Source organism: Macrosteles quadrilineatus, unplaced genomic scaffold (genome assembly GCF_028750875.1).
Source record: "Macrosteles quadrilineatus isolate MER2022 unplaced genomic scaffold, UCM_ALF_1.0 Scaffold_2__2_contigs__length_208266976, whole genome shotgun sequence".
Lineage (NCBI taxonomy): Eukaryota > Metazoa > Arthropoda > Insecta > Hemiptera > Cicadellidae > Macrosteles > Macrosteles quadrilineatus.
Window position 1 is genome coordinate 179,444,081 of NW_026542595.1, and position 209,070 is coordinate 179,653,150.

The following is a 209,070-nucleotide window of genomic DNA, read 5'->3' on the forward strand; positions in this document are numbered from 1 at the left end:
ATATACTAGCTGACCCGGCGAACTTCGTATCGCCTAAGTTATAGGTTTCCCCTAAGACAGACCGATGGAAAGAAAGTACCGTTACGTTTAATTTTCAAGATGACCTCGTTTGCATCGCTCAATCACGTCCTGGTTGAAGTTCGTTCGCTACGCTCACTCACCTTTGGGTTGGAGCTCGTTCGCTACGCTCACTCACCTTTAGGTTGGAGCTCCTTCGCTGCGCTCACTTGCCTTCAGGTTAGCTCGTTCGCTACGCTAACTCGCCTCCAGGTTGAAGTTCGTTCGCTACGCTCACTCACCTTTGGGTTGGAGCTCGTTCGCTACGCTCACTCACCTTTAGGTTGGAGCTCGTTCGCTGCGCTCACTTGCCTTCAGGTTAGCCCGTTCGCTACGCTAACTCGCCTCCAGGTTGAAGTTCGTTCGCTACGCTCACTCACCTTTGGGTTGGAGCTCGTTCGCTACGCTCACTCACCTTTAGGTTGGAGCTCGTTCGCTGCGCTCACTTGCCTTCAGGTTAGCTCGTTCGCTACGCTCACTCGCCTCCAGGTTGAAGTTCTTTCGCTACGCTCACTCACCTTTTGGTTGCAAATCAGCTGTTGTCATAAATGTAAAAGAAATAATAGTGCTGCACCCTGTTGGTAATCCTTGTAACTTTAATGCTATTGAACATCATAGAACAGAACCAACTTGTTTAATTGAAACAGCTGTTAAGATTCATTAATTCCATTTCTCATAAGGTTAACATGGGAAACTCCAGAGCCACTGGGGCGGAGCCCTTTTAAGAATTTCGAAACGGGAAATAGTTTACGTCCGATTCGCATACCTACAGAATTTACACACCAAATTTCATAACGATCGGTGAAGTCGTTCCGGAGGAGTTTGCAGACAAACACTGTGACACGAGAATTTTATATATTAGATATATAAATATATAAATATATATATATATATATGAATTTGAACGGATGGTGTTTTTTTCCTCTAGGGACCTCAAAATGAAAAAAAAAAATCGGTCCCGCGTCCAGGTCTTACCATGAAGCTACGTTTCCATTCCTACAAGTCGCAGACACAAGTCGCGGCACATGTCGAGACCATGTCGCGGCACTTGTCGCACGTAGTTTGTCATGCCGTTTCCATTCCAGGCACAAGTCCCGCGACTACAACTGGCAGACAAGGTATTATTGTGGTGTGGTGGGGTTCGGTGGCTGATTTTGATTATATTGTTATTTACTTTCCGTAAATTTTATAACACGTACAATGCTGATCAAGAAGTTATTTAGATTATATTGTGTTCTACAAATCGCCATGGATGACATAACATCCTCTGTTTTTTATTTTTTTTTATTTATGGATGGTGCATACAATGAACTTAGAAGAAAACGAAGAAAACAACCTAGATGGTGGATAAGAAGTTATTTTGGCTAAAAGACCTTCACTCATATTTGGGTTAAAATCCGCACATAGTAGCGGCCCCATCTTAAATAATTGATAATTGACAATTGGAAGGAGCATTTAATTAATTTATGAGAGATTTGCACGTACAAAGTGGCTTCGACAATTTCCTCCAACGAACTCAACTAAATTTGAAGTTATAAGTACATGTCATCTATGAGCATGCGGTAGTTTAGTGGATCTGCGCATGCGCGAGTTGCAGGTACATGTGCCCGGCCGTTTCCATTCCAACTGGGCACATGTGCCCGCGACTCGGGCACATGTTTTGTCGCGCAGTCGGCGGGCACAAATTTGTACCGGGCACTTGTGCCGCGACTTGTGCCAGGCTGTTTCCATTCCTACAAATTTGGAGATTTGTGCCGGGCACACGGCGGGCACATGTGCCCGGCACAAATTTGTAGGAATGGAAACGTAGCTTGAGTACTACGGTAATAGCTTATTCCCTATATGGGAAATTCGCTAAAACATAAAAAAATCTTGATAAATTTGTGGTACCTTTTTGTTCCAGAATCTCCACCGAGTGATCAAATGTACCAAAGCCAGGATAACCTCATAGGATTCGGGATGGACTATTCACTTATTTCAAAAATACATTTGGCCTTTACAATTAGACCTGCTGGAAGGGGTATTTTAACAGAAGTACTTTAGTTATGGCTCATTTTCTATGTAGTGATCTCTTTTAATATTAATTTGGCCGTCCACTTAAACCGAAGGTGTGTGGAACCGACTATGACATGTTTTTAGGCGAGGTGTTATTCATTTATGAAGATTGTTTGTGGGCATCGCTCACCTCGATAGAACGTGTTTAACCCCATCTTATCAAACATTTTCATGGACAAGTTTGAGCAGGATGTAATTAAGTAATTTGATACTAAACATAGATTCTGGTTACGGTATGTTGATGATGTTTTAACATTTGGGAGGATTCAATGTCAAAATTTATAATGTTTAAGAAACACATAAAAAGTCAGTTAGAGCCCAAAGAAATCTTCAATAACAACTATGACTTAAGAGATAGACAATAGAGTGTCAGGACACTCTATTGTCTACCGAAATCTGGAAATTATTTTACCAGAGTAAAAAAAAACTCTAAAATCAAAATTTGGGTCTAAGATAATACTGTAATTAAAAAAAAAAAAAAAACTACAACCATGTCACTTATTAGCAATTTAATTCTGTAATTCCATTGAGGTTTGTGGCAGTCACCGTTCATACAGAATAATTGGCAGCAGGCAGAAATACAAAATTCTAAATACAGTATGTACAATTTATCTATAATCTATGCATTATACTCCATTGTCTTTGTTTTCCTGGTTTATAAGAAACCTTCAATAATAATTTTCATAGCGGTACGGTAGCATTAAATTCTGAAAAATGTCACTTCAATTTTACATGATTTTGTTTTTGTAAGTTTTTTTTTAAGTAAAGCAAAACACATTGTGATATTAGGGTATATTAATTGTAGTTTATAGCTATATGTTTTAAAAGTTTAATTTATAAGAAAAATAAATTGACTATTCATTATTACCTTACTTTTTGTACCATAAATATACATGTTTCATGAATTACATTTAGTTCTGGCATATTTCATTTTCAACTTCAACCCATTAACAACTACAATCAAAATACTTAGCGTATGAGGATAAAATGTTTTTTATTTTAATTATTCTGAGTTCATAGTGGGATCTAGGAATCAAAAACAAAACAAAAACAGCGGCAGCAAAAACAAAACAACTGGAGGCTATCCTGCAATACTAAGTGGAACAATTGGATCTCCATATAATCTTTTATGAATGATGTAATAGCTATTTACTTTACAAGTGTAGTAAGAGCGTTTTTACATCATGCAGGAAACATGCTTATGCGTAACGTGTAACGTACAAGATTTTACCTGACCCGAAAATATACAGGGGTTTACGTACAATATTTTTCTTTCTCCATTTCACTCATCTTCTAACAGTAACGTTCTTTTACAAACAAAAGCTAGGTTAGGAACATTCTTTTAAGCATAACAATAGAATTCAAGCGCACAGCTGATTTCTAGCGTTGAACGTTATTGGCTCCATAGAAGTATATTTTTTCAAGTTGAGCACTCAATGTTATTTAAATGGGTTTCATTACCTCACCGAGTGAGTTTTGAAACTTTACTTCACTCGTGAAGTAAAGAAATTGTTTACATCACGCTTGGGATAGGGAAGTTTAACATGGCGGGTTGGGTAAAAAATTGTATGCAAATTTGGAAAGCCAAATTCTTTTCTTAAGCGTTGATAAAATTACTATTACTCAACAAAATAATTATTTAAAAATATAACTGCAACTATTTGACAAAGGTCTTTTTAAGACCGTAATTTCTATCTGGATTTACATTAAATTATAAACATTTATATGAAATAACCATCAGCTCTGTATAGCTGAGCTGTGAAAGCCATGTGGTTAGGTGGTTTATAGTTTGATCCTGAGAAAAGTCAAGTTTTAAAAGGTAGAAGAAATCAGGCAATTGTGTGGGTTTTTTAGTGTGTTTTTTTATCTCAACACTATGTCCAACATACAATTATCTTGCAGCAAAATATGGTGACAAGCAACACACGAGAATCGTTAATGGGTTAATGAACAGGACAAGCAAATCTTAGGTAATTGTGAGGTAATAACTCAGTTACAACAAAACAAACGTTTTAATCATACAATACCAAACTTTGTGAGAAAATTTTAAACTTTAACTAAATCTGTTGAGCTATAACACAATCAAGGTTAAATTACCTTATGCAACCTTAAACTAAAAACTTGAAGAGATATTTTAAGTTTGGATTAGAATAACAATAACAATGAAAAGTACACGAGGGAATAATACATTTTTTTATCATACAGTTATATTATTCTGTCCGTTTTTAAAGCCAGCAGTGTTTATCTAAAGTTAAATGTTAACGCACAATGATCTTATTACAAATCTCGTTACCTTATGCAACCTTAAACTAAAAACTTGAAGAGATATTTTAAGTTTGGATTAGAATAACAATAACAATGAAAAGTACACGAGGGAATAATACATTTTTTTATCATACAGTTATATTATTCTGTCCGTTTTTAAAGCCAGCAGTGTTTATCTAAAGTTAAATGTTATTATAAAGATTAAAAATTGTTAATCTAAGTTTTACTCAAAGCAATTCTTCTGCTTTTACCTAATAAGCTTGTAGATCTTTAAGCACATCTGAGTCAGTTGGCGTTCCAGGTATAGACCCTGAAACACAAAAACATGTACATTGAGTTAATAATTTAATTTGACCATGATGAAGCTTACACAATTGGCAAAGAAAGATTTGTGTTGTTAACTACAATACTTCTATGGGATAAGGCCACAAAAACTAATAAATGTTTCAGCAGTTATATAAATATTTATATGAATCTGAACCAATGGTGTTTTTGGCCTCTGGGGACCTCTAAGCGAAAAAGAAAATCGGTCCCAGGCCCAGGTCTTACCATGAGACCTACGGTAAAGCTTATTTCCTATATGGAAATAATCGAAACAAAGAAAAGATACAGGATTTTGTATGTGGATACCATGACGCAAAATTTACAATATGTAAAACAAAATTGAATCTGTACCTTTCACAATAAACCAGTCAAGTAAAGAGACTAAAACGAGACATTTGTCAAATTCCAGAGTGATTTAGGACTACACTCTTCAGAAAACTAAATAAGTCATGAAAAGTGCTCAATAACGTAAATCAAACCCTTCGAGATACTTACATAATCTTGATGTGTATTCTAAAAACTTTGGAGCAATAAAGTGTTTCCTAATTCCTAATTCCACGAGGTCGCGAGCAGCATTAAACATTTTCTGTGGAGGCATGGTCGCTGGAAAAATATACAAAAATAGTAAGCAAACATTTAGACATTTCATTAAGACTGTGATGTAATTTGTGTATTATGAGCTAAAATTCATGCAGGGTGATTGGTTGTTGAATGGAGTGAGATGATCTGTGTAGCTTGTTACTGGCTACAAAATCACACTTTGTAGTAACAGCTGCCATAATAGTATACTTCAGCAAACAATTTAATCGCTTTCATAGTTAAATTCTCAATCATACAAGCATAAACAATATACTATTTTGTATTTTGTCACACTGCAGCAAAACAGCCATTTTAATACATGTGTTGCAGGGCCTAAAGTAGCTCTTTTACTCCCTATGGGTAAATTAGTTTATTTCATCGCACTAAAGAGGTCAAGTTTTACAATCGAGGCGAAACCGAGGTCAGAAAATGAGCAGGGTTAAAAAGTCACTTTTTGCCCATGTGGTGAACCATATTTTTCATCATATTGCATCATTAAATAATTAACAAACAAAGCTAGAAAACAAAATAATTGTTACCGTATGTATAGATAACTTCTCAAAATGACTTCCAGCTTACTGTTTTAAATTCTGCTAATGCAAATAAGCAGCATTTTAGTAATTATACCATCGATATGTCAAGTAATCGATAACAATATGCTAAAACCTTATCGAATAAATCAATAGATAAATGATTTTGATCGATATGATTGCCACAATCTAAATTTACAACTGTTTACAACAGCTGATTTTTAACTCCCTAAAGACTAAAAATGATTTTTACTCCTCCGAGAGTAAAACTGCTACGTTAGACCATGCATTAAAAACAGCTGTTTTTGCTGCAGTATGACAAAAAAATTAAGTGATGGATGTCATATTAAACATATTTAATTACAACCAAAATAAGAACATTTAATAATTATTAGGAATCCATTGTAAAACCAACCAAAATTTCTCCTACTACTGTTTATAATAATGTATGCAAGCGTAAATGTTTCTCTCTTATTTTAGCGTAAATTTTAAGTTGTGTTTTTTTTGTGTGTCTTTGGTTGGAATACCAGAGAAAAAGGAATAGTTTTCATGACTTGTTTTGAGTAGGGGAAATTACATGAACTAAAGAACAAAGCGCTCAGTTGAATAATCAACCTTCAAACTTAAAAGTTTGAACATCATAGTTGACTTTATTTTACGTAAGATCATGCAATGATTTTTAACTAAAGCATTTTTTAAACAGTGTTCATTCAAAAGATTTACATTTTTGAGAACTTACCCCTCAAGTTGCCAAGGAATGCGATATGCAGGGCATTCCGAGAAAACCGCTGCAACTTGTGGTTCAGCCGAGGTGATGAGTTCCATCCTCGACCTTCGTAAACTTGTCCATTGCCTCCAATCAAGAAACTGCAAACCACCACAAGAGTTAAATGGGAATTTCACAACTTCAGAAGTCTATGCAGATCAGATTTAAGATAAAAAAATAAAATATTTTTCTATATACATGCCAATTATCATAACACAATACATTGGTCTACATACACACACCCACAATTGAACAAAGAATATTTATAGGTGCATGTTTGTGTGTTTTATATGGAATTTTTAAAATATGATGGACATGTAAAAATGAAACTTTTTTTTTTAATTTAACCTGGTGAAGCAGTCTCAGACATTCTACCAAAACTGCAATTTGTGCTTGGATATTCTAAAGCTTTCTTTGGAAGACGTTTTATAGTTATTAGTATTTCATTCAGTCAGAATTCTGGGTAGCTGAGACATTAGTACTTGCCTGGCAATCAAAAGGTCACCCTTTCAGTCCTGAGAAGTCAGTAGCTTTCCGATAGTACTCAGCTTGGCTTTGGGGGGGACAAACATATCATCTTAGGCAATAAGGATCTACAGTGATAAGTCTACACAGATTATCCCACTTCATTCTACAATATTCTTGCATTCATATTCAGATCAAAATACCCCCCTGGTGGTTTGTCTCAAAACAAGAGTTATGCTAATGATAGTAATCAACCTTAATGGTTTTTTTAACCAGGACTTGATTTTCATTGTATTGCAAAACAGTTATGTATCAGCGTATAGTGTGTATGACAAGATTCATCCCAGGTGACATCCTAGATCATTTATGCTTAAGACTTTCATTATTATTGTTCCCTGATCTCCTTAAACTCTTCTAAAGCATCCCTCGGGATTTTGTGTGCTTACTTAACAGAGCTGGGCATTCAAACAGTATGTGGTCTATTTCCCCCACGCAGAATTTTCTGCAAGCTTTGAAGATAACATAACTATGAATACATACTCACTTGAAAACTATGTCAACGGCTCCGTTCTGCACATGGTTGGACTGGATGCGTTTGACCTCACGGTTGCAGAAGTAGGTGTTCCAGCAGGTGTTGCCATGGGAGTAGGTCATTACGATCAAGTCCACGGGATGAATCAATGGAGCCGAGTGACTCGGGGGAATGGCTCGCCACCAGTCCCTGGGTATGATGGTGAATGGCCTCCCTACATAAAAATACCAGTCTTGACAAGCTGCTCAGAACTATGTGGTTGAGTGGCGGGAGCCAATGAAAATTGGTATACAGAATTTTTTTAAAGTCAGTTATTTGGTTGGGCCAAAAATATCTTCTGTATAATATAGGCTATAATACAAGTATTAAGTATAAATACAAGTATTACCAAATGCTTAAAATAAATGATAAGAAAATCCAGTATATGCTATGGTAGGTGTGGTAAAAGTGACTACGAGCTACTGTAAGCAAGGCCTTGGACAAGATGATAAAAATTAACTAAGGTATTTTTTTCTACTGAATTCCTTATGATGGACGGCCAAAAAAGAGGTGAAGAGAAAGTAGCCAAGAGATGGGAATGGCCAGGGCCGATGAAGAATACACACAGGATAAGAATAAAAGACAGTTTCAAAATATAAGTTTAAGTTTTTAACATTTACTAAATTTATAAATTGTTTCATTTTCCAGCTGTCTCCTTCAAGATAAAATGTACACATTTAATAGCTATTTACATTACAAGTGTAGTAAGAGCGTTTTTAGAACGAAGTGATGTAAACTTGCTCTTGCGTAACGTGTAACGTACAAGATTTTACCTGACCCGACAATATGCAGGAGGTTACGAGCAATATGCTTCGTTATCAATTTCACTCATCTTCTAACAGTAACGTTAATTTACAAACAAAAGCTAGGTTAGGAAAATTCTTCAAAGCATAACAATAAAATTCAAACACACAGCTGATTTCTAGCGTTGAACGTCGTTGGCTCCATAGAGGTATATTTTTTAAGTTATCCACTCAATGTTATTTATATGGGTTTTATTACATCACCGAGTGAGTTTTTTTCAACTTTACATCACTCGAGAAGTAAGGAAGTTGTATACATCACGCTTGGGATAGGGAAGTTTAACATGGCGGGTTAGGTAAATTACATTGCAGGACATCTATTATGTGTAACTGAGTTCAATTTTAAAACCAAACCACAAACATAAGTCAACAAAACCATGCATTTATTGATTGCTTGAGAATAAAAATTATTTGTATTGTTAAAAATTACCAACTAGAGTAATAATAGATTCTTTAATGTACAAAAGTAAAATTTCAATACTTACACTCTTTGTCATTTTCCCAGCTTTCATAGTTCATCTTGGTGTTTTCAATCCGTGCTTGTTTCCTCTTCAGGAAAGCCTCGTGCCTACTGGCATTCAAATCTCTCATACCTGCTGCAACTTTGTAACCTCCTTCATTTTCAGTCATTCCTCTGTAGTTTCCAGATTGCCCATAGCTTTCAGTTGATGAAAACCTTTTCGTTCCTTCATAACTTTCAGCTGCTCCAAATCTTTCAGATCCTCCAACATTTTCAGATCCCCCAAAATTTTCAGATCCAAATCTTTCAGATCCTCCATAGCTTTCTGTCTTTTGATAATTTATGGAATCTTCAAATCCTTCTTCATAAGGGTCTTCTACAAAATCACTCATTTTGTCTTAAATATATACATACAGAATTCTTTGAGACAGAATATATGTGTTATCTATATAAAGTTAATGCCTTATTGATAAAGAATTACTTTATCATATAATTAAGATAAGAAAAGAGTTATGAGAAAAATTAGATTAAAATTTACATAAGTCAATAGAGTTTAGGACATGACAAGTTGATAAAGTTGATATGGATTTAAAATTGAAATTGAAGGTACAAGATGTGCAAAATAGCTTTTTAACATTTCATTTTAGATTTTAGTATTTAACTAACTTGAAGATTTATGAAAAGTTTTTTGAGGATTAATTGCTACTGTATCCATACAAATCTCTAACAAGTAATTTTTAAATTTGATATTCATAATGCATTTTAACCCTTAGACCAACTTAGTATTTTTTGCTGAAAAGACAAACTTCTGATATATTGGCAGTTTAAATAAACGATTATCTAAAAAAAATTAAAAATTAAAAAAATCAACAACAGCATGCAGAAATCAGGGTGTCTAGTTTATTTCCATTCTAAAATTCAAGACTAATTCCAGACTTTTCAAGACTAATTCCAGATTATTCAAGACTAGTTTTTTCAACAATTAGTGGGTGTTGATACTGAAATGTATCGATTCTCGATTCTTGATACCGATACCAATTTTTAAAGCTTAACAAAATTTTCTGAATAATACTACACCAACCCCTGTCTTTGTCATAAAGTAGTATTATGACAATGTGGTGTTTTCAAGTAAAGAAATAATGCAGCAATCAAAAGTTCTAACTAGCAAATTTGGTTTTTTTTATCATGAAATCTTCCACGTACTGTACGTTGAGACATCATCATTGACTGCAGCGGTTACAGAAACGTGATCGACGTCGTCCGCGATCACGGCAAAATCATAAACATTTCCCGCGGCCTTGTAGACATCAATGACATCATCGTCGTCTCCCGAGGTCTCAGAAACGTCATCGTCATCGTCCGCGATCGCGGAAAAATCATAAACCTTTCCCACGGTCGTGTAGACATCATCGTCGTCTCCCGCGGTCACGGAAACGTCATCGTCATCTCACGCGGTTACGGAAACGTCATCGTCATCTCCCGCGGTCACGGAAACGTCATCGTCGTCGTCCGCGATCGCAACAAAATCATGAACATTTCCCGCGGCCGAGCAGATATCATCGTCGTCTCCCGCGGTCACGGAAACGTCATCGTCGTCTCCCGCGGTCACGGAAACGTCATCGTCATCTCCCTCGATCGCGGCAAAATCAATAACATTTCCCGCGGCCGAACAGATATCATCGTCGTCTCCCGCGGTCACGGAAACGTCATCGTCGTCGTCCGCGATCGCGGCAAAAGCATGAACATTTCCCGCGGCTGTTCAGACATCACCGTCATCTCCCGCGGTCACGGAAATGTTATCGTCATCGTCCGCGATCACGGCAAAATCATGGACATTTCCCGCGGCCGTGTAGACATCATCGTCATCTCCCGCGGTCACAGAAACGTCATCGTCATCTCCCACGGTCACGGAAACGTCATCGTCGTCGTCCGCGATCGTGACAAAATCATAAACATTTCCCGTGGCCAAAGCAGATATCATCGTCGTCTCCTGCGGTCACGGAAACGTCATCGTCGTCGTCCGCGATCGCGGCAAAATCATGAACATTTCCCGCGGCTGTTTAGACATCACCGTCATCTCCCGCGGTCACAGAAACGTCATCGTCATCTCCCACGGTCACGGAAACGTCATCGTCGTCGTCCGCGATCGTGACAAAATCATAAACATTTCCCGTGGCCAAAGCAGATATCATCGTCGTCTCCTGCGGTCACGGAAACGTCATCGTCGTCTCCCGCGGTCACGGAAACGTCATCGTCATCTCCCGCGGTCACGGAATGTCATCGTCGTCGTCCGCGATCGTGACAAAATCATGAACATTTCCCACGGCCGAGCAGATATCATCGTCGTCTCCCGCGGTCACGGAAACGTCATCGTCGTCTCCCGCAGTCACGGAAACGCCATCGTCGTCGTCCGCGATCGCGGCAAAATCATGAACATTTCCCGCGGCTGTTTGGACATCACCGTCATCTCCCACGGTCACGGAAACGTTATCGTCGTCGTCCGCGATCACGGCAAAATCATGAACCTTTCCCGCGGCCGTGTAGGCATCATTGTCGTCTCTCGCGGGCACGGAAACGTCATCGTCGTCTCCCGCGGTCACGGAAACGTCATCGTAGTCTCCCGCTGTCACAGAAACGTCATCGTAGTCTCCCGCTGTCACAGAAACGTCATCGTCGTCTCCCGCTATCACAGAAACGTCATCGTCGTCTCCCGCTGTCACAGAAACGTCATCGTCGTCTCTCGTGGTTTCGGAAAACGTCATCGTCGTCGTCCACTATCGCGGAAAAATCGTGAACATTTCCCGAGGCCGTGTAGACATCATCATTGGCTTTTGCGGTTACGTAAACGCAAGACGACGATCGCGGCAAAATCATGAAAATTCCCGACTTTGAAATCAAATTTAAGACTAAATCCCGACTTTTCAAGACCATTTTGAAATTCAATACTAATTCCCGACTTTCCCGATTTTCCCGACTACTAGACACCCTGAGAAATGTTAATGAGGGCTGCTATTCAAAAGTTATAGAATTTTTTTCTATAACATTGCAGAAACTGTTCAAAGTACCCCGGTCCTACGCAGTGCGTCATATACTATAGGGTCTCTAAAGGGTTAAAGAATTATTTATTATTTCTCTCAATAAACGGGTTCTTTAGTGCAAATTAAAAGTTTTTAACATATTAAGCTGTAGTTATTTGTTTCTTTAATGGAAAAAGAGATAATATTAAAACAACACAGCTTTTTAATCACCATTTTATTATCCAAAAATATTTACAATAATCAAATACATAACAATCATTTCTATGAAACTATTTATTTGAATACCTACTTCAGTCTTTAACAGCCACACTATGTATAGTTCATAAATATTAACGTTAACATGAAATATTTACAGTATTTACAAAACTTTAAATTAAAACACTTTAAAAATATCATTGAGAATGAAATAAAAAATACAACAGGACTATACACAAGACTAGTAATGGTTAGTCAATAAATACCAATAAAACAAAATATTTTAAAAGAATATGATTGTGGTTTTAAATCAGAAAACTTGCAGACTGAGAACCATTCTTTTTCAATTTAAGGATTTAACATGTAGCACAAGGATCTAGGTTTTAAGGACTTTGGTTGGGATAACTGGCTTACCTGAATAAAAAAGCGTACCCACTTTCCAAAATGATTAATGAATCCTAAAAAAATCTACGTTTTATACAAATATCAGAATATTTCACTGAGATAGCATTTTACAAACAAGGAAGGTTCTGAAAGACAGGTCTCTTCTCAACTCAAACCCTCCTTGAAACAATTACTGTGAGCGACAATGAAAATATTTTAATTTTTCTTTATAGAATTACTATTAAGTTTTTTTTTCTTGAGCCAAAGTGAACTCTTCTACTCTTTATCTACAATTTTCTATAAAAAACTATTTTTTAACATTTTGTATAAATAAAACTTAAACCAAATTTCTATAAAAATAAAAATACATTATCCTATATTTTGCTTGTAGCTATGGCATATTTTTATCTGTCAAAACTTAACTATTGATTGGGCCACACACACACACTAACACAACTTATTTGTCAATACCATTGTTATAGCTTGACATTAGTCTGAGTGTTAAGTTTTGACATCAGCCCTTCCCAGTCGGGCATTGCGACCATTCGAACATTCAGTGATCCAATGTTTATAATGTGACCGGTGTGATTCTCCTTGTTTAACTGAGTTGACACTACTTCCTGTAACATAACCGCATTTTGTTAAAAAATCTAGTTGGAATCCAGTATATAACCTAACTTTTTTAATAAATTCATCCAGCTATAACTTTTTTAATAAATTCATCCAGCTATATTCTTAACCTAATTTGGCTTAAAAGTGATATTGACCTCTAGCTAAGGTGATAAAAGGCTGATTTTAGCAGGATTTTAAGATAATTTTAATTATATTGTAATGATTGTGTAAAAAAACCCTGTACAGAACTAACTTTTCAACTTTTTCTACTAGGGTTTATCAAAATCAAATTAAAGCAAATTTGATACTAACAATTTTACAAAGCAGTTTTTTTGTTTTTTGTTTTCTTTTGTATCATCTCACTTAAACCTAAACTAAAAAAAAAAAAACATATTTTACAGCAAAAAGCACAAAAAACAAATTTTTTAATATTTTATGTTAATTGGTCCCTCCAAATACAGAAAACAGGATTATTAATGCTGTTGTGAATGTGTTTTATCATGCCTATGCTTGGTCTCGACACAATTTACCTCTGAGTACTCGGCCAATAATGCCTATTTTGTAAGACTTTTTTGTTTGCCTTTTAATTCCATTACCTGTTGTTGAATTGCAACTGTATTGTTCTCACAATTTTATTAATCAGCCTAATATGGAAAAATAAGTCAATAGCAAAAATATAACAAAGAAAATTCTTGGTATTTTCAGTAAACATAAATTAAACTGTGTTTTTGTAATAAATTTCCAAGTTTTATTATAAATTGTAATCTTCTGTTAGCATTATTTAAAATCAAAATCTCATAAAACCGAAAGACATCTAGTTTACAACGTAATATTGAATTAAACCTTGATTTAGTTTGATAAGGTTATTATAATATAGCCTTTTTAGAAAAAAACCCTGTTTGTCAGTAACCTTTATGATCTCTGTTATGGTTCAGCTGAAAAATAACAAAACAGTCCGTGACTAACTAGTGCTGCTACCTAAAAGATTTGCACACATTGAACAACTAGGTTGTAGCTCCATCTGTTAGCAATTGTTGGCATCATCTTGAATACCAGTTTTTACTCTATATTCTCCAAGCACAGATAGATTGGATGTGTCGCTTGGCCAGTGGCATTCATTTGTTCGGGTTCGATTCCCGTCCTGTGTGGCAAATAATTGGTGACCTGTGAGTTTGTAGCGATATACTACAACTACCGGGGCATAGAGAGGTGTTCATAATCCTTGGTTTGGACATACACCTCGAATTATCGGATTGGGCAAATCTTTTAGCTAAGTGGTTGTTAGTGTATAAACATGCAGGACACCAATGGCAGTTTTGTTACTTTTTGTTAAAAAATTACCTTCCTCTCTATATCCCTTAGAGAAGTTAGTAAAACAACGATACATTGTTACATAGCACACAAAGGGTTAAAGTGTCAAGTAAAGAAATACCTGTTGAAAAGCGACTTGTGTGCCCATCTCAAGCCACATCGCTGTGTCTCCGAAAATCAGTCTTGCTCGACCTGACTTAAGTATCTGGAGTTTCCCAATCTGACCACCAGGCAGTGTCGACAGCAAACATCGATTGTTCTCTGGCTGCACAATAAAACAATAGGTTTCAAACCGAACATGTGATCAAGCAACTTAATGACGAACAACAAATACTTATCTACGAGGGCTATCCTGGATATGGGCCAAAATAGCGGGAAAAATATTTCAATCCAATATACTGACTGCGACTACTGCAAGCCAAATAGAACCAGCCACAGGTAGGTATGTGGAATTATAATATTGAAGTTTATCAATAAAAGGAAACAGGTGCTCACACACAAACACACATGTAAGTTAATCTGGTTTCATTATCCATTGTGCAATCTCAATGTCTTATTAGTCCTACTGTTCAATTTGAGTACGGTAAAACTAAAGATTAATTATTGTAGGCTGTACCGTACCAAACCAAATTTAAACTAGACCTACTCTTTGGACGAAATACTTAGGAACAAGTAATAGTTTGAAAATAGATCGTTTTGATTAGTTAGATAGTTAAATTTGATTAAATAACAGGAGACAAATATTTGAATTTGTCACAGTAAACCCAAGGTGGTTTAGCTGATCCATAAATGCATAAGGTACCGGTAGTGTATAACTCTTCTATTCTTTGCCATGATCTAACTGTGACTGACTACTACTAGCAATCTAACTTGTATTTAATTTTACACTTAGGCCCACCTTAATTTCTGTAGGTTGGTCGGCCTGCACAGTGGATTGTGCATTAGGTTTTTGTCCATCCACTGTTGTTTCTGGATTCAGACCTGGCATAGTATTGGGTAGCTGAAATACAAAATGACTGGAATCAATAAAACGATAATGTAATGTTTTGAGAGTTCAAATAAACAAAAACCATTGTACGAAACAAACTAATTGCTCTATTTTCATAAGGCATAAAAAGTAGCAAATGCCTAGCCTTTTATAATCCTACAACTGAGCAAAAAATATAAGTAGACCATGGCTATTTTGTAAACCAAATCTATTAGTAACACTAAACGTAAGGATCACTTGCCAGTAATATAAACCAAGAATATATTCATCAGATTAATTACTGAATAGTAACTGAGAAGTCTTAAATAACCTCACTAATAAAATAATTAATAATATTAAAAACTTCCTCTTATGTACCTGTAGAAAGATAAAACCAGGATCAGGTTTTGTAGTGTCGCAGAAAACATCGTTAATTGAAATATCTTCTTTTTTGATGACAGGTTTCACATCAGATCTTTTCTTTAGGCCGGGATCATCCAAAACTAGAAATAAAACTACATACAGGCTATCTCAGTCATTCTACAACTTAGGCAAAATTTTAAAAAAATCAGTAACGGAGGGTGAGGATGACCCCCCTTTCCATTATACTTAAATAATAAATCATTTGAGGCCCGGTTTGAACCGTGGAACAGCTTTTTTATCCTGGATTTTATCGTCTTTTTCTGAGCACTCCAAGGAAAAAATTTGAGTGTGGCTGAATCTAGGGGTAGGCCTAGCCTGTTTTGTGAATACTGATTTATTCCACCCTTTGGAATTTACATCACAATTTGTTTGATCACTGTTAACTTTTAACTAATATTGTAACTAACTGTATTTAAAAAACTGAAAAATCTTACTGTTTAGCAGCGGTAACGTGATGGGACAGTTGTCAAAGTCCGGTTCCAGATTGGGATCATCAACAAAGTCATCTTTAAGCAATTGTTTCATTGTATCTTCTTCTTCTTTCTTGTCTACTTTTAGATTCTCCTGTGGTAAAACAATTATGTTAAAACTATGATTGCATAGCCTATAGATTTTATGAGCAGACTTACGACTTGCTAAATAATATGATCACATGATTTTTAATGCCATAAAATGATGTTCATCTTTGTTGACCAACAGAGTTGGTAGCCTAAGAGAATATTCAAAGAATTGGTATAAACTGGTTCCATCTTGTTAGAATTAGAAAGAAAATAATAATGAAAGTATCAGACAAGGAAGAAAATGCTCAATTCTGTTGCCAAATAAATATTGTGTAAATATTGTGTTCTCAGGTTTTAAGCATAGTTAATAATAATAGAATTTTGTTCCAGTAGTACAATCATGTTCAATAAACGTAAAAAATTCATTTGACACGTAAACATAAAAACCCTTAAAAATTGATAATGGTATTGCTTTCTTATTGTATTTATAATTTGTATTTTAATTACTATACTTTGTAAAGCGCCTCTAGCAAGCCAATGATACAGTTCAAGCTATGTAATCATTTAGTACAAAGTCCTTGTCATCATTTGTCTTACACTACAAAGGCTGGGAAATCTACCAGGAGGAGACTTTAAGGGTAATCAATATTTTTTTTTTTAAGAGGTTGGTGGCCTCTTTTAACCTTGAATTTGCCCGTACACATAGACTAACCGCCCGTGCGTGGATTGTATACAGCAACGCAAGGAGTGAGCCGGTACAGTACAAAGGAGATCTGTACTGATAAAATGTTTTCGGCAGTGACCAGGATCGGAACCAATAACAACGCTGCCTTCCCGAAGGCCACGACACTACCGACTGAGCCACCGACTCACTAACGACTCAATAATAATCATTGACATGTAATTTTAAATCGGGAACATGTCGGATTTTCTGTTATAATCGTTCTGTTGTTTCCCTTTTAACCTTCAGCATTTACATTTATTCACCTCATATGTTAAAGTGCAAAAAAACCATGCTAGATCTTAAACAGCTAAATATTGGTTACCTTTAACTTGAGTGTAGGCCTCTTAAGTACGGAGTTGGATGCCTCCCCCCCTCCACCCGGCCGACCTCTTCCCCCTCCAGGCTTAGCTCCAGGCACACCCTCGGAAAACACACACTGGTTCAGCTGAAAACATAAAAGAATCACAGTTGTACTCAATTGACAACGCAAGAGAAGCTTACAATTAATTTGATATCCAATACAAGGGAGCTTGACTTATTGACTTTTTTTAACAATTAAAAGCATACCAAGTAGCTTCATTTATAAGCCTAATCTTCATAGGTCTGAAAATATAAATAAAATTAGGCTCCTACAATCTTGAATCCCACCATAAATGCATAAACAGGATGAAGAATATGAATGAGCTACCTGAATAAGTGTTCTTTTGCCTCTTCCTCTGCTTCTTTCAGTTTTTTGGGTCAAATTTGGTTTCACTTGTTCTTTTTTTGTGGTGACAGTTCTGAGGACAGTAAAAAAATAATGAACACACACAAAACTACTAAAACCGACACACATTAAAGTTCCTGCTGTTATGAATGAGACTGGAATGAAAAGAATGTTAGGTGTAACCTTTACCAATTGATATGACTATTGACTAGACATTCTATTACCATGTTAAAGTTGTTGTCAGTTTTTTAATCAAAATCATCATGTCCTTTGTTACAAAAAAATTGGCGGCAACTGGTCCAAATATGGGATGTCAGAATCCAATAATAAATAGTGTAACTTAAGCAATAAAACTATTGACGATATATTTATATTATATAAACAAAATGTTTGTATATGAATAGAAATGCTTAAGCGAGACTGAAAGTTCTTGTAATGTTTTGTTAACATTATTATTACTTAAAAATAATTTTCTATTGCTGCTGAGCTGCCATGAGAGCTAAGGTAACAGCTTATTCCCTGTATGGAAAATTCACTCACATGAAGAAAGTTTTAAAACATTTAAGAAGCTATAATATGCTGTATTGTATTGTATGTAGACCATTTCGAGGTGAGTAAAATTTAATCAAAACACAATATACAACTAATACTTACTCGGCAGGCTTGTTACGCTGCACATTCAAGTTTGGTACGTAGACTTTTTTGTTTTTTGATTGGTTCAAATTTGGTATTTTCTGACTGTAGGCTGATAGCGACAGATCTCTCGGAGGCCGAAGAGAAGGCAGTCTTTGCATGACGGGACCAGACGATGTCCCTGGTTCAGTTTTAATACCAGGTTCTGTTTTGATTGTCACCCCACCAAGAGGCTGATTGTTGTCCTGATGTTTCATCATTTTCTACTCAATGACAAATTGCTGAAACAGTTTTGTTATTTTTTGTTTAGTAATTCTATGATGAAAATTTGATAGCTGATGCCCAACACAATAACATTGAACTAAAAGTATTAATATTTTCAATCGTACAGATCTATGACTATTCTACATTTAATTAAATTGTATAATGTTTCAATTCATTGAGTAGGGCCTAAGTTATCCAATACCAATCCAATAATAAGTTAAGCCTAGGCATAAGTAAGTAGGCCTATGTGTTAATATTTTAGGTTAAACAAAAACACAAAATGTAGGTAGGCCTATGTTCTATGAAATATGGAGCGGCTGGAGCCACTTTTTTGCTTTCTCCCCTTACACCATAAGCTATATGGAGAAAGTAACTTATTGTTCTTTTAACATTTTTGAGTTTTGAGTTTTAGATGAGTAGCCTAAGTTAACTTAAACTTAGGCTATATATAGGTACATTTGGGTCCCCCTAAATTCCAAAATAGCTTATTCCCTATATGGGAAATTCGCTAAACGTGGTTTTCAAACTAATGTGTGCTCTTGTAATGTGTTGACTGGGGGGAGATCCGAAACTTACACGCACAGGGCGAGGAGATCCGTATTGCGTGATGAAATCCGATCCCTGGATCTCTGGGCGCAATTAGCCTACCATTTGGTTAAAATGATTAAAACCAGGTCTAGGCCTACTAAAGGTTGCACTTTAGTTTACATCCTACATTTACTGTTATACATTATACATTAACTACCGGCTGATTATAAAATGAAACTGTTCTAAGCTAAACCATTACTAAACCTAACCTTAACCAAACTGCAGTAGGCTATATGAGTAAATGTAGGACGTAAACTAAAGCACAGCCCTACTAAATAATATTTCGATCAGGCCTAGTACGCCAATAGCTTACAATAAAGTTTTGTTTCTAAATGTTTAGATATATATCGAGACGTACTTTTTCCATTACATAGGCCTACATCTACATTATTTACTTACGTTACAAACTGGTACCCTGAGATTATCGGAGTCAATACTTTTTACAAGTTAACTAGTTATACACAACGAACTTGAACTTGCTGCACTCCACTCACTAAACAAACACTGGAAGAAAGAAAACTTGTATTATTAATGAAAGTGAGTGAGTAAATGCGTGATGCTTCTTTTGTTATTTCAAAGCGATTTGAGGTTAAGTCTAATAGTTCAAGTTCACTTATTCATGGTTTAGTGGTTCTAGCAAGAAGGGTTGTCTCAGCTCTGCACCATGCAGCTTTGCAAAGCATTTTGGATTTTTGTACGGCAAAAGAATAGTCCGTTTTGATATAAAACCATAGATAAAACTTCCACCATGAGATAAAACCATAGACTAACCAACACAAGTATCTATGATAAAACATACTCCTCAAGATAAAACTTATGTTAAAATGGGCGAAAAATAGAAAAACCCAAATCGAAACAGATTTTCAAATAGGTATTTAGAGTAATTTGTTTCACTAATTGCTTTAAAAATATAATCTATGCTTCAAGGGCACTACTGAGTGTAGTTCTAGTTAATTGGAGTGACTGAGTGGAGTGGAGTGAGTCAATATGAGTCATTTGCTGTTGCTGTCACTGCAGACTGCCAATTGAAATATTGCCATTGTCAACCTTGTGCAATTAATAGATTGTTTTCTGTAATATTCATCTCACTTATTATTTTAGTACTTTATGCCTTCAAACTTTCACCAAGTGTTCACAATAAGTTGTTTCTAGACTTGGCATAAGTAGTGTTTGTGTGCTTGTTTAAAATATATTTTGTGCTGCATTTTTGTTAAATTCAAGATGTCAGCAGCCATGGAAAGTATCCTTTTATCATGTCCTAAGATTATTGTTATTTAATTAACTGAACACTCCATGACATACAAGTTACACATAACTAAGTTACAGAGTAGCCTTAATTCTTATTGGTTGCCATTTAAATGAAAAACGTTAAAGTATTAAATTAGGCCTAGGCCTATAGGAGGTAGTTAACTCAAAAACTCATTAAAGCTCATAATGTGGATTTATAAAGTGCCCTCTGGCACTAGAAATTAGAAATAGGGAACTCTTTGGTTGATGCACCATACCACATCATTCATCCTCCTCAGCCCACTAGCTTGTCAACCTGCTCGGCTTGGAAACTGTTTTGCTCTGGAATTTGATCGGCTGCACTTTACTTTACGTCCTACACTCATTCGAATGAAAATATCGATTATTCGATTGTTTCAGTCGATATTGTTGGAGTTACAACATCATCCAATTTACTTATTACCTGTTTTATAAAATCATATGTTATATATCTAGTTTTGTTATGATTATAAGTAAATAAAAGTTATTATTGTGTGAGTGTTATTAAAGAATAGTTGATTCAATTTTAACAGATATATCGTTTGGTTAGTTAGGTTAGGTAACCTTACCTAACTAACCAAACGATATAACTTATCGATTAATATATATATCGATCAATATTTTCATTCGCATGAGTGTAGGACATAAATTAAAGTGCAGCCATTTTATCTGTTCTACAACACAATCCCTCACATCAGAAGATGTGCTACGAACCTCTTTACGCCTTGAACCTGCATGAGCATGAACTACCACTGGGTACAGTTCCTTAAATGGGCTATGCTAATATTGATCGAAACTGGGCTATGCCAATATCGAAACCATAGATTCGATTAGTAACCTTCATGCGATTTTTTCACTATCAGCAAGTTTGTTTAGTTAGGTTAGGTTATGACAGTTTCATTTTACAACAGATATTTTTAAAAGAAACAATTATAAATCAATATTTTCAATTCAATAGTTTCAATCTATATTAGCATAGCGCAGTTAAGAAACTGTACCCCTACCACCTGACTGTTGCTGATCACCTAGGCCTACTCACTATTTAGGATGTCGTGGGTGTACAGTGGAACCCTCAGATTCGACTAGGAGGGGACTGGATATGGGGAGGAGCATAGCCTGCGGTCCCCGAGACTTAAGTAAAAGTCTTCTGCGACCGTGGGAACAACTGAAAACCGCACAAACATGTCTATTTTGCTTTACAAAAAGTGTACAGGCCTTCATAATTTTCTAAATTGTTGAGTCCGTTCCCTGATTATATTAAGTCAGATGCGTTTTTGTGTTGAATCATTTAAATCATTTTATTTGGCCATTAAATACAAACTGCACAATAGGCTAAGTCATATCAAGCATTACAATTCAACATGCACAAATCAAACATCAAATAGCCTAATAAAAAGCGACATGCAAGCAAACAAAATAAAATCAAGAGTTCAAAGCAAACATCATCTGCAAAGCAGCAAACCGTGCATCTTACCAAGCTATACATTACTTGTGTTAAATCTTTCTTTAATCATGCTAGAGAGATCTGCTTCATAAAACTCATCCAAGCTATACAGAGGGTTTGACAAAAGCCATGATTTTATTGTTTTTACAAACTTAGTTTTACACAGGTTTTTTACAGGTGTTTTGGGAGGCGATTGAAAAATTTCATACCTGAAACAGGATAACAATTCAAGACCAAACTTAACCTAGATCTGTTCATGTGAAAGTTATTTCTATTCCTTGTATTATACATATATGTATGTCGCTGTTTGTCAGAAATACACTCTCATTATCTTTGATTGCTACTAGGCTCTGTAAAATGTAATTATTAACAATAGTCATTGCACCACACAGTTTGAACAATGGTTTGCAATGGGCTCGGTATTGGGCATTACATACAATTCTTAACTTACAGCTATTTTTTGCAACAGAAGAACGCTGTGGGTGTTGGGTAAGTTAGCCTATTAACAATTGTTTGTTCGTGTCTCTTCAGCTACATTTTTTGTAACCAACTTACCTAGGCCTAGTTTATGTGGGATGTGATAAGTCACTCATTAGATTATTATGTGCGTTTTGGCCTATTCTACCTTGCGATCACATTATTTTCCAATCACAAGTAAGTGGATTTTGTTTGCAATATTTTGTTATAAATTTTGTTTGTCAGCTCATTTTAAACATAAAACACATATATGTATAATTGAGTGAATAGATCGCACCAAACTTATCATAGATGTAAACATTGCAATTAATATAAACTTAAATTTTTCAATGTGTTGTCATGTTGTGGATGCACGATGAAAACTGCAAGAGCAATTTACATTTTCTATCATGATCGGGTTTGAAAACTAGCAAGTGTAGGCTACGGTACCTACTTAAACAAGTTTTGACTATTGAATCCTTAACACTAGCACATATCACTTGTTTAATCTCAAGTTTGCAGTCAAAGAGCTTGAGCGCAATTCTAAACGGTGTGAGAAAGAAGAGAAGGCTGAAAAAGCCAAGACAAAAAAAGCTATACAGAAGGGTAACATGGAGGTAGCCCGAATCCATGCTGAAAACGCCATCAGGCAGAAGAACCAGTCCGTTAACTATCTGCGAATGAGCGCAAGAGTAGACGCTGTGGCCAGCAGAGTACAAACTGCACTTACAACTAGAAAGGTATGTTTCTGTGACTTAACCCTTCCCGAGCGTTGGCGTAAATATACAAGAACAACACTATTCAGTTGCGAGCGTTGGCTGTAGGTCTATTTTAACCAGCTTCTATTCTTAGAGGGTTTGTATTCATTGTTGATACCTTTTGTAATTTAAACTAGACAAAATAAAATATATATCTATTATTTATGGCTTTTCCAGTAGTATATACATTTTAAACTAATTCTCTAAACATAGGCTATACAGTAACAAAATATGAAATATAAACTTTTATGCATTCTTGCATTGCTCAACAAAATAGAGAACGGAAGATCCACAATTTGTTGTCTGAATCAATTGTAGGTGACACAATCAATGGCTGGAGTGGTGAAGGCCATGGATGCTGCTATGAAGTCGATGAATCTTGAGAAAATATCTGGACTGATGGACAAGTTTGAGAATCAGTTTGAGGACTTGGACGTCCAAAGTTCTTACATGGAGAACACCATGAGCCAAACAGTTACCACCTCCGTGCCTCAGAACGACGTCGACTCTCTCATGCAAGAGGTGGCTGATGAAGCTGGGTATGTGTGGGATGACTATTACACATTTACTTTTAGATACAAGATTAGACATACCATATGTGTGAATCGGATGTCACAAAAAAAATATTAATAAAGTTTAATGAGCGATTTATAGTGTGCGACATAATAAAATTTAATTTTTTCCTTTGACTTCAGTTACTGAGATAATTGTTGTGATATAAAAGTCGCTATTGCTTACTGTAAGTCATCGTATCAGTTTTACTTGTTTAAAAGTTAGCTTCTCTTACAGAACAAGTAACTTAATTTACTACAGCTCACTCTGTCGTCTCAAGTCAAGTAATAGTGACCAACTTACTTATACAAAGCTAAAGCGAAACAAACTTATTATTATAGAAGATGAGTATGTGTGTTTTTTAGATTAATTTCAATCTAAAACTGCTGATAAGTTAACACGTGGTTGTACTGTCTAGTTTGATCAGAAGTCAAAGATTTGCCGCCTAGTTGAATTTGCATACAGGTAGATATTGAGGCAATTTAAAGGTATTATTTGGTTTTTTCCATGGACTTTCACAACAATTTTGCTTGCAGTTCTATTATATCTACTAAGGCTTATACCTTTAATTTTTAGTGAGTCATTGATGATATTTGTCCTTATGAGTTATCTCTCGACGTTTATCAGTCAAAATAAGTGATACTACAGACAGAATAAACATCAGAATAGCCATAGACCAGGAATTATGAATAAATTTTGAAATTTTGTTGGGAAACCCTGATTTTACTGCAATTTTGTTGAAACGTGAATCTAAAACAAATTTTAAAGAGTGAAACACCCAGCAACATAACTCTGTTTGCTTGTGTAAACGCTCATGAAAATCTGTTAGTGCATGAAAAATACAACTGTTAAAACATTTTCTTGGCGGTATGTAATTAGGTTTATACTACGGGCTACAAAATGGAATTAATTTTCTTGGCCAAGGCAAAATTATGAACTAATTTAAGCATTCACAGAGAAATCGTGAATGTCTTCTGTGGTCACAGTAAAATCAATGTCATCTTCCACGTTCACAGCGAAATCGTGAACATAAAACAAGGTTACCATAAAATCATGAAAATCCTCTGTGATCACGTCTTCAACATCATGAACATCTTCTGCAGTCATGACGAGATTATCGTCTTTCTTGGTTGTTTTTGTTAGTCTGGTTATTTTGTGGCTATGAGAGTTCAGTGCAAATTATTGAATTACTTTAAATTTTAAATCATGAAGTTATGTACCAGTACTGTATATAAATAGGCATATTTAAATTATTTAGCCTAAGTTTTTGCTTTATGACTAATTACTGATTTAAATAGGTGCAATTCAGGTAAACATACAGATCAATAAATCTATGTCTAAAATGCAAAATCCGTTTCAGTCTGGATTTGAACCTAGAACTGCCTCAGGCTGGAAGTGTTGGGACGTCAACCCAAGTGTCACAGGAACAAGACGAACTTACACAACGTCTTGCAAGACTACGACAGGCAGAATAGTCTCGAGACTAACCGAGAATGTCAATATGAATAATCTAATCCACTGCTCTTAGAACAAGTATGTCTTGAGGTTATTGTGTTGTTATTTGCTCCATAAAATCAAAGTTAAATTTTCCTAATTGGGGTAAGGTTCCATCACCACTTTTTTAGTTTTATGTACCAGCTGTGAGTTGTTGGCTGTCGTTTCAAATTTATGGTGAGGTGGAGGGGATGGGATCGCTTCCCCTCGATTTTATTTAGTTTTTTTTTTTAACAGAGTATTGTAAAGGTGATCTACACAAAATTGGAGAATAAATTTATTTTTTTATTTAAAGCCTATGTATTATGTCAAAAAATCAAGTTTTAATTTGTTGTATTCTAATTTATAATTTGAAAGCATGTATTAGAACTGATTTTTGAACATTGAAAGTTTTTTATCTTGTGAAAATCGATTACCTTTCTAGTAATGAATGGACCTATTAATGTGATAAATATTTTTGTTCTTTTTCCATATACTTCCAACGTTAAGTTAATGTTACAACGCTTTAGTTGTTACCTTTATTACACTTTTCCTGAAAATTATGCCTTAAACATTGGTTAGTTACAATGCTAAGTCATCTAAAGCCACTCTGTCTGTTTAATCTATTATTGTACAAAATGTGAATGCTAAACCTGTAAATTATACATTTTTATATTAAGTTGAGAAGTTTTTATTAACTTTTTGAGTTTTTCCTTGACTAAGCCAGTAAGACGTGGGAGTTTAATTATGGTGTTATTTAATGTTTGTGTTCTTAGAAGATGGAGGCTCAGGTTAACCGAGGCAACAATATGATTGGAAAACGAGAGATGGTCAACATAGATACATTGTATATCTTTATAAATTACCTCTCAAAATGGTTTCCTTCTTGTTTTGCGATTACATACAAACAGCTTTGTTATTTTAGATGTTGCCTAGTAGTCGTGGCTGTTTTATGAACTAACAAGGAAAATGTAAATGCAAGGGTGGAGCAATCATACACACATAAGAAAAAATTTATCAACTATATTGCTCACAAAATATTTACAGTGTCTTTCATGTTAAATAAGTCCTAACACAGTACTTATTTAAATACAATTATTTTTCTCGAGGTAACAGCAACATGGCACAGTCTATTACCAAAATATTAAACATCTTTCTTATCAAAATATACGGTGATGTTTTACTCTATCCAAGTACTTCAGTTGCAACAACACAACTCCTAAGTGTTTATAATTCACTTAATCAACTCATAAAATGTGATGAGTACAACACACAAACTTAAAAAGAAATCATCTTAACCAACACCCTGAATTATAAAATAAAACTTACTCAAATAAACTAAAATTTTATTTTAAAAGATCAGTCTTGAACTGCACGTCGGAATGTGAATGAAGAAAATGTGACAAAGTCATAATAGCAAAACAATGACAAAACATTATCTGTAACCTTTCACACACAGCACCCGTCGACAGTTTGTTTCTCCTTGAAACGAAACCACATGAATATTTTACAGTAAAAATGTCAGTCTTGTCATGAAACTGCTATGAAAGAGAATCATGATCTCAAATAAACAAGAAATGAAAACAGTTACACCATGGATATTGTGACGTTGATTCCAAGGTTCCCGGTGTCAGCAAACAGCTGAGCAATGCAAGTATCGAACACGAGGCAGTCTGAGTTATTGATGGACGAGGCGATGCCTTCGTGGATGCTGCGTGGAGTTGCCTCCCAAGTCAGTCTGCGGCGGTGGCCGTTTAGCTCCAGTCTGCAGGACAAAACAGTAAAAGATGAATTGCTGTGTGAATTTAAATCACAGTCCGGCATAAATAGTATATTACGTTACTAGTTCTGAAAATAAGTGTTTACCGAGTGTGGTCCTTCCCATGCGAGACGAAGTCGAGTACGGGATTACCATACGAGTTCGGTACACACATTTTGGACAAGTTACGTACGATAGTTTACGCCATACTACTAAATCTGTACAAACCCTTATATATTTCTACCAACTAAAGAACTAAAAATCACTAGTCATAACCTCTAGGAGAGGTTATGTTTTGTTTATAACCATTCATTGCCACCTAAATACAGTATAATCAGCTGATTGGTGTCCGGTAAAACTCACTACAGTACAGTAATGACGTACAGTACAGTACGCAATGAGACCCCATTTGAATATGCTGGCGGTTCGTCAAAATAACGTAGTGTGGTAAAAAAAAATTAGGACCAGATTATCATATTGGTTGGGAATAGCATTACAAAATTGAAGCAATACATTTCTATGACAGTTGATTGTAATGATCGATCACGGCAAAAATAACTATACAAAGGATGTAGGCCTATTTAATGTATACATTTTTACTTGTGAAATTTGTTTTAGATGTTGATAGTTCTGAGACAAACTGAGAAGTTAAATTAATGTTATATTTATAAACATTGTTTTAATATATTGATTTATTAAAAACAAAAACCATGAAAAGTGATCACTCCGCTCAACTGGCTTTCACTGCTATGAAATCAACCCTAGTGCATGTTAGGCTAGGATTATACTAGGACGCTGGCGTCCGAGAGGCCAGCGTCCGGGACGCTAGCGGGGCATTAAATCAAATGGGGGCGATTATACTATGGGTGCTAGCGTCGGATGCTAAAAAAAGCCACCGGACGCTCGAAGCTATTACCGTAGGTGGCATGGTAAGACCTAGGCCTGGGACCGATTTACTTTGTCATCTTGATGTCCCCAGAGGCCAAAAACACCATCCGTTCGTATAGATTTAAATATTATATATATATGTCTGTAAACGCGATAACTGGAGTAACTTAAGTCCTATTTTTGAAGAAATTTTGTTTTAAGGTGAAGGGTGGGATAAACTTGAATGAGTTCGCGAACCAGCATGAACAGACCTTGGGAACGGGGTTGTATGTGCTAAAAAAGGGGGTTTGTAATTTTTGACCCGTAAAACTGAAAGATGCCCAATTTCTCTCTAGACAATTTTTAGCTTAAAAACAAATAATTTAGTATATTTAAGTGTTTTTGTACTGTTATTAGTTATGGAGAAAATTAAAAAAAGAGTATATTAAAAATTGCCATGTTATTTTTATAGAAAATGTTGTTATGGGTTGGAATTTGCTTGTTTATGGATATATTTTGATTAAACTTGGACGATTTGTTTTATACTAAGCTAATAATACAGTATTTTACTAAAAAACACACTTTATTAGCCCCCTTAAAGCATCAAACCTTGGTACACGTTAAACCTTAATGTTATTTAAATAGATATAAACAAAAAGTGACTAAACATTGAAATAAAATGGCAGTCCGAGAGGCTAGCATCCCATCACAAATCACGTCATTTTTCGGCTCGAGGTGGGACGCTAGCCTCTCGGACGCCAGCATCCCGGACGCCAGCGTCCTAGTATAATCCTAGCCTTACACCTGATTACAGTTTTGGCAACCTCAGCTGATTAGCTACATTGTGCTTATTGTACTTTTGTTTTATTTTATCTAAGGTAGGATACAATAGGCGGGGATACTTTAATAGTATTGTGCTTACATTTCTGTGCAAGTTATTTTAATTTGATAATGACTTATGTTCAGTGTTGGGGAAGCTACTTTTAAAATGTAGCTAGCTACAACTACTGCTACATTTCCAAAAAAGTAGCTTAGCTACAGCTACAGCTACAGTTCCGAAAAAGTAGCTAGCTACAACTACAGCTACAATGAAATGTAGCTACAGCTACAATTTTAGCTACTTTTCCAAAGACGTTACTTTTTATCCCACGCATATTAGGTAAATGTAAAATTAATTGCAACTACATTTTTATTGAACAAACATATAAACAAAAAATGTCAGTATTGTAGCATTGACTATATGCTATTGACTATTGACTATATTGACAGGTATAGTCAATGATTGTATCTAACATTACTTGGAAAACAAATTATTCCTAGATTGTATTTAATTTATTGGCATTATAAACCTAACATTACAACAACAGAACCAAATAGTTGGGTGTCCCATCATATTTAGTACTTATTTTTAAATGTTGCTTTATTTTTAAGCTTTGTATATGTAAATTTCATTAAGTTCAAAGGACATACAACCAAACTTTATTTTAAAAGCTCATTTTATTTATTTAATATAGATTCATTTATAGATGTCTTATATCAACAATTATGACCAATAAAACTGTAAAACGATTATTTAAAAATACCTTTTTGTGTTACAGAGCCTAGCCTACTGAAATTTGAGTTTATTGCCTTTCTTTACTTTTAATGTTAAAAACGACATTGCTATAACTTTTAACCATAGTGATAAGTTACTTGTTCTATGAATAACACTTTTCAATGTCAAGAAATCGTCCTTTATTGTCATTATGCATAGGGAAAATTGTGCTTCAACCTAGTTGGTACAGAAAACAGTATTCAGCAACTTATCCTGAAATCGGCTTTTAATTTAAACATGTTGAAATTTGTAAAGTAAAAATAACATGTAGGCCTACTTGGCTATGTAACAAGTTGGCTATGGTAGGCTTGTTCTTGCAAGGACTAAACAGATATATTCCTAATAATTGAACTTGGACTTGGAACTTTTGGTATTTGTCTTAAACCATAGCATAGCCTAGGAATAGTCCTATACAAGAGCTGTTAGCAGGAGCAAACTATGCTATTTGTTCAATGTAAGTTTCATGTTATATGGAGATTTTTTTGTTACAATTATCAATTAGTCTAGGCATATCTTAAATCACATCAGGAAACTTCCTCTTTGTTAATTTAGTAAACCTTTGAAAAATCTTTGTAATCTAACCAAGGAAGGGCTTGTGGTGATGAACCACAATCAACAGCTGAAGCAAAGGTTGATAGACCAGCTTTCTCATTATTTTAAGGTTTAGTGTTGGTTTCCATTAAAACCCAAGTTGAAACACTATCGATATAATAAAGAAACTAAATTGATTATTAATTTCCCTGACAATCACTTGCAAGCATTCAATAGCTTCTCTTGTCACCGGTAACGTTTAAAAGTCGTCTGCATCTAGCGATTTTATTTTATCTGACAGTAATCATAGAGTAGTAAATTAAGGAAATGAGAGGCAAAAATGTGGATAACACTCATTTAATGGCCTCCATTTTCACACAACGTTGTTTGTATAGGGAATGAAACGGGAAACGGCTGCAACCAGCTGTATGAAGCCAGCCTAATTTTTTTGAAAATCTCAGTTTGAAAGGTTTCACGTAAGGTTGAGGTTATGATAAAAATCACTACCTCAAACAATGTTAATGTAGCGAGAAAAGTAACTAAAATTCCGCTACAACTACTTTAAAAATGTAGCTAGCTACAGCTAAAGCTACAAAATCTTAAAAGTAGCGTAGCTACAGCTAACGCTACAAAAAAAGTAGCGCGCTACTGTAGCGTCGCTACTTGTAGCGCGCTACTTCCCAACACTGCTTATGTTAATGAAATACCCGAGGTGTGAAATAACTAAAAATAGGATGTTAATTACAATTATCTGGTGTGTGGCAAAATTCATTAATATCTATAGTAAGTGATGACATCCCTATTGATTAAGCGGGCAACAAACTCCAGAATATCTCCACATGTGAATAAGTCCTTAAAAAAATTGTAGCAAAAATAACATATAAACAATTTTTATCAGTGCACCTAGTGAGAGAAACTGAGTTTTTATTTTTTTATTTTAAATATTTTTAAAAATTGTAGCAAAAATAACATATAAACAATTTTTATCAGTGCACCTAGTGAGAGAAACTGAGTTTTTATTTTTTTATTCTAAATATGAGTTTTAAAAGTAGGGGTGTGCGAATAGTGATTTTCAACCTCGAGCCGAGCCGAGCCGAGCTTTTTCAAAAATTTTCGAGCTCGAGCTTTTTCGAGCCGAGCTTTTTCTAGCGTCACCTTATCTAAATTATTAAACTTTTTTTCCTTAAAAAATTGCATAATAATAATGTTCAGTCAATTTTTAAATAAACACAATGTTATTTTAATATGTTTAAAAACATTGACAATTGTCAAGACATCAAATAGTAGATAATCACGATAAGAACTGAACTGAACTAAATTAAGATGCAAGAAATAAAAGGATAATTGAAGGCCTGACGATATATGCAGTGCAGACTGAGCTGAGACAATCAGATTGTCTTTCATAACAGAACAGCAACGCGACCTTGAATGACGACAAAATAACTAGCAAGTCGATTACATTATTATGTATATTGTAACTACTATGAATATTTAATTCTATTTTGTATAAATACAAAATAAATTTAAAAACACGTGATTATTCTTGTTGTTTTCCATGCACAAAATATTTTAGTTTTATCAATCGTATTAATCAAAAAAGAACATAGTTGGTTTGGATCCAAAAAGGTGGAGAGAAGTAAAAAGTAAACTTATATTAAAAAAGATATAATTGACATATGGTGGAAATAGACCAAAACACTAAAATTAATAGAATAACACACAAAGTAAACAAGAAATGAAATAAAGAACACAATGAATTAACACTGTCACTCAATTTTGTTATCAAAAGGGTCAGCGAACTAATCAATAAATAGCCAAAACCAGTTTCCTCCCCTTCTTGCAGTCTCACCACCACCCCTCCCCCCTAAACCGGGAGGCCCAACACTTTGTCCTTGAAACACCCACGTCCTTTGTACCCCTATGAAACAATAAACCCTTACACCCGTGTTGCTGTTTTTACAACAGGTTTATGAATGCGATCACTATTTTTAATTTTCCAGAATTAACTATCAATTATTATTATTTGCAAGTTACTGAAATAGGAAACTACATCACATTATGGTATTCAATGACCCATGTATTATTATCAAAAATTAATAATTCATTACTTATTTTGATAATAAAAAGCATTCACTACAGCACGCACCACTTATTGATAAATATAATCATCAAGGTAACTGTTACTTTATACAAAATAAAAAAGGTACAAAATTGTGTGGCCAGTCAAACTTTATAAACAAACATTTTATTCTATAAAATACATATGGTAAATAGGGGTTGGTTTAAAGGAAATAAAATACAAAACGGATAATTAATTATTTTGATAAACATTAGAAAGGTTTATAGGATTGATTGAACTAAAATAAACTTATAAGTAGAAAAGTCTTCAACCACAATCTGTTTAATCAGTACATTGTTAGAGAGAGAGAGAGAGAGAGAGAGATAGCAGATAGGGGCGTTTGATAAGGAATCTGAAAAAGTAAACAAACAAGGAACAACGACACGACGATACTCGTTTACAGCCTTATTGTGTCGCCCACTACATTTGCTCACGTGACCACTTTTTGTTTCTTCCTTATCTTTCATCCGTCCCAAAATAGAATTCCTGAAATTGTTTGTTGGTATAATCTCCCCTCCCACACAAGGCGCAGTGCTCAGTGCGCACTGTAGGTTGTCATGGCAACCGTGTGTCGTCATAGCGACAAGCCAATCACGCACTCGCACTGCGTTGTATATTACGATACGAATAGCTGTTAGAAAGACAACGCGATAGGTGGTCGTTTGTCTCTTTCCTATCTCCTCAAAATTACGATCGATAATCATTGCGTCTTGACTGAGCTGAGGTTCGTGCTTATCAAACCTCGAATGCATGAACAACGTAGAATTGTGATAACATTGTTTTCAATTATGACCCAAATTAAGTGTTTTGTCTTTTTATTAAAAGCTCGACTCGAACTTCGAGCTTTTTCAAAACGTCTCGAGCCGAGCCGAATAATGAAAAGCTTGACCAAAAAGCTCGAAGATTCGAGTACTCGCACACCCCTATTTAAAAGACACTTTGCACACTAATTACACATTATATTTTGTCTACAGTTAGGCCTATTGAGTTGTAATTAAATGAACCGTTAAAATATGAAGTTAGTATATTGTATGTTCAGTCAAGTTGCCTTTGATTTTTGTATTAATTTTATATGTCTTTGTTTTTAACAGTCCATCTGTAATTCCCATCACATTATCAAATGTCAATTATCATTGTTGCATTTATTCGTCTCAAATCTCTTTCAATAAATAAATTTATTCGTCTCTCTTAATAAATTATACTCTTTTATACCAAAACCTCGACTTTTTCCTCTATAATATAATTTCACCCCACATTTTTGGTCCTTTCGAGCCTCGGATTTTTAGCTGCATTCTTGTGGGGACGATAAACGTAGTCACATAGTCTCCTGTTTGCATAGTAAAATGAAGTTAATCAACTTGATAAATAATTAATTTGTTTTTCAAAAAAATGTTTACATAAAATTTTACATGTTAAAATTAATATAAAATACATATGCACCATTTCCTGTAGATCGCAATTGAAATTAACTTAAGCCAAAATTTAGTTTTGTTCAGTTGTTACTCGGAGTAAACCAAGTAAAATGTTGAGCAATAATTTATTTTGCAATCTACTAAATTGCACAAAATGTCGCTTTGTATGACATCTAACTGTAGACAAGATTTCTCACCTGTATGCAAAGTGTTCAGCCTGTTTCCTGGAGCCGATGAGTTGCACGATGGCGAAGAACTGCTGATGTCCATCGTACTTCTCTTGTTTCTCCAGCACCAACATGAAGTGATGTCCGAAGCAACTCTGCATCATGACCCAGTCCACAGCTCCAGGCAAGTTGATGTCTGTAGCTAGGAACACAATGTCCTCGCCTTGCAGCGTGGTGATAGATTTGTGTGCTACCATCAAGTGAGGCATAACCTGCAATGTAGCGGAGTGTGTATAGTGCTCAGCAGGCAGCTGGGTGCTATCATGAGAAAGGTCAGAAGCTGTCAAGTCGATGGTTCAAAACCAGACCCAGCTAGTAGTGATGGTCAAAACCAGAAATTGTTAATATAAAAGCGTAAACCGAAACTTTTCCAAAGATTTGATGGTTTTGAGATTTGGTTTTGACACTTCAAAAAAAAAAAAAAAAAGTCTTTGGCATTGAAACAAAAATGGTAAATGAATATAAAACTCACCCTACAAGTCTTTGCCATATAGGCCTAATATAACCAGAAATTGTTGACTAAATATATGAATTCAGGAAAAGGTCTTCTGATTTTAGCCAGCAGATCAGCTCCTTACTAGTTTGTTTCTGTTAAATGCTCTTTTTGCTAGGGCAAGCCAACCCATAATCTTATTCCATACAAGATGGTTTGAAAATTATTGGAATATATTGAAATAAACCATAAAGGGAACAGTGATCTGTAGATCTACCAAGTAAACAGAAATTGTCGATATCCAGGCATGTACTGTGGATACGATATTCCCTGGTGTGGATTAACGTCCGCACTAGTGAGTACTACGGCTATCCGCAGTACTATCCTGATAATTAGACCAATTTGTTAATTACAAGGAAAATATGTGGTTTAGATTTCACTATAAACTGTAGGTCCCTCAGTTGCCATTGGCTGTATGGGCTATTAATTAACAGCTGTGTCTAAGGAACATGTCGGCTTTAGTCCCTAACAAGACTACAAGATCACACCACTAATCCTACACTCATATTTGGGTTAAAATACGCACATAGTGGCGTCACCATCTTAATTGTTATAACTGATGAGAGTCAACACAAGTTTTACATTTTCTCAAGAGACAGGCGACTCACTTTAAACCCCATGCAGATCAAACATTTAGCCCACCTGTTCAAGAGTCCCTTGCCACTTGCAGCTGGCTCCGGGACACGGACAGGAGTACGGCCGATGCTCACACAGATCCTCGTGTTCTACTTTCTGTGGGTGAAGCAGCGACACATTGCAGCCCGAGGAGGAATACTTGCAGGGGAAAAACACTGTGTTGGCAACCTACAACACAGCTCAGCTATAGCAGTTCTACCGTAGTTGAGGATCAAAATAAGTTAACAGGCTACTGGAAATGGTTCTATGGGACAAAATTATGAATAACATTTTTTCCAAAATCGCTTAAACTTTAGCCAGATATTCGCCATTTTGTATGTTGTTTTACATAAATTTTTTATCCTTACAAATTTTCTCAACCGATCTTCATGAAACTTTGTAGGCACTATGTATGTTAAGGTAAAGAGACCTATACCTATATCAAAAAAAAAAAAAAAAACATATAACTTGGATGTTTATCATTTAAATTACTAAAAAACTGTTACTTTTATTATAAAATGCCAAGAACACTTTTATTAAGTATTTAAAATTTGCTATTGAAAAAGATTTAATGACAAAAGCTGAAATATTACAATTTATTGTTGTAAAATAGGACTAAGCTAGTCAGGATGCACACCTCATTTGCCTTATTTTACAACTAAAAATTGTGATATTTTAGCTTTTTGGTATTTTCCTCCCTGTAGCGGCAAACATAGGTACTCGTTAAACCTAATGATTTAAATACAGAGGGATGCAAAAGTAGGTATACAGTACAAACAGGCATCAGCCTGAACACACAAGGAATTGAGTGTTTTTTGTCAAGTACAATATTTTTAAGAGTTAATTTAAGTGTCTTAATACTCTTAAAATAAATTTAAAAATTTTGCTTTTTATATGTGTGAATATATTTTTCTATAAAATGTTTCATTACTGTATACCTACTTTTGCACCCCTCTGTATATTTAAGTGAAAATCAAATCAGACAAATGTAAATTTGCTTAGTCTGCAGGTGTGCAGCGGTGGGGGTATTTAGAACAAGCCAAACTGAAAAGAGATAAAATATAGCACCTTTCATGTCATACCAACTATCTTAGTAAGGCCTACATGATTTCGTGACTTAGCATTTGATCTCTTGAGCTTGTAGGCAAGGCAGTAGTTATGTTTTAGGGATAGTTTTTAATGGGACCTAGGGTTTGATATCTTGAGGAGTCGGTTATGACGGGGTTTAATGTTCAACGTAATTCTCAAATGTGTATATTTAGGGTTCATTGCTTAAAAAAAGGTGTTGCTTGCTGACAAGTTTGATTTTATCATAAAGATCAATAGGTGCATGTTTAATGAAACTGTCAACGTAATTAAATTATAGTAATATACCCTAAGTAGCTTTGGTATATTGTTCTTATAATATCAAGCTCATAAGCAGAAAGAACAACTACCTATGCGCTGCCGCCAAGTTTTCTTATGCTTATTTATCTGCTTACATCGTATGCTTACCTTCTCCATTGCAAGGTTACGGATGTTGCCAAGGGGTCCGCGACAGGTTGGGCAACAAGTGAGCTTGGGGCGACAATTGCTGCAGACAAGATGGCCGCTCTGACATTGTAGAATGGGTGGCAGAACATAGTCAAAACAAACTGGGCACTCAAACAGGGAGGCTAGGTCTGTGGACACTGGAACTGACATTTCAAACCATTAAAGTTAGGTAATAGGTATTATAGTTTAATTAATCATAACATCCATTTTGTAAAAAAATGATAGTATAAGTTGGCCAATTAGATCTGACTGGGTCCAAGGGAGAAAAATGATGTTTATTGATTTAGAGATAAACAAATTTGACTAACTCAACACTCAGCTAAACTTATACAAAATCTGAAAAAAACTAAGCATATTTAAAATCACAGTAGCTTACCAAACAGATAATGGTACAGTTAGTTTACACAACAATCGTGTGAAGATAGTTTACGACGGTGGTTTGAAAACTTCTAGGAGTGTCGTAAAGACTAATTATGGGAGTTGATTACACTACTCTACCTACAACCGTTTTTAATTAAGTTTGTACAACTTATTCTGGATATTGGTTCTTAACGCCACCTATAGGACATTGTTATCAGGGTATTGTTAATCGATCATCAAAAGTCGATGCTGATAGCAATACTAAACACGTCTGCGAAGATGATGTGATCGGAAGAATAGGTACTACAATTGTTGGGATTGTGCAAGACGGCGATGACATTTCCATGGCCAGGGGGGACAATGCTTGAGTCTACACAGCTGCGGGAGATGACAAAGTCTACATGGGAGATAAAACCATGAGAAATCCTAAAATGTTTGCTGCGATCACGGTAGACGATAGTGATGGCTACATGATTGTGAAGACGATAATGATGGCTACACGATTGTGAAGAAGATGATGGCTACACGATTGTGAAGACGATAATGATGGCTACACGATTGTGAAGACAATAATGCAAGTAGAGAGGTTCATGATTTTGCCGCGATTGCGAGACACCATAAGGATGCCCTACACAACAGCAGAGACGATTTTAAGAAGTGTTTCACAATCAGAGAAGATGACAACAACCCTACACAACCCCCGGAGATAATGAAAATTTTGCCTTGATCACAGAAGAGGTTGACAGAGTTTCCAAAACAGCAAGAGACTAAATGGTGTTGCTCCTCTTACTGCTGTGCAATACTCTTTTGCTGCGACCACGGATGACAGTGATGATGTTTCCTTTTTTGAGGAAAATAGCCGGAATTTTACAATGATCGCAGAAGACAACGATGATGTCCCCACGACCGCATGAGATGATCACGATATTACCTCAAGTTTAACTTGATTGAAAATCACAGTCTGGTACCTCTCTAGTATAGTAAAAATTCTTTTGCATCTTTTTGTAATATCTTCATTTAAGTGCCTTTGACATGGTATTTATTTCAGTTCAGAAGGGGTTAAACTTAAGTTGGCTAGTTAGGGTTTTTAACTGCTGCAGATTTTTTTTGTTTACTTGAATAAAACCCCAATAACCTTAAAATACTTTATGGAAGGAAAGAAAGTCAGGGGTTGATGTAGTATTACCAGTCCAATAAAAAAATTTGGTAAAACTAAAAAAGATTTTGGTACGGCATTAAGATGGTTTTTAGGTAGGCCATAGAGAAGTAAGATACAAATCAAATCACAGAGGAAACATTCAATGCTACAATCGTCTCCAACACCAGTCGCTTGTGTCCAGTGCAAATTCTATTGGTTGTCCCCTTTCGCTCTCCTCTCACTGTCTTGTACTTCAGCGCTCTTGCTGTAGGAAGAGCATGTACGATACAACTGCTCTTGTAAACAATAGCTTTTCAGGCTCTTCCTTGCTCGGTTCTAGTATATTTCTGCCTCACCATTCCAGAGCTAAAATACTTGCTTAAAATACTTAGTAAGCAAACCTAAAATAACTTACCCTAATCCCTGCGGAGTAGGCCTACTATGGAAGTAACGTTAACAAGACCTGCCTACCAAATTAATATCTAACTTAACTTTGCCTATCTTAAGTTGGTTATGTAGGCCGCAAGAAAGAAAAACTTAAAATTTTACCAGAAACAGACGAAGTCGTTGGCGCAATCGTGTTAAGGCCACTAGTGGATGTGTTAGTTGTACTCCGCCGTTGTTTTGAATATGAAGTGTTTGTTAATTTATCACACATTTTCCTGGTGAATAACGGCAAGTTGTTTAATCTGTATTATATCTGAAAAAGATGCAACATACATATTAGGCTACCTACTGTATATATTTTGAGCATAGCCTACCGGGTGATCTAATAGGAAAAATTTTGGGGACAGTTCCGCAGAGAACCTGCAATATATTATCAGATGAATAACGTTATATATATATATATCAATAATTATGCAATTCAATATAACTTAACCTTCCTATGTTTTTATTTCACTAGCTATGTAGGCCTAACTTAAACATTAAAAAATTGAGATATGAATTGTTTAAAATTGTATTGACATCTTTCTCAATAAAAACAATAATATAGGCCTAAATTATAACCAAAAACTAATTAAATTATTTAATGAAAAAAAAAAACAAAAACAAAACTAGTTAAAACCACAAACTACGATAAAGGAACTTAAGTCTATGATTTTGCTTTTAAGGAGATCAACCGTTGCTCCTGAGAAAATTGACGCAGTTATCTATAAGGCACTGTCAATATGATAACTAGTATAAAATAAATACAAAAAGCTTCTTTAACGATTTTGTTATTGTTTTTATTTAAATCTTATGGCTTAAAATAAGTTAATCGATGCAATATTAATATAATCGGATCGTTAACTTATTCTTAATCATATAGGCCTAAGTCAAGTTAGGTATCATATGTATTGTTATTCATCAAAAAATATAAGACATAAGACATTTATTCATCATTTATACATATGAAATGCATAGACAGGTCAAATTGTTGGTAAATACATCTCGTATTCAGTCTTGGGTAAATAAATGTATAAATATATAAATAACAAGGAATTCAGTTGATAAGTTAACTTATTCATATAGATATGGTAAGTTACTGTATCATATATATATAGGCTATATATATATATTGTTATTTATCCAATAATATAAGTTATCGCAGGTTCTCTGCGGAACTGTAGTAGGTACCCAAAACTTTGAACAATGCCAACACTCCCAAATATATAGGCCTACCGTTTATTCTAGCACTGGCCTAGTCTAGAGATGGTTTAAAGTTACGCAGAGGATAAGCATCCGGTAACAGGACGTGGATTAGGCGTCCGGCAGTTACTGTCATAACCTAACCTAACCAACCAAACTTGCTGATAATGAAAAAAATCAAATGAAGGTTAAATTCTATTCATAACATAAAATTATAAATGCCAAAAATTCTAACAAAAGATGTACAGTTAAGAAGAAATTACATTCAAAGCAAAATCTGTGACAAAAAGTTAAAGAAACCGATGGGTTTCGAACCAGGGACCTCTTGGATATCAGCCGAGCACTCTATCCACTACACGACGAACAACGCTGGCCGAACATCGTATCGTTGTGGTAATGGCATTTCGGGACCCCACAACCCAGTGACGTCACTAACGGACGCCTAATCCACGTCTGGTTACCGGACGCGTATCCTCTGTGTTAAAGTTATTAGCCACATGTAAGTTATAGCACAGAAAACATACTACTATAACCCAGAATGCCAACCGCATGGTAAAAAGCATTAAGTGTTTTGAGAGAGCTAGCATGGCAACGCTGGTGGCGCTGCCTACGAATTGACAGGCAAAGCTCTCTCAAAACACTTAATGCTTTTTACCATGCGGTTGGCATTCTGGGTTATAGTAGTATGTTTTCTGTGGTTAACTTATAGCTAAACTTACTAGCTTAGGCTTAAACAGGTTTTTTAATCCTTTGGACAAAGGCCTAAGTTAACTTAGCCTATAGGAATACGGTACTAGCAAAGAACAAAATTTACAGATTTAGCGTAAAATGTAAGTAAAAACTACCTAGTTAGGCCTACCTCATATAACTATGCTAATAACCAACATAAGTTAATTACTAGAACCTAAGCCTGTAAGCCTAATTAAAACTTGCACATGTCAATCAAATCAAACTCAAACAAATTGATACTCAAAGATAGCCTTTAATACCTATTCAATTATTAATACCTTACTAAACTTATAAATCAAGATGGTGAACAGAATTAGTATAGATTAGGCCCAAGTTATGTTAATCATTTTTAACTTAGGTAGGGCCTACCCCAGGCCTAATGATATATTTATTAATTGTACTTATTAGCAAGTAAACTTGGGCTCTTTAAATACCAAATGCAGCATACAAATGTAATAGATTTTTTTTTGCTTACTACTAGGCTATTGTAAACATTTTCTTGGCTAGGCCTAACAAGCACAACACAAAATCAAATCCCACAGGCTTTTGGGGATTTCTAATAAGCTTTACTTTTGTAATTAGATACTATGTGGAATTGTAAAGTATCCTTACTTGTATTTTTGCAAGGTAGGTACGGATTCAAACTAAATAATATAATTTAGGATGTTGACACGCGACAAACTGTAATATTATGGTTACAATTTTTAATTTAATTATATGAAGACCAAACCTAGGTTATGTCAAACATCAAACAACAACAGCAACTGGACTGGATTGGACGAGAGTCCGTACAAGAAAAGAACGAGACTAGACTCCTAGACTACTACGTGCTACTACTCGGACTGGGAGTGGGACTGAAACTGTTCTTTGAACTAGAAAATAGAAATCTAATAGCATAGATAAAAAGGCTACGTGGAGTAATATCCAAGCCTTAAGCCTTAAGGGCTCAGAAAAAAAAACTAGAAAAAGGAAATACTACCATAGATAAAATATACAAGGTTAGTCTATGATACTACCATAGATAAAACATAGTCCCCTAGGTCCTAGGAACTACGTTTTATCTATGATACTACCATTGAATTTATATCTACACTATGGTTAGATACACTATCTACACTATCTTTGTAGATATAAAGTCAATGATACTACTAATAACACTGGTCGGCCTGGCGCACACATTAGATTTTTTGAGAGGCCGATAAAAAAATCGGCCAAAAATAAATTGCCCTTAATTTATGTCTTGGCGCACACGTGGTGATTTTTTAGTTGATTATGGATGTTTTCGAATGCGTAGCTATCCTAAAAAAATGGACTTTGTAGAATTACCCTTTGTTTGTGCTCTTCTAATTAGGTCTAAGAAAAAAGAAGACAACGTAAATATTGGGTCCATCCTATAGTAAGTCAGAGACTGTATTCTTTAAAATTTTTATTATACATGTGCATGCCTATAAATATCCACAATTCATAAAACAAACTGTAAACAAAACGCGACCTCTATATAATAATAATAATAAAATTATTAGCTTCAGCTGTTCCATAAGAATGAGAAATCTACTAAGGGAGTACCTATGGTGGAAGGAAAATGGAAAATACATAGGTGTGCTATTCCCGCCATATGCTATGACGTCACCCAGATTGCAAACAAAAAATTAGCAGATTGTATTACCATTATCATATAAGTATATATTTGTTTTGATTTGATTGTTATTGTTTATACAATTTTTTCTAAATGGTGTTTGCAATCTGGGTGACATCAGCATATGAGCACACTTAGGGAAGTACCAATGTTTTATCCATGGTATTATTCACTGTGTAATACAGCAGTTAAATTGTTGGATCTTAATTAAGTACTTTACTTAACAAAATACATTGTTACAAATATAAAAGGTATAAGAAATCAGCATCGTTACTCTATGGGTAATGTTGGGCACCTTGGCACCTATGAAAAAAAAATCCACCACTGAAGTCCAAAATAAAATAAAGTTAAAAAAAAACCGCCGAAGTCCAATCTCAGCTGTGTCAAATTTAAATTTTCTATTATCATCAATCCTTATAAATCGGGTTATCACTGTTATCAGCTCAGCAGTCTGTTTTTGTTTATAGATTCTAGAGTGTGTGAAGCAAACAATATGTTTTGAGGGGTTAGTGTATTACCTAAAATGATGTCTCATAGGTTTTTAAAGACCTTATTAAAAGGTACAAGGTTCACTTCAAAAAACCAAGTTCTATTCTTAAATGTAATAATAAGGAATGTTTCTTCTTCAAAGCACTATCCAATAGATGAAAGTATTTTTGGATTATCACCAGAACAGATTCAGGTATTCATCCTCTCATCTTTATTATATTATAATTTTCTTTGTTTACATAATATCTTTATTCTAAAACATATAAATTAATGTACTGAAATCGGAATGGTCACTTTTGTGCACCCTGAAAATTGTTGGTTCTGTTATTCAAGTATGTCTATGAATACAAATTTATTTTTACAGCTTCGAGAAAACATATTCAATTTCGCTCAGAAGGAACTGGCCCCTAAAGCAGCAGAGATTGATAGGACAAATGGGTTTTCTGATCTGAGGGTAAGTAATATCACAGACAAGGGAAACAAAGGGCCACACAATCAGTGGGAGTAGGTGCCAACTGCCAAGCAATATTATCTCGTCAATCTTTTTGTCTAGAGTATTTATCACTGTATCGTTTTCATTTTCAAATATTGTATCCTTGTTAATAATTTATAAAATCTTTATCAATTGTTGTTACTCTTTGTTGTTGTTTTTGTATAGTTCTTAATGATTATTTCTTTCAATTAATTGTGTTCTTTGTTATTGATTATGAATATTGATTGATCATCTTCTTAAATATTAATTATATCTTGTTAAACCCACTTGTAAAATGGTGTTTGCCGTTAATAAAATGAATTGAATTGAAAATACCCCCGCCACAGCAAACCTGCAGACTTAGCGAATTTCCATTTGCCTGATTGGATCTAAACTAAAATGTATCCTTAAAAATATCACATTTATTCCCTATTTAAACAGAATTAGTTTAATGAGTACTTAGGTTTGCTGCAACAGGGAGGGTAAACAAGTTTTTTTTATGTAGAATATTAAAAGGTACTGTGGTTTAGTAAGAAATTAATGTATTTTCCAACTTTTATCAAAATATGTTCATAAACAAGCAAACTACAACAGTTGTCTTATTCTCCATAAGAATAACATGGGAATTTTAAAATTACAACTTTTTGAATTTTCTCCGTAACAATTAGGCGCATAATAATGCTTCAATATACTAAATTATTTGTTTTTTTAAGCTCTACAAAATGGTTTAAAAAGAAATTTTGAAATTTTGTGTTTTTAGGGTCAAAAATGGGAAAAACCTATTTTTACCCCATAAACCCCCGTTCCCATAGTTCGATCATGCTGGTTCGCGAACTCATTCAAGTTTATCCCGCCTTACACCTTCAAACCAAATTTTATCAAAATCGGACAAAAATTACTCAAGTTATCGTGCGGATGGACATATATATATATATATATATCTCTCTATATATAGATATATAAAAATTTGAACGAATGTTGTTTTTGGCCTCTGGGGACATCAAAATGAAAAAGTAAATCGGTCCCGGGCTTAGGTCTTACCATGAGACCTACGGTAATAGCTACTTCCCTATAGGGAAATTCGCTAAAAGGAAATTTTTATTTCCTTAATCCTTAGTCAATGGTAATATCATGCATTGTACATAAAAACACTATAATTATGTAGATATTTTTCTGTTTTATTTCAATTTGTAAATTCTACCTTTAAATAATATATTTGTAAGATATCATCAAACACAATAAAATAAACAATAATCTATATACTTTGACTTCTACGGAAATTTGTTGTTTTTAACTATTTTTTGCATACATTTTTGAATTTTTTACATTAAACAAAAATTTGAATGTTTGGTTTCATATTAGCTGTGTCATTATTCCATTATTGAGCAGTTTACATAGAGTATAGCAAAAATATTTATGTTACAGGAAGTGTCATTTATGTCTCAAAACTCTACTTCAGTGTTTCCCAACCTTTTTCCGTTCAGGGCACACTAACTAGAACAAGTTTGTAGTCACGGCACACTTGTCTACAAAATATCGTTGGTTAAAATTACATTTAGTAAGTGCATAAAAAACTCTTTTTTCAATTACATCTTACTCCGTAAAACCTATTTTTTACTAGTAAATATAAATATAAAAGGTAAAAAATATAAAACTCACATTTGTTATCTAACATGTGTACATTATTTAGTGTTTATTAATGTGGAAAGTTTTAAATAATAATAAAACATTGAGCTTGATTTAAAGTTTGTATGAATTTACCAATAATTAGTGAGAAATATTTAATAAACCCTGGTTTGAGTTCTAGTGGGAAATTTTTGCTCGACGTTTACTCATTAAAAGTTTCTTTCTTGATCAAAAATTTTTTAACTACTTAAAATTTCGTGGCACACCTACAGAGGCCTCCCGGCACACCAGTGTGCCGCGGCACACTGGTTGGGAAACACTGCTCTACTTTATGCTGTTATTAATGTAAGTGATGAAAATAACCACAACCTAACACTAAGATGACTTAAAAGTAATTTTTTAATTTTTTTACCCGATGTAAACGGTTATCATTCATGATTTCAGCCATTTTGGGCCAAGCTTGGATCACTTGGTACGCTTGGCATTACAGTGAGTAGTAAATATGGTGGGTCGGATGGGTCTTACCTCGATCACATTGTGATTCTTGAAGAGCTCTCGAGGGCTTGCGCCGCCATTGGACTCAGCTATGGCGCTCACTCAAACCTCTGCGTCAACCAGATACACCGTAACGGCTCTGAGCAGCAGAAGCTCAAATATTTACCTAAGGTAAAATAAATTAAACATACTCCCTAAAAAGGATTGTTAGATATCAGGATTAACTGAATAGGACACGAGTTCATCTTCATACAAGAAATACAAAAATTTTACACCATAAAAAGAATGAATATTTCACTTTAACTGTTCATTAAGAAAAGTTAACAGATTTTATTTACTTTTTTTTGCCTGAAGGTCTGGTAGGAGGTTGAAATTAGTTTATGCACATTTCGCCACTCAGTGCGCGATCTTCTTGGAACTTGTTCTTCTTAAATTTCTTACATTATATTTATATATTTAAATTCTTATTGTTCTTTTCCCCGGTGACATGAGCGGCAGGGTACTTTCCTTGTTACAGTCGGCATGAAGATGCCACACTGAGCAGCGAAATGCGCATTGAGTAATTTCAACATTCTACAAGACTTTCAGGCAAAGGTAGGTAAACAAATCTGTATAATACAGGTCTTGTTGTTCAAATAACATTGAAAAGTTAAATATTTTTTTATTACTGTTTGAGTAGGAAACAATATGAATTTAAAAGTCCAGTGATGTCCAGGAGTTCAAAAATAATTGACATATTTGCCAAATTTTCATTAATTATAAAATCATATATAAAGGTTACACAAAATGCTTCTGAGTAGTTTCTGACTCCACAAGGAAAACTTATTCAGATTTATAAATTAGATCTACCACCCAAAACACTCTTCAAATAACATCGTAGATTCTCCTTAAATGCCTAATTGTTGTTCAATACAATTCTACCCCTGTTAACACTGTTAACAGTTATGTACTGGAGAGCACATTGGGGCCCTAGCTATGTCCGAACCAGGGGCAGGCTCTGATGTCGTCTCCATGAAACTCCGAGCAGACAAGAAAGGTGACTACTACATATTTAATGGTAGCAAGTTCTGGATCACAAATGGACCTGATGCAGACATTCTCATTGTGAGTATTTAATAACTTATTCTACGCTTTTATTTAGGTATATTTTTGTAATTTCTTTACTGTCAAAAATAAATATTGTGTAATGCTTTTGTCACACTACTAGTACACAGCTGATTTCTGTATCCCTTGCAGGCCAGAAATTTGTTGTTTACAGAAAGAGTCAGGTAAAAACATCCGAGATGTAGGCCTACTAAAATCGGTAGGAGTGCAAATTTACACACATATTCAAAAAGTCATAACGCCAGTTTCTTCGCCACACTCATAAACCAAGGCCCAGGGGGGCAAAGGGTTTTAAGTTTGTTGGGGGGGCTGAAGAAGAGTTACTTCGCGGAAAGGGAGGAGGAGGCGCAATCATCTCTTGAGCCCATAGAGCACTACATACAAATCGTAGGCCTTTCCTAAACAAAGCTGCGCACAATAGGATATTGGACATGTGTGGACAAATATTGCACTCTCATAATAAATATTAAAACTGTTTAAAGTCGTTAGGGTGTGCTTTTTAAAAATAGTTGAAAATTCTGTTAAAATAGATTATATTAAACAAAGATATAATTATTGTATATGCATGAGTTGTGTTTTACAACCTGTATTTGTTATACAAAGTGGTGGTGGTACAAAGTCTAATGGGGTGTTAACAAACTTGCATGAAATGTACGTGTGGAGGCTGGCCGATCAAGCTATCATGCTCGTACTGTGATCACGACTACTTCCCAGCTTTGTGATGAAACACAATATTTTCCACAGGACAAAAATTTTGAGTTATTTCATCTTTAAATACTTTATAAGTAAATAAGGTTTTGATTTACTGCAGGTGTATGCAAAAACCGACCCCAACGCCTCCAAACCACAGCATGGCATTTCTGCTTTCATTGTTGAAAAAGGAACCGAAGGATTTTCTACGGCCCAGAAGTTGGATAAACTTGGGATGAGAGGCTCTAACACATGTGAACTTGTTTTTGAGAATGCCAAAATACCAGGTAATTTAGAGCTGCCTTTCATTTCAATTTAGTATTTAAAATATTTCTGGTAAAGACATCTCTCATTATAGACCAGCGCAGAAACGTTCTTTATTACAATTAGTTGTGCTTCAGTAGCTAGTAAATGTTTAGTAGATTTAATGATTATTTTCTCCTTGTGATTATAAAAATTTAAGTTGTAGAATGTAAGTATTAATGAAAAAGTCAACTTTGATTCCGCCGGAACTTATTGAAGTTTGTTTCCAGTACTTACAGCAACCAATAGCATTTACGTATCAACACAATTTTGATCCTCTCAATCTCTAACTGGGATGATGACCGGTGTAACTGGTTGAGCTATTGTAACTTCTTGTACATTGATTTATAAGTACGGTCTTAATTGTAATGTTTACCGTATGGAGTGTAAATATATTGAATAGTATTGGAAGACAATTTCCTAATCATATTCCTAAGTGAGAGTAAAACTGAAGGTTTTGATCTGAATGTGATTTTGAGAATATTGTTATTTTTGATCTGAGTTCAATGCCTAGAACAATGTTTTTCTTTTAGTCCAACAACTGTTTAGAAACCTCTTATCAATGTACAACTACTGTTTCTAAAATTAAAAGCGTACATTTTTTTGACAAAAAAAGTTTAAAGTAGTTACATAAAGAGATTAGTTTTGTCTGTAGTTTTTTTTATGTAAGTTACTATTGTTTCAACTTCCTTTGTTTTACATATTTCCAGCTTCTAATCTGTTGGGAGAGGAGAACAAGGGAGTGTATGTGCTCATGAGTGGATTGGATCTTGAGAGGCTGGTTCTAGCTGGAGGACCTATTGGGTAATGGATTTAAGTTTTTTTTTTCTAGTTTAAGAATTGTTTTAAGTGTTTTCTATCCTCCTATCCTATAAGTGAGAAAGTTTGGATGGATGGATGGATGTTTGTAACAAGTAAAACCGTATACTAAGTATAGCCTACTAAACCGACAGGGTTGAAATTTGGTATGATGATAGCTCACATTCCCGATTAAGATATAGACATATTCTTATCTCAAAATCCCTTTCAGGCTCCGCCCAAGTGGCTCTGGAGTTTTTCATGTTTTCAGTATTCATATTTAAAAGGAATTTAAAAAGAAATTTGTCATATGTTTCGACTGCACTAGTTGGTTCTATGACATTTAAATAGCATTAAAATGTTATATAAGGTTTACCAACAGGGTGCAGCACTATAATATTTTTTGCATTTATGACAACAGCTAATTTGAACCAACTAGCAACAAAAAGCTGTAGTACACAATGACAACTTTACTTTTTTCTATGGTTTAGGTGCAGTGGTAGACCGGTAGAACATTATGGCTATGGTAGATTTGCTATACTATCGCATAACGTATAGATTAAGAGCCAAATTCTCTAAACCGTGTCCTCTTCCATAACTGCAATAAGCATTTTATATTTATATACCAACCCCGTACGAAGGACGGGTACTCTGCTAGTTCATATAAATTATAAACCATGTTTTTTATGCGCTCTAATGAAACTATAGAAACTATTCATATAAGTTTTAGAGCTACTTACAGAATTACATGTTTATGTATAAATGGTGTAAGTTGATTCTCTAGCTCCTCAAATATTTAGACATCTATATAGGTAGGGATTTAATAAATACTAGTGGTCGTCCTGTGGTCGAAACTCGACCAAAAATAATTAATGTACAGACTTCTCTATTTTCTCCCCACACTGTAAAAAAAACATGTGATTGGAATTTCTTCCATTTGTTTTGATTTTCTGTTTACATTTTGTTGTTATTTCGTCACCATCATGGCAACCCATATGGTCCATGTTAATTTTTTGAAGTTTTCAAATTCATTTTTTGTTCTTATTTGTTAGCCTATTTTAATTTTTAAAAGCATTCAGCACATCTACAGGAAAATATCTTTCCATCAGTATGCGTAGATTTTCCCTGCGATGCACACGAGCTGAGAAAAAAGGTTTGAAAGAAACATGCTTGCCTATTAATATATAGATTTTAAACAATTATTTGATTTTGTAGCATTATGCAAGCGTGTGTGGACACCACGTTTGAGTATGTACATGTCAGGAAACAATTCCAACAACCTGTGGGACATTTTCAGCTTATCCAGGTGAGTTAGAAAGTATCTATATTTGTTGTAATTTCTGCTGTACTTTAGACTAGAAAAGTTGGTCAGTGTTATTAGAACACAGTGACAAGACCTGTATTACACAAATATTTAACGCAGACCCAGTACAAGTCAATCACACCAACAGTGCCGAATGAGATGAACATGCATCCCGCTGCTTGTGTCACCGTCGCCAGGTAACCGCGATCGTGAATGCGACCGAAAAGTGAATAAGAAGATCTAATGAAAATATGTATGTTGGAAATTTTCTGCTCCTAAAAACTTGGTGCTCTGGGATATAGTCCAGTCAGCCCATATAAACTTGGCCTGGTGAGATTGTGAACTGTAGATGGCAGACAGAGACAAATGATTTAATACATGATTTAATAAATTAACTTAACAAGAAAGTTACAGTAACTTTCTGCTATAATTTGATTTTGTTCTTTACATTCCAAGAGTCCATCACAGGAGTTTACAAGGGTTAAATTCTTGATAAAATAAAAGGATTACCTTATCCAACTACAGTTGATGGTATGACAACTAGTTTTGTTCCTTAGAACTTTGTCAGGTCATTGTATGCAACCACATCATCAATGTACCTATTAATACATTGTAGTATGTCAAAAGATTCTTTAAAATACTGTCAAAATCACAATAGTCAGAGAACTAGTCATGTTGATCAAATTATTAAAATGGAATAAAAAGTGATAAAAGTGGTTAAAATGTTTAAGGCTGATCAGCACTGTCTCACCACTGTGACTGACTAAATAAAACTCAAAATTCTATTAGTTTCAGTACCTACGGTTAACTCAGTAGACAAGTTTTTATTCTTTGTATGTGTATGCTCTCTTTTTCTCATTTGTATCTTGTTTCAGAGCAAACTTGCAGATATGTACATACATCTAAGCGCATGTCGCAGCTATTTATACAGGTTTGTCATTAATTACTACGGTACATTTCAATCAAAAACAAAAATACTTTTTCATCACTCCTTAACGAATCAATGACAGTAGTCATTTCCCGCGCTCTAATTTAGGGCGAGGGAAAACCGATCAGTTGATTATTAATGTTACTTTTACTGGACATCTGTTTTTAGCTAAATGTCACTTTTTTACTTGTCTAAAACACAAAATGTTTTGTGGGCTTACTTAATGATGGAGGTGTAGATGGATGTCTAGAATGAAATGAGCTGTGCAGTTTTGTAACCGTTTGGTTGGCAATGTAGTTGATTGGATACAGTGCTTGCCGACTAATCTGAAGGTTGCCGGTTTAATCCCGAGAAAACTCCGGACTTTTTTAATGGTCCTAGCTGATCTTTGTCAAAACACTCATTTTGTATTAAATAGACACCCTGGTGTCAGAGCCGTACTTTAATCTGAGATCAGATGTTTTTTTTTAGCCAGAAAACTTTTCAAAAAGCTACTGACTTTGACTTTACTCAGGGTAAACGAGCTTCAAATACGCACCTGTGGTGTTGCTGTCAGATAGAAATCATTCTGATATTCACATTCATTTGAGATGGGGACGCCACCTATACGCGTAACAATAGATTCAGTAATAATATCTAGTGTTAAATATTAGATGTAACTGTAAGAGTGCCTGACAGTGTTTCTGCCTCAGTGTTGCCAGGGCCTGTGATTCAGGCAGTGTAAACCGCAAAGACTGTGCGGGTGTGCTCATGTTCTGTGCCGAATCTGCTACTCGAATGGCTCTAGACGCAATACAGTGTTTGGGTATGATTTTGTTTTTTTTTACCTCTTAGTAGTACCTCTTTTTTAACTAAAGTACGTAGTAATATGTAATTATATTCCATGTTTTTTTTTTCAACGTCATCAACTTTTTATGTTTTTGTAAGGGAATAGTCCGGTGGCCTTGCAATGAAAAATGTCACTCTTGTGTTAGCATCAATTAATAGCCCAACATAAAATTACATCTGGGTCATGAACCTCTTGGTATCGAACCGGCAAATGTAAACTTTGAATCTGAGCACGAGGTGGTTCTTCGTTCATACTGCACTAGACTAGACGAGTGGACGGGTGGACTGGCGTACTGGAGTTCTATACAGGTGTCGGCTACCTAGGAAAGTTAAAATTTAATTGGTTCAGTGATTGGGTTGTTTATAAAAGCCATTTTAGATAAAAGTATATACAAAATTTAATTAATTCCATATCTGATAACAATGGACCAAGGACCTATACCAAGGACAGAAGCTTATTAATCATCACAATTTATTGCAGTGAAGAGCAGGGTGTAAGAATGTCACACTAGGTCTTTATATTTCTGTTAGATGTTTAGACGTTTTATCTTTTAACAATAGTACAATAAACTCAATCTCAGATACCTTTTTAGAATGGACCATAGTCTGAACTTTAAAAAAGTTTGAACCATCAGAGGTGTGCTTAAAAGTAAACGGATGGGTTTCAAAACCGCACCTTTTGTGTGAAAATTAGTAAACCACTGAGTTCACAAAGAAATACAGCCTTATAATTGTACATATACCAAACAGTGTGCTACACACCGGTTGTGACTCGTCTTTTTGATTGTAACGATGGACAGAGCTAGAAAGTGTAAGTATACGAGTGTTATACACTATATACATGATCGTAAAAATCCTAACCAAATGGATTCTTACAGGGGGTATCTTGTGATAAAACAGTGGTATCAACAAGTGAAACAAAACAAAAATATATAAAATAATCAACCTCTTCTGATTTTTATAGGTGGAAATGGATACATAAATGACTACCCCACTGGACGATTACTGAGGGACGCCAAACTTTACGAGATCGGGGCTGGTACAACTGAAGTGCGAAGATTAGTTATCGGAAGAGCTATCAATGCAGAATACGCAAATTAAATACTGACAAGATTAGGATGAAAATGTATGATTATCAGAAACTGATTTAATTTACTGTAGATCAGTTTAAAACATCGGGTGGATGCGGAGATTAGTGGATCCAAACGAATTACAGTAAATTTCATCACTAGGACGTAAAGTGAATCTTTTCGACACTAAACTGAGCTGACTTTTACTTCCTAGGGAGTTATACAGCTACTTTAGACAGGCTGTTCGTTTTCTGCAGTATGTTAGCCACATAATGACTTTTTAGATTCAATGCTCAAAGATACCACTACTAGTATAGTAATATTTTGAAATTGAAGACAATACTTTATATCCAAAAATCTTACCATGACTCATAATATATTTAGACTATTTGAATACATTTTATTTTACTTTAACTTGCACAAATAAGAGTGAGTTTTTAAAACATTGTTATGTTAATTTATATTTTTTTTATTTTACATTGTTGTTATGTATGGGATTATTTTAAATAAATATTTCTATAACAGACAGTATTATTTATTTTATCCCCCGTGCGGTACCGGGTTAGAATAGTACCGCAGCCTTCTCGGGCTTGTCGTAAGAGGCGACTAAAAGGGTGACCGACGATCTCACTGGGAGTCCCTGGGAGTGCCCCTGTTGTGTTGCAGGGGTTGATGTGTGCTCTGCACTGCCGATGGGTATTCTCAGTGGGTCGTGAGAAACCAGCCACTTCGGTCCTTGGTCAGGGAGTGCGGCATGGATGCAGAGGTCGGGCTCTGCATTGCGACGGGCGACCCCCGGCACGTCAGGTATCCGGTGCTGGGCAAACGGAGGTCGGGCCCCGGGGAACCGGGGTAGGGGTTTTTGTCCCCGAGGGTATACCCGTTCCTGACTGATTCCGGGCCGCTCCTTGCCGCACGATGCGCTGGAGAAAACACGATGAGTTTTGATAAAAATACCCCAAACACATCATTGAAGAGGAGCTCAAATGAGCAAGTAAATTCGTTTGAAGTGGAGCAGAGCCCTTTTGTCCGAAGCTCCAAACTTAAGAGGTCGCCACCACCGAAAAACGTGAGGACATCTCCGCCACCTGCACCTTTCAAGTGCTCTACGATTCCCCCGTTAGGATCTCCTTCGGGAAGTGGAGCTGGGAAAGGTACAGAAAATGTTGGCGATGTAGATGCTGTAGGGATGCCGAAGGAAACCCTCACAGCGACGTCGCGGTCGGAAAGCTCTGAGATTGTGCTTCTGCGTCAGGAATATCTTGACGCAGATAGTAACATTGAAACCCGGCTCCGTGACATGGAAAAGACCATTAAGGCTATGCTGGACACCTTCCGGACCCAGAGAGCCGTAAATCAAGTGGTCAAAAATGGAATGGCCAAACTAGAGGATGACCTTGGCTTTGTCTTTGCCTGCCGTCTGGTAAGCAAGGCGACCATGGAAAAGATTGCCGAAAAGGTGGTGTCCCTGCCCGATGAAAGAGCGCTGCCCTCTAAGAAACGTCGGAGGCCTTCCACATCGGAGAGTCCTCCAAAAAGAGAAGAAGGCGTCCAGACCAAAAAGACCACGGTTAAGGCCAAGGCGACTCAGACGGACCTCTCGTCTGCTGTGTCCAGATCCTTTTCGGACGTAGCTGCAGCTCCAGCGAGGCGCCGACAGGCACAGCAACCCACGACCCCCCTTCAGGGAAGTTCCCGAAAGGGGTCAGTGGTGGAGACACCTGAGGCTGTGTGGGAAAAACGCCTTTCCAAAAAGGAGAAGAGGCAATTGAGGCGGGCGGAGGTCGCCTCCATGAAGAATGAGGCAGTGAAGGCACAGCCAACCGGCGTGGCCCAAACTGGGCCCGGCTCGGTCCCTGCTCCGAAAAGGTCGCGGCCCAAAAAGCCCAGGACGGAGGCAATCCTTGTCAAACCCTCAGGGGGGAGATCTTTTGCCGAGGTCTTGGGCGTAATAAAGGCCAAAGCTAAACCGGAGCAGACCGATACGGTTGTACGGTCGATTAGACAAACCCGGGAAGGGGACGTTCTCCTTGAACTGGGTAAGTCGAAAGACAAGGCTGTTTTTACTGCCGAACTGAAGGCAGCTGTTGAAGGCCAGGGCACCGTCCGTGCTCTTGAGCCCAAGACATCAATTGAGGTTCGAGACATTGATTGTGTGTCGACGGAGAGTGACGTTGTTGAGGCCCTGAAGAAAGCTGTACCCGAGCTTGCCGGGCAAACGGCCATCCTAAGGGTTTGGCTCACAAAACCCAATAGGAGTCAGCAGCGGATGGCAATCGCCGAAATGGCAGACGCGCTTGCCACTAGGGTGCTGGCACTCCAGCATCTGAGAGTCGGCTGGGTCAACTGCAGGCTCAGACGGAGAGTGGAAGTGAAGAGGTGTTTTAAATGCCTCTGTTTCGGCCATTCCTCCCGAAACTGCAAGGGACCCGACCGAAGCAAGAACTGCCTTCGGTGCGGGGAGGTTGGTCACATCCGTAAGGACTGCAAAGTCGAGTCCTGTTTCCTTTGCAAAGAAAATGGGCTCGCTGACAAACACGTAAAGCATATAGCTGGGTCTGGGCAGTGTAGTGTATTTAATACTGCTCTACAGCAAGCGAAATACCTCCCACGAAGATAAGAATCCTTCAGTGCAATCTGGAGCGATCCAGGACGGCTGACGCACTTCTTTGTCAGTTTGCCCTCGAACATGATGTCGACGCTCTCTTAATCAGCGAACAGTACCAGTATCGAGATAGGGACCCATCTTTATGGTTCCCTGATAGTCTTGGTACTTCTGCATTCTGGGCTCGTAATGCAGCTAAAGTACAAGTGCGGGGTCACGCGAATGGCCGAGGTTTCGTTTGGGTTCGGTGCAGGGATGTCACTTACTTCAGTGTCTACCTTACTCCCAACGAGGCCATCCGTGACTTTCGTGAGAAGATAGACCGCCTAGAAGAGAGCGTGCGCGATACCACCGGACACGTCGTCGTGGGTGGTGATTTTAATGCTAGGGCTGTCGAGTGGGGAATGACCCTCACCAACTCCCGGGGCAAGTATATTCTGGACTTTGCTGCCAGAGCCGGACTCGTTGTACTGAATGAGGGCAACACGCCAACTTTCCGCCGCCCTGGGATGCGGGGGACGATCCCAGACATTACCCTTGCATCTGAGTCCCTTTTGCCAAGGATCAGATCCTGGAGAGTCCTGGAGGATTACACGGGCAGTGACCACCAGTACATAATTTTTGACGTCCTGGATGGTCATCAGAGACAAGTGGCAGCGTTTCGTCAAGTGCCCGTTCGATGGAACATTAAAAAACTGGACGTGGCAAAATTCAATGGAGCCATCCTACGAAGAACGCCGGATATTCATCCCGCAACTGGCGTGCCTCACGCAGAGGCGTTAGTTGCATCCACGATGGAACTGATTGCCTCGGCCTGCGATGAATCTATGCCTCGCAAGAGATACCGGTGCAATAAGCGTCCTGTGTACTGGTGGACTGCCGAGATTGCGGAATTGCGACGAGCAGCATTGAGAGCCAGAAGACTTGCTACCAGGGCTAGAGAACCCCTAGACAGACGGCGTAAGTCGGATGCTTATAGGGCGGCTAGGAGGTATCTTCGTCGAGCCATCAATCGGAGTAAACGCAGTTGCTGGGATAAATTAAGGGACGATGTTGATTCCAACCCGTGGGGCCTGGGTTACAAACTTGTAACCAAGAAACTTGGAACCCGCTCTCCACCTTCCGTTATGGACAGGGTCACTATGGAGAGGATAGTCGAGTCCCTTTTCCCGGCTCACGCGTTGCGACCACTGCGGGATTTCGGAAGGGTGGACGACGTCCCACTTTTCAGCCCTGAAGAGCTGGTGGCGGCTGTCATATCCCTGAAGAACAACAAGGCTCCTGGTCCTGATGGGGTACCCGGTGAAGTCCTCAAGAAGGTTTTGACTACCAACCCCTTGATCCTTTTGAGCATGTACAACGCCTGCCTGGTCGAAGGGGTTTTCCCCTTGTGCTGGAAGACAGCTAGGCTTGTGCTTGTTGGGAAGGGCAAGGGAGACCCAGATCTGCCATCCTCTTACAGACCTCTGTGTATGTTGGATACGGCTGGCAAAGTCCTCGAGAAATTGATCCGTTCCCGGCTGAATTCAGCCGTTGTCGCTGCGGGGGACCTCTCCCCTCGTCAGTATGGATTCAGGACGGGGCGATCAACGATTGATGCGATTGAGGAGGTGAAGCAAGCAGTGATGAGAGCTGAGGATTTTAACCACTACTCTCGCAGGGTTGTGCTGCTCGTAACGCTCGATGTGCGAAATGCATTTAATTCGGCGAGGTGGTGCGATATGCTGGACGCTCTGGAGAACACCTTCCACGTGCCGGCATACCTCATGCGCATCATAGAGGATTATCTCCGGTTTCGCCTCCTAACGTATGACACTGCGGAGGGCCCGCGGACGATGAGTGTCACTTCTGGTGCTGCCCAAGGTTCCATACTCGGCCCAGACCTCTGGAACGTCGCTTATGACAGCCTTCTGAGGTCTGAAATGCCTGAGGAAACGGTCTTGGTTGGGTACGCAGACGACGTTGCAGCTTTGATAGCAGCACGTAGCGTTGAGCTGGCTCAGCTAAAGCTAAACCGAGTTATGCGTACCATAAACGCATGGATGGCAGACCACGGTCTCTCACTTGCTCTGAGCAAAACCGAGATCGTGATTTTGACAAAAAAACGGATTGACACCATCGTGCCGCTGAGGGTGGGAGCCGTCGAGGTTCAAACTGTTCGTTCTGCCAAGTATCTTGGGGTCATGGTAGACAGCAAGCTTAGCTGGCGGGATCAGATCTTCCGAACAGCGGACAAGGCCGCTAGGGTGGTTTCTTCTCTTAGCCGGTTGATGGCCAATGTCGGAGGGCCTCGGTCCAGTCGTAGAAGGCTGTTAATGTCTTCGGTCCAGTCCGTACTCTTGTACGGTGCGGAGGTGTGGGCAGACGCACTAAATAAGGAGGCATACAGGATGCGGCTCGCCCGAGTGCAGCGTCAGGCAGCACTGAGGGTAGCATCTGCCTACCGAACAGTGTCCGAGCCCGCCGTCCTGGTGATTGCTGGAGTCATCCCCGTCAAACTTTTGGCGGCGGAGAGAAAGGCAATTTACCGGCGCCGTGGGGAGGACGAGGCACGAACAGAGGAACGCACCCGCACCTACCAGCTGTGGCAGGAGGGCTGGGAACAGGAGACACGGGGACTCTGGACCAGGCGACTGATACAGCAAGTCCAACCTTGGGTTGATCGGCGGTACGGAGAGGTGGACTTTTACCTCACCCAATTTCTGACGGGACACGGCTTTTTCCGGTCGTACCTGTTCAGGATGGGCAAAGCCGTGTCTCCCGACTGCATATACTGCCCAGGCATTCTCGATGACGTGGAACATACATTTTTCCACTGCCAGCGCTGGGAAAGGCCCCGCCTGGAGGCTCAACAGTTAATAGGACTGCTGTCGGTGGACACGGTCATACCGATTATGACGGAGGGTGAGGACAATTGGACCTGTGTGTCACATTATATCCAGGGTATCCTCCGCGCCAAGAAGATCGACCTTGACCGGGATGCGGTGTAGGTCATAAAGAATCAAAATGCCAGAAACGGTGCGAGCCCTGAGGGCTTAGGTCACATGTTGGCCTGACTTGAAGTAATGTGACAAACAATTCCAGGTCTGTGTCCAACAGAGTAGAGGGGGTTTTTTAGTGAGTAGTCTGATAATTTCAGGAGTCTCACACTACAGGCTGGCTACCTGTGTGTGCGTAAAAGCATTTTCCCTCCTCTCCCTAAAAAAAAACAAAAAAAAAAGTATTATTTATTTTATGGATGTCTTGCATCAATGTAATTTTTGACATAATATTTGTCAGATTGTATACATAGTCCAGGATCTGAAGGGGGTTGAGCATGCATGAAAAGGGTGACGCAATTTTATTTCTGATTGTTGTTATAGGCACTATAGTGATCACGAAAACGCATGTCGTCGCCCCCCAGCGTGGTCGACAACCCGGGGGGGAGGGGGGCAATATGGCGGGGGGCGCCGTTTACTAAAACGCCTATAACTCGAGAACTATTCTAGGTAGAACATTGCAATAAACGTCAATTTACTCAAAAAATTATGATCTTTAAAAATGTTAATGTAGTGAAATTCGTATCTTTGATGGTTTTTTAGTTATTTTATATTGAAGCTAAAAATCAATATGGGGTTATGGGGTTAAAATAGGTTTTTCCCATTTTTGACCCTAATAACCAAACAAATTGCAATTTATTTCTTAACCCATTTTGTAGAGCTTAAAAAAAGAAATAATTTAGTATAGCAAAGGGCTGTTGTATGCCTAACGGTTATGGATATAGTTAAAAAAACTTAAATTCAAAATGCCCATGTTATTCTTACGGAGAATCAAAAAAACTGTTGTAGTTTGCTTATATATGGATATATTATAATCAAATTTGGCAATTTTGTTTATTTCATACTAAGCTATCAACATTTCAATATAAAACTCACCTCAATACCTTCCCTGTAGCAGCAAACCTAGGTACTCATTATAATTCATTTTATTTAAATAGGAAATAAAGCTGACAGTTTTCAGGGAATATTTGAGTATAATATAATATTGAGTCTGCAGGTTTACTGCGGCAGGGGTACTTTTTAAAGCAACCGAAATTACAAGTACCAAGAGACACCTTTTAAGGATAAACATAGCTTTTATGTTTGTAGATCTATGAATAAAAAAAATTGATGAAAAATCAGGAAAAAATTATAGGAAAAACTGTTCTTTACTTAAGGTCCGTGAAGTTGGCGTACCCATATTAGCGTATCCACTTTTGATCATACCAATCGTTAGTTCTTCGTTAGTTCTCGATAGTTCTCCAATATTTGCGTTAGTTCTCAAAAAATAAAAATGTTACGAAGCATACAAAGTGAGTACGCTGACTTCAAAATTATAAAATTTCCAGCGGGCACCGTTTTCTGACTAAAAACGCTTATATCTATATTCCAATTTTTAGTTCTTCGTTATTTCTTGTTAGTTCACCAATATTATTGCTTGTTCTTAAAAATTAAAAAGCCAATAAGGTCTTAAACGTGGTTATGCCAACCTCACACCCAAATCATTCCTAGCGTGCACCCTTGTCTGACTATAAGTGCCTATATCTTAATATTAATCGTAAGTAGCCTACTTAATAGCTCACCGATTTATTTTGTTAGTTATAAAAAAATTTTAAAATTGCACCTGATGAGTTGAAGCTGAATAAGGACGCTAATTTCACACCTACAGAAATTCTAGCGTGCAACTGCATCTAACGAAAAAATTCTTTTTATTATTATTTTTTATTAGCTATGCTGTTATTGTTATGTTTTCCACTCGTTTTGTTGCTTGCCGCTGTCATTTTTGCCATCTTTTTGCCGTTTCTCCTTTTCGTTTTCCTTATTAACTAATTCATTTACATTGTTTACAGTAAACTATTGCATAACTAGGCTAGTGTAGTAAGCAAGTATTCTATGTTATTTCATGTATAATTGTACCAAATATTAAAATGGAGCTATCCGTTGGAATGCAAAATAAAATAAAATAAATATTAATCGTTACTTCTAGATAGTTCTCCAGGATTTTCTTTAGTTCTAATAAATAAAACAAAGTTATGGCTGATAAAGTGGTTATATTAATGATATTTCCGATTTCTAGCGCGTCCTGTCATATGAAGAAAAACGTCTATATCTATTTACCAGTCGTTATCTCTGCTCGATAGTTATAAAATTTTTTTGTCACTAATAAATAAATAAATAAATAAATAGACGTATAGCCCATAATGAATAGATAAACTAATTTAACACTTCTGATTTCCAGCGCGCACCTTCATTCGACGAAAAATGCTTACAGTATACTACTATACAAAATAAATAGATTAGAGTCATTTTCAACTGTTAAGCCGTGTCAAGCGCCATTTCAAGTTCTTCCGTCAACAAAATAAGCTGTCTCCAGACATGCGCCACTCCCAAAACACGACATATTTGCCGTTCGACGATCTAACGAGTAAAACATCTACACACATGTGTTGTTTTCCCAAAAACTGTTCGTTTCGGGAATTGCAAAGATATTCGTTCACTGCAAAAATACCGGCAATGAACGGAAAACACGAGGACGAGCATTTGCTACTTGCGAGCGTAGGTACAGTCTGGAGCCGGCTATAGGCATGGAAATTGAATAAAACCCCCTTTTTGCAAATCATTAAACTAAATTTTAATTAATTATTTTATTATAAAAAATTTATCATAAGATAAAAATATTTATTCTCGGTATATATTAATAATCTAACACATTTAATTTTAAACGTATTTCTAAACTGTTTAAGAACGATGCTATAAATGTTTGAAAGAATAGTTGAGTGTACATTTTTGAGAACTATCCAGAGCTAACGAAGAACTAAATATTGGTATATAGATATAGGCATTTATAGTCAGAAAACGGTGCCCGCTGGAAATTGTATGGTTGTGAAGTTAGCGTACCCACTTTGTATGCCTCGTAACTTTTTTATTTTTTGAGAACTAACTTAAATATTGGAGAACTATCGAGAACTAACGAAGAACTAACGATTGGTATATAGATATATAGGCATTTATAGTCAAAAAACTGTGCCCGCTGGAAATTGTACAATTGTGAAGTTAGCGTACCCACTTTGTATGCCTCGCAACTTTTTTATTTTTTGAGAACTAACGAAAAAATTTGGGAACTGTCGAGGACTAACGAAGAACTAACGATTGATATATAGATGTAAACATTTCTCATCAGAAAACGGCGCGCGCTAGAACCCGGAAGTGTGAAGTTAGCGTACCCACTTATTATCGGATATAACTTTTTTATTTTTTGAGAACTAACAAAAACATTTGGGAACTATCGAGAACTAACGATGAACTAACGATTGGTATGATCAAAAGTGGATACGCTAATATGGGTACGCCAACTTCACGGACCTTAAGTAAAGAACAGTTTTTCCTATAATTTTTTCCTGATTTTTCATCAATTTTTTTTATTCATAGATCTACAAACATAAAAGCTATGTTTATCCTTAAAAGGTGTCTCTTGGTACTTGTAATTTCGGTTGCTTTAAAAAGTACCCCTGCCGCAGTAAACCTGCAGACTCAATATTATATTATACTCAAATATTCCCTGAAAACTGTCAGCTTTATTTCCTATTTAAATAAAATGAATTATAATGAGTACCTAGGTTTGCTGCTACAGGGAAGGTATTGAGGTGAGTTTTATATTGAAATGTTGATAGCTTAGTATGAAATAAACAAAATTGCCAAATTTGATTATAATATATCCATATATAAGCAAACTACAACAGTTTTTTTGATTCTCCGTAAGAATAACATGGGCATTTTGAATTTAAGTTTTTTTAACTATATCCATAACCGTTAGGCATACAACAGCCCTTTGCTATACTAAATTATTTCTTTTTTTAAGCTCTACAAAATGGGTTAAGAAATAAATTGCAATTTGTTTGGTTATTAGGGTCAAAAATGGGAAAAACCTATTTTAACCCCATAACCCCATATTGATTTTTAGCTTCAATATAAAATAACTAAAAAACCATCAAAGATACGAATTTCACTACATTAACATTTTTAAAGATCATAATTTTTTGAGTAAATTGACGTTTATTGCAATGTTCTACCTAGAATAGTTCTCGAGTTATAGGCGTTTTAGTAAACGGCGCCCCCCGCCATATTGCCCCCCTCCCCCCCGGGTTGTCGACCACGCTGGGGGGCGACGACATGCGTTTTCGTGATCACTATAGTGCCTATAACAACAATCAGAAATAAAATTGCGTCACCCTTTTCATGCATGCTCAACCCCCTTCAGATCCTGGACTAACATCAATGACAGGTGACACACAAGTTACATAGTTGGAGACAGTTGTAGATTAAGAAGCTGGCCTACATTATAAATAACGTAAGTAATAAAAAATAATTTTGCTAACTACCTAGATACTATTTGATTGAAGTCCTGTAAAAACAAAAAGAATATATATATCTAATATAAAACTTGTAATAAAATATATTTACACTTATACTGTTGACTCACAAGATGGTAAATACATATAAAAGTTGGTGCATTCGCCTATTGGGTTGGGTCTGATGATGATTGGAGTGTCCAATTGAAATCGATCACCACTTACCAAATTTTATATGTATTTACCATCTTGTGAGTCAACAGTATAAGTGTAAATATATTATTACAAGTGTTATTAGACGTATATATTAGTTTTGTTTTTTTTTCAGGTAATTTAATAACAGTACGATGCTGATCAAGAAGTTACCGGTATTCATTGAAGTCCTAGCACTAGTATGTATAATGCACAAATAATAGTCTGTTTGAACACACATACATTTCAAGGCTTTACAAAAGTTGACATCTACAGTATATTTAGGCACCTACCATGTTGGGATAGTGTTAAAACTATTATTTATGATAAAAACACATGTAAACAAGTCTAATTTACAGGTTTTTAAAATAATTTTGTAAATAAAACAAATTTGAATTTTCAGTTTATCCAGGGTGTACTTTGGATCTTTGTGAATATTTGAAAGTTCATTTCAATTTTATAAACACTTAAATAATGCCACGAGGTTCTTTTTAGGACCATGTTTACGTGGTAACCAGCCGACCGGCGGGTGGACTGTAGACAGTTCAGTGTGTCGTTGTCACCAATGAATACATTGTTGTCACACACCAATGCCGTGGCCTTGTACCATTGAATATAACACTATAGTGTTATATTTTCAATGCTTGTAACCTTTTGTATTAGAGGAAGCTATTGTAGGTCATTCAATACTGTGTGTTTACCAACATGAATCTATCAATCACGGAACCACAAACCTGTAAGTAGAAAAATCTTTTACCTAACCCACCATGTTAAACTTCCCTATCCCAAGCGTGATGTATACAGCTTCTTTACTTCTCGAGTGATGTTAAGCTGAGAAAACTCACTCGGTGAGGTAATGAAACCCATTTAAATAACATTGAGTGCTTAACTTAAAAAATATACGGAGCCAACGACGTTCAACGCTAGAAATCAGCTGTGCGCTTGAGTTTTATTGTTATGTTTTGAAGAATTTTCCTAACCTAGTTTGTGTTTGTAAATGAAGGTTACTGTTAGAAGATGAGTGAAATGGATAATGAAAAATATGGTTCGTAACCTCCTGTATATTGTCGGGTCAGGTAAAATCTTGTACGTTACACGTTACGCAAGAGCGTGTTTACATCACTTGGGTAAATTATGCAACTCACTTCCGCTCGTTGCACAACATTCACCTGCGTGATCTAAAAACGCTCTTACTACACTTGTAAGGTAAATAGCTATTACGCCACACTACACTATTTTGACGAACTTCCCACGCAAGGATTTAGTCCAAAAAACAGCTGTTTGCCGCCTGCTTAATCAAATGGGGTTTCATTGCGTACTACTGTACTGTAATGAGTTTTACTGGACACCAATCAGCTGATTATACTGTATTTGGGTGGCAATGAGTGGTTATAAACAAAAACATAACCTCTCTACAGGTTATGACTCGTAATTTTTAGTCCTTTAGTTGGTGGATATAAGGATTTGTACAGATTTAGTGGTAGTATCTTTGACTGTCCAATAGTCAATGGTAGTATGGCGTAAACTATCGTACGTAACTCGTCCAAAATGTGTGTACCGGACTCGTATGGTTATCCCATACGTCCGGTAAACACTTATTTTCAGGACTAGTAACGTAATATACTAATTCCGTTTGACTGCTGTATCTAAATATATAAAAGGCAAAGCCCTCACTGACTGACTGACTCACTCACTCATCACTAATTCTCCCACTTCCCATTTACCTAGGAGGCTGAAATTCGGTACACCGATTCTTTGGGCATTAAATAGGAAAACTAAGTAGTTTTTATCCTGATCGGGCGTTCGGGCTCCGCCCCAGTGGCTCTGGAGTTTCCCATGTTAACCTTATGATTTTTCATATTTAAAAGGAATTTCTTAACAGCTGTTTCAATTAAACAAGTTGGTTCTGTTCTATGATGTTCAATAGCATTAAAGTTACAAGGATTACCAACAGGGTGCAGCACTATTATTTTTTTAAATTTATGACTACAGCCAATTTGCAACCAAAAGGTGAGTGAGCGTAGCGAACGAAATTCAACCTGGAAGCAAGTTAGCGTAGCGAACGAGCTATCCTGAAGGCAAGTGAGCGGAGCGAACGAGCTCCAACCTAAAGGTGAGTGAGCGTAGCGAACGAACTTCAACCAGGACGTGATTGAGCCATGCAAACGAGCTCACTTGTGAAGTTAAACGGGGCAAAGCCCGCGGGTACAGCTAGTTCATGTATATTTTCTTATTTGAAATAGGTAACAATTAAAATCAATAAAGTAAATCGCTATTTTAACTCCTCCTTCATCCAACATTCTACTTTGAAGATGGCATTCTTTGATTGGAACAGTTTATTCCAAGTTGGTGTCAGTGTCAGTAGAATGTCAGTCATGTTGGCAGATAAGCAAATTGTTTACAAGTTAGCCGAGTATAATAAATCACATTTTAGCGACAACCGCCCATGTAGCCTAGCGTGGAGATAGGATAGCAATGTCTACATGACAGTTGAGCGGTTTCTGGGCAGTCTTACACGCCATGTACCGTACTCAACAATGCTCTGTGTTTCGATTTGGTTTTGATACTACTGTAATTAAATTAAACCTAAATGTTTCATTAAATTCTTCCTTATAAAAATAAGAGTTTTGGAATTATAAACAGTGGTTAGTGACCATTGAGAGTCGATCTCCTTCTTTTAATGATGATGTTTCTGGTCTTCATTTTGATTGTAGAATAGAGATTTATTTCGTTCTTCTTTTAAGTAAATTTTAGTTCTTTGACATGTAAGTAAAAAATTATGTCTTTACAAACACGTTTAAAAAATCTTTGAATGTTATGAACTATTACAGGGTAACCGGGTACCGGTAACCTACTTTTAACTTAAGTATACGTGCTCGAAGATCATTATTACTATTTTGGGACAAAATATTTTAAACAGGTTAGTACAAGTAGAGGGTAGTGTGATTTTTGTTTTAACTGTGCAAGTTAAAGATTAGCTTGCCTAAAATTTGAATAACGTGCGTATAAAGCAGCACAAACAACCTATGGGTTATAGACTTAAACCTGAAATTTGCAGGTAAAAATATAATCTCATATTTACTAAATAATCACCATGTAATTAAATCATTACTCGACATAAAGAAGAATTTATATTGATCTAAGAATCGTTTAGAAAAGGCCCTACTCCCTATTTTGGCTTTTTAAATTCGTCCATCGTTCCTTGGCACAAATCAGAAGCAAATAGTCGCAGAATCAGTTTTACTTTTCTTCATGACAAACTTGGCAATTCTCAAGCGTTACGCTTAGGCCAATAAAACCTTGATAAAGAAAACATTAATTCCACAGACCCAAAGTTAAACTTGCAACTTGTAATGACAGCTATAAACATGAATTATTGAGCTAAAACTTGCATGATGTCGTAGCACTTTTCATGAACTTAAAATACACAAGACTCGATGTTAGTAGTTCCCGGCAGAAAGTTGAATGCTATATTAATAAACTTTACGTGCACGCGGTCCCCGCTCTGTAAATTATAGCAGGTAGTTTAACAGATGTTATTTAATACTTATAAATGAGCGTATCCATTAAAGGCAATAGCGTGAGCGGTAGAGCAGATGATTCTAAACAATCGCAAGATCATAAATCAAGAAACGCGGCGCTGAAAGCATGAGCGAACTTATAAATTGCTCTATACCATTTACCCTTGTATTTTTATCCATATAGCATGCGACCCGACCCCAAATTGTTATTTCAGTTGTGATTTATTGGCTATAGAGATAATTTTAGTCATTTTACTACTGTGATAAATTATAGGCTAGTTTGCTCTTTGAACTGTCAAACTGCATTGATCAGTTTGAATACGTAAACTTTACATTTAAATGGTAACGATTCGAGCTGTTAGTATCTATAAACTTTGGTTACGTGTATTACCATAGATTAAGGAGTAGGCACTCCCGCTGTCTACTCCTTTGGTATTACGTTTTGTTAACAGATCAAAGATCGCCTCTTAAAAAGATGTTCAAGATATGTCGGTATTGAAGATGTCGTCAGTACAGAGGAACCCTGTTCAGTGTTCAATAATACAAACTAGAGGTCGTCCAGTGGTCGAAAACGAAAACTCGACCAAAAATATTTAATGACTTAACTCCTAATTTCACCCACTCTGTAAATAAAACAAGTGATTGGAATTTGTTTAGATTTTTGTTTATATTTCGTTGTTATTTCGTCACCAGCATGATAACCCATAAGGCCCATGTTAATACTTTTATTTAATTTAAAAATATTTTTTGTGCTTATGTTTAAGCCCATTTTTCTAAAGGGATTCTGCATATCTACAGGAAAGCATATTATTTTCAAGAGTATGCGTAGATTTTCCCTGCAATGCATACGAGCTGAGAGAAAAGGTTTTCAAGAAACATGTTTGCCTATTAATATATAGATACGAACATGCATTTCAATGGCAATGCCATTCAATAGGATCATCATCAGCATGTAAGATGTAAGGTTCATACAATAATTGTCAGATGAAGAGATGATTTGCCACCAAAGTAGTTGACAATGTTAGTAACCACATCATGTGTAGCCCGAACTCGATAATAATTTATGTTTACCATCAGCAGGAACCTAAGCTCGTTATTTTATCTACATTAACGCAAGTCAGTCCAGGCACGCTGTCACGAGCTAACGCGGAAGGGTCAATGAGAACAGGGTGAAATCTCGAAATAGAATTTCACTATGTAATCGATATTCAATGTTTCCTGTCAATGGTTCTGAATAAACCGCACGAGTTTAGTGTTTGTGGGTTGGCGGGGTTGGGATGGGTTGGGTTGGGTGGGTTGGGGTGGGTGGTACACATAAGCAAAGCCTCGGTCGCGTGCGAGGCACACACCGTTGCGACCCGGCCTAATACACACTTCGACCTAATTTTCGGGTATACTCGCGTAACAGACTTGGTAGCCTTTATTTGAAAATGTACGAATATCTGTATATTTTGGCGTGAACCATGATGAACTGTTTATGTGTTTCACTCAACTTGTGCGCTACATGATCTACTCCGTTGGCATCCTTAGATTTTAAGTGAGTACAGTTTGTTTCACGTAGTAAGAAGTTAGAAATTATTTTGTGCCACCACTGTGTTAAGTTAGTATTACGTTAAATGATAATAATGCGATGATAATGATAATAATAATGCGAAACAGTATAAAGTCTATATTGGGATTGTAACTTGAATTGGAATTTATCTGGATGTTTACGTACTATACCATAGCCTCCTCGAATACATTATATTCTATTGTATTGTATTATTCTTTGGTAATATCTACCATTTGCATTGAACTGTTTATTCTAATTTATGAAAACACGAACAACCAAAGTTAGTTTTACAGTTTCAATAAACTATACGTTCATCATACAAAGTAAGGTTAGGTAATTAGGCTACATTATTTAATAGTATAATCAATTTTACTAGTTCAACTAAAACTTTAAATGAAGAACATAAAAATTAAGTATTGTAGTTGTTATAATCATACTAATATTATAAATATTATAAAAAGTTTGTGCGTTTGTTTGTTTGTGTGAAGTCCAGTCACGCATTAACTACTGGTCGGATTGGGTTGAAATTTGGTATAATGATAGCTCACATTCCCGATTAACGTATAGACATATTATTATCTCAAAAATCCTTTAGGCCTCCGCCCCAGTGGCTCTAGAATTTCCCATGTTTACCTTATGGATATTCATATTAAAAAGAATTAAAGAATTTTTACAGCTGTTTCAAGGCTAGAATTTTTAAATTGAGACACGTTCTAAAATGATTATGAGTGAAATCAAAGTACCGTTAACAGACTTTTACCTAACCCGCCATGTTAAGCTTCCCTATCCCAGGCGTGATGTATACAACTTCTTTACTTCACGAGTGATAAAAAACTCACTCGGTGAGGTAATGAAACCCATTTAAATAACATTGAGTGCTCAACTTAAAAAAATATATACCTCTATGAAGCCAACGACGTTAACGCTAGAAATCAGCTGAGCGCTTGATTTTATTGTTTTAGTTTTGCTAATTTTCCTAACCTAGCTTTAAGCTTTTGTTTGTAAAGAACGTTACTGTTAGAAGATGAGTGAAATGGATAATAAAAAATATTGTACGTAACCCAATGTATATTGTCGGGTCAGATAAAATCTTGTACGTTATACGTTACGCAAGAGCGTGTTTACATCACTTAGGTGTGATGTAAAAACGCTCTTACTACACTTGTAAGGTAAATAGCTATTACCACACGGACCTCAATAGAAACTAGTGATATCAAAACAAGTAACTAAAATTTGTTTTATATAATAACAATACTATAGTTCGGCCGCTTAGAAAACGACCTGCGCGCTAATGCTAAACCAATGCTAGAGGAGGTCGCTTTCTAAGCGGCCGAACTATAGTGCTTGGATCGTTCCCTAACAAAAAAACGTTAATATTTGCGTAGATATAAAAAGTAAAATAAATAAAATTTTGAATTTCGATGGTTTTAAAAGTAATTACTTGAAAAATCCAAAGTTTTGTTTTCTATATTTTTTGTCGAACGGTCGATTCCTCAAAGTAAACCCATACGTAAATACCATACGATAGCAAGCATTACTATTAATCTTAATAATAAGCATTAATCTATAAATATAATCTACCAAGAGTATTCACAATAAAGTATGCAATTTTGGGATAAAATAAAAACAATTATGTAACGAGATCTTATTACTCTCGCATTGCCGCGTGCTTTAAGCCGCAGATAGCACACGCAACATTTGGTATCGTGGGATATGTTTATCAATATGCATTCCAAAATTTAAGGTTTACATAGCATTTAAACTTTTATCATAGACTAAACATCTTTTACTTAGAAACGGAACTTAATGTCTTCGTTTTACGTTAAGTAAGTTTGAGTGAATCAAAATAAGTTTCATTTTATTCTGTTTAAATAAGTTCACTTCAGCAAACAACGGAGGGTTTTCCAACACATACATTCAGTTACATAGTTGTTTAAGGGAAAAAACCAATCAGATATGCATTACAGCATTTATTTTGTAGTTTACTAGTTTACATGAACGTCGTTAGTCATCTAGAAAACTGTTAAAATTGTGATTACTGGTAAGACGGTCTACTACAGGACAATAAATGAATGAACCGATATATTCCGAGGGCGTGTCACAGACATCACATGGAACCATTTACCATTCCAATGTTCAAGGACAGGGGGGTATAGTTACTGATTGTTTTCAGGGTTGATTTGGCAACTGGATGATATAGGTTGGAATACACTTATTTTATATCAATCTTCCCTTTAATGTAATTTAAATCAAACTTCCAAACCAATCAGAACCGTAAACTGGAACCAAACCAGAATCACCTAGCCGCAAACCTCGAACTAAATAAAAATTAAATTAGCAACGAACAGTGTTTAGTATTATGTTATTTTAACGCACTGTGTACAGTAAAATACAAAGTTATCAGAGATTTGTGATTAATGTTTGGTACAGAAAATGGAGCTATGAATGTTACCATTCCTCATGAGAGAACAGTTCGATTAAATATAACATGAGAAATCGTAAATGAAATTCCACGAACCACCCAGAATAGCATTCAAAATCAATTATGTTGACTTACTGACTTATTTCCTGACGCTCAGCGGGAGCATAGGGCATCGAGAAGAGCTCCTTCTAACTAATGTTTCTATCTAACTAGGGGACTTGGTAAAGCACTTAATTAAATTTCCAACCAAAATGACAATTGACAACAAAATGACCAAAATGACTGCAACCAAACTTATCCTACCCGAGTAACTCGGTAATAACTCGGTAGTAAGTGAAAAATCTTGGATGTACACGAATTCGCCAGTAGGCCCTACAGGTTAAAAACGAATGTTGAGGAGTTTGCTTGACATTATCTTTTGCTGTTCAAACCAATTCAGTACAAAACATTAGATTAACTCGAACAAATCTAGTCATGAAGGAAATCCCCAGTAACTCTAAGAAAGTAAAACGAACACGAATTCGCCAGTATAATAAAAGGTTAAACAAGATTGTGGAGAGTTACTGCCATTATGTGTTATTTGTCAATGTCTGTGGCTGTGCAGGCTGTAGCGTGCTCACGGCTCAGACTGTCAAGCAGAGGGTAACTTACCCACATCTTGTCCACTGACATTTGCTGAGGAATCGTATCAATATTTCCACTAGTGTGGTGCCCAACATTCAGCCACAGTTTGTGGATATTTTTATAAAAGGGACTGAGGGGTAAACCGTTCGTATCTTAAGATTGATATTGCGAAGCAAAACACCCTAAAATACACACACATAACCTGGAAACAGCTGATTGCTTTCATGAGAACCCCATAAAGTTTTAGTAGACATGGTTGATGATAGATCTACGCTTCATTTATAGCAATAGATCACTTTACTATAGGTCGGCCGCTTAGAAAACGACCTCCTCCAGCATTGGTTTAGCATTAGCGCGCAGGTCGTTTTCTAAGCGGCCGAACTATAGCTACTGTACCCGTGCTTCGAAACAGGAAGAAAAATCAGTTTCAGAACTATTCACATAGGTTTTGGAATAAATAATCTACGATAAAGTTTTTAGATTTAACTAGTGTACATGTTGCTCGAAATCGAGCAATTTCAAATAAGTACATGAGTTGAGGAGTTACAAATAAACAAATTACTTGTTTGAAAACTAATAACAGTCATAATTTCCGTTGATTTTAAAAGAGTCAACTAAAAGATTATTAACTGATAAAAATACTCACAATTTACATAACAGTCCTATTCCAGTTTAAAGGGTTAATGTTTAACTATCAAACTGTCCATGGGGAAAAGGTAAGCTTACAATTTAAGTCAAAGTAAAAAGGCTGTCAGCTTTTATAATGTACCGTAGGCCTACCTAAGTTATTTAGCCAATTTGTAAGTTAAGGGTGTAGGCTACTTTAAACTCTACAGAACAGAGTTAGGCAAAAACTGGCAGAACTCTGAAATGGAGTTATTTATCATAGACATACTCATATGCCAAATCCTTAAAATAAAAATTCAATAATTAATAACTTATATCATTAACCACAACCAACATCCAAAACTATACACATTTTTAATACAACATAGATAATTTACACATTGACTGTTTACAATTAACAACATGTGTTCTTCTTCAGGCATTTGACAGTTGGTTGTTTACATTTAAATGTCAAAGCAAATGTAATAGGCTATTTTATTTCTGACAACAGCTGGAGTTGCATAACAATATTTGTTTCCCATGTTAATCTTATGAAGAAATACAAAACTTTAAAGGGCCCCAGGGCCTCACCCTCTAATTATTTCCCTAAAAAGAAAGTTTCCTGCACAACTTCACGGTACGCCCTTTCCAATGACATCAAGAACATGTCAATCGGTTCAGTAGTTTCGGAGGAGTAATTGTCACAAAAATCCTGCTTGCGTATTAAATAAGTAATAGATAATCTAACAACATAGTTGTGGAAAATATTTAATTTCTTTGGATCAGCTGTCTGAAATTGTGAAATGAGCATTTGGCAGTTCTTCTTGTTTACATTGAAATGTCAAAGCAAAGATAAACATACAGTAATGAGTTTCTCATCATGTCATGGGGACCATTCAATATTAATTTTGAAAATTTCACCTCAAAACTTTCGCCACGGGGCGAAACCCGAGGGAAACTCAAGGAAGTGAGTTAGTAGGACTATGGCGTTCCTGATATATGTCCATATAACAATCTTTTACCTAGATTGAACCATATTACCAGCTGTCTATGAGTATAGGTCTATATAGGCCTACTGCGTACATATATGTACCTAAATTTAAATAACATCTCGTGTTTCTTTCAGGGATGGAGACCCAAGTAGCCAGCCCCAGCTGATACGATGACTGACAAGGGCCCCTTCATCTTCCGACTAAACGACAACGGAAGTGGACCCAATCTTTTGATGCAGGTGAGTTATACAAAACCAAACTCCGTTTAGAAACCTTTTCCAGTTTGACTCGTGAAGCTTGAAGTTGAACATGAATGTTGGTTGAATCCGGAAAACACGTGGTTGGTTGGTGGTTTGTTTCTTTGAGTCTGAACGGGTTTGGAATCGAGTTTGACTCATAGGAAGGTGCAGGTCTTTCTGAGTCAAGCAGAAGTTATTGGGCTGGATGGGATCGTACTTTGTTCTTCGAATCTGCAGGATTTCAAATTGAAAGGTTAAGCTTTCGAGACGTTAATCAGGTCTGCTGATTTTTGATATGCAGGTGGACGCAGAAGGTCAGGTAATACTGGAGGGATAAAACCTACGAGTAGATTACTAGGTGCCACGTACACAGTACCATTGACTATATACAGTACACAGACAGGCTGCTGACAAGAAAGGACTGGTAGACATGCAGAATCTACCCAATCCTGCTGGAACGCTGCTTCGGGCAGATGCCCGCTGCTCCTGGGCAAACTAACGTCCTCTGCCGCATGCATCCACGGGGCTGACTGTCTCGAGGAACACCCTGTCCTCAGTGGAGATATTTCTAGGAGGATCTATATAATTAATAAGCTACATGAAAGTTTGTCGGTTGAACTCCTCCGCCATTTCTTAACCGATTTTATCCGTTGACGTCTCATTGAAAAGAGCGTGTCGCTTAGATTTGCAAACTGGCCTTACATTTTTGAAAAAGTCCCTTGGGCTCTGCCCCAGTGGCTTTGAAAGTTCCCATGTTATCCTTATGGAGAACATAATTGTTTACATTTTGATCAGCTGTATAATTTAATTGCTGTTATTTATTATTCAATTCAATGAAACGCATTGAGTACATATTTGAGTTTGTGTAAACATAAACCCCAAGACGGACCGTGTTACTACGGTTGTATCTTAAATTTGTGTATTTATGGTTGTTTTGTGTTGCTATGACGGATCGTGTTATCACGATTGTAACTTAAATTTGTGCATTTATCGTTGTTTTGTGTAGCTATAATTTGTTTATTTGTGTTTTTTTTTCTTTTAAATGCCTCCGACGCGACGACAACGAAACATAGAAAGGAGGCGTAATCGTGATAACGACCGCAGCTACAAAACAGTGGCGCTTAATAGGCCTATCTCATCACAGTCAGCACCTGACCCTGGACAATCTCAACTACTATTAGGTTAAATGCGCCCTAACCCTATCCCAAAATGACTTTTCGTTCTCAATTGGCCCTCTATCAATAACCTGTGTTGCCTGTACAGCGAGGCATTTAGAGAAGGAGAAAACCGACCGGAATGCTTTAGGTTTACCAATAACGAAGATAAACATGGTCTGAGTTACACACCGGTAATATTTGAGTTATCTCTTTTAAATTAATTGTAAATATGACTGTTATTCGTTTTGAAATAACTACTGTAATACTTTGCAATTGCTCGAATCCGAGCAACATGTACACTAGTTAAACATTATTTGGGTGTAGGTTTTTTAGGGGTTATTTGAATTTTCCTGGTTGCGGGTAAATAGTTTGGTGAATGAGTGGCGTCTTGTGGAGAGAGAAAATGAGGGAGGTTATTTTAAGATATCTACCTAATACCCGTTCACTAATGGCAGTTGTCTTGCTCACATGTAGTCCTGAGGTCCTGGACATAGTGACACAGCCTATTATCCTGGCACACGCTATGGCTGCCAATCAAGCTCTATCAATTCAATATATCGAGGAACGCTCGGCCTACTGTAGGCCTTCCGCTGCCGTATTGTTGAAAACTGTGAAATGCGTGCCATGTTTGTTCAAAATTACAAAGGTTTGCTTGTTACACATTTCTGTTATTATTATTATCAGTACATGAGATGGGGCGCCACCTACGTGCGTATCGCCCAAATGTGAGTGAAGGATGAGTTTTTTTATGATGAAGTAGACAAACTTATTTATGATACTCATATATTATATTTAATAGCTTTGTCTGAAAATGTGTTAAAATGATATTCAGATCGACGTCACATATATAAATTCGGAACTTTAAAGAATAAATTAATTTGAAATTAATTTATCATCGTATTTAATTTGAAGACTTCTTGGATACGTTTGTAAGACATGGGGAGCGCATTTTTAGTGTCATACTGTGTATTCTGTACAGTTAATTCAGTAGAAACCTCTCATTCCTGTCATGGAGGATCACGTGATGGCGAAAACACAAATAAGGTTTGATCATCAGATGAGCACAGAACAAGGGACAGATAGCAGAAAAATAAGAGTAAAAACCGATGCAGTAAACCAATAAAGTCATTAATTGGAAAATATTTTAATTCAGAAACTGTAAGATATTCCAGAAATTGTTTATCCTCATGCAATAATTAAAAGGGTGGATAATACAGTGACTGCAATGGGGTAAAATAAAGTTCACCCCTGCTGATAATACAATCTTTGTCCAGAATGGGAAAAATTGAGATTTTTCAAATGCCAGTTGTGATTATATTGACCATGTACTAGTTTTTTTTTTTTTTTTGAAAGGACCATTGAGAAGCACATTGAGAACTGATTCTAATCATCAAAAAGCTACAAACTTGCCTCAACCATAAACTTTCTGACTATTAGTCGAACTCTATAACCGTTGAACTACTATGTTCAACGTAACTAGTAAGTATGTTAGTTGATTATTACAAAATCTATCAGAACCTTAATCACATGCAAAGGGTTGTGAGTGAATTTCTCTCTGTTTCCCAGGCTACAAGAGGCCCTACTGATTGCATGGTGAAGTGCTGTTAAGACCACCACTTGGTCGCTTTTGCAGCCACTGCCCACTATATACTCGGCTTCATTTGTTTCAACTTGCCTTGTAACTATTCGAAAATTTCGTTTAACATGCTTACATAACATAACAGGTTGTATATGAACATCTGACTTCATCGACTATGTTTCTAGCCCAGTTAAATTATATTAGACTAATCGGGTGAAATAATTCCCGGAGAGTTGGGAATTTTTTTAAACGTTCCTTTTGTTCATTAGATTGAAGAAAATAAAAAGTACTGATTGGTGGGGGTCGAGCTTGACTAAGGGAAGGACTTTGAATGCGACTTTTTTTTAGTTTTTCGCTTATGTATCGGAGTCTGTAAATCATATTGAAAAGTGTTAAGTAAAAAAGTTATAGCTGACAAAATTCCCTAAAAAAATTACTGTATGCATTTTTTCGTAGAACTTAACCGTTCAAAGCTAACGGGTAAAGAATATAGCAGTATATTAAAATGGTGTTTTATTTGCATGGAAGATGAAACAGGCTCGAAAAGACAAAGTCTTATTATCGGCCTCATTGAGCAGCACTATCAAAATAACGTAGTGCATGTGGTGGATCCACTACTCGTATTTCAACGAGTTGCAATTACAAAGAAAAACTACGAGGATCTAAAGGACCTTCTGTGCTACGAGCTGCGCCTTTCCCCTTATAGCTCTGTTTGATGAAAGAGATATGAGAAAGTCTTCTTTATATGATTCTTTCATGTTCAACTATCTTTTGCAGTTAGTTGTACAAATGGTTGTAGAACACGTTGTGGGTGCCGTAAAGTGCCGTAATGCGAGGATCCACTTCTCAGCATTGTGCGGAACTGCGAAGGAGCGTGCACTAATGACCCTCCGGTAGACGACGATTCTGTGGATTTGGATGATACTGAAGAATCCCTGGATCCCCTAGTTTATACTATATGACCCATGTATGTAATCATTAAAATTATTTTGAGTAATATTAACTTTAAAAACAGAAATGAAAATAAAACACGATTTTAATATACTGTTATTTTCTTTACCATTTAGCTTTAAACGGTTAAGTCCTACAAAAAATGCATTAATGTTTGTAGAGAGTTTTGTCAGCTACAACTTTTGTATTTGACACTTTCCAATATGACTTACAGATTTCGAAATATAAGCGAAAAACTAAAAAAGCGACATTCAGAGCCCTTCCCTCTGTCAAGCTCAACCCCCACCCATCAGGACTTTTTTTTATTCAATCTAATGAACAAAAGGAACGTTTAAACAAACTTCCAACTCTCCGGGAATTTTTTTACCCTAAGGGCAATTTTTAGCGAATTTCCCATATAGGGAATAAGCTATTACCGTAGTACTCATGGTAAGACCTGGACCCGGGACCGATTTTTTTTTCGTTTTGAGGTCCCTAGAGGCCAAAAACACCATCCGTTCAAATTCATATATATATGTGTGTGTGTGTGTGTCCGTTAGCGCGATAACTCGAGCAAAAATGATCCGATTTTGATGACATTTGGTACAAACGTGTAAACCTACGTTTATTCGAACGAGTTCGCGAACCAGCATGATCGGACCACGGGAACGGGGGTTTATGGGGTAAAAATGGGTTTTTCCCATTTTGACCCAAAAAACATAAAATTTTGCAATTTCTTTCCAAACTATTTTGTAGAGCTTAAAAAAACAAATAATTTAGTATATTGAAGCGTTATAATGCGCCTAATGGTTACGGAGAAAATTCCAAAAAATTGTAAATTTAAAATTCCCATGTTATTCTTATGGAGAATAAGTAAACTGTTGTAGTTTGCTTGTTTATTAACATATTTTGCCCAAATTTGGAAAATGTTTTTATGTCAACGATACTAACTATTAAGATTTTACATAAAAAACCCTTTTACCCTCCCTGTTGCAGCAAACCAATGTTTTAAACTGATTCTATTTAAATAGGGAATAAATGTGATATTTTTAAGGAGACATTTTAGTGTAAATCCATTCAGGGAAATGGAAATTCGCTTAGTCTGCAGGTTTGCTGCGGCGGGGGTATTTGTTTTATTTGACTGGGCTATTCGCCTTTCTCAGTATTCTAAAACTGTATACCAAAATTGCCTGTTCTCCAAATCGAAACATGATCCAGTTATCCTTGGTAGTTTTTCTTTCAACAAAAAATCGTAGGGGAAATAATTAATAAACCACCGGTAAAGACTAAAACAAAGCTTCACAAAATGCATCTTACTCCATTCTTAACTCATGTTTAATTCATAGTCAGGTTCAAATACGCATATAACTTTTGTCCGTGTCTCAATATTATACAATGATTCAAAATATGATTAAGAAAATTGCAAAGCTATACTATGATTAACGTGTATTGCGGTTAGGATTTCAACTAATCCTGTGAATCCATAACATTTTTGGATACAATAGGCTAGACGTCTATACCAATAACACTAGGTACATATTAGACCAAGGTCGGAAAACAAAACATGCACAACATTTGTCGACCATTGATTCCGTGCACTATCCATCATAGAGCAATAAGTCACTACTGACAACAACAATGAGTTGCATTTTCTTACAGTACGTGCCTAGGTCCAGCTTGGGGAAATTAATTTTAAAGTGGAATCTGTGGATTACCGTTAAGTCGTATTCTAAATAGTCCCTTTAGTAAAATTCTGCTTGAGAATTGTTACAATTGCGAAGAGCATGAAACAATTTAATATAATTTAGGTAGAGATCATTTCAATTCCCAGGTACCACTGCATAGCAAAAACGGTATGAACAGTATGACACATACTTCCTCCCATTATAAATACAACAACCCTTATCTTATTTATCTTATTAGTAATAAGGGGCCCTAACTATGATATTAAATCGTAGGGAGTAACTATGATACTATTTTATGAGTAAAAACACTAAAGCTGCAATAACATTTAAACCGTAATTTTTACATCAAGGGAGTCGTACCATTTTGTTTCTGAAGGACTATAACATACTAAATTTTTATCAAAATCGTTAGAGCCGTTTTAAAATTGTTTTTAACTCCTGGAGATACCATGGATTAGTATATACCAAATTTCATCAAAATCGGACCACAGGTGTGATCTGCAGCTCTGTAAACATCCACACGCACAGACATCACTTCGAAAACCCCCTTTTCTGTTTCAGGGGGACCCAAAACGGATTCACTCTAAACTCACGCTAGAACATTTTGACAAAAACAATACTTTCTCCATATTATAGGTGGCGAAAGTAAATATCGAATCTACAAAAATGTTATCAATATAATCCGCAGTACACACGCTATTGGTGTACACCGTAGCACGGCACATAATGATTGTGTACCTGAACAGTTAGCAAGCTCGGAATCAGAAAGGACACGTTTCCTTAGTTTAAATTAGTTTGGACAGCATTAGCGATAATACCCGCTGGCACGAAGTGTTCATTGATTCAAGTGTCGCCACTTAACTGGCTTGTCTCCACGCCATAATCAACAATCAACCTTGGCGGCTTTCTTTTAAACATTTTATTGAGTACGTGGTATTGTAGATTGAATAAAACTATCAAACAAACAGGCCTGGAGTAGGTAAAACAAAACTGTGGCCTGTATCCAAACAAAACCAACACTAACAACTGCAGTTATAGTGTGAAGACATGAGTGCCAATCAAATCATCCGGTTGAATAAATAAAAATCCACTAATGACATACTTCCAAGAAGACTACGTGTAGTGGGGCCTTGGTTTGTTACGACAAGTGTATAGGCCTTTAAGGTGGGTATGTACCACATGTACTTTTGGATATAAAGATATAAAGTTAATGGTATAGGCCTAAACCAAGGCCGCACTAGATATATAGTATATCTAGTGCGGCCTTGCCTAAACCCTTGATTAAAAGCTTACAGGTGAATTAGAGCGGAATTCGGGTTATCGAACCATAAACAAGATTTATTTGAACATTATTGGTTACACTGAAATTACTCAACGTGTATTGTAAATCTTATCAATCACAAATAAATTGCCAAGTAATGCAAATCTATATAAATAAAATTACAGTTTTGTCTGTACATTGCTTAGAATCATGCAGTTTTTGGTTATTTTTACGTTTCATAGCCTAAGAAAGCCGAAACGAGTCTTATCTCAATTTCTGTCTGTTTGTCTGTCTGTTTGTCCATTCTGTGGTTGCGTCTGTAACGCCAAAATGTCATTTTACGCGGCCTACTCCTAGAAAACTAGAGAACCGATCAAGGTTCTAATAATTTTTCTGTATTTACTGGATTGGTGAGAGTGTCTTTGGCTATAAAAACATGGCCTCGCTTCTTTGAAAACAAAATAACGAACCACCAAAAACCCAATTTTGTTAGATTTTTGTCAAATTTTCTCCCAATTTTTACTATTACATTTTATGAAACAACGATCAGCTGTTTGGATTAGTTCTCACTTCTAGCTGTCACTGATATGTTTACATTAAAAGTTGTTTACAAATACCGCAACCATTTCCGATCAAGTTTAGTCAGCACATCCAAACCAAGTGAGATTAAAAACGTTGTGCCTTACTTAACCGGTTTAATTAATCGCAAGTGCAATGATTGTTCTTGAGTTTTGATAACCGGGGAAAATACCGTAAATCAGTGTTGTATCAGTGCAAGGAAACTTATATTTTTTTAATCATCGTCACCAATACCATAGCTTACAAAGGTTTCCACTCATTGACGGCGCTTGAAGGACAGTTGTGTAAAGTGCAAAGTAAAAAATCACAACTGCAGTGGGTGATCGTGGATGTTGCTGCGATCTTGGAAGATATTTCTGATTTCGCTGTGATCATACCGTAACGGAGGTTTAACTTAACAGATGTAGCTAAACTCGCTTTTCCAATGTGTCACTTTTGCTTTCTACTTACTTACATTTCGACAACGATATCGGTACTTTTCCTACTTAGGAAGTAAAACTACAAACGTACAAAACCCCAGATTTGTGCGTTTTTTGTCACATTTCCTCCGAATGTTTGCTAGATATTTTCTCCTTATTTCTCCTTATTTTTCGTGGAAAAGACAAGAGCACCATTGTTAATAAAAATGTCAACCCGAATAAAGTGTGCAGTAGTACCGATTATCGTTTAGAGATTACGTAATCTTTTAAATAAGAAACCTTTGTTTGGATAAAGGTGGTTTCTTCAAACTGCCATTAATATGTTAACATTAAAAGCTGCTTACAAATAATGCTACTAATAAGAAATAACTTGGATTTTCTAAAACTTAAAAAAAATTTAAAACCAAAGAAGAATAATTACTTCTGTACTGCACCACATCAAGTGAAAGTTTTTTTTAGCAAACCATAGTAAGTGTTCAAAGCTTTACGGTGTTAACGTTACATGTTACATGTTTTGTGGCCTGAGTATTTATTTATTTGTATATTTGCCAACAGATTAATTAACACCTATAATACAGTTTGATTAGAAGGACAGTTTGAATTAGTCGTAAGTACTACAGTTCTTTTCTCAAATGTAAACGTTGGTTTTTGGTACTGCTACTTTTCCTTAGAACCGGTGGTAGCAGTAAGAATAATTTTTACATACAAACACATAACTATTTTCACTATTTATTTATAAACACTGCACCTTATTGCTTATTAAATTTAATTGATGTCTTACTGTATAATTTTTAGCGTTTTCTGTCTGGACTCAAAAATGTTGTGTGGACTCAATTCTGTATTTGTGTATGTATGTCTGTTGGTAACGCATTAATCTCCTTATTTTTCGTGGAAAAGACAAGAGCACCATTGTTAATAAAAATTTCAACCCGAATAAAGTGTGCAGTAGTGAGGTAGAGGTAGTGTTTTAACTACTTTTAACCAGTGTGAAAAGTAACTTTATTACAGGCCTACCTTAGGGCTATGCCTCATAGATCTATACTGTAAAGCAATTCCTTTCATCGTTTGATATAAAATATGGACTAACACGATCGGGTGACATTTAATTGTGAAGCATTCGTTTTGGCTTTGAAACTGTCAGACATTGTATTTGAGAAGGTTTATATGTATTCCTAAACAGTTATAGTTTTGCCATCATATCTGGAAAAATGCACACTAAATATGCAAACCAATTCCTGTTCTGAATATAAGGTTTTAACTTACTACTAGATTCCCGTACGTAGAACGGGCAAACAGCTAGTAGTGTAATAAAATCATACACTATATCCAGACCAGAACTAAATTTCGATAGGAATGGATTATTTGTATCACGGAAGTTAAAACAAAATTAATGTACCGGTATGTTTTGACTCGTGGATAACATGCAAGAATAAAATTGCTGTAATCAAATAGGTTTTGCATCCATTCTGAATGTATTATTTAATGTCGTATTTATGCACATCAAAATAAAATCGTAATCAAGCTAACTCTCATTCCACTGTACAACCAGAGTTTTTTTTGTCAATTAGATTTTGTTGGATATGTAAAAATACATATGACGACTTGCCTGATATTCACAAAAAATATCGTTGAAACGCAGCTATATGCTTGCAAAACAGACAGATTATGCAGTTTTTAAAAGGTAAGTGAATGTTGACAATTATTAGGAGATACAACTGAGAAATTATTCTTATCGTATTTCAAATTTTTACAACATATTAAGTGGGAATTTTCATAATAGAAGCCAGAATAAAACCCAGTGCATCGTATTTGTTGTTAACATTTTAGTACCATTACAATGTTTTTGTGGCAACCGCTAGACAGATGAACGATTTTATGTAGTGTATAATCATAGAAGGGAGTGGTATGACTCTGGTAGTGACTATATATCTCTATAGGTGACTAGCGCGATGGACTGCGAATTCAAGGAATTGATGTAGAGTGCTCCTGTGCCACCACTAACAAGCTACAAGCTACTGATCAGTACAGTGTTAATTCTTGAGCTGTTCGGTTCACTCTCGATTTGCTTGATATTTTTGAAGCTCAGGCATGAAGCGAATGTGGATGAGCAAGTGCAAGGTTAAAAGAGAACACCAAACTTTCTAAGAATTTTTTTTTAACTAAACATGGACCACCTGGTCCCCTAATGTATGTCTTAATTGTATACCTACATTTCCTAACTACCCCAATGACCCGTTACACAAACATATTACCCTCCGACGACCCAGTTCAGCGTGCGTGTGCCTGGTCCCCTTAACTCTCTATTTCTTATTGCCGCTACGCATCCCCCCTCAACTATGCTTATTGCCCTTGTTAAACTTCCAATGCCAAACTGCCATTATTGTCTCTATTAATTTTATACGCTGTCTCCTTGCCAATAATTCTACCAGTTTAGATCTTGTTAATTGTTTGTGGCGTGCGTAGACTAAATAAGTTTTCGACGTCAGTGGAAAACGATTAATAGTTGTTTATGGCCTTTGGTTGCGCCGTATTTCCTCCCTTCGTGTTTTCCCACAATTATTTATCATCCTTTCAACTATTCCCGCGGCATCACCATTTTTACTCTATTAATACAATTTGTTTGCGAGTTTCTCGACGGTCAAATCATTGTCGGGGAGATTTATGGTGACAATCAAATCAAATGGTTTTGAAATGGCTAACAAATTGATTGAACACTATTCTGGAAATACTTTCCTATTGTAGATTTGAGTTTGAAATGTAATACTTTTAGAAATGTCTTACTGGTATAGTTCAAGTTGTCATTATTTAATGTAGGTATATGTTTCTTTTTGTGTGCCTCGTATGCTTCTCTCTGTCTTTTATTTGTAATATATGTAGAAAGGTGATCTCATGGTAGAGAGTCCCTTCTCAATAAACTCGCTCTTATACTTTTCCCTCTATTTTTTCTAGTAAAGAAATGAAGGATTCTCACTAAACTTTCTTGTAATTTTCTCTCTGTTTCTATTTTCAGTAGGTCAATTTCTCTACGTTTCTCGCCTCCAGGTCAGCAAACCTGGGGTGGGTTTACTTATTTGAATCGGTACTTAAGAATCGGGGGATTCTCACTTAACTCCAGGTTATTTTTTAAGTTTTTCTCTACCCTAGCACAAACCATCAACAACCATGGTGGTTTTAGTTTGCCATCAAGGACAAACTGGAATCTATGGTGGAGAACTGGAGGATTCTCGCTTGACAAACACTCTTTTACCCAATTTGTTTCTCTCTTCTATACGTTATTTTTCTCAGTTTCTCTCTACTTTAGGTATGCTTAGAGCGGAGCTGGAGAGAATACAACGAGGGGTCGTCCATCAAGGACAAACTGGAATCTCTGGTGGAGAACTGGAGGATTCTCGCTTGACAAACACTCTTTTACCCAATTTGTTTCTCTCTTCTATATGTTATTTTCTCAGTTTCTCTCTACTTTAGGTATGCCTAGAGCGGGGATGGAGAGAATACAACGAGGGGTCGTCCATCAAGGACAACTGGAATCTATGGTGGAGAACTGGAGGATTCTCGCTCAATCACTACAAGCAGCTCAAACCGTGGCAGGTAATTTTGTCGTGATCATTTTCAAGTTTGAACATCATGTTAATTATATTAAGCCATAAGAAATAACTTCAGTTTTGTTACGATATACCTTAGATCTACACTGTATAAATTTACTGCCTATTATCTTTATGCAAACACTAATATTTTTTGGTGAAATATTCGAACATGAAATTAAAATGGTGCATTCAAATATAGGTTTGTGTTTTGTTTGAAGTTCACGAACCACATACCCAAGGCTTCATGTATCTGCCGCAAGGACAATCTGTCGAGGTACCTGAAATGTATGAAGAAGGTGTTTGGAGGAATCTATGACTTCAGGTACGAATGTGAATTGATCATTTTACAATTTGGGAAAACAACTAGAGTACACTAATTGTTTAAGATTAAAATAAAACACAACATTCCCTCTATAGAACAGCCCAAGTTGATTTTATAAATTTCCAATTCACAGCGACGCACATTTTGTTACGCATTTTAAGCTGGGTGTGAATGCAAGGCGAGTAAAGAATGAGGTAAGATGATTTTTCGTTAGCTAAGGTAATTTTTAAAAGATCAATGATCACAAAGAACAGGATGCAGTTTCGAGCCGTCGAACCAGCGACTTTCTGATGGCTAGGGAGCACTAACCACTCAGCATACCCCAGCTTTCCATCATTCATCTTCGAAAGAAAAATAATATAATTTTACTGTATCGTTTCTACTCTGTGCTTGTCCTAAAATAGGAACATCATTCTTTAACAAGTAATTTTTCCTAACTATTATCTTATCTTACTAAAGTGAACGTTTGTGTGTTTGTTTGTTTGTTTGAAGTTCAATCACGCACTACTGGACGGATTGGGCTGAAATTTGGAATGATGATAGCTTACATTCCCGATTAACATATAGGCATATTTTTACCTCAAAAATACTTTCGGGCTCCACCCCAGTGGCTCTGTAGTTCCCCATGTTAACCTTATGAGTATTCATATTTAAAGAGAATTAAAGAATTGAGTCAGCTGTTTCAACTAAAAACTTTAGTTCTATGATATGGAAAAGCATTAAAAAGTTATAAGATTTACCAATAGGGTGCAGCACCATATTTTTTTTGCATTTATGAAAACAGCTAATTTGAACTAAGCAGCAACAAAAAACTTTGATGTGATACTGACCTGAACTGTCAAAGTAGGACTGTGTACAGTTATGTATGTTTTTAATTTCATGAATAATTTGTGATATTTTATAATTCATTTTTTTCTATTGTTTAGGTGAAGTGGTAGATCATTACACTATGGTAGATGTGTAATACTATAGAATACTGTAAATTTAAAGAAGCAAATTTTATAAAACTGTGTCCTTCCTCATTGCAAACGCAAAGCTTGAGTATAACTGCAATAAGCATTTTATACTTACACGCGAACCCCGTACGAAGGACGGGTACTCTGCTAGTATATGTCTAATTGCAAGCCCAGTCCGTAGCACCAACTGCAGTTCCGTGCGAAAGGCCAATCAAAGGCTCCTTCCTCGCCGCACATGTTGCTCGCATGTTCACACCATGTTTGCCAACCGTGCTAAATGTTAAATGTATGCGGTGCGTGTTAGCCAAAGCCAAGATGCAACGTAATAGCACAGAAAACATACTACTATAACCATTATAGTAATAGGTTATAGTAATATGTTTTCTGTGGTAATAGGTTTTAAAAAATATCTATTTAATCGCTCATGCTTGTGTATTTGTGGAGTTTGATGGCTTTTTGAGCTCCGTTGATTTTCGATGAGAAAAACTGTGTTAATGTAACAGAGTTGGTAAATATAAATTATGCAGATAATACTTAGAATGTTCTTCTAATTACCAACGATATGTAACCTAAAATATCTTTGGGCAAGGTTGTGTCAGTTCTGCACAGATGTTGACATACTGTTAAAGAATAATTCGTAGTAAGCATTCAGCTTTCTCCCTGCTTGGCCGTAGACTTTGAAAATGGCCAATGTAACCTATATAACGAATCTTCGACAATGCCCTTTACAATACACAAAAAATCTCTACTTTGAGCAAATGGTCTCGGCTGGCGTGTCCTAGGGCTTCTGTATCTTTGCGCGTTTGCTGGTGCGTGTGCGTGTGAACGTGTTTTTTTTTTGTTATTTCTATTCATTATTATTATATTATTTTGATAATTGTTGTTTTATTTGTTCAATATGTAGATTTATATTAGATCAAGAAATGCCTTATTTCTTTATATTACGTATGTATGTGAATGTGAGGTTAAGTGTAAGAAAGGGCATGTGGCCCTAATTTTGCCTGATAAAATAATTAATTTTTAATTTTATTTCATTATATTTCATTTACGCGTGGTTATTGATCAATTTACTCGATAAGAATCGTTGATCAGTTATTTATATCAAAGGAAACTAAGATTGTGTATTATGCTAATAATTGCTCTATTGCAATCAAACAATTACTTAGTAGAATTATTGCCCATTCAACAGACGATCCAACTCGATAAAACAAAGCAATAGTGCTGCCCTATCCTTGCCATCCTTACGAAATAATATAATTGTGAAAGAAATAATAAAGTCAGGTTTCTTGGAGGACAGTCTGAGTTGCAGAGTGTTGCGTGATCTGAAAGTTTGCAAACAACTTTTCTTTAACCAAGACTAATGCTGCAAATTGTCTTAAAGTAAACCTGGCTAAAATATAACTACGTTGCGGTTGCGAACAAACTGTCTTAAAAAAAAATCACACTCATTACTTACGAATATTTTGAATCCAAACTGATGACACGTACTTTACGTTTATAAGCACGCAATCTTGCTTTATAAAGGTGCATGGCCTTCTTTAAAGTTCTGGGCATAGTTGAAATATCAGTTCGTTTACTTCCATGCTATTACAGAGATCTCAACTATTGCTTTCACAGTGTTTTCACTTGATTGGAGAAACATTAATCTGTGGACCAAGTTTACCGGTTCAGCTAATTCAAAATATCATCCACCCATCAGAGACACCATCGATTGTTACTACTGTCAGCTCACCCATAAAAAACTGCTGCCATGTTTTTATACTCAACGAGCCACTGTTTTAATGGCAAAAATCTTTAGTCCACCAAATGTTTACTATTCCTATTGGTTCTGATCAAATCTCTTTGTACTGCATTTATTTTTAGATTGACCTGCGATTCAATATTCAAAATCTATCTATACTTCGTTGATCCAATCGTAAAAATGTAATTGTTTTATCTTATACTTAATAGCCAGTTTCTAAGGTGTCATTGCTAATTGTTCATTAGACTCTGAGAGCGCTGTTGGTTGCAGTTAAAGCGCGGGATCTGTCCTGCAGGCCCCGCGTTCAAGAGCTAATCATCAATCGTTTTTATGTTCGCTGTGCCTACAGACCTCCTCTGTGTGAGAGAATTCCTTTAAAACAATCATTCAATAAAAACAAAAATCAATCCTTTCACCCATAAACAAATTGGTCTAAAGTTGCAACTCGGAAATAAACCGACGGTTAAAAATACAAGCCAGCAATCGATGGGTTGTGAGAGTATGTGTGGGGGAGGGGTTTGTCAACATCCTCACCCGTCAGTAGAACATGTCTGAGTCTCATAGATATTCTACTGTGGGGGAGGTAATGTCCCAGTTACCTCGCATTTGCAACCTACCCGAACACGTCATTTGCATGGGAACGCGCTTCTTTCAACCCCTAACTCAGAAAATACTTCGGTCTCGGGTGAAAATTTGCATTCAATTGGCCTTCTTGAAACGAATGATTTCAGCTAGGTCTTGCTGGTCATGTAATAAACCATTTGAATTGGACAAGTATTATTTTGGACTTGAGAATTTAGTAGTTTGAAGCTACTGATCGTGTACAAGTACAAGCGAAATTTTGTGGAAAGGGTAAGTGTCTTCTTCAAATAATCGATTTAAAACATGAATAGGCTACCAACGTGTACCCCCGAACACGTGACGTGATTTGATTGGTAAAGATTATGCAATACATACGATTTCAAACTAATAATAATTTCTAATGTTTCTACTCTTTTTTATAGAAGCTTTAGTATTTAAATTAACTTTTAGTTTTGGGGCCAATTCCATTTTGGATAACAAAAGATATGTTTAGTCCTTGCTGCGGAGCATTTACCACTATTACAGAGTCTGATAAGTGCAGAGGACGACATGCCTGATTGTAACCAAAAACTGCCATTTCAGGGGTTATAAAAATTACAGTTTTCTGGTAGAATCAATGTTCTCCTCGAGTTTTTCTAAGCGGGAGCTGATTTAGGGAATCTAACTTAACCTTATAAGGGAGTAGATCTCTTTCCCATCCCTACACCTTGAATGATTTCCCTCGGTTTCTCAAATCTACAACCCTCGGGAAAAAGAAGGACAACCGGATATATATTTTCTGAGACTAAAAATGTCACTTTACGTAGGTAGGGATTACGTGGGGGGTGGGGTTGATTCTTGGGAGGGGCCCAAAGAATCAAAAACCTAAAACAATCTTATCATTGTGTAATGTAGGCCTACCAGGGTTTTTTGCATGTCAGTCATGTTTTCGTTCTGCGTCATCATTCACTGATCTTGCGTGGACCTACTATGACAGTGGAGCTTTAGCACAGATTTAACAGTCTCCTCTGCTTTAAATTACGGTAGGGTATCTAAAAAAACCATTGCTTTCACGGAGCATAAGTAAACATTTCGTGACGATTGGTTTGTGGTATTATTAGTCTCTGCTCATCAAACAACTTGTAATCAACAAGCTTTGAGCTAAATATAAATAGTTTTACTGGCCTGAGATCTTTCACACACTCACACAAACTTTTATACGCTTACATCGAGATGCCTTTATAATGTGAAGGATTCTGTTCGTGTCAGCATCACATTCACCCAGTGACAAAAATAAATGGAGAACTTTGATAAACGGCGTTTCTGTTGCCCAGATTTAGAATTGAATTCGCTATGCTTTCACAAATATGATGAAGGTTATTGTTCCATAACCAAAACCGACCACTGTATGTTTTAATATAGCTTATTCCCTATAGGGGAAATTCGCTAAAAGACACTCTTCTCTAACGTGGACACATTATTTTTTTTATTGATGCATTCTAAGCATCAGTTCAGGTGGTTTTCAACATTTTCTCGTGCTGAAACGATTTATAATTTAAAAATGAATCCTCCTTGTTTGTTTTTGTAATTAAAATTTGGAATGAAAATTACAATGTTAGACGCTTTTCCTATTCAAACGGGTATGAAAACTCGTTGAATATAGCTTTAAAACGACCCTGGGTTTAAAGGGTCAAACTGCCGACCTTCCGAATAATAACTTAGGTAAACCTTTAAAGGTTTAGTTAATTGTATAATTAAACCTACTAACTCATTAGTCCTAAACGGCTACATTAGTCCGCCATTTTGGATTTTTGGAGGGGGTTAAAACTTCATAATGAGCGGAGTCAGTTACACATCGGGATATATGTATAGTTATTTAGATATAAAATGTATATTAATATTGGTAATTAAAATTCAATATGGTTGAAACTAACCAAACAACACCAGGTGAATTCGCTGATTTTCCATTCATATAGTTTTGATTAAGCATTAAGCATAAAGCATTGATTCAATGCTTTAGTTTTCTCGCATATCTCCCGGAGCCTCGGTATATTGAAACCTCCTTGTCTCAACCTCCTTTTTCTCCAAATTGTACCTGAATACTCTTCTCTTTCTTTCCTCAACGGAACTAATTCCAAAATCTGAGAGAGTCAGCCTAGCTCCATTCTGTCCGCATCCTCAAATCTTAAATTTTTTCACAGTTTAATTTATTTCTAACAAAATTGTTCCTTAGCCTCCTTGTCACATTTAATTCAAGGTGATGCATTTTCCTCGTTCTTCCATTCCATGCCGTATGTACCCATATGTATGCAAGTATGTATGTATGCTTAAGTATGCTTTTATTATTCTGTATTCGAAAATAGCCCATTTCCATACAGCTGAAATCTTTAACAAATAGTGATCAGCTGACTTTTCCTGACAATACTTTCGCTACATAAACATTACTTTTGCTACACAAACAATACTTTGCATGACTTCATAAAAGTTACAATCAGCTGAACTTTACACTAAAATTTATTGTACAGCCGTATTGTGTGTAGATTAGAAAAATGAGATTACGAAGTATCAGATAATTTAAGTTCAGAAATCAGAAATCAGAAAATCTTTATTGTTTCATATTTTTGTACAAGCTTTTACACAGAGTACTTAAGAATAACTTAGATTAACTATTTAAGATTTAACTCACACACTTATTTATAACTATGAAACAATTCATCCCTAGTTTGATGAAGTAGTTTTTTTTTTTTATCGTGATAAAAAGTGTCGTTCAATACTTGTCACTAAAGTCCCATTTCGGGGTGAGATAGTGTTTTACATGCGAGTCTTGGTAGTGAAATATACTATTTCATCACTCTGTATTCGAAAATAGCCCATTTCCATACAGTTGAGATCTTCCAAAATCGTCAATTTCCATACACCAAACACAAATAGTAATCAGCTGACTTTTCCTGACATAAACATTACTTTTGCTACACAATCAATACTTTGCCTGACATCAACAAAGTTACAACTGAAGAAAAATGAATAGATTACGAAATATCAGATATTTTCTTAAGTTTGATGAAGTAGTTTTTTCATCTTGATAAAAAGTATCTTTCAATATTCGTCCCGAAATTCCCATTTCAGGAAAAGGAAAAAGTTGCCGGATTGATCCTGAGAAAAGTCAGTTGCTTTTTGATGCTTCAAAACTGGATCTAGCTCCCTGATCCTAGGACTTTAAATAAATTATCCTGGCTGATGAAACTGAAGCAGTGGATCTTGGTTCGTCGTGACAAATCTGCACAGATCATCTCACACACCATTCTATACTTATATTTGGGTTAAAATACAGACATAGGTGGCGTACCATCTCAATTGATACTGTGATGATATTCAAAACTCCTTTGAACTAGCACCTATCACACATTTATTAATCCTACCAATGACTACATACCATGATTTTAAGGTACATAGGCAATGATCATAAATCATCTGATTCACAGCCCAGAGGCATACAATTTACCCCTAGAGTATACAAAGCTGGTGGCAGAATGCAGCAGACAGAATCAAGGGGAGAGTCAAGGCCAAGGTCATGCTGATGTCTGGATCTGCAAGCCTGTAGGGCAGAGTCAGGGCAGGGGCATCTCCATCTTCAAGGTAAATTATTCCTTTGAAATTATAGTCACAGCTTATGGTTATAGCAACTCTCTGTACTATTAAGTGACTCAATTTGTCATTTGTAGACTTTTGTGGCCTGTGTCAAAATCCATTGATTTTCTTCACCATCAACCATTTCGTCAGATGAAATTAAGTAAGTCGAACGTCTATAAGGCAAATTTCAAGGGGTAGGGGGAAACTTTGTATTATCGAGGTTTAAAAATGCCTTTATTCGTCTTATAGTTGTTCTTCCTCGCTCTGACAATTACCGGGAAGGAAGAGGGATGGGTGGGTGTTTCATGTTGAGACAAGCTACTGTTTGTTTCGAAAAGTACGTACTATGGAGGTAAAGATCAGGAAAAATTTGTCTTATAGAGGTCTCATTCCTCTTGTAGAGGTTTTGTGCTAAGAACATTCGTTGTATAGAGTCAGTACATCAGTCCTAGCCCATGTCACAAACAAATTTGTCTTAAGGAGGTTTTAATCTAATCTAATTACATGTTGTATAGAGGAGTTTTTAGCAGTGACCTCTACGCGTTTCGAGGGGATTTAAAAAATTTTACCAAGGTTCGTACGAACGAGGTTCGACTGTAGACTGTTCAATAGTGCCCTTTGCAGTGAAGTTGCATAATCAAAAGATAAGGTTTGAGAGTAGAGAATCATTATGGTTTGGTATACCACTATAGATTGCAAAACATCTGGCACTGAATTTCATCCAGCAACACAGTTGACATTAAGTAATCAATGAATAATTCAAGAGATTTTGTTTGAAAAACATTCGTCCAAGCTGGAGCCCAATGTTATTGTACGTACTCAATTAGTGATGAGCTGCCTTTTTTACAAAACGAAATTACCTCAGAATTCTCTTGTTTGATTTCAGAAGCTGAGTGAGCTAGTTTACTATTCCAATGCGGTAGTTCAAAGATACGTACAGAACCCACTTCTGATTGGAGGATACAAGTTTGACTTGAGGCTATATGTTTGTGTGCCTTCCTTTCGTCCACTTACAGTCTACTTGTATAAGGAAGGATTAGCTAGGTGAGACATGTCAGCAATCATAGTGTGCAGAAGTGAGAGAATATGTTTCTAAAAAATAAATCCCTGATCCTGCTAAATGGATTTCAATTAAAATTAGCTTCCTCAGTTTGAAATGCATGTTTAGAAATCTTTTTTGAAAAATTCATCCAGGGCTCTCCATGGACCTTTCAAGTTTCCACACCACCCTTACTGATATAAAATTCTACATAGGTTTATAAAAGCTATGACATAAAGGGCAATAACAAAATTGTTATATGTGTTCGAAATTAATTTGATAATTGAATGTGTTGTGTTTGCATTTATTTTTCAACATTTAGTTTTTGTATACGATATGCATTTTAGTAAAGCACTGTTATATAAAACCTAAAACATTTCATAGATTAGTTTCTCAGTTTGTCTATTATCTGTTGTGCCTCAGTTAAATATGGAAAAACAGATAGGTTTAAGTGTTTTTAACTTTTAAATAATATTCTACAGTCAATATTTTTTTCCCTATAAGCCACCTCAATATTATTTTTTTATTTTATTTTTTTTTAAAGACGTTGGCGGCGTCTTTTAACCTTGCATTTTCCCGTCCACATAGACTTACCGCCCGTGCGTGGATTGTACAGTACAAGGTGAACTGTACTGATAAAATTCTTTCGACAGTGACCAGGATCCAAACCCACGACATCGCTGCCTTGGGCCCGAAGTCCGTGACGCTACCGACTCACTAAAATATTTAAGATCCAAGACCTTAACAAACCTAACTGCTTTAAGTTGGCTGAATCATAAACCTAAACCAAGGGCCTTAATATTTTTTGTAAATTTTAGGTTCAAAGTTGGATACACTTAACAGAGAAACATTTTTAATGTGCTTCAACTAAGTGGTTTATAAACTGATACTTTTGCCTCAAATAACAAGCTAATAGTATTGAGGAAAGTGCAAATATTTTTATTTTCTTCAGGTTTGGCACTGAGAAGTTTTCTCTCAATGACTTAGACAACCATTTTGCTCACCTGACAAACAGTTCACTCAACAAGCTCGGTCCCCGCTACACCGAGATGAAGGAAAGAGTTGGTGCTGGTAAGATGAAAAATTAATATTTTATAAGAACAGAAACAAATTTAAGTCAATAAGATGATGAATGTTTTCCAAAACATATTAGAGACAAGAAGATATAACAACCTCAAGTTTTCTGTAATGCCATGAAAAAATTTGTAAATCCCTGCTTCTATAGTCTTCCTCACATTCAACAAGAAATGTTTTGATAAAAGTGGTGCCATCCTCGAAGGCTGGACTTAGAAATAAAATAATTGTAATTTTCTAATTTTCAGCAGAGGAAAGTTTCTATTAAATACTGAAAAAGTAAATTAACCTACACACCTATACAACACAAGCCACTATTATATTTACATTAAAACATTTATAAACAGCAAAATTCTTTAAACAAAATACCCAGCAGATGTTAGGTTTACGGTTTACTCTTAGTCATACTGACAAACAATTTTAAAACCAAAAACCCTCTCTTCTTGATCATTGAGATTATAACTGTTGATTTTGCAAGGTAACTGAGTAGATATGATGCTTCCTTGGTAGTCTAAATGTTGCTTGATTAATTCTGCTAAGAGTCAAAAGCATTTTGATGGTTCAGAACTTGACCCAACGGGCATTGATCATTGGTCTGTTAATAAATAATGGTCCTTGCTAAAATCCAACTGATCTTAGTCAGTCACAAAGCTAACACCCATCCAACATTCAACCTTCACTCATCTTTTGCCTTAAAATATGCACCCTGATTTGTCACTGACATACGTTTCTAATTTAAGGAATCAGTTGGTCCCACCCACTATTTATAATCATCTTCCCTTCAACATTGTTCAACATTGACAGTTCCACCATGCTGTAGCTTTGTAGGGGTAACTTACTGGCTAAATCCTAGGTTTTTTATATACCTATTTAGATTTACTTATTTATTAGAAACCTTGACAATGTACCTGTCTGTGTATTACATTTGTAATAACTCTAACAGATGTTATGTGCAATAAAGAATTGTCATTTGTCATTTGTCATTTGCTTACAGGATGCAAATGGAGTCTAAGACAGCTGAGGCACTACCTACACCAATCCGGCCTAAAGGACTGGTTGTTGTGGCAGAGGATATCTGCTCTAGTAGTACTAACAGTGGCCAGTCAACTCCACGGCATCCCTCCGAGCAACAACTGTTTTGAGTTCTACGGCTTTGACGTTCTCGTGGACTCCTCGCTTCGACCTTGGCTGCTGGAGGTAAAGGGAGACAGGTTTGAATAATTGTCGTTAATGTTATCGAGGGTCCGGATTGTTATTCATGTAACTGCAGCTCGGATGTTTTTTAGCCTATGGTGCACTCTCATGACAGGAACTCATCCCTCATAAGATCCTAGATCCCTTACTGATCTTTAGAGTTTCTTTATAATTTTCCCTGGCCTTCTCTTTGATCTTTACAACTTATACCAAGAATCTGTGCAAATACCTAACAGACTGGGCATCTAAACAGTATGTGAAAGGCTGTTTCCTCCATACTTTCTTACGATTTTCCCTGGCCTTCTCCTTGATCTTTACGACCCATCCCAAGGATCTTGTGTGCAAATACCTAACAGACAGGGCATCTAAACAGCATGTGAAAGGCTGTATCCTCCATACTTTCTTACGATTTTCCCTGGCCTTCTCCTTGATCTTTACAACCCATCCCAAGGATCTTGTGCAAATACCTAACAGAGTGGGGCATCCAAACAGCATGTGAAAGGCTGTATCCTCCATACTTTCTTACGATTTTCCCTGGCCTTCTCCTTGATCTTTACAACCCATCCCAAGGATCTTGTGCAAATACCTAACAGACTGGGCATCTAAACAGTATGTGAAAGGGTGTTTCCTCCGTACTTTCTTACAATTTTCCCTGGCCTTCTCCTTGATCTTTACAACCCATCCCAAGGATCTTGTGCAAATACCTAACAGACTGGGCATCTAAACAGTATGTGAAAGGCTGTTTCCTCCATACTTTATTACGATTTTCCCTGGCCTTCTCCTTGATCTTTACAACCCATCCCAAGGATCTTGTGCAAATACCTAACAGACTGGGCATCTAAACAGTATGTGAAAGGGTGTTTCCTCCGTACTTTCTTACGATTTTCCCTGGCCTTCTCCTCGATCTTTACAACCCATCCTACACATTTTACACAGGATATCCTCTTTACATGTGTAAAATATAATATAATCTGAAATGGTTGTGTAAAATATACAATTTTTATATCAGTTATATCTAGTTTGTTTTCTTATGGTTTCAAAATTCTTCTGTGAATAACATTTCTTCAGAAAAGTTTCCTTATCATATCAACCATTTTGTTGTTTTTACCTTGCTTATTTTTAAGAAGACTTTGGAACCACGTAATTTTGATGGAAAATAGCAAATAGAGTAATGTTGGTATTGAGGTCGCTAAACTTTTCTATTGGACTCAAGCCCACATAACTACAGAAATCTCATGAAACATTTCATTGAAACAGGTCAACTTGAGCCCAGCCCTAGGCAATGATTGTGACGTCGACCCTGCAGTCAAGAAGCCTATGTTGCACGACATGTTTGACTTGTTGGGTCTGCCTGTTTGCAATACTGGACTGTCCCTCTTCACAATCTGGTCTGGAGAAACTATCCGAACCATATCTAACCAGAGCTGCAGGTAGAAATGTGTATTGGTTATTGATCATTTAACGATAGTATATGAATCGTCATACAATACTCAAGCCTAATACTTGGGAACTTAACACACATACAAATAACCTGTTGAAGTTAAAAGCTGTAGATAAAACTATTTAAAGTTAGAAGCCATGCTAGTTAGTAGATATCCTTTGTTTGGATATACATACCTTTGACAATTGTAGAACTAAAAATGTAATGACATTCCCATGCTAAAGTTGTGGCCAGTTTTTGAATGAAAATTAACAAGTGAAATTGTACCACTGACAAGAGTACGCTGCTATAAATGACTGATTTCTCTCCTTCACTGAGATATTTCCACCATGTCAAGTTGAAAGAACAACTCAAGTGAGCCATAGCATCCTTTTCCCCCAAAATATTGCAGTAGGTATCAAAAAAGGGGGTAAATATTATTTTAGGCTGAAGAACTAACCAATATGAGTAGCTCATTCAAATTGGTTCTTTATTAGTAAACAGGCCACAGCTGGTTCATTCAGATGCAATGTTCACTCAAGTAGGTATCCAAAACTAAATGGTTCTACTTTCCCAATCACCTTTTACTTTTCCAGTCATAGCTACAAGCTGATTTTTCTTGGCTTTCATTCATTAAGTATGTTTTTCTTTCTAAACTATGTGGTGTTCTAGCTCACGCTCAACAACATCCATAGAAGACACGATCACTGGTGAAGAGGATGAGGAAAAGACGCCCATTAATGTCGGAGGGTGTGGAAGTAGCAGAGCTAGGTCTGCTCCGCATACAGCCGTAACCGTGGTAACCGTAGCAAATAGGTGGAGACGTAGAGGGCAGCCTGACCAGGGGCGCAAGAAGACAGCGAAAACCAATCATGAACCTCCACCCAGGCCGAAGACCCACCGGAAGCCAAGTGCTACGAGAATAGGAGCGTTCTTACCTACAGTGAACATCGGCGAGGAATACCATGGTCCGGAGGAATGGGCTACATGTAACGAAATTGTGACAAAGCACAACGGAACAAAGACTTATCGTAGGTCAAAATGTTCCCCTTCCGCCCTCTGGGGGAACGGCCGAGATTGGAGGGATCCTCCTACCAAAGAAGGAGATTGGGTGAGAGTTTATCCTCTGGGACAAAAAGCTCTCGGTAGAAATACACTTTGGCACGACGAAACACCCGAACCCCACACCACAATGTTTGGAGATAAAGAAATAAAAACTATAGTGTCCAATGTAAGTAAGTGTTCAAAACTGGCAAAGGAAATATTCCAGAAAAACCCGACGGTAAGTGACGAAGAAAGAAATGCCTTACTGATGAAAAACTTAGGACTTGCCGGACTCATTTGGTTACCGAATAACTAAAGCTACTATTTTAAACATTATTTACTTTAGTCACTAAACATCTGCCTCGGAGCTTTCAAAGTGAGCACTGCCTTTGAATATTCAAGTGGCTGCTGTTTTATTTATTGTGTTCATTTACTCATGTAATTAATGTTGATAAGAAGCTTTAGCTATGTAAATAAAAAATATGTTGAACATTAACATAAGGCTCAAAGTCGTTTAACCCCATATTCTTAAAAGGGTTGGATAGCCGGTGTTTTGGGAGCTTTGAATATTAAAATAGTTAGAGTTACCTCGCTTGCCTGAAGATATAAGTAAGTAAACTATTCTACTCTCAGCTTTGTTCATGCTAAAGGTGTTTTTATAAATTCAAATTTATTTAAAAAATTGAAATCTTACTACACATTGTAGTCTGCTGTAGAACAAAGAATAATATTACATTAAATTTTGCAAGTTTGTTTAAACCTAATTATGATAATTGTTATATAGGTGGTTTCTTATAATATTAATAGAAAATTTTATGGCTGTTAAAGATATTAGATATAGCACTTGATTTTCTAACTTGAATTTCTTCCAAAATTTCTCAACTTGTTGAGGAATTGTTCCTCTTGATCCAATGAGTAGTCCATATACTTCGAATTTTGATATTTTATATTTCTCTGAATAATATGGGATAGTTTTCTTATAAATATTAACTTTTTCTTCATGGACTTCCTGTGGCTGATTTTCATTTGTCTCAAGACGAACTGTTGGGTCTATAATGAGACCAAAATCTTTTTCCTTGTCTATAACAATGATGTCACTCCGCCTCACAGAGCCCTCTTCTTCTATAGCCGTGACCTCTTCATAGACCTCGTAACTTTTCTTTCTGAATTGATCAGCTATGATTTTTCTGATGGTATGGTGGCGGGTATTTCGTAGAAGACTACTAAATGGGCACTTTCCAAGGACGTGGGCAAGAGTTTCAAGAGTAAATTTCTCAGATACAGGACAATGCCTGCACTGGTTCCCGTCCCTGGATCTCCCATGAAGACTTCTAAGAGGAATAACGTCTCCGACCATTTTCAAATATTGTTTGAACTCAGCTTCTGTGAGGCCACAACCTCTAGCCAAATTTTTATTGATCTTGTTACATTCTTTGAAAAGAACCACCCCATTCCCTTTGTATGGAAGTTTACACCAATTTTGATACTCTAAGTCTCGTAAGGTTTCTCGCAGTATCTTGGGTTTTGATTCGATAAATTCAATGCTTAAATTCAATTTTTCCAGACAAAACCTAATTTCTTCGTTAAATTGACGAATATTAAGTAAGTAGGGGTTTCCCGTTTGTTTTAATACGCGACATATGTTTATATGTTGGATTGATGATTCCCACATTGATTTACATAACCCAATCCCTTTGTTTTTAGTACTTGTATAAAACATAGAATTTGGCATATCATTTGGAAGATCTAAGATTTCCTTTGTTGTTGATCTTATCACTTTATCAACATCGTCAAAGAATTTCATTGTAATTTTCTTAATTGGTGCGGTTTGAAAAGGATATATTAAAGATGGCCAAATATTATGATTCAATACATACATTTTTTGTTCAGACCTTAAAAAAGGAGAACATGTTAATTTTTCAATTTTGTTTATCAATGAACTAATTGTTTTTTCAGAGTCAAATACTATGCTTTCAGAAAAATTTACTCCTAAGTATTTAATTTTTTCATTAAATGTTATAGATTTTATTTCTTTTGAACATATTTTGAAGTTTTCCTCTTGTAATCTACCTTTTTCAATGTTAATAATTTTAGTTTTTGATATATTTATAGTTAATCCAATTTCTCTGAAGAAGTCACAAATCGAATCGAATAATACAAGAGCACTTTCTCTATTCTTACCAATTAAAATGGTATCGTCAGCGAATCCTAGAATACTTAGAGAAGGCATGTCCTTGCATAGCTTATACCCTAGCTCCTCACTTACGGCATGTTGTGACATTTCAGAGAGGATATGGTCAATACATAGGTTATACAAAGTGGGTGACAATGGAGATCCCTGCATTACACCCCTTTGTATTTTGATGTCCTTTGTTTTCCCTTTATGAGATTCAACTTTTGTAACATTGCCTATTTGGAGTTTAATTATTATTTCAATCAGTTTCCTAGGAATAGGCAGCTCCTGCAAGACTGAGGATAAGTGGTTATGGCCGATATTGTCGTACGCTTTCTCAATATCCAGAAACATAATACAGCAGTCGGTTTTCTTTGATTTTGCTGATCTCAATACCTCATTTAGGATACTTGTATTAAGATGGGAACCAGGGGTATTAGAAAAACCTCCTTGAAACTGGTTAAATTTTATATATTCTTTTAGTCTTTTGTCCAATATTTTTTCTAATATCCTCCTTAAAACAGAACATATTGTGATTGGTCTCCAGTTATTAACCTCTTTTTTGTCTCCACCTTTATCAATTAAAATAGTTCGTGCTCTTTGAAATGATGAAGGTATCTGGTTTGTAAGGTGTATTGTGTTATAAATTGAACAGAGGATGTTTGCTACTTTCTTAAGTTTTACAATTCTCATTAATATATTGTCAGGTCCCGGAGAAGTGTCAATTTTTATTGCATTTATTGCTCTCACGACTTCTTCTACAGTAATTTTTTGATTATAATGCGAATCTAAGTCTTTCACTATTGTGTCTTCCACATTGTTATATGACATTTTCATATTTTCATTTGGATTAGAGAAACGTTCGGTAAAACCTTTGTGTAATGTTTTTAGATCAATTTCACATCCTTTATTACCATCTCCAATTATCCTTCTCACAGCTTTCCTACGCCTATTATAGTATTCAAATTGGATCAGATCATATTCATACTTTTCTTTTCTCTTTTTCCTTTCGTTTTTAGTTTTCCTTTCTGAGTTGGATGATTTCTTGTAATTACTATTTTGAGGATAGTCTTGTTTCTTTTTCCTTAATTTATAAAACCTGTAAGAAGGATGTTTAGGCCCAGGAAGATTGTGTAAAGCGTGAGATAAAAACTTGGAAAACTTATCAAAATTTTCAGAGAATAACTCAAAGTGTGTTTGTTCTTCATTGAAGACTGTTAACCAAGAATCGAGATCCTTGTTTATGCGATCACTTTCGCTATTTACTTTGCTTGACATATTGCTTGTTTTATCATCCAATTTGTCTGGAGACTGTGTTTTTGAGCTTTCTGGACAATACTTGTTTAGAATTAGATCACGATGTTTATTGTGGTGGCTCTTTGAAATATGGAGAGATAATCCTTTTTTGCTTTTAAAGAGTTTTCCGCATTCGCCACAAGTTTGATCATTTGATTGATCGGCTTTACTGTTACATTCCTCACTTTTTTGAAATTTATGATCTTCAGCTGAGGTTTGCTTTATGCCTTCCAACGATTTATTTCTAATCTTAGTTGCTTGACATTTATTATTAGGGACCTTTAAACTCTGTTTTTTTAGACATTCAATTTCATTATAGATATTACCTACAAGAAAATCCTGTTTATACATCTTGTCTGATATGGTTAAGTTATTGTTTATTATTCTGTTACAAACAATTTTTGCAAAATGTAGGCAGTACACACCACACTCAACTCTTCCACGTTGTTGAAGACAATCTACTTCTAACATATTAATCTCATCAGTTCCCAAGCTGCATTTACTTAGTCTTTCGGTCATTTTCTTGGCAATCTGACTGTTGGATGGAGATTTTGAGTCAAAATGATATGTTGTGTTTTTATATACGTCACAGATCAACAGAGACCAATGACAAGCATTCTCCTTTTCCTCATTAGTTTTATTATTTATTATTAAGAAAATAAATTCACTTTTTGACAATTTCATTTCATCTTTGATTGTTTTAAGGACAAAACTTTCGCTTCCCACACGCAGCAAATGTACTACAGCTGGAGGAATAAATACACAATTTAGGGGAAGCTGCAAACAATTTGATGCCCAAAGGTCTATCTCGAAGTCTCTAGGTTCATACCACAATTTTTTGGAACTATAACTACAGGTTCTGGTTCTACTTTTTCTTAAATTATCTGATTCTGTTATATAATAATTGTCGTGAGTTGCCTTGATATGAGACTTAAGTCTATAAAAATGTTTTTTACAAAACGGACACTCTTCTTTTGATACATCATTACTATTTTCAGGACCCGGGTTTTCTTCTATGTCTCCACATAAAAGAATCAAATTAATCAAAAAGAAGTAAGATACATAAAGCTTTAGGTTGAGTGATCGCCAAATAACTTTCCATTTCGATTTATTTTGTCTGTTCTTTGTTCTATCTAACATTTTGTTTTTTAATGAAACATCATTTGAAATTTGGAAGTATATACATCTCATGTTAATTTCAGGATGAATATTTTTATGAGAAATATGTATGGTTTCTTGTCTACAGATTGAAACCAATATTTTTACTAGCACTATAATCAGTATTGTTCTTATGAGAGAACCAAAAGAAATTTTTGAATGCATTATTTTCATGTTGCCTAGTAACCAAAAGATTACAGATATTTTAATTTTGATTTCCTAACCCCAAATTAAACACAAACTTCAACTTAAAACTATGAACTTAGTTTGAATTCACTTAAAAAGATTTATACATCTGGACATCACAAACTCACTAATTTAACTGAAAATACATTCAAAATCACCAAAACACTCTGAAAATATCTCAAATTCATTAAAAATGTAGGAACAAAATCTCAAAACAACTTTTAAGTTAGCCACATCAGCTGTCATATTTTTGACAAAGAAATATTTGAAAAAGATAAATTTCACTAGCCTAGATAAATTTCTATATGAATTAACAATGTAAAACAAATATAATATAAACATGATAATGAGAGTACATAAAGCTATGACTCAATTATATAATACACAAAATGGGCGTCTTGTGTCTTTTTTTTACTGATTTTATGTTTGTTGAAAATCACAAAATCTTTGCAATTATTTTAGTGAGATGATGTAGATTCTCAACACAATGCTGGAGTTTTGTCAACTAAATATAGTAGATTGTTCATGAAAGCGGGACAATATAAAAACATTTACTAACAACATATCATAAAAACTAATTGTTAACTAAATTTTTTTAGGGAAACCTCAATTTTTTTGTGAAATTTATATTGAATGTCAATACAGAATACTGTTACTTCAGTAACAAAAAAATATACATATGAATAAAAATAAACTAAGCAGGAAGGACGTCGTCAAACGTCACCAATATGTACCGAGGAAATGTCCGCATTGAGGGACGCCAGTGTTCATGAGTACTCAAGAAGACGTTTACTAATCACCAATTCAAATTGCTTTAACTCGTACTATAGGCTACAGTTACTATTATATGCAAAACTTACTTTAATAAACAAAGTATAGTACAAGATAAAACACACAGTGTCCGGCAAAATAAGAGTGTGGCTGACAGACGACAGATCGTGCTAGCGTACGAAGGATAGTACAACGCAATCTGAGGAAAATATATCCCCAAGTGCACAAAATACGCCATGTGCTGCAGTCAAAGAGGTAATAAGAAGACGTAATTAAAATATCTTTAACAAGAACATATTTATTCTGATTATGTGACAGCCAAATTAACATAGTATACATATAAACAACAAAAGTATACATATAAATAAAAACATTATAATTTTTTCTAATTAGAAAACATTTTCAAGATCATACTACAAACTAAATCCTGTGATAACAAGAAAGATTCTTTAGATATTTTGGCTGAAGGAATTATTAAACATTAAAAAACAACAGATGTACAAAAGGATGCAGTTTTAAACACAACCGTACTAATGGTTATTATTTTTTTATGTAGAATATATGACATAAAATACAAAGTAAAGGCACATTCTGGTAGATTCCTAATTTTCTTAACAGTATAGAGAAAATCTATTACAAGACATCGTGCTTTAAATGATAAATTTCTAATATCACTTCATTACAGTTATAAGTTTTTATAGTTGATCTACAATATAGATACATGAGTCGTAGCACCTTCTTTTATCATCAATTCCTTACAACTTAGTTTTTATGTTAAAAGGGAATCCACTGAAGGCAAGTTCTATTTCATGTTTTATTTTCAGATGATTAGAAAAATAATAAACTTTTAATAAATAACCAGTTCTGCATAGTAGCCGAGACCCATTATTGAGGAACATTACGTTTGTTCTATGTTTGTGTTACTGTAATTTGCCAGAATGTTAGTGAATGCAAAACAGAATATGTATACAGAACAAAATATAGTTTCTATTGACCAACCAACAGTGAAGGATTAGTGTTTTCAAATTGTCATATTTTTTTACTTCAACTATCACAAATAGTAATTAATAGTACAAGGTAACTAATTTTTAATAAATATTTACCAAAGTGAAATCACTTAATAGACGTTGCAAATATTTCACTAGCCTAGATAAATTTCTATATGAATTAACAATGTAAAACAAATTATGATTTTTATTCCTGCAATGATGCTTAGGCCTACTACTAGCCTACAGTAAACAGGAAATAAGCCTTCAGAAGCTAAATAACCAAAGCGTATTGTACACTCTTCCAGTAAAAAAAAAAAAAAAAACAACCTAATTAAAACTAAAATCCCTGTGAAATGCTTCGACAGAATAATTGACTTGTGACTAGAATAAAATGGGTTTAACATTTTATTGTTGAATGCCAAAGACAACCGATAGTAAAGTAAAATTCATGGTAACTTCAAGTGACAAGAATTGTGTCAAATATTTAAAATCGTCTTTTCCTAAAAAGTAAATTGTAACAAATAGTTTCAGCTGTACCCGCTTATAATGTAAATTATTAGCTTTGGTTTTTGTCAATTCTAACAGTTTATCATTTTTCCTCCCGCTATAATTCTAGAAAATTGTATACATCGGGAAAAACTAAATAAAAATTATTTTATCTATATGTATTGCTTAACAATTATTTTTAAACAATTTCAAAAGTTTAACTATTATTTTTGGTAGAATTTTTAAATAAATAAACTATTTAAAAATAAAATCAGCCTTTAAAGGAACTATGAACATAAAATAAAATATTATCTGATAACAACCAACCTTTTAGTGTCCTGAACAGCAATTCGTAGTGGAGGCCAACTGGAGGGCTATAGCCGCCAGAGATTGTTTCCCTATTGCACTCCCTTTACAACAGCCTTGTTCTAGAACTTTCCTCAGTTGGTTCATAGTCTTCAAGCAAACAGTAACACAGCAGTTTTGAACCTTTTTACCTTCTTTAGTACACTCACACTTGTCATCAGCTGATCCACAACTCCCACTGGAACTTGCCGAAGCTTGAGGCGTGTTGGTCGAATCTCTATTACTCCCTGAAGGGATTGTGTATTCAGTTTGTTCAAGTGTTTCCTCAGAGCTTAACAACCCCACAGCATCCTCCAAAACCAAATTGTTATTCTCCATGTTTCTCCATAGCTCTGTAATATCTTCGTTTGCTGCAGAGCTATTTTCTGCGGGGTTTCTGTTCGTGTCTTTACTGAAAGACGAGTCAGACTTATGGTTTGTACCAGGAACGTCTTCAGTTGTTGTCGATTCTTCAGGTTGATTTGGTTTGCCTTTCCTCATTATTTCATTCCACTGCAACTCCAGTATATCTAATTGAGGACTAATGACGATTTCACCTACTGAAGAAATGTCTCCCCATTCAGATTGCTTTCCAAGTTCCATGATTATTGTCTCTGGGTCTACATCGGGTGATATGTTTCCAGCCGAATGATTCAGAGAGGGTGCCTCTGGAGCAGTGTTTGTGACAAACGTTGCTGGTAATGAGCTACCAGTTTGTGAATCCTTGTTAGCAACCTCACTGATGAGGTTCAGTGTGATTAATTCCTTCCCTTTCTTCACAGGGCTGTTTTCAAAGCCAACGTTTGGCAGAATGGATAGATTTGTTGTCGGTTCATTGTTATTAGCTTTCGTAATACCCTGTACTTCTATCTCACCATCACCGTTGATTTCAAACATGATTGGTTCAAAACCACTTTCAGATATTATCTGGGAAGATTTACAAACGTTTTCTTGATTTGCATCCGATGACACCGAAGAGGCCAAATATGAAGAAATATCCCCTGTAACATTTGGTTTTGAATTAATTTATTAGCCTATTATATTAATCACATTTGTGATGTTTCGATCAAAGATAAGTGAGCAATTTAAACACAAATAAAAGTACTGTACTGAATAATTAGTGAAACTAAATTACATTGTTGAATAAAAAAAGCTGATTGATTAGATCTTGCCTCGTTTAGTAAAATATTGACCAACCAAACTAAATAACAACTGTAATATTTTAAATTACTAATGTTAATGTAAATAATGGTATTGAATATTTAGACAATTGGACAATAGTCCACAGTTGCTACAGAGGGGTGTAAAGCTTACTTAGTTCTTTCCAGAAAAGAATGAGAGAAAACTAAAACAGAGTGGGCGAGAGATCCCTTTTCTCCGTTAGGTTAGGCCTATATCAGAAGGTTAGGTTAGCTTCGTCATTTTGTTAAGGGGAAAGCTTACCGTAATTGTTGGGGAGATTGTTGTAAAATTGTATAAAATATACCTGTTGAAATGGATAAAGGGTCTTCCGTAACATCTTGGTTATCTTCTATGTCAGAAGGATTATCTTCAACATCAGAACAATCCTCAGTTTCTGCCACTGTGACAAGGTCCTGAAAATAAATGTAAATTGTATAAACGTAACTTGCTCATCATTTTACCAACTAAATAGTCACAAGAAAATGTGTCTAAAATAAGTGTTTACAAAACTGTTAAACACATCATGTTGTGAGTTATTCTAGTAAATAAACAATATATTTAAATAGATAAACAATTTTCCAGTTAATAGATATTAACCAAAAATATGCAATGCATAGGATGAAAATTTAGTAATACACTTGCAGATTAATCGAAGGAAGAATTTAAATACAGTATTCTAATTACCTATAGTCTGTCCATTTGGCTATGATACCCAGAGGATTAGGAACCTTCTTGGAACTCAACTCACCCTCTCGACCTGCTGGCTGGAGACAAACAGTGACTCACCCACTGTCACAGTTGTGTCCCACAATTCTGTAACTTTTTTTATTTTAAGTTAAAATAAATTGTTCTTTATAAATTTTAGTTCTACTCTACATGAAATTCCAAAAATAATGAGCACGAACACGATGTGGGTACTAAATATCTACGATCTGAAAGTAGTACAATTACTCTGAATCGTCACCAGTTTTATCCGACTTTCAGATCGTACATATTAAGTATCCACATCGTGTTTGGACTCATTATTTTAGGAATTTCATGTAGAACTCAAATATATAGAGAACAATTTATTTTTAACTTAAAAAAAGTTACAGATCTGTGGAACTGTGACAGTAGGTAGGTAAACTTTTTATCAAAGGCCATTCCGCCTGGCAAGCGGGTCGGGAGGGTGAGTTGAGTTCCGAGAAGGTTCCTAATCTGCTGGATATCATAGCCAAACGGACGGACTATAGGTCAAACCAATGTCCATCAGATTACTGTGTGAGATCTTGAGCTCCATATAGTATTCACTCTTAATTTTTATCCCATCATGCCAAGTAATTAACCACACTGCTCATTATGATCTAAATTTTTTTTACATAAGTGGTATTTTTAAGCTTCTTTTAATGAACCTCTAAATCATAATGTCTAGTTGCTATCTAATGTCGATCTTTTGCTAGATATACTGGGTCCACAACCGATCCAGAGCAACCTTGGAAGGTAAGCACTGTAACCACTCATTGTCTATGTTTACTCACCGCAAGGTTACCGTGAGTCGCGCAGTGTTTCAACAAGCCCTGTTTGTCCATGAAGGTTCGTCTGCAGCCGTTGTGTGGACAGACCATTGGTCGCTGACCCGTGTGTGTACGGATGTGAGTCTTTAGATGATGGGAAGCTGTGAATGCTTTGCCACAACCATTCTCTCCACACCTACGATATCAAATATGTCAAGTAGATTGGGTGAAAATAGCAAGTTGTGTCATGAATTGTACTAGTGATGTGGTAAAGCAAATTTTCAATAACCTGAATTTAAAAGGAAAGTTTTAATTCAAGATTAGATTGGCTGGATTCAAGCACTGAATCTCGAATTTCATTACACTTGACATTTGTCTGAGCATCTCACATAATTGATTTAATTTTACTTTAAAATCTGAAAAATATGTTTCATTTAGCTTTAAAATTTGTAAATAGTTTAGGAAAATTACATACTTCTTTAAAGTAACAGTAAAACATTTTCCTACGCTAGAATGATTGTTTCTTTTGAACATTTCTGCCAACATTCACACAAGAGCTGTCAATAGATACATTTATGTTTCACTCACTTGTAAGGTCGCTCCTGTGTGTGTGTTCGAATGTGTTTCTTGAGATCACTGTGGGTCGTGAAGTACTTTCCGCAGCCGCTGAAAATACAGTTGAACGTGTCTCCATTGTGCAGTCTTTGATGGGCTCTCAGTCTGAAAGTATCCGACAAACTATTAGAATACCTATCTATATATATATACGCAAGCAGTTTTCCTTTTGGAGTCATAACTCAACAACGACTGGACGGATTTTTGTTTGAGGTGTCAAATTAAAGGTATTTTCTATACCTTTAAGTATGAGGAAATAGCTAAAAACTACTTATTTGAAAAAAATAGCAAAACGGCCATTGGTGACCTGCATGTTTATAGGATACCCCACTAACAATCATTAAAAAGTAAACGAAAGTCTAACAAAATACAATTTATTGGCCTAGCACTAAAAGGGTTAATCCTGTGGAGACTGGATGAAAGCTTACTATTGTTTTACTGTTGTAAATACAGTATTCACAGCAGTTCCCAACAAATTATACATTACTTCGCCAATCAACTTTTGGTGTACACTACCTGTAAAGTGTATTGAAGGCCTTTTCACAGCCATCATGGCTACAGTTGAAAGGTTTCACTTTGGTGTGAACTCGAACATGAATCTTCAGGCTATAGGACGTCAGAAAGGCTTTCCCACAATTTGGCTGTGCGCACTTAAACTTGTATTCTCCTATAGAGAAAAATGGAAACAATAGAAAAACTGATCAAAAAGTGATTATCAAAATTTGAAGAAAATAATGAGGTTGGTTAAGGATGATAAAGAGATTGGTATACAATACAATTCTTCTAAGCAACAGTTTCATTTCAAGAATCTTTTACGTAGCATACACCACAGAGTGAAAAATTGGGAGAGGCAAAAACAATTACAAATGAAAGCTTACGTGCAACAGGTTAAACAGTGTTCTACTAGCGCAAAATAATGTCCGGGTGCTTGGGGAGAAAGAAAGCATCATAAAAGTTACAATCACAAACTGTAAAGGTAAGTATGTATGTAAATTAACTTTGTAAATTGGTGATCTTGCTGTTGGAATGGATTTGGTGATGTTTTAACAAATTCTACATATCATGCATTTAATTTTCTCTTTCTCTAAAAGCTGGGGGCTTCCACCTCACCCCCCCCCCCCAATTGCCATCGAGTGTGGGCGCCCTTCAATATGGGTTTTCTCCTAACACTTAGGCCTACTAAGTATTTAAAATTTAACTATTAATTGTCTCCATCTTAAGATAGCTTCTGATTTCAAAGTCGTGAGGCTGTGTCTAGTACAGCTGTGGTGTCAGTTTTCAACAGGTCAAAGACAACCCATGTAATGAAAAACAGAAGACGATTTTCAATTTAGCGGGAATTGCGACCAAATCATACAAAGAAGATCATACAATCATTATGATACAAGTTAAATAAAAACCTGGCTACTGATAAAATGTAAGCTAAACTAATAACTGTTAAAACAAATTTAATGCTGTGTTACATTACAGGAAGTACTGTGATGGAGGTATGGTCTGGTAAAAATGTAAAGGTGATTCTCCAACCAAGCAAAGGTACACAGTAAAACCTCACTAACTCTACAATTTGTGGACCCAGAGGTTGTTGAGTTTGGAGTTGTTGGGCAACCTAAAACATTGAATTTTTTTATAAATGAATCCCTGACTGACTAATTTTTATTACATATAAATTCATTACTTAAATAATATGTATTTTTACATATTACGTAAACAATTTTCAAAGAAATCTAAAATATTAAAGAATTATGCAAAACTAAATGTTCTGAAAAAAAATAAATTTTAATTTTGCATGCACCCTGCACCCTGTTGAGTTACCGGGTGTCGAGTTAATGAGGAATTAATGTAACAAGGAAACTACTGGAAAAAGAAAATTTAGAACAAAGGTGAGAAATGGCCCTATAGGTGTTAAATCTCAATAACAAAACTTCAAACAAACACAGCTTAGAGAGCTTTTAGTGGTTCATAAAATAAAACGTAATTACCAAGTTATGAAGACAAGTCAAGCGAAGCAGAAGATCCCGAAACAGGCCTGACACAGAGTTGGTTTTAGCATTGTTAGCAAAACATATTCAACACTAACGTTAGTAAAATTCAGCCTGAGCGAGTGGTGACACAGTTTACACCGATGTATGGTTTAAAGTTTAAAAAACATTGGTTGTAAGAACAAACAATATTTTGCAGCCCAACAAATGGTTGAGCTGATTTGAGATTTTATGTGGGATAAATTGATTGTGGTATTAATTATTTCTGCAAAAAGCGTTCGAGCAAAGCATGATAAGGGAGCACAGTAGGCAAGACACTCAAGCAAAATAGTTATTTTTAAGTTAATTTGATTACCTACCAAAACACAAACCTGTTTAGCCTTAATACATTAAGCAGGACACATTTAATAGAATCTCACCTAAACTATGAAATTAATTTATTGACTTAATGTAATGTTAATTCTCTAAGGCATTAAACAAAGAAGGAGGGCTCTGGAACTGGTAGGAGATGAAAGGTACGGTAATTAATCAAGTTTTAATTACGAAAAACCATAAGTGGCCTATCGTACTATCGATTCTTAATGTGACTGTTTTTTTTTTTTCATTTAGAAGGTTTGAGTACCGGTATGGTATTATAGATCTAAAGCTATAAGTTAGGGAACCTTTTTTACAAAGGTCACTTTCATGTTCTGTTGGCAGCTAAACCATAGTTAAAACATAGGGTACTCCTTAGTTTGTCATCCTTATAGAACAGCTGACGTCAATTTTATTGTTAGTTCTGTACGTCGCTCTGTAGGGGTCATGTTTTGTTTAGGCTACAATTAATTAGCGTCTTGTTATTTCAGTTATTTAACACGTTCACTGCTAATGACGCACTTGTGCGTCATAAGTATATTAGCAGATATATAATACATGATGTATATAATTACATAATATATTTTAATCCACAATTTATAGTATAAAATTTATTTAATTAAAGATATATTGTCACTCAATTAACATGATCATGTTAATGTTTATGTTTTTTAGCCATTTATAAAAGTATTACATATCATTAGCAGTGAATGTGTTAAAATCTTATTTTCACAGGCTGTTGTTGCTTGAACCTCTGTAACCAAATAAAACGATCCAATCATAAACAATACCGTAACTGTTCTCCTAGTTATATAACCAAATCGTAAAGAAAAAATTATGAAACTAAACCTAAAATAATAGAAACAAATTTCGTCTACACTAGCGATCAGAGTTGTCATACATGAAATAGACACGAAAAACAAGCTTCACAATTTACAATGGGATGAGAAGTCTACTTGTGCTGCTTTGTCTATGGCTAAACTTAGCGCACCCAGTCTAAAGCCTATTAACTCTGTCAAGCATGTATCAGACAGTTATTGTATTTTAGGCGTGTTACTATAGCCTTCAGTGGTTGACGTCTTAAACTACAGTGTTAGAGGGACGGGTTCGATTCCCAGCACAGCCATTTTCCTATGGATTATGGACCATGTAAAAAAAAGCGTTTGAGTTTTTAATTGTAGGTACCTCCTTGAAAAATAAGATAAAATAACTCACCTTTATGAGTTTTCATGTGAGTTCTAAGATTTCCTACAGTAGTGTATCTGCGTTCACATCCGTTGTATTCACACTGAAATTTCTTTACTTGTTTTTGCATAGTCATCGGATCAGTAGTTTCAACAGTAATGGTCGCATGTGACGGAAACTCTGGCATTGCCGAAGAATTTCCTACAGCTATACGCATTTCTATTTCATCTGAACTAATTTTGTGATGTATAAACCTACAACAATAAGTGTACTATTATAACAGGCCCACTATTGTAGTACTGGCATGAAACCTTAATCTAGACTATAACTTAGGTATTTAAAATAAATAATAAGTTACGGTAGGCATAATTTACTTTGGCCTAAAATTATAATTTGCAAAGGATACGCGTCTTGTAACCGGACGTGGAGTAGGTGTCCAGCAGTTACTGTCATATAACCTAACCTAACTAACCAAACTTGCAGATAATGAAAAAATCGAATGAAGGTTAAATTCTGTTCATAAAATAAAATTATAAATGCTAAAAATTCTAACAAAAGATGTACAGTTAAGAGGAATTGGCATTCAAAGCAAAATCTTTAACAAAAAGTTAAAGTTACCACCCATGGGATTTGAACCAGGGACCTCTTGCATATCAGCCGAACGGCCGAGCACTCTATCCACTACACCATGAACGCCGATGTCTGTACATCGTATCATTGTGGTAATGGCGTTCCGGGACCCCACAACCTGGTGATGTCACTGCTGGACGCCTAATTCCACGTCCGTTTACCGGACGCGTATCCTCTGTGATTATAATTAGCGATCACACAGGTTGCCTAGCTTGTATGAAAAAAAACAAAACACACAACACAACATTGTTTGTAAAACAGCCTGTTTGGTTGTCACTTTAGATGTCGGCCCTAACTTAAAACAAATTTTCAGAAGTAACTTAAACCCAAAATAAAATTATATCGATCACAATAATCAATAATAATTATATCGATCGGTAATTATATCGATCACAAACGGTACGATAAAATAATATTACTTCATAATTTTAAACCCATTAAATATAGGCTAAGATATTTAAGTTAAGCACAACTTACCCTGCCTCTTTGTTGTTATGGTCGATTCTAGCAATATATGTAGTTGTTGCTTGAGGTGTATTGTGGTTCAAAATGTTAGCAGTGTATATTGGACTCTGTTCAAAAGCTGTATCAAAGTTCGGTATTTCAAGGAATTCCATGTTACTAGAAAAATCTTGGAATTGTGGAAGATCTTCACCTAAACTGAACTCGTTATTTTGATCCATTTGTTTCTTTGTACGGTTCCTGTAACAAATGTTGAGATATTTAATTAATTACAACTCTAACAGATAATAAAACCAATTGAGGGTAAATCCCTGAACGAGACTAGGATAGTCTGAGCCTCTTGCTTTAGAACTATTTAGAAGGAAAAACATACAGTTTATTTATGGCCAATAGATGTTGCATTAAGTCAACATTGTAAAGAGCAGGGCCAAAACACATAATATTGAAACAATGAGTTACAGACCAACTAAAAAGAAATGTATTCTAACTAAACTTATGATGAATGAATAATTAATTATGGAGTAAAACATTTTGATAATGATACCTGAAGGTAATTCAATTGAACAAAATGGTGTGTGTACACTTCATAACACAAAACAGCTGTCTGTAGTCTGCACTGATTTCTGCTGAAAGTGAAAGATTCGAAAAGGGAAAACAAATTGCTTAAAAACATATGACTGAGACGACCCTACATCTGCATGGCTCAATGCCACAGGAAATAAGCTAAATTAATACCATCATTGATTATATATTCTGTATTCAAATTTTATAAATACTATACAATGGTTGATTATACTATATCAATAACATAAAAAGGTCTTAAAACATTCCTAAGGATCAAATCTGAAATTTCTTGAGCTAACACAATAATAATTTTGAATGGACTGAAATTACCGTAGTTAAATTTGAATAAGCCTTAGTTATTAAATAATTTAGTACTTTTAATACTTTTTAATAAAATGGCGACCATACAAAGTAGGTATTTTAAGCCAAGTATGAATGGAGATGAGTGTAGGATGAGTGGCTCGATCTGTTAGTCTTGTTAGTGACTAAGGCCGACATATTCCTTAGACACAGATGTTAATTAATATCATCCCATACAGCTAATGGCAGCTAAGGGACCTGCAGTTTATAATGGAATCCGAACCACATTTTTACCTAGTCAAAGCTATAACCAAAGATTACATATGCTGCATGTGTAATCTTTGCTATAACTAACGAATTGGTCTATCAGAATAGTATTGAGGGTAGTCGTAGTACTCATCACTAGTACCACAGAAAACGTACTACTATCTATAACCCAGAATGCCAACCGCATGGTAAAAAGCATTAAGCGGTTTGAGAGAGCTTTGCCTGTCAATCCGTAGGCAGCGCCACCAGCGTTGCCATGCAATAGCATAGCGACGCTGGTGGCGCTGCCTACGGATTGACAGGCAAAGCTCTCTCAAAACACCTAATGCTTTTTACCATGCGGTTGGCATTCTAGTACGTTTTCTGTGCTAGTACGGACGTTAAGCCACACCAGGGAGTATTGCATCCACAGTGCGTGCCTATAAATATCCACAATTCGTGACCTACTAGTAGGTGGATTACAAGACGTCGCTACCGTCCCAAACAAACAACAGGAGACGATAAAGAAGAGACGATAAAGAACAATGTTATACATGTTTATAAGGGTAGCATACAATAATTGCGAGTAAATATAACTCCTAGAACTAAATTATTTTAATTAAATCGGTCACAGTCCCAAGTTATTGAAAAACCGACGATCAAGCGATAAATAACTAAACCGAGCTATCAAAATACAAAGTGATTTGTTTACGAAGATTTTCGAGTAAATATCGGTTTGATATCAGCCATCCAAAAATGCTTGTAGGTACCGAATATATTTATTTACCTTTTTTGTAATATTTAAGGGATTCAGCAAGTTAGTGCTTTGTTCATTTCGATATAAAGCTAGAGGATTAGCAATGGTTTGAAAAAAATGATACTATATGACATACCCCTCTTTACCGTATTGGTTAGTCTATGTAATTCTGTGGAACTAATTAAAAATATTAATATTAATTATATTACAACATAATCCTCTTAATTAACTTAGTATTTAAAACTTTGAGCTAAATCCAAATTAACACTAATCCGAAGTCCCTCCTTCACTAGCATTTGACTTTTTATACATACAGATTTGGAACCAAGAAAAATAATTATTATTTCATTTCCCAAACCATCAGGTGGTCATTGGCAAAATCTTTATTCTCTCTTACTCTCTCTCTCTCCCTCCCACTGGCACTGCCAGTTAGCCAGTTCAGTTGGAGTTGAGTTGGTGTCAAAATGGCGGACGGTATCTTCAGGTTAGCATAAGTTCTCTCATTTCGTTAAACTAAAGTGATCCAAAGTGAAACTTTTGTTTGTGTAGTGAATCCTGTTTCGTGAATTAATAGTCTCCATTAAGTGAAATAGTGTTTTGTGTTGTTTGAGGCAATGAAAAGTGGCCCAGTTCCTTATTTCATTGTTTTGATGCCGCAAGAGAACCAACAAGACAAGTGTCATAACACTGACCACCTGTCACTTATTTTTGCTTGCTCAGCGTTAATCAAATACAATAGCACATTTTCAGATAAAATTGTATTAGTAGGATCTAGAATCCATTCCAAAATAAACGAATGCCTCCGTTATTAACGTCCATGGAACACGCCAAGACTGTTTATGTGAACACCAATGGCCGAGATGTCTACCATAGTCGTACTTCCCCCCAAAACACAATTAGTACATATCAGCAATCTAGCAATAACATTAAGCAAATTAGTAGTCCTCACCTTGTGCGTAGGAGTGAAAGTGCAAGTAGGAAAGTAACTTTATCACTTTGGACAGCACTCTATGATTATGATGCACAAGGAGAGGATGAACTTAGCCTCAGAAGAGGAGACATCGTTGAAGTCCTTTCTCAAGATTCCAATATATCCGGCGATGAAGGGTGGTGGACCGGAAAGGTTGGGGAGAAGGTGGGCATATTTCCTTCAAATTTTGTCACAGAGCAGAATATCATCGACCATGTTTCCAACGTGATAAGTGATATCCAGCCAATCGAAATTGACTTTAGTGAATTAGTTCTTGAAGAAGTAATTGGTGTAGGTGGTTTCGGTAAGGTTTATCGCGGTTATTGGAATAATCTAGAGGTTGCTGTGAAAGCAGCTCGACAAGATCCGGATGAAGACATTTCTGTGACGCTAGAAAATGTTAGGAAAGAAGCAAAACTTTTTTGGTTACTTAAGCATGAAAATATTGTTTCTCTGGAGGGAGTATGTTTACAAATGCCAAACATGTGCCTAGTGATGGAATATGCTCGTGGTGGATCTCTGAATAGAGTGTTAGCCGGACGTAAAATTAGACCAGATGTGCTTGTGGACTGGGCCATCCAAATTGCCAGAGGAATGAACTACCTCCACAATCAGGCACCAATTTCTCTAATTCATCGTGATTTGAAGTCTTCTAATGGTGAGTTCAGTAGGCTAAGCAAGTCACATTTTATTCTTAAAATGGTAGAAGAGTAGGCCTACCCTAATTGAATTTCTGTAGGTAGGTAGGACCTTTGAACCTAATGTAGCTTAAAAAGGTACCTAAATATAACTTATTGACTCAAGTCACACCTAACTGCTATGATGGATTGTCGATGGATAACTTAGGCTAGACCGATTTATAGACCTGGCATGTTGCAGTAGTCAAGTAGGGTGCCACCAAAAAAGAGAACGGGAATATTGTACCGACCACCTATTGGTGGTGAGGAGTGACTTTAAATTTCCTATCGTCCCTAGACTGCCCCACAAACCCCCTACCTAGATCAATCAAAGGCAAAACTTTAAACATTTTTCAATGTGTTTAAGATGGGTACATTTTTTACATTAATAACTATGAACTCTAGTTTCTTTTTCACTAAAATGTTGGTGAATGTGTTTTGTAAAATCTGTTGAAACCAATATTAACATAATGTAGAATGGACACTAGTAGGCCTAGATAGCCTATTAGTGTTAAATCTTTATAGGCCAAAACTTTGCAGTGTAAGATTGTAAAAAGTTTGAATTTTGCATGCTAATTCTGACGGGTCGCCGAAATTGTACCTCCCCTGCCGATCGACAATGTCATTTTCACGTTAAACACCTAGAGAGGGTACAAACCTACACCCTGTAGGGTACATTGATTTTGATGGAATTTAATATGATTAATGTAAGTTAGGCAAGTGATTAGTGAACGGGATGATTATAGGCCTACGGTACCTATTTGAAATTAAAAAAGAGCAGGAGATCTCCGGCCCGATTTTTACCCTCTGGATTTGTACCCCTGCCACTATCCAATTAGCCTACTTATGTACAGGGTAGAATTTTACCACCTTAAGTTCCTGGAAAACCTAATGTGTACGGCCCGAAATAGTACCCCCTCCTTCCAGTATGTAGGCTAGGTAACATCTTCAAAGTCGTCTTTTAATAAACTTATGTGGTAAGTACCTATCATTAAAATAAAATAGTAGCAAATAACTTACTGACCTCTTATAAGTTAGGTTTATTGGTTTTAATTTCTTGATTAAGCCAATTATTTTCACGGACATGTGATGTAACCAAATATTAGGTCTATCTTAGGCTATCGGCTAGTTTATGTTTAAAATTTAAGCTGATTTGGGAAAAATGTATTTTGCAATCCTTTAGGCTAATGGATATTAATGTCTTAGGTCCAAATAAACTTTGAATTAATTTGAATTTTAATCTGAAACCACAGTATATTTCGCTTTAAAAGATGATTTGTAAAACCAATGAACATATGGTGATTTTAATACCGTACTGATATGGTTATGTTTATTTATTTTACATTAGATACTTTATTGCCGAATGAGGATAACAAGTTTCTTAAAAAGTCCTATAGCTTTACATAGTAATTTTATACTAGGTAGGCTACCTTTAGTGCCAACGTTCCTTTGTAAAATGACTCAGAGAGGCAGAGTATATTTAAGCTTGATTTCTTACTTTGCCTGGTTTATTTTAGGCAATGTATAAGTTAGAATATACCGGTTATCATTCTATAGAATTCCTGATTAATAGGCCAACTTACTTTGCCTGTAACATGTTAATCAACCTCCCAAAGTTTCATGGTGATTGGATGGACGATATAGTAACGCACAAACCGAACAGAACCAAAGACTAAATTAAATGTTTTGGAGAAAATGAAAAAAACTACAAACTTAGGCCTAACTTTTATCTTAAAACATTTAAGATTCCCGAGACCAATCGATAGAGGTTTGAATTTCACACACTACCTACTGTGTTTCAGAACAGCTTTGATTTAAGTATTTTAATTAGGCCATTCTCAAGATTGTCACTTACCTATGTGTGACTTAAGCTTTTTATTTTCTTTTTAAAGGCTTTCACTGTAGGCCTAGGCCTACTTTAGTTTCTTATGCCCGACGTGCAAAAAATAATCTCAATTACTGGCAGACTAACGTAACAGTAGGCCTACTATCTGTTGCCAAACAAACAAAGAGAATTGACTGACAAAACCGGCAAAACTTTGATTAATTGAGGCACATTGTGCAAACTTCTACTTAGCTTATAGGCCTACATGTAATCTTTGACTTGTTCGCTGAGTTAAGTAGGCCTAAATTGAGGTTTAAGAGTATTACTGATCCAAACGGTGATTAACATTGTCATTTATGGAGATTTCAAGGTGATTATAAAAAATTAGAGATTACCAAGATTGGAGTAGGCCTAATTAAGTAACTTAGGTAAACTGTATCACAATCCTATAACTGGTAATAACAAATGTTGTAATTAACAGAGGTATTGGTAGCCAGCCTATTTGTTATTTATTTACCTTTTTTTTTATTTAATTACCGGTACCTAAAGGAATAGAAACATTTTTCTATTCCTTTGTAAACTCTTTAGTTCTTAAAAGTATGCCTACTGAAGAGTCTTAATTTTAAAACAATATCCTCAGGCCAGGGCCATATTTAAAATCTAAGAGGTCCCTGGTAGCTCACACCATTGACTATACACCTCTACAGTAGAGGTGTATAGTCAATGCTCACACCACCCTTGTCAGCGTCCTGTCAGCTCTCTGGTAGTCCTGGGTTTCTCTATTCTGATTTTTCATTTGCTGGAGATTAGGGGGTTATTGCTTCAACTCAATGAACTCAAACCCTTTGTTTTTGACAAACCAGTTTCTAAAGACCTAGGATAGTATTGAATAAATGATTAGGCTACATTTTATTTTTTAATGATACCTAATAATATTATTAATTAGGGGTCTGTGGGCTAGAGTTTTTTACTTCCTTTAAAAATGTTGACCTTTGGGTCTCCAATTAAAATCAGGTTGGCAGAATATCAGGCTCCTTTGGAAGGTATTGATTATAGGCTACTATAATCTGTCCAAACGACTTCTGAAATCACCACTTAAAACACAAAAGGAAAATAAGTTAAAACCAAACAAAATCGTCCAAGGTATCGACAAAATCGTGAGCGTCTCCTGCGATCCCAGTGAAATTGAGGTAATCTTTTCCGATCATGGAGGAATTAAGAATGCCTCCTTCGTTTATGGCAAAACAGTACTTTGGTGATCGGGGAGACCTTTTTTACGTCTCATGCAATCTCCACCATATGGACAACTTCCATGATCGCCGAGGTATCCTCAACGTTTCCTGTGCTTAGGGGGAAATTGTGAACATTGTTAGCAGTCGCAAACACTTCATTATTGTCCCCTGCGGTCATGCAAAATTGTTATTTTTGATTGCCCAACTTACCCAGAAGCTTTCCGTCTAATTGCGAGAAAAAAATTCCACTTAAATCAGTTATTTCATATTTCAAGAGGAAAAATTCCTGTGAGTCCACCTCCCATGCGAGGCTACCAGCAACTGCCTCTTGCAGGATTGTTGTATCTTCTTGTAGAAATAGTTTTATAATGATTTTTAATGCACTAAATCAATCACAAATTCCAATTACTTTGAACATTCTGTACATACAAAGTAGTTAAAAATCTAAATTAAATCTCAACGCTATAAAATCTATCAAAGACCTGGTATTATAACCTGGTAGTAATAATTCAACATATTTTATTTAAGACTAATTAGGCCTATTAGTCTATTATAGAAGCTCATTTTACAGTTTCAACTCTTAAAATGTAAACTGTTGCTATAGATACTGAAGTAAGCCTGTAAAATTTTTAAAAGTTTCCATTTTGATTCTTAAATTAATTGTTAAAACCATTACCAACGATTAAATCATGTTGAGTAAAGACACACTGGCGAATGAAATTGTTAAGATCATCGGAATATTAGGCAATAGGGATGGATCTACTATGAGAGACGTGTCGAACGTGTTGGAGAGTTTGCACGGACCTTTGGACCGAGAGTTGGTCCAGGACAGTTTGAGGGAGGCTGTGACGTCTGGACGAATCAGTTGCTTCAACCGTCGGTACACGATCAATATGCTAAGCACTCTGTACGACTCACCAATGCCTGGGTGTTCCAACTGGTCCGATCACAGACTGTTGAGATTGAGGGAGTTAAGAGACAATGAACATAGTGTTTCTTCACTTTCAACTGAGGTCAATCAAACCTTGTATGAAGATTCTAGTTGTCCTAGTGAATGCTGCAGTGTGGAGGAACTCCTCAGTGCGAGAAGCATTTTAAGCTCTGATCAACTATCTAGTTGCTCACAATACTGTGATTCATGTACCGGTAGTGAAGAGTCTGTTAGTGATTCAGAACAAAAAGAGATCAAGAAACAACCCAAGAAGCGTCTTGTGGTTAAATGGCCAACAAAGAAAAATGTTGCAGGCAACACAAAAGACAATTTAGATGGACAACAGGAATTAGAATCAACTGTTAAGGATAGACATAGAAATCTACCTGCTAAAAGATCTGTGAATGATATGATAAGCGAAGTAATGAAAAGGTTCTTGAAGAACACGGATGACTGTCACAACGAACAGGAAAATAATGCATCACAAAATAACAACTGTGATTTGATTGTTGATGAATCATTGAACGAAGATATGACTAAAGTCATGATGAGATTTGGTGGAAATACAGATACTAGAGATGTCGCGAGCGATGAAATGTCCTCGAGTCCTGATGGTACATTGAATATCACATCTGCAAACAGAAGTGTCCAAGCAGGATCTGAAAATCCTCGTAGCTCAAAGAGTGTCACTCCTAAACCAGCTAAAAGGAAGAGGAAAGCTAAACAAGATGAGAACACTAGTGGTGGTGTAAGTAACACGGAAACTTCACCAAGTCAGTCTGGAGGTGGTACTAAAGAGGCGAGGTCCGAAATGCAGTCAAACAGTGATTCAGAGGTTCCAATACTCAAAAAATCAAAACCGTCTTAAAAAGTTAAAATTGGTAGCGCAGATTGCAAAATATGCGATGTATTTTTGGTAAATTATAACAAATTTGATCAAATCAGTTTTGCATAGGATTATTTAACTTTTGACTATAATTTTTTCGATTAGTTTGGTTTACTCTGCTTATTTGGTTAATCTTAAAAATGTTTTTCGCCCTATTGTTTCTTCAGAAAGAAAAAAGTTGATGCATGACTGACAGCTTAATATACCGTATTCAAAGGAAAACAAAAGTGTTGATTTTGGTAGCAAAGGAACATTTTAAACAAATTCATAACACAAAGTATGACATGTTTTGTCTTCGATGCCATAAAAGCTTGCAAGTTAAAAACTTATCTTAAACAACAGTAAATCTGTGAACAATATTAATATTAAGACTAGATGACCCGTGCTGCTCCGCAGCATTGAAATTAATAATAAAAAATGAAATACTAAACTTAATAAGGGCGGTACAACTTTAATTAAACTCTTATAGGGCTGCTGGATTAATTTCGCCTTATGACCAAATTAAAGTATAACACATTCCATATAACACAGAGAAATTACTCATCGTAGATACAAATAAATTTGAGTAAACACACAAAAAGCAATAACTGGAAAAAAATAATAAAACGAACAATAATAATCGACTCATTTACGTAATTCGCAGTTTCATCATAAATGCCACAGATAAAATCGTAAACGTGTTAGTAAACAAAACGAAAATGCATTAAAAATGTAAACACCTTATCGGAATTAAATAAATATTCAATCATATGTTCGAAAGACAGATGTAAATATTTTTTGAAGGAATCACAAATGTTGTCTAAGATAAGATGTTGGAAAATGTTTTGAAACTAAAGTTCAGAGTCAGCTCAACTCAACATACCCGAATAAAAGTATAGCCCGATATTATACCGATAGCCCAAATAAAAGTAGATTATTTAGACAAAAACAAAACAAAAAACTAAACGAAACGATAAAACGAAAGTTGATATCTATACTCAATTCTAATTACGTTATCCTATTTATTTTCATATAAGAACCTTCGGTAAAATTCCGGCATCATTTGTGTAATTAATTATGATTATTAAGATTGGCATAGTGCTGAATCACAAACAAACCAAATGGTTCCAAATAGAATTACCTCAACCGTACCTGTTGATTTCAACGGGTTTAACCTTGTATTTTTTTTTTTTTTTTTGTATTTTGTATATTGTATCTTAAACCGATGCTTGTTGAGAAATCTGGACATGCATAACTTCAATTTCAAAATTCAACCATGAAAATTGGTCGAGTAGAAGAGCCAAACGAACTGAGAAATGAAAAACTAAATTTAACTATCAATAGAGCAAATTTATTTTACGTATAATCCGGGTTTGGACTGTAGCTACATATATATTCCAATGCTTGATGGGACATCTGTGCGTACATACCCTCAATTTGAGACCTCAATCTTGAAAATCGGTCGGTTAGAAGAGCCAAACGAACTCGGAAAAGAGAAACAAAATTTAACTTCTATAAGAAATACATGGAGAGGAAATTTTTTTACGTATAAACCAAGTGGGGTTATAGATAAATATTTGCCGATGCTTGATGGAAAATCTGTGCGTGCATACCTTCAATTCGAGACCTCAATCATGAAAATCGGTCGGGTAGATGAGCCAAACGAACTCGGCAAAGAGAAACAAAATTTAACTCCCATAAGAAATACATGGGGAGCAAATTTCGTTTACGTAGAAATCGCGTGGAATTATAGATACATTGATGCCGATGCTTGATGGCAAATCTGTACGTGCATACCTTCAATTCGAGACCTCAATCATGAAAATCGGTCGGGTAGAAGTGCCAAACGAACTCGGCAAAGAAACCCCAAATTTAACTCCCATAAGAAATACATGGGGAACAAATTTCGTTTACGTATAATCCACGTGGGATTATAGATACATTTATGCCGATGCTTGATGGCAAATCTGTGCGTGCATAACTTCAATTTGAGACCTCAATCATGAAAATCGGTCGGGTAGAAGAGCCAATCGAACTCGGCAAAGATAAACCAAATTTAACTCCCATAAGAATAACATGGGGAGCAAATTTCTTTTACTTATAAGCCGAGTAGGATTATAGATAAATATATCCCGATGCTTGATGGCAAATCTGTGCGTGCATACCTTCAATTTGAGACCTCAATCATGAAAATCGGTCAAGTAGAAGAGCCAATCGAACTCGGCAAAGATAAACCAAATTTAACACCCATAAGAATAACATGGGGAGCAAATTTCTTTTACGTATAAGCCGAGTAGTATTATAGATAACTATATTCCGATGCTTGATGGCAAATCTGTGCGTGCATACCTTCAATTTGAGACCTCAATCATGAAAATCGGTCGGGTAGAAGAGCCAATCGAACTCGGCAAAGATAAACCAAATTTAACTCCCATAAGAATAACATGGGGAGCAAATTTCTTTTACGTATAAGCCGAGTAGGATTATAGATAAATATATGCCGATGCTTGATGGCAAATCTGAGCGTGCATACCTTCAATTTGAGACCTCAATCATGAAAATCGGTCGGGTAGAAGAGCCAAACGAACTCGGAAAAGAAAACCCAAATTTTTTTAATATATAAGATTTGAAACAAATGATTAGGCATACCGTAATTAATAGCCATAAGTTTTCTGAAAATGAAGAAAACATTGGCCGTATATTTAAATTCGTATAGTTGGTAATAATAAAAATAATAATTACTTTGTTAATTGATGATTTTGTGTCGAAACTGTCATTTTACCAGTTACAGTATTTGAAAATTATAATAAGACTTAATATCGTAGCAGGTCCTCAACAATAAAACCGTCGTCGTTCTCAGCACTAAACACATAGCATATATGACTATATGTGTGGTGATCAGAAACCAAACAAATAATATTTAAACTTCATGCCAACAATCACAAGTATTTTTATTAGTGAGTTTTCAATTAAGCCTATAGACGATTGTTTTGTATTTTCACTACTCAACATACAAATTAAGACGTTTGCCCACCTTGGTTGGAGCGTGTCAGTAATCGAACCGCGTGTTTCCGTCTGTGAACAGCCACTTCCGTTCCGGTGTTCCGGTTACGCCAAGTGTCCGGTTACTGACGGCGACGGCCACTCTTGTATCTGTATCTCTGTCCTCTCTGGTGTCGTCGTCCACTCCCACCCCCATTGTTGTATGACCAGATAACAAGGTAATCCAGGTAAAGACTGTTCCCCACAAACATAAACCCTAATCGATTGGTTGAAACTAAGAATTTTTGTTTTACCCTCGCCAATCCATCCGCTCCAAAACGAACGAACGGCAGTTGAATGTTATTACAGTTTTTTGTCGACCATAAATTTTGACCCGTCAATTTAGGCTATTGTCCTAATATACTCCACTTTTTATGATAAACACACGTCGTTTGTATAAATCCTACAGTTGACCTCCTGCAGTTGGTATTGGTTGTAGTGCTCGCCTTCAAATCCGAAGTTTACTAGTTTATCCCTAATGGAATTGATTCCGGATCCATTAATCCAATTGTATCTAAAAATGGATCGATGTTAGTAACTAGATCATGGTTCAAACCTTTCTCTTACCTGATAAATATAATAATAAATGCAAAATGGTGTAAAAACACACGTAAAAATCTCAACAAAACCATCGTACCTTTAAATTGAATCACCAATGAAATTTCTACGTGCACTCTAATGCCTATGGTACAACTTTGACAAATCGACTTGTTATGTTTAATCGCACAAACGTGATTTTGCGTAGTACTTATTTTGGAGTACAAAAAAGAAAATCCCCACATTGCAATCGAGTAGGGATCGTCGTCATTCGCTAGAACACAGAACCACGCAACATTTCCCCGCAAGAAAGTGACCTCCGATTATCATTCCTTGGCAGAGACGGCGGCGGATGGCACGAGGTGTGGCCTTGGGCGGACAACAACACTGAACTCTGCCAGCACCAGCAAGTCCACTTGTGGGATTTCCATCCACGGGGTGTGGGAAACGAGGACAGAATCGGAAATTTTGTATTGCTCTTTGAGTGATGCGATTGTGTAGTTTTGTAAAACTTAGAGAGTCGTATTTTATCGTATTGGATATTGGGCACGTTTGTGAGCTTTGTACGTTTGTTTGTTAGCCTGTTACAGTGGCGTATCCAAGGGGGGTTAGGGGTTTGAACTCTCCCTTGACCTTAAAACGTGACACCCGTTTAAAACTTGGATAGTAGGATAGTCGTATTTTACCGTATAATAATATTGGGGTATTAGTATTAGCTTTGTACGTTTGTGTGTTAGACTGTTACAGTGGCGTATCCAAGAAGGGTGGGGGGTTAGGGGTTTGAACCTTCCCTTGACCTTAAAACGTGATACCCGTATAAGTAAAAGTCGTCATGTACACTTGAACCCCCCAGAACCCCCGATGAAACCCCCCTGGGGCCTATGCGGTATAGCCATTCATTGTAGTTTGAAGTCAATAAATCAATACCTAAACATTTCTGGAATCTCAATGTGTAATCCGCAGATTACAGGTTGTCAGTTTTAAATAGAACGAGTTTGTGAGTTAAAGTTTGTTGTGTGTGGAAGCTATGCGGAATCTGGTTGACGAGAGTTGAGGGGGGTTGTCTGGGGATGCAGGAAGGGTCAGTCTAGTTGTAGCCCAGAGCACGTTCCGAGGACTCTTGATGAGGGTGGTCGCAATAAAGGCAAGTCGCTGATGATCCTCATCCTTTTATGCCCCCGAGATTGATCTGGGGATCACTATTTTGGAAATAAACTTCTCTGTTGTGACTTGCGGTTGTATATTGTGCTCTACGTTATCATAGGATTGTCTAGTCTTCAAACTATGAAAACACTTCCATTGGAGAATTTCCCAACCTTATTGTATTGTAAGTTTGCTTGTGTATGTTACAGTACAATTTAATATCGGCATATTCGTTTTTGTACTAGCTGTCCAAACTGTATTGTTTGTTACAATGTAAAATGCTACGTAGTAGTGATTGTGTTCGAAACCAATTAAAAGGTCGCCTGTTCACTCCTAACAAGTCAGATACTGTTTATGGTTCAAAACTGGACCCAGCTGTCCTTATTCATTAACTTTTATTTAATCACATAACGAAAGAAACAGCGTTCTTTGCAACAAAGCTACACAAAGAACAAAGCCACTCCTTCATACACACCAACGATCACATAAGACCAGGGGCCCATTTCATAATAAAGTACAAACTAATATTATTAGTAAATCAGCTGATCGTCCAATGCAAATCTAATGGAAATTACAAGTTACAAGTTGTAACTTGTAACTTGTAGTTTATTATGAAACTAGCTGTGTGCCCGTTCTACGCACGGGGATCTTATAGTAGTCAGTTGAAACCTTATTAAATAAAGAACAGCAGTTGGTTTGCATATTTTCAGACGTGCTGGCAAAACTATTATATATAAACCTAATATTAGGACATATAAAGAAAAAGCAAAACATATATAAAAACTTTGGTGACAGTTTGAACCAAACAATCTCATCCAAACAGCTTTTTGTTATTTAGAATATGAATATGTATTCTCTAAACGATGTTTGGTATATGTAGTTAATATTACTGCAGAAGGAAATGTGAACAAAATCATACAATGTTGTGTTTTTGAAAGTTTTTAATTTGATTTCCTAAGTAGGTACCTAGGCCATGTATTCTAGGGAAAAGTACCGGTATCAAGGATCGTCGTCGAATAGGTTGTTATGAATAATTGGGTAGGCCTATGTACCCAAGATACAGTCTTATTGGCCTATTGGCTGTATGGTCCAGCGATTGTAGCACATAGGGGTCAGTAGAAACCGAAAGTGACACATTGGAAAAGCGAGTTTGGCATCATTCGTAAACCTCTGTTACAATCACCCACTGCAGTTATGATTTTTCACTTTACGCTTTACACAACCTCCATTGAAACGCCGTCAATTCAATAAACGTAAGTTTCCCAGCCCTATACATCACTGTTTCAAGGTCTTTTTCCTGGTTATCAAAGCTTCAGAGCAATTTTATACACATAGAATCTCTATTTCATTTTACACATTATTGAACTTGCGATTAATGAAATCCTTTATGTAAGGAAAATAGTTTTTAATCTCACTTGGTTTTGGATTTTGCTTTCAAAATGTGATCGGAAATGTTTGCGGTATTTGTAAACAACCTTTAATGTAAACATATCAGTGACAGCTAGAAAAAATAATCTTGATCCGAACAGCTGTTCGTTACTTCATTGATTATTAAGTGATGAACATTGGACAATGGGAGAAAACTTGACAAAAATCGCACGAAGTTGGGTTTTTAAACGTCCGTCGTTTTATATACAAAGTAGTGACGCCATATTTTAATGGCTAAAGACAATCTCGCCAATCCATTGAATACAATAAAATTATTTGGATCTTGATAGGTACTCTAGTTTTTCAGGAGAAAGCCGCGTAAAATGGCTCTTGGGCCGTAACAGACACGAAGACAGACAGAAATTTAGATGATACTTGTTTCGGTTTGTTTGATGTATAAAACGTAAAAATAACCTAAAAGTTTATGATTCTGAGCAATGTACAGACAAAACTCTAATTTTATTTATATAGATGGGCCCCAGTTGGTCTTATGTTATCGTTGATACACACATCCTCCACCACTCTATTTTGGTTTGTGGCTCAGTTGTGTCCCCATCTCAAAATAGGTAAAGTAATGTAACCATTTAAATAGCATCACAACAAGGGTGCGCTTTACCTCAGCTCGGAAATCTCAGCTCGGGCTTCAGTAGCTATGTTTCATTATTGGACAGCGCTGCGAGAAGCGCTTGCGGACGTTTCCAAGATTACTGTTTTAGAATTAACAAATAATGATAGCTACGCACTCTAAACGGCTTATAGTAGTAAAAAGACCAATCTATAGTTCTGCGTTTTTCAAATGTTCAAAAAATGTTTTTTTAAATAAGTTAAGGATAGTTGAAAAGACCCTTTTTTCTTGTACTACAACTCAAATTTATAAGGTGTGTATTTAAAATATTTGAAATATAGAAACAAAGAACTATAGGAAATTTCACCCTCTTTAATATGAGACCTTAACTTTGATTCTACCTTCAATGTAGCAGGTGAAAACAGAAATCTTGCAAACCCTTGCATTCGGTTGCGCGTCAGGGGTAAAGCGCGCCCTTAACAAATCGTCGTGTATAAATAAGAACATCTAAATTGATTTTTCTTTCTTTATCTTAAAATGAACAATGATTACTACGAACTCTATTTTGGATTTTGATAAAATAATAATACCTCAGAATTGTTTTTGTATAATCTGGTATGTATTAAGAAAATTGACAATAAAATGTAAAGAGCCCAACGAATAATCCGTTGTTTTCGGCTGCGGTATTTTATCAACATCCCACCTGCTATCTATATTACAGCTAAGTGGCTAAGCTCTCCACGAATTGCAGTATTGCGTCAAGAACTTTATGGTGGCCATAACTTTCACTATTGCTCAAGCGGGCTCGTCTCCAGTCCCCGTCCTATAACTGCGGATATCTGGCGATCCGGAAAATTGTATTAAGTATTCAATAGAGGTCGTCCAGTGGTAGAAAACTCGACCAAAAAATTTAATGTAGGTACAGACTTCTCTATTTTCACCCCACGCTGTAAATAAAACGTGTGATTGGAATTTCTTCCATTTAGTTTGATTTTCTGTTTATATTTCGTGACCAGCATGGTAACCCATAAGGCCCATGTTAATTTTTAAAATGTTTAAACTCATATTTTGTGCTTATTTATTAGCCATTTATAATTTATAAAGGGATTTTCTCCATCTACAGGAAAATATATTTCTTACAGTATGCGTAGATATCCTCTACGATGCAATTTTCCCCATCTACAGGAAACTATCTTTCTTACAGTAGCCTATGCGTAGATATCCTATACGATGCACACGAGCTGAGAAAAAATGGGTTTAAGAAACATGCTTGCCTAGATTAATATAGGCTAATAGATAACTGTTTATATTGAAATAGCACGGATATGAACCAAAATTCAATCGTTTGTTACTTTTATTTGTGACATTTCAGTTCAATTTCAACGTAGATAACATTGCAAGAAAATAATTTGAGTTAGAAAAGTCATCATGATCCTCTCTAAACCTTTTCACCTCATTCTTTCAACTACAGAATCTTTAATCTGAGTTTAAACTTAGTTTGGAGTCTTAATAAATGTGTCACTATCAAATGTTAAGTGGTTTGAACCCATCAACATGTATTTAGATACGCATACTCCGTGTTTGCTGTAGGACGGGGGCTCCGCCCTCGGGCTGCCCACTGGACTGACCCACCGACGCCGACCTTCTCAAGGACGTCGTCCGAGCTCCTGGGAAACGCTCACCGAGCGACCTTAGTGTGATGGTTGAACGTAATTTGGGGATGTTTATGATATTTAATTTGTTTACCTAAAATACTTCAAACATTTGATGATACAGTAGTAGTTAATCATATTTCGAGGTTCTGTACAGTAATTTGTTGTAGGATTTAAAATGGAAGTACAGTATTAACAAATTGATCACCGTTGATTTAAAGCTTAACCAACCTAAAGGCCCCTATTAGCCGTGAGCAACATGTGGCGCAGCTAGCGGCGCCGCCGGCGGAGCCGCCGGTGGCCCACAGTGTTTTGGAACCTGGAGACTAGTCGCGCGACACATTCGTAGCTCGCTCAAATGTATTCATTGCTCAAACCGCGGAATTCACCACAACACTCTAGTGTCAAACATGACATTGAGTGACTGCATCCACAATTTGCACGTCACTATTAGCACTAGACATTGTTTATCTAAACTAAAGACAATTAAAAACGCTAATGACACAAAAAGGAAATAATACACTGTTAAAAAGGTCACTGGTAAACAAAGTGAACAGAAGTCACTAATGAATAGAACAGCAATATGGCGAGGCACGTCTCAATCGGCTCAAACCACAATGTAGACTATGTGACAGGCTTCGTTTTCACGTTAATAATGCATGCGAGCGCAGTCAGTGGCGTCGCATGTTGCCCACGGCTAATAGGCTCCATATACTGCAATGCCCCCCGACTGCCTGGACACTAAAACAGTCGCGACGCATGTTGCCGGGCAAAATCACTCCCGGCAACACCTTGGGCAGCTTTTTCGGCGGCGCCGCTAGCTGCGCCACATGTTGCTCACGGGTAATAGGCACCATTTGACTCCATGCCCCTCTACACGTCCGACACCGGCGGCGCCGCTAGCTGCGCCACATGTTGCTCACGGCTAATAGGGGCCTAACTAACCTAAGTTTCTCTGCGACAATTAGGTCGTGCATTAATTACGCCTAAGAGTTCCTTAATTGCGCCAAGCCCTCAAAGGGCCCCAAAAATGTTCCTTAGTTGCGCCAAGCCCAAGCCAGATAGGGGTGAGTTTCCGGCAGAAGGAATTACGTTGTTTACGTGTCATTCTAACCTTACTTAATATAATCTAACCTACTAAAATATGTAGTCAAGAGGGACGCCACTTGTGGCCCAGTTAATGAACTTATCGGGTGGCTCCCTGGAGTTGTTGGCGCAATTCAGGAATACCTGACTCAGGTCAGTTGGCGTAAGTAATGCTCGCCCTACGATTACGCATATTCAATTAATAGCAAAAATTTACAATGAAGCCAATACAGTTAACTCGAGTGTGGCCCACTGTATTAGAAAGTCATTACGTCTGTCCCACACGGAATGCCGAAGCGGCCACGGGCCTCGCCAAATTTGGATTTGACGGAGAAAAATAAAAAAACCAGCGCGGAACTGGAGGCGACTGGACCTATAATTTGACAGCTCTGTGGCGCTGTGGTCCTGGTGTGAACGAGTTGTTTAGCCAGGGATAGCCGTGGCGATAGGACTGCTTCGTTCAACGGAATTACTGATTTCGGACTTTTAGATATGCTTAGAACTTCCTAATTTGTCTGTTACGTGTTAGATCGACAGCAGAGTGCTATACGTGGGAAGTTCGTCAAAATAGTGTAGTGTGGCGTAATAGCTATTTACATTACAAGTGTAGTAAGAGCGTTTTTACATCACGCAGGTGAATGTTGTGCAACGAGCGGAAGCGAGTTGCATAATTCACCTAAGTGATGTTTTACACGCTCTTGCGTAACGTGTAACGTACAAGATTTTACCTGACCCGACAATATACATGGGTTTACGTACAATATTTTTCATCATTATCCATTTCACTCATCTTCTAACAGTAACGTTCTTAAACAAACAAAAGCTAGGTTAGGAAAATACTTTAAAGTATAACAATAACATACATTCAAGCGCACAGCTGATTTCTAGCGTTGAATGTCGTTGGCTCCATAGAGGTATATTTTTTAAGTTATGCACTCAATGTTATTTAAATGGGTTTCTTTACATCACCGAGTGAGTTATTGATACTTTACATCACTCGAGAAGTAAGGAAGTTGTATACATCACGCTTGGGATAGGGAAGTTTTACATGGCGGGTTAGGTAAAATATTTTACGCCACACTGCATCATTTTGACGAACTTACCACGCAAGGCTTTAGTCCAGAAAACAGCTGTTTGCCGCCAGCTTATTCAAATGGGGTTTCATTGCGTACTACTGTACTGTAGTAATGAGTTTTACCGGACACCAATCAGCTGTTTATACTGTATTTAGGTGGCAATGAGTGGTTATACACAGAAACATAACCTCTCTTAGAGGTTATGACTAGTGATTTTTAGTCCTTTAGTTGGTAGACATATATAAGGATTTGTACAGATTTAGTAGTATGGCGTAAACTATCGTACGTAACTCGTCCAAAATGTGTGTACCGGACTCGTATGGTAATCCCGTGGTAAACACTTATTTTCAGGACTAGTAACGTAATATACTACTAGTGTACCTGTTACTCGAATTCGAGCAATTGCGAAGCATTACAGGCGACTCACGAAGATTATGGAAATACTCACGATCTACGCAACAGTTAGATATAATCAAAATCTTTTGTAAAATATCTTATCTTTTCTCAAAAAGCTGATCTTGTTTTTTAGTGTTTCTAAAAATTTTTCTCTCTCATAGCCGCATTAGGTTGTCTATAATAACGATTATAAATGAAAAAAAAAACATTATTTCTTTTCTTCTACTTGGTTGTGTTCTATGACTTTTTCTATGTTTCCATTGTTTGCAAATCGGTTATTTAAATGATTGCTCAATAAATGTAGCATATTGTTAATTGAGTTTTATTTTTAGCCTATATCAAATTGTCTAGGATTTCTCGCTTTTTTCCATTGTAATAATGTTACCAACCCAAGTTTCGTCTACAGATGCAATCCGCCAAAGAATATCAACTACGTACAATCTCCAAGAAGTGGTAAAAAAAAGGCAGAAACCAAGCCATACAATAGATATAAGTTAACTCCATAAGAAATAATTTTAAGAGTTGCTGTGATATTAGGATTTTCCACTGATTTGGTAATAGAACACTATATTGCAAAACATGACACGATGCAGAATAAAACCGATTTTAAAATCAGAAAAACCCATTGCAAATACTGTACTTCATTTTGAAAAATTCAATAAATCACAATTTAAATATTAACATCTGTTTCATTAAAAAGTAGTGTAGAATTATGCATATGGTAAACAAATTTGAAGAGGCAACTTTAAAGGCTTCTGGGGCAGAGCCCCAAGGGAATTTACCTCGTTCCTCTTTAGATGGTTCATCTATAGACCAAGACCTTTCTTTAGAGACCCCTACCAAGTTTCTACGCCCAGCCGTTCTCTCAAATTAGCTGGGACAAAAACCCAGTTTTTCCTCCATAAGAATAACATGGGATGGAAATTCAAAGGCCACTGGGGCAGAGCCCTAAGGGAATTTACCACGATTCTCTTTTGATGGCTCATCTACAGACCAAGACCTTTCTTTAGACACCTCTACCGAGTTTCTACGCCCAGCCGTTCTCTCAACTTAGCTATGACAAAGAAAAACAGTTTCAAATTAATATATAGATTACACAACACTTTTCACAGCAAGATGGTAAATAAGGTGGGCAGCGGTGGTCGATTTCGATTGTGCACTCCAATCGACTCTCGAAGTTAGGCGTTGGTGTCCAATCTGAATCAATCACCACTCTACTTATCAGTACTGTATTCAGTTCTTGTAGCAAGCAGCATAACGGTGGATACATTTTTAAAGTATTTTCTGTCTACAAACGATAGTATATGGTAAAAGCATACACCATGGATGATACATACAGCACTCGCTTTAGACCCTACTTACAAATTATCTGAAGTGGATAAACTATCTTCTTCTGCTGGGTGAAAAAGCTATAAAATATGTATGTAGCTAAAATTCGTAGTTAAATCTCACAAAAGGGGGAAAATAATAGATGGCTAGACGTTTTAAGGGTAAAAAACTACTAAATGGGAAATTATAGGATTTCGAACGGGTCCACCTGCGCTGAGAACACCTGGGCTTTGCAGCCGCTAGCTAAAACGATTAGCTGATCTCGGCCATCCGCTGTTTACCGGTTTATCTATCAAATTTAATTACCTCTTGTGCCGCGGGGTGGTGTTTTTGTAGTTCCCGCCGGATCGGCCCAGAATACCGGGAACTTGGACACGGCGACCGGCCAAACTATGCGCCGACTATGCGGTCGGGTAAATTAAGTCTAGAAACAAGGACGAACGTGAATATGCGATGAGGGTTCCACTTCAACATTTTGTATAACGTTAAGGACAAGTTTACGTAGAGATTTTGATAATTGAGAAGGAATTATAAATTCTAACTCGATAATTGGAAATAGGGTAGGCCTACTCCAATTTGACAGCCGGTAATTGTATGTAGAACGTTCGATGGAGGCATGTGTCCAAATGATATAGTTCTATTTACCCAAGAGGTCCATCTAATTTACGTAAATCGTAATCTATATTATAGCTTGATAATATAGGTTGGTTCTGAATCTCCAGGTTACAATATTTATCGTAACGAATTTTCATTAGTGATATGAGGGACTTAAACCTGACCTCGCCTTATGATCAGTTGTGTATGTGATCGCATCGTCAAACATTGAAACGCCATAAATTTAACAATTTTCCTTCCAAACAATAAATAACTGCGATATTTTGAAACAAGCAAATTCCAAACAAACCATAATGAATGTAACATTCACTTGTAGTTTTTTGCGTCATGCACTCTAGTGTACAGATCTTTGTTTGAGGTTCATTTTTTGTGATGGTGAGGTGTTTTATTTATGTTGTCACCGCTTTTTGAAACTGTAATGTATACACTTTATTAATGTCTACACAGCATAGCTTTTGATAAAATGTACGTTATTTTCCAAAAATTAAAAACTCAATAGTGTTACGCTGACTTATGTTTTTCTTACTGTAGATTTAATTGTTGTAAAGTACTTAGGCATCCAAATTATACCCAAGGAATGTGTGTCAAAGAACACCGGCAAGACAGGTGTGTTTATTTGGAGTTTGTCGTGAAAAGCAATTATTTGAAGAGTTCGCTAAAGGTCAGATGTGTCGGCTCCCATCGACGTAATGGCCTTTACTTGGCCGACACACCAGCTACAACACAACACGTCTCACCCATACCTCCCCTCAACATCAATGTAGTGTACTGTACTTAGAAGCGTCTTATATTTCAATACTAGCAGAGTACCCGTCCTTCGTAAGGGGTTGGCATATAAGTTTAAATTGCTTATTGCAGTTATACTCAGCTTTGCGTTTGCAATGGGGGAGGACAAAGTTTGATAAAATTTGCTTCTTGAAATTGACGGTATACTATGGTATTACACATCTACCATAGCCATAATGTTCTACCTCTTAACCTAAACAATAAAGAAAAATAAAGTATTACAAATTTTCAAAATCACAAATTATTCATGACATTAAAAACATAAACATAACTGTAAACAATCCTACTTTGACAGTTCTCATTGCGTATCACAGTTGTTTGTTGCTGCTTAGTTCAAAGGTTCAAATTAGCTGTTTACATAAATGAAAAAATATAGTGCTGCACCCTGTTGGTAAATCTTATAACTTTTTAATGCTTTTAGCGAATTTCCCTATAGGGAAGTAGCTATTACCGTAGGTGGCACGGTAAGACCTAGACCCGGGACCGATTTACTTTTTCATTTTGATGTCCCCAGAGGCCAAAAACACTATTCGTTCAAATTTTTATATATGTATATATATATATATAGACTTATATATATATATATATATATATATATATATATATATACGTCCGTGAACGCGATAACTTGAGTAATTTTTGTCCGATTTTGATGAAATTTGGTTTAAAGGTGTAAAGCGGGATAAACTTGAATGAGTTCGCGAACCAGCACGATCGGACCATGGGAACAGGGCTTTACGGGGGGTTTTATGGGGTAAAAATTGGTTTTTCTCACTTTTGACCCTCAAAACACAAAATTTTCCAATTTCTCTTTAGACCTTTTTAAAGAGCTTAAAAAAACAAATAATTTAGTATATAAAAGTATTTTTGTTCGATTATTAGTAACGGAGAAAATTAAAAAAATTGTAAATATAAAATTCCCATGTTATTCTTATGGAGAATATTGTCAAATGTTGTAGTTTGCTTGTTTATGAATATATTTTGATCAAACTTGGCAAATTTATTTATTTTGTACTAAGCTATCAATATTTTACTCAAAAACACACTTTATTAGTTTCCTTGTAGCAGCAAACCTAGGTACTCGTTAAACCTAATGTTATTAAAATATATTTAACTGAAAATCAATTCAGACAAATGGAAATTCGCTTAGTCGGCAGGTTTGCTGCGGCGGTGGTATTGTATATCTTTTTGTCTATGATATCATAGAACCAACTTTTTTAGTTGAAACAGCTGACTAAATTCTTTTATCCCCTTTAAATATGAACTAGTGTCCCTGTTGCTCGAATTCGAGCAACTGCTAAGTATTACCATAGACAAAAAGAATGAAATAGTATTACAGGTATTATTTTAAAACGAATTTCAACCAAGTCAGCAAATGTTTGTTGCAAACTTATTGACTGTTTACAATTAACATATGCTCTTCTTCTTACTTTTGATTTCTGACAACAGCTGGAGTTTCATAACAATTTTTGTTTCCAATGTTAATGGATGTTATGGAGAAATACAAAAGTTTAAGGGGCTCCAGGGCCTCACTCTCTCATTATTTCCTTAAAGAGAAAGTTTCCTGCAAAATTTCACATACGCTCTTTCCAATGACGCCAAAAACATGACAATCGGTTCAGTAGTTTCGGAGGAGTAATTGTCACAAAAAATCTGCTTGCGTATTAAATAAGTATAGATACTCATAAGGTTAACATGGGGAACTACAGAGCCACTGGGGCGGAGCCCGAAGGGTTTTTGAGATAAGAATATGCCTATATGCTAATCGAGAATGTGATCATCATGCCAAATGTCAGCCCAATCCATCCAGTGGTTTATGCGTGATTGACCTTCAAACACACAAACAAACAAACACACAAACTTTCACATTTATAATGTTAGTAAGATAAGTTGTATAGCATTAATTAAATGTCTGTATTTTTGTATGTCAAGTAAATTAGCCCCGGATCTAGGTCTTACCACGAGACCTACGGTAATAGCCCTTTCCCTATAGGAAATTCTCTAATATAGTTATTTGTGTGACTATTGTGCGAAGTGGGACTTTGCTGCACATGGGAAAAATGTTTACGCACGAGCCGCAGGCGAGTGTGCAAAGTTTCTCGAGTGCGGCAAAGGCACTTTGCACTAATTTTTCCTACAGTTACTATAACATCTATATATTAATAGGCAAGCATGTTTCTTTAAAACCTTTTCTCAGCTCGTGTACATCACAGGGAGTATATACGCTTATCGTTAGAAAGATATTTTCCTTTAGATGTGCAGAATCCCTTTATAAATTAAACTAGGCTCAAAATAAGCACAAAAAAATAATAAAAAAATAACAAGTGCCTTATGGGTTGCCAGCATAGTGACGTATAAATAATTTGTCTATCAAACACTATACAATACTTTAGGCACAGAGGTTAGGTTAAATCCAAGCTTTGAACGGAATGGGAAACGCTGCCTGCACCAGCTGATCGTAGTCGTAGTAACATTTGTTACTTATTTTCAAGCGTATACCTATTTCGTGCCTAATAAAAGCACAGTTTTGTGTTGTCTGGAAAATACTGGAATGTGGCAAGAAAATGAGTGCGGAAAAAGTCAGTGTGGCAAAAAATTAGAGTGCGGCAAAGGTAAGTAAAGACCAACGTAAATACAGAAATTAGCTACTAATTTCATTTTTAGAAATTAGTTACTAATTGGCGTACCTACTATAATCAGTGCAAGTAAGTCCACTTTGTCAGGTAGCTGTAGGAAAAAGCTATTACTGTTGCGACTACCAGGGTTGTACGGTCGGCAAGGTTAACGTTGTTCTCGTGTAGGACTTGTAGGTTCAGTGAGAATACAATTCAGCCTCTCTGACGTGTGTGAGTCCCCAAGGTACAGTTACAGACACCTGCTGTAACATACGATATTGAAATATGCTCCGACCCCACACACGGACTTGCTTGTTAGAGTATTGTGTGAGTTTGTGTTTTACGAGATTTTGTTTTATTCTGTAATATATATGTATATTTTCTCTATAGTCAAATTTCGATCGTTTTCAATTGCAGAATTTATAACTGCAGGTAAATAAAAAAATAGCCCAGTTATTTGTAATTATTCTGCTACACGCTACGTGTGAGTTTTAATTTACTAATTTTCCTGTAAACAGAATTGGAACGTGTTTATGAAATAAAGGCAATGAAATAACGACCATCATAAATAAGGGCGATTTATGAAATAATGAATAGTTTTGAGCAAGGTTTCTCGTCATGACGAACATTTTAAGTAGTCCTATTTAAATTATGGGGGTGTGACTGGTACTGTAGTTTAAATCCGCAGTCAGCATCAGCATGTAGTCCATCAGCTGTCTGCATTCCGTTGTTGCGGACGGAAAACCTGGTCTTTGAAGTGGGAGTGTTGTGGTCGGTACTTCGTTGTATCGCCTATCTATGAATATAAATTTGGCGGCCAGCTGTTGTAGAAATTTGCCAAATGTCTTAACACCTCAGTTAAGTTTGTTTTTGCAACAAACCCACGAGAGAATGAGCTTTCACTGAGAGGTGAAAGCTTTCTGCGAAAGTACTAATAAATTTATCCGATTTAGGCATTGCGAATTTTACGGCGGTGCTTTTAGTCGAGTTGATTGGAATTCCTAATGGGTCAAGGTTAAACAACTTGTAAAATACAACTGGCATAAAGAACTAGTTATGCCAGTGACATATGTACTTAATGCTTCTGTATTTGTTCGTGTTCGACCAGTCAAAAGTACTTGTGTTTTATGTGTAGGCCTGTTGTAATGTTTACTAACTTAACTACTATAATCATTTGGACATGGTTAAATATTGTTGTGGCAACTATTTGCAATACGGGTATATAGGTTCATTATGACTATTAAATCCATCATCATAGGTCTTAGGGTCCTACCCTATACATACATACATTGTATACATACTATAGTTTGAATTTATTTCAAGAGGTTGGCGGCTATTTTTAACCTTGCATTTGCTCGTCCACTTAGTAGACTTAAGGACTAATAATGCTATAAGTTATTGCACTATCATTTAGCTTGGTTTCTTGTCAATAGTGTTGATTGCAACTAGATTTTGATTTTGATATTTCTGTTTCAGGTATGTTCCGTTCTTTCTGAGCTTTAGTAAGTAATTAGTTTAACTTGTGTTATAGTAACATTAGAGTTATAACTACTGTATATAAATTTGATAACAGTAAAAGTGCAATAGTTATAATAGTTGCTATGATAGTAGTTAGGCAAAAACTGTTAATACTTTTTTCCTTTTATGGAACTAAGTTTTGTGTACTTACTATAACATAGTCATATACCGTATAAGTTTATTTTATCCGACTGATTTTGTTATTTTATGGACATTTTCGGTGTACTAGATTAGATTAGATTTTTTTTTAGATTTGTTGTCATGAGAGCCGAAGCCCCCTGACTGCTTACCCGGTACCTATCCTACAGGACATACCCGGGCCCCATGATGTAGGCCGAAGCTTACGCATCAACCTTTAGCACATCATGGGCGGATGACTTAAGGTCATCAGGCTCGCCGGCTGCCGAAGCAGACCCTTCGGAAAGAGGGTTGCCCCTCAATCCTAACCAGGGATTCCGGCTGCTTGTTTAAGCGTCACTCCACCTGGGTTCCACTAGGTCGGAACCTAGAGGTCCATAGTAGAGCGCCCCGACGCATTTAGTGCAAGCAACACTCGGGACCTATCTCATCCCTGACAGGCAGAACCCGCCATCAATAGCCAGGAGGAAGGGGACCATCAGCACGCTGACGGGGGGAACCCCAACCTCCCATTTACACCGCTGCCCGATCGAGGCCTGACCCATTGCTGGGAACCAGAGATATCCAGAGCGATAGATCCCCAGATACCCCTGGCGGGCTCGGACCCAGCACCCGATCTACTTCGTTTGCCCGTCAGACCCAACATCACTGCCAGGCCATCAGGGTTTCCCAAAAGGAGGCAGGTATAGAAGTGGGACCCACCCGGATGAACCTATCCACCAGAGGTGGCGACACCCTTGACTCAATTGAGGTTCCGGGAAGAACCCCCCACACTCAAGATAACCATACCGTCCGTGCTCAGAGACAGGGATAGGTTTGCATAAGTACCTACAAACCGTTGCCCTCACACTGCGGAAAGTTACGTTGCCCTTGAGTGTCCCCGTGAGCTGCGGGTACTTGCCCGTTTTCACCTCCAGGAAAGGTTACTTCCAAAGTCGAGGATTTGCCCACTGAATGCTGGTCGCACACCACAAGCAGGCCGAAGCCCAAAGTACCACAGACACAGGTAGGTTAGAGATTATGATGTACTTCCATCTCTCCTAGAGCTAAACACCCCTCCATCCTGGATAAAGGAATGTCACTGGGACCCGATGCCCAGTCGACCATGTCTGTGGCCAACTTGAAATGCCGATACCAACACGGAGCATTTACCTCCCCTCTGGGGGCTAGGTATTTCACCTCCCAGGACGAGGCTACTTCCAAAGTCGAGGATATGCCTCACAAAATGTCAGTCGAACACAACAGGTAGGACTCAGTCACAACCACAGTTACAGGTAGTTGAGGAGAGGCGGAATTAACGGCGTCACTGAGAGCTAAACACCCCCCCCACCCTGAATGGAGGGAATGTCACTGGAGGCTCCCCCTAAGGGGCTGGCGCTTACCAGTCGTCCATAACTGTGGTCTACCTGAAGTGCCATTTTTCGGTGTACTGTACCATTATTGTAATTATTGATATCGGTAACATAAAACTCTTAAACTATTGGACAATTCGTGTTTTTATAGACAAGTTGACTGGCAGAATTTCTAAATTTGAAATTAATTAGACTCAGTTATTTTAATAAAGTCTATAGTCGCAAATTAATATCATCCATTCAATCTGAACTGTTTGTCTGATATAGTTGACTTGTAAACATTTCTTGCCTTGACACGGTAAAACGCAACACTGATCACGGATGTGAATGTGGGCATTTCCATTTCAATGAAATTGTTTGTTTCTTCCCACCTTTCTCCTGTTTGGTACAGCAATAACGATTACGTACAGATTGAAGGACTAAGGGGAGGCAGTTTTGTGTCTTAAAAAGGCGTTTATTTCATTTCAAATTAATCTACATTTCTTCCTGATTAAGAAAATGTAGAACACTTAGCATATTAGGGAGCTCCTTATGATAACAATAAACGAAGATGACTCTACTGAGGGGTTCGGCCACACTAGTCTTATGGCTTTAAGTGTGTGCTGCAAAGCTTTAAGTGTGTTTTCCTTAAGTTTATTTTTTTTATTTTTAGGTACACATAGTTTAAAAACAATAATACATAGAGACTTGAAACTTTGGATGCTTAATTAATGAGTACATTAAACCAAACTTCTATTGATCAGTAATATTTGTTAATATCCAATATTATTTTTTACTATTTTTCAAAAATGACATAAACATTTATATTTTTTAAATTGTCGAAAATATTTTTTGTCCATATATTTCTTAAAAAGTTGGTTTGGCGTAAAGATATTGAAGTTGTTATTATATGTGCAAAATATCAGTATGGTAGGTTCAGTAGATTTTGTGCTATATAAACTTAAATTGTAAAAGTTTACTCAGTAACTACAGAGAACTTGCGTCTGCAAGCGCTTCTCGCGGCGCTGTTCAATGGCTCAACAGCCTGAGCTGAGATTTCCTAGTCAATGTCCTTAATTTAATACATAGGTGGTCTTTATTGTGTAATGTTATATATATTTTTTGTAACTAAGTATTCTGTGCGAAAGTGTATTCCTAAACAGATTAATGCAATTGACCAACAGGTATATAAACTGACGATGAAAGTGAAATCATGAATTAGAGATCTAAAAGAAGTCACGTAGAGAAATGTGTTAAATCAAGTCATTGGCTTTATCCTAAACTTGTCCTAGTTTGAGCACACCCAAACAAACCTAAGAAAACTGTTGTATTTGATGTGTCAGAGCACAGTGTCAAATACAATAGTGTCAGTGTGTGGGCGTTATAAGTCTCAACTCTCAGAAGATGATGGATGTATTGTTTGTATACTGAGCGGCGCCGTCTATGCTGCTCCACCATTGATGTTCTTTGAGGAATACCGTAGTCAAAAAAGTACCTTGATACTTATAGTACAGCGTTAAAATGACATTTGGAACATTTCACTTGCACTAGATAACACACCCCATAGATCTTTACAGGACAACAGAGGAAATTGTTGTTTGACACAATGGTTACACCATTCCAGGTATTCGTATTTCGCAAATAAATCTTAGTAAAATTTGTAAACTGCAAAAAAACTTCTGATTTAACATACTCTCTTATTGATATGACTTGTGAATCGACTTGATACATTTCAAGTCAGGCAAACTTAAGCACGCCGACGTATTCTATATTTTTTACTTATACCTTCAAATTTTTTAGCTACGATTAGAAAACTTACTACTTTCAGTCCTCAACTATAACTTCATAACACATTGTTTAAGTTTTCTTAAAAATCCAAGTTTACACCAGTGCACTCCAACTTGATTGCATGTGAATCAAACGAGTATCACCCAGATATAGTTCGTAGTTTTAGTTTTATTCCTACCCGACACTTATCTACGATTTACAAATAAAATCCAGCGTTTAATGCATTTTTTAGAACATTTATCAATCATTTAAAATCTAAATTTAAGTATACCTATCATAGTAGTAATTGAAGTGGCTATTATAATTAAACTATTGTAGTAGATATTCGTTCCCTTTAGTTGAAAACCCTTGGTTGATTGATGGAGAATATTGAAACACATATATAATAATCATGGTACAGTGCAGTGGAAAGATCCAATCGTTAAAGTCTTTTAGTTTAGGTACTCATAATAAGTAGAATCTCACAACCGGTTTCAGAGTTCAATTATTAGCCTTGATTATGTTACTTAATGCATCGTTTGTTAAAATAAAATAACTTATAGCATGATTTGTATGTTATATTATTAATACAATCTATATTTATCGCGTGGCGCATGGATGGAGGACGGGACCAAAGACGGATTAAAAGAAAATATACAAATTTTGTTTAAACCCACACAATAAGTATATTTACGAATTCCAAAACCTATGAAATTCAAAGTTTTCATGTTTTAACAAAAATTTCGATTGGTTATATTTTCACCTCACTGACTGTATCAGATTAAACCGTAAACAAGGTGCGTTTGAGCGTCCGTACTTCGCAGTTACGACGGTAGGTTATGTCTGTAGGCTGATCCTGGGACCTTGGCCTGCTATCCGAGGTATCCTACGACTACATCACTACATCCTAGTGGGCGCTCCTCGCTGTATATGTGTAGTGATACACTTCTAGTGGAGCTGAACATCATTCAGCATAAGTTGTTGTTCTGTAAATGTCAAAGTCAATTTAAATCGAGAGGTTTCAATCAGAACTAATAGACATTTTTATTCGTTTTTTTATTAATACTTTCTGAATCTGGTTTGCATCACATTGAAAAGAGTAATATCTAAAAAGATTGAAATCGGACAATAACTACTGTACTAGAAATATTATTATGGAATACTGTGGGTAGTTCCATATATCTTGAGTTGAAGTAGTTTTTAAGAGTCAGAATTGCAATGACTAAGTCTATCGACCGCTCGGTCCATTCCAACTCACAGGTCAATAGGGGAGAATAGAGAATAGTCAAACCTCCAACATTCATATGGACTATACACTTATATTTCCGATATGTAATAATTTCATAAAAGTTTGAATTTTTCTATAAATCCAGGCAAAGGAAAGTACTGTATGTTGTTTAGAATATAAGTGAAATAAAATCGAATCTCACAAAGGAATACAATAAATTAAATGTGTCATATATTCTTCCAAATATTCAGTGCCATTAGGTTGGAGTTCCTCCGAAAAATGACGATCCTATCGATTGTGTATTATGATTGTCAATTTACCCTGAACGCTCTATTGGACTTGATAACTTTTCTATTGATCAACAAACATACAATATCAATGCAATCTCTGACATTTGACTCTTTTGTATTCGCTGTAGTGTTTATTCGTAGAGTTTTCACCATTCAATAGTATATATTTCTTGTACCAATTTACCCTTAAGTATGTAACGGGTTTATACATTAATTTGTATTTTTTTCTCAGCTTTATTTTTTTTTCTGGCATTCCAATTTGGTTTTTCCAATCAATGAATTTATATTCGTGTACCAGAAATCCAAACTAAGAAATCAAAAGTAAATTTACTCTAGTGTTATATGATTGCAGAATTTTTTATTAAACTTAACCGGTTGTCCGATTTTGATGAAATTTCCAATCAACCTATAAACCGTCCTCAGCAAGACTCGGTCGAATGGTATTTTCATTTCGACTCTTCGATGGCAATTTCCCTTGACAATGAACGCGTGTTGTGCGTGTGCACGACTGTAGAGGGTGGTAGGAGGGTGTCTGGACTAGCGCCCCCTCGGCCCCTCATCCATATGGATCACCGACAGATGATGATAGTCCGGGTGTCCTGCGGATATCCGGATGTTTGCCACAAGACAACCGCCCTTTGTAGGACTCAATTAATGTGTAAATGTGGATACAGCGATATATAAGCCTTTGGACACCATACGCGAGTATCGTCCACAACTTACTGCTAGGCCGAATCAACGAAGTTCAATTTTTCTGGGATCATTAATGAGAAAAATTTTTTGGGGAACCTATTTTCTACAGACAATATATATTTTCAAATAGACTACCTAGCTTCGAAATTTTATTGTGGAATATTGCCAAAAACAAATTTGCATGTACCGTACGGTCTAATCAATACGATGACTGATAGTAAATAATATTCGTTACATCACATTTTGTCGCATTCCTTATTGTGGGAGGGCTGATGCAATGCTTCTTCACAGTTACGGGAATAAATTACTGTTTGCATTCAAAAAATGATGGCTATCAAATTTAATACAAGGCATTCGGAGAGTAAATTCATTTATTTCAAACTCATTTAATTTCAAAATTCTTCGGGAAAATGGCATAAGACGACGATAAAACTCTATGATGTTTTTGGCTGTATTACATACGTTAATTGGTGGCTGAAAGTTACGTTTTGCTGGCCATGCCAGCTGTCATCGTAATTTGGGGACCGAGCAGGTTTTTACAGGCCGGGGCCGCAAAATCAGCTGTCCGCTTACTTACTTAAAACATGAATGCATTTTAAATACACAATCAAAATCCATAGCATTGCAATAGAATTGTGTTGTTGTCACCGTTGCCTAGCAACTATTTATTTTTATTTTTGCTGATTCCTCAAATTATTTCTTCACATAACCTTATAGTTGTAGTTGTGTTGACTATCAGTGTGCGTTATTATAGTGGTGAATAGTGGTAATAGGGTATAGTGTGGTGAAAAATAGCGTTCGTACCACGGACCGAAATGGTTTTGCAGCTCTCGATCGATTTAAGTTCTCGACTTCGTCTAGAACTTAAAAACTATCTCGAGCCGGCAAAACCTCATTTTCGGCCCTAGGTACGAAATATACTATTACAGCTCTATTTTTGAAATCAAACCTTCGACCAATACCTGCGATATAAGACGCCAACAAAAAATTAACGTTTTAATTCATTCTCGAGCGGAAAGTGCGAGTGTCTGCTTTATTTGATTCATTAGTGAATTTCATTAACTTCGCTGCAATTCATAAGAAAATGAAAATTATTTTTATACATATCTTAGTAGAGGTAAACAGGCAGCACGGTCCATTTGTCAGAGCTGTCATTAGGTCATGTGACCGGCGGCGCCACACAGACCACCATATATCATCAATAATAATACGTCAGTCGTACCTCCTGCTACTGCCACGGCGAGGGACCAATGGGGAAATTGGGCTGGAATTTTGGAGAAAATCGAGATATATATTTTATTTATTTACTTCCCCTATTGTTTTTACTTTTACCTGTTTGTGTTTTGCTCTAAAAAATTTATTTATTCTTGTAAGCCTAAAAGACGAAAAAGCTGTAAAAGTATCAAGGACAATTTGTATTGCTACACAGCTTTGATATAGGCCCTAAGGATGTGGCATTTCAATGTGAATAATATTTCAGTATTCAATTTAATCAATTATTTGGGTAGCGACCCACCCTGTGTGTTCATTCATATCATATCCGTTTTAAACGTTACAATGAATATAATTATTCGAAAGTATACTCACCGAGACTTCTTAAACCTCACGCCAGCGTACAATCCACACCAAACACATGGGTCAATTTTACGGCCGTCTGTAAAAAAACATTTTCTACACCCAAACCTATCGTATTCCTTTTTTAGTGTTGAATTGAAATCGGTTGAAAATTTCGCTTTCCTTTTCTTAAACCGAATTGCCTCTGTTCCAAGAGCGAAGGTACGTACTGTCTGTTCTTTGCTAAAACTCTTGAGAAATCCTAAGTAATTGTGTATCTATTCTTTGTTGCTTTGTGTTTTAGATTATAACGCCTACCCAAGTTAGTTAGTTGTATTGTATATGACTGTAAAAGATGGTGGAACTAGAAAATCCAAAACAGTTTATAATATTTAGCTGGTAGAAAAGTTCAAATGCTCCGTTGTTAATTATTTAGCCCCCTTTTGAGATTGAGATTAACGGCCCAACAGCGGCTCCGTCTCTTAATTGTTGTTAACTTCCCCATATTTTAATTTTAGAGACAACCCAACTTGATCCTTAAAAATTAATAGATTTTAGCATCGCCGTTTTCCGTTTGTGTAAAGATGTAATGTTCATTTTTTACACACAAGTGTACTTTAGCTGGTTACATGCTTATCTAAAAAATTATATCCAATGAAATGTATATAGATAGTGATATTAATTTATGTTAATTGTATGCATTAGAACACCTGTATGTATTATTATGTATTTTATTGTTCTATAAACTTAAAATTCGAGAATACGTTGTATTATTAATTTAACGCTTACTTACAATTTTTTCATAAATTATTTCGCAAAACATTTACCTTTACACATAACGCAAGTTCCATGATATGCATCTCTGTCTGTCTAGATAATAACACTTTTACTTTAAAAGCAATTTTCCTGAAAATTTGTCCAAGCAATCTAGTCAAAACAACAATGTGATTGGTGTAAGCTTCTCATGATGTACCTAACTTAAAATTTCTCACACATTTTGTGAAAATTGTACTAAAACATCTGGGATTTTGCGTGTGTTCTTTTCTTTCTCTCGGGTCGGATGTGACGTTATCGTGATGCCCCGGGGAGTCCACTGGGGTGCAAGACTTTGTCCCCTCAGGTCTTTCCTCCAAGTAGTGTATATGCGCGATATGCACACTGCACTGCGGCCTTGTGTTGTGTAATGACTACTGAGGAGGTAGTGACCGCCAGCGGATCTTGAGCGGTTGGTTGACGTGTTTAGACAGGTTCACACTTGATTCGACCTTGGACGGTCACCGCTCCGACCATAGTCAAGACGTACAAGAGTTGACACAACCTTTAATTTGTAGACCTATAGTTGAGTGTATGCTATATTGATATATTTCCAGAGGTTCCTCAAAGCATTCTCTCTTGATATAAAGTGTTATAAGGGTATGTGCTCGGTTGTGTGAACCCTTAGTTGCCAGGAACAGGGGCTACATCACTCTATATGGACCAGCTGTAGCCAATTTCAATTAAAGTTGAACATGTTGAATGAGTCAAGTCACTCACATGTCCTACAATAAAAGTAGCTTTCGATACTCTGGTAATTGAGGTGGCATGAAAGATGCTGTGCTTTACAGTAAGGCATCCTTACAGTTTAGCTTAGTTAAAAGTCGCTATGGCAGATATCAGTAATTGAAAGCGGCACTCTGTCAGTAGCTCAACTAAACTTATTTTATTTTCATTATAAAACTGATCAAAAATTTTACACGGGAATGGGTCTACAACTCTCCATCGGTCCTCGATTCTATGCACACTCTAGTTTTTAAATCAATACGGGATTTTGCTAAATGTCGCTATTTTGTTTACTTGAATACTAAGTTGGTATCTAATTAATTATTCAGCCATGATTAACATTGTGAGCCTGGAGTACGATAGTGTTATAAAACCTAGCGATGTCCAATAGACGCAACCCGCGCTGTTTGAAGTTGAGGTACAAAGAAAAGTCCTTTCTTTGCACAGGTTGACAGCTCCAATGTTAAACCCTCATTACCCCTCCCACAGCCAGACCGGTGTAATTATTTGTCCTTCAGCTACCCTCTCACCCTTCCCGTGAATGCCTCCAGCGAAACTTATTTTCAACTTGACAAATTCTTACGGAGCTTTTTTGTTTTTGTGAGTAGGTAAAAAATGAATAGGCGTGTAAAAACACATTTATTTTCGTATGGTGTGGTTAACGTAATATTTGTTTAAGGTATGGTTCAATATAATTAATTATTGTATAACAAAGAAAACTTAAAATAATTTAATCTCTCAATCTTGTTGCTTGTGTTTTTGAGCGGTTTTCTGACGAATGGAGTTCTACATGACTAGTATCACCACGGAATAAAGCTGTGGCCTTACCTTGAAACCTTGAAACTTAATAGGATCCACTGGAAACTCTCAACTTTATTCAATTAATTTTGTTTATGTTTCTAAGTGTCTTTATGAGTGTCGTGGACGACTTGATTTTTTCTATGTATGTATCTGCCTAAAGCTGTTGTTAAGGAAAACGTGCCTTTAACATATTTTTTTTGTGTCATATTAACACAAAGTTTTTCCGAGCACATTATCCTAAATCAGTTTTTACCGTTATTGCATACAAACAGGTATTTTTATGTGGAATCTCTTGCCTAACAGAACTTTCTAACGCATACAAGTTTGTTGCACATGAAGAGCAAAATTTAGGAGGCAGTAACCCTATAACTGCAGTCATAAAAGAGTGATAAAGCAACGTTTTAAGCTCTCTCGAGCAAATATGTACTTACGGTAACTTCTAGAGTCTACGGTTCGTGACCTTTCCTAGCGTTTTATCGTTCGTGAACAATTCACAACTTTATCGTCTGCTCTACCGCTCTACCGTCATGCATTACATTTTACGCCACCTTTCCTAAAAATTAACTTTGTATAATTGATTAGGCCTGTATTACTCTAATGTAACTTAAATTTTATCGAACTTAAGTATAATGACGGGGTTTAGGAAAAAACTATTTTTATTCCACTGTAGTGTATGATAAAATTAAAACTAGTTTGGGCTAGTAGGATGACCCCATTCTGACGCTTAAACAATCTTGGTGAAGATTATATTTAACCAATAATTAATGTAACACCATGTAGATGTAACCAATGCAACGTCACCCCTAATCCAATTGATTTAAAGGTTGTCCAAACACATGAATTTATATATGCCCTTGTTAAATAATTTGAAGGTGATGCAATGGTTAGTTTGGTAGCCGCCGTAGTGCGGTGTTAGTCTAATTGAACGTGAGGAATGCAGTGATCTATGGTGATCGGTAGATTTGCCACACAATAAGATTTATATTCTCAGACTACACGTGATTGTGTGTTACTTAATAAGCATCTTTAGCGGCAATTGTTCTAATTTGTGATAAAGAATTGTTTTCAGTAAAATTGTCTGTGTGTCCAGTAAAATTAGTTGTGTGTATCAATAATATATTTACTGAGCATTGAGCAAGAAAGTAATATTAATTGCTATGGGTTTTGTATCAGTATTGCATCCTTGCATTCATCTTACGTTGATAGAAGACAGTGACTACTAAACTGTTAACTGTTAGTACCTCTCGACATGAAGTTCGGTCAGTGCAATTGGATTGCGGCAAGTTTCCCTGAAGGTCACGCAACGATTTGGTTGCGTCAAATATCAGATTCGATTTTTGATGTTTTTAATGTGAAAACATGCATAAGCCAAGGATATTCCTGGAATCGGCTATCCGTACTATGACCAATAGTGAACTTAAATAAGACGACCAAACTAAAGAAAATAGTCTACTCTTCTTTGTGCTTGGATTCCATCGTTTTTTGCATCGTCCTTTTTTCGGATTGTGAAAAGAACCAATATTTAAATTTTGACTGTAAGGAACGGAATTTGTTTTAACTTCTTCCTCAGAATAAAACAAATGCGAAATTGGATTATGACAAAGGAGGGCATGCTGTTTTGATATTTTATCGCAAATTTTGACTTGATAGGAAAATAGTTTTTTATGGTCACACAAATATTTACTAGTTCCGCCCCCACATATTTTAATAAATTTTCGAAGAATCACCAAATGCTTGCTTTTGGTTTCCTATCGAGACTTGTAAGAGATCTGCATAAAATATATCGGTAACAACGCCTTACCTACGTCGTCGTATTGATAGTGAACAGAAAGGAAGACTTTAGCAAGACTAGGGCTGAACGTAAACAAGGGATGAATTATTGAGATGCCATAAACAGACGCCACACATCCCCTCCCTTGCCTCTCCTAGTAATGCCACCACCGAATATGTACTGTTAAATATTTTGCTATGTTAAATTGTTAAAAATAAACAAATCTAGTCTTAAATTGTTATTCAATTGATGTAATTATTCAATTAACATAATTCGTTATTGCATATTACCGTGCAACCGAATTAGCGTTGGTATTCTGTAATGCCTGAATCATCGAGATGGATTGCAAGCTAATATTGTGTTTGCGTGTTAGATAGATCTAAATTAGGTACAGGATGACATGAGGAGCGTATGTACTTTATTCAACAAAATATTTGTAAGGACCTTATTCAATTACAGTTTTCTTGATTTCGATTGGAGTAAACAATGGAGGTAGTTGATTCCGAAATTAAGCCTAAACAAATAGAAATTGACAAATAAGAATCTACGTATGTACCGAGCCACATTCATTTCCCTTCAAGTAACCCTTCTCTATTTAATTACATCAATCAATCAATTATATCAAATATTTAAGATGAGGACGCACCTATTATGTGTGTAATTTAACCCAAATATGAGTGGCGCGATCTTGTCGTCTTGTTAGTGACTAAGACCGACATTCCTTAGACGCAGCTGTTAAATAATAGTCCTTACAGCCAACGGCAACTACAGGACCTAACGAAATTTTTTCCTTGTAATTTACGAATTTGTCTAATTATCAGGATAGTACCGCAGATAGTCGTAGTACTAACTAGTAGGTACCCTTTTTCAAACAGACGCGGATTTAGGGAACTTACGTACCTAGGGAAACAACCTTATCTACATCCTAACCTCCTAACACAACCTTGACTGACCTGGCCTTAATATAGAATTTCTCACATGTCAAGATTGTATTACATTGTATTTCCGCGACACAACACATTATGCAGCAGTGTGGAGTGTAGGACGTATGTATTACATTGTATTTATGCTGCAAAGCTACATTTCCGCGGCACAACACATTATGCTGCAGTGTGGAGTGTAGGACGCATAGGTTTAGTGGCTAGTGGCGGACAACCTGGCATTATGGTAATTGCTGGATCAGACATGTGATTCTATCTGACTGATAGATACATTGGCGATCTAACCTCTGATCAAGAGCTCGTTCAATGAAGCTACATTTCCGCGACACAACACATTATGCAGCAGTGTGGAGTGTAGGACGTATGGAGAGGTTTAGTGTCTAGTGGCGGACAACCTGCCATTATGGTAATTGCTGGATCAGACATGTGATTCTATCTGACTGATAGATACATTGGCGATCTGAACTTCTGAACAAGAGCTCGTTCAATGAAGCTACATTTCCGCGGCACAACACATTATGCAGCAGTGTGGAGTGTAGGACGTATGGAGAGGTTTAGTGTCTAGTGGCGGACAACCTGCCATTATGGTAATTGCTGGATCAGACATGTGATTCTATCTGACTGATAGATACATTGGCGATCTGAACTTCTGAACAAGAGCTCGTTCAATGAAGCTACATTTCCGCGGCACAACACATTATGCAGCAGTGTGGAGTGTAGGACGTACTATGGAGAGGTTTAGTGGCTAGTGGCGGACAACCTGGCATTATGGTAATTGCTGGATCAGACATGTGATTCTATCTGACTGATAGATACATTGGCGATCTGAACCTCTGAACACGAGCTCGTTCAATCAAAGACTACGTGCGTCTGGGTTTATTGTTTGCTACTGAATGGAATGGAAGTATGGGTACGAATTAGTAAGTCCTTCCTTTGTAGGACGGTCTAGTATGGAAACGTTGTTGATTCTGTTTTTACAACCTTCTAATTGCTTTTGACTGTCGTCACAGTTGCGATTCTAAGTATTGCCTAAATTCTAAAGAAATTTAAAGCATGAAAAAAAATATGAGCTAACTTCTAAAGTCCTGCAAGAACAAAGGCTATTAAATAAGCTAACGAAACTTCTTAATTATGATAAATGATGCTGTTAATGTCAAATTGTCTCCTAAATAAACTCTGGCGAGAAACCGTAAAAGCGAAATCTTCCACTTCTGTGTATCAAACATTTTGTGTATCATTTAGCTTTTTTTAATAACCATGTTTGAGGCTACAAAATATCAAATATACCAAGACACGTGCTATAGAAAATATAAACAAAACTGCAATGCAAGTTTGGAATACAGCCAATGTGAGTAAATATTTCCAACATACTGAGACGACATGGAAAGTCTTTTGAATCAGTTAAATGTGTTTCGACAATCGCTCCATATCTTTGCGAGGTGAAGGGTTTGAGCCAATCCAATAACGCTGAGTGCAAGTGGCAACCAATGGGCTTTTTATGACTACATCAAACCCAGACACTGAGTAATTAGCTTAATTGAATTGGTGCTTTGGGTTTAGTTGAACACCGAGGTATTCGTTTTAGTTTTGTAATTATAGTTGTTTCACTTTGTTGATTTTTAGTTAGTAGTTTCCGACAAAAATTTCAAATTTGATATTTGAGTGGAGATATTCGTTTTGGGTCCCTTCTGAACCCAAAAAAGTCGTTTTCGAAGTGATGTCTGTGTGTGTGGATGTACAGACCACTCATGTAGTTCGATTTTGATGAAATTTGTTTTGTAGGTTAATCCATATCTACAGGTGTTTTTCATTTTTGCGGAATTTCGATTTTTAATGGAAATTTTCCCATTAATACCCATAAAACAAAAGAAAAATCTTATATTAAAAAAAATGGCCCGAACGATTTTAAGAAAAAAATTAGAATGTTATAGTCCTTAATAACGGAGAAAAAATATCAAGCCTACAAATTTAAATTAAAACTACAAATTTAAACAAATTCAATTAAGTAACAGTGATAGTACAATTAAATTCTATACAAATTAAACACGGATTGACATTGTATAAAGATACTAAATGTTCTCCGTCATTTGTGTTAATAACTTAATGTTAATACTTAAAAGTTATGTGTAATATTGGTACGGTAAGCATTAGATTGTGACTTGATCTAAAAAAATTGTTGTAGAAAAGATGAGGGACTGTTTATCCGTTTCTATTAAGAATTTGCACATGCCGGGGTTAGAATGGGTAATGTATATCAATGTCCTCGTCACATTTAGTACCTTCCATTTTAGACGTGGTAAGTTATTATACAATTTGAGTTAAGAAAGGTCGACTGGACAAAATACAAAACAATATCGAAGATGACACTTCAAGTTATATCTTGCCTCTTATACCGACCAACTTGCGTTCAAAACAAATATATAGACAAATCAAAGCAATTAAGTAGAATTTCCTGTAAAATAGCACTCTAATAATACCTGATGAATTAAGTAAAACATATTACCTGTTAAATAAAAAAAAAACCTGTTAAATTAAGGACGAATATACATCGTACGGAAACCCTCAGTTTCATAAAATTGTTCCTCAAGATTGTGGAAGCATGAGGTAATCCTATATCCTATACTCTAATACGAGCAATGTTTGCTTGTATGCTTGCTTGCTTGCTTGCTTGCTTGCTTGCTTGCAGAAAGATCTCGAAAACGGCTCCGACGATTTTCTTTAAATCTTGTAAATAGTTTATTTTTGGCCTAAAAACGAGTTTCATGCAGTTAGAACTGCCAACAAAAATCTAATTACCTAGAAAAATGAAACTGAAAATCACATTTTTTTAACATTAGTCTTATGGGTTGCTAGGTAACCATGTTGGATGAATTAAATAACAAGGATAAAGTAAACAAAAGACTTGAAGTTGTAGCATGTGTTCATAGTAAGCCAACTACCCACAGTATACTAGCAAATTACAAATACAGTACAAAAGGAAAACATCACTTAATAATTAGCATAATATTTAGCAAAGATTATACTGAAGATTACTCGATACATTGTAGGGAGTATGTTTTATAGTCTATGGTTTTATCTATCGACGTTTGCAAGACGAAGGGGCGTATCTCAAAAAAATTCGAAATTGAGTTACGCCCACCCGGATACCTAACTCGACGAGCTCTACATGGCTGTACGATCGGCGTATCTCAGTTGCTATTACTGTAGGAGATATGGCATTGTAAAACTCAGTCGTATCTCATGATTTCCTGATTTTTTTCAAGACGAAAGGGCGGATCTCAAGATACGCCTCTTCGTGTTGCAATATATTTTTGGTCACTCAATTTACATCGGGCGTATCTCGAGATACGCCTGTTCGTCCTGCAATGAGTGAAAATAACACGCAGGTTTTTGAGATACGCTTTCAATGTTATTATATTGCATTTTTTATTTTATTTTTGTTTCAGACTGATTGAAGAGTGAATTTAAATGAAAAAAAGTAAAATGGATTTTCTGGTAGATGACCCTTTGGAAGACAGCATACCAAGTGATGGTGATGATCTTCCTTTAATACAAATAGCGAAGAAAAAAAAAGTGGACGAAGAAATTAAGAATACTCATACTGAAAATGGTGAAGTTGAATGCAACCAAAATGATGAAGATAATTTACCTCTAACGGAATTTATGGACAGTATACTAAGTGATGGTGATGATCTTCCATTAATTCAAATAGCGAAGAAGAAAAAAATGGACGAAGAAAATAATACTCATACTGAAAATGGTGAAGTTGAATGCGACCAAAATGATGAAGATAATTTACCTCTAACGGAATTTATGGACAGTATACCAAGTGATGGTGATGATCTTCCATTAATTCAAATAGCGAAGAAGAAAAAAATGGACGAAGAAAATAATACTCATACTGAAAATGGTGAAGTTGAATGCGACCAAAATGATGAAGATAATTTACCTCTAACGGAATTTATGGACAGTATACCAAGTGATGGTGATGATCTTCCATTAATTCAAATAGCGAAGAAGAAAAAAATGGACGAAGAAAATAATACTCATACTGAAAATGGTGAAGTTGAATGCGACCAAAATGATGAAGATAATTTACCTCTAACGGAATTTTTTATGTTACATGAAAATAGAGAGGAACTCGATATAGACGAAATTGAAAGTTACTGTGAAGATACTGACGACCTAGATGCCGACCCGACTTATAAGGCATCTTGTGAAGCTAGAAACTGCAATGAGGAAATATTTGCAGCTTGTTCGAAGTGTGAAGCACTGTTGTGCTATGACCATTTTTTAAATACCGGGCCTTGTGCGAATAAACACATAGAAAAAAAACCTAAAAGATCTAGTGGGAATGTGACAGCATCTATTGGGAATGATAATGGATATAGTGGTAATGAAGAAGGATTTAGTGGGAACAATGAAGAAGGATTTAGTGGGAACAATGAAGAAGGATTTAGTGGGAACAATGAAGAAGGATTTAGTGGGAACAATGAAGAAGGAAACAAAAGACCGGAAGATTTCGTAGTTGAAGGGAGTGCTAGAGAAGAACCCCTCATCAAAGAAAAAAGGGTAAATAAAAAGAAATTGGCCCATGAAAACAGGTTGAAGGGTTTAGAATACACCAGCCCGAAAACAGGAAATCTAGTTGCACCCCGAACTTTAAAAAACAGATGTGAAAGTGCAGCTTGTCAACGAATGGGAAGACACTGTAACTCTTTTACAGAAGAGGAAAGAGGACAGTTGTTAAGCGCATTTAATAATTTGCAAAACTTGCAACTTCAGCGGGAATATATTGTGCGTTATGTTAAAGAAGAAGAGGCGAAACAAAAAACCATAAAGTCTGATTCGAGAAGAAAAAAAAGTTGTTATTATTACCTTCCGAAGAGTGGGGATTCAACACAAGTATGCAAGACTATGTTTTTAAACACCTTGGGTGTCACTGAAAAGTTTGCTAGGACAGCCTTGGAAAAAAAAGAAGAAACAGGAGTTTTAGGAAAAGATAAAAGAGGCGGCCGGGTTCCAAAATTAAAATTGACCGACGATGAAAAAAGACAGGCCATACTAGAACACATTTCTCGATTTCCAAGAATGGAATCTCATTACTGCAGAAAAGATTCCAGTCGTGACTATTTACACCCCGATCTTAACAGAAACAAAATGGTCGATATGTTTAATAATGAGTACAAAGAAAGATGTATCCAAGCAAGCTATAACACCTATAAAGCAGTAATGAAAACTCAAAACCTATCTATATTTCACCCCAAAAAAGATCAATGCAGTCTTTGCAGGTCTTACAAGTCTGGCAATCCGGAAAAGAAGCAAGAACTACAAAGTGATTATGATAAACATATAGCTGAAAAAACAGAAGTAAGAGCAAAAAAGAAGACATTTAAAGAAGATAACGACCCTAAAAAAGCCTGTGCATCATTTGATTTACAACAAGTGATTTACCTACCTAAATGCAATGACAGTAAATTGTTTTACAGTCGAAGGCTATCCAACTTCAACTTCACGGTCTACAACATAAAGACGAAAGACTGCTATTGTTTTACCTGGCATGAAGGGATAGCTAAACGAGGCTCATGTGAAATTGCCACTTGCCTTCATAGTTTTTTAAACACCCTAGATAGTGAAGGCGTAGAGGAAGTCACGCTTTTTGCGGATGGTTGCCCTGGGCAAAATAAAAATTCTATATTGCCCACAATGATGCTTTTCTCCATGTCTACTTTCAAGAACATAAACCGAATCGCTCTTTTGTTCTTTGAACCTTACCATGGACAGAATGAGGGCGATTCAGCTCACAGTTGCATTACTCACGCAATTGAAACTTCTGGAGAGCTTTTTGTTCCATCGCAGCTTGTACCAATTTTCCGTTTGGCCAGGAAGTCAAACCCTTACAAAGTCAAACAGCTCTTGACTGAAGAAATCCTAGATTTTAAGGAAGTCTCCGAAATCTTAAGGGTTCTTAAGGTCAGGGAAGATGATGCTGGGAATAAAGTCGACTGGACGACAATGCGTGAATTGATGGTTTCAAAAAGTGAGAAGAACAGAATCTTTTTCAAAACCAGCCACCTTCAAAAGGAGTACCGCCACATAACCTTGAAACGCTCTAGCCAAAATATTGGATCTACCAAATCAGATAAGAAAGGAACATTCCTGTCTGGTGTCAAAGTTAAGAAGCTGTACAAGCAACCTCCTCCGTTATCCCAGGCTAAGTTTGATGACCTAATGAAACTTTGCAGTGGTCCAACAGCAGTGATAAAAAATCCGGAACATGTTTTGTTCTACAAATCTCTGCCACATTAAAAAGTGTCCATCAGTGCATTACCAGCATAAGAGTTGGTTAAAGTTGTTCATAAGCTATGAGTATTGGTAAGGACTGATATTTGACAGACACTGTCTAGCTTATTACGTTTTCCATCAGCTGGTGTACAATAATCTTGATTCATTGTTCATTAAGGTAGCAGTATTATTTATTAACTTGTTAATTAACAGTTATGATTATTTTTATTATTATTGCTATTGTTATAAAAATATTTCTTATATAATATTTAGTAGGACACTTTGATGTACTATTTTTAAGCCAATTCCATATTTTTCAATGAGGTTGATAACACTTTTTGCCATTTTTTGTGCTCAATATTCTTGAGGCTTTTTATCATTTAAGTAATATTATTAGCAGTAATTATTTTACAAAGTACAAAATGCTATTGTTACAATTATAACTCAATTAACAGGACATACTGAGATGTAAGTCAGTTTCATTAGGTGGATTGATGAAAATAATTATGTTGTTTCTGCGCCCAATTTCTTCCTGTATCAGACATTCATTTTGTATTGATACATACACGATACACACATTTCATTTTTATTCTTTATTATTACTATGATTATTATAATAATTGAAAAATAAATGTACAGGTAATTCTAACAAAATGTTAAATTTTTATCATATTAAAATATCTTAGTACTGTTTAGGGTTTTGGTACATTTTTCATCTTAGGAGTAATATTTTTTTGTTTTTTCTAAATATATATATATAATAAACACATTTCTATAACTTTCTGTGTTGTTATTATTACCAAAATGGCTTAAACTCAGAAGGTAAGGTTAAAATTGGTGTCTATCATAGGGCGTAAGTCAGATGCAGTGACCGACCTTTAATAATCGATTGCAAGACGAAAGGGCGTATCTCGCCTTTTATTTTTTTTTTTGGCAAAACAATAAGTCTATGCAATAGTTATGATAATCGTATAAACAAGCCACTCAATAGGTATGTTGAAAAAAAAAATCATTAAAATCCAATTATAAATAAAGCCACAATGTATACAAATAGATACGCGAAATCACAAAAACTGCCCTCCTGAAAAGTTATAAAAAATGAGATACGCCCCTTCGTCTTGCAAGCGTCGCTATGATTGTAGTCAAGGGCAGCAGTGCGAAGTCTGGGATCTGTTTATGACGATTAGATTAGATTAAGGTATCTGCAATCCTAAAATGCTATGGGAAGGGAAGGAAACAGGTCCGCGACATAGGAAGTGGTGAAGGAAGTAATAAAGGCAATCATAAAATGCTATGGGAATAGAGCCAAAACAGGTCCGTGACGTAGGGAGTGATGAAGGAAGTAGTGAAGGCGAGCAGTCCGGAGTGTGGGGAATGTTTATGACGATAAGATTAGGGTATCTGCAATCCTAAAATGCTATGGGAAGGAAGGAAAACAGGTCCGCGACGTAGGAAGTGGTGAAGGAAGTAGTCAAGGCGAGTAGTCCGGATTGTGGGAACTGTTTATGACGATTAGATTAAGGTATTTGCAATCTTTAAATGCAATGGGAATGGAGGGAAACAGGTCCATGACGTAGGAAATGGTGGTGAAGGCGAGCCGTGTGGAGTTTGGGAATGGATTTATGCATCTCCAATACTGCTTTCAGAGTGAACTAATGATTTTCCCCGAGCAAAGCTCGGTCCCCAGGTACTACTTATAATACGAGATAGCAAATAAGTAGTTTTCACTGCAGTTTTTTTTTCTTAAAGTTTTACAGATGTAACAGTGTCGATATTGGATTTCCCCATTCAAATATTTTAACATCCCTACAGAAGAAATCGCAATGATAGTTGACAAAATTAACACCATTGTATGTTTGACTGTGTAATCATTTCCTCGTAAATTTTGTTAGCGTTTTAAAAAGAGTGTTAAATTGATTGTTTTCCAAATGAATCATGTGTAAGTGTCAATAATTATTCCCAAAATGGAATTAATGGATTGGGAAGAGTGCAGTGATGGTATAAGAGGCAGGCCTCTGTTACGACATGTAGCCCCAGAGATAGTGTTGTTGACATGCCCATTACAACGATGTTACCACCGCAGTCCGCATGTTTATATGTCAATGGACTTCCCTGTACATAAACCCAAGGTTTGGAGTTATTGTTTCGTTGTTTGTACTACGTTTGGCCGGAACTATTGTTGTTGGTGTTGAGATATTTCTGTAGACCGTTAGATTGCCAAGGACTTGTTGAATGAATGAAATATGGAAAGGTATTTTTTTGCGTGTTAAATGTGTTAAAAAATTATGATTGTTAATGAATCAGATTCTATTTTGACAGATTAATGGACTAATTTAAAGGTTTTTCGCCATCGTTAACCTCTTTGAAGATTAACACGCGTTCTCGGCCGTTTATTGGCTATCTTTGGATATCTTTACAACTACTGTATTTAGACCTCAAGTCACCTTCTACCTTCTATATTTGTTTAGTATCCTATGAATTGTTTGGGTTTTTACTTACGATTGTAAGAATAAAAAACATCATTCGCGTACTTCATTCTGTTGGTTGAGAAAAAGCATACAAGTATAATCCTTCTACAATCTACGTATGTATAATGCAAAGTTAAATTGCTAAGGTGTAAATGGTCGGATGGGCTAATAATTAGGTTAGAACACTGGTCTTCGGGTTCAAATCCTGGTCATAACTACTGTATGTATATTTTAGTGATGTCATTATTTTGTCACGAGGAACTACGGATTTTGTGAGTGTTTTGGGACTCTAATAAAATATGTATATCCACCAACGAAGTTAAAAAAAGTTTTTATCAGATAAGAGAATCGTATTTCTACTTCCCCAATTAAAGGTAAAGTTTACGATAGCGTAATTTTGCTAACGTTCAATTATAAGGTGACGCAAATAGCTCGTATTTAATATGTGATAGTGGCGAGGGAAGATACTGTGATTAATTTGAGTTCAACTAGCCCCTAAACATAAATGATTTGAAAAAGACTATCCGTGCAGAAATAACGGAAGTCGAAGAAGAAACGGTTGCTGAACTAATGGAGCATTTAAAGGATACACGTACATCTACAGGGAAAGGCCCTATATTACAAAAGCTTATATCCTTATACGATTCTTTTTTACTTCGTATTAAGTATTTGGAGTATTTAAAACCTTAAGATATTCCTGACAACAAAATTGGTAATTTGATAAGGTAAAACTAGATTGAGCTACATTCATTGTAACTTTGTTTGACAAATTGTTGGTGTCAGGAATAACGGTAACACTTACAAGATAGCATTTAACTAAGGATTACTAGCGTTAAAACACATGAGATACGCGAACTGATATCAATCTGCATGATTTCCCTAAATATTACGTAGGCCTACTGTAGATGTTTTCAGAAGCACTCTCCGTACCACTCGGTACCATTCGGTACTGTAGCCTCGTGGTGGTCAACAGCTCTGGTCCGGGGATTCCCCTTTTCAACTGTTATCACTGTTGATAACACAGTCTCGTGGTGATAGCTGTTAAACTGTTTGTATTTATATTGTATAAATTGAAATATTTCTTATCAATTTTGGTTTGGTTCTATTTTTTGTTATTTCTTCTAAATATTGTTTGGAATATGTAACCTCGGAACAAAATTAATGCTTTTATTGAAACTTGACTCATTTTAGCGAATTTCCCATATAGGGAATAAGCTATTACCGTAGTACTCATGGTAAGACCTGGACGCGGGACCGATTTTTTTTTTGTTTCGAGGTCCCTAGAGACCAAAAACACCATCCGTTCAAATTCATATATATATATATATATATATATATTTATATATTTATATATTTATATATTTATATATTTATATATTTATATATTTATATATTTATATATATATATATATATATATATATATATATATGTGTGTCCGTTAGCACTATAACTCGAGCAAAAATGATCCGATTTTGATGAAATTCGGTACAAACGTGTAAACCTACGTTTATTCGAACGAGTTCGCGATCCAGCATGATCGGACCATGGGAACGGGGGTTTACGGGGGGTTTTATGGGGTAAAAATAGGTTTTTCGCATTTTTGACCCAAAAAACATAAAATTTAGCAATTTCTTTCCAAACCATTTTGTAGAGCTTAAAAAAACAAATAATTTAGTATATTGAAGCGTTATTATGCGCCTAATGGTTACGGAGAAAATTCCAAAAAATTGTAAATTTAAAATTCCCATGTTATTCTTATGGGGAATAAGTAAACTGTTGTAGTTTGCTTGTTTATGAACATATTTTGATCAAATTTGAAAAATGTTTTTATTTCTTACTAACTATTAACATAAAAAAAAACAGTTTTACCTCCCTGATGCAGCAAACCTAAGTACTTGTTAAACTAATTCTATTTAAATCGGGAATAAATGTTATATTTTTAAGTAGACATTTCAGTGTAAATCAAATGGAAATTCGCTTAGTCTGCAGGTTTGCTGCGGCGGGGGTATTGATGATGTTTAGGATGCCGCAACATCACAGATGTTGTAATTATTGGATGGTATTATTTATTTTGCGATTCAACGTTTTAGCTGTAAGAACGATCCTGTACGTATACCATCAAGCGTATACATATGCAGAGTGTAAATAAATAGATACGGACGTATATTACCTGGAAAATGATATTTACTTTCTTATACTGTTCAATTACAAGACGGTATATCCACATTATAACATCGTCAACCCAAAAAATTCCCCTAAAAATAATAAATATACCCTAAAATTGCACCTATCGGGCCTGATGATGGTTGGAGTCAAAGGCTAGTCTTAACATATTAGTAATTGCTAGGACGCGAACTACGAAAAGATAAGTTCCATAAATTCATAGTTGTTTGTGTCTATTTTTAAGTTTGATAATCTCAAATTTGCCAAATTATTAACAAAAGGCGTTTTAATGGGCCGCTTTTCAGATAGTTCAACCGAAAGTCAGCAGGGTGAAATAGCGTGTCTGGCTGACGTACTGTACAGCAAATTTAATGGCTATCAAACTGCTGGCAAACAACTTGTCTCTGCAATACTACGGGTTACTTCTTTATTTTAACATTTCTGGTTTATTGTAAGGATCAATAGAAACCAGTTATTCCTACATCGCAGTTTGACGTGTTGGAGTTTAAAATCAATTCCTAACGTTATCTTAGATGTTTATGTCAATTAAACTCATTTTTACCCCATGAACCTCCGTTTCCATAGTATGATCATGCTGGTTCACGAACTCTTTGAAATAAATGTATATTTTTAACTTACACGTTTATCAAACTAGTGGTTACCCAAAAGCGTCGCTCTGTTTGACTTCGTAAGTATTTTTTGGAAACCTAAATTGGTATCAGAGCTTGTTTTTGCTGGTTAGTTCAAATTAGCTGTTGTCATAAATTCAAACAACAAAAAATAATAGTGCTGCCACCTGTTGGTAAACCTTGCAACTTTATAATGAGCTATTGAGCATCATAGATACTTGTTTAATTAAAATAGCTGGCCATTAATTTATTTTTAATATGAATACTAAGGTTAACATTGGAAACTCCAGAGCCACTGGGGCGGAGCCCGAAAGTCAGATCACGATATAAACTATAGCCTAGTACTTAGTTTTCCTATTTAATGTCTACAGAATCAGTGCACCAAATTTCAGTCTCCTAGGTAAATGGGGATGTAGGAGAATTAGTGATGAGTGAGTCAGTGATTGCTTTGTATTTTGCTGTATAAGTATAGGTTTCACAAATTCCGATCATTTTTGCTCGAGTTATCGTGCTAACGGACACATTAAACGGTGTTTAGGCCTCTGTGGACCTCGAAACGAAAAAAGTAAATCGGTCCCGGGTCTTACAATGAGACATACGGTAATACTGTAGCTTATTCCCTATATGGGAATTCGCTAAAAATCTAAAAAAAAATAACACATAACTGTAGGCTTGCGAGTGAAAATGAATTTGAAAATGCATCAATCGTTGGTCCAGCAATAACTCGTAAATGATTTGATTAATCGCTCAGACTGGACTATAGATTTTATCACGTCATAGCCAGCCGTGCGTCAGCGACAGTGACAAAGTTAGTTGCACTATAATAGATACCTTCTGTCTAATGTAATTACATAATTACCTTCGTCCAGTCTAGTTATTAATCACCCGTGACGCTGTATGTTATAACCCAGCTGATCTACCGTGCCAGGTATAAATTGACTTGTAATTTTATGGACTTGTTCTGTAAAATGTCAGTTGGTTATAGGTTTGTTCGTAATTTAATCGTTCTTCGTTATTAGTTGTTATATATTTTCTATTTGCATTCCTCAACAATCATATGTTATTTTAAATATTTATTAATCCTTATGTTTTTACTACTGTGATTATAAAAACACTGTTCTCAATACAAGACTCATTACAACACCATCTTGAAATAATTTATTCTATACTAATTATCTAATATTACTTCAAGTATTTTAAATTAGTTAAGCTCTTATTAATCCGAACCCCGTCAAAACAAAGGTTTCGAATAACTATTTTGACAGCAATTGTTGAAAATTACAGAAAGGGTATAAATTCGAATTACCGTTAACTAAACCATTCCTACTTACTGTACAAATGCATTAGCACATAACATGTCACTATTACATTAAAGGGTGATGTTGTAATTAGGGGTCCTTCAATTACCTATGTCATTTTTAAAAATTTTCCGGTATTATTCACAGTTTAGTATATATTATTCGTAATTTATTTTCACTTAACACAGCATTTCGTTTTATTAAATTAAATATTAATTACTTTTGAGCTGTTACAGTATTATCTATATTTAAAATTTAACATTACAATTTATGAGAATAGTTCAAATTGGTTTGCTATTATTTCGGGGTGTAGGGCAATTTACTGCCCAATACGCTATTTTTGGTACACCGGAATATTTGTGAAGTGAAATCGGCGTATGGCAGCCCTAATTTTGTGCTACGAATGCATACTACTCACTATCGCACCTAGGTCAAGCCACTTACCCTTCTTCAATTGAAAGTTATTTGTTTGGATAATAAATGGGACCCAACAACGAACCTTGTGGTATTCCGTGTGGATGGCTTATCTCACGGATACATATTACATACAGAACAGTTTTGTGGTAGTGGCTATTTTACGCTTCATTAGTGTTGTGCTGAGGGCAATTAGTACAGATATTGAACTAACGTCCCGAACACGTTTGATATAAATCTAATTTCTTAGGCTATAAAAAAATCCTTTTATTTTTTGTATAGAAAGCGTTCGAGATCGTTAACAATGTTTACACGACACTACCAAGCTTTAAGTAACGCGGCGATTAAAAATACATAATTTACATATTTTTTTGCAGTTTATTAGGGTTGAAAAACAATAAGGAGTATTAAGGAGTGAGGTTTAATTAACTTTGTACAATCTTTGGAAATCGTTTTTGTTGTTGTTAGATAATTTGTATGTACTTATATATCTAAATGATTTATGCACCATTATATCCACTTGCATCCACTGCAATATGGAAGAAATTTCCTATTGGTCTTCCATATTGTAGTGGTACCACCCGTTTCATTGAGGACAAAAAATATTCCTTGTTATGATTTTTTGAAACCTACTGTGTTTGGCAGTTTTGTGACGCGTACCATTTCGATCAACTGACTGCTCGAAATTTTCGTTCGAGCAAGGTCGTTCGTTCGTTGCTCGAAAACAGAGATCCCTTTGTGAGATAAATGAGATAAATTTCATCAATGTAACAAAGTGCAAGTTTAGAATTGTATCTTTCTAACGGGATAAAAATCATACAGTAAGTGCCAACTAACTAATTCTGAATTAAATTGGTTAATATCATTTTCTTTTAAAAATGTAGCAGAATTTCACTGACACAACTTGGTGAGGCTGCTGGTATGTCATACATTTTTTAATATTAATGTGCAATTTAGTTGCATATTAAACATTCATCCAATATTCTGTTATAAATATTTTATCACAGTGGCCTACATCAGCCTACAATAAGCAGTACCGCTACGCCTAGGCGCCACACAGGTGTCCTTGAGTCGCCTAGGTGCCTTCTAGATTGCGTCGTAGGTTCAACGCCACCCACTTCCTATCCCACTGCCACTGCCGACCAGATATGCGTGTTTGTTTGTATAACGTATAACTGTCAGATAAACTATTCGCTCAAACATTTCAGCGCGACCTACCCAATATTTTGTTGAGTGGCAAAATTTACCTCAGCATCTAGTGAAAGTATTTATTCTTGAATTCTCACTTATGCCTTGACTTAGTCGACTTAGTTACCCCTACTTTTCGAGATTAGCTGAGATCAAATTTGTCTTGTACATATTTGCCTAGACATTAACTACGTAATTTTGTAATTTGATGAGTCTACACAGTGCAATATGCGTATTGGGATTAGCTGACTGTTATTAGCCTTGGACTACTTATATAGTTGCATCGGCCAACGTGATTAAGTTTTAAAATCATCCGGTGTATGAAGATGTTATTTTTCTTATAGTTAAACCATTTTTTTCTATACAATACAAAAATTTATAAAGTTACTAAATGTTGGCTAAACATGTTTTTATATTCATAATTTTTACAAATGTAAATAAGTTCCCTTTTGTTACATAACAGAAGGAATAAATAAATTATTTCTTCTGCGAGGTTACATAAGTTTTGAGAACAGTTTTTATCTCTGGTTTCGTATTTATATCAGGAACAAGTAATTTATGTAGTCGAATCATTTATCAGGTTTGGCAAGTATGTACCCACACAAACGCCATTAAGTATAACGGATTCCTTTGACTGATTTGTTATTTGTTATTCATGTAGAACGAATTGAGATCAAAGACGCTATGTAGTGTGAATTTGGATGTAATTGAAAACAAATTTAAAGTAATGTTAGTGGTTTGGATTGCTTTAATGTATAAAATTAGATTAAAGTATATTTAATAAAATATTGGGTTATCTCCAAGGCTTGCAGAAATGGAATTGAACTGGTTACTCGAAGCGGCGTGAACATCTTGACAATTTAAGGGGATGAGAATCATTTGCATAATCTTGAAATATATCATCGAAATATCCGGACTCAGCGTGTGCTAAGGCAGGACGTTTAGTCACTTAACTGGTTGTTCAATATATTACAGAACTCATTACATTAACCACGTCCTTCAGAATCCTCATATATAATACGTGAAGGCGATTTCTACAAAACACTACTCCTCCGTTAATAATGGACGGATTTTTATAAACGACGTGTCAAAATAAAGTATTTTTTGTGTAGACGCCCCCTTTCACCAATTCCTGCAATAAAAATCCTCGGGCTTTGTCCCACAGGCCATCAAAGTTGGATTTTCTCCCATAAGATTAACATGGGGGTAATCTATATATTAATTTGAAACTGTTTTTCTTTGTGACAGCTATTTTGAGAGAACGGCTGGGCGTAGAATGTCGGTAGAGGTGTCTAAAGAAAGGTCCTGGTCTGTAGATGAGCCATCAAAAGAGAAACATGGAGAATTCCCTCGGGGCTCTGCCCCAGTGGCCTTTAAATTCCCATCCCATGTTATTCTTATGGAGGAAAACGAGGTTTTTGTCACAGCTAATTTTAGAGAACGTCTGGGCGTAGAAACTTGGTAGGGGTGTCTAAAGAAAGGTAATGGTCTGTAGGTGAGCCCTCAAAAGAGAAACTATGTAAATTTCCTTGGGGCTCTGCCCCAGAGGCCTTTAAAGTTCACTCTGCAATTTTGTTTACATTTCGACCATATGGATAATTTTACACTACTTTTAATGGACCAGCTGTTAATATTAAAATTGTATTCAAAACTGAAACTGTCAAAATTAAATGTTTACATTATTATTTATGATTTTAAATGGATTCTCCACTGCATGGCAAGTTTTTTATAGTTTCAACAAAATGATGAATTTATGATACGTTTGAAATGTTTTGTTCAAAAATCTATGCTTTATTGCTCTTAGAAAATTTTAAATTATGAAATAAGTGTGACTTATCAATTTCAAAGGAACATATAACTATTCCTTATCGGGTTAGCTTACATATTGTAAGGTTGGCACTTGCCTTTTTTTCCTACTTTCAATCACCATTTATTTTTAAATTCAAGAAAGAACACCTTTGATTCGTTTATTGGTATAACAGTTTCGGGTTGAAAATTGTGTCATACATGAGTACGTTGAGGATGAGAGCTGTGTTCAAGTTTTGGAATAGACTAACTACGGAGTCTATGGTTTTGGTAAAGTAGGTGAACTAATGTCAATTCAGGTATTTAAAAAAAATGTGTACACAGTTTTTACTTTGATGTACACATGTAGCTAGGTTGAACAACGCATCTAAACCTCACTACATACAAAACATTCGGAAACACAACAGTGTCATCACATCTCATCGCATCTGCATAATTTGTTACCAATGCTGGACTAGGTTATGGATTTGTTTCCGCAAACGTTCAAGATTTGTGATAAAATTTCCTACAATTATGGTTCATTCCAATCCACAAAATACATGCACAGCTTTATGTGATCTATATGGCCAAGGCAAAACTACCCCATAAGTTAATGAATTATCAAGTAAGAACAGGATGATTAAATACATAGGTCGATGTGGCAAGAGAAGGATTTAAAATTGCTGAGATCGAAGTAAGAATGTTACTGCTTTCTGGAGAATCAGATATTTTTATAAAAAAAAATGAAGATTTACTTATAAATCCGGATACAATCTGAATGATTTTCCTAAAGCAGATGGAATTAGTGGTTAGTAATAAATATTGACTCTTTCCGTAACATGATAGACTAATTATATGAACTCATTCTCCCATATAGTGAAAGTGGCTTTTGGTATGAAACAAACTCATGAAGAAACAATTATAAGACTCCTAAAAAACCTTTTGGGCAACCTAAAGCCGATAAAAAGAAAGGTAGGAAATATTGTGTTAAACGAATTCATCAATCACGTTTTTTAGGGAACACAATCGTCATACTTATTATTGCTTATCCTCCCTTCATATAACTAAGATTTTAATGACTTCACTCTATCCAACGCAGTTAGCTGAATTTACATAAAACCACAAGATTAACCCATTAACCGTCGATTTCGACGGGGTTCCACTAGTTTAAATATTTAATTGGAAACTTTGTCCCCACTAATTTGAGAGAACGGCTGGGCGTAGAAACTTGGTAGAGGTGTCCAAAGAAAGGTCTTGGTCTGTAGATGAGTTATCAAAAGAAAAACTAAGCAAGATCGCTTAGGGCTCTGCCCCAGAAGCCTTTAAAGATCCCTCCACAGAGTTGTTTACATTTTGGCCATGTGAATAATACTTTTTAATAAAACAGCTGTTCATTTTTAAATTGTATTTCAAACAACACATATTTATTGGGAGTTACTGAATTGTACCAAATAAGTATTCGCAATGTTATTTTGTGATTTTAAAATTGATTTTCCTCTTTATCATGTCATGTTTTGCAATACAACGTTCAATTATGAAATCAGTGGGAAATCCTTTTAATACAGCAATTCTTAAATTATTTCTTATTGAACTATCTTATATCTATTGTACTGGTGTTTGCCTTTTTCACCACTTTTTCCTACATTTTATCATATAATTCTAAACATATAAAATATTTATGTAGAAATATATGCTCTTATCGTGTCTAATCCAAACATGCTTGCCTAAAATGGTACCCATCTTGACAAATTATTTGCACCTTCCTATAGGCCTATTACGGACTTTGGCGCACTGGGTTGGAAACATTATTGAAAATAACACTACATTTTGGTTGTAAAATATGGTACAAAGAGAAAATATGATTTAAGCAGCTACTGTCATGACAGAAAGGTCATATTCCTTTTAAACTAGATCACATAATAATCCTTTAAAAGATACGTTGATTACCAAAATGTAAACGTCAATATATACGTAACAGCCAATTCACAGTATTTTTGCTTTTTTGAAATGTCCCATTGCTATGTCATTTGCATTATTTGTTTCCAATGAAGCCGCCAAGAATGGTCTTAGTTTTGAGAAATTGATTGTGGGGTTACTATTAAAGCTGGAATTCCTTGACATGGGGGATGACATTGATAAGGCTGAGACAACTAACTGACATCCCCCATGTCAAGGAATTCCAGCTTTAATAGTAACCCCACAATCAATTTCTCAAAACTATGCTAGAGGGTTCATTCATTGGCACAGAAGTACGATATGAACTGACGCGACGTGACGAAGGAAAAATCAAACTTACACCATAACAGATATGCCTCCCTTTGAAGTTAGAATATGTCTTCCCAAAAAATATATTCTTTTCAAATAAAATCATATTACACTGATGAAATCACAGAAGTGTTGAACTATGAAAGATACACCAATACGATTTTAATACTATTTAAAGGTTCTTCCAAAGGAAGAGATATCATATAACATACTAATAATAATAACTCCGATGACGTACGGTATGGGAAATATTTTAATTATTGAATGATCAACCAAATTTGGCAACTAACACAATTAAAATCATTATTGTTTTTTTACACTCATTACCCTTTAAACAACGCTAAATGCTCAAAATATGTATATTTCCCCAATTTATCGCAGTTAAATGAATTAACGTAAGCCTTTAAAGTAACCGTCGATTTCGACGGGGTTCACCTAGTATGTTATAAATATCTGAAACCTTTATTGTGTACGTGAACGTTTTGAACTGAATTGTAAGACAAATTACCAAGTATTAGTTAAGGGCAATTTATGAAAAAATAATGGATAATTTCGCGCAAGGTTTCTCATCATGACGAACATTTTAAGTATATGGTTTATGGGGGTGTGACTTTTAGTTTTCTCAAAAGATCATGGGTACTTTCGGATTTATATATGGATACAAAAAATTTCCCCTTCAGTTTTACTATGATTTGAAAAACTAGTTTTGTACATTGTTTGCTTTTGATTTTATTTGCTGTGTGATTTTTGCATTTTAGTTTTAATTTCCATGAAAGTTTTATATTATTTATCTGTTTTGACGATGCCTATTGCATTGTATGCCTAATGAAAAATAAAGCATTTCATTTAATTTCTAAAGAGTTGTTAAACAAACATTGTCCATAAAATGAAATTATAAAATGTTTTTCGTGGTACTGCAGCAAAAACAGCCGTCGGCCTCGCGGCCAGAAAGGATTCCCAATGGCATAATATTGTTACCAGATTACAGATTAAAACTACAGTAGACATTTATGTTATAGGTTTGACATTTCAGTGGATTAGAGTGAGATTACTGGATTACGATTGTTTTCCGCGGGTCGAGTTGCTTTAAGAATGTTAAGGATTATATGTTGCAAGATGCAGGATTAAACTACATACAGCAAACTCTGCAATGGCAAATAAAGGTTGTAAAGACCGATTTGTGTGTAGTGTTGACATCGATGTATAATAACTCCCATTGAATATTATATCGATGGTATTGACTTGGAGCTCGAGGCACTAGACTAAGTGCCCAGCCGAGCGTAGCGTCGTTATCAATGAAGGTCGAGCGTGACCTACTGATAGTGGGATTCCCGCTGTTTTTGACAGATTCACTGTTTGACAAATTAATCACTCTTTGACAAATCTTGAAAATAATGTCATTGTTTGATGTACTTGTGCGTAAGAAAGTTTGTTTCGGGGAATTAGGTTGAACTAATGGACTTTGTGGAGTTCTAAAAATAAATTATGACAATGGTTGTTTTATTTTGTTTTAATCTCATCGTTGACTGAGTTGCATAAAAAGTCATTGTGTGGTCATTTGTTTGGTACTAAAAATCGAGTTTTAGTTACATAACTTGTTTGGGATTTTCAAGTTAGGTATTAATTAACGTAAGATTTGATGTTTCCTTAGTTCTAAACTATAAAATTGTAACTGACCATCGCCTTAATCCATCCGAAATTCTATTTTTATTTGGAAATATCAACTATTTACTTATGTATTAAAATGTTGAAGTTTTTTTTCCATAGATGTGTATAAACTACTTTACTCCAATCTGCATTTTACGTGCCATTTGTAACTTCAAAAGATGACGACATTGCTTGTAGTCTTTTGATAAGTTATAATGACAGTGGCTTGATACTGAAACGTGCTGAATCTTCAACGACGATGTTGATCAGCTGATTAATGATTGCTGCTTCCAGCTTCAGCACTTCGTATAAAATCACGTTGTCGCCCTTTTCATACAGTTCATAACCTTAATTACCTTTACTGTACACACTGTCATTTAGTTCAACTAAACTAAAAAGTATAGGACAATCTTATTATCTGATTGTCCTACAGTATTTCCCGCTACCATATGACAGGTGGCAAGGTCATGATCAGGTGCGATATATCGATAAATCACAACCTCACTCCCGGATGCTTGGAAATGCCGCTACTTTCACCCGGTTCCTCCCCCTACTGGCCAGCCGGATGGCACATTCCGGATCTTTTCGATACCGGAAGCCCTTGTCGTTATCTGCCGCGAAAGTGTGATAAGAAGGACGTTTCGTAAGCGATCTCGAGTCCGCACCTGGTCGATTTGCTTACTTTGATACCGTATTTACTTAAATCCCCTTGCTTTTGGGGTTATCAAGTTTAATTTTGTTTCGCTATGGATGATTTCAATCACAGTTGCAAATTTTTTTTTGATTTTTTAAATACTTTACGCAGTTAACACTTTGGGATTTGTAGCTTACAAATAAAATATGTTCTACACAGTTGGGTAGCTGGAAGTAGTTATAGTGCTCGACTGGTACTTAATACTAACTTACTACTACTTATGGTACTTAATACTTAATACTTGTAATAATACTGGTACTAAATACTCCTAGTTGCGCACCGTGTTATATATAATATTTTCTTGCTATCTGCTACATCAAAGAGTTATTTTTGCTTGTCGGTTGAGTGTGATGTTAATTTTGGTTCTTGCAAATAATGAAATTGTATTATTTACTCATCCTTATAATATGCTGAGCTACTAATATGTTACTTCGTGTGATAACGTTTTTGTCGCTTATATTTTGATGTTTTTCAGGCTAAAATAACTTTTTTTAATCTTATTTTAGTAAAGAATTAACGCTAGGTTTAACAATATTTTCCTAGAGATAAATATAACAGAATTTATTAAATGTTATTTTACAATCTGTTACTACGTATACTAGAGTTATTAAAATTGATCCCATGTAAGCACAGACAAGGGAATAAATATTTATTCTCTTTTCTGTGTTGTTAATACAATTTTACTATCATTTTTCTTTTTAAATAACTTACTTTTCATTTACTGTACAATATTGAACTAAATCATTGCTTAACGTATTATAATCTATCAAGGTCGGTCTGGTAATCGTCTTCCACTCTAGGCTTATCACGTTCTTGTATCTCTCAGTGAAGACATTTTGCAGTCAAATGAATGGAAGGTGGTGGATATCCTCCAATAGGATTTCTCGTAAACATGGCGTGATACTTTCTCTTTCGCCACTTCAGGTCTGTTTACTGTAAACATGCCAAGTCCTGCAGTAAATCTGCTTTGGTTCTGTTGGCCAAATCCACGCAATAGGCCTACACCAATCCAATTTTATATCATACCGACCAAGATTAGTTAATATTGTCCTCGTGACGATTGTGTCTCTTAAAAAAAAAAGACTACTGATGATCCGAAGACAGCGAATTATCATAAGCATTGAATATTTTACTAACACTGCTATGATCATAATCAATGGCACAAGTCACATGGTCTAATCAATAGTGACCAATATGATAGGACAGTTCAGGCACCGGTTTTAAATCAGCTGTGTCTGGCTTATCAGATTAAACAAAGCTACCATCAAACCACCCGGTTCTGGGTTCAAATCTCGCCAATCGCCTAGCTTTTAGTTTTGTCTTAATACCGTGACCCTAAAGGCCGCTTCGGGCTAGAGCCTACTAGTCCTTGGATAAAAAAATACTGAACTACATATCTGGATATTGTGTCCTATTTTCCCTTTTTTACGAGTTTGTTAGATTTTCTTTTTTGTTATCAGTTTCTATTGTGGACCTTGTGTTACACCTAATTAGTTTTTATGAGTTGCATGAACCTTTACAACTGGAAGTTGTGTGGCTTTTGAATAGACTTATCTCAATTTGGAAATACATTTTACTTGGTATTATTATGTAACCTGGTAAAGTGTGGGGAAAACATGTTAATGTGGTGGAGTTTCAATATACTATTTGTAATCAACACAAACAATTAATTGTCATTAGAATATCATTCCGTGTGACAGAACTAACTAGCCAGCCTTTTGTTGATTTATGCTTACAGTAAGTCGTACATAGTATTTTTTTTTCAAATCAAGTTTAATGCAATCAATTTTGTCAATTGAATTTATTGAATGCATAAACACAAAGCTTATACACACATCTGCCAGTAGGAGAATGACATCTGGTGTAGTGGCATTTGGTTGTTGACACCTTGCCTGTGCTTTACATATTGTACTCATGTACGAGAGAATTAGCATACTCAACTACCTGACTCAAGTACACTTAACCTTTAACTAAGTCTGTTTTCACCATTTTAGTCAAATTTTATGTCCTCGCTTGCGCTAAGTTTTCTAGAGAAAGCTAGTGTCATGGATAGTAGTTAGGATTTTTCAGTGATATAAAAAAAACTTAGAAAAAACGTTTTCTAACAAATTATTCAGAATTTTGCAGAGATTGCAGACGAAGATGATGACGTTTTCGTGACCGTGGGAGACGATGATGTTGACCACACGACCCCGGGAGATATTTAGTATTTTGCCACGATTTTTCAAGACGTTGATAATGTTTCTATGGCCGATTGAGATATTCAGGATTTTGTCGCTGTCACTGGAGACAATGATTGTGTTTCTGTCACTCCATAAAGCTGTACCTAAAGTAAATGTTTGTCAACCGTTCAACTTATTATGGAAATATATTTGGTAACAACGACTAAAGTAACGACAAAGTGTCCTTAAATGTATGGGAATTGTCCATGAATTTTTTACCCAGAATGTAGTAGACACCCTGATAGCAGACTCATTTTCACATAGCCTATAAAAGTATTACTTACATGAGTATTTTTCCATATTGAGTAAACAATCTTTAAAGAATTGTAGAATATTTAACAATTGAAACTAAATGTTCTGTAAAAAATAATGACATTGGTAGTTGATGGGATTTGAACCATGGACCTCTTGAACCAAACCCCTGCGCTCTACCACTACACTTCAGCTTTCTCCTTCATTTCAGATAAAAACCCTCATCTCTTATCTATGTAGACATTGTAGCTTAAAGTATTGAAACAAATTAAGGAGTTAAATTTGGTAGAGTTTTGAAATTTATGATTGTTGGGAGTTGTATTCAAAATGAATGTTAGATATCGGAACACCAGTCAAGATGTAATGTACATTGTGCGTGCAATGTTAACCTACTGAGGGTTGCATTATTGAGAGCAATTTGTGTAAAGCAGCAGCCTGTTGATTTCTCTGGGGTCCAGGAGATCTTCTTACCCTCTTGGCCCGAAAAGAGGTGACTAACCTTTACTTTAATAGGAGATTGAGCGGTTTAGAGATATTATCATTATAAACGAATACCCCCGCCTCAGCAAACCTGCAGACTAAGCAAATTTCCATTTACCAGTATTGAATTATAAATTGAATCTATTTAAATAACACTATATTTAACAAGTACCTAGGTTTAATGTTCCAGGGATGGTAATAAAGTGAGTTTTTGATTAAAATATTAATAGCGTAATATACAATAAATAAATTTGCCAAGTTTGATAAAAAATATCTATAAACAAGCACACCACTACAGTTTACTTATTCTCCATAAGAATAACATAGAAATTTTAAATTGAATATATTTTTTAATTTTTCCGTAACCAATAATTGTACAAAACACTTAGATATATTAAATGATTTATTTTTTAAGCTCTTCAGAATCATTTAGAGAGAAACTGGAAAAATTTATGTTTTGAGGGCAAAAAATGGAAAATACCTATTTTTCCCCCATGAAATTCCGTTCCCATGGTCCAATCATGCTAGTTCATGAACTCATTCAAATAAACGTAGGTTTACATGTTTGTACCAAATTTCATCAAAATCAGATGATTTTTGCTCGAGTTATCATGCTAATGGACACATATTTAAATTTAGATATGAACGGATGTTGTATTTTACCTCTGGGGACATCAAAACAAAAAAGTTAATCGGTCCCGGGTCTAGGCCTTACCATGAGACCTACGGTAATTCTTATATGGCTTATTCTATATGGGAAATTCACTAAAAGCTCCTTACAATAAAACCTCTATTAAATGTCTCCAAAAAAACAGAAACTTAATATGAATGGACTGATAAACAAAATTCCTTTGGTAAAGACTACACTTTAAAACATACATGTAAATTACACTTAGAATAATTATTTTATTTACATGTATGTTTATATACACACAGACGATTATTTAAAACCTGCGGCGAGGCAAAAGGTACACTAAATATAACGAAATAGGTACCCATTATATAGGTGAAGGATAAGCGAGATTGATGGATTGTAAAAAATCAATCGATGTCCCAAAGTTTCAGATATACATTGATGTCGGTGTAATAGTAGTAATAGTAGTACGTCTAACGACGGTACAAATGTAATTTCCAATATATTCACTAAAAAGTTCCTTATTACAAGTAAATACCAGTTCATAATATGGTTTATTTATATTAAATAGGTTCTTGGATGTGTTTGGTCAAATGTGGAACTACAAGAAAATGTTTGTTTATTTCCAAGACCATTTGAATAAATGTCAAAAGTCTCTCAAGATTGTGAAGGACAACTTACACAGCATGTTTGGTCTTTTCATTTCCATCTCACAAACAGGAACTTAACTGTGTGGGGATGAAAGTTTAGAATTTTGAATAGTTTCTATTGTTCCATACACAATAGCTACCCTCACTGAATACCTAATAGCAGCACTTAGGCACTGACTGTGTTATATGAATGAGCATATTCAACTGTTGTGTAAGACTTAGTAGATCTGGTCTGCGTACAAATAAGGCATTCAAACTTTATGATTTTTTATCCAATTTCCGTACTGTCATAGTCCGTACTGATAGTCTTTACTGTTTTTTTTTTTTTTTTTACTAAGCGTGTGTAAAACATTATGTTAGCACCTTAAATTACCCTGCCTCCCTTTGTTACCGTACAATTTTAACAGATGTTAAATTGATTGGTTGTTTACATTGACCAAAGACCTGTTTCTTAGTTTTAACCTAACCGTATTATGTGATAATATTGACAAATTACCCAAATTCATCAGCTATGGTTTATTTTATTTACAAAGTAAATTAAGTTGTTGGTTTCAGGTTTTACATTTGCTTGGCTGTGTGACTACAGTTTTTTTTTATACAATTTAGGTGAGACAGTTATTATTTTTATATTAAGAGGTTGGCAACCTTTTTTACACTGTCCCATGGGTCTCAAAGGCCTGTGCGTGGAACTTATCAATCAAAGGAAGGAGTCTGTTATACTGTTACAATACAAGAAGAAATTGTAACGATAAATAAGAGCCAGCACTCATGACGCAAACCTTCACGATATTGACTCGCCAAATAATCTGTTTTTCTTTTTTAAATTTATATATCTCTGATTGATTTTTTATTTTATGTTGCAGTGCTTCTCAAAGAACCGATCGAAAACGACGACCTTCAGTTTAAAACACTGAAGATCACCGACTTTGGCCTCGCCAGAGAAGTGTACAAGACCACACGGATGTCAGCTGCCGGGACATACGCTTGGATGGCGCCAGAAGTCATCAAAACTTCCATATTCTCTAAAGCTAGCGATGTTTGGAGGTAGGATTCAATAGTTGAATTGTGTCCTTAAACAATTACGTAGTTTTAGTTAGTCATTAGATTTTGGATAGTTTTGTAGACATCCCATTTGCATTAGAACTAGCCGTAGTCAATTTTTGATCTGCATAAAATTAAATAAGCTAGTCTTAGGCGGGTTACACACCGGTATTGCAGACATAATGTCGCCGATATTTCTGATGTCGCAGGCATGATGTCTGCGACATATAATAAAATACAACCATGGTAAGAGGCACGTGCTGGTGACATGAAAGTGAAGGAATCACAACATTCATCAGTTTAAATAATGTCATCGTCAGAAGAAGATGATGTGTTGTTGCTGTCGTTTTTTTACAAAAACATTTAAAATAACTTCATGGTAATTTTTCCAAAATACGTTGTAATTAATTGTATTACAGTACTTGCGTAATTTCCTTATGGTGTAAATTGAAGTACAGTAGAGAGTCAAAAAACCGAACCAATTGGGACCGTAGGTAGTTCAGATTATCGATTTGTTCAGATTTTCAAACATAGCCTAGAAATGCCTAATAGACACATAACTAGGCCTACAGTATTAGGAATACAGTTCTAGGATACAGTCAATGAAATAAAAATAATGTTTTTTGTACTTAGGTATTTTCGTTTTACTGTATAACTGTAATTAAATATGTAGAGCTTATACATTGGAAACGAACAAAACACAGACTGGCTCAGCGCGTTCACTCATTTCTCTGCCAGGCGCCGACTTTTTGGCCCGCAAAATTGTAAAACATCTGTCGTCTCTGTGCTAATTCAATATTTTAAAACCCTCAGGAGCGGTTCGGATTTTTGACGTTCGGATTTTCGACTCGACACGAGTCGCAGGCAACTTGTCTGTGACATTGGTGTGTATAGCTCCATAAGTTAACATAGGTTGGTTTTCGAGGGGCATGTTGCAGGCACAAAAAATATCTGCAACATCATGTCGGAGATGCCTCAGTGTTAGCTACTGTCAAATATCTTTTTCTTCCTTGATAATAGTACTTAATTATCATAAAGTACAAAATACTAGATCATTGTGTTACAGAACATAGTAAGTTGTATTAAAAGATTAAACCAAGTGAATGCAAACATGGTAAGCTTTTTACTATTTCTATGGTTACTAATACATCGAACCATGTGGAAAAGCCCTAAGGGAGTTTAAGAATCAAACTAAGACCAAACCCTTCAAATCTGAAGGTTGTGCACAGAGAACATCACTTGGATGGATATACATTTTTTGTATATAATATGTATTAATAAATTATCATATGTATATTTTTAGCTCCTCATATCACATTTCCTTGTTTCCTGCTGTTATCCTATAAGGAGGAATGGTTTGACTGACATAACTTTTAAAATAGTCTTGATCAATCAAAAACCATAACTTATCATTCGTCATTTCCCCCAGAATAATGAATTTTTTTTGTGCATTTCTATTTTAAATAACATAACTAAAATTTAGTCCAGGACCTGACTAGGGTTCTGTGTGCATGTCGTGTATAGAGAATTTTGCTTTTGCATTTCAATATAGGTGTCTTAGGAAGTGTTTTCCACTCGGGTGTCAAGTTCGCACCTGGTACGTTTTCGAGCAATGACGTCATCAAAATGGCGGCCATTGATTTTTTTAAATCGTATATTTCGCAAACTATTTGTCGGATCGGAATGAACTTTTTTTTGTTTGAAAGATAATTTTAAATGCTACCTGTTTTACATTTACACATTTGTTGTATGTTTAATACATTCTTCGTAATTTTGCAAAAACCTGTATTTTTAAATATTTTTGTGTTATTTTTGTTTTTAACGTTTTATTGATACAATTTATCAAAAACCACTAATGAAAAAAGTTGTAGAACGTTTAAAAATCTTTACAAAAATACCAAATTCGATATGTTTTACTCAAAAGATTACGTCAAGAAACTAGATAAATCTCATAAAAACACCAATTTTGGCGCAAAAACGCCTATTAGTCCGGCATCTAGGGCAGTTCGCAAGACTTATAAAGACAGTTTTACAATTCAATGTTGATGTATGTGTCTAAATAAGTGTTTTCAACTCGGGTGTCACGTCTGCACCCACTGCAGTTTCTGGTTATGACGTCATTAAAATGGCGGAAAGGGCTATATTAAAAATAACTATATTTTACACACCATGTATCGGATCGGAATGAACTTTTTTTTGTTTGAAAGGTAAGTTTACATGCTATCTTTCTTACATTTACACTTTTGTTGTATGTTTAGTACATTTTTCGTAATTTTGCAAAAACCTATATTTTTAAACATTTTTGTGTTATTTTTGTCGATAACGTTTTATTGATACAATATATCAGAGATAACTTACAGACAAAGTTGTAGCACGTTAAAAGAGCTTTACAAAAATACCAAATTCTATATGCTTTACTCAAAGGATCACGTCAAGAAACTAGAAAATCGTACAAAACAACCTAATTTGGCGCAAAAATAAATATATAAATCCGACATCGATGGCTGTGTACGATTCATATATAGACAGTTTTACCATTCAATGTTGATGTATGTGTCTTAAGAAGTGTTTTTAACTCGGGTGTCACGTCTGGACCCACTTCAGTTTCCGGTTATGATGTCTTTAAAATTGCTACATGTTACGATTTCACCAACTATTTTACTTAAAATAAGACCATTACCCTCTTTTATGCAAATAAAAGCACAACAAATCAATGTAATTAGTCCATAGGAATGTTTCCACTATATAAATACCCCAGGTGCAGCAATCCTGTCGACTAAGCGAATTTCCATTTGCCTGGATTGATTTTCAATTAATCTATTAAATTAACATTGTTTAAGAGTACCTCAAAAATCAATCCAGGCAAATGGAAATTCGCTTAGTCGACAGGATTGCTGCACCCGGGGTATTTATATAGTGGAAACATTCCTATGGACTAATTACATTGATTTGTTGTGCTTTTATTTGCATAAAAGAGGGTAATGGTCTTATTTTAAGTAAAATAGTTGGTGAAATCATAACATGTAGCAATTTTAAAGACATCATAACTGGAAACTGCAGTGGGTCCAGACGTGACACCCGAGTTAAAAACACTTCTTTAGACACATACATCAACATTGAATGGTAAAACTGTCTATATATGAATCGTACACAGCCATCGATGTCGGATTTATATATTTATTTTTGCGCCAAATTAGGTTGTTTTGTACGATTTTCTAGTTTCTTGACGTGATCCTTTGAGTAAAGTATATCGAATTTGGTATTTTTGTAAAGCTCTTTTAACGTGCTACAACTTTGTCCTTAAGTTATTTCTGATATATTGTATCAATAAAACGTTATCGACAAAAATAACACAAATATGTTTAAAAATATAGGTTTTTGCAAAATTACGAAAAATGTACTAAACATACAACAAAAGTGTAAATGCAAGAAAGATAGCATGTAAACTTATCTTTCAAACAAAAAAAAGTTCATTCCGATCCGATACATGGTGTGTAAAATATAGTTATTTTTAATATAGCCCTTTCCGCCATTTTAATGACGTCATAACCGGAAACTGCAGTGGGTGCAGACGTGACACCCGAGTTGAAAACACTTATTTAGACACATACATCAACATTGAATTGTAAAACTGTCTTTATAAGACTTGCGAACTGCCCTAGATGCCGGACTAATAGGCGTTTTTGCGCCAAAATTGGTGTTTTTATGAGATTTATCTAGTTTCTTGACGTAATCTTTTGAGTAAAACATATCGAATTTGGTATTTTTGTAAAGATTTTTAAACGTTCTACAACTTTTTTCATTAGTGGTTTTTGATAAATTGTATCAATAAAACATTAAAAACAAAAATAACACAAAAATATTTAAAAATACAGGTTTTTGCAAAATTACGAAGAATGTATTAAACATACAACAAATGTGTAAATGTAAAACAGGTAGCATTTAAAATTATCTTTCAAACAAAAAAAAGTTCATTCCGATCCGACAAATAGTTTGCGAAATATACGATTTAAAAAAATCAATGGCCGCCATTTCGATGACGTCATAGCTCGAAAACGTACCAGGTGCGAACTTGACACCCGAGTGGAAAACACTTCCTAAGGCACCTATATTGAAATGCAAAAGCAAAATTCTCTATACACGACATGCACACAGAACCCTAGTCAGGTCCTGGACTAATTATACTAATAACATTGTTGCTTCACTTGCTTTGTCTGCAAATGAAGCAAGCAGACGAGGTGCTTGGGTGAAGGATAACAATTAAGTTGGGTATGAACAAAGCCTCGTTTGCAGTTTATGGCAGAATCCCTTACAATGTGTATTCTATTTGCTGTTTGACATTGCTTATAATTTGACTACTACTTCCTAGTCACAATACTGTGTAAATAGTGTGATCACTCGTTAAACTGAATCCAGTCAATAATCTGTTTAATTCAAACTGCCATTTGACAATATGTAAAAATATCACTCAGCTAAGTTAAAAAAATATGCCACAGTTTATTGAAAACTTTGCAGTATTTGAATAGTTAAAAATATTAAAACTGCCTATTCTGTATATTAAAACAAACATGTTTCTGTCATCAAATTTACTTAATGTTCTAGTAATAAGTACAAATTGTAAACAAATACTTGTTAAAAAAGTTATTATTTTTTGTTCACGGTGTCTTATAACATAAGATGTTACAACTAGTGTTTAATTTTACGATTCTACAATGGTGCTTGGCAAACTCATGTTTGAAAAGCATAGAACATTGTCTGTTCAAGTTTGTTTTTAATGTGAAATTCATTAGAGGCTGACAGTACCTGTACTTTAAGACTGAAATTTAACAATGTTTTGTATGATTCACAGCTACGGAGTCCTGTTATGGGAGTTGTTGACGGGAGAGACGCCATACAAGGGTATAGACGCTCTGGCCATAGCTTATGGGGTGGCTGTCAACAAACTGACTCTGCCGATACCCAGCACTTGTCCTGAGCAGTGGCGACAACTGATGGAGGGTAAATACCTACCATCATTATCATTACACTATTTATATCATTACACTTACTACACTTACTAGTCCTGAAAATAGGTGTTTGGCGGACAAGTGTGGTTGATCCCGTACGAGACGAAGTCGAGTCGAGACGAAGTCGCACAATATTCTATGCCATAATACTTAACAATAAAAATTCTCTACAAACTCATATATTACCACCGATTAAAGGACTAACAATCACTACTCATAACTGAGTGGTAATGTTTTTGTTTATTACAACTCATTGCCAAATTAATCAGCTGGTTGGTGTTCGGTAAAAACTCATTACAGTTACAGTAGTACGTAATGAAACGTCATTTGATTAAGCTGGCGGCAAACATCTGTTTTCTAGACTAAATCCTTGCATGGGATGTTCGTTAAAACGGTGTAGTGTGGTGTAAACATATTTCTAATTTAAATATTTTATTGTTTTATTTATCATTAGTTGATGATTCAGAGTGTTGAACTCTTTACTGTATCGGCACAATGCAACATTTTTATAACAACCCTTGTACTAATCATCCATTCATAAAATAAAAGATGAGTTTATATTTTAACCAAAATATGGAAATTGCTTCGGGAAATAATGGTTTGATTTCAAAATTCGGACCTTTTCCTTTAATTCACTACCACTAATTAGTATACAAGGTTAGGTTAGCTTAGGTTAGGACTAAGTTAACACTATTTACGCGAGTTACCTACACTACTTTACTTACGACCGGTTTTGTAATTACTATTAATCAATCAAAACTTCTAAGAGAGGTTCTGTTTTCGTTTATAGCTCATTACCACCTGATATTGATGCAAAGACTCATTGTATCAATCTTTGCACCAATCGTTAAAAATTAAATTGGTAAACAGCTGATTAGCTTTGAACTTCAATTTTACTTCTTCTCTCTCAATCCTTGAACTTCATTGGTAAGTTACCCGTGTTGTTAAGTAAAACTATGCTGTTATGTAAGTAAACAGTGCTGTTATGTAAAACTTTTCAATTCTAAGAACTGTGAACTGAAATGGCTACTTTAAAAAAAACTGCCGTAGGTAAAAGACTATTATGTAATCATTCAATTATGCAAGAACGTTAGAGTAACACATTTACTTTTAGTTTTATCATCCTTACAGAGCAGGTGAAGATTATTTTAGTTACCGTAGTTGCATCCAGTGTCCAGTGTATGTGAAGGCAGTATGTTGTTCTATTCTATTATTATTTTTATTTTACTTCAATACTGTTTTGACATAATAAAACAATCAAACTGTTAACAGTAGCTTGTTCTCTAGTATTATAACTATTATAACAGTAATATTGATTTCATTTGATTCGATTTAATTTTGTTGCAGTTGAAATAATGGAATAATGGAAAAAATAAATTTGGTAGGACCACGAAGGGTTTTACTTAAGAAAATGTAAAATAATGTTGCTTTTGAAATGTGTGTATATTGATTGGTAAGGCCACAAACAAAAGAGTACTTAAGATGTTAGATTGCCCACATAAAACCACAAGAGTGGAGTAACAGCATTGCCTCTGCGTTTTATCAAAGTTTTCTTAAAATGTATCTTTGCTTTTGTCGTGTTCTTCTTGCTACTGCATTAAAACATAAATTGTGTCAATTAAATGTATGAAAATTTATGAAAGGAAATAGTGTCTTTTCTTTATTTGTATGGTGTTTTAAGATGGATTTTTTTATGAAATAATGTGCATTTTTGAGCTCAAATCTCCAAAGTTATTATTGACCTTTTGTTCAAAAATCTAGTTATTCTTTTATCTTGGGCTTTAAAATACTGGAGATTTCTATTTGACACAATCAATTGTTTGGAAGGATGAAAATATTTAATGATCCAGGAACTTCAATTAGGCTACAGATACTTTTCACGGGAAAGCCTCTTCTTATGGGCCAACTGTATCCTTCGTAATTCAAAACTTGTTATTATGAAGTTACTTTGTATTATTTTTTTAAGACATGCTTCTAAGTGAGGTATGGCTAAATTTGTTTTGCTCCACTTATCTTTGTTATGTGTTCAATGGAACACCAACACTCCACTGTTATTTAAAACACAATTTGACATTTTTCATACCCTAAATCATCCACACTGGTTTGACAAGACTCATTTTTGTCTGCAAATGAACGATCAGCCATGAGTTGTACCCAGAAAATGCACTCATCTTAGATTGTAATCAAAGTTGTATTTTGTAAGTAAATTGTTGTTTTTTCTACAGATTGTTGGGAATCAGACCCTCACCTCAGACCAGGGTTTGAGGAGATCCTACTGTCGTTGGACGCCATCGTCCACTCGGCCTTCACACAAACTCCTCACGAGAGCTTCCACACGATGCAGGACGGTTGGCGCATCGAGATAGAGGAGGTCCTCAACGGGCTACGCATGAAAGAGAAGGTCAGTCTACTTTATTAAATTGGAATTATTTAGCCCTAATATTCTTACACAGTACACAGAGAAGTAAGATACAGAGGAAACATTCAATGGTACACTTAAGTCTTTAGCACCGGTTGCTTGCGTCTAGTTCAAATTCTATTGGTCGTCCCCTCCCCCCTCACCAAGACGTACTACTGTATAGCGCTCACGCTGTAGGCAGAGCCCGTGCAGTACAACTGCTGTTTAAACAATAGCTGTTCGGTTTTTTCCTGGCTCGGTACTAGCAGAGGTGCCCATCCCCCCCAAACCCAGAGGCGCAATCCCCCCCCCCAAGCCAAAGGAGTAGTCCCCCCCCCCAATTTATGCTGCCGTCTATTTAAACCCAAAACTACCCTCCCACCACCAATTTATATGACAATTTCCCCTTTACCTCATAAAACGAGCATATCAAGTATTCAGTAAACTTGATGTACGAAAAACAAACTTGCTGATAATAAAAATTAAATGTTTATAGGAAACATCATTATATCTAACTAATAGAGACGGATTAGAAGTTTTTCAATTTACAATTCAGAATCTGTATTGTCAGCCAACATGTGCTCAGTATTGCAATAGACAACGTCTTCAAAATGTACAAAAATATACTCTGTGAATTACTCTACTCCAACACAGTACTGTAATAGTACAATATATTAGGTGGCGTTAATGCAAAATTCAAACCGCTTTAAGTGCATTAATACTTTTGGAAAAAGTATCTTGTTTCAAAATTATAGGCAGAGTCACGAAATAAGACAGACTTGTTGCTCGCCACTCCCAGGCTGCCTTCTACAAAAATCGCCGGGCAAAATACCCACAATACCTTAATTGCCACCAGTACAAAAGGTTTTTGTGACGAAGTAATCTTATAATTTATTTTGATAGCCCCGGGATTGCCTTTTATGACTAATAATGGAAGAAACACATCTTGTCAGACAATCCATTTGTACAAAAAACACGAAACTATAACAGATAGGCCTATCAATTCACGCTTGTATATTGCTGCGGAGAGGACTGGAAGTAAACTGAATCAGGTTATAACAGGACGTGGTCTCTATTGTCGTCTGTGTTATCAAAAGCTGATATTGGACTAATTGTAGTGACGGAGGAGAGTGTTGAAAATATAATGGGATTCATAGTTGAGTTTTCCATTCAAAATTATTGACAATAATAACCAATTTATTTGCTGGATATATGATGATCTCGAAATTCTACAGTACTGCGCGAAAGGAAATTTATTAAATACTTTTTTTTGAGTGAAAACACTCAATTTATTTATTATGTATTTTCAACACTCTTCTCAGTCACTACAATGTCAATACGTAGTCCAATATCAGCTGTTCAAAACGCAGACGACAATCCAGAGACCACGTCGGTCCGTCACAACCTGAACCTGATTCAGTTTACTTCCAGTCCTACCGACGGCCGACGGCAATGTACACGCGTGAATTGATAGGCTTATCTGTAATCGTTTTGTGTTTTGTGTTAAATGTTTGTAACGTATTCTGACGACTCCTCCAGAAGTCGATCTTTTGTAAATCCTGACAATGGTGGAGTTAAAAAAACCACAAAAACATAGGGCCTATGTAGCAAGTAAAATTCTACACTGGCATGTTAAGGATTGTCTGACAAGGTGTGTTTTTACCATTCTTAGAAGCAATCTTAATTACGAACGGTAAAATGTTGTTGGTGTTGATAGTGAGCAACTAAGAAACACTTCTTGTATAAGTTTATACAAAATTATACATTCATTATGACATCTAGCAAAAAAATATCCCCCCCAAAATCTCCTAAAAAAAATTCCCCCCCAAAAATTCCTTTGGCGCAAACGCGCCACAGTATCCCCCCTCTGGGCACCCCTGGGTACTAGTATATTTCTGCCCCACCATTCCCGAGCTAAAAGCGAACGCTTGTTCCATAAGCATGTTTCCTCTGTATCTTACTTCTCTGTGTACAGTACAATGACATTGTTAGATGCAGTAGACTCCGTTGTTTGAATACATTTGATTTGTGCGGCCTTCAGAGTAAGACCTTTGACAATTCATAGAGCTAGACATTTTATGTTAAAGATATCGCCAAGAATGTACAGTAGTTGAATTGTGCACTGATGTAAATGTTTGTCAGATACACCAACTTTTTAACCAATTCAAACTGGTAAAATCTATTTCGGTTTGGAACGTATTTGTTAGTTTACATATTAACTTATGGTTTGGTCTTTTTTAAAGAGGGAGTCTACTGCAGCAATGAATTCAAATAATCTTGTAATCCATTTGTAATAATAAATTTTTCTTTGAAACAGAAATATGCAAAGACTAAAATAATAATTAGCCTGATAGTCATAATATCAACCTAAACAGCGGTTTAAAGTATTTTCTCTTCTTTGAAATTTTGCCAGGGTTAAGGAGTTAAATTGTGTAGGTTTCTACAGAAATGTATGTAAAAAATTAATTGAAATGAGATTGTTTTGCAGTTCTTCTTGTTTGTTATTTTTGTAGGAAAGAGCACAATAGTGTCTAATCTTAATTAAAACCTATACCTGAAAATTTTTATATATCTTGTTTATTAGAAACAGGTATGTTTGTGTTTTAATAATAGAACCTATAACTGAAAATTGGTAAATTTGACTTCTAACATAATAATTAATTTGAGAAGTAAATTAAAAGTGTTCTTTAGCTTGAATGTCACTCTTTTAAAAATGGCGTAAACATCTGTTTTCCTTTAGAATGCACTAAGGATTAGTATTGGCCTATTTGGAAAAAATTATTCTGGAAAAATACATATAACTAGTTAGTAAAGTAAATCTGAGAATATCCTTAAACAGGTATTCATTCAGAGGCTACAACAACACCACTGTTTTAGTAGGCTAATGGTTGTGACATTTAGTAAGGTTAAAATGGACATCAGTGCAATTGCAATAGATCCATTTGCTTATTTGTGTGATGAAAGCTATTTATACTCAATTCTCTTTGTCCATCACATCTTCATTATATTGTTCCTAATATGATTCTTGTTTGACGCTTACAAAGGCTTTTCGCTCAAAGGAAGAGGTGAGCTTACGATTTCTGCAGTTTTGTTTCACTATTTTTATTCACCCACATTTGTGTTATTTTGTTTTTTTGTGTGGTGTTTTTGCCCTAGATAAATTGTTTGTAAAGTTTTGCTCTGAATTTTACTGCAAATATTGTGTTATGTGATGTGATCAAATTTTTTTATGATTTTAAATGTGTGCATGATTGATTGTTGATTGTGTTGTTGTAATGGCTTAGGTTGTACTTAGTTTTTCTGTTGGGCATTGGATTGATGTAATGTGGTTCCTGCAATCTTGCATTTTAATTATCTGTTAGAAAATGTTACTAGGCTCTTATTATTTCTCGCTCTTTTTAAAAACCTTTACACCTATAATTTTGATAAAAGAGGTTTTGTGCTAGCTGCTTTATAATTGTATCTCAGCTTTACTGATATAGGCTATGGTTTCTTTGTTATCTCCTTGGTTTTAGTGTTTAAGCTATATTCACAGATTAATCACCAGTGTTCCTCTGTTACAAGACCGTTTCTCAAATTGGTTGAGGCAACTTTTAACAGTAAAAAGCTTAGGGTTGTTAAAACTAAAAGTTTTGAAACACAAAGTGTACAAAGCAATTTTTAGAGACTCAAATTTAAATAAAGATCAGCCATCTTTTAATTTCATTTCTTGTATCTCCTTTCCAAAATTCTGCTAGTCTTTTATTGAAAGCAAAATTGAATAAAATGACCAACTTTTGAATCATTTTTAGACATTGTTTTTGCATACCCAATAATTTAACATCCTGTTAATGTTGATGCTACAAACAAAGTCAAACCACAATTATTATCAGTTGTAGGGTAATTTTCCAGTGGTTGCCCTATCGTAGATAAAACATGCTTTAGATTCAGATTTTGCACATCTCACCTTCATCTTAACCTTTGCTGGGTTTGTTATTGTTAAACTTGCTCAAGTAGTTGTTCACCTAATTACCGATGAAGGTCAGATTCAAATGGCACCTCACACATATGTTGTGACCTTTTGTAGACATTCGACATTTGTAGACTTTGAAACCTTCACCTTCACTAACTAGTTTAATGTTGCAAGTAATTAATGTTTTCGTTTTGTTTTAAATTTTTAAAGTATGGTGTTAGTTTTGGGTTTTTTCTTTTAACCTTTAATGGTAACAAACAAATTTTTTAACTCCTAGTTGGTTATAATTTTGGTTTTTGTAGACTAAAACATATTTAATGGCCACTACACTGTCATCATTTGTATCTTAGATGGTGGTATTTAGTGTGAAGAAAAATGCATTATTTTTGTTGGCTTTTAGTTTATGTGAGGGGCTGAGGGGTGTGCATTTGATGCAGGGAGATAGGGAAGACACCAGCTGATGAACACTATTTGCCCACGACGTTTGTATCTTGTCACATTATTGAAATTCTAGGTGGCATTTATAATTTCCAGTCATCTTGACCTGACCCTACTTAATGAATGTATTTTGTCAGGATATGTAAGGCAACACAGTTCAACCTGCATAGTTTAGCCCCTAAGCTGTGGATAATGTAATACTCGCAATACTGTCAAGTCAAGTTCTAAATAATTTACATGAGGATTTTACACAATAATGTGTGAATGAATATTGAAGTCCTTGGCTGGGCTGTGCTTTGATGGAGCTAACAATTTCCTCATTGTGCCATAACATTCTATAACCTCTGTATATTAATTATTTAGACCTGATCGATAGTTTGGTGTTTAATATATCTGATATAGTTTAATTTCATATCAAATGTAAGGGTTGATCCAACTTAAAAGTATCAGCATATATTTTATATGAAACTATGATAACCTTAACTAATAAGCTGTTAAAATTAAGGAGAGTTTGCAGGGGGGGGTGTTGGTAATGAGGGGGTTTTGTTTCCCTGGCAAAGCTGGCACGGCATGGACAGAGCAACAGATACCGTAAACTTAGTGGGGTCCACATAATCTTAAAGTTGAATTAACCCAATGAGATATTCTACTAAAGACAGTTTTTCTCTCAGGAATTGCGATGCAGAGAAGAGGAGTTGACGAGGGCTCAGTTGGAACAGAAGATGGTTGAGCAGAAGTTACAACAGCGAGAGGCGGAGTTGGCTCGACGAGAGATCGATCTGCTACAGAGAGAACTACACATCATCATCACACAACAGACACCTACGCCCAAGAAGAGAAGAGGGAAACTGAAACAACCCAAGCCGCAGATCAGCTTCCCTAGTGGTGAGTGTTTGTTTATGCCTGTGTTCTCCTATTTTCAATGGAAGAAGCTCAAGAGCAACCTTTTAAAAGAAATCAGTTCAAAAACTTACATTTTTGCTGGAGTTTTTTTCCGCGGAAAGATTCCAAAGATTTTTGTTTCTAATTCCGGTTCTAACTCCCCATGAATCGATTCATCGATAAATGAAAACTGACAGGTTATCAGGTCCCGAGTTTGCGAGTCAATACTTTATCCATCTTTAGTGCCCTTGTAAAAGATAAATTAATTAATCAATTATAGATACTTGATCATCCCAGTATTAGCAGTCTTGCTTCTTTTTGTGAGGTTAAATCAAATCAAATTATCTATATTCACTTTATACATTTTATATACATAAATAGTGTTAAAGCATAAAAAATTAGTTATACAATTTAATCTAAAAGACTTAACTACCTATACAGTTTCACAATATTTTTTTTAAATAAATAATAAATGAAGAATGGTTACGAGAAAGTTTACTAGTGTTATATTGTGTCAGATTTTTAGCTAACAATTGTTTGTTTGTCAAAGGAAGGGTGAAAATAGTCAAGAAATAGTTACATATTGAGATGGGCAGAGCTCAAAAGTTGGGAAAACTAATCGATCATTAAAAAAGGTGTAAGCAATGAAATTGTTAATGTTACATGTATACAGGGTGTTTTTTTAAAAACTTGCATCTTTATTTATATAAAAACCGCAATAGATAGAAATATGCAGTTTGCGGGAATCATCTATTGACGTAGGGGGCCCAATTGTTTTGAATTCAACGTTACATTCACACTCCCCCCCTTTCCCTCCCTGCCCCCAACTTAATTTTTTTAAATAGCAAGGTACCCCTTGTGACATATCAAATGAAAGAGCATGAAAAAAGAAAATGTTTGATGAAAAGAAAATGAAAATCGGTTCATAAATTTGCGAGATATTTCCCCCCCCCCTTCCCCGGAACTTAATTTTTTTTAATAGCAAGGTACCCCTTGTGACATATCTAATGAAAGAGCATGAAAAAAGAAAATGTTTGGTGAAATTTATTTTTCATTTGATATGTCACAAGGGCGGGTACCTTGCTATTAAAAAACAAGTTATGGGTAGGGGAAAAGGGGGAGGATTATCTCACAAATTCATTAGCCGATTTTAAATTTTTTTCACCAAAAATTTTCTTTTTTCATGCTCTTTCATTTGATATGTCACAAGGGGTACCTTGCTTTAAAAAAAATTAAGTTCCGGGGGTGGGAGGGGGGTAATATCTCACAAATTTATGAACCGATTTTCAATTTTTTTTCATCAAAAATTTTCTTTTTTCATGCTCTTTTATTTGATATGTCACAAGGGGTACCTTGCTATTTAAAAAAAATAAGTTGGGGGCAGGGGGGGAAAGGGGGGGAATGTGAATGTAAAAACGTTGAATTAAAAAAAATTGTACCCCCTACGTCAATAGATGATTCCCGCCAACTGCATATTTCTATCTATTGCGGTTTTTACATTAATAAAGATGGAAGTTTAAAAAAAAACACCCTGTATACCTAAGTGCTCCATGAGTACATCAAAACAATTTTACTCATTAGATTTATTTTTGTAATATTTATTCATTTTCTTGTGATAAGAACTGTTTGACGCAAATCCACTTTCACTGAAGTATCTAGATAAATATACTTTACACCAAGTACTTGCGTCAAACGCTAGAGAGATTTTCTTCTCAAGTAGTTGGTTAAAATACTCAATACTTGAAACAAGTTTTTGTCTAAAATAATTCAAACCTTGTTGTACAAAACTAGTTTGAAAAGAGGCACTTTTTGAAACGAGAGAAAATGTTGCTCAATAAATTGTTTATCTTAAGTTATGTTTATGTGACAATCCGGCAGTCACAAAAGTTCAAAGGTCAATGTAATACAATGTTTTTAAAGAAACAATCAAAAACATTTTTATATTCAAACAAAATTTGTTAAATGTAAGGTTATTCACAAAAAAACAAATATTGGAAGTAGCATTTCTTTAGTCTTTAGTCACTGTTCCTCTACTTGTAGGCGTTCATGTTGTTTAACTTGTTCACTAATGTAGATAAAAGTGATTTGTTTAGTCTATTTGCAAGTTGTTCGATAAAGAGTTGCAAAAAACTAAAATACTGTTGTTGGTTGCATTTATTTATTATGTTGTTCGGTTGCAGATTTCAGACACACCATCACTGTGCAGCACACACCCAAGTCACACCCGAGTCCCAACTCACCACCCGGTTCACCCAGCATCTCTCGGCTGAGGGCTATAGCTCGTGAGTTTCTACATTCCCTTAGTGTCATCTCTGTAACTCACAAGAAACTCGACTCGGAAGATAGCGACTAAATAAGCAGATAACACAGACTTGGGGAGGTCTTCAATTAGAAGTTTTACCCCTTTACTTAGTAAATTTCAACTGCTAATTTTACTAGTTTTTCTTCAAAAATATGTTTGTCTTTGTAGCATTTTCCCTTATTGGTAAAGAACAATTTAAATATCAACTTCTTCTCAACTGATTAGTAAAGATCTATAATTAATTTATTGAGAGATTGTGGACTAAAATTGTTTTTCAAAGGTAATCTACAAATATTCTATTGTGAGATAGAGCATGTCAAGTTAAAAGTTTTAAGTTGTTCTTGACTTATTTATAGAAACCACTACAGTTGGGGCCACGAAAGTTTGCAGTTCACAAGACAAGGCTAGTGTGACGTTGCCATATCGCCCTTTGATGACACTAATTAAAATACTAAACAATATTTTCAAATCAGCTGGAATTATTAGATTTGGCAACACCGCACTGTCCTCATTGGCTCCTTCGAATTCACGTGGTAAATAGGCTCCTCTCTCAACTGCAAACTTTCGTGGTCCAGACTTTAGGTTCACTTTTTTAAACCCTGTGTTTAAATAATTGTGATTTTTTCCAATTACAATGGTTCTTTTCTCCAAGTCTGTGTGGGTTTTATTATTATTTCATCTAGGTTTTATCAAGCTACAGCGGTTTTCTGAGCTACTTGCTAGTTCTCTTAAAACTTTGAACCACGTTCCTAGATATTTGGAATCAAGCTAACATAACCTATAATCCCAAAAGTATTCTTTAAAACTCCAAAATTAAAACCAGGTAATTAAGTATTGTGCCCATAGTATGAACTATCATTTTGTTTCTTCTTGATAGTCTAAATTCTCACAAGAATATTTGTAAAAGACTCTTTTAATTATGATTATTTGACTGCCCTTAACTGATCCTTCTATTTTGGATAAATTCTAACAAAGTGCAACAGTACCATTTACTGAATTTTTCCCATTTTTCAACAGTTTTTGTATATTTATTGTTTTTAAGGCAGAATGAAACACAGATGGGTTTTGTTTCCAATGTCTTTATATTGACGATAGTTATTTATAGATTGTTCCTAAACCATTTAAAATGAACATTGCTGTAGATAAAGTCAGGAAACCGCTGTCTAGTTTTATATTAAGATACTTCCAAAAGAAAAAAACATCAAATACAGTAGAATCACAGATTTGACTAACTCAAAGAGAATTTTATGTAAAAAAAATGCATTTATCTACTACTAATACATTTATCAGAATGATCAAAACACCTAAATGTTTTATGAAGTCTACTCTTTTAAATAGGCCTCAAATTATGAAAATTTTATGGATTGCATAATCAACCTATAAAGCTCTTTTTCCCAGAACACACTATTTTCTTGTGGTGACTGTTGTGGTTCTACTGAAAATAAATATGCTAAGACTACATAACAGATTATTTTACAAGTAGAACATACAGATATGACATGTTGAAAATGTTTAAATGCTATTTTCTAATGATATTTAGATCTGTAAGAAATCTGATAACCAATATTTATCACATAATATGTTAGCTCAAATTAGTTTTTAGTTTGTTTGAAAACAGGACTGGATTGTTGTGTAACTTCACCAATCATTTACACACCTCAAAAAATGAAGAATACAATTCAGATAAATCATTGTAGTCATCACTTCTAGTCTCACAAATTAAAGTTACCCAGAGATAATTTTACTAAAAAATTTTCCATCGTTTTAAAATTGTTAACTATTTATGCTCAAATCTAATTCTTTACTTCACTGATCTCAACATAATTATGCTTGCATAATTATTATAATTATGTTTGTTGCATCATAAGTGTTTTTCTTTAATTATTCAGTTTTGAACTTTATTTGCCTGTAGCATTTCACTATTTTATGTCGTTGTTTTAGTTTTGGGCATGATTTTCATATTATTTTTAGCATGTCATGTTTGTATTTTTGCATGGTTTTAGTATTTTAGTTAGGCTAAGTATACTAGAGTTTATCATAGTTTTAGTTTGTACATCAAATCTGCAGTGTACCTGTTAACATTTCTCCTATTTTAACCTTAGAATCTCATTGCTTGTTTGAAGACTTTGCAGTTGTTATTTAAATATTTAGATCTTCTTTTGTGTATCAATACACTGCTAGGGTGATTGGAACCATTTTTACAAGGGAATCCGTTGAAATCTGCTTCAAAATAAGTGACAAATAACAAAAATCCATAGTATCCAGCATACCGTCAATTTCTTTTTATCAGAAAACTAAATAAGCTGAAAGTGTTTTATTTGTATTTTATCTAAATACTAAAATGTAATTACTATATTTCTCTTACATTAACATAACATTTTATTAGTTCTCACCTAGACTAAGCGCAATTTAAAATACAAGTTTAAGAAGCAGTGGGATTCTGAAGGCTAATTCATCTTATAATTTTTTACAAGAGTACCATAATATTTCAAACTTGTAATTATAGTTTTCATCATTACAGTACAATACCATTTATTTGTTTATACATCATTACAGTTTTTAGCTAGTTTTAATGTGTTTTATCTTTGTATAAGGGTTTTCAGAGTTGTTTATGGAGATAGTATAGTATAGAGTAACTTTACCACCACTTTTTACAGATTTAGGTATTACAGCTAAATTAGTTATAGGGATTTATTTTACTCAACATTTCATCCGCAACTCCTAAATTGTTTCCTCTTACACCTTTTCATACTTTATAGCAATCATTAAGTATCAATTGTACGTTTGTTTTTCCACCTTTTAACCATTTATAATTGTAATAACATTGTTAGATATTTAAAGTAGTCCTCAATAAATTTGATTTCTACTTGATCAAAAAACAACAAAATAAACCGTTTCTGATATGTCAAATGAAAATATTCGGGATTTGTCCTGTACCCCCCCCCCCCCCCAAAAAAAACGAATGATAAAACTACCATTTTGACCTATTTATTGAATATCAAATATTCCAAGTAAATGTCTTAAATATTCTAAATATAATACACTGTTTCCAGGTGTAACCAATATACCATTTTTGATGTCCCATATGGGAAAAATATATCGTTCTTTTATCTCCCAAATGTACTGTTTACCAGTGTCCCGAATATTTCAACTAGTCTATACCAAATAAACGTATTACCAATGTCCTAAAAATTCCAAGTAAAGGATGTTTTTCCTTATACCAATATTTCCAATGTCCCAATCATTCAAACGTTCCTTTTCCTGATGTCCCAAAAATTCCAAGTGGACTGTTTTCTAATGTTCCTATTATTCCAAAAATACCGTTTTCTGATGTTCCACCCTGTTGCGGATGGATGTAGTAGTGGTAGTGGTAGACTACAGTAGTGTGGCGCTGTCTAGTGCCGGCTGACGGAGTGAAAGGCAAGACGTGGGGTCCTAGCACGTGTCACCAGCGGGAGAGGGGCCAGATAATGACCAGACCCAAGCGCTGGAGCAAAAGTGCGCCTAACTTGGAGAAGCCTTCACGCCCCCGTGCTCTGTTAGGTGAGCGAAGCTCCATGGTGCAAAGGTGGCGGGCTTTCTGCTCTAATACTAACCGAGTTGCTCACAGTAGTTTCTTTGTCACGCTTCAGAGTGAGGAATAGAGGTTCGTCGAGGTCTATCAATGTTTTTAAAGATTAAAACATGATTTTTACTTATAATGTTACTGGGTAAGCTAGATACATAATCAATTCAATTATAGGTGTGCGATTTTTGAGATTTTTTGAGTAATGAGATTTTGACACGTTTGTCGTATACAAAGGCTCAGCTAAAAAATTCTTCAAGACTCAATTTTTTTTTGTAAAAGCTCGACTCGAGCTAAGTTTGATTGATAATCTCAGGCTTGCACACCTCTAAATCCAATCATGATTCAAGTTTTTTTGTTACATGAAAATTAATTGTCCTACTTTAATGGGCATTTTTTGCCTATAATTCCTCTCAATAGATATAACGTAACTATCAGTTTTCTTTAAAAATTAATATGTTAACGGTGTGGAATTTTATATAATTTGTATTCTCTATTTTTTATACATGATATTAAGTCAGTATTGGGAGTTCATATTGCACCATTTAAAATATTTTTTAAATCGTAAACTGTTGTTCAGATTTTTTTTTAATACTACTCCAAATAGGCCAACAAAATCTTTATACAGTACTACTTTTTTAAACTTTGCTAATGCATAGTGAATTAAACTTATCAAGTTTCCTACGATACATACCTATGAAAAAACTATTGGAGGGTTTTTTTTTATATTCCTGCAGTGCTTGCTTCAATTTTATGAGGTGGTGGGTAATTTAAAATTTTTATTTAAAAATAATTTGATAATTTATAAGTAATGTTATTTTTATGTCCAGATTCACTGTTTGACCTTCGCATGTAGTGGCTAGAAGTTCCAAAGATTACAAAGAGGAAATGGACATTTTAGTTTATAAACTTTATTTTATAAAAAGAGTGCCACACTTTGCTGAACTATTGTAGTGTTTGTGCTTGTATATTATTTTATTACTTGACTTTTCCTTTATTATTGTAACTCACTAATTGCCTTGTTTTGGTGGTGGTATGTAGACAAATAATGTATTATGATATTTTATCGCTAATAAAATTTTACTTTTGAAAATATTCTGTACCACGTTTGTTTTATTTTTTTCACTTTGCACAGCTTTTGTTTGAGTTTGCCGTTTCATTTTTGCATTCTTGTAGTCATATATTGTTTTTATGTGTTTTTGTTTAATTAGTTGCACTGAAACTGAGAAAAGTGTAATAGACAAATTTGGTGTCGTAGAAAAAAAATGTAAATGAGCTCAGATTTATTTTTAAATGGTTATTTTCTTGAAACCTGACAACTGTGCCAAATTTATAATTTCAATGAAACCCATTTTAAGGCTGAACTATTTAGTATTAAAATTGTCATTGACTTCAGTTTTTAATTGTTACAAATAAATGCAAAGAAAACTCAGAAAAAGTAATAATCCAATATGTTGTATTGTATATATATTCATACAGGCTTGATATCACCAGAAAGTGTTGAAACCATGATTGGTGATGGATTTAAGGCAATTTATTTTCAAGTGTATTCGTGTAAAAAATTACTATGGGTATAATAGGGAGTATGATTTATCTATGGTATAATCATGATGAAAAAACACTCACCAAGCTTAAACTTCACTGAAGCTTAATTTAATATTTCATATCAAACATTATTGTACAAGAGATTGTTTGAATATTACAATTTTAGTTTGATTATTTTTATTCAAAAGTTGTAAAATTCTTAAGCACATGAACAATCAGTTCAAATTAAGTCTAACTTGTTCAATATCATAGTAAATACGGTATACTGCACAATGAATATTAACTTTCCTAAGAAATCAAATAATTATGGGATTACTTATGTTATGACAATTTATAAATATGGCTAACAAAATTTATGTTCTCATACAAAATTATGTGAGGTATGTTATTTGTTTGGTTTGGTCACAGCATCATTCGCACAAAAACATAAAGAATTTTTGGTTATTTAACATTATATTTATATAAATAACCAAAAAATCATCAAGAAATGTCAAAAATCACGGCTGAGCTCTTAATTTAGACCCTTGTTTGGGAATTTAAAGGGGGGGGGGTACCTTTCTACGCTGAAACGGTCCAGCCCGCCTTTCCTCCAAAAATTGACAATGCTGCCATTTGGTAAAAAAGTTTGGAGACCACCGAAGGATCACAATACGATCAATTCCAAAGGATTACATTTTATTACATATCTGCTTCAAAATTATCTGAAGAAAGGAACAGAAGAGTAAGTCTTTCCTGAGGAAGAACAATAATAAAAATATTGTGAAGAATATTACGTGACATTATTATTATTATAAATTCATTACTGAAGCCTAAAAAGTTGAATTCATTATCTTTTTATAAAATGGTTTGTCCGTCAATAAATAAATATCCAAATAACTGTAATTGTGATTAAAAACTTAAACTGCTACTAACCATTTTAACCTAACTCAACTAAAAGTAAATTGATGTGGCAAAGGTAAGTTGGAAAACACTTTTTTATCTATGACTATAATTAAAGGGACTTGATCTACTTTGAAAAACAACAGCACAATAAATTTAAGTTCATACTCCAAAGAACATAGTAGATATTAAACTAATTGTTGACACAATTTGAAGGACCTATTAAAAACACTGGGTGGTTCTAAAATATTGAATTTTGAGGTACCACTTTATACACCTAAAAATCCTTCTTTTTTATTGGTTGTTTGAAAAGTTTTCTTTCAACCTCAACTTACAGTAGCCTAATGTGAAACTGTTTTTTTTTCATATATTTTAACTTGGGGTTTTTCAGACATATTGATGACCATATAAGGTTTTAGCTTTTCTTATCTTATCCAACAGGGGCAGGTTAAAACAATTAAGCACTTCATCCGAATAGTCGAACTATTGCGCACAATCAAAGAGGTGGTTCTTATCCGCTGTTTCCTATAACCTACCGCAATACCTACAGACTGGTTCGTCATCATACAAACCCATATGTTGCAAATGTTTCCTGAACCGCCCATGTCCGGTAATCAGTTCTACTATTAGTTTGATTCTTCGCCTAAGCCTCAAAAAGTTTGAGGCAACCCATTTAGAATACCAATGAAGAGTGGGCTTGCTAACTCTTTGAAGACAGTTCAGTTTTTGTTAGAACTGGCCTGTTTAAATGGTTTTTTAAATTTTTCCTTAATATTTTGTTTTTGCCGTACTGTGTTTTCCGACAATATTAACAACTAATCAACTCTACAAGTACAAGCTGACAATGGTGTTTTAATATCAAAACATGTCCTAAATTGACAATAAATGTTATTGAGCTGTGACGGGATTACGTAAGTAATTTAGTCTTACATTATGTCCATCTTTGACATTGATTTGTTTGGGGTTTTCGAGAAGAGATTGACCATTTAAACTGATTTTATTACAAAATGAGGATTGGGTGTCTACAACAATAAAGGAAGATATAATTCAGAATATTACAAAAAGGTACTGGTAGTTTTTATGAATTGTTTAATACTCCTCTGGTTTTTAACAATATTGCGGAGTTCAGGGTTCTGTCCTGCTACTGACTCTGAGCAGACATAAAGTTTCTATATGTCTGCAGTTAAACTTTGTATACAATTTACAAATCTCTGATTACAGACAGTGGTCTTATATGCATCAGAATGACATTCTGAAACCTCAATTTTTTTTACATAGATGAAAAATGTATACTTAGAGTAAAGTGTTTTGAGACAACTGTAATTTTTTTCTTGACTAATATGTTTTGTAGAGCTATTTCCTAAAGTGTGAACATTTTCTTATGAGACACCATGTATTATTTGTAAATTACAATTTACTAGGAAACTGTTTATGCCAACGATCCCCCTTCCAGGGGTAACTTTAGCCATTCATCCCTGTGTGTTCGCAGATTACATGGGAGGCCCCAGTGAAGGTGAATGGGGCTACGACAGTAGTTCACTGGCGTCACTGATCAACGGCCTGGCGGACGTGAGGAATAAAGGTCCAAAACTGTCAGTCGTGGAGATGGTTCTGTACAACATGGCTGCCATGTTGGCTAGCTTTGCTGCGGGGTATGATGTCAGACTCGTGAATACCTTCCCTATACACCCTCGCCTTCAACCTGACAGGTAGAGTGAACGTAAAATCTAAAGTTGGCCAACAATCTAAGTTATATTCTTTTATGATAAAATAATATACTTCTTCACCTTCGTTAAACAAACTTTTGCCAATGAAATCAATAAATTGGTAATGACTAGTTTTGCAACAATCACATCATTGTAAAAGCATGCGCAACATGTCAAAATATCAAAATAAATATATCATCTCACAAGACAAGAACAAAAACAAAACCAACAATCTCATCTTCTACTCATATGCTTATTTTTCCCCTAGTAAATATTGGTGGTGATCATTATTGTTAAATATTATAACTTAACCAAGAAATTAATTTTTCATCATACTGTTCGGAAAATAGCCGTTTTTAGTTCTCAACTTGTTCACAAAATCATTGTTTTCGAGTAACTTTAAATAGGGAACAGATAAAATATATGGTAAATTTTTTGGTTAGCTAACCTCAACATTTGTTTATGGCACATTATAATGATGTTGTTTACTATTTAAAACACATTAAGAAAACACTGCCTATCATACTATATTTTAAGTTACGTTTGTAAACAACAGAAATGTAAACATTGGTTACAACTTTGTACAACCTCAAATTATGTGGTCTAATTCTGTAACGATTAGAAGGTTATTTCTAAAGTATGATGAAAATTGTTGTTCATCCCACGGAGCGAACGTTTCTTTTTGGTTCTTAATCGTAATTCCATGCTTGGCTGCGCCTTGCAAAAAACATGATTGCGTATCAAAAACCTGATTGCTTACCAAAAATAGCCACTTTCGCTCCTAGTGATGAAATATACTGTTACAGCGACATACTTCGAAGCTATGGCCAGACTTATCTTATCCTTTTAAAACTTATTTTTTCTGAATACACATTTTTGTAAGACTCCAATACATCTGAAAAATTAATTTTTCTAAAATCACGATCCTAATCTAAAACGAGTTTCTGTAATTTTAAACTTGTATCCAATTCTTGAAACTAAATGATTTTTTGTCGGGAAAAAATCAATTATTGTTATCAGTTCATATTATATTGCTCTTTATTGTGATGTGAAGGGAGCGAGCTGGTCTAGTGGTTAGAGCGCGGGATTTCGGCGGTCCCTGAGGTCCCACGTTCAAATCCCGCCAAGTCACCAATGGATTTTATCTATCTCATAATGCTGCAACCCCTAGGTCTTGCCTGAAATAATGTGAAAAACAATTCCGGGCTTGTCCCAAGCGTTCTAGGACAAAAAAATGTGATGTGAAGTATTTTTGATTTGCCCAATATTTTATGTTAATGTTTTTTCTGCAGGTTAGAGGAGGAGGCGGAGGAGCGCAGATGGTGGCTGGACTCCAGTGGAAGTCGTAACTCTCACCTCAACCCTGACTATGAGTTCTCTAGTAGTTCTGGTAATAATTACAGCTTGGTTATTTTTTACACTAGAAACAACCAATATGTTCAATGTTCATGTTATTGAAGACATTCTTATTAGTAAAAAACAAAAGATCTCACAACCTTTTTGGAGGTTGTTCTCAGATGAGATAGAACCTAAATCAGCAAGATTAGTACACAGATACTATGTTCAGATTCTAGATACTAAAGTGTCGTGAAAACTTGGTTTTTTACTGTGATTGAACCAAAATCGCCATCACAACTTCAAACAAAAGAGTGTCATGTTTACTACATGAAGCAAAAACATCAATTCCAATCATTACATCATTAATGTTGTGTTTTTCAGTTAGTTTTTAGTTAACTATAGTGAACTACAATGGATGTTGTTGCGCAGGTTACCCCCACAACACGTACCACGGGCCAGCCAAGCACTATCGTCCTCTGCTCAACAACCTTGCCCTGGCGGAGCCTGTAGGTTGGCCGAGTGATTCACCACAACACTCGCAACACTACACGCCATCCCCTCTCAAACAGCTCACCCCTGCACCAGCACCGTCGCCTCGCCGCAAGAGCTCCAGTACTAGTATTGAACCTGCGGAGGTTAGCTGATAGTTGTTTTCTAAGTTTTAAGAATTGTTGTAGGTATTGCACGCTTACCTAGAAAGGAGTCAAACAAAAATTAAATTTTCTTCAATTTTGACATTATTAATCAAAGTTTGAGTTTTAATAAGTCATATTGTTTTAGCCCTGATAGTTTTATATATATTCTTTGAGAAATAAAGTTTATATTGGTACAATGTTTGTGAATGTCAGCAGGTGTCATACCCCCCTCCTCCTGCTCCCAGTGGAGGTATGCTGGAGCTGAGGGTGGGGCCGGACTACTACAATGTCCGAGACTATTACAACCCTCCCAGCGAGTACAGCACTCCCTACGCTGACAGGTAACTGCACAAGTTCCTTACTCCACTTTTCACTTTTTACTTATCTGCCCGTCCTATGATAAATCATTTTTTATATGTGTATATTCATTTTTTTAAGTACCTGAACTATCCTTATACAGTATAGCTCTGGTAATACTGCACATTTAATATTAATATTATAAAACTAGTCTTGGGTTTTTGGGTGTATTTAGCATAAACAGTTACTGTATTCAAATCAAGATTCAATGTGTTCTGAAATATTTATTGACAGCATTCCATTGGTTTCCTTTTAATGCTGTTTTGTAGGAAGAACGTGATTTAGGGAATTGATAATGGGTTTTGCCAAGATTGCAGTTGATAATTATGAATACTTCTTTGATCCTTGTGGTCGCAGTACCAACATTTAGCCATTTACAGTTATAAAATTACTTTCAATGCAGTTTCACAACATTTCTGGCTGACCTGAACAATCAACATAGTTCTAGTCTTTAATGTATCAACTGATTACTAGTGTAACTCTGTTTAGGCTCTACCCAGAGTTCAGCGTGGCCAGTGTAACATCGGTTGGTGACTACGGGCCGTACGCTTACGACAACCCTAGCAGTTCTGTAAGCAGCAGTACGACTGCCAGTGCTAGTGGGAGAGCCAGACATACAGCTCAGTACACACACAGACGCACACCTAGCAATGTCAGCAACACATCTAGTTGCGGAGGCACCAACCCGACCTTCAGTCTGGAGGGAGAGGCTCCTGGTAATCAGTCCATAGATTTACTTTGAATGCTGGTGTAGACCCTTTATTTATACTAGTGTCCCTGTTGCTCGAATTCGAGCAATTGCTAAGTATTACAGGCATTATTTTAAAACGAATAACAGTCATAATTTCTCATGACTTTAAAAGATTCAACTCAATGATTATGGAAATACTCAAGATGTACATAACAGATTATATCAATTTATCCAGGCTCTCTCGCTTTTTCCCATTGTAATATTTACGTTAACTCAAATTCAAATAGTAAATATTTCATTTCAAACAAAAGTAAATGTTTGTAGCAAACTGTTAAATAGCAAACTTATTGACTGTTTACAATTAACATATGTTCTTCTTCTCAATTTTAATTTCTGGAGTTTCATAACAATGTTTGTTTCCCATTTTAATCTTATGGAGGAATACAAAACTTTAAAGGGCCCCAGGGCCTCACTCTCTAATTATTTTCATAAAAAAGAAAGTTTCCTGCACAACTTCACGTTACGCTCTTTCCAATGACACCAAAAACATGTCAATCGGTTCAGTAGTTGCGGAGGAGTAATTGTCACAAAAAAACCTGCTTGCGTATTAAATAAGTACTAGAAGTCGTCCAGTGGTCGAAAACTCAACCAAAAATATGTAAATGAAATTAAATGAAAAAAAATAAAATTATATGAAATGAAAAATTAGATATTTATTCAGGCAAAGTTAGGGCCACATGGCCGTTTCTTACACTATGTAATGTACAGTGTTAACCCCACACTGTAAATAAAACATGTGATAGGAATTTGTTTTGATTTTCTGTTTATATTTTGTTGTTATTTCGTCACCAACATGGCAACCCATAACTCCCATGTTATTTTTTTTTAAGTTTTCAAATTCATTTTTTGTTCTTATTTTTGAGCCTATTTTAATTTATAAAGGGATTCTGCACATCTACAGGAAAATATCTTTCCAACAGTATGCGTAGATTTTCCCTGCGATGCACACGAGCTGAGAAAAAAGGTTTTAAAGAAACATGCATGCCTATTAATAAATAGATATAGATGTTCCAGCTGTAGAAAACTATTTAGTCAAATAGAACATTCAAGGTGGAATGAAGTGCTACTTTTGCTCACTCTGAATCTTGAACAACAAGATTTTTGCCTACCAGTAGAAAAACCAGTATTTATGACCACAGAAACATTACTTTCAGCAACTTTTGTGAACAAGTAGCTGTAATTAATTGTTAGATATGTTTTATCTAAAGATCAAATTTTTTTTTTACATCATTATCAGTGTTTTATGTTAAGACTTCAGTGGAAACAACAGGTTGCTATTTGTAATTTTGCTACTAGACTTCCCTTATTTCATTCATTGGTGATTTCTATTGTGTGTGTGACTTCGAATTAGACCCTTTTACTTCAAACTTTTATGGCTTAAGGGACAGAGTTCACCTTGACACAAGAAACAGTAAACTTAAATATGTGTACAACAATTTAAATATTCCACTATCACTTACATCACTTTTAACCAAGGAAGGAGTGAATTTAAAACCCTCCTCTGTTGAAAATGCTGTCAGTAACATTGGAATATTTAAATGTTTGCATATAGTGTTTATTTGCCACCGTTGACTCTTTACCATTCTAGGCTAGCTTGTTATCCCAGAATGTGCAGTCAATTACTTACTTATCATAGTCATTTGAGTGATTTTCCTCTTGGTGGCATCCCTTAAACTCAATTACTCAAAAATGTGGATGAGAATAAAACTTCAAACTGTTTTTTTTTTCTGGTTAAACATGATGATAACGTTAATTGGTATTGCAGGGGAATACCAGCAGTATTACACGGCCTACGGTTGGTCGAGAACCCCAGCAGTCAAGTCGAGTTCCCGCCAGAACTCTATAGACTCCACAAGTTCCGAGCGTCCCATGACATTGGAAGTCGGAGGGTCTAGACTGCGCTCTAGTCTCAAGAGATACAACTACTCTCGCAACAACACTGGCGGTTCATCCTCCTCTGGACCAGGTAACCCAAAGTTATGGTTTTTTATTTAATTATGTGAGATGTTTGGCGTAATCTAAGTTTGAATGAGAAAGCTTAAAATTCTGTACAATTCTCAATATTTATGATTTTTGAAGAAATACTGTGGTGTCACAGAACTATGGGTATTTCTTGCTTTACAAAAGGAAAATTTACATACATAATTTTTTTACCTAATTGCGGTGTATTGTGGACCGAGGGACAAAGTTGGCAGCTCTTCTGGTGGAATTTGAGTGAAAATCCTGATTTCTAGGAAAGTCCAGGTTATATGTGTACAATGTACATGAGAATTGCATGGATGTAGAGGGCTATAACTGTTAAAAAAGTATTACATTAGGACAATTGAGTTGAAGGATATAAAAAATACAGTACAACTGTCTTTCATAAGGACGATAATCCCGTGGAAGTTCATCTAAACTTGAAAGGTAGTTAATGTTACTATTTTTACAGGTACTCCGACCAACCCTACACCCCCGGATAGCTTGACTAGTGAGGACTCCAGCTATGTGTCTGCTAAGGAGTCATCATCCAACTCCGTCTCTCGTGTGAGGTTCTCACCCATCACTGCTACGAACCTGCTGGACTTGCCCAACCCCGCAGACGTCCCTGCAGGGCTGGTACCCCTGCCTCGCCCTCGGGGACCCTCACGACGACCCTCCGTGTCGGAACTGGAGAGAGACTTTCTATCATAGCATCACAACTGGCGTTAGGTCTGCTGTGCACTTGGAAACTGACAAAATCTTGGGTTATTATAGACATTTTGGAAGACTTTACTTTTACTGGGAAGATTTAGATTTGGAATCACATGGATTTTAGTTTTTGGAAAAAATGCACCAGCTGAAGAATACTAAAGGGAGGATGGAATGGATACACAACTTATTCAACCGAGAAAAGAATTCCAGGCAGTTAACAGCATACAAAAAGTCCATAACACATTGACATTTCACCCCTAAAAGGGGCTTCTTCAGAATAAAGCATAGAAATATTCTACTACTCATTGCTGTTAACTCCCTGGAACACATTTATTGGGTAAGTTAGCAGTGCGTCCATAAATTCTTCTGTTATGTTTTAAGTTTTGTTGGAATTATTTCGAAAAGGGATAGTTTTCCTAGATTGCCTGAGAAAATTGAAGTTCAGTGATAATATATTCAACATTCTTTTAATAGATATAGAAAAGGTTAGACATTTAACACTGATATTTTATCCTGATATAGGACTGCTTCAGAGATCGTGCTGAAGAGAACAATTTTTTCCTTCAACCTACTCTCATTGCTTTTAGCTGAAATTGAACACACAAACTACAAACTGTAGGTGTAAAGGTGCGACTGTATAACTTACTTATACAGTTCTGACAGAAATTAATTTGGGGTTATCTTAGTATATTTTGTATACATAACCAATAACAGATACTGGTTGATCCCATCAGTTTCCAAGTGCAAAGGCCTGAGAATCGCACAGCCACAATACTCTATATCTAGTCGGTTTTAAACAGCTTAGCAACATTGTGTACAGTTATTACTGATAGGGAACTCACAGAATATTATATATTTTTCCATGTTATCCCTTCTATAAGCTTGCCTTGTAAAACACCACGTTTATCATCAAATTTGTGTTTCGCCTCTCCGTTAGTGTAAATAGTTTTCTAATAAAAAATTACAATCGGCTAAAATTTCTTGTGATGAGCTTTTGCTTGGTCTTAAGATTAATTTTTAAATATACTTCCGCAATTTTACATGAGAAAGGCCTAATGGTACATGGTATGCCTAAAATTATTACCTACGAATGAATCATCAGTATCTTTCAAGTTAAGAAAAAGACAGATTATACTACAAGGCTGATTTATAAGTCCTATAGCTTTTGAGTTATTGATTTTATCGTTTTTACAAGATTTTTATTTATTGACAGATTATTTGCATGATAGTTTTTTTTTTATTTTGACTCGGTTATTTTCAGTTTTATGGTATAAGATACTATGTGCAATAATTTATGATTTAATTTTTGTACTTTTTTTACTTGTGCAATATAAAGAGTATTTTAAAGATCGATGTATTAAGTCAGTAAATTATATTAATCAACCCCACAAAGCTCTGAATTAATTGTGATGCAATCATTATGTTCTATTGTTAAGTACCTTTTTATATGGTATAAATATTAAACTCGTTTAAATAACTTAACTAATACTAAAGAAAAAGTTAGACCTAATTCCAAATTTTTAGTTAGTTTTTTTAACCATTAACTTGGGGTGTTTTAATAAAAGACCTCAGTTTAAGATTAGTTATTTAGGTTTGAAAGGAAGATTATTGTAAAATAGTTTACATTCAATATTTTTTTAAGTTAGGGCTGGCACTATTTATAAACTAAACCAAATCTTTGTCTCAATGTACTTGATTTTTAAATGTATAGATACACAATAACATTTTATTGGATGTCATGTAATATGTAATGAAGACATCAGTACATATTAATGAACTCTGGAAGTTTTCATTGATCACTAATATACCGTAATCTTTATAGTAATATAGTTTTTCACTGTGTACATTTTAACATTCAGAATGAAGTATGCATTATTAAAGAAAAAATAATAATTTGAATTAACCCCCTTTTTATTTTTTGTATTTTGAAGCCTCGGACCCTAATCCCTTCCTTTCAAACTTAAACACTTTAATTGTAAGAATTATTTTTGTCAGCCACAAGGCTAATTAATTAAATAAGTAAATCAATTACTCTAAGACTTAAATTTAGTTGTAACAATATTTGGTTGTGTTGGTTAAAATGTTTTTAAGTCATGATGCATTTTGTATTAAATCATAATACTCTTTCGTTTAGTCGAACCTTTAGTGTTATTGTTCCAAAATAGTTTGTTATTTGCAATTGTTTAATTGATGCTTTAATAATATTAATTACAATTCTGATTATGATGAAATTGCCATAATGGTGATACTGTATATTAAAGTTTACAAACAAATTTTGAAACAAATGCATGGACAGGTTCATTATGAAAAACCATATTTTATTGATAAAGGTTTTTTTTGTAGAAATTTTTGTTTTGTTTAGTTTCAAAGGAAACTAATCATTTCAAAGTGATAAGGGGTTTAATTTTAGTATTTGCCAGTTTTAACTTTGTAATTAAAGTATTTCATTTGTTTTATTTCATTTTACCAAACAGTATTTAAATTATATTTGAACACAGAGTCAACTAAAGGGTGAAATTAGTTAAGTTGACATATTTCACCATTACCACTATGATTTTAGAAATTGCTGTGTAATTTAATTGTTAACATTTTATATTTTTATCAGGTCCAACCTGTATTTCAATGAAAGTCAATCATTTTACAGTATTATGTAGGGAGAATGAGAGTGAGAAAGAGAGAAAATTATTAATGTTTTATTTATTCAAAATACATTTTGTATTTTATATTTACATACAGAGATTATTTTATAAGTATTTATATTGTTTATTTAGACTTGTACTCTAATTATTGTAATTGAGATTATAGTTTCAATTGTGAAGTTTTCAAAAAACTTTCTGTAAGCTTTGTTATTTTTGTTTTATTTACCAAATAGGTTTATCAAAGTAATAATACTTTTTTCTACTGCTCATATGTACACATTTTTTTGTGTATAATAAATCCTTGTGTTGTGAATTATATAAAAGTGGCACGAAGTACTTAATATTTATGTTATTTACCACAAAAATAAGTTGACATGAAAAGTAAGTTACTAGCGTAATTCTTTTTTACTTTTTTGTATGACTGTGAGTCGTTTGATGTTAATGTTCACATTTTGCAAAATTAAAAGCATTTGCACATAACTCACTAATATATTTTATTAAGTAGCTATAAGTTTTGTAAGTATGCTTAACTTAATTAACCAGATAAGAAATTACAACAGACGACTGGTTTGACCGTCGGTTGTAAGCAAAGTTTTCAATTGAAATGACAATATAACTTTCCCTCACAAATCGTAAAACATTCCATTTGTTCACATTCCTAAGAGATGTGATACCGTGCCATTCCGTTGCACTTAGGCTCTTTAGGTTGTTGAATCACTACAAGATATCGTACCTAGACTAGCTTTAAATGTGCTCTGTAAATATTAGATACACTTTAAACCTGTATATATTATAAATTATTGTGTTGAAGCAATTTTTTTTTAAAGACTTGTAAAATTTATATTTTGATTTTGATTAAAATCAAACGTATTCATAGATTTGTGGTGGTTCTGAAAACGATTTAGGTTTATTATATTCATTGGAAATAAACCGCTCATAAGTATTTGTAGATTGTTTAATTTCCCCACCTTTCTGATGTCTAACCCTATTTTACAATTGATTTGTTTTCGCTGTGTTTGATGAATCCATTAAAAAATAACATTTTGAAGATACAGCAGTTAGATATTAACTTGTTTCCTTTATTGTAAATCTACTTTGAGTTGTATCTTTGTTGTATCCAAAGTAGGGTGAGACAAAAACATCTTTATATAGTATGCAAATCTTAATTTTACATACACTGATTTCCAAAACTACTGTTCAAAGAAATATTCAGGAAATCATCTGATTTGTTTACTTTACTAAATGGATTTTGTGTTACCATATGTCTTTGTAAATTTACAAGTTTGTTTACATTTCAGTCTTGCCACACAAAAACCATATTATTAATACAACTTTTTTTACAGGAGTGTGAAGATATTATATTAAAATACATTTATAAATATATGCAGACTGATAATGTAAAACACCAAAACTTGACTTGTTGGTTAACAGAGAATGAGGTTAGTTAGTCAGACCAAAATTCACAAAAAAAACTTCAGCTGATAACATTGGCACCAGTGGTTCAATCTAAAACAATGAAATACCATAATGCACGTAATATCATATGTCATATGGACTTTCAAATTTGATAATTTATTATATGGATAATTATTTAGAATTGTGGGAGGATGAATAAGTTTTAAATCTAGTGTCTCATCTCAAAAGACGATTCATATCTGGTGTCGCACGTCACATAAGTGCACATATAGTTTAGAAATCTATATCTATACTTATTTAATACGCAAGCATGTTTTTTGTGACAATTACTCCTCCGAAACTACTAAACTGATTGACATGTTTTTGGTGTCATTGGAAAGAGCGTAAAGGCTAGTACTCACTAGGACACCCGGTTGCTTATCAACCGGCGATCTGGTTGACGAGCGACCAAATTGCACAAATATCGCTGTGTGTGTACGTGTCTGTCAATTTGGTTGACGGCGATTTGTAGGTTGCCAGGCAACTTTTTGGTTTTCGGACATGTATCGAAAACCTGGGGGTTTCCGATCAACCATTTTATTGCCGGGCAATCAGATTTCTCAAAAAACTAGAGTGTGTACGCTTCAGCGACCAAGTTGATCAACTAAAGACGGCTAGCGCATGTACACTGTTTGTGTCACTAAACAGTGCTAGTGCTAAACGTGGTCTCTTTCAAGCTAGCTTTTTTTCCTTATGAGGCGTCACCAATT

The 209,070-nt window shown here is 35.5% G+C and overlaps 8 protein-coding genes across 12 annotated transcripts; 4 read left to right on the forward strand and 4 right to left on the reverse strand.

Annotated features, from left to right (window-relative positions):
• Positions 1 to 4,378: 4,378 nt before the first annotated feature.
• LOC128987615 (peptidoglycan-recognition protein SB1-like) lies at positions 4,379 to 9,301 on the reverse strand. Its single transcript, XM_054408561.1, has 5 exons — positions 8,901 to 9,301; positions 7,586 to 7,787; positions 6,550 to 6,677; positions 5,197 to 5,304; positions 4,379 to 4,687 (listed from the first exon to the last, which is right to left on the reverse strand). The coding sequence occupies exons 1-5, from the start codon at positions 9,265 to 9,267 to the stop codon at positions 4,629 to 4,631; spliced, it is 864 nt and encodes a 287-aa protein (XP_054264536.1). The 5' UTR covers positions 9,268 to 9,301; the 3' UTR covers positions 4,379 to 4,628.
• A 3,570-nt stretch (positions 9,302 to 12,871) lies between these two features.
• Positions 12,872 to 19,802, reverse strand: LOC128987613 (DNA-directed RNA polymerase III subunit RPC4-like). 2 transcript variants are annotated; one of them, XM_054408559.1, is made up of 9 exons: positions 19,620 to 19,802; positions 18,390 to 18,649; positions 17,718 to 17,808; positions 17,352 to 17,474; positions 16,240 to 16,369; positions 15,761 to 15,885; positions 15,314 to 15,415; positions 14,537 to 14,680; positions 12,872 to 13,112 (listed from the first exon to the last, which is right to left on the reverse strand). In XM_054408559.1, the coding sequence occupies exons 2-9, from the start codon at positions 18,626 to 18,628 to the stop codon at positions 12,969 to 12,971; spliced, it is 1,098 nt and encodes a 365-aa protein (XP_054264534.1). In that variant the 5' UTR covers positions 18,629 to 18,649; positions 19,620 to 19,802; the 3' UTR covers positions 12,872 to 12,968. The 2 variants fall into 2 exon arrangements, with proteins under 2 accessions (XP_054264534.1, XP_054264533.1); XM_054408558.1 differs by having other exon boundaries at positions 15,761 to 15,897.
• Positions 19,803 to 21,187: 1,385 nt separating this feature from the next.
• Positions 21,188 to 25,848, forward strand: LOC128985175 (charged multivesicular body protein 1b). Its single transcript, XM_054404557.1, has 4 exons — positions 21,188 to 21,242; positions 22,861 to 23,126; positions 23,463 to 23,683; positions 25,057 to 25,848. Exons 1-4 carry the CDS (start codon positions 21,188 to 21,190, stop codon positions 25,169 to 25,171), a joined length of 657 nt encoding a protein of 218 aa, XP_054260532.1. The 3' UTR covers positions 25,172 to 25,848.
• Positions 25,849 to 26,176: 328 nt separating this feature from the next.
• LOC128987614 (E3 ubiquitin-protein ligase Siah1-like) lies at positions 26,177 to 40,903 on the reverse strand. The gene is made up of 6 exons (XM_054408560.1): positions 40,788 to 40,903; positions 38,367 to 38,517; positions 36,281 to 36,462; positions 34,814 to 34,975; positions 33,649 to 33,890; positions 26,177 to 26,934 (listed from the first exon to the last, which is right to left on the reverse strand). The coding sequence occupies exons 2-6, from the start codon at positions 38,473 to 38,475 to the stop codon at positions 26,757 to 26,759; spliced, it is 873 nt and encodes a 290-aa protein (XP_054264535.1). The 5' UTR covers positions 38,476 to 38,517; positions 40,788 to 40,903; the 3' UTR covers positions 26,177 to 26,756.
• A 1,379-nt stretch (positions 40,904 to 42,282) lies between these two features.
• LOC128986619 (isovaleryl-CoA dehydrogenase, mitochondrial-like) lies at positions 42,283 to 52,407 on the forward strand. Its single transcript, XM_054407074.1, has 10 exons — positions 42,283 to 42,493; positions 42,665 to 42,754; positions 44,843 to 45,064; positions 45,836 to 45,997; positions 46,809 to 46,974; positions 47,701 to 47,794; positions 49,004 to 49,094; positions 49,967 to 50,022; positions 50,712 to 50,824; positions 51,812 to 52,407. Exons 1-10 carry the CDS (start codon positions 42,335 to 42,337, stop codon positions 51,946 to 51,948), a joined length of 1,290 nt encoding a protein of 429 aa, XP_054263049.1. The 5' UTR covers positions 42,283 to 42,334; the 3' UTR covers positions 51,949 to 52,407.
• A 19,555-nt stretch (positions 52,408 to 71,962) lies between these two features.
• Positions 71,963 to 96,591, forward strand: LOC128987328 (probable tubulin polyglutamylase TTLL2). 2 transcript variants are annotated; one of them, XM_054408114.1, is made up of 9 exons: positions 71,963 to 72,036; positions 83,112 to 83,234; positions 83,449 to 83,552; positions 90,293 to 90,446; positions 91,327 to 91,484; positions 92,432 to 92,550; positions 93,548 to 93,750; positions 95,005 to 95,177; positions 95,840 to 96,591. In XM_054408114.1, exons 1-9 carry the CDS (start codon positions 71,968 to 71,970, stop codon positions 96,525 to 96,527), a joined length of 1,791 nt encoding a protein of 596 aa, XP_054264089.1. In that variant the 5' UTR covers positions 71,963 to 71,967; the 3' UTR covers positions 96,528 to 96,591. The 2 variants fall into 2 exon arrangements, with proteins under 2 accessions (XP_054264089.1, XP_054264090.1); XM_054408115.1 differs by having other exon boundaries at positions 91,330 to 91,484.
• A 6,542-nt stretch (positions 96,592 to 103,133) lies between these two features.
• LOC128986611 (metal regulatory transcription factor 1-like) lies at positions 103,134 to 112,130 on the reverse strand. The gene is made up of 8 exons (XM_054407061.1): positions 112,060 to 112,130; positions 111,531 to 111,755; positions 110,454 to 110,677; positions 107,422 to 107,572; positions 106,879 to 107,010; positions 106,315 to 106,486; positions 105,102 to 105,210; positions 103,134 to 104,616 (listed from the first exon to the last, which is right to left on the reverse strand). Exons 2-8 carry the CDS (start codon positions 111,734 to 111,736, stop codon positions 103,601 to 103,603), a joined length of 2,010 nt encoding a protein of 669 aa, XP_054263036.1. The 5' UTR covers positions 111,737 to 111,755; positions 112,060 to 112,130; the 3' UTR covers positions 103,134 to 103,600.
• A 1,710-nt stretch (positions 112,131 to 113,840) lies between these two features.
• Positions 113,841 to 207,848, forward strand: LOC128988205 (mitogen-activated protein kinase kinase kinase 11-like). 3 transcript variants are annotated; one of them, XM_054409472.1, is made up of 14 exons: positions 113,841 to 115,010; positions 175,662 to 175,842; positions 180,689 to 180,837; positions 183,071 to 183,246; positions 188,305 to 188,518; positions 190,696 to 190,797; positions 194,217 to 194,360; positions 198,296 to 198,515; positions 199,805 to 199,902; positions 200,280 to 200,485; positions 200,699 to 200,826; positions 201,332 to 201,558; positions 203,359 to 203,559; positions 204,025 to 207,848. In XM_054409472.1, exons 1-14 carry the CDS (start codon positions 114,179 to 114,181, stop codon positions 204,264 to 204,266), a joined length of 3,120 nt encoding a protein of 1,039 aa, XP_054265447.1. In that variant the 5' UTR covers positions 113,841 to 114,178; the 3' UTR covers positions 204,267 to 207,848. The 3 variants fall into 3 exon arrangements, with proteins under 3 accessions (XP_054265447.1, XP_054265448.1, XP_054265449.1); XM_054409473.1 differs by having other exon boundaries at positions 200,702 to 200,826; XM_054409474.1 differs by lacking the exon at positions 194,217 to 194,360.
• Positions 207,849 to 209,070: the final 1,222 nt, after the last annotated feature.

What these genes read in the sequence shown, in the direction of transcription:
- LOC128987614 (XM_054408560.1), bottom strand. Translation starts at nt 38,475, where the DNA reads ATGTGTGATAAATTAACAAACACTTCATATTCAAAACAACGGCGGAGT. An exon ending in GTAACCTTGCAATGGAGAAG is followed by an intron (nt 34,976 to 36,280) that starts GTAAGCATACGA and finishes GCTGTGTTGTAG; the next exon opens with GTTGCCAACACAGTGTTTTT. An exon ending in GCTGAACACTTTGCATACAG is followed by an intron (nt 26,935 to 33,648) that starts GTGAGAAATCTT and finishes TTTGTCCTGCAG; the next exon opens with ACTGGAGCTAAACGGCCACC.
- LOC128986619 (XM_054407074.1), top strand. Translation starts at nt 42,335, where the DNA reads ATGATGTCTCATAGGTTTTTAAAGACCTTATTAAAAGGTACAAGGTTC. An exon ending in TATCACCAGAACAGATTCAG is followed by an intron (nt 42,494 to 42,664) that starts GTATTCATCCTC and finishes TTATTTTTACAG; the next exon opens with CTTCGAGAAAACATATTCAA. An exon ending in AGCTCAAATATTTACCTAAG is followed by an intron (nt 45,065 to 45,835) that starts GTAAAATAAATT and finishes CACTGTTAACAG; the next exon opens with TTATGTACTGGAGAGCACAT.
- LOC128986611 (XM_054407061.1), bottom strand. Translation starts at nt 111,736, where the DNA reads ATGGATCAAAATAACGAGTTCAGTTTAGGTGAAGATCTTCCACAATTC. An exon ending in TCACATGAAAACTCATAAAG is followed by an intron (nt 107,573 to 110,453) that starts GTGAGTTATTTT and finishes TTTTCTCTATAG; the next exon opens with GAGAATACAAGTTTAAGTGC. An exon ending in CGACTCACGGTAACCTTGCG is followed by an intron (nt 105,211 to 106,314) that starts GTGAGTAAACAT and finishes ATTTATTTTCAG; the next exon opens with GACCTTGTCACAGTGGCAGA.
- LOC128987613 (XM_054408558.1), bottom strand. Translation starts at nt 18,628, where the DNA reads ATGATGAAACATCAGGACAACAATCAGCCTCTTGGTGGGGTGACAATC. An exon ending in GGCCTACACTCAAGTTAAAG is followed by an intron (nt 16,370 to 17,351) that starts GTAACCAATATT and finishes GTTTTACCACAG; the next exon opens with GAGAATCTAAAAGTAGACAA. An exon ending in CACAAGTCGCTTTTCAACAG is followed by an intron (nt 13,113 to 14,536) that starts GTATTTCTTTAC and finishes GTTATGTTACAG; the next exon opens with GAAGTAGTGTCAACTCAGTT.
- LOC128985175 (XM_054404557.1), top strand. Translation starts at nt 21,188, where the DNA reads ATGTGCTACGAACCTCTTTACGCCTTGAACCTGCATGAGCATGAACTA. An exon ending in TGAGCATGAACTACCACTGG is followed by an intron (nt 21,243 to 22,860) that starts GTACAGTTCCTT and finishes GTTTTGACTATT; the next exon opens with GAATCCTTAACACTAGCACA. An exon ending in GAGGTGGCTGATGAAGCTGG is followed by an intron (nt 23,684 to 25,056) that starts GTATGTGTGGGA and finishes AATCCGTTTCAG; the next exon opens with TCTGGATTTGAACCTAGAAC.
- LOC128987615 (XM_054408561.1), bottom strand. Translation starts at nt 9,267, where the DNA reads ATGAGTGATTTTGTAGAAGACCCTTATGAAGAAGGATTTGAAGATTCC. An exon ending in CTGGGAAAATGACAAAGAGT is followed by an intron (nt 7,788 to 8,900) that starts GTAAGTATTGAA and finishes ATTTTTATGTAG; the next exon opens with GGAGGCCATTCACCATCATA. An exon ending in AGAATACACATCAAGATTAT is followed by an intron (nt 4,688 to 5,196) that starts GTAAGTATCTCG and finishes TTTGTGTTTCAG; the next exon opens with GGTCTATACCTGGAACGCCA.
- LOC128988205 (XM_054409472.1), top strand. Translation starts at nt 114,179, where the DNA reads ATGCCTCCGTTATTAACGTCCATGGAACACGCCAAGACTGTTTATGTG. An exon ending in GTGGCGACAACTGATGGAGG is followed by an intron (nt 180,838 to 183,070) that starts GTAAATACCTAC and finishes TTTTTTCTACAG; the next exon opens with ATTGTTGGGAATCAGACCCT. An exon ending in TGAGTTCTCTAGTAGTTCTG is followed by an intron (nt 199,903 to 200,279) that starts GTAATAATTACA and finishes GTTGTTGCGCAG; the next exon opens with GTTACCCCCACAACACGTAC.
- LOC128987328 (XM_054408114.1), top strand. Translation starts at nt 71,968, where the DNA reads ATGACTGACAAGGGCCCCTTCATCTTCCGACTAAACGACAACGGAAGT. An exon ending in GGGGCATCTCCATCTTCAAG is followed by an intron (nt 90,447 to 91,326) that starts GTAAATTATTCC and finishes GTTTGATTTCAG; the next exon opens with AAGCTGAGTGAGCTAGTTTA. An exon ending in GAAGGAAAGAGTTGGTGCTG is followed by an intron (nt 92,551 to 93,547) that starts GTAAGATGAAAA and finishes ATTTGCTTACAG; the next exon opens with GATGCAAATGGAGTCTAAGA.